At 37.2% G+C, this 283,984-nt stretch overlaps 28 protein-coding genes, 4 long non-coding RNA genes and 1 pseudogene across 48 annotated transcripts; 17 read left to right on the forward strand and 16 right to left on the reverse strand.

The window, feature by feature from the left end:
- The first annotated feature begins 31,905 nt into the window (after positions 1-31,905).
- Positions 31,906-36,665, forward strand: LOC103952078 (nudix hydrolase 16, mitochondrial-like). The gene is made up of 4 exons (XM_009363603.3): positions 31,906-32,290; positions 34,021-34,135; positions 35,108-35,191; positions 36,009-36,665. The coding sequence occupies exons 1-4, from the start codon at positions 32,220-32,222 to the stop codon at positions 36,285-36,287; spliced, it is 549 nt and encodes a 182-aa protein (XP_009361878.2). The 5' UTR covers positions 31,906-32,219; the 3' UTR covers positions 36,288-36,665.
- Positions 36,666-37,478: 813 nt separating this feature from the next.
- On the reverse strand, positions 37,479-38,852 carry LOC103952170 (acyltransferase Pun1-like). Its single transcript, XM_009363717.2, has one exon. It carries the CDS (start codon positions 38,850-38,852, stop codon positions 37,479-37,481), a length of 1,374 nt encoding a protein of 457 aa, XP_009361992.2.
- Positions 38,853-42,004: 3,152 nt separating this feature from the next.
- Positions 42,005-54,659, reverse strand: LOC103952079 (E3 ubiquitin-protein ligase KEG). Its single transcript, XM_009363604.3, has 16 exons — positions 53,612-54,659; positions 51,165-51,527; positions 50,842-51,072; positions 50,100-50,225; positions 49,645-49,981; positions 49,386-49,543; positions 48,718-48,875; positions 47,489-47,610; positions 47,224-47,358; positions 46,753-46,877; positions 46,360-46,464; positions 46,024-46,257; positions 44,745-45,078; positions 44,475-44,663; positions 44,066-44,371; positions 42,005-43,648 (listed from the first exon to the last, which is right to left on the reverse strand). Exons 1-16 carry the CDS (start codon positions 54,334-54,336, stop codon positions 42,431-42,433), a joined length of 4,866 nt encoding a protein of 1,621 aa, XP_009361879.2. The 5' UTR covers positions 54,337-54,659; the 3' UTR covers positions 42,005-42,430.
- Positions 54,660-58,756: 4,097 nt separating this feature from the next.
- Positions 58,757-60,588, forward strand: LOC103952172 (transcription termination factor MTERF2, chloroplastic-like). Its single transcript, XM_009363719.3, has one exon. The coding sequence runs from the start codon at positions 58,899-58,901 to the stop codon at positions 60,084-60,086; it is 1,188 nt and encodes a 395-aa protein (XP_009361994.1). The 5' UTR covers positions 58,757-58,898; the 3' UTR covers positions 60,087-60,588.
- A 1,055-nt stretch (positions 60,589-61,643) lies between these two features.
- Positions 61,644-63,191, forward strand: LOC103952173 (transcription termination factor MTERF2, chloroplastic-like). Its single transcript, XM_018648632.2, has one exon. It carries the CDS (start codon positions 61,781-61,783, stop codon positions 62,966-62,968), a length of 1,188 nt encoding a protein of 395 aa, XP_018504148.2. The 5' UTR covers positions 61,644-61,780; the 3' UTR covers positions 62,969-63,191.
- Positions 63,192-69,636: 6,445 nt separating this feature from the next.
- On the forward strand, positions 69,637-71,870 carry LOC103952167 (transcription termination factor MTERF15, mitochondrial-like). Its single transcript, XM_018648634.2, has one exon. It carries the CDS (start codon positions 69,778-69,780, stop codon positions 70,963-70,965), a length of 1,188 nt encoding a protein of 395 aa, XP_018504150.2. The 5' UTR covers positions 69,637-69,777; the 3' UTR covers positions 70,966-71,870.
- A 1,973-nt stretch (positions 71,871-73,843) lies between these two features.
- On the forward strand, positions 73,844-85,896 carry LOC103952168. Its single transcript, XM_009363716.2, has 2 exons — positions 73,844-73,948; positions 84,158-85,896. Exons 1-2 carry the CDS (start codon positions 73,844-73,846, stop codon positions 85,091-85,093), a joined length of 1,041 nt encoding a protein of 346 aa, XP_009361991.2. The 3' UTR covers positions 85,094-85,896.
- A 725-nt stretch (positions 85,897-86,621) lies between these two features.
- On the forward strand, positions 86,622-88,601 carry LOC103952081 (transcription termination factor MTERF2, chloroplastic-like). The gene has a single exon (XM_018648630.2). It carries the CDS (start codon positions 86,738-86,740, stop codon positions 87,953-87,955), a length of 1,218 nt encoding a protein of 405 aa, XP_018504146.2. The 5' UTR covers positions 86,622-86,737; the 3' UTR covers positions 87,956-88,601.
- Positions 88,602-91,482: 2,881 nt separating this feature from the next.
- On the forward strand, positions 91,483-93,049 carry LOC103952174. Its single transcript, XM_018648635.2, has one exon. It carries the CDS (start codon positions 91,587-91,589, stop codon positions 92,730-92,732), a length of 1,146 nt encoding a protein of 381 aa, XP_018504151.2. The 5' UTR covers positions 91,483-91,586; the 3' UTR covers positions 92,733-93,049.
- A 9,700-nt stretch (positions 93,050-102,749) lies between these two features.
- LOC103952080 (transcription termination factor MTERF15, mitochondrial) lies at positions 102,750-105,554 on the forward strand. Of its 5 annotated transcripts, XM_048586315.1 has the most exons (4): positions 102,750-103,457; positions 104,361-104,412; positions 104,802-104,934; positions 105,058-105,554. In XM_048586315.1, the coding sequence occupies exons 1-3, from the start codon at positions 102,842-102,844 to the stop codon at positions 104,836-104,838; spliced, it is 705 nt and encodes a 234-aa protein (XP_048442272.1). In that variant the 5' UTR covers positions 102,750-102,841; the 3' UTR covers positions 104,839-104,934; positions 105,058-105,554. The 5 variants fall into 5 exon arrangements, with proteins under 5 accessions (XP_048442272.1, XP_048442269.1, XP_048442270.1 ...); XM_048586312.1 differs by having other exon boundaries at positions 102,751-104,934; positions 105,058-105,164; positions 105,262-105,554; XM_048586313.1 differs by lacking the exon at positions 104,361-104,412 and having other exon boundaries at positions 102,751-104,114.
- A 777-nt stretch (positions 105,555-106,331) lies between these two features.
- LOC103952175 lies at positions 106,332-106,721 on the reverse strand. Its single transcript, XM_009363722.2, has one exon. The coding sequence runs from the start codon at positions 106,719-106,721 to the stop codon at positions 106,332-106,334; it is 390 nt and encodes a 129-aa protein (XP_009361997.2).
- A 5,020-nt stretch (positions 106,722-111,741) lies between these two features.
- LOC103952082 (transcription factor TGA2.2) lies at positions 111,742-118,844 on the reverse strand. Of its 2 annotated transcripts, none has more exons than XM_009363612.3 (9): positions 118,673-118,844; positions 118,348-118,561; positions 118,105-118,182; positions 117,968-118,027; positions 116,148-116,225; positions 115,970-116,021; positions 113,291-113,562; positions 112,745-112,993; positions 111,742-112,217 (listed from the first exon to the last, which is right to left on the reverse strand). In XM_009363612.3, the coding sequence occupies exons 2-9, from the start codon at positions 118,411-118,413 to the stop codon at positions 112,071-112,073; spliced, it is 1,002 nt and encodes a 333-aa protein (XP_009361887.1). In that variant the 5' UTR covers positions 118,414-118,561; positions 118,673-118,844; the 3' UTR covers positions 111,742-112,070. The 2 variants fall into 2 exon arrangements, with proteins under 2 accessions (XP_009361887.1, XP_009361886.1); XM_009363611.3 differs by having other exon boundaries at positions 118,665-118,844.
- A 4,207-nt stretch (positions 118,845-123,051) lies between these two features.
- Positions 123,052-124,993, reverse strand: LOC103952083 (NADH dehydrogenase [ubiquinone] 1 alpha subcomplex subunit 6). The gene is made up of 2 exons (XM_009363613.3): positions 124,781-124,993; positions 123,052-123,497 (listed from the first exon to the last, which is right to left on the reverse strand). The coding sequence occupies exons 1-2, from the start codon at positions 124,991-124,993 to the stop codon at positions 123,312-123,314; spliced, it is 399 nt and encodes a 132-aa protein (XP_009361888.2). The 3' UTR covers positions 123,052-123,311.
- A 1,768-nt stretch (positions 124,994-126,761) lies between these two features.
- LOC125478362 (dnaJ homolog subfamily C member 7 homolog) lies at positions 126,762-127,494 on the forward strand. The gene has a single exon (XM_048586510.1). It carries the CDS (start codon positions 126,762-126,764, stop codon positions 127,422-127,424), a length of 663 nt encoding a protein of 220 aa, XP_048442467.1. The 3' UTR covers positions 127,425-127,494.
- A 3,440-nt stretch (positions 127,495-130,934) lies between these two features.
- LOC103952177 (dnaJ protein P58IPK homolog) lies at positions 130,935-131,630 on the forward strand. Its single transcript, XM_009363724.2, has one exon. The coding sequence runs from the start codon at positions 130,935-130,937 to the stop codon at positions 131,628-131,630; it is 696 nt and encodes a 231-aa protein (XP_009361999.2).
- A 523-nt stretch (positions 131,631-132,153) lies between these two features.
- LOC103952178 (chitinase 2-like) lies at positions 132,154-133,343 on the reverse strand. The gene is made up of 2 exons (XM_048586150.1): positions 133,274-133,343; positions 132,154-132,995 (listed from the first exon to the last, which is right to left on the reverse strand). Exons 1-2 carry the CDS (start codon positions 133,341-133,343, stop codon positions 132,154-132,156), a joined length of 912 nt encoding a protein of 303 aa, XP_048442107.1.
- A 1,143-nt stretch (positions 133,344-134,486) lies between these two features.
- LOC103952084 (peptidyl-prolyl cis-trans isomerase CYP22) lies at positions 134,487-137,459 on the reverse strand. The gene is made up of 7 exons (XM_009363614.3): positions 137,206-137,459; positions 137,064-137,087; positions 136,856-136,943; positions 136,249-136,341; positions 135,317-135,349; positions 135,144-135,200; positions 134,487-134,740 (listed from the first exon to the last, which is right to left on the reverse strand). The coding sequence occupies exons 1-7, from the start codon at positions 137,373-137,375 to the stop codon at positions 134,630-134,632; spliced, it is 576 nt and encodes a 191-aa protein (XP_009361889.2). The 5' UTR covers positions 137,376-137,459; the 3' UTR covers positions 134,487-134,629.
- Positions 137,460-138,927: 1,468 nt separating this feature from the next.
- LOC103952085 (protein unc-13 homolog) lies at positions 138,928-153,984 on the reverse strand. The gene is made up of 27 exons (XM_009363615.3): positions 153,777-153,984; positions 153,611-153,643; positions 153,330-153,505; positions 153,182-153,246; positions 152,449-152,812; positions 151,922-151,988; positions 151,669-151,822; positions 150,523-150,690; positions 150,275-150,385; positions 149,341-149,550; positions 147,481-147,582; positions 146,218-146,448; positions 145,835-145,909; positions 145,393-145,476; positions 144,584-144,766; positions 144,319-144,474; positions 143,986-144,078; positions 143,773-143,844; positions 143,272-143,389; positions 142,321-142,499; positions 141,634-141,715; positions 141,391-141,495; positions 141,203-141,309; positions 140,556-140,633; positions 140,362-140,457; positions 139,734-139,829; positions 138,928-139,239 (listed from the first exon to the last, which is right to left on the reverse strand). Exons 2-27 carry the CDS (start codon positions 153,616-153,618, stop codon positions 139,066-139,068), a joined length of 3,354 nt encoding a protein of 1,117 aa, XP_009361890.2. The 5' UTR covers positions 153,619-153,643; positions 153,777-153,984; the 3' UTR covers positions 138,928-139,065.
- A 6,703-nt stretch (positions 153,985-160,687) lies between these two features.
- LOC103952089 (probable inorganic phosphate transporter 1-5) lies at positions 160,688-162,354 on the reverse strand. The gene has a single exon (XM_018648636.2). The coding sequence runs from the start codon at positions 162,304-162,306 to the stop codon at positions 160,747-160,749; it is 1,560 nt and encodes a 519-aa protein (XP_018504152.2). The 5' UTR covers positions 162,307-162,354; the 3' UTR covers positions 160,688-160,746.
- Positions 162,355-164,506: 2,152 nt separating this feature from the next.
- LOC125478213 lies at positions 164,507-167,064 on the reverse strand. The gene is made up of 2 exons (XR_007259006.1): positions 167,010-167,064; positions 164,507-166,264 (listed from the first exon to the last, which is right to left on the reverse strand). It is a non-coding gene; the product is annotated as an uncharacterized LOC125478213 (long non-coding RNA).
- A 589-nt stretch (positions 167,065-167,653) lies between these two features.
- Positions 167,654-170,081, reverse strand: LOC103952090 (transcription termination factor MTERF15, mitochondrial-like). Of its 3 annotated transcripts, none has more exons than XM_048586077.1 (3): positions 168,422-170,081; positions 168,103-168,173; positions 167,654-167,990 (listed from the first exon to the last, which is right to left on the reverse strand). In XM_048586077.1, exon 1 carries the CDS (start codon positions 169,942-169,944, stop codon positions 168,769-168,771), a length of 1,176 nt encoding a protein of 391 aa, XP_048442034.1. In that variant the 5' UTR covers positions 169,945-170,081; the 3' UTR covers positions 167,654-167,990; positions 168,103-168,173; positions 168,422-168,768. The 3 variants fall into 3 exon arrangements, with proteins under 3 accessions (XP_048442034.1, XP_048442033.1, XP_048442035.1); XM_048586076.1 differs by having other exon boundaries at positions 168,311-170,081; XM_048586078.1 differs by lacking the exon at positions 168,103-168,173.
- A 751-nt stretch (positions 170,082-170,832) lies between these two features.
- On the forward strand, positions 170,833-175,487 carry LOC103952091 (probable protein arginine N-methyltransferase 3). The gene is made up of 7 exons (XM_009363619.3): positions 170,833-171,182; positions 171,724-172,278; positions 172,386-172,483; positions 173,392-173,470; positions 173,589-173,849; positions 173,966-174,133; positions 174,766-175,487. Exons 1-7 carry the CDS (start codon positions 170,892-170,894, stop codon positions 175,222-175,224), a joined length of 1,911 nt encoding a protein of 636 aa, XP_009361894.2. The 5' UTR covers positions 170,833-170,891; the 3' UTR covers positions 175,225-175,487.
- Positions 175,488-177,165: 1,678 nt separating this feature from the next.
- On the forward strand, positions 177,166-181,673 carry LOC103952092. Its single transcript, XM_009363620.3, has 5 exons — positions 177,166-177,209; positions 177,315-177,397; positions 178,462-179,054; positions 180,405-180,580; positions 180,732-181,673. The coding sequence occupies exons 2-5, from the start codon at positions 177,376-177,378 to the stop codon at positions 181,183-181,185; spliced, it is 1,245 nt and encodes a 414-aa protein (XP_009361895.2). The 5' UTR covers positions 177,166-177,209; positions 177,315-177,375; the 3' UTR covers positions 181,186-181,673.
- Positions 181,674-182,465: 792 nt separating this feature from the next.
- Positions 182,466-186,915, forward strand: LOC125478212. 3 transcript variants are annotated; one of them, XR_007259004.1, is made up of 4 exons: positions 182,466-182,848; positions 183,420-184,173; positions 184,298-184,364; positions 186,666-186,915. It is a non-coding gene; the product is annotated as an uncharacterized LOC125478212 (long non-coding RNA). The 3 variants fall into 3 exon arrangements; XR_007259003.1 differs by having other exon boundaries at positions 184,126-184,173; XR_007259002.1 differs by lacking the exon at positions 182,466-182,848 and having other exon boundaries at positions 182,855-184,173.
- Positions 186,916-187,201: 286 nt separating this feature from the next.
- LOC103952094 (nodulin homeobox-like) lies at positions 187,202-191,653 on the reverse strand. Its single transcript, XM_048586512.1, has 7 exons — positions 191,619-191,653; positions 190,367-190,527; positions 190,145-190,270; positions 189,993-190,062; positions 189,025-189,088; positions 188,028-188,903; positions 187,202-187,909 (listed from the first exon to the last, which is right to left on the reverse strand). Exons 1-6 carry the CDS (start codon positions 191,651-191,653, stop codon positions 188,805-188,807), a joined length of 555 nt encoding a protein of 184 aa, XP_048442469.1. The 3' UTR covers positions 187,202-187,909; positions 188,028-188,804.
- Positions 191,654-200,173: 8,520 nt separating this feature from the next.
- On the forward strand, positions 200,174-201,639 carry LOC103952179 (methyl jasmonate esterase 1). Its single transcript, XM_009363725.2, has 3 exons — positions 200,174-200,679; positions 200,800-200,928; positions 201,188-201,639. The coding sequence occupies exons 1-3, from the start codon at positions 200,293-200,295 to the stop codon at positions 201,497-201,499; spliced, it is 828 nt and encodes a 275-aa protein (XP_009362000.2). The 5' UTR covers positions 200,174-200,292; the 3' UTR covers positions 201,500-201,639.
- LOC125478202 lies at positions 201,551-203,816 on the reverse strand. The gene is made up of 3 exons (XR_007258957.1): positions 202,783-203,816; positions 202,510-202,668; positions 201,551-202,131 (listed from the first exon to the last, which is right to left on the reverse strand). It is a non-coding gene; the product is annotated as an uncharacterized LOC125478202 (long non-coding RNA).
- Positions 203,817-212,638: 8,822 nt separating this feature from the next.
- LOC125478190 (retinoblastoma-related protein-like) lies at positions 212,639-212,992 on the reverse strand. The gene is made up of 2 exons (XM_048586008.1): positions 212,877-212,992; positions 212,639-212,790 (listed from the first exon to the last, which is right to left on the reverse strand). Exons 1-2 carry the CDS (start codon positions 212,990-212,992, stop codon positions 212,664-212,666), a joined length of 243 nt encoding a protein of 80 aa, XP_048441965.1. The 3' UTR covers positions 212,639-212,663.
- A 7,279-nt stretch (positions 212,993-220,271) lies between these two features.
- LOC103952095 (retinoblastoma-related protein) lies at positions 220,272-228,271 on the reverse strand. 4 transcript variants are annotated; one of them, XM_009363623.3, is made up of 19 exons: positions 228,107-228,271; positions 227,475-227,604; positions 227,181-227,285; positions 226,904-227,046; positions 226,700-226,796; positions 226,533-226,579; positions 225,421-225,619; positions 225,105-225,171; positions 224,755-224,934; positions 224,457-224,650; positions 223,450-224,320; positions 223,070-223,232; positions 222,891-222,963; positions 222,512-222,688; positions 222,308-222,427; positions 222,084-222,231; positions 221,862-221,974; positions 220,728-220,843; positions 220,272-220,641 (listed from the first exon to the last, which is right to left on the reverse strand). In XM_009363623.3, exons 2-19 carry the CDS (start codon positions 227,595-227,597, stop codon positions 220,491-220,493), a joined length of 3,087 nt encoding a protein of 1,028 aa, XP_009361898.2. In that variant the 5' UTR covers positions 227,598-227,604; positions 228,107-228,271; the 3' UTR covers positions 220,272-220,490. The 4 variants fall into 4 exon arrangements, with proteins under 4 accessions (XP_009361898.2, XP_009361897.2, XP_009361896.2 ...); XM_009363622.3 differs by having other exon boundaries at positions 227,475-227,608; XM_009363621.3 differs by having other exon boundaries at positions 227,475-227,608; positions 228,070-228,271.
- Positions 228,272-232,345: 4,074 nt separating this feature from the next.
- Positions 232,346-236,758, reverse strand: LOC103952103 (E3 ubiquitin-protein ligase ZNF598). Its single transcript, XM_009363630.3, has 7 exons — positions 236,290-236,758; positions 235,433-235,735; positions 235,081-235,289; positions 234,940-234,988; positions 234,761-234,850; positions 234,613-234,675; positions 232,346-234,482 (listed from the first exon to the last, which is right to left on the reverse strand). The coding sequence occupies exons 1-7, from the start codon at positions 236,455-236,457 to the stop codon at positions 232,728-232,730; spliced, it is 2,637 nt and encodes an 878-aa protein (XP_009361905.2). The 5' UTR covers positions 236,458-236,758; the 3' UTR covers positions 232,346-232,727.
- A 1,161-nt stretch (positions 236,759-237,919) lies between these two features.
- On the forward strand, positions 237,920-240,561 carry LOC103952098 (putative disease resistance RPP13-like protein 1). 2 transcript variants are annotated; one of them, XM_048585995.1, is made up of 3 exons: positions 237,920-239,357; positions 239,819-240,068; positions 240,187-240,561. In XM_048585995.1, the coding sequence occupies exons 1-3, from the start codon at positions 238,056-238,058 to the stop codon at positions 240,189-240,191; spliced, it is 1,557 nt and encodes a 518-aa protein (XP_048441952.1). In that variant the 5' UTR covers positions 237,920-238,055; the 3' UTR covers positions 240,192-240,561. The 2 variants fall into 2 exon arrangements, with proteins under 2 accessions (XP_048441952.1, XP_048441951.1); XM_048585994.1 differs by having other exon boundaries at positions 237,921-239,357; positions 239,819-240,561.
- Positions 240,562-258,852: 18,291 nt separating this feature from the next.
- LOC125478363 lies at positions 258,853-274,069 on the forward strand (annotated as a pseudogene).
- A 5,659-nt stretch (positions 274,070-279,728) lies between these two features.
- On the forward strand, positions 279,729-283,338 carry LOC125478248. 4 transcript variants are annotated; one of them, XR_007259087.1, is made up of 10 exons: positions 279,729-280,062; positions 280,221-280,345; positions 280,432-280,629; positions 280,711-280,792; positions 280,876-281,023; positions 281,258-281,385; positions 281,811-281,984; positions 282,091-282,253; positions 282,504-282,637; positions 282,779-283,338. It is a non-coding gene; the product is annotated as an uncharacterized LOC125478248 (long non-coding RNA). The 4 variants fall into 4 exon arrangements; XR_007259086.1 differs by having other exon boundaries at positions 281,811-282,253; XR_007259089.1 differs by lacking the exon at positions 282,091-282,253.
- The last annotated feature ends 646 nt before the right edge of the window (positions 283,339-283,984 follow it).

The raw sequence follows: 283,984 nt of genomic DNA on the forward strand, positions 1-283,984 counted from the left end.
TTGGTGTTGAAGCTTTGGTGTTGAAGTTTTTGTGTTGAAGCTTTAGTGTTGGAGCTTTGTAGTTGAGAGTTGAAGCTTTGTAGGTGAAACTTTGGTGTTGAAGCTTTGTTGGGCATCATAAATTGATTTTGCTTCACATTATCTTGATCAAGAGTGTGTGAAGCTTTTGAGAATTATAGTTGCTCTCTATTAATGAAGCTTTGTTTGATGTTGAAGCTTTGTCGTTAAGAGTTGAAACTTTGTAGGTGAAACTTTGGTGTTGAAGCTTTGTTGTGCACCATAAATTGATTTTGCTTCACACTATCTTGATCAAGAGTGTGTAAAGCTTTTGAGAATTGTAGTTGCTCTCCATTGATGAAGCTTTATTTGATGTTGAAACTTTGTAGGTGAAGCTTTTGTGTTGAAGCTTTGTTGGGCACCATAAATTGATTTTGCTTCACACTATCTTGATCAAAAGTGTGTGAAATTTTTGAGAATTGTAGTTGCCCTTCACTTGTTGAAGCTTTTGTTGGCACCATAAATTGATTTTGCTTCACACTATCTTGATCAAGAGTGTGTGAGGCTTTTGACATTTGTTGTTGCCCTTCACTTGTTGAAGCTTTTGTTGGCACCATAAGTTGGTTTTGCTTCACACTATCTTGATCAAGAATGTGTGAAGCTTTTTGAGAATTGTTGTTGCCCTTCACTTGTTGAAGCTTTTGTTGGCACCATAAATTGATTTTGCTTCACATTATCTTGATTAAGAGTGTGTGAAGCTTTTGAGAATTGTTGTTGCCCTTCACTTATTGAAGCTTTTGTTGGCACCATAAATTGATTTTGCTTCATACTATCTTGATTAAGAGTGTGTGCGGTTTTTTACATTTGTTGAAGTTGTTGAATTTCCCAATTTTTTTTTTTTTTGGGAAAATTAGAAATTTGAACATGTGGGAGAGACAACATATACAAATTTTGTGGAAGACTGTTCAGCAAGAGATTGTGATGCAAGCCACACCTTGTAGTAGTTGAAGGTTTGGATGAACTATATAAATTGAATTTGGTCGAACAATCTTGATTAAGAGTGTGTGAAGCTTTCTACGAGTTGTAGTGTTTGCATTGTTACAGAGGAGAAATGTCTGAAGCAAATGTCAGAGGGCTGAAGAGCTTGATCTTCGTATACCATGCACTGAAGTTGTTGTTGGCTTGCAATAAGACTTTGTTGGTAACTATAACTCTTGTTAGGCATAAGTGCTCCCCTAGTTGAGTTGTAAAGCTTGAGGGTTTTTTATTATTTGTGAATGTTAAGAGTCGCGCGTACAAGTTGTACCACTCGTCTTCTGGTTGGTGGAATGAATGGTAAGTTGCTTTCATCACTTGGTTAGTGGTATGAATGTGAATTTCTTTATCATTTTTCATCACATTTCATCACCTGGTTGGTGGCACGAAGATGAGTTCCATCTTCACCTGGTTGGTGGCATGAGTGGCAAGTTGCCAAATGATGTTAAAGTATGGGTTGTACATTTCATCACCTGGTTGGTGGCACGAAGATGAGTTTCTTCTTCACTTGGTTGGTGGCATGAGTGGCAAGTTGCCAAATGATGTTAGAGTACGGGTTGTAGATTTCATCACCTGGTTTGTGGCACGAAGATGAGTTCATGGCAAGGTGTCGAGACACATTGTAGCAAGTGTCGAATGACAAAAAGTGTGTTGAACCCTTTCGAAGCACAATTGGCTTATGTATGGATGTGTTGGAATGTATGATGTTTATGTATGAATGTGTTGGAATGTATGATGTTTATGTTGATTGACATGAGTGATGCTTATGAATGTTTTGCTATGCATGAAGGGATCCCTTGTTTGGATATAAGTCATGTTGACATATACTTAAACTTTATTTCATGTTGTAAGCATTCGTGTTGAAGCTTTGAACCTGAGCGTTTCAGTGATAGGAATGTAAGGGAGTTAGGACCAAGTTGTCTAAATCACCTCTTTATTAAATTGATGCCAAATGACCTTCATTACATAGGATGCCAAATGGCCATAGCTCAACACTTGTACAGTGTGAGTCTACTTGTAATAGTACTTCAAGTGATCAGTGTTTCATGAATGGCCAAGGGTCTTGCCATCGGAGCTCCTGAGCTTGTAAGAACCAGGGCGACTAATGCCAATAACTTCAAACGGTCTATCCTAATTTGGGCTAAGCGTGGCTTTACTCGAAACTCTGTCGCAGAGTAGTCTTTTCTTCAATACCCAGTCCCCCACTTTGAAATAGCGAGGTTTGACTCTTGAGTCATAGTAGTTGGAGATGCGCAGCTTGTAGGCGACATTCCTCAAGTGAGCCTGGTTTTTGTGTTCCTCGACTAGATCCAAGTTGAGGGTGAGTTGTTTGTCATTTTCAGTTTGCATGTAGTTCTGGACTCGGAACGTTGCTTGCTCAAGCTCAACTGGGACAACAACCTATGTACCAAAGACAAGTGAGAATGGAGTTTCTCCTGTTGAAGTCCTATATGAAGTGCGGTATGACCAAAGAACTTGGGGTACAAATTCTGGCCAACAACCTTTAGCCTTGTCCAAGCTGGTTTTCAAAGTGCGCTTGATTATTTTGTTGATGGCTTCAACTTGTCCGTTAGATTAGGGATGAGCTGGAGAGGCAAAACATAAGTTGATGTTGAACATAGAACTGAACATCCTGAACTTCTTGTTGTCGAACTGTCGCCCATTGTCCGTGATTATCGCATTAGGAATGCCAAATTTTGCAAAGGATGTTCTTCCATACGAAGTCTTCTATTTTTACCTCAGTAATGGTTGCCAAGGGTTCTACTTCGGCCCACTTTGTGAAGTAGTCAACTGCAACGATTGCATAGCGGACATTGCCCTTTCCTGCAGGCATTGGGCCTATCAAATCAAGTCCCCATTGGACAAAAGGCCAAGGGCTGATCATAGGAGTAAGAGGCTCTGGAGGGGAATGATGAATAGTTGCGTAGCGTTGACACTTATCACATGAGCGGGATATTTTGATGGCATCTTGGTGGAGTGTTGGCCAATAATATCCTTGGCGAAAAGCCTTGTGTGCTAGGGATCAAGATCCAGCATGAACTCCTCAGACTCCTTCATGTATTTCTCGAAGGACAATTTCTGCTTCCGCAGATGTGAGGCACTGTAAGTATGGTAGGTTGAAATCTCGCTTGTAGAGTTGGTCATTAATGATCAGGTAGCGGGTAGACTTGTATCGAATCTGTTTAGCTTGGACTTTATCATTTGGAAGAATGCCATGAACAAGGAATTTATAAATTGGGGTGATCCAGCTATCCCTCTGTTGCAAGTTACACACTTCTGTGACCATGGTGCTTGGTGTTGCCAACAATTCGACATGAATTTTTCTCCCAATCTTGTCTTCCACTGCTGAGGCGAGGCGAGCCAAAGCGTCTGCATGACTATTTGTCGCTCGAGGGACTTGGGTGATCTGGTAGTGGAAGTGCTTGAGCAAAAGCTGCGTTTGCGCAAGATATGCTGCCATGAAGTTATCCTTAGCATCAATGTTATTCGTGACCTGGTTAACCACCAATTAGGAGTCACTGAAGATATTAATTTGTTTAACTCTAAGGTGTTTAGCCAAACGCAAGCCTGCTAAAAGGGCCTCATACTCGGCTTCATTATTTGACTCCTTGAATTTGAAGCGGATAACATACTCCATTGCCACTTTGTCGGGGGTAGTCAGGATTAGTCCTGCTCTACAACCCTGTTGGTTGGATGAGCCATCAACATATAGAGTCTATACTGGGAGTGTTGGTTCTACCTTCCAGGTTTCCAGAGGTGATGAAGCCGCTGCCTCAGGTGTAGGAGAAATGTCAACGGGATAAGTGAATTCTGCAATGAAATGTGCAACTACTTGGCCCTTTTCAGCTAACTTTGGGTGATAAGAGATGTCAAACTCTCCCAGTACTATAGCCCATTTGATCATTCGCCCCGAAGTGTTAGGATTCTGAAGTATTTATCGAAGGGGGTGATTGGTAAGCACGATGATAGAGTGTGCTTAGAAGTAGGGGCGAAGTTTTTGAGCAAACATGACTAATGCTAGAGCTAATTTCTCAATGTTGAAGTATCGTGTCCCCGCATCTTGTAGAGCCTTGCTAGCGTAGTAGACAGGTCGTTCGATACTACCATCCCTACAAATGAGGACGGAACTGACTGCTAAAGCTGAGACAGATAGATAGACAATTAGGGTGTCACCAACTTCAGGTTTGGAAAGCAGAGGGGCTTTACTCATGTATTCCTTGAGGTTCTTAAATGCTTCGGCACATTCATCGGTCTACGTAATATACTTCTTACTTCCCTTAAGTGCTTTGAAAAAAGTAGCGCATTTGTCTGTGGCCTTAGAGATGAACCTGGTCAAGGTTGCCACCTTGCCAGTAAGGCTTTGGATGTCTTTTGAGGTTACTGGTTCTTTCATGTCCATGATTGCTTTAATCTTCTCGGGGTTAGCTTCAATGCCTCGTTGGTTAATCATGAAGCCCAAGAATTTTCCAAAGCATACACTGAAAACACATTTGTTGGGGTTCAACCTCATTCGATACTTCTTCAGGATGGAGAAGGTTTCAGACAAGTTGGCAATGTGTTGGTCAGCATGTTTGCTTTTGACTAACATATCATCAACATAAATTTCCATGCTTTTCCCAATTTGTTCAGCGAACATTGAATTGACTAATCTTTGATAAGTCGCCCCTGCATTCTTTAGGCAGAACGACATGACTTTATAGAAATATAGTCCTTTATCAGTGGTGAAGGCCGTGTGTTCTTGGTTCGAAGGGTTCATGAGGATTTGATTGTACCCTGAGTAAGCATCCATGAAGCTCAAGAGTTCACACCCTGTTGTAGAGTCTACAAGTCTATCAATGAGAGGAAGGGGAAAGCTATCCTTCGGGCATCCTTTGTTTAAGTCGGTGTAGTCGACACACATTCTCCACAAGATCTTTTGAAGCAAGAGACTTTCCTTGGTCGGATTTTTCTTAACAAGGACCACATTTGCTACCCACGTTGGATAATTGACTTCACGAATGAAGCCTATGCTTTTAAGTTTTTCAACTTCTGCCTTCATTGCTTCATATTGTTTAGCATCATAAGATCTTTGCTTTTGTCTCATCGGCTTGGTCTTGGGATCAATACTCAAGTGATGACAGATGATATCGGGAGAGATGCCTGGCATGTCCTCGTATGACCAGGCGAAGACTTCAGTGTTCACTTGCAAACAAGAGATCAATGTCAACTGAATGGGTGGTGACAAAGTGATGCCAATCTTCACTATGCGATCTGGATAATATTTTGAGATAGAGACCTTCTCCAACTCTTTAGCAAGTTGTGCTTGCTGGGTGAAAGAGTCATCTCGAGGATTGTCGGGTTGATTGTTACCACCGTGAATATTCAAGTTGGCTTTGTCCGAGCTGGTCTTGATAACTTGGTCATGTATAAAAAGTGTTTCTTTGGGTACATGCAGGTGTTGTTGCTTGACTGAAGTGTTGTAACATGATCTGCACTAAGTTGATCTCTTCTGATGTAACCATTGCCATAGGGGGTTGGAAATTTCATCAACAACATATGCATGAATACCATGGCCTTGAGATCATTAATGCCTGTGCGCCCAAAGATGACATTGTATACCATTGGGCAGTCGACCACCAAGAAGTTAGTGGTGATGGTGGCTGTGTACGGGTTTGTACCGATGGTGAAGGGTAAATGTACGCTCCCTAAAGGTTGCACGACATCACCAGAGAAGCTTATCAGAGGAGAAACCGAGTGATCAAGCAAGTGTTCAGCTACATTAAGTGTTTTGAAAGCTTCAGCAAACATGATATTGACCGACGCCCCTGTGTCTACCAGGATTCGCCGTACATCAAAGTTGGCTATGTGAGCTTCCACAATCAATGGGTCGTTGTGAGGATAAATGATACCTCTTTCTTCTTTAGGGTAGAAACATATTGGATCCCAGTTAGGCTTTTGATACTTGCCTCCCCTGATGTTTTCCACGTGAAACACTTGGTGGCTAGGCTTCAACGTTCGTTCATTGTTTTTCATGGCCCTGTTGAAAGATTCAGATATGGGTGTGCCACCGCTTATGGAATATATCACATTCATTTGGCGTTGGTTGAGGTTATCCCTTAGAGGGTGAAGGAGGAACTGGTCAATTTTCCTTCACGTGCCAAAGCTTCAATATGATCACGGAGGGTGATACATTTCTCACCGTCATGGTCATTATACTCGTGGTAACCACAAAACATGCCTGTGTTCTTCGTGGACTTGAAATCTGGCTCCCTCGGCCTTGACTTTGGTATCAAGTGAGCTATACTGGGGTAAATGGCCGTGCATGTGGCGTTCAAAGGTGTGTATGTCTCATACCTCAGGGTAAGACCATTCTTGACATGTGTTTGGTCCACTGCATTGACCGCCTGGGGGCGGGTATTATCGTGGTGATACCTTTGGTTATCGCGATAGTGCCTTTTACTTTTTTTTATTAAAGTAAGACTGGTGAGGATGGAAGTCTTTCCTTTTGCCTTGAGAATGATACGCCTGTTGACTTGGCAAGGTATTAGGTAGGGCAGGGGAAAGCGTCGCTGCTGTTTGGAAGGTTGAGGTTTTCTCATTCGGTTGGATTTGGCTTCCACTCCCCATTTGCTAATAAGGGATGGCTGTAGGGGGTTTCCCTTGATATGTCCTTGTCTCGGCGGAGACATGGTTATAAGCCTGTGCCATTATCTCAGAGTAAGTCTTCCAAGTGTTAGCATTGATCATGTACTTAAAGAAACAGTCACGTAGGCCTACCGTGAAAGCTTTAAGGACGGTCTTGTCATCTGCCTCAGCGCAGTGAGAATACTTATGACTGAAGCGGCCAGCATACTTTCGTAGTGACTCATCCGGCTTCTGGCGAATAGTGTACAAGTCATCTGCAGAATGCAAGAGATCTATCTGGAAGATGTGTTGAGAGACAAATAGTTTCCTCAGTTCCTTAAATGAGTCTATTGTCTCAGGTGGAAGACGACAATACCAATTCAGAGCTCCGCCAGAGAGGGTATAGGGGAAGAGAAGACATCGTTCTTCGTCAATGTGCATTCGGTATGCCATGGTGAACTTAAAGAGGTTAAGGTGTTCAATCAGATCCTCCCTTCCAGTGTAGAGTTGTAAGCCAAGTTTGTGCTTTGTCTTTGCTTGGAGGGGGTGTCAAGGATCCTCATTGTAAGAGGGCCAGACCTAGGTTGGTTCCAGTCAAGTATTTCGGCTTGACGTTCGGCCTTCAATTTGTTTACTTCCTCAAGGAGTTGTAGGACAAGGGGGTCCTGAGTGGAGTCAGGTACTGCTGGATCCTTCTTCCGTAAGTCTCCATCTTCTATTGGAAGTAGGAAAGCTTGGTCAAGGGCATGGGATTTTTCTTTGGACTCACCGTACTGACTTCCAAGGCGAGCCTGTCGAAACGCCTCCGAGTCCCCTGTACCTTCATATTCCTCTAGGACATGTCGCCTATTCTTTAGATTGGCAATTGGCTTGGGGCATGGAAGAGGACCGAACATTTCAAAAACCCTTGGATCATTGACTTTCGAGCTTATGTGGATAGGGTTCTCTCGACGTTGCCTCAGGATGTCCTGGTAGTTGGGATAAACGGCTTTTGATCCTTCTACTCATTCTGCAAGAAGGTGCATTCCTCCACTTTTCCTCCTTCGGGTCGAAGCAGCTGGGTCGAGAGAGGTCTCATGTTGATCAACACCTTAATGAGTAACTCGCTCCCCATTAGGGATATCCATGTTGAAAGAAGGTGATCCCCCATGTTGGGGGGCACCCAGGTGGTGGTTGACTTCCCCGGGGGTGATGAGTTCGTGTGTTTGAGTATGTCTAGCTTCATGTAGCATTCCGAAGAGCTTCTCATACTGCTCCTAGAGGATCTCATTCTTTATTGCTATCTTGTTGTTCTGAGCCTCTAGCTCATCGACTTTAGCCTGAAGAGCAAACCTCTTTTATTCCTTCTTTCATTGCTTTGCACTAAGTGCGAGGGGGGTGTCGTTCTGCGTGCTGTGGCTCCCTTCACTCCCCATGTTGGAGAGGGGTGCCTGGTCGAAAGAAAGTGTGCGAATGGTGGAAACCAGCCTGACAAAGCTGGAGAGAGTAGGAATAAGTGCGATTCCCACAGACGGCGCCAAATGTTGATGCACAAAATCGGCGAGGACTTTGGTACAACAGAAAGTGTCAAGTTTGTGACCTTCGCCAGGTTGCTCTGGTCATTAGTGTGGATAAGTATGTAAATGAATAGAGACAGGGAAGCAAATAACACAAGATGTACGTGGTTCACCCAGATTGGCTACGTCCACGGAGTAGAGGAGTTCTGATTAGTTGTGAAGGGTTTACACAAATACATAGATTCAAGCTCTCTTTTTGTGAGTTCTAGTGAATAATTTAGTACAAATGACATTAGGGATTATTGTGGGAGAATGATCCCCTTTTATAGAAGAGAGTTTCTAGCTTTGTTCTGACATTGACACGTGTCGTATTGTGATTGGCCTCTGATATCGACACGTGTTGCGCTGTGATTGGCTACTGATAACGACATGTGTCGTGTTGTGATTGGCCTCCTGGTTGGAGGAAAAATCTTATGGGTCCTTGACGGTATGCTGTTGACCGGTGCTTAGTAGTTTCTGGATTGGTCAAGGATGGTACAAACAATAGGGAATACTGTATTTGTTCATTTGTTTGAATATATATAGTTACATGACTAATTGTTTTTAGGTTTGTCTAATTTTTTTTAAGGATGATCTTCGAATGATGATTTTTAAAATTAATGCTTGAGCACTCGTGTGTGTGCGCGCGCGTATGTATATTTGTTATTGTAAAACTTCATGACTTACAGATGTACAAGGATAATAGATCTACAATATTGTAAAACTTTCATGAATTATATAACATATCAAATAAATTCTTAAGAAATTTGTTAAAATGATTAGAATTAAAATCTGAATTGTTGAATTGAATAAGAGTTAAATATTGACAAAATATCAAACAAATATCAACTTGATGATATAAAATATCTTTATGAGTCATTTTGATTTTCAAAATAACGGACTATCGTTGCGTTTAAAATAATATGGTTGGTATGATAGATAGATACGATGAACAAGCACAGGAAAAGTGCCCATACATGCAGATAGACTATGCAGTGTATCTAGTTGGTATTATCAAATTAGGAGAGCATGTACGTTTTGAATCAAATAGGCGCGTCAGAAGCAGACGATTGGTTATGATGGGGATGTTGTGCATGCATGAAAGAATATGTTCAACTTGGTACAAATTCCCACTTACTTTTGGTATTTATACAATGTATCCGAACAACCCTTTCCCACGCGCTTACCCGACCTTTTGCTGCACACAATCATCTTTGAATCTAATTAATATTCTTCCATCCTACCCGTCCTTCTCAAAGCTTTTTGGTTTTTGGCACGTGATGTGGGAATGAGATTTTATCAAAAAGTGGAACTTTCCGTCATTTTATGTTTATAGTATAATTCCTATCATAATATATAAATATTGTGTAAAAAAAAAAAAAATGAGGTGACAAAGAGTCTTCCAATAGTCCTTACTTTGAGAGAGTCTCTTTAGTATTTCTCATATGCTATTAATTTGGCTTGGAAAATTAAATTTAATGGTATTTGAACTGGGAAGAGATCCCCTCCGAATCTCTCCCGCTAGGTCCTAGGGATTCGGAGATCTAGACCCTTGAAATTTGATCTAACGGCTACAATTATTATAACTTTTAGAGGGGCTCCTGTTTGTAATCGTTGGATCAAATTTCAAGGATCCGGATCTCTGGATCCCTAGGATTTGGTGGGAGAGATCCGGAGGGGATCTCTTCCCATTTGAACTATAATCCTCGTTTCAGTTTACCAAATTTTGTAGTTTTGTTGTAATGAGTCACTTCTAACCTGAATTTGTCTTCTTGTTTCAACCAAGACGTGCGTGATTCGCAACTGGCGGGATGCGGATCTTTTAAGTGTTTGTTGTTGGTGACTTACAAGAATAACATCTTAATTTGAATGGCGAAATGATTCAATAAATCTTTTTTTTTTCCATAAAAAAATTGCAACAAAATTAGTACTCATATGGTAGTATTGGCATAATTTTCCTTTATATGATTCTTTCTTAGTGTTTGCGATGCTGTAAAGCTTAAAAAGGTATCTATTGCTGCAAACCAATAATGATTGAGATCAAGATCTCGGGTTTGGTAGTCTAAGCATTTCGGGAGAGAACCTACATTTCGGTTGTGAGGCGATCTTTGACTAGTATAGGCTTAAGCATCGTCAATGAAGTAGACAAATGAAAAATCGAACCTATTTGGATGAGCTTGGCAAAAACATGCTCTAATGGTAGTCAATTGGGTAGGCAAATTGTGTTTGCACCAACAAAGTAGGCAACATTACAAGCAAATCGAGCCCTATGTTTCTATTTATAACAAAGTGTTTGTGGAGGAAAAAGATACAAATAAAAGATAAAAGTAGATATTAAAGATGAAATAAAATAATAAAATAAAATTTTGCCTACTTAAGTTGTCTATTCTATTGGAGTGACACACTTTTTCATGTGGCAATTGAGTATACAACTTGTCACGTCAGCTGTTGTAGTACAAATTTGCCTATTTTGTTTGCCTGCACCATTATAAATGCTCATTATATGAAACTATTTGGATTAGCACGTATCTATACCATTGATCAAAAGAACCTTCTTTATCAAGGTAAAGTTATTTTGTATCCTTTGTAAGCTTATTAACTTGAACAATAAAAATTAAATTTTAAGAGTAATTACTCATTCCCTATCATTACTCTTTACCATGCTATGTCTGCTCAATTAGGAGGATGACTAATCTCAACCTAGCCGTGTGGTGACATTACAACAAGTGTATATAAGTGCTCAATACCAAATGAGTTTACTGAAGGCGATCAAAAAGAGAGTAATTGCATGGAGTTCTACATACATGTGATAGGAGCATATTTATGCGCCTTAGTTTGCTTGTTTTCTTGCATTTATGTTGCTAGTACTTAGTAATTTTAGTACTTTAAGCTATTTTCGTGTGTTTGTAGATCCAAAGGGCTAAAGGAGCAAGAAAGTGCATTTTGGAGTAGTTTGGGGCATTAAATGGATTGCATATGCTTAAAGCCAAGTAGATGGACGAAATTGAAGACCAAAGAAGGCTAGGAATAAATAAAGGGATGAAGAAATGAAAATGAAGAACAAAGAGTTCACATTCATCACCAACACAACCATGCATCCACACATTCTTTCTCCATCATTGCCGTGCATAACCCACCTTCATTCCAGCCATTCCACATGCATTCATCATCATAACCTAGCTGTCATTCCACTCCTTTGTGCCGTGCATTATTCCCCTTACATTCCACCTAATCCACATGCTTTCCCAACAATATAATTGAGCTAACACATGCACCCATCACCCAACAATCCCCTTTGCCGTGCATTACTCCATCAATTCCAGGCACATTCCACATGCATAACCAACCTAGCTGTCAAAGCACATGCACCCTAATCACTCACATACACAACCTGCCATCATTCCTACCCATGCCGTGCACTCCCATCCACATTTCCAGCTTTCCTCCTTGCAATTCCACATGCATTTCCAACCTAGCAACACCCCTTTAATCATTCAACCTAGCTGTCATGTTCCTTTGTTTAATCATTCATCTACCTATAAATAAGCATCCATTGTAGCCACAAAGGGGGGATTCTCATTCACTCTTCCATATTCAGAAATTCACCAAAAAGAACCCTTGGTGCCGTGCCTTGAGGCACCATTCCCTACTAATCCAAACACCATAAAAAACATCCCCCTTTGGCCGTGCCCATTTCCACCATTCCAGAAATTCATATACACTTCACACCATCACACAACCATTCCTTAGACCTTGTGCAGCAACAAAGAGGAAGAGAAGAGGGCCTAAACGTTCATACAATTCAAGTTTGAGTTGTTGGAATGTTTAGGTGTTTCTTTTCCTTTGATTTCAATGTTTAATTTCAATTCTCTTTGTTTTGTATGTATGAGGAACTAAACCGCCCCTTGGTTAGGGGGGATTCGAAATATATGTTTATGCTTGCAATATGATTTGATTACTTCTAATTACGTTTCATAAGTTGTGAATTCAATTTGTTTAACTGTTTGATTGATAACTTATTTATGTATGTTTATTGAGAGTGCACGCTTAATTTTCATGCATGAATATGACGCTAGAATATAAGTGAGTTTCACCTAATAGTTATGAACTTATATTCACAAGTAGTGGAGGTTGCTTATAAACAATCGCATTAAATGAATTCTTGGCAAGAGTATCATGCATTCATAGTTACAATTGCCTCGTCAACACTTATAATTTTCATAGAGCATAATGATCTCTCATTGTATCTCTTCTATGCATTCATGTTGAGAACCATTGGAGAATGATTTGAATTGTCGCATGCATCATCCAATTCAATAACATAAGGAAAATTTGAGAGTTAATTAGTGCATCACGGTTAACTTGGGGTGTTGAGCATCATGGTTTACTGAAAAGCAATTGGAAATCGTTTTATATGCAAGTGTAACATGTGTGGAGATGAACCCCTTAGCTAGCCATCCCATCCATTCTATTCCATCAAATTCGTGTTACAATCTGTTTTGTTTCCAAGTTTCTGTTTTAATTTCAAATTCATCCAAAACCAATCCCCCTATACTTTCTTGTTCTTTAGTGCTTAGAATCTGTTTAGTTTATGTTTTAAAATGTTTTGAATCAAGCCATAATCTTAAATTCGTCCAAAATTGGGTTTAAGGTCAGAAACTGCCTAGTTAGTGTTTTTAGGCAGTTTTGAGTCTTTTGAACTTGTTTTGAGTCCTTTGAGTCTTTGTGAACGTTTTTAACCTTGTTTTTATGTTTTTGAGTCAGTTTAGAGGTTTTAGCAAGCCCTCCTAATCCCCGGTCCAGAACGATCCCTACTTACATACTTACTACAATTGACAAAAAGAGGGTTTAATTTGTGTGCGTATAATGTTCGCATCAACATGTCAAGCAAGTAACTCTAAAAGTTGCAGTAATACAAGTAATCCTTTGATATGAGTCACCATGATTTTCTTGTGGACAAGCCATTGATCAATTATTGATGCAACATGGTTGTACCTTATCTTGGGTATGTTTTTATGTATCGTTGAAGTCTTTGACTTGTTCATAAAGTATATGGTGCAGAGATAGCCAGGAGGTTTGCCTAGAAGTAGCCACCCATAAAAGAGTGCGTAATAGCTCACTGATCAAGTGCTTTTGCGCTAAAGATGAACGGGGCTAAGCGATCAGTCGAAGCTGTGGGATGTAAAAATGCATTGGTAGGGGAGCATTTCGCCTAGAGGGAAGCACCCACGTCAGCGGGGTTGGACGAAGCAGAAGCGAGAATGTCGGCTTGAGTAACGCAAACATTGGTGAGAATCTAATGCCCTGAAAGTGTACAACAAATGACCTTTAACCGTCAGTAAAAGAAGGAGAATACTCCTACAATATGATTTGGAAGTCTTTGGCGAAAGTGTCGAGCGTGATTAAGGAAGACATTTCTTATACATCTCAGTTGAATCATATACATAAACGAAAATCACATTAGGTTTGACATAAACCATCCATACCCTAATAATGTGATTAAGAGTATTGAGTTAGAGAAAGATCAAACTGCATTGCAATTGCACCCAAAAAGGTTACAGTTAAAAGGATAAACCTTAGATTAATAATACGATAACTCCAACGATCCAATTGTTAAATCAATAGCAAATTATTATCTATTATCTTGGGTAGTCATGACACATGGCTAGATATCACTCATGAACTATATACCCTTTTTGGATGACTAAACACATAGTCGTCGATGATTGGAAGAATTAAAAGAATGTTTTGATTCGCTAAGTGATTGTAGTATTACTAATTGCCTCACTGTCTCACAAATTGGAACATAATGAATCATATACCAATACGCTAAGCCATAGAGATATTACACAAATTGGAACACCTTGGGTATCCAACAATGGTTCTCATGTCCTCACAACCCTCAACTTGAAGACATCTCTGCCCTCTCCAGCACCTTGCCTTTTTGCTTCAGCTGCAACTTCTTGGAAGATGAAGGCGTCTGCAGCATCTTCATCTTGCCCGACGACTACCTTCGCGGGGTTGCCTTGGGTTGCAAGTACAAAGAAACCAAGGAAAGGATTAGAGAGGGCAGATTCATGAAAATTTCAAGTTAAAGGGGTAAGAAATACCTATCAAAAGGAGTTGATTCTTCTGATGAATCATTTTCTTCCAATCTTCAAGCTCAGTTGGTTTTGGATGTGACTTGATGGATAGTTGCTTAAAGAGGCAGTCATGAGCTTCGTGCAGATCTCCTCTATATTTCTTAGTCCATTTTGATTCCCACCAAGATGAGAAGCTTGAAGTGCATTCGAAGTTCAGAGTCATGGGCTTTCTGGTGACCTTGCTCATAACCTCAAGATTCGTCGGGCAACTTGAAAAGTGACTTCGAGTGGGGTGCGAAGACGGTAAAAGGTGCCACATTGAACAAAGTCAAAGAAGGGGACTGGAATGGTTTGCCTAAAACCTAGTTGCCCGTTACAGAAGTTTGGATGATAAACTTTTAACCTGCGTTCGTAGCAGTCACTTCTCACACCTCAAGCCAGATCCCTCAACTGGATGCAGCTAATAAATCTATCTCTACAAAGGGCACTATCATCTTTTCTAAAAGCATCATGGAAGGTCTGGTCAGAAAACCAAGGGTATCTCCTTAAGACTGAAGCACCCAATTCCAGATTTTCCCGAGACCTGCAGACTCTGAATAAATAAAGACAAGCGAAGGTAGAGTGATTGGTTGGAGAAGCTTCGGCTAAAATTCGGGCAGGGGACAGTCATTCTGGAAATTCTAGGTTAGGAGCCCGAAGCTCAGGGAAATACCATTGAAGGCAAAGCTGGATCATCCAAGTTGGACCGTTAAGGTTGGTTTCGAATGGTTCACCCTTTGTAATTTCGTACAAGAGATGATAAAGATGAGTAAGGAGAAAGGGGCCCGTGACTACATCATCAAATTATGTAAAAGCCTCTACTAGAGGAATCCATTCCACTTTCACTCCTTTAGATTTATTAAGGAATACATGTTTGTTGGCCAGTAAAGGAGAAAGTACATGTGTTCCTGATCTCTGTTAGCATTGGAGGAAGAAATACCAAAATCCTTCTTGGCAAACGGGATAAAACCCGTGAATGAAGTTCCATAACTCTTGAAAGTTACAGAGTTATACTCTAAATGAAAAAATGGGGAAGGGCTGCTCGAGCTCTCAGCAGTTAGGCAAGAAAAAGGAGCCCAGTCGTGGGTAACGTCCACAATTCTGCCTGAGGGCCTTAACCCGAAGACCTAGCCATATCTAGGATGGTCGGGGACATGGGGCTCATCCTAAGGTCGAAAGTGTTGGTGCCCGAGTTACAGAAGAGGAGTGCAGTTGTCAGCAACTCGGGCTTGGTAATCACAGTTGATTTGGATAACATTATTAGCTCATAAATTCCGTTATTCATCCATTTTTTCTTAAAGATTGGCTCAAGCTCGTTGATCCATTGCGTCCATCTTTCATCATTCATCAAGGGGAAACTACGACGATGATTTGACCATTTGGAGGACGAAATGCCCGACTTAGCCTGAAATAGGATAGGAGTGAACCATTTCTCCTTGGGCATGTTGTTTTCAACGGTAATTGGGACCTGAGATGTCCATGCAGGGCACAAGGAGTGCACTCCTCCATCCTCGAAGAAGAGTTCGGTGTGCAAGTCTACCTAAGGGCAATGAATGTTGTTAAGCAAGCAGCGCATGGTAAAAATGCCTTCGTCAGTTTCGCAGGAGGTTTGGGATCGAGCAATTGTTTTTGGTGCCATTGAATTTTGAAAAGAAGTTAGGACTGAGATAGCAAGGAGAAATTTCTGAAAATTTGAGGGCTTGAAATTGCTAAGGTGCTTTGCCGAAAAGATTAAGTGAAGAATATATAAGAGAGCAATCAATTAATGGTGGAGTTCATGGGTTAGTGCAAGGGTTTTAGATAACCAACGGCTGCTTTAAATGGTGCAAGTTCCAAGCAAAAACGTGCGACGACTATTCAATCATTATTAATGCCACAGTTTGCAGGCTCAACAATGATTGAAGGGGGCACTGTTTGGGTTAATATTTGAACCTTAGCCTGTAAGTGTGTGGAAGCCCAAAGATGCCAATTAAAAGAAGACTTACCCGAAGCCCAGCATCAAGCCCAGAGACAAATTGGCGCCTTCCCATTAATGCATAGGCCATGTGCCTATGATTTAAATATCAAGTGATGGGGACTAACTCACAATCAGCCAAAAAACACTTTTCAGTGGCAATACAAGTAAAAAGCTGATGACTCACTACCCTCCAAGTGTTTTCGGGCAAGAGCAAAGTCACTACAGTCGAGCTAATCTGCCTATAAAAGGAGGAAGATGCCCTAGAGACAAAGACACTTAACCAATCAAACAAACAAACATATAAACTCTGCTTTCAAGCTAGATTTGCATCTAAAAGCTGTAATCATCCCAGATCTCAGTCATTTTCAGGATCATTCCCTACAAAAGCCATCTTTTGTCTAGTTTAGAAGCTCTGCTATCACACCTAGTGGTGTAGTATCAATTCCCTTGTGTAAACTTGTTTACCACCCATCCCTTTTTAGCGTATAAACTCTATAAACTCAAAAGAGAAGTGATTGCAAGAAGTTCAACCTTACCCTACAAGTTGAAATCTTGCTCAAAGCTCTTTGTTTGTTTTATAAGTTAATAGATCTATTGCTTAATGTATTCTCTAGCATGTATTCAAGTCATATCCATCAATTTTCCTACTTTAAGAGTCTCATTTGTGCCTGGATCTGGTCACTTTAATGGAAACACCTTCATTTAAAACCAATCAAGAACCAAGTAAATGACTTAAGGGGATCTGGATTCCCTTCATTTGAACATACAAGACTATGAACTAAAAGTCCTTGTTCGCAAGGCAAGAAAAAGAACTTAATTTGGACTTAACCCATCCACAACAATCCTTTGATAACAAGAAGTTCGAGTAACTTGGGGTGCAAGTAATCAACTAAACACAATCTTGTTCTGCATTTGCTATACTGAGATAGCAGTGGCACGCCTAACACTCAATTAATTTTGATTGCGAGTCTCAAGGCCTACACCTAAGGCCTCACGAAGGCACCTTTCAGAACTAACTCTGTCATCTTCTTGTAGCACATCAGAAAGTAAGAGCCCAACTATACATCCAAAGTACCAATCCCTTGAGGAGCTATGCTGATAGTCGAGGAGCCCTCTTCGGAGAAATCTTCGCCCGAACAGTTCCATTGCTTAGGCGTCCACATTTCAAGCAGAGGTCCTGGGGAAGTGACAGCTTTTAGCCATCTATTTGGGCACTATTTTCAATACATTATTCTATTTTGATCAGGATTTTTGGTCATATGGTGCTAACTACGTTCTAGATTGATTTTTGGGTGTGCAATTAGTTGAAATGGGATGTTTTGCTTTTCTCTGTGTTAAAAGGAGGAGCTTAATTAATGGTCGTGTGACTCATGTCATGCGTCACTGTGTGGTAGCACAAAATTCGATAACCTTGATAGCAATATGTTTCATGGCAATATTTTGGTTGGGAGAGATGTCAAGGGCGTGGTTCTCTGTATTATCCTGTGTTTATGGAAAAGTCAATGTGACATGCTGGTGATTGTTCACATAGTTCTTTCAAAAATTGACAAGGTGGAAAAGCGGAAAAAAAAAAAAGACACTGAGGACACAGAGAAGCTATCCAAATTGGATTCTTTAGGCTTTTCTCTTTGTGGAAGTCTTCTGGTGCTTCCATAATTATGCTAAATTTGATTATAAATCAAATAAGAGTACGTCACGTGTGCAATAAATTTGATTATAAATCTTCATTATGCGTTAACATCCAACAATCAGAGAATATTAAGTTTAAGAGAAATTAAAGAGATAAAAATAAATTGATTAGTCTAGCACACCCAAATCAAACCCACATAAAAAATTAACTGGTCAAGGCAAATTGGAGCAAATTTTAGAGTTTTATAGAAACGACTTTCAAGTTTCAAGGGATAAAACGGGATTAAAATTGAGTTTCGAAGGGCAAAGTGAACCGAACTTTGAGTTTCAAGGAGTAATGTGTAATTAAAATAGAGTAACAGTGACCGTAGCTTAAAATAAGTCATTAATATATTTGAAGGTTTGGATTGGCATGATTAGAATAAGGTCGATCACGGGGTGGTTGGAGACACCCTTTGAAGAAGATATATGACAGCTAAATCCAATGTCTTTCTAGTCCTTCTTCGTTTTCCCTTGTCGCCGAAAGTCACAAGTTGCTGCACTCAAGTTCTCCAGTTTACCAACATGAGTGCGGAAAGAGAAAATGAGCAAGTGAAAATCGTTTTTATGTTTAATGTGTACACTGTAGAGTAACTCTTTGGAGATATCCCGACTTTTCATCAGTCGGCTATAAGGTGGTTGCTAGGGTTGGGAATCCTAGGGTGTGTATTCAAATAAGGATGCGGAAAGGGTTTTAAAACACTTTTTAAAGCCATGGATTTGATAGGATTGTAAAATTCTTACAACATTCAAATGGAACTTACAAGTATTGTTGAAGAAGCATGATGGTTGGGACAGAAGAAATGAGGATCAAAGGAATGAGGGTGCTGTCACAAGACATTTTACTGATGCATCATCCTTTAAGAGGGAGGACCAACCAAGAACGTTTGAAGCAAAGAATGATTGATGTCCTCAGTGAGAGAGAAAGAAAGAGAGTGGGGGTTGAAATAGCAGTTTAACCGGCAAATAGCAGAGTAACTACTGCATTTCCCAGTCTATTGTGGTTAAGTGATAGTGATAAAAGGTGGTGCTGGTGAAGATTGAATATACAATAGGAGAAGAGGGACGAGGGGATGCGAGGACGTGGGTCGGATAAAGTTGACGTGGAGAGAGTAGCTGCTTGAAATGAAAACCTAAGGGGGAGGTAGGATTCTTTATAGCCTTTTTCTGCGGATCAATAATATAAATTTCTACATTAAATCTCTGTTCAATGAAAATATCGGAAATAGAGTGTGTAAAAGATATATATAAATGATATATGGATAGCAGTCCACCACCCAGACAAAACGTATCACTAAATTATAATTGTGCCAAACAGGCAAGAAGCGCACAGCTATCTCATAGCTAGCAGTCGATGCAGTCGATATAATCTAAATCTATTAGCTAACAATATTTACATAGCATTAGAAATGACGACGTGTCCGGCCTCCGGACCGGCCGGCGAAAAGGCTAGAAACACGAGAGCAGCCATTATGCCAACCGGAAAGAACAAGAGCATCAATGGAGGAGGAGGCAGCGGCGGTAGTATCAACGGAAGAACCACCAATAACAACGCCAGGCACGCCAGCACCAGAGCGGACCCCAAGCTCATACACTGCACCATGATATTAACGACGTCGTTCCGACGACCATGTCTGTCCTCAATCCGCACCTCACCAACGAAAATGCCTGAATGCAGCCTCCAGCAAACGACAAGTAGACCAGAAATTTTTATGGATACCGAGAACACAAATACTCCAACTTCAAGAGAAAGGCAATGAAGGAATGAAGGCTTTGACATTGGTGACGGCTTCTATATATAGGATGGCATACGTGTAGGAGTGGCTATCTGGTGGATGAGCTTGTAAGGAGTTGTGATGAGGCTGATGTAATGAGAGCCGTTGATTTGGGGAATTATAAAAATAATGTGAGGAACAAGGGAATGGATTGTTGTTTGGTTGATTGTAAGAAAAATCCTGTTTGGGGTGATGGTCCGAATCGGGGAGAATCAGAGCGTCAGATACCAAGATATTCGGCTGATACGTTCAGCAACTTCTACTGCAAATTTTAATACTTAATTGTTGGGTTAGCTAGGTCTTACGTGTTCATTCTCAATGTTTTATTTGTCTTTTTAACTACACTATTTTACTTGTCACCATGTACTACAATCTTGTAATATTTTGATGTGTTTGTAAGTGAAAAGTCTTAGGTTTGAATTTTGTTAGTGACAGTTCTAATACCAATTTATTCATCAATCTCATTAATGTAAGAGTAAATTGTAGTAATGGTCCTTTAACTTTAACTTAATTGGAGCAATGGTCCCTCAACTTCAATCTAACTTGAAAAATGGTCCCTCAACTTTAACCCAATTAGAGTAATGGCCCCTCAACTTTAATTCAATTATAGCAATGGTCATTCCAATACAACTCATTTTGACAAAGTTGACAAAAATAATCATAACTACACATTTTGATGAATTGAGGGACCAATAATAATGGATTTTAAGTTGAGAGACCATTGCTCCAATTTGATTAAAGCTGAAGGACCATTGTTACAATTTACTCTTAATGTAAATATATTGTTCTATAAGAAAAATTATACTATTCTACTTTAGCTTTTTTTATTTAGCATAATTACGTTTATTCTTGATTTTTTTTTCTTTTTTAATTTCATTTTACACGAAAATGAGAGTGAAAGTTGATACTCCTAAATTTATACCTCTTCGAACAAAGCAAAAACTTAAACGTTATCACATGATTTATATTTTGGTTAGCTCTATCCTTATATTCTATTAAGTTGGATGCTAATAAAACGCTTATAGCTAAGTTGGTTGATGAGTTCATATTATACCATTTATTTTACCCTATTCTTAGTTATAGTTAATTAGTTATTTTGGTAGAATTTTGATACTTTGTTATATATTTTCAATGTAGGACATGCGACTTCCTCTGGAGCAAAAAGTGATCAAACGAATGAATTTTAAAGTGATTAATTGGAGGATGTTCGTGATTCTTTCAAGATGATTGTGTCAAAGTTTCAGATTTTTCTTCCACGCCGTTTGACCATGGCGATGAAATAAAGGTCCAGCGCGTAGCTTTCCCAGATTGATATTTATGGACGTTTTGGGTTTTTTTGGAGGTCAAGATGATATATTTTGAGGAAGATTCCTTTTGAGGATTTGTAAGGAACATCTCCAGCTTTCGAAAGAGACATTTTGGACCAGATCGGAGTTGATTTGGTTGGTCAAAAGTCTGATTTTTTTAAGAAGATCGAATTTCAATTTAAATAGGAAACCTTTTGTTTTCTGTTTTATTATGTTTCCTAGTTTTATTCTAAGACTTTTTAGGGTTTTATTTAGTAGTAGTATAAATAAGACTTTTTAGCTATTAGAGTTAGTACGGAAGGAGAGGTGGAAACGCACGCACAAGCCTTTGACAATTCAAGTTTATTTTCTAGGTGTTTTCTTTCCATGTTCTTAATAATATTTTGTTTTATGATTGTTCATAACTAAGTTCTTTGCTAGGGCGAAGCCTTGAGCCTTAACATGAATATGTGATTTTATTAATTTGCTTATGAATGGATGCATGATTGCTTTGAATTATTAATTATTGCGATTAAACTATCTAATTGTCTTAATGATTCGCGACCATTAAGGTTTTTAAACAAGTAATTTGATGCAATTTATGTTGGAACATCACCCTAAAATTGAAGAGGGCTTCTTGTGATTAGTAATTGTAAGTTCACTTAAGGCGAACATCACGCTTTTTAGGGTTGCATGGTTTTTCAAAGGATTTTCACAAAGCTTAATGAGTCTTGCATGTTTATATTTGATCTGAACATCACAGATTGATGAGTTGTATGTTAGATATACGTTTTCGCTTGAACATCACGAGGAAAATATGTATTAGGAAAACCAAACCTTCAAAGCATGTATGTAGAAATTTTTAAGTAATTGGTAAAATTGCATAGGATTGTTAAGGGTACGACGGAACCCTAGGCTTTACAAATTGACTTTCTTTAAATAGTTCTCTAGTTAATTTCTTTAATTATTTTGTTTTAAAATTCTTTTTTATTATATTAAATTCTAAAATCAACATTTTCCAAACTTTGTTTTCAATAATTAATTAAGAGTTGGTTTTAAACACAAATTATTCATTCAGTCTTTGTGGAAAATGACCTTGCTTGAGCTGCTATACTACAACAACCTTGTACAAACACAAGTATTTTTAAGTATTTTTATCCCTACGTTATCACATGATTTATATTTTGGTTAGCTCTATCCTTATATTCTATTAAGTTGGATGCTAATAAAACGCTTATAGCTAAGTTGGGTATGGCTATTCTCCTTTACACCCTCAAGTTTGAACCCATCATCCTGCAATATCGTTTGCATCAAAAGAAAAGGTTACATATCTAAATGCATTTTGAGTAGTTCTAAATTTTATATTTAGATATATTTTGCTTGAAATTTCAATAAAATTACCAAACCATATAGATGTATAATATAAATGAGACTATTCCAGAAATGGTAAACTATGACTCTAGTCACCACAATTCGTGCAAGACACAAGTACCTTTTAGTGTATGGCTGCGAAAGTGTTCAGTCATAACAAGTTGCTAGAACTGAAATGTGAAAAATCTTTTCTTTTAGAACAATTGTCCAACCAAAAGGTTCTTCACAATAGTCGGTCAAAACTTTGGGCTTTAAATACGTGTCAAACGTAACTAAAAAAGTTCATGACTTCGATGTGAACTAATTTAGGCATATTAACTATGTCAAATCTCTTTATATATGATGATCTTTTTTAGTAATTAAAAATAGGGTATATTTTTGCTCAATACTTGAAGTGGTTGTAATGCTCACTATCGTATTTATTACCATCAAATAGGTTTACATTTAGAGATTTATGTCTATCTATCACATAAATTTTAAAACTTAAACTCATCAAGCGGTGATAAATAACTTTAAAATGGTGAGCAAAAATATTTCCAAAAAAATAACTTGCATGCGTGGTACTGAACTTACACTTGTGACGTGTAAGTTTCTTTCAATTACGTGATAACTGATATTCTTATTTGGTTTTTTAAGTATTAGTGAAGTAATATAAGAAGAGAAAACTTTTATCTAATGCTTCACATTTAATGCATATTCTCTCGTGCTTAAATCACTAACGATGCACAATAGATTTAACGAAACGCAAGAGTGAATATCTGATGACCACAAGATACTGCTCGTGCGTCGTTATATATACATATTGATGTACACCAGTATCCTAAAAAATTAACGACAAAAAGGCGTGCATATATATTTGGTATTTGGTATAAAAATCTATATCCCATATGCATGCACGAGAAGATTGATGATGACCCTTGGAAAGATTGACGATAAAAACAGAAAGATTCAAAGGAAATTAGGTACACCATTTACATATTAGTGAAGTAATATAAAAAGAAAAAACTTTTATCTAATGCTTCACATTTAATGCATATTCTCTCGTGCTTAAATCACTAACGATGCACAAGAGATTTAACGAAACGCAAGAGTGAATATCTGATGACTACAAGATATTGCTCGTGCGTCGTTATATATACATATTGTTGTACACCAGTATCCTAAAAAAATAACGACAAAAAGAATATATATTTGGTATTTGGTATAAAAATCTATATCCCATATGCATGCACGAGAAGATTGATGATGACCCTTGGAAAGATTGACGATAAAAACAGAAAGATTCAAAGAAAATTAGGTACATCATTTCCATAAGTATATCACCATGAAACTTAAAAATTAAAAAACACATAATTAATAAAAAATAAAACAAATCCGCCTAGGAACCGTCTAGGACTGCCTAGGTGCCACGTAGCCCGCCACCTAACTCCAGACCAATTTTTTGAAACAATTTGCCTTAAATTGTTGCAGGTCTTTACCGTCTGAGCTAATTTTTAGAACACTGTTATAGAATCAAGCAATGGCCGTGTGGGACTGAAATCGCAAGTCCCCATTTTGGCACAGTTGAGTTGGGTTGTGTCTCAGTTCAATGGATGAACACCAATGCAGCGTCAACTTACGACTTTTTTCATTCCAAACATGATCATTGTCTTGCACAAATAAGTCCGAGTGAATAATTAAGCCAATGTTAACTGTTTAGTTAATATAAACAAATATTATGGCATGATAATAATGTGGAAAATAAGTTAATGTAACTGGTGGATTGTATTAGTGTATATTCTTGCATCTTCAACTTATTGTGTTGAATTCATATCTTATTTATTCTCGTAATGTAGATCCTACCGTTTGGAAAGGGAAAAAAAAAAAGGTATTGATCATATAAATTGCGTTCTATAGTGTATAAATGATCATCTTTAGGTATGCATATTTGGTGGCACCTATCTTTCACTACATATAGAAAACCTTAAATTCAAATCTCATCAACACCATTTGTTGATGTAAAGAAAAATACTATCATGCCATGATCTACAATGTAAACTAAAACCAGAATATATAAGGGACGAATCCGTGGCATCACCTTTTTTACCAATTTTTTATACATATTTTTGTGGAGCTCATTTCGTAATGTATTACAACGATCCGAATTACCGTCTATCTTTTAGGTCTTTACTCAAAGATTTTGTTACCAAAAATCACCCAAATCCGAAACTATATAATTGTTGGATTAAAGCCAATGGATTAAGTTTTTAAGGTTTCTTTGTAGAATTGTAGTAGTTCATTTTCTTCACTACAAATGCATGTCTTAATGGTTTTGGATGTGTCTAATTTTTTGTAAGGATGATCTATGAATGGTATTCTAAAAGATAGACGGATCCTTAATATACATTACCGAGTGAGCCCCACAAAAATTGTGTCAAAAGCTGTGTTAAAAAAGTTGTACCAAGAATCTGCCTGTCTTTAAAGAAATATGAGTCAAGTTGGTAATTGTTTCTCTATTTGGTTTTTCTTATGAATTTTTTTATTAATTATAAGGAATATTGTATTCGTCCATTTGTTTGAATATATATAGTTACATGAATAATTGTTTTTAGGTTTATTTAATTTTTTGTAAGGATGATGTTCGAATGATGGTTTTTAAAATTAACACTTGAGCACTCATGTGTACATATATATATGTGTGTGTGTGTGTGTGTGTGTGTGTGTGTATGTGTCTGTGTATATGTGTATTTGTTATTGTAAAACTTCATGACTTACAGCTGAACAAGGATAATAGATCTACAATATGGTAAAACTTTCTTGAATTTTATAAGATATCAAATAAATTCTTAAGAAATTGGTTTACATGATTAAAATTAAAATCTGAATTGCAGAATTGAATAAAAGTTAAATATCGACAAAATATCAAACATATCAACATGATGACAAAAGTTGACAGCATAACTATCAAAGATCCACAACATAATGAGAATAACCTCATTTTCTTTTCATTCATACTTCTACAGTTTCCTCTTATCACTAAATCCAATCTCATCTCACATGTCATATTTTTCCTTGCCTCTTATTCGACCTGTCATCAACAAACGTTAGGCAATATGCAACATGTGCAATTGTTGAGTTCAACATGCGAATAACTTGGAGAATTCTCTTCTTCTTATGCAAAGCAAGTTTTGTATTTTTCTATTGACATAAAATGTTTTTGTAAATCTTTTTGATTTTCAAAATGACGGACTATTGTTGCATTAAAATTAACAACATGCTTGGTACGATAGATATGTTGAATGTGCAACACAAGCACAGGAAAAGTGCCCATACACGCAGGTAGACTATGCAGTGTACGTGATCTTCTGGTTGGTATTATCAAATTAGGAGAGCATTTACATTTTGAATCAAACAGGCGCGTCAGAAGCAGACGATTGGATATGATGGGGATGTTGTGCATGCATGAAAGAATATGTTCAACTTGGTACATATTTCCAATTACTTTTGGTATCGTACAATGTATCTGAACAACCGCTTTCCCACGCGCTTACCCTTCCTTTTCCTGCACGCAGTCATCCATGAATATTCTTCCATCCAACCTGTCCTTCTCACTGATTTTTTGTTTTTGGTATGTGATTAGGAAATGAAACTCTCTTAAAAGTGAAATTTTTGTTATTTCATATTTTTTATAGAATTTCCGTGATAATATTATTACTCGTATGGTATTATTGGTGTAGTTTTCCTTTGTATGATTCTTTCTTAGTGTTTATGATGTTGTAAAGCTCAAAAAGGTATCTATGGCTGCAAACCAATAATGATTGAGATCAAGATCTCGGGTTTGGTAGTCTAAGCATTTCGGGAGAGAACCTACATTTCGGCTGTGAGGCGATCTTTGACTAGTATAGGCTTAAGCATCTTCAATGTAGACAATTGAATTTGATGAGCTTGGCAAAAACATGCTCTAATGGTGTAGTCAATTGGGTAGGCGAATTTTGTTTACACCAGCAAAGTAGGCAACATTACAGGTAAATCAAGCCTCATGTTTCTATATGTAATAAAGTGTTTGTGAAGGAAGAAGACAAAAATAAAAGATAAAAGTAGATATTCAAGATGAAATAAAATAATAAAATAAAATTTTGCCTACTTAAGTTGTCACATCCCCGTCCGAGAGGGGACCACTTCCCGGGCCCGCTCCACCACCGTAGCACGATATTGTCTGCTTTGAGCCCCGACCACGCCCCCACGGTTTTGTTTTTAGGAACTCACACAAGAACTTCCCAATGGGTCACCCATCCTGAGAATGCTCTCGCGCGCTACTCGCTTAACTTCGAGTTCCCATGGAACCCGAAGCCAGTGAGCTCCCAAAATGCCTCGTGCTAGGTAGGGATGAGAATATACATATAAGGATCACTCCCCTAAGTGATGTGGGATCTTACAATCCACCCCCCTAGGGGCCTGACGTCCTCATCGGCACACCACAGCCAGGGTTAGGCTCTGTGGGACGATATCCATGCTTATATGCTATACAATCATCTGATTCGTATACTTGCGAGCACTAAAATTCGAGACTTAATGAGTTTAATTTTGGTTATCTAATTTTCGCAACAAGTTTCTGGCGCCGTTGTCGAGGATCAAATTTGATTCTATTACTTACTTAATTGGATTGTTACATTTGTTTAGTTGGTGTAGCTTTAATGTTTATTTTTAGTTTTTCTAATAATAAATTATTTTCCTCAGTTTCTTGTTTAGCTTACCCATTATTTTGTATTTTTGCAGAAATTGGAATCACTCAGCTTTGATGCCACTACAAAATTCAAGTTTGGTGGTGTATTCCATGTACATCTTCACTAGCATGTCTCCTTTAAACCCGGGAAGTTTCTTTGTCCAAGAGCTTACGCATTTATTCTTCTTTTTCTATACGTTTGTTGTCTATTTCCGTTATTCTTATCTTCGTGTGTTTTTTCAATCTTTTTGTTTTATTTCTAAAAATAAAATAAATAAATAAACATAAAAAATATAAAATTTTGAAAAAAAAAAACATTTTATTTTTCTTTGAGCCTTGTTTTTATTGGTTACTTTCGAATTCAATGATGATATTCGGTTTTTATTTCCTCATAACTTTCAAGAAATTTAAGTTTGACATTAGTCCTTTACATTATCTTTATTTTAACCATATTTTTTTTTAGCGTGACTAGGAAAAACAAATGCACATAGCCTTGTTGGTGTGAAACTAGAGCATGATTTAAAGTTTCATATGTAAATCTAGTGAGCTTATGTAATCCTTGTGAGCTTTTGAGCCTATTTTATGATATGCATCAATCTCATTATTCTTGTGCGTATGATTTCATTTCACATGTATCTCTAAAACTTGCTTTATACCTTTATTTTTGCATTCATCAATTCATGTAAAATCTTGGAAATGATATAGGCATTTTTTCTCCTTTCGTTTGAGCCTTCCTAGCCAACCCTTATGATTATTTTCCCTAGTTATCCATTTAAAGAGCTTGTAGAGTAATTCTTTAGGAGGAGGGAGTTCAAAATGTTGGGGGCTAAATATTGTTATATAACAAAAATTGGTGAAATAAATATGAAAAGAAAAAAAAGAAAAAAAAAAAGCTGATGTTTGCTGTGAAAAAAAAAATAGTGAAAAAAAAAATTTGCTGTTTATTATTAAAAAAAGGGGGGACGTTTCAAAGATCAATCAATGGAAATAAGGTTCAAGTTATGAGTTTAGGTTTGGATGAGCTTCATCAGTTTAAGCATTAATCTCTCAAATTCGATTGTAAAGCCGTACAAGCTATTTACACTATTTTTTTCCATAACCTTTCTTTCATTAGCCTATCATTCTAAACCCCATTACAACCGTAATAAAGTCCTTTTGATGCAAGAAATTACGTGATATTGATAGTGAGCTAGCTAGGTGGACAAGCAAGCATATGGCAAGATGTACAATAAGATCATTTGAGTGAAACACATTAATTAACCCACAAATATAAGTGATGAGTGAATGCCTTGTGAGAAGTTCACTTGTTTGCACATGATGGGTTTTTAAAAACTTGGAATTGCATTGACATGGTTATGACACACACGACACTCCAAGTTGGTTTGATTCAAATTTGGTTAACTCTTGGATAATGTCTTGAACTACGGTTGCTTATTTCTTGAAAGTTATCTCATGGCTGGTGTTTTCTCTAAGATTAAAATTTGGGAATTTAACTAAAAATTTGTTGTGTTTTATTTTCTTTTGTTCTGCTCGAGGACAAGCAAAATCTAAGTTTGGAGATATTTGATGGGTGCATATTTTCATATATTATTATCATATATTTCCTTTGGATTTTGTATATATGAATGGGTTAAATGCACTAATTATATTGTTTTAATTTATAGGCATTCAATACCGGAGTTATGGGAAAAAAGAGTGAAAAACAAGCTTTTCGGGTGTCTAGGGTAATTTTAGTGGAGCAAGAGGCTAATTAACTGCACCGAAACAAATGCATGAAAACTGCAACGGTTTTGGAGATCTTGGACATGAGAATGCTATTCAATGGACTTTAGGAGAGAACTTAATTATTAGTTTTATTATTTTCGTTTATTTTTCTTTTCTTTAATAAGGACTTGAAAGTCCATTAAGCTAGGATTAATGGTCGTTTTAATTGGCCTTTAGTAACCTTTGCCATAGGTTTTATATGTGGAGATTGATTCTCCATTGTGAAGGAAGGATTCAGTCACCAAAACAAAACATTATCATATTAAACATAGGGGCTGCGGCCAAAAGGACAAGAGGGAAGAGCTTTTCTAGTTTCTTTTCTTTTCTAGGGCTACGATGTAGCCTGAACATGAATACTTAATTGCCTTGTGACATTGTCATTATCAATTTTTTCATCTTTATTTAGTATCTTTTACTATTTGTAATGTGCTTGATTTTTATGTTGATGATTGATCACCATCTAGATTTAAGTTAAGTTGATTTGATGCAAGTTAGAGTAGATGAGTAGATGCCATACTTAACTTGGGTTTAGCTTCTTGCAATTGATACCATAAACACCTATTTGTAGATGCCATGCCATTAGGGTTTGTGTGATTTTCCAATGATTTCCATAGAGCTTAATGGGTTCTTACTTGTTTAAATCCATCTAAATACCATAGAGGGTTAACATGTAAGGACACTTTTGATGCAACCAGATGCCATGGCCGTTGAATAATTTAGGGAAAATCGATCGTCAATATTGGGGAACTACTTGAGCATAACATATTAAGGGAATTTAGTAGAATTGGTTACGGTGAATTCGGATGCCCTAGGTCTTATTTTCTTATGTTTTCATTTTATAATTTACATGCATTTTATTTTCAAGCTTTATTTTATTTTAGTTTAATTTCAAAGTTTCATATCTTTTCCATTAAAGCGTCTCCACTATGATTTGTTTCAATTTAATTAGTAAGACTTTTAGAATCAATTTGATCTCTATGGGATGATATATGTGCTTATATGCTATACAATCATCCGATTTGTATACTTAGGAGTACTAAAATTCGAGACTTAATGAGTTTAATTTTGATTATCTAATTTTCGCAACACTTCCTAGGGTTTTACAAAGATCAACATGGAGCATCTCATCGTCGCTTTCAATCTGAACATTCGAAAACATCACACGTACCATGAAAGACAACTGCAATTGCTTAAGATAATCCCAAACGGGACTATGTTTCTTGACATTCTTTCTCTGTGAAGTTCAAACATATTAACACAAATATGTATGGCATCACAGATTGAAGTTAATACATCCTCCAATAATTAATACATTATAGTTTAGCTTACCTGAGAAGAAAAAGATAGGCGCAGGTAGAGGTTTTCAAGCCGACGACTACCAATGAAGTGTAAAATTGGATGAGGTTCTTCGTACGTGTACAAGTATATGTCTTTGTCAATTGAGGAGCATTAGTGGTAAATATGTTATCCTTGAGGGCAGCCAGGTTGTGATATCCAAAACAAGTGAGTTTTGGGGCAGAAACCCGAATATTACCTTTGTGGAAACTCTCAATCACCTCCGATGGCGATGGTTTTGATGCACAAGACTTCAAGGACTCTAGTATTGGAGAGCAGTCGAAGATATTTCAAACTGTGGAACCCAGCAAAATAAGAAGCTGACCTAAGATAACCATTCCGCATTTATAAATGCTTCAATGTTGAAACATTTTCTTCAAGAAGCCAATAGAAAAATACCACCAAAGTTGAAACACCACCATGGTCCCATAGTAGCACCACAGCCACCACCATCATATATAGCATCAAATCCACCACCACGGGTTCCTTTAGCATTAGATCCATTGCTGGACAAGGCACAGCCAATTGACCATCATTGTTGCATCAGTGCGAAAGTTGACTTTATAGTTTTAATGTTTAGAAAGCCTTTAAAGTTCTCTCTCTTCATCGCTAAATCTGTCAAGACATTATTCATAAAATTAAGCTTTATGTCAAAAGCGAGTCCATGTTAGTGTGATTTGTAGTTTTTTTTTCCAAGTTTTGAACATTATCTATCACTTAACAAGAGACTCTTGACTTGTACCCTTCATCATTGTTGCATCATAACGTGATTCAAATTAAGTAACCAACCACTTAGAAAGCGCCACGCATGCTTAACGATCATCCTCAAGTCCATGTCGACCACTATACAAACGCACATGCCATTAATAGTGACAGGTAATTGTTTCTTAGCTAAGAAACATTCATGTTCCACAATTAAGTTTAAATTAAGCATGATAGAGCTTTTGCCTCACATTACATCGGTGTGGTAAGGTCTTACTAGTCTTTCTCTCTTAATTGTAGCACATCAAAGTAATTCTACGTTTATGTGGAATTCGTTCCTCACACCAGCAATTAGCTATTAGCATAGTTACTCAAATCTTAATCTAGCCGCTGCATTGATAAAATAAAAGGGTTTGGATCCTCTCCTGAGCTAATGGAGAGGATCCTTCTCATCAATCATCCTGAGCCATTAGATTTTTATCCAACGGCTACAAACAGGAGGGTCCCTTTAAAGTTATAATAATTGTAGCCGTTGGATAAAAATCCAACGGCCTAGAATAATTGATGAGGAGGATCCTCTTCATTAGCTCAGGAGATGATCCAAGTCCAAAATAAAAAGCCAGTAAGACCCTAAATAACAACGAACTCAATCCAACGGACCAAAATACCTTATAGGATACCGGCGTTGAATCGTCACCGTTCCCTACAGAAGCGCAAAAGTAAAATCAGCATGTCTTGAACCACTAATCCGTTGACTTCTTCCACAGATTAAATAATCCGCTGCAACGGACAACTACTTTGTGCCAAATTGACAACCCCTGTAACCAATAACATAACCAAACGTCAGTTAATCCTCCACATCTTGCCACGTGTACGGATGACAATGAAATCTCAACTGCGTGTATATATACTATCCATAACACAATTATACACACAAGTATTTTCTCCCAAAAGTGGGGGCCCGTTTGACCTACGAACCACCGGACTTTGACACCTCACCGTCCGATTAGATCCGTTGTAAGCGCTTTTATTTATTTAATTTTTAATTTTATTTTTTCGTTCTCTCGCTCTGTGTGAACCACCCTTCATTTGCCCTCTGCAACCAAACCCTAAAAAAAACCAGAACGAAATCTGAAATCCACAGCCATTGGATGATGCGAGGGAGCGCCGGTCGCCACCATCGAAGCCCAGAGAACCAGTTCTTGGCGAGTTATCCGGTGCGGGCGTGATATTGTAACAATCGCGTAAAAAACCAAAACAAAGAACCAGAACGATTTCAATGGCGGAAGAGGAGGAGAGAAATTGTTGAAGATTGTCAAAAAAGAAGCAAAAAAAGGATTGATTATTGTTGGCTTGGGTGCTTAGTATGTGTGATATAGTGGCCCGTACGGGTCGGCATCAGCAACGCTACGAGGCCGGATGTCGCCTTGTTGCCGGGTACTTACATTTCTTCTTTGCACATATAATACATATATATGTACATATTTATGTGTGTGTTTATATATTTGTTTATATATGTCTGATTTGGATTGATGTTGATGTTGTTCGTTTATGTGGTGTTCTGGTGGTGGAGGTGGACCAATGTGTCTCCAAAGTTGGAGGATTCTGTTTGTGATGTGGTTTTTTGTTTTTGTATTATGTATTTTGACTCTTTGATGGCAACCATTTGGGATTTTTTAAGCAGTGGGGATTAATGGGTTTCTTTTGTTTTATTGATTGTACATGTTTATTATATAGAGTAGGTAGATATGTGGGTTTATTAGGACAAACAATGGCCTTGTATTGACTTATCTGAGTTTTGTTTGTAATTTTTCGATGTGAAATGTATTTTTCACATATGAAGGGGACGGATATGGCGTGGTTAGGATTCTTCAACTTTGTAAGCTTTTGGGCCTTCGTTAACTATGTCATATTAGGTTTGAGGGTTAGGAGACATATGAAGGGGACGGATATGGCGTGGTTAGGATTCTTCAACTTTGTAAACTTTTGGGCCTTCGTTAACTATGTCATATTAGGTTTGAGGGTTAGGAGAACTGGAACTAGGGTAAAATGGTGATGCAATAAATAAGATTATTTCTTCCGTATGATTTGGTAATGTTCATTGATGCAATCATTGTGGGCATTGATAAGTCAAGGAGATGAACAAAAATGTGAAGGATAAATTTGTTGTTCCATTGCTTAGGTGTCCACATTTCAAGCGGAGGTCCTGGGGAAGTGAAAGCTTTTAGCCAACTATTTGGGCACTGTTTTCAATGTATTCTATTTTGATCAGGATTTTTTGTCATATGGTGCTAACTACTTTCTAGATTGATTTTTGGGTGTGTCTGCAATCAGTTGAAATGGGATATTTTGGTTTTCTCTGTGTTGAAAATGAGGAGCTTAATCAATGGTCGTGTGACCCATGTCATGCATCATTGTGTGGTAGCACAAAATTGGATAACCTTGATAGCAATATGTTTCATGGCTATATTTTGGTTGGGAGAGATGTCAAGGGTGTGGTTCTCTGTATTATCCTGTGTTTATGGAAAAGCCAATGTGACATGCTGGTGATTGTTCACATAGTTCTTCCAAATTTGACAAGATGGAAAAGCAGAAAAAAGACACTGAGGACACAGAGAAGCTATCCATATTGGATTCTTTAGGCTTTTCTCTTTGTAGAAATCTTATGGTGCTTCCATAATTATGCTATTTCTTAGCCTTTAACAGAAGCTCTTTGTGAGTAATAAATTACTAAAGTAGTTGATTTAGTACGAACAGGTTGTCAATGGACTCCACACCTTGTAATTTCTAGTCATTACTAAACATTGATGGAAGATGCTTTATTTTTATTCTGAAGTGAAGTTTTACTGTATATTTTTTTTTTTCTTGACAAGAATCACTATATAAATTCATTTATCCATATATCATAAAAAATGTCGCCAATAGAGTACAATATTGAGATTTCTCTGTCGATCATGCACATAAAGGGTGACCTTGTTAGTGTGGTTATTGGTTATAAAATAAATTGTTTGCTAGGGCTGAGCAGACATTCATATTTGCATAGGATTTTCGTTTTTGTATAAGTAATTTTAAATTATATTTGAAATTACTTGCTGTTACGTTTTATGTATCTGAACAAGTATTTTTTTTCTCTGATACGAAGAAGCTAACTGAGGTGACCTTGACAGGTGTATTCCATTTAGATACAAAAGCTCTGATGAGACTGATGATGCCAATTCTGAGAAGATCATTGAGGTGCTTATGATTAACTCACCTAGTGGACCTGGTCTTTTGTTTCCAAAGGTATGTTATTTTCTGCTGGAGTTTAAAATTTTAAGAACTGTGTGGTCTTTCTTCCTGAGCTTATTTTATGGATACCCTTTTTTATGTAAATTACTATTTTACTTTTGTTCTGTCGCCGCACTAACTGCTTAACAGTAAAAATGAGTTAAATTTGTTAGTTTCAAAATAACTTATGCTTGAGGGATAGGGGTCGAGATCAAAGTAAGGTTGTTAAGATAGCTTTTTCTGGAAAACATTTAGGTGGTTAAAACTAACTTCTTTTCTTTTGATACCTATAGATACATTTAAGTACCATCTCATGACCCTGAGCTTTGAAAATCTAGAGCAGAAAATATTAGAAATTTTCCATTGGCTGTAACCATAGAGGCATAGACATATAGTATCACTTATGTTTTGACATCTGCAAGGCTGGGAAAAGAATTGTTGTTTTCACTTGCCCAATATGTGCAAATGCAGATATGGATGCTTTTGTTATGGTTATAGTGCCTTCTTAGCATTGGAACTATATTAAGACTTTCGGACTTTTTTTCTCAGCATGACTTTCGTTTTCTCAAGATGATTTTCTTGAGAAATATAGTAAACTGTTAGAGGGACAGATTTTGCAAGGAGAGTTTTATTTATTTTTAATTAGTACTATAGTTTTGTGATATCACTCACCGTTATTTTCAACCTATCTAACGTACCCATTGCTAGAATTTGCAAGAACTTCTTTTGCATTAAGTTGGGATGTTGACTTCCTCAGAAATCAATTTCTAATGAGTTTGAAGTTTTTGGCACTTCCCTTGCTAGTTAGAAAATGACATATTACACTCATCTGATTCTAGACCTGTTTGTAGGAGGTGGAAATTTTATGGTTTATAAGGCTAAAATACCCCTCAAAGTGATTGTGTGCTTTTTTGGGTTTGTGGTAAGTGGAGAACTTATATAGGTTTCTTTTTTTTATTTATTTACAAATATGTTATACACATGCAGGGAGGCTGGGAGAATGACGAAACTGTTGAGCAGGCTGCCCTAAGGGAAGCTGTTGAAGAAGCTGGAGTTCGGGGAGAGCTAATGGTGAAATACTTCTTCATAACTTTTATTTTGTTCTAATCTTTTTTTTTATTGAGGTTTGCCATGTTTTGGTCTTCAATTTGTTTGAATAATTTCTCCTCATCTATTGAAGGCTTGAATTGTTTAAATTGTTACTGTGTTTTGATTTGGATTTCTTGTGATTAACTTGGAAATGTTGTTGGGGATTAGTTTTTTGCTTTTTTTAATTTGTTGCGAGACCATCTGCCTAATAACACAATCACATTCCAAATGTTGTGCACAAAAGCTTTAGATTTTTTACAGTGGGCTTGGTTTTCCTTGTAATGGTTCTCCATGTGTATTTTTTTTAAAGATGCCCTAACTTTCACAAGACTTGAGCAGTAGGTCTAATGTTGTCACTAGATCCATTTTACGTATTTAGTTTTAGACATGTTACTTTCCATTGCAGGCATTATGATTTACCTTGACACAACTGTGTGTATGTTCTGTGTGCACCAGGGGGTTTAGTAGTTGTAGAAACCATAAATCGGTTAAGCTGGCCTTTCAGGGAATTGAAGTCCAGAGTAGCTATTTTCTTTATCCTATCTTAATGATAAACGAAGGAACTCCGGGGTTATTAAATATCAGGAGCCGATGACCAATTTAATCTATATGATTGTGCTGTCATGGAGAAGAATAACTGTATATAATTTTTTTGGTTGGCTTTGTATATTAGCATTGGGTGTTTGTATGCCGGCTGGGTGTTTTTGGAGAATTCTTATGCCAAAGTTTTTTGTATATTGCCCTTCTCTTCACAGTACACGTATAAAGTAAAGCAACTGTTTATCCATTTGATTTGCAGGATTTCCTTGGGTATTATTATTTTAAGAGCAAAACACACCAGGACGAGTTCAGTCCGGAAGGTGTATGTAGAGCTTCTATGTTTGCTTTGTTTGTGAAAGAGGAGCTGGAGTCGTGGCCCGAACAAAGCACCCGAGACAGAACATGGCTGACTGTAGCAGAGGCTATCGTGAGTTGCCGGCATGCATGGATGAGGGATGCCCTAGAGGAAGGCTTCTCAAAGTGGCATGCAGAAAAGATGATAGGTACAGGGGAGGAGGATGTAACATTGACTTGCTAGTTGGGTGTGTGAACGTGAACAAAGGCGATTTCAGTTGCACGCCCGGAACAAATACACATGCTGGAATTGTTTTTTCGGGGCATTGTTGTGTTCATCAATTGGTCATCAAGTAACAAAACGATCAACGATATTACGGTAGGAAGTTACGTAGTCACAGACCCTTAAAGTGTATTCTTGTTACCAGTTGATCTCTCTGATATTTTAATTCAGAGTGTAATGTTTTAGCTTGTTAGATGCTCACTTTTATGTATGAACACTTTCTGGTGGATATCGAAACGTTTACTTGCCGTATTCTGCAGTAGTACATTATTGTAAAGTTGGAAAAAATTTCCGAAGCTCCGGTTCAAAGATATTGTTTCCTTTTGCACCTGAGTTCAATCCCGCTCCTCCCATCTTGTAGGTTAGAGTAACTTAGAATATTTCGTTAAAAAAAGGTGAGTAAGAAAAATTGGTAGAAGTGTGAAAAAAGGTGAATGCAATGGTTTGACGATGCGACTGTACTCCACTGTCGTTGCTTCATGTTGCTTGGATTTTACGAAAACTTTTCTGAACTGCCAATATTAATGTTCTTTGGATAATTATTTAGAGGCGGTTTGATAATTATATCGTTTTTAGTTTTAGCTTTTCATTTTGTCAAAATTAGAAACTAAAATCTTGTTTGATAACTTTCAGTTTTTAGCTAACAAAAATGAAAGTTGAAAACCGAAAACTAAAAACCAGCTTCTTTAAGTTTTAGCCTTGAATTTTCACCGTCTTTCAAAACTAAAAACTGAAAGTAGTTGCCAAACAAGATTTCAGTTTTCCATTTACAAAAGAAATGAATGAAAAACTAAAAACTAAAAATGAAATAATTAACAAACGGCTCTTAAATTTTTGTGTTTAAGATGCGGGGATGTATATCGCGAAAATAAGGGATGAAGAAAAGTAGTTTGAGGGAGACGAAGAACAAAGAAGAACGAAAACATTGTATTGAAATTGAAAACAACTTAAAATTCAAATCAAACCGTCTCATCCTATTCAATACATGAAAAAAATCATGTAATTAAACAAACAGAACATGAAAAAACTTGTTATCTTTTACAAAGTAACTTTATTTCTTCATAGATAACCAAAAAAACTAATTTCATAGCGCACCATCACATGAAGGACACACATTGGTGGAACAAGTTCATCACCACCCAGGCGCCTCCATCACATGCGGCAGTGATTAACAAATACACTAGGATTCACGGCAGCAACTGCAAGAAGCACCTCGTCGCGTTCAAATCTAGTCATCTCTTGTTCTTCCAAGGTCACCAAAGCTTCAATATCTTGATCATTTCGAGTGCCGGCCAACAACATTATAGTGTTCTTGTAGCACATATGAAAAGTGAACCAAATGGGCTTCCCCCACCCGAAATCCACTTCATCCATCGGATGTCTCCATATGCTTGCAAAACAATACATCGGGATTCCCATCTTACCAAATTCAAACTCCTCTCTGTTGCCTTCAAAAACCAAAGACACACCCTCTTCACCTTTCAACCTACTTGCCTTTTCGTTACAAAACTCTGCAAAGCTTCTCCTCATCTCGGCAACCAGTTCATGCAGCTCGATATCTTTATTTTCGACCAACAGTTGAAACGACCAGACCAGATTCCCTATAGCGTTGTCTGGCAGCGGAGGAGACATTCTTCGACGTAAGTCCACTGCCTGCTTAAATGCTGCCGAAGGATTTGATGATCTCCTTGCAGCATTAGCACATTTGAACAAAACTGCAGATACAACTTCCACTTTTGTGGGGGTTATATTAATTCCTCGCTGTTGAAGAAGTCTACTAATTTTGGCACTGAGACTGGCTATCTTTGGAGCACTAAACACAAACCTCCTTGTGGTCAAATTTTCCGGCGCCATGTTCATGACATAGCTGGATGAGAAGGGCATATCCGAAGGTGGCAGTAATGATGATCCAATGAATTCCGGAAGCACTGCAGAGATTCGATCATGGTTGTTAACGGACTCCAACTCGAGGGTAATGGCTGCCCATCTTCGAAAAAAAGTGCATGTAGATGATGCGTCGGCGATCTTGTGTGAATGGGAGACACCAAGAGTAATTCCTCCACAGTTAAAGACCGTGAATTGAACAAGCAGAACAGCACTGCCCAATTGCTCATCAGCATTGAACGCAGGAATCAAGTGGGAAAGTAACTTGTGTTCAGGTTTGAAGAGAATTTTCAAGAAGCTGCAGTTACTTCGGGCTTCTACAAAATAAGCTCCTTCATCGTTGCACTCAACGGAGACTTGGTCTTTGAGCTGCCCGGCGAAAGGATAGAAAGCAACCAAGGTTTTGGACAGGGACTTCTGTAATCGGTCAGACCTTTCCCATGCAAGCTGCTGGGAGGTGACGTCGCCGCCGTAGTTATGGCCATGGTTGCTGTTGCTGTGTGAAGAGTAGAAGAAAATGGTATTTGCATAGAAGGATGGAGGAAATGCTTGGTCCAAAAGAGAGAGCTTCAAGTTTTTGTGGTGGTTAGGAGTTGGGGAGGATGGTTTGATCATTTTTCTTGAGATGATCTCTACCTTCATTTTTTTGCTTTGATTTGCAGCTAGCTAGATCGGCACTGCTCCACTATTTTTCGGCAACACCGATACTTTAAATCCGTAGAGGCCAGGGATCTGCTGTCCCGAAGGTCATGACAATTGAATCCGAAACGGGTGCATGCATGGACGCCACTTGTTTCACCTAGCGTTACTTAAAGATGTGCAAAAACGATCAATTTCTGTTTGCATGGACGCCACTTGTTTCACCTGGCGTTACTTAAAGATGTGCAGAAACGATCGTTTTCGGAAAGAAGCAAATAATGTTATTATTCACCTTCGAAGCACTAGTATGTCAAATCTTCAAAGAGACGGACCAAAGGTCCACCTCTAACAAGATCGATATTGTCCTCTAATTTGTTAATTACCCACTTACATAATTTGACAAGTGAGAAATTTTATCACAAAAAACCTTAACGGTAGTAGGAATAAGATTATAATATTTAAACTCTTCTTTTTTATATTTCAACAGAACATATATGTAGTCTTCAAAGTATCTTGCCTAGTCACACTTCTTGGGACGGTAGCTACCTGACCGTCTTAGATAAAAACATACTAAGGTAGCAACATTTCGGTACTAGCATATGCACCTTTGCACCTGTCAATTGAGCAGAGAAGCCGATTTCGCATCAATGAGTATGTAGTTTCTTCAGAGAGGTACTTCGGCGTGAGAGGGAGCCGATTTGAGCAGAGAAGCCGTGGTCAATTGGTGGTGCTTTCATCGACGGCGATCGATGTGGTTGGCGGTGTGAAGCGGAAGTAATTGGTGCATTCAAAATTCCAAAGTTTTAAGATTGTCTCCGACTTACTAGCTTCCGAAATTCTCATGGATTTAGGACTGGTGTTGCCTTTCAATGACTGGTGTTGTCTCCGAGTTATTAGCTTCCGCCCCGTATCCAGCATCTTACGGTCCATTTTCTCTTCTTTTTCGTTCGTCGTCAAGCATGTTCAAATAGTGGTGAAGGTCCAGACCTAGCACCAGCAGATTACTTGCCAACAAAGCTGCACGGTGGGAGTAGGATTCTGCATGCTTTTTGAAAGACTAGTTGCATGTTTCTGTTTCAGTTGGCAAGAAAGTGTGGTAAAATTGAGGAGGTTTTGAAATCTTGTTTATGTTTGGATTGGAACTAATTGACAACCTGTCTGCAGAACTCAAATCTGAATTCTTTATGTAAAACTTTGGTTTTGGAAATAGTTGGTGGCTGTGCTCGTGCTACCAGGAGAACATATCCTAATCTTACGGAAGCCATTTGGGCCCGTTTGGTGGACTGGATGAGATAAGTCATACTTAAATAGAGAATTTCATTTTAATCTTTAAAAAACATGAGTTTTAGACTATAACCTTGAGTAAGATTAAAATCCAATTTTAGTCTCTAGTACACTTAATCATCCCATTTATTAGTTATATTTTCATGTTTTATTTATCTTTTTATTCATATTTTAATGTATTAATTCCATTTAAATTTAATTTTCATTTCATTCATCATAATATATTTTAATGTCTACATTTAGGCAACCAATTTTTTTACAATATATTCCGATAACAATTTTGTATGTTCTTCATTTAGGTACATTAATATATTTGAATAATACCCATCGATACAAACATATAGATATATTAATTCAATATAACGTATTTCGGTACATACATTTTGGTACACACATTGTATTGACTTTTAGGTACATTAATTCAATATACTATATTTCAGTACATACATTTTGGTACATACATTTCAGTATCGACATTTAGGTATATCAATTCAATATAATACATTTAGGTTCATTACAATATATTCGGTATAATCATGTAAGTACAAATTTTCGGTAAAAAAAAGTCAATTTCATATATTTCAGCATAGTCATTTCTGTACACTTATGTATTTATATATTTTTGTATCACAAATTTCTTTTAATACTTTCTCATTTATGTTCATTTATAATTAAAGAACTAAATATGTGCATATTAATAAAATTAAAATTTAATGTGGAGAGATTAAATAAAAATACACATTAAATAACAAAAATTGAATATAAATTTGGATAAAAGTACACTTCAAGGGAATAAATTGAATATGTAATCTAGCACCAGGTTTTTTTTTTTTAAATTTTAATCTTTTGCAAGGACCAATGTTCAAAAACCTCAAAAAATGAATAGGAGTCTCTAGTCCGTTGTTTATTGTATCAAAATATGAGATGAAGAGGAGGACATGGATACATCGACCACTCCTTCAAGCATCTGCGTGACCTTCTTCATTGTCGTTCTGAAGGACGGATCCTCTTGTATGCACCCAGCCTTTTTATGTCATTTCTTGCCTTCTCATCATCCTCTATCAGCTTCTTTATTGTTTTTTCCTTGTAGCAATCGTAAACCTAATCCGTTAGTATCACTTCTTCTTTGTCTTCCGCTTCCATTTCAAGGCTCCTCCGGCAACAGATTATCTCCAATAACAAGACCCCATAACTATAAACCTCAACCTTTGGAGTGACAGGAACGAATCTTCTACATGTTGTGGGGCTTGATATCGCGGTGGATGATCTGCGTGCTGCACTCCTCATGCAGGTACACGAGTCCTCTTGCAATCCCGAATGCAGTTTGGATTCGTTTGTTCAAATCAGGCCTTGAAAATTCCAAAGAGAATGCTTGCCAATGCGCTCATAAACTCAGACTAACTCAGACTAAAAGTTCGTTTGTGCCTTCACAAAATCCAAGCAATCTGACACAAGTTTTTGCGATGGGTCCTGGCGATTACTCTCACATCTGCTTTCGATTCCTTCTCGCCTTCTTGGGCCATTCTGTCCAACTCGCACTCCCAACCATTCACGTAAAGGACCATGATATACGTTTTCCCCTCGACCACTACTATCCCTGTAATTTTAACGCGATGTTTGTACGAGGTATTTGCAAGTACCAAGAGATTTGAAATGCATCACAAAACATTAGACGGACGGATTTGAAATGCATTGCATGAAACAAAAACAGAATTCACAGATGATGTCTTTTCTAACTAATTTAGCTTAAACCCCTTGGCGCTTGCAAATCTCTCATCCAAACATATACGGTAATGGTTGAACTGCACGTCAAAGTAACACCATTGCCAATTTGTTTACAGGAAAAATAATAAAACACCAACCAGAAGAGCTTTCAAGTGAAGGACTAAACAATGTATTAAACTAATAAGATTAAGGGTTCAATTTGTACATAGAATACAAAATAACCTTATACATACATATATATATATATACCTCAACAGCTTGTCAACTGCACATCTATGAAACACAAACAGCAAACTGCCACGTCGTTCTTCGCCTCCCTTGTGTCTCCTATAATTAACAGTAAGGCAAGCCAATTTACCCCCGTTTCCTATCCATCTCTTGTAATCTTCTGTATTAACAGCAAATAAAATGTCCCTTCAGCGCCCATTACAACAAAGGTATAGTTTCCAAGCAGATCCGATTGCATGGTGCAGTAACAATGGCATTCCCACTTGTCTACCCGGTCGAGAGGGTGAAAAACCCTGTAGGCGGAAGAAGCCTGTGAAAAAGAAGCATAAGTTGGATGAGTGGTGTCATGTGCTTTCATCAAGAGAAATATCAGCAGGATCTCCAATCCATGGCCTCCCTTCTCTCCATCGGAACTTAATCCTTAACTTCCCATTTGCGTCAACCCCCACTACCTCTCCTTTGCTTGCATGTGTCTCCATTCCCCAACCCCACCGTGGGATCACCAGCCCTTCTCTAATCCTCACTTTGTCCCCCACTTTAAACGGCCTAACCCGTTCCATTTCCGATGCCTTGCAAAGCCACAACCTCTCTGTGAAGCAAAACGCCACCCAGAGCTCCTCATTTTCCATCCGATGCACAACCCCAACGCTTGTACGATTCACCTCTCCCCACTGGTGAGTTGGAGTTGAAACCGATGTTTTAACCCTAACCCAGTCACCGATGTGAAGCTCCTCTTCTTCCACAAGTTCCACTTCTGATGGATCCAGCATCCAAGCTTTTGAACCAGCTGGAGTGTATATTCTCAGCTTGCCATCAGCATCAATTGTGGATATGGTTCCAAGACTTGCATGGCTGTGGCCTGACCACCCAAATCTTGGCTGCTTGACAGACAGTTTAACCCTAACCTTCTGGCCAACCATGAGCCTGTTCACCCTTTCGAGAGCAGAGGTAGGCCCAACCCATTTTTCTTGCTCCCCACAAAATCCAACGGAAGTGGTTCCATCCCATTTATCTGCATCGTATCCCAATCCTTGCACCACTCCAACACTGCCCGGCCCAATGGATTTCCAAGCACCAGCTTGATCTTTTAATCTCACCCACTCTCCAACTTCAAAAATCTGCTCTATTTCAAGATCAGCAGGATCTCCTCTCCACAATCCTGGCAAACCAGAGAAAGCCACTCTCACTTCCCCATCAGCATGAACGCTAGTTATGACGCCTCGAGAATCAAGTTGAGCCCCTCTCCAGCCCCATCTTGGTTCAACAAGTCCAATCCGGAACCGGACATACTGCCCAATTTTAAAGCATGGAACCTTTTCAACATCTGTGTAATGAGTTATCCACCTGCCTTTACGGAAACAACAAGCCAACTCCAGATAACCTGTATCTTGTACACTGTGCACGACAGCTAAACTTTCCTTTCCAATGCTGTTCCAGTCATAACTTGGTCGAGTTCCCAGGCTTGGTTTTGAACGTACCCAGTCACCAACTTCAAATCCGGAGAGTCGTTCTGCATCTCCAGGGGAAACTTTCCACAAGCTCTGTCGGCCAGTGACTTTTGTCTACATAATAAATAAACAAAAAGGTCCTGTTATATTGTTATTTAATTCTGCATGCAAACACTAGCTTATATAGTTGCAGAAGTTGTCATGCACCAGCAGAAAATAAAAAACGTTCTGCAATCAACAAAACCGCAAAAATGGAAGTGTTTCATTCAGTATAAGGTTTTTTATTTCTTGTTTCATGTGTCTTCAGTTAAAGAGAGAAAGGGACGAGACAGACGGTTAAGTAGACATGAGAGAAGATAGGGGTTAAGAAGACATGGGAGAAGATAAACTTTAACTAAAAGCTAAAAGACATTTAAATTGTTTTAGTTTTTATTTTAAAAAACTTTATAGGTATTGTTCATCCTCTCTCTTGATCTCTCTCCTCCACTCATGTAAGATATTGCATATGAGTCTTAAGATACGAATTCTTACATTCAAAGCTCCATCCATGTCAATCCTAACAATTTTTCCAACAGTTGCTGGACTTTCATTTGACCATCCAAGTCTTGGCTGAGAAATAGATGACGTCACATGAATCTCTTGCCCCACTTCAAAAGGGGGCACCTTCTCCACATCCGTGACAGAACAAGAAAAAGGCTTGCTCCTGAAGCAGAAGGCGACACCCATATCACCATCTTCCTCCAAGCTATGAATTATCCCAACACTGTTCCTTGTGATATCCTCCCATCCGTATTTGGGGGATGGTACAGAAGCTTTGACTCTAACCCAGTCCCCTACCTGCATGGTAGAAACACCAATATGCAGATACAAAGAGGAATAAAAAAACATCCTCTTTTTTTATATATAATAAATATAATAAGAACGACAATTTAGAAATTACCTTAAAATCTTCCACCTTCTCCATGTCAGAAGGATCAGCTTGCCATGGTATTGGTCGATTTGGAATTTCAATTACCAGGAGCCCATCATTCTCTATCTCACTTATTTTTCCAACACTATGGTGTGTCTCACCACCCCATGCATACCTAGGCTCTGCAACAGATCGCTTAACACATACCCTGTCACCAATCTTCAAAATAAACACTGTATTAGCGTGTGAAAAGAATACAGAATAAAATCCGTACAACAAATATCAACATGTCTCGCTCACCCTGAAAGGGGTTACAGGCTCAACCTCCTCTGGTTCACAATGCCATGGACTTGGAAGATAGCTTAATTCCAGCAACAGACTACTATCTGGTCTTATACAATACACAATACCAATGCTACCAGGTGTAACAGATCCTAATCCGTGCTTTGCAGTTGTAAGAGTGGGGCGAATTCGAACCCAATCCCCAACCTTGAATTCTTCAACTCTCTCCATCTCTGCTGGATCAGCTTTCCACCCTCTGGAGGCTCCGGGAAAGCCAACACGTAGGATACCATCATCATCAACACATAATACAGTACCAATGCTATCACGTGACTGGCCACGCCACCCAAATCTGATAATTAGACAAGGTTTAGTCAACAAATTTATCACTTTGAATAAGGATCACAAGTAGATACCAGAAGACGTATATAAAAAGGAATTAAATATGACAGGATAAAATTAAAAGTTCCATCACATGCATGTGAAGTTTGATTGTTTATTAACAGGAAAAAGAGATAAAGAGCCACTTATATCCCTAGACAATATATCTGCTTTGTGTAGCCATTTACCCAGTACTGCATGATCCTGTATTTCTGAACCAACCTTATTCCAATAATTGAAATAGATTGTCTACGACATTGCTGGTAAACTGATCCAGAAACAACTATATCATTTTCCCCCTCCATATATAATGTTATCATCTTTTACTATGGTTCCCCAAAAGATTAGTGTTCGTTGGATGTCTCTGCACTGTTGTTTTGTACCCTCTTGTATTTAACCCTTTTGGTACTCATATTTAACCGAGTCTATTTCAAAATTGTTATCAGTAATTCTCAGTAGTCTGAGCCCAAAGTACATAATTTGTACACTAATGTCACTTTCATTTTAAATGCTCAAGACAAGATAAAGTGAATCAGATGCCATCACTTTGGAAGACTAATAACTAATAAACTACTCGACCAAAGAAGAAACTAACCAAGCAACAATGCTTGAGCTCTTTACTCAAGTAAGGTTAAACAAAATAAATAACTTCAAGGATGAAATTGTTTAGGTAATGAGTTGGTTAAATGATCTAAAAGCCCTATCGGCTAAACTATAAAGTATTTCAGTCTGTTGTCATTTTGGTACCTAGAAAAAAATAATCCTGAGGATTGAAGTTTAAATCAGTATGAGGGACAGTGACCAACAAAGGTCTAGTCTATTTTTTTGTCTTGTACAGGCTCTGGAGTAGAACCTGTTATTGGGAACATGGTATCAAGCATGACTGGATACATATAGAAACTGTTCAGATTCAAACCTGGGCTCTTTGACATCTGGTTTCAGCTGAACATGCTGTCCCCTGTCCAAGGGAATAACTTTTACAACTTCATTCGCCAAAACACGAGCCTCTCCAGAACAAAATGATACTATCAAATGGTCCTTATCTGGGGCACCTTGCACAAAGCCAACACTTCTATGTTTTGCACCTTGCCATCCATACGTAGGAGTTGTTATACTTCTTTTAAATTTGACCCAGTCTCCCACATCAAATCTAGACGATAGAGAAAACAAGAAATATGGAATCTGTTAGTCGCAAGGGTGTATAAGACATGCAAAAATATCAAAACAGCACAATGATATCATCTCTTCTCACGTTGTAGGAGACAAATGCACTCCCCGATTTACAAGTGCCTCCATAAGATCTTCGGATATCCATTCCCGAGGAAGGGCCTCCAAAAAGTCACGTAAGGTCTTGCCACTGCCATCAAAGTCAAATGCATAAGTTGGTCATATAGTATTACCCATGTGCCTTGCCATATTTTTGTCGTTCCAAAAAGTTCTCATTAAATGCAAAAGTAGAAAAGCCTAATAGTCATCAATAAGTCATCCACAACCTGGTAATTGTATAAAGTCATTATTTTTGTTTCTTAGGAAAAAATAGCTGTTAAAGTTAAACCACTTAATAGAAAACAAAGCTGAAAGAAGACAATCTCTTGCAAGTGAAGGTCAAGCCACACAAAAGTGCAATGCATTTATCGGCACTTGCCTGTGATTTCTAGCTTCAACAGCAGCATCAGGATTTCTAAGCATGACAATAAGCCATTCGAGATTCTCACGTATCATTTTTGCTGCATCTGCTGCTATATGGAAAGCATTGTCACCTTCATCATCCTGATAACAATTAGCAAAATACATTGTACATAAGTAAATAAAAAAAGAAAGCTGCGTGTGCAACACTCTAACAATGGCGTAACTCAAGGACTTGTATAGGAAATATTTGTTATGGCTAAAATCTTGGTAACGTCCAATCAATCATCCATAATGATAACGGATAGCCTGCAAATCCTAACTCGCTCCTCACAAGATTGCCTCCACATGAGCATATATCAAATTGTGTCTTTAGCTGTGTTTAGAAGACTATGCATTCAATATAACATGCGGGCATTATATCACAACTCAGTTCCAACAAATTGAGATACCATGAGAACATATAACTGACAAAAACATGAAGAAAAACCTGCAAATTATAATTTGCTCCAGCAGAGAGAAGCAGTCCAACACATGACTTTGCCCCTCTGGCCAGTGCTACGTGAAGAGGAATTGTATTTTGTACATTCCGAATGTTCACATCAACTCCAGCATCAAGTATAATCTAGCAAGAAAATACAAAGTTTTCCTAAGTGTTGATACTTCATTAACGCACGCATAGAGGGTAGATAACCAAAAATCATGAGATGGGGTTTCCATTCTGATATTATATAGTAGGAAGCTATCCTCCATACCTTGACCAACTCAACTTCATTGGCCATTGAAGCTGTATGCAAAGCTGTCCGTCCATGCTGCAAATCTTGAGCAGTTGGATCTGCTCCAGAAGCTAGCAAAATTTGCACCATTTCTCTTCCTTCTACAACCAGCATCAGGTATAAATATTAAAACTGATAATAACATAAATTTCTTAATAGCTTCAATTAGAACACTTGACAAACACAAATGAAATTAACTTTACTTATCCACTGGTGTGCTTAAAACATATTAACCGACAAGGAAAGATATACAAAGTGCAAGCAAATAAGATTTCTTGGGTGGGTTGAAATGTAGCAACATAGTTTACATTAATGAACATATGGTTTACGAAAAACCAAAGAGGTCTCGGGATAAAAGTAAATAACAAGGCACAGAAGCCACTAAAATTTATCTCAAAACACTATGAATATTAGATGATACAAATTATATCAAAAGAGGAGGAGAGGGGGGACGAAGAAAACTTCAGAAAGAAATGACATGGGAAAGAAAGAACACAAGGGAAAATAGCAAACAGAGACAGGCAGACAGAGTTTAATATGACATCTTTTATTTGTTGACAAAATATTTGGGATCCAAAATTTAAGTGCCCACCCTACAAGTCAGCATGGCTGGGTAAAACATTTATTTAAAAAACAAATTGGGATTCAAGAGTTTAGTGCCCGCCCTACAAGTCATCATGGCCAGATAAAACGTTAAGCAAGGGAACGGCCTAAAAACAGATAAAAGAAATAGTTTAGAAGTTCTTAATCTGTATCTACAGGCCTATTAACTAGATCTCTTGACCATTTTTTTGACGATGGACTACTAAAGTTACGGAGCTTGTAAATATTCATCAACAAGCGTTTCAAGACTTTGGAAGCATGCAATTATGCATATGTAAAAGGAGAAAAATAGGAAAAACTTCAAATTTAAGAATAGAAGTCATTTTTTTATGACAAAAATAAATAAAAATTGTGCATAAAAAGCAAATTGGCTTGCGTGAAGCACATGCCAAGATACTAGTTTGAACATTAAAAAACTGAGTAGGAATTGATTAGTTATATACCCAATAGTTAAATTATTGGATGCTATAATCACATCAACCAAAGTCCAAAAAATAATCAATATTCAATCAAAGTGCCTCTAAAACTGGCTGTAAACAAAGAATCACCAAAAAGAATTAGAAGTTCATATCAATGAACCAGACATTCCAAAGATCTAGGATTACCAATTTCATGATCTTTCTTTAGAGAAGCTGCCATACACAATGCAGTGCCAACTGGACTTGGTATATCAATTGCATCAGCAATCTCTTCTGGTGTTGCAACTTCCACCCACCTTCTAACAACAGCAACATTCCACGTTGCCACACACAAGTGCAATGGTCTATGATACAATAAGAAAGTAACAGGCAAATCAAAAATCAAGACCAAAAATACAAGTAGTTTTAATCCACTTGCAATTTGCAGAATCATGCAACTACTCTGATAATTTTACAAGCCTATAAAAATATAAACTACAGAACAAATATGCTTAAGGAAAAAAAGTGACAATTGTCGGGTATATTAAGCATGTAGTTTGAATCACAGGCCAGGAAACGATGGGCCAATGACTCCAAAAGGGCTCAATTAGTAGAATTCACCAACTATACTGCACACTTTGGATACAGTTAAAATAATTTTGACACATCACCAGCATGTAAACCCTGCCTGCCTATAAATTAAGAAAGCTTGAAATATTTACTAAAACCTGATTAAGGCTCAGTGGATTGTGCACATAAAAAGAAAAAACAAATATATTGCATAAACACATCGTCAATGAATTTCATTTCCAGATAGCTTGCATGCACATTGTTCTTACAGGGGAAAAAAGAATGAAAATCAACTGTGTACTTACGTAAACTTTTCTGAATTCAAAACACACATTGACCTAGAGCCCCCATTTTCCAGAACAACAAGGGCACAATCTGTATATTTCTTTGCCACAGCTCTATGCAGTACAGATTCACCTTCCTCATCCACCGCATTAGGATCTGCTCCAGCCATTAGTAACTCCTGAGGTCATGCAAAGTATATGTTAAGAACTTAAAAGTGCACCTTTCCAGAACGTTATGAAGCAAAAATGAAATATCATTAAATATCCAACTGACACATACACGCATACAATCAGGTTGGCCATGATAGGCACAGACATGAGCAACCGAGGGACCAAAGCCTTCTCGCAACCTAGATCTCACATTAGCACCTCTGTTAATGAGAGCATGAACGCATTCTGGGGATCCAGCTACTAATGCAAAAACTAGTGGAGGATCTCCATCTTTGTCCAAGACATCCACATTCGCCTCTTGGTACTCTAAAATAGCATTAACAAGTTCTGCACTGCCGCGTCTACAGGCCAGATGGAGAGCAGTTTGGCCATCAGCATTCTGAGCTTCTAATAGAGACAAAATTGTGCTGTTATCACTCCCTGCTGAAGCCTTTTGAAGCAGATCTCTGGACAACCAAAGAAGTGTGACAAGGAGAATAAGGTCAAAAAAATTTGTGTTATAAAAAAAAAAAAATATATATATATATATATAGCTCAAATAATTCCTCGATAAAGTGCACTAACCTAACACTGCGCACATCCCCTTCGGACACAAGTCTATGCAGAAGAGTGGGGTTACCCTGAAGAACTTCTGATTCAGATACAGGAGATGGTTCCGTCACATTTGATCCAGAGCATTTAGCTAAAACACTGTTCAAACACTGAAGATATAAGTAACTTTCCCTTTTGATGTAAATCTAATGAAATTGGCTAAAACACAGTGAGCTACAACATTTTTTCTGCCCTCGAATATTCATCAGATACCTCAAGTTATTAAAAATATAAATTGTATATACATTTACATATAAGAACCCATCCCCTTTCAGCCCTAATCATAAATGTGGTCAAATTATCCAAACTGTTCATTTTCTAGGACCTCCTGAAGGACCATCCTTACAGAACCTCAAAAGTTGAAAATCGTTTAGTCTTCTAACTTGCACAACAAATAGACGAACACAATGTTTCCAATAAACAACGAGGTGTTCATGATGATAATCCAATGGCAAAACAATTTCCGATTTTGCTGATTTTTTGCAGGGATAGTTTACTGTTCAGATCACTGAACCACATTGTGAGCGGCCCCAACAATGGGATCCCGTTTTAGCATTCAACAAAATAGATCATCTTAAAGGAGGTTGTTTATATATAAATATATTTTTTTTTTTTTTTGTGTCTCATCCAATGATATCAGCTAGGATTAAGTCAAGATGCCACAAACAAAAATACCAGAAACTTCAAGGGCACAATCAGAACTTTGAATTCTTACTTATCAGGACTTGCAGGAGGGCTGCGTGGTATCTCCTGCAAATGGCGAAGAAAAGTGGCTAGCATTGAATTAAAAGATGGTCTTTTTGATGCCTTGAACTGCAGGCACTCGCCAATCATTTTCCACAATTCTCTAGGTATTCCAACACCTACTACACTTGCATATTGTGGAGGTAGTTTCCGAGTCTTGATTACAGCCCGATAAATTTCCTCAGTGCTTAAACCAGCCCATCTGCACAATGAATTTCAAATTGTACTTAAACTCATTTCACAAAGGGAAAACAAATGAGAACTTTCAAATATACAGTATGTTGCTCCACGTACGGAATTGAACCAGTGCACATTTCTACCAATGTGCAACCAAAACTCCATGCATCTGACTCTGCAGAAATACCAATAGCATCCTCCCAAAATGGATTCAGTAACTTCTTCACTGGTTCCCATGCCTCTGGAGCTGCATAGTGGGGGCTAAGCATCGTACACTCCATACAAGAATGGATCCTTGAGGTGTCAGACTCCAATCGAGCTTTCCGGCAGGAAGGTTTCTTCAGAATTGCAGCAACTCCATAATCAGAAACTACTGCGTGACCACTTTCCTCCAAAAGAAGATTGGACGGTTTTAGATTCATACAAACAACACCTGCTGCATGAAGTTCAGCCACTCCTCGTGCAATGTCAGCCCCGTATCTACAAATGGCAAGCACTCAAAACGTCAAGACAAGATTTAATGCCAGCTAGTAGTTACTAACATAAGATATTATAAACTATTAAACTTACACATTGGTAAGCTTGGACTGGTTAACCTCTAGCTCAATTAGAAGTTAAGCCTCAAATTAAATGACTCCAATATGTGTAGAATATATAAGTATAATCATATGCATGAAAATAATAATTTATATTTATTAACTTCCAAAACATTTCAAATAAAGACAGGAGATGCGAAGCAAACCCCGCACTCTCTTTGGAAGCTGGTTGCATGGACAACAGAATAGACGTTTTGTATTTTTCGGTGAAGACACAATTTTTCTATATTTGCTCTCATAGTCTAAAGCTCAGTATTCAGATTCAAAAGTGCATTTAGAAAATCAGAATGATATTCCAGATCACTTTTATTGTGTTAGTATTTCCTACTCCTACCTCATAGATACAGAATTAAAGAAAGCTTCACTGTGTAGGAAAGAAAAACAATTCTACAAGAATTAAGTTAAGCTTCCCGTTATGAGACGGAAGATATTTCAGAACAAATGAGATATTCATTCAATATTTCCAAGTTTAAAATTCTTTTTTCTTTCTGATTCCTCGTTGCTAATCAACGTAAATAAAACGTTTGCATCAGTTACCAAACATTTGTAGCATGAACGGTGGTTAAAGGAGGATAGGGTAAAGACAATTAACACTTGATCTTGTAAAACAATGCATTTATTACATTGATTATTTAGTTCTATGGAAGGGAAAATTAACAAGGAAAATCATTTTTGTTAAAGTCTCTTTTTTTACTTAATAAATTGATACAGTTGTTCACAATTTCGCAATTAATTGGGCAGATTTATTTCTAGCTAATGACTAGAACAGTAAAGTTAATACAAATTTAACAATATTAAGAGTGATATGGTTAAATCTGACAACTAATTTCAATGGATTTAGAGAATTTATAGGAGTATCGAATGAAAGGTTATGAATAAGCTTGATTTCCAGGTCAGGGGAAATTCTTGTTATGTCTCATTCAACCAACAATCCCGAATTTCGCATTTATACCTGTTCCGTCATGTCCATTCATTACTCTCAAGTCACATAAACAAACCCGTAAATCAACATCAACCCTTTGTGAGCAAATCAACATTCTTTTAACATTTCTAATTCCCCTTTTCGGTGTAAAAAAATGAGGTATATAGTGGAATAGAAAGTATGTTTGGCTAAGCAAGAACGGTCAAGAATTGTCCTCCTTGAAAGCTTTTTAGTGAGGACAACATTTATGGGAATGGAAGCCATCACAATTTGGTGATTGCAATATAACTTGTATCCTAAGTTAGCACTGAATGAAAAGGGTGATATTTGTAGTGTTAGGGTCTCACGTGGGATTATGCTATATCAAACTCAACATAATACCATCCCACTTGCATAGTAAGACATTGAGACAAGAATGCATTGGCGGAGACACATACAAGTCTACCTTGGGCTGCAGCCTAGTTGGCCTTTAGGCGACTGAAAAAAGAAATCCGCCTATAATTTTGCTTATATTGAGTGTTTGTCTATCAAATTATACCTAGTAAACAACCCAAACTAAAACTAATAGCACTAAACTCACATAAATTTAGTCTCTAGCCTCTTAAAGAGTGTGCGCCCAATCCTAAAAGAAACAAAAAATAGCTAGCCCACCCAATTGAAAATTCTTGACTCCGCTCTTGCGGGTAGGACTGCTTTTATGCTCATTTGTTAAAAAATGCATCCACTCAAGAAAATGTAAGTTGAATTAGTTCCACATTCTGCTTATTCAGACTGTCAACAAATTCATAATCCATGACTGAATGAATCATAAAGCACATAACTTCAGCCACTAAAACGACATCCACAAGAATTTCTTACACTCGCAAAACAACCTTTATGAACTAACAATCCAGAATTACCACACCAACCAAGAAATTAGATTACTTTCCACACACACGCGAGCAGTGACACATACAAATCAATCAGAAAATACGCAAATTATAAAATATACAGAACTTTTCGAAGAAAAAAAAAAATGAAAAGACAGCAATTTGAAACCACAGAACCTTAGAATTTGCTCCAAAGTAAGCCTGCCCTCATTGCGCTGCATCTCGGACTGAACCGATCCATAACACTTATCCATAACAAGACACAAGTTGCCTTCACACTTAATAGCCCCATGAAATGTGCACACATTCCTACACCACATCGATGCCCGCCGCAAATTATCCAGCTGCCCCATCACCCAATCCATACTCGTCTCCTCCGCTACCGCCACTTTCTTCACCGCAACCCGGTGGCGGCACCTCCCTCCTCCACCTCCGATGACGGCAGTCCACATTTGAACCCCAGTGTGCCTGCCCTCCCCTATCCGCCGCACCAACTTCAAGTCAGGGTGCACCGCCAGCTCGATCACCGGCCCGCACCCGCCCGAGATCGACGTGTGGGACCCACGAGCACACCTTCGGTCCCCATCCTCATCCTCATCATCGTCCCCATCCTCGTCGTCCGTGTAATCGCAATCGAAATTGGCGGCGGCGGCAGACGAGACAGCATTGGAGCTGGAGTGAATCAGGGCGAGCACGGCGAAGTTCTTCCTCAGCGCCTGGACGGAGTTCCCGACGACGGAGACGTGGCGACAGCGGGGGCAGACGAGGGTAGTATCGGGACAGGAAGAGAACATTTTGGACAAGCAGTCCTTGCAGAAGCCATGGCCGCACTGAAGCAAAAGCGGAACTCTTTCCTCCTCGTCGTAGCGGGTCTGGCAGACGGAGCAGCACGGCACCTTCATCGGACTCCGGCTGCTTCGCTGAAGTGAATCGATTGGAATCGGGGTGGGTTTCGGGTTCTCGGAGCTCCGGGAGAGCTCAAAAGGTCGGGTCGGTAGTGGGAAAGGGCAGATCCATAAATGAATAGGGGAGAGAAAATGGAGATTTGAGAGAAATGAATGATCAGTTGGGTGTTGGGCTATAACAAAGAATGAAATCTACACCAACAAAGAAAAAAGGGTTTTAGTCTTTTTAGAGAGAGAATCTAGAGAGAGAAAGGAAGAAAAAGAAGGAGAGAGAAACTAGAGAGAGAACCTAGAGAGAGAACCTAGAGAGAGAGAGAGGGGGGCTTTAACTTAAGAGAGATAAAGAGAGGAGCTTGTTTCTTGTCTTGTAACTTGCGAGATGCAACGGGTTTTTTTTTTTTTAATTTTATTTTTATTTATTTATTTTTATTATTATTATTTTATGATTTTGTTTCGCTTTCTGTTTCTGTGAGGAGTGAAAGGAAGGCTGACTAGGTCGGCTGCTTTTCACTGAGTCCTCAAACCAGCTTCTTCCGCCACAAAATGAAACTACATTATTGTTCGATTTTCTTCTTGGACTTTTTAGTATGTTTCGGAGTATTTGACGTCATAAAATATTCAAAAATGTTATTTTTATTGTCCAATCATGCTACATCTCTTTAATAGAAATTTGATTCGTATAGTTCTATTTTCATTCAAAATATGGTACAATAGTAAGTCTAAAATATTTAGTCATTAGATTTTTGATAGAAAATTAATAATTAGTATTTAATTTAAAATACATCGACGTATTGATCAAGATCTTCTTTCTTTTCCAAAGTTGATCAAGATCTCATAGCCATAAATTTGTATATATATGGAATCGTTTAAATGTGCTTTTGAAATGATTAAAAACGCTTTTAGAGGAAATCATTTTAGGTTCCAAAAGCATTTGAAGTGTTTTCTACAAGAAACACTAGTTATGTGATTCTTTCAGAAAACACTTTAAATGTTTTTCCAAAAAAATTTAAGATAGCACAATTTGAACTTTTTAGCTTTGTCACAATTTAAGATAAAATCTAACTTTTTCACAATTTAAGATAAAATCTAACTTTGTCACAATTTGAACTTTTTAGCTTGAAGGGTTCACAAAAAAATTTAAGATAGCACATCCAAAAATCAACTTAAGAAAAGCTAACAAACAAAAAAATCATCGCTTAATCAAATTACAACATAAATAAATATAAATATATATAGTCTCATATAGAGCTTGAAAGATATAGCCTCTCATGAGAGAGAATCTTTTATAAAGCCCAAAAGATTCATCGGAGCTCTAAAATGAATTATATCCATCACTTTTTCAGCTCTATATAAAGCCCTTCACTGAAGATGCTCTTAGTCAAAGTTTAAAGAAAAATAAAATGTTTTTTAAATTTATAAAAATACTTTCAAACAGACCAATAGTACGGTTAGGAGGGCAAAAATAAGAATAGAGCAAAATGGTGTGAAATGGTTGCAAGTGTTCTTTTTATTTTTTATTGATGTTATTTACACATTATTTTGTACGTTTTATACACTCAATGTAAATTTCTGTTTATTAATTATTTTTAACTTATTTAATTTGACAGTCAAAAATTAAAAGAAGTATGTAAAAAATAAAAAAGAATACATACATAGCTCCATGCTGTTTTCTTTTTGTTGGTCACATATGGCGTGCAAGTTGCAATAGTGCATGGTCTATTTTTGGCAAAGGCGTAAGGGATGGTTTTTACTCCTAAAACCGTAAACCGACCATGTGGACTAGTGATGTTACGTATCGATTGTGACTGCAATTAAATTGCTGTGATGAAATTAATTTTTATACATATGTTTTCTTTTTGAAAATTTGTTTGTACGAGAGAAATTTTGTTGATAACGAAAAAAATCAGGGTACATAAATATTACTTCTCATAAAACAGAGACAATAAAAAAAAATACACGAAAAAGAAATGGGACATAAACCATAGCCTTCTAAAAACAAAAACAAGAATGATACAAAGAAAAGAGGGGCACATGAAACCTAAACCCCCTTTAAAATCAAACCTAAAGATCTAAACCTGCAAAAAAAGATAAGCAACACCACAAAGTCACGGAAAAAAAAAAAGTGTGACAAATTTGGATACCAAGATGCTTAATTCGAAAACAATGCAGCACTAGTCCCCAGCAGAGGAGAATCATGCAAGTTAAAATTGAAGAAGATAAGCTAATGCCAGCAAAATTTATCCATACATTATTTTTTGATTTTTTACATATATTTCTTAATTTTTAACTATCAAATCAAATTAAATAAAAATATCAAAGAACAAAAAATTAACGAAAATGTATAAAAAATAAAAAGAAGTGTTAGAATATTATCTACCGTTTACCGGAGAAGGGGTGGCAACGTAAGGAAGTAGCCCTTGTCTTATCAAAAAAGCAGTGCGGTGCTTGTGGCCACTGTTTGGGTTCTTTTGGGAAAAAATGATTGAGCTGATTTTGTACTAGAGCCGTTTGGCTACTGTAGCATGAATTCCACTCAGTGCTGCTGTACAACGAAACCATCTATAAAATATTACATACCGTGTTTTAAGATTTACACAATCACACTTTTAATAAAATTAAGATTAAAACGCTTATTCTTGAGTATTGACAGAGTGTGTATGTAAATGACGGATCATGTCATCATGTGATGATGTTGCAAATAGTTGATTAAGTACAAAAAGTATCCTTATAAAAGCAATTAAGGTTCAAATCAGTCCACAACAATTAATACAGTTTAGGTGCTGGAGTTGGGTGACATTCACTATTTATAGAGCTAATTTTATTTTTTAGTAGACAAATATGTGAGTTTGAATTCAAAGATTTTATCTTTTTTTGTCAAACTATAAATTTGTTAGATTATATGTTAAATTAAAGAGTCAACGAAATTCAAATCATTGCTGTGATGTAAAGACAACATTCCTCACTTGAATTCAAAGATTAGATTTGGTCTTAGACTACAATACGTGTTGCTAAAACCCAAAATTTAGAATTTAGCAAAAGGAAATTTTATTTGAACCCAATTATCTTATCTTTACACCCAACTAAAAAAAATTATCTACCAAACTTCCAAATTCACCCCTAAATAAATAAAAAAGAAGAAACAATTTTATAAACCCAAATGCAAACAACAAAAATTTCTCTTTCTACACACATTTTATTTAAGGGGCTTTTAGATCCAGGTCCAAAAACATAGATGGTTTTTAGGAGTAAGTTCAATTATCTAATTATATGTATTTATTTTTTTAATGCTCATTTTATATTTTCTAAAAATATTAAAAATCATAAAATCTTCTAATATTATGCATTTTCACCCCCAAAAAATATAATTAATATCTTATAACAAAAAAAAATATAATATCTTATAACAGAAAAAAATAAAATATATATATATATTGACCTAAATCTATCTGCAAATCATTATACCCTAACTCAAGTAACAAATATTTGAATGTATATCATACATATAAGTAAGATATGAAATCTAACTAAAAGGTAGAAAAAACATAATATATCTACAAGCAAAACACATGAATCTTACTTGATTATAAAAAAGAATCTGTCATATAGGTAGATAAATATAATTAACCTATGATATAGGTTGATTATATAAATAAAAAATAAAATATATAAATGGGGTTTAAACGGGATAAAGAACAAGAAAGAACAAAAAAAAATAATAATCAAAGAGATAATTAGGAAGAAATTTGATTTTTATAATAAATCTTATCATTGAACAGATAATTATTGATAATAAAATAATAAGATTTAAGAAATTTGACTTATTTTAATAAATTGGATTATTCCTACTATTGGCTCAAAAAATTGAACCTATATCAAGTTTCCTTTATCTTTAATCTAGTGAAACTAACTTAACGCCGGCATCCCTCTCCAAAACCGTCGACAACAACCATCCCCTTATACTCTTTTTTTTTTTTTTTCTATTGTTATTATATGATGAAGAAAGTACCTTCTTTTTTTTTTTTCTTTTTTTCTTGTTAAAAGTTTCTATCGTTTTCAATTTGGTTTACTGTTCAAATGGGTGTTGGAGTGAAAATGCACAGAAGCCTTGTGGCTGTGTAGGTTTGACTGTTTTTTTTTTCTTTCACTAAATTCCAATGTGTATAACTTATCAAAATTAAGAAAAGCAAAGATGTAACCCAGAAATTCAATAGAGAATAAGAGACATATGAAGAATAGTAAAGAGGGATCGTGGTTGTTGACAATGTCAGAGAAGAGTTACCTGGATTAAATAAAAAGGGTGTAGGGATATTATTGTTCTTTGTATTTTAGGGGTATAAAAGTAATTTTCTATTTTTATTTATACAAGGACAAATTTGGAAGTTTGGTAGACAAATTTATTTAGTTGGGTACGGAGATAAGAAAGTTGAGTTGAAATAAAATTTCCTTTAGCAAACAAAAGCTCTCCCAACCCAAGCCCAAAAGTTGCCAATAAATTTCTACAGAGCCCCAGAAGTTTTGGATTTTCCACCTGAAATTGATCAGTGCCGGCGCCGTCTAACATGGCAGCCCTCTTCAACCTGAAGGCCGGCAGATTGGGGTATTCACTATTTTCCAAAACTACAAGATTTGTTGTTGGAGATGTAAAGCCCTCACATTTTACTCTTCAAAACCAGATACTTTGCAGACGTTTCACCTCGGAAATCTCAGAAAACCACCACGATTTCACAGTCAATTACCTCATTAATTCATGTGGGTTGTCTCCACAAGGTGCAATTTCAGCTTCTAAGCGGGTCAAGTTGCGATCCCCGGAAAGAGCAGACTCCGTTCTGTCCTTTCTCAGAAGCCATGGAGTCTCTGCAACCCAAATCTCCAAGATTGTCAGGTCGTGCCCAGGACTTCTCAATTGGAATCCGGAGAAAACCCTTTTGCCAAAGCTTGAATTTTTCATTTCTCTTGGAGTTTCAAGGGAGGACCTTGCAAAAACTCTGGCATATGAAACGCATATTTTGGCCACAAGCTTGGAGAAACGGATTCTACCAACTTGCCAGTTCCTTAGGAACCTGCTCTCTGAGAAGAACTTCGTTGTTTTATTGAAGAACGGCGGCCTGCGGATTTTCTCGGAAGGCCATTCGAAGAATGTGGCGCCAAATATTGAGATTTTGAGAGAATTCGGTATGCCCCAATCATGTATTTCTTTGTTGCTGGCTTATTTTCCTAGATCTTTAACACAAAAGCCTGAGAATTTTGCTAAAGTTGTGGATGAGGTTAAGCAAATGGGATTTGATATGGAAAAATCAAGATCTGTTGCAGCAATAAAAGCATTATCTAGTGGTAATAGTAAGTCCATATGGAGTCGTAATTGTGAAGCTTATAAGAGGTGGGGTTGGTCAGAGGATGATGTTCTCTCTACTTTCAAGCGGTTCCCGCCTTGTATGACTAAGTCAGAGAAGAAAATAATGCAGGTTATGGATTTTTTAGTGAACAAGATGGGATGGCCGCAAAGATCAATTGTCAAATGTCCGACTATTGTGAGTTTCAGTTTGGAGAAGAGAATTATCCCGAGGTGTTCGGTTGTTAAGGTTTTGTTGTTGAAAGGATTGATAAAGGAAATCGAAAATGTGAGTTTGTATTATGTGATGAACCCTACAGAGAAAGGCTTCTTGCAGAGGTTTGTGGTCAGATATATAGATGAAGTACCTGCATTACTGAGTGTGTATCGGGGGCAAGTTGAAATCCAGGATGTATGACATTGGCTGGTCAGGAGAGGTGAAAGCCAACTTTTCGATATTGGTTTACTTATGTTCAGTTGTTAGTCACGATCAAAGAGAAATAACGTTTGTTCATCTTCTACTCTACTGACTAGTAGGTTTAGTTATATATACTATCTTATCCAAAAAGGTTGACCTGCAGTCCGAGTTGCGTTGTTGGTTCTTGAATTTGGTTGGTCTTCAAAATTGGTTTTGATAGAAAGTAAACCTTAACTTGCTTCTTATGGGATTCAGTTTAGTCTGTAGTTTAGTTTAGCTAGCCTTTTTTCAGTGGCTGTGACGTCGTTGTGAATCACTTCCGCTGTTTTTTTAGCACTTGCCTTAGCAAAAAAAATTGCATCCGTTGTGGCTGTAAATTTGGTTCTTGAGGGACTAGAGATCCCAGGGATTTGTAATCAAGTCATTTTGCGTGGGAAGGATAGAACACTATGGAAGCTCATTACTTATGTCACGGACAATGTGATGCTGGATTCGTTATATTTGCATCAGTTTATTCATGCTGTGAAGTCATACTTTCTCTACAACGAGTGCACATCCCAGTTCACCTAATTTATGGCCGTGTATGTTGGTCTTAGATGGAGACCGAACCACATAAACTCTGTTGTACTTGGGTGCTTGATGTCTATTGCTTGGTATCCTTTGTCTTCCCTGTTTGCAATCAACAACTTGGTACTCAAAAGTTATAATCTCTTCCACAATTTTTCTGGTGCAATTCTTCAAAGGTAATCCAAAACCTGAAACAGCCACAAAGCAAGCTCAAATTGTCCAATGAAACTTTCTTCTTTGTCTTCTTTTATATTTATAATTTGTATTATTCGTGGTAAGTTGATCTGTGTCGCATTCTAATTCTTCAAGGGTAATTCGTATCTGTTGTTGCCTTCGTCAGAAAATGTGACACTCCTCTGATTCAGAACTTACAATACGAGAATGTCAGTCTTTCTATAGACTCCTTCTTTTGGGCCTGTTTCAGTGTAATTTCGTTACGTTGTGCAGGACCTTTTTTTGGTTATTTTTACCTTGTGCTTGCTTCAGTTTTTCGCCCATGCGCACACGAATCGTGTGCATGGGCAGCGCATGACCCGAAGAAGATTAACGTGGGCGGCATTTGGATGTCCATGCCATGGTAACGACGTTGATACTCAATAGAAATTTCTTGATACGAGCCGATACATGGTATCAATACGTCAATATAACATTGTTAAGATGACATTAATATTTAATTATTATATCGTCATCTACGTTGCTCTCTCGGTTTATATGCAGGAGACCAACTTACATGTACACAATCACATGACATCCCATGTCACAAAAATAAGAATATGTAAATAAAAATTTACACGTATTTATTTTATTGATACAAGATGCTACCGTACCGATTCACCATATAAGTCCGCAATGCGAAGCCCATATAAAGTTCGTAATTTTTTTTTTTGTCAAAGCCTAATGTATCCCATACCTCGAAGAATTGCACTAATTCCCACTTAAGCTTGAAAAGGCTACAGCCCAAATAGCATTTTCGTATTATTTTGCACTTCAGATTGAACCAAGAGAAAAAAAAAGGTGAAAGAGAGAGCGAGAGCCTCTCCCGAGGGAAATGCTAAAAGCCTCTGAACGGAAGCGCGGCCGAGGTTTTGGACTTTCCACTTGAAATTGGACATCGCCGGGAATCTAACATGGTAAGCCTCTTCAACTTGGAGGCCGCCAGATTGGGTTATTCTCTATTTCCCAAAACTAAAAGATTTGTTGTTGGGGTTGGGGATCTGAAATCCTCGGATTTTGATTTTTCTCTTCATAGTCTGATACTCTGCAGACACTTGGTCTCAGAAATCTCACAAACCCACCACGATTTCACAGTCAATTACCTCATAAACTCTTGTGGGTTGTCTCCAGAAGGTGCAATTGCAGCATCCAAGCGGGTCAAGTTGCGATCCCCGGAAAGAGCAGACTCTGTTCTGTCCTTTCTCAGAAGCCATGAATTCTCTGCAACCCAGATCTCCAAGCTCATCAGGTCACGCCCGCAACTCCTCATGGGCTATCCGGAAAAAACCCTTTTGCCAAAGCTTGAGTTTTTCATATCTGTAGGAATTTCAGGGGAGGAGCTTGCAAAAACTTTTGCTTCCGTTCCTGCTCTTTTGGATGTGAGCTTGCAGAAACGGATAAAACCCACTTGCCTTTTCCTTGGGAATCTGCTTTCTGGGAAAAATTTTGTTGCTTTTTTGAAGAACGGCTCGCGGATTTTTTTGGAAGGCCATTCGAAGAATCTGGCGCCGAATATTGGGATTTTGAGAGAACTAGGTGTGCCCCAATCATCTATTTCTCTGTTGCTAGCTCATTTTCCTAGCTCTCTTATACGAAATCCTGAGAATTTCGGCAAAGTTGTGGATGAGGTTAAGCAAATGGGCTTTAATCTGGAAAAATCAACGTCTGTCATGGCAATAAAAGCTTTGTGTAGTAAGTCCGTATGGAATCATAATTGTGAATCTTATAAGAGGTGGGGTTGGTCAGAGGACGATGTTCTTTCTGCTTTCAAGCGGTTCCCACATTGTATGACCAAGTCGGAGAAGAAAATAATGCAGGTAATGGAATTTCTAGTGAACAAAATGGGATGGCCGGCACGAGTTATTGCCAAATACCCAGCCATTGTGAGTCTCAGTTTGGAGGAGCGAATAATCCCAAGGTGCTCGGTTGTTAAAGTTTTGATGTTGAACGGATTGATAAAGGAAGTTGAAAATGTGAGTTTGTATTCCGTAATGCTCCCTGCAGAGAAATTCTTCTTGGCAAAGTATGTAACCGGATATATAGATGAAGTACCTCAGTTGTTGAGAGTGTATCAAGGAAAAGTTAAAGTTGAGGATGTATGATGTTCGTAGCTCCCTTGATGTAGTATCGTAGATGCAGCACTGCTTGTTGACATTGGTAGCAGCTAGCTTTTGGCTCAGTATATTTTTCTAGAGATGAACTCAATTGGTAGTCATGGATGGAGAAAGATGAACTTCATATTTTCGTCTTCCCGTTTCACTGTCTAGCTGTTTTTGTTATACGGATACTCTCTTATTTGAAATTAACTTGAGATTTGACCTGCTCTGCTCTCTGTGATTGTGGTGCATTCAACTATATGATCAATGGTCCTTGACCTTGTTCATCTTGGAATTCCTTTGGGTAGAATGTACACATAGGTTGCTTCTTTGGTTTCAATTTAATCTACTATCGATACGAAGGAATGACAAAACTTTTGTCTGATATATCAAATTTTAAGATGTGTAAGATATCAATGTCTGATATATCAACTTTTGTCTGTGTCTTTGTCCCTGTTCTGCTAGCCTTATTTTCAGTGACAATGGTTGGGTGGTTAATACTATTCTGCATTGTGATTCTCTTGTGTTAGCCTACTTTGCAAGGCCATAAGGATCTTATTATGATCAATAGTGTATCCACACTGTTTTGTTTGCACCGTGTTTACCCTATTTGGTTTAAAGGGTAAAGACACTAAGGTCTTGAGTGGATCTAATTCCGTTGACTTGATCTTAGCCCTAGTTTGCCTTTAGCTTAACTTTTAACAAAAGTGGGTATGAAAAAAGTTGAGCATTTTAAGTGTTTGGTACACACTTTAAGTCAGTTTTTTTTCAAAGTTATAGGTGAAAAAAAGCTGAAAACCAGAAGCTGGAAATAGCAACTTCAACAAAACAAATATTTTTGGTAAAACACATATGAACAGTAACTTGGTAATACGTCGGGTTGCAAACTTCAATCTAATTGACAACGGCGATCTGACCCTGACCATCGCACCAAACAAACATTGATCCTTTGATTCAAAGGTACAATATCGAAGATGCAATGAGACAAAGAAAACGTTTTTCTTCGATCAAGAAACAACAAAACGATGTTCAAATGGTGGTGGTGGGGCTACGCCGTCGTCATGGTGGCTCAGTTGTACGGGTTCGATTGGGAAATGGAGTGAAAGAGAGTGGTCCTAGAGAGAGAGAGAGACGAGAGTGAGAGAGAGGGATAGAGGACTGAGAGAGAGATCGAGGAAAAAGATAGAGAGCCATGTAAGTTTAGGGGCTACCACGTGGCAGTTAAAGAGATGTAGAGAATCCAAAAAGTGAATCCAAATAAGGTAAGTAAGTGGGGACCAAATTGCACATTTTGAAAACTTTCAAGGAAAAATGTGTAAATACATTACAATTTGGGGGTGGGGTTTCACAACACGCCTTGAAATTGGTACGAATCTCTTCCTTGTTCCTTGGGCTTCATTTTGGTTTTTTGTTTGACCTATTTTGGTTGAGTTTTGGGCTTGAATGGAGCTAGGATAGCTCAAGTGTCCTTCTTCGTGGAAACTCGGCCGACCCAACTTGAAACAGGGTCAAACCCGACCTGGGAACACTATTCCGGCCCAAAAAATTGGGCCATAGAAGTCGGCCCAATTAACCCAGCTCAATCTTAAGCAATCCAAACCCTTTTCGAAGCTTAGGCACAAAGCCCAGTTAATCCAAAACTCAAATCCATTGGACCCAGGCCCTTGGGCTGTACAAACTTGGGCCTTCAGCCCAGTAGCCTCAAACCCAAAACCCTTTAAGTCCCGGCCCAGCCCAGCTGACCCAGCCTTTGACCCAGCCCAGTTAACCCAGGCTCTGTTAACGGGACCAGTTTGACCTGGATGGAATATTTTCTGGAATATTCTTTGTGTTGACTTTTTCGAAATTTACCCGGGACCCTTCTTAGTGTAATTCGACATCATGAATCCGTTTTCGACATCCGTTTTCCAAATTCAATCATTTTATTAGAGTTTTATTAATGGGAACTTGTATGTGCTTAGGTGCATTTATGGTAGTGTTTCCGTCTTTGTTAGTTTGCGTGGCTCTTCGACAGCGGAGTATCTATGAGTGGACCCCTTCTAAAATGCATGTTTTAATAGTAGAAGTGCATTACATGAAAATCATGATTTAATGGTTACGTTTTATAAGTAAATTAGATTTACACTTTATGATTACCATGCCTTACTGAGAATATTTTGGAATACCATATTTTATTGAATTTATGTTCTTTGTAGTATATATGATTGATGACTATATACTATTTATGAACATGTTTTTATACTCTTTGTAGTATATATGATGGATGACTATATACGATGAAGATGTTTTGAGATATATGTGCTTACGAGTGTATGTTCTGCCTATGGGCGTATGTTCTACCTACGGACGATGTCCTGCCTACGGGCGTATGTTCTGCCTTCGGGCGTATGTCCTAACTTCAGGCGATATTGGTACTACTATTTAGCACACTCTATATGATATATGTTTTATGAAAGGTTTTATGGTATGGTAGGGTTTTTGGAAAACTTATCACGTATTAAGCTACTAGCTTTCTTAAACTCTAGGGGTTGGTACGTTGTGAAATATTTATGTTCATACTACTTATATATATCAACTTGATCTACTCATACTTTGTATTGCGCCCCCTCAGGACTTAGAATCGAGGTGTACAATCCCGGCGTCAAGGCACTCCCGCATCGGTATTTTCGAGTCCTCTCAGTGTAGGACCCATCCTTTGTTTATATCAATTTTTCCTTTTTAGTGTCTATGATTAGTTGTATGCTCTGAACACGTTCCATAATTGTATAATCATTGTATTGAAATTTCTAAGTATTGTTATATTTATTATTTCTCATGCATTCTAACATGTCTTCGCAACCTTTGGATGTTAGCCAGCACGTGGCCATCCCGATGTCCCCCAGACATTGGGATCGGGGCGTGTCATGCTCGGTTGTTAAGTTTTGATGTTGAAAGGATTGATAAAGGAGATTGAAAATGTGAGTTTGTATTCTGTAATGCTCCCTGCAGAGAAATTCGTCTTGGCGAAGTTTGTGGCCGGATATATAGATGAAGTACCTCAGTTATTAAGCGTGTATCAAGGAAAAGTTAAAGTTGAGGATGTATGATGTTCGTAGCTTCATTGGTAGCAGCTAGCTTTTGGCTCGGTATATTTTTCCAGAGATGAATTCAATTGGTAGCCATGGATGAAGAAAGATGAATAATCATTTTCTGTTTTCCCGTTCCACTGTCTAGCTGCTTCCGTTATTGATCTACTCTCTTATTTGAAATTAACTTGAGATTTGGCCTGCTTTGCTCTCTGTGATTGTGGTGCCTTCATCTATATGATTGATGGTCCTTCACTTTGTTCGTCTTGGAATTACCTTCGGTAGAATGTACACACACACACACACACACACACACACATATATATATATACATGTTTTTTTTGGTTTTTGAAAACTTGACTGTATGAGAGAAATTTTAATGATAATGAAAAAAAAATTATACCTAATTAGGGGACATAAATCTTACTCCTTATAAAACAATGACAATAAAAAATAATACACGAAAAAGAAAGGGGACATAAACCATAGTCTTCTAAAAGCAAAAACAAGAATGATACAAAGGACAATGAAACCTAATCCCTCTAAAATCAAACCTAAAAGTCTAAACTTGAAAAACAAGCTTAGCAAGAGCACAAAGTTAGGAAAAAAAAAAGTATGACAAACCTGGATACCAAGATACTTAATTCGAAAACAATGTAGCACGAACCGCCAGTGGAGGAGAATCATGCAAATTAAAGTTGAAGAAGACAAGCCTATCTGCCTATGCTAGCAAAATTTATCCATACACTATTTTTTTTTTTTTTTAACTTTTACATAAGTACCATTAGGCCTGGTAATTTCTGACACGACTCGACAACCCGACACGACATGACACGAAATTAACAGGTGTTTGGGTCGACATAATAACGAATCAGGTCGTTATCGGGTAACCCGATAAGTATCTGTTAAGATAACTTGTTGGTTCGGGCATACACGTGTGTAACATGATACATGATAAGAAAAATATTAATTTTATAATTTTATGACCCTAAAAAAAATACTATAATAATTATATATATTAATTTAACAATTTTATACCACTAAAAACTATAATAATTATATATATATATATATATATATATATATTAAAAATTGGTGACCATTGGATCGGCTTAAATATACATATCATTCAATTTCTTAAGTGTTATACGTACAAAATAAATAAATTTAAATCTACTTAATAAATATATACATATCATTGAACTTGATGGGATACAAATTTTACGAAACTAATTTCAATGATCCAACCGTCAAACTTGTTTGTATATGCTTCGAGATCACATCAGCTAAAAATTGCAAAAAGAAAACATTCAGAGATCAAGTAACGAGATAAAAATTTTCGACAATTATGATAAAAAAATCACGATTTAACAGTTATTTTAACTTCGATTTTAATGATTTTTTACGACTACACTCCTTGACCCTATATGAATACAATGAACGAACTCGATCTTTAATTTAAAATATTTACACTACTGGATACCATAAAATCTTATGTTATACTTAATGAAAGTATAAATAAACTCTGAAATGTTAGTGAATCTATCGTTTTGATGGGATACACATTCTACGAAATTAGTTTCAATGATCCAACCGTCAAACATGTCTGTATATACTTCGATATCGCATATGCCAAAAATTCCAAAAAACAAACATTCAAGGATCAAGTAATGGGACAAAAAATTTCAGCGGTTATAAACGAAAAATCACGATTTAACGGTTATTTTAACTCCGATTTGATGATTTTTTTACAGCTACACTCATTGATCCTATATAAATACAATGAATGAATTCCATCTTCAATTTAAAATATTTACACTACTGGATACCACAAAATATTATGTTATACTTAATGAAAGTATAAATAAACTCTAAGTGTTGGTGAATCTATCGTTTTGATGAGATATGCATGCTACGAAAACTAATTTCAATAATCCAACTATCAAACTTGTTTGTATATGCTTCAAAATCGCATACGCCAAAAATCGCAAAAAACAAACATTCAGAGATCAAATAACGGGACAAAACGTTTTAACGGTTATCAACAAAAAATCACCATTTAACGGTTATTTTAACTCCGATTTTGATGATTTTTTTACAGTTACACTCCTTGACCCTAAATGAATACAATGAATGAACTCGATCTTCAATTTAAAATATTTACACTAGTGGATACCACAAAATCTTATGTTATACTTAATGAAAGTATGAATAAATTCTTAAGTGTTAGTGAATTTATTGTTTTGATGGAATACGCATTCTACGAAATTAGTTTCAACGATCCAACTGTCAAACATGTTTGTATATCCATTGAGATCGCATACGCTAAAAATTGCAAACAAAAATATTCAAAGATCAAGTAACAGGACAAAACTTTTCAACGGTTATGAACGAAAAATCACGATTTAACGATTATTTTAACTCTAATTTTGATGATTTTTTACAGCTACACTCCTTGACCATATATGAATACAATGAATGAATTCGATCTTTAATTTAAAATATTTACACTAGTGGATACCACAAAATCTTATGTCGTGATGATCAATGAAAGTTGAGGATTTTGTAAAAGGAATAACATGCAAGCCTTGAGTTCCATTGGCAAGGTTTAAACTTTTGAGAAAGGCTTCACAACCTTGAAAACAAAAACTTTTTCATTTTGCATATCCTTGCACATTTAATATTTTATAATAGACTAGTAGTGTATGAACGTTTGTTTATTAGATCCTTATTTTCGAGTGTAGATGTAATACTTAAATGACAAATGTGTTTTAATGTTTTGAAGTAATATTTATGTGGAAATGTGTGGTATGTGCAAATTTAAGAAAAAATATATTTTTCTAAATGGGTTATAACAGGTCGAGTAAAGTGACCCAACCTGTTAAAGATCAGTTAAGATAACGGGTGTGACACGACACAATCTGTTAAGATAACAGATGTTATACGAAATCGATACGAACAAGACAAACACGACCCGTTTACCAGGCTACATACCATTTACTGAAGATGGGGTGGCAACGTAAGGAAGTAGACCTTGTCTTAACAAAAAAGCAGTGCAGTGCTTGTGGCCACTGTTTGGTTTCTTTTGGGGAAAAATGATTGAGCTGATTGGCAATGTACTAGGGTCGTTTACTGTAGCATGAGTTCCACTCAGTGCTCCGCAACAACGAAACTATCTATAAAATATTACACATCGTCTATTAAAATTTACATAATCATACTTTTAATGAAATTAGGATTAAAACACTAGTGTTAACTGAGTATGTCATCATGTGATGATGTTGCAAATAGTTAAAAAAAAAATCATTACAAAAATAATTAAGGTTCAAATCAGTCCATAACAATTAATACATTTTAGGTGTTGAAATTTAGGTATGCAGGGTTGAGTGACATCCACTATTTATAGAGGTTAATTTTATTTTTTTGTAGACAAATATGTAAGTTTGAATTTCAAATTTTTTTTTTTTGTCAAACGTTAAATTTGTTAAATTATATATTAAATTAAAAAATCAACAAAATTCAAATACCGTGATATAAGGGCAATATACCTCACCACCCACTTGTGGTTGAATTCAGACATTAGAGTTGGTCATAGACTACAATAGTGCTGCTAAAGCCCAAAATTTAATATTTAGCAGACGAATTAAAGCTCTCCCAACCCAAGCCCAAAAGTTTGCCAATAAATTTCTACAGAGCCCCCGAAGTTTTGGATTTTCCACCTGAAATTGGTCAGTGCCGGCGCCGTCTAACATGGCAGCCCTCTGCAACCTGGAGGCCGGCAGATTGGGGTATTCACTATTTTCCAAAACTACAAGATTTGTTGTTGGAGATGTAAAACCCTCACATTTTACTCTTCAAAACGAGATACTTTGCAGACGTTTCACCTCAGAAATCTCAAAAAACCACCACGATTTCACAGTCAATTACCTCATAAATTCATGTGGGTTGTCTCCACAAGGTGCAATTTCAGCTTCTAAGCGGGTCAAGTTGCGATCCCCCGAAAGAGCAGACTCCGTTTTGTCCTTTCTCAGAAGCCATGGAGTCTCTGCAACCAATATCTCCAAGATTGTCAGGTCTTGCCCAGGACTTCTCAGTTGTAATCCGGAGAAAACCCTTTTGCCAAAGATTGAGTTTTTCGTTTCTCTTGGAGTTTCAAGGGAGGACCTTGCAAAAACTCTGGCATATGAAACGCTTCTTTTGGTCACAAGCTTGGAGAAACGGATTCTACCAACTTGCCATTTCCTTAGGAACCTGCTTTCTGAGAAGAACTTCGTTGTTTTATTGAAGAACGGCGGCCTGCGGATTTTCTCGGAAGGCCATTCAAAGAATGTGGCGCCAAATATTGAGATTTTGAGAGAATTCGGTATGCCCCAATCATGTATTTCTTTGTTGCTGGCTTATTTTCCTAGAACTTTAACACAAAAGCCTGAGAATTTTGCTAAAGTTATGGATGAGGTTAAGCAAATGGGATTTGATATGGAAAAATCAAGGTCTGTTGCAGCAATAAAAGCATTATCTAGTGGTAATAGTAAGTCCATATGGAGTCGTAATTGTGAAGCTTACAAGAGGTGGGGTTGGTCAGAGGATGATGTTCTCTCTACTTTCAAGCGGTTCCCGCGTTGTATGACTAAGTCGGAGAAGAAAATAATGCAGGTTATGGATTTTTTAGTGAACAAGATGGGATGGCCGCAAAGATCAATTGTCAAATGTCCGACTATTGTGAGTTACAGTTTGGAGAAGAGAATTATCCCGAGGTGTTCGGTTGTTAAGGTTTTGTTGTTGAAAGGATTGATAAAGGAAATCGAAAATGTGAGTTTGTGTTCTCTGATGAGCTATACGGAGAAAGGCTTCTTGGAGAGGTTTGTGGCCAGATATATAGATGAAGTACCTGGATTACTTAGTGTGTATCGGGGGAAAGTTGAAATCCAGGATGTATGACATTGGCTGGTCAGGAGAGGTAAAAGCCAACTTTTTGGTATTGGTTTACTTATGCTCGGTTGTTAGTCACGATCAAAGAGAAATAACATTTGTTCATCTTCTACTCTACTAACTAGTTGCTGTAGTTATATATACCATCATATCCGAAGGGGTTGACCTGCAGTCCGAGGTGTGTTGTTGGTTCTTAAATTTGGTTGGTCTCAAAATTGGTTTTGATAGAAAACACACATTTACTTGCTTCTTATGGGATTCAGTTTAGTCTGTAGTTTAGTTTCGTCTGTTAGTAATTGCCCTCTAGTAGCTAGACTTTTTCAGTGGCCGTAACCTAGATAAGTGTCATTGTGTTGTTATGAATCCCCTGCGCTGTTTTCTTAGCACTCGCCTTAGCTTAAAAAAGAATGAATCCGGTGTGGCTGTAAATTGTGTTCGTCAGGGACTAGAATCAAGTCATTTCTGCATGTGAAGGATGGAACACTGTAACCTCATTACTTATGTCACGGACAATGTGGATGCCGGATTCATTATATTTGCATCAGTTTGTTCATGCTGTGAAGTTATACTTTCTCTACAGCGAGTGCACATCCCAGTTCGCCTAATTTTTGGTCGTAAATAGAGACTGAACCACATAAACTCTTTTGTCGTTGGGTGCTTGATGTCTATTGCTTGGTATCCTTTGTCTTCCTTGTTTGCAATCAACAACTTGGTACTCAAAGTTACAATCTATTCCACAATTTTTCTGGTGCATTTCTTCAAAGGTAATCGAAAACCCGAAACGAGCTCAAATTTCCCAATGAAACTTTCTTCTTCTGTATTTTTTTATTTATGTTATTCGTGGTAAGTTGATCTGTGTCACACTAACTTTCTAATTCTTCAAAGGTAATTCATATCTGCTGTTGCCTTCGTCAGAAAATGTGACACTCCTCTGGAGCTAGGTATTTAATGAGTTGAGGCCTTATCTAGCTGCTATATCAGGTCTCGTGTGTTTATTAGAACTTACAATACAAGGAAGAGAGTCTTTCTATAGACTGCTTCTTTTGGATCTTTCTATATCCCAATTGAATATCCATGCCACGATAACGACATTGATACTCAATAGAAATTTCTTGATATGAGTCGATACTTGGTATTAGTACGTCAATGTAACGTTGTTAAGATGACATTAATATTTGATTACGATATCATCATCTACGTTGCTCTTTTGAGTTATGTGCAGGAGGCCAACTTACATGGTATGAATACATCGTCACATGACATCCTGTGTCACAGAAACAAGAATATGTAAATAAAACCTTACACATATTTATTTTATTGATACAAGATGCTACCATATCGGTTTGTCACCATATAAGTCCTCAAAGCGAAGCCCATAGAAAGTTCGTAATTTTTATTTTTTTATTTTTTTTGTCAAAGCCTAAGAGCAAGTCCACTGGGATGGATTAGGCTGGCACCCAGCAGCCAAAATGGCCCGGCACCCAATCAATCCCCTCCAGCCCATACCTATAGGTCGGCTAACAGCCCATAGGCCGGTCTAGAACGTGCTAAGCCAAGACCCGGTCTATGTGACGTCATGTTGACGCTAGCATGACTTAACGGGCCATTTTAATTTTTTTTTGTGCCAGGTGCGTGGGAAGCACGTGCAACTAGGTGTCCGTCGCCGACAAGAAAACAGAGACGGGGCCCACATGTGCAGGTGCACTCACCTGTCTGATGAGAAGGCCACGTGGCCAGTCATGGACTGGTGGATTTCCAACGATCAAAAAATTTTGAATTTGAAATCAAACGGCTAGATGATGTGGCGTGTTCTGGGCCATTCAATCCAAATATCAACGGTCCATGATTTTCAGGCTAAAAAAAAAAAAAAAAACTCCAACAGTTAGAATTATGACCGTTGGCCACATGTCATACTTATAGGCTGTTGGATTTGAACCTTTTTCAAATCCAACGGTTCAAATTAATTTACTTAATAAAAAATTAATAATTTTTTTTTTAAAATTGTTAAAAATACAGAAAAAATATAGATTTTTTTTTTAAAAAAAAATTTATTTTTTCTTATAAATACCTAACCATCATCTTCAACCTTACACCACATTTCAATATTTTCAAAACTTTCTACCAAAGCTTTCATATACCTTTTGTGTGAAAAAAATGGCTACGTGAAAGACCATCAAAGATGTTACGTTGTGTCAATGCTGGGTTCAAGTTACTCATGACCCAATTACGGGTAATGAGATGGAGTTGTGAGAAATGTGGAGTAGTATTACAGAAGTGTTTTGCGTTAGGCTTGTAAAATGCGCCAGAAGTAGTCAAGGTCTTCAAGGTCGTTGGAAAAAACTCAACATATCCTTTATTTGTTGGAAAAGCGCTCTATCTCAAGCTTCCATTAATCTGAGTAGTGGGAGGAGTTTAGCAGATCAGATGATAATATTTTTATTTATTTATATGTATCCCACCTGCATCAATATTTTAATTTATTTATTTGTGTTACACCTGAGTTTTATAATGTTGTCTTATCCCACATTTTATAGGCACTACAAGCACAAACATTTTACAATGTGAAGAATCACAACAAATCATTCGGCGATGAGAATGTTGGGAAGTTGTAAAAAATTGTCCCAGATACAGAATTGTGCCAACAGGTCCAGAAGTTGTTATACACGGCGTCTCTCTACACAGTTTGCCAGAACAAGACACGACCGCACAGGAAGAAGACATATTTGAAGAGGTGCCGAAAGAGACGCCCGAAGAAGTGCTGGAGACCTAGGCGACTCGTCGGTCCCTAAGGCCTCAAGGTAAGAAGACGGCAAAGAAAAAAAAGAGTTCTTCCAAAAATGACTACACAAAATACATGGACGAACTTGTGCACTAAGGTGAACTGAACATGGCGCGGGAAGCGGCTAGAGATGAGGAAAAAGTTGCTGCTATTGCAGCAATATTAGCAGCTACTGAGAGACGTGATGCAGAGGCTGAGAGACAAAGAGAAATAGTTAATCGAGAAAATGAGATGATTAGAGAATCACTTAATCGAGAAAACGAGATGCTTAGAGAAGAAAGAATGGCTCAAGCAGATCGTGACACTATGAATAAGCCTCTTGTAAAACTGTCTCATAATTCAAAATATTTTTGGACATCGGAAAAAAAGAGACGTGGTGCAAAGAAGGTGTGCAAGAGACACAGAAACAACTCGAAGGGGTTCTAGCTACACTGATCCTAGCTCCACGTATCATAGCTCCACAGATCATAACAACAAAGATCCTAGTAGCACATATCCTAGCTCCACATACTTTGTATAATTTCGTATTTATTTGTAGTACTTTATTTAATTTCGTTTTAATTTTTAGTACTTTATATAATTTTGTCTTTTTTTTAGGACTTTATGTAACTTTTTATTTATTTTTAGTACTCTATGTAATTTTTTATTTATTTGTAGTACATTATGTAATTTTTTATTTATTTTTAGTAATAGATGTAATTTCTTAAATATTGTAGTACTTTATTTAAACACAGCAAATAAACTTAAAAAAAAAACACACGAAAAAAAAAATACATAAACTAACCAAATAAACTTATTAACAAAACACACCGCATAAAATTACATAAACTCACTAAATAAACTTAAAAAAATTACACTAAATAAGCTAAGAACTTTATTCTTCCACCACAAACTCCTTTTAATTATCTTGACCTTGTTGCAATCCCCACAGGTGCTCAATCAAGTTAGTTTGACGGGTATAGTGCCAGTATGGCTCTTACATTGAAGTGTACCGCTCAACGATCAATTGATTGTAACATCCATCCCGTTCTAATGGCTCGTGTTGCACAGAATCTTCGGTGGCATCATGAGCACAATAGATACGTGTTCTTGAGTTATTCATTGTGTCTAGCTCGTATTCATCGACGACATCATAAACATACTCATCTTCCACAATCGTGTTGTGGAGAATGATACACGTCATCATGATGGATCAAAGAGCCTCGACATCAAACATTTTGGCTGTTGACCTGACAATCGCCCAACGAGCTCGCAGGATATCAAAACAACGATCCATATCCTTCCTACACCCTTCTTGACATTTTGCAAAGTGTTTTTCTTTTTCACTTTGTGGATGTGAGACTGTTTTGACAAAAGTTGTCCACCTTGGGTAAATGTCATGTGCAAGGTAGTACGGCCCTTCGTATGTATGGCCATTGACTGAGTATGTGACTCTGGGTGATTTGCCTTGCAGCATTTCGTGGAAGACTAGAGATTAGGCAAGGACATTTAGGTCATTTTGAGCTCCTGGAACTCCAAAGAAATGCATGCCAAATCCATGTATCAAATGAAGCCACCGCATCCAAAATGATACTTTTGGCTCATTTTTTGTCGCCATACGCTCCTTGCCATGCACTTGGACAGTTTTTCCAGGTCCAGTGCATGCAGTCGATGCTTCCAATCATGCTAGGGAAGCATCGCATCTCACCCTTCCTCAGCAGCCTTTGCAGGTCCCTTAGCGTAGGTTTCCGGATGTAGTCAGTGGTATAAAGGGCTTCGATTGCAGAGGAAAATCGCATGAGGTACTCCAGAAGAGTTGATTTTTCCATCCTCGTTATCTCATTCACTTGATCTGTAGATGTTCCATATGCAAGCATTCGCAAGGCAACAATAATTTTTTTGCTTAGAAAGAAGACCTAGAACATGAAAAACATCCTTTTTTTGCACAAAGTATTGATCATGGAAACGACGTCTAAAAACATGATCAGGGAATACACAGTTGGGGATAAAATAATATTCCAAGAGATTTCTACCTCTTCTTTCCCTCTTTCTATCGAAGTTTGCAGCATGTCTGGGTTTGGATATCTAACCCATAACTTCCATGACACGATGGGAATCACAATGCAGGATCCATTTCTCAATTTTATGGCCTAACAATTAGATTAGTCCAATTTTTAGTTTTTATTTTATTTTATTTTTTTATTTAGGTTCATGAATAGGACTCCAAGTGTCAGCACTTTTTGTTGTTAGGTTGATATTTTGCATTGTGATTACTATTTTACTCTACTATAGCTATTCAATGGAAAAAGAAAAAAAACATAGAAAATGATACGATCGGTACTTTGCGAGCTATACTTCTTGGGAATAATCGCTAAAAAGATAGCGACGGATAGAAGAAAACGTCGCTATGCTATTACCGATCCCTCCCTTTTCAATTTTTTTTTTCAGTTTTTTATTTTTATTTTTTATTTTGTTAAAGTTTCTTTTATTTCTCTTACCATGACAACAAACTATCATATTCATGTTTTTCAAAATATATTTTTTCCGTGCAAAATATATTATAATTCATTTTTAAAGACTTGTAATCAATGATTTAAAACCTAAATTTAAAGATATTTTTCTATTTTCTCACTTTAAGAATCAATTAAAAATAGTTTCAAGACCTAATAATTGGTAGGATCACATCCAACGGTTTTGCAATATTTTCCTTAACTCCAATCCAAAATATTTCTTAAAGCTAAAAATTTCAATTTTTTTTCACAAAAAAATGTGTGCTATAAGCCAAAGTTAGAGTCATTCTATTCGCACCACATATTTCCTAAAATTAATTTAGGGCATTTCCAAAATTTTGGACACCTATAAATCTCTTGGGGGCCTCGCTATTAGTTATATTATTTTTCTATTTTTTTTTTCAATTCAGGTACCCTATTAGTTGGTATAAACCCAGATTTTAGCTGATCTTTTACCTTTTAAACTACCTATCATGTAAGTACTTTTACAGTCTAAACTACATGTCATATAAGTACTTGTACAAGCTAAACTACCTATCATATTATAATATTAGTCGGCATAAACTTAGATTTCAACTGATCTTTTATAATCTGAACTACCTATTATGACACGCCCCGACCCCGATATTCCCCGAATACCAGGATAGGCACGTGCTGGCCGACACCCGAAGGTGACGAAAGCCATTTATTGAATGCAAATGCTGAAAACAAAGGATAAATAAGGCTTAAAAATATAAAAGAATAATGAATATGCAAATAAGGACCGTGTTCAGAGCACACCACTAATCTAGAACACTAAAAGAAAATAATATAAAATTGAATGAAACCAAGGAGTGGGTCCTACACCAAGAGGACTCGAAGATGCCGATGCGAATGTGCCTGGACGTCGGGATTGTATGCCTCGATTCTAAGTCCTGAAGGGGGCGCAAAACAAACATGAGTGGACCAAGTTGATATATATATAATAAAGCATTTATCAACATACTAACCCCCAGGTTTTATGAAAACACTTATATATAATGATAAACATAGGTTTTCCGAAACCTAGCATGTTGTGCAATATCTCAAATCATAATTCGCATAAATAATAAACACTAGTGAATGTCCGATATAACACTTCAGGCCCCATGCCGGCTCCCCGTCTCTGAGCACACAGTCAGAGGAAAATACACTTCAGGCCCCGTGCCGGCTCCCCGTCTCTAAGCAGACAGTCAGAGGAAAACACACTCCAGGCCCTATGCCAACACCAAACCGTCGCCCGGGACCGACCGGATCTATCCCTACGTCCCGTAGCGGAAAGGACCACTAGGTAAGTACAAAACCAGTGAACATACATATATTGAAAATCAACTTCATAGTATAAAGTCATCCATCATCTATACTATAAAGAGGTGTTCTAAACATGTTCTAAATATCATATCGTCATCCATCAGATATTCTATAAGAACATGGGTTATAGGAAAAATAGTAATAATTCAAACTAGCCTCAGTAAGCATGTTATCTCGTAAAACGTTTCATAAAACATAATCATCAAATCATGCTTTTCATGTATGCTTTTCTACTATCAAAACATGCATTTTTAGAAGGGGTCCACTCACAGTACTTCGCCGTCGAAAAGCCACGTCATCTAGCGAAGAAGGAAACGCCATCGATAATTGCCCCTAAGCACATAAATGGTACATTTAGTCAAACTCTACTCAAACGATTGAATTTGGGAAAACAGACATCAGAAACGGGTTCAGGACGTCGAAGTTAGCCTAGGGGGGTCCCGCACGAAAACCGAAAAAGTCAACCCGAGGTCAAAGTCAACTTTGACCGTTGACTCAAACGGCCCAAAGGCCTAATTACAAAGGGTGTTGGGTTGGGCTGCCCAGGTTTTGGGCTTGGCAGAAAAGGCCCAAAGGCCTTGGGTGTTCGCCGGAGTCCAATGAGGGAGAAGGCCGGATTTCGGCCGGAGAATTCCCAAGCTCCGTTGGAGCTCAAAACTCAACCAAAACATGTCATTCAATATACCAAATTGAAGCCCCGAAGGTAAGGAATCGAAATATACCCTTGGTTCCCGTCATTGTGGCCGGAGTTGGCCGGAAAACAGCTTGGAAGCCACCGGTGTCCGCCGGAAACTGGGTAAGATTCAAATGAGCATAACTTCTTCAATACTCAATGAAATTAGGTGAAACAAAAAGGAAAGTTGTAGTACTCAGCGAGACGAAGAGATTGATACCTCGCACGCCGGCCAACTCGCCGTGGTTTGGCCGGAAATCGCCTCGAAAGGGACGGTGCTCGCCGGAAAACTGGGAAATGTCTCCGAGGTGGTTTCTTCGTGATTTGACGTCCAAAACACAACCATGGGGTTCGAAAAGAGCTATAGGTGTGGGCATGGGTGTGTGTGTGTGTGTGTGTGGGTGTGTTCTGCTCGGAGAAAAGAGCACCGAGAGGAGGGGGAAAGAGAGAGCACGGAGGAAGAAAGAGAGAAGAGAGGAGAAGACTTTTCAGAAAAAAAAGAAAAGAAAAGGGAAAGGGAAGGAACCGGGGGACAAAAACAGGGGGTGGGCCCCTTGGGCTCACCAATTAAGGCTCAAAAACAATTTTTAAAATGGAAAGTATCCCCCAAACTTAGTGAAAATACAAAAATACCCATTTTCTTACGTAAATTCCGGGACGGGTTGTTACATATTATATAAGTACTTTTATAGTCTGAACTACCTGCCATATAAGTACTTGTACAAGCTAAACTACCTATCGTATTGTAACTACCTATCTGGTGGAATAAATAATTTTATATGATTCTAACAGTAAGATGTAGTCCTCCATCTTGGTAATATTAAAATCCCCTGAAGCTAACACAATCAATGTCAAAAGCCTCTTGAGCAATTACTTACATAAGACAATCAATGTATAATGCTTGCGAATCATGTAACAAATACTAACAAAAATGAAGCTTACTGTTGTAAACGACTCAACGAAAACATGTAAAACTACTTGTAGTTCTCATAACTTCATGCAAATTCAAATTCAAATTTGGATACTAATATGTAGGAATCGCGAGGAAAATTCAAAACAGGAGTCGGATAGAGTTTTTGATGAAACGATGAGATTTGATGAATAACTTTTTATTTTATTTTAATACAATGATATATTTTACACTAAAAAAGATGAGAGTTTTTTTTATGAAATGATGAGATTTGATGTTTAACTTAAAGTTCCATGTTAATTTTGGAAGAGTCATGATAAAACATTCAACGACAGTTGATGCAATTTTGTTTTCAAATTATGAACACTTTAATTGTTCTACTTATTAGACCCTACCTATGACTATGCAATACATTAGACCCATATCAAAACATGCGGATCAGGATCTTCTCCTGAGCAAAGGGTGAAGATTCTCTTGACCAAGGTCATCGAGCCATTTTATCCAACGGCTACAAACAGAGGGCCTCTCTAAAAGTTATAATAATTGTAGCCATTGGATAAAATTTCAACGGCCCGATGGGCTTGGTTAGGAAAATTCTTACTAGGGATGGGCAAATACCCATTGGTTATCAGTAACCCCTGTTATCCGTCCATTTAAATTTGACGATTATGGTTTTGAGTAAGTATTTAGATAAATAAACGGTTATGGGTATAACCATTTACCCGTGAAATTTAAATGGGTGGTTATGGATATTATCCGTGGTTATAAACGAGTACCCATTTAACCGTTTATTTTAATATATGTAAAACTAAAAAAAAAAAAAATTAGTTTCTAACTAGGTTTAGTATCCCGAGATATATTTGGTTATAAAGGGTCATATAATATATACACACACACACACACACACATTTATGCCTCACTTGAGAGAAAAATATAGTTGATAGGATGGGCTAATGTTTAATATATGTGATTGAATATGCTAAAGCATTAAAGTGTTCAACAGTTTTGTTTTCGAGTCTTTTGGAACTTTGACCAATTCAAGATAATGATTACCTTAAGCATTTAGAAACATGTTATTATTAGATGATGCGTACTTATATATATATATTTAATTGGCCTCGAATTTTCAATAAATATTTGACCCCAAAATTAGAAATCGATTAAATGGCTTGGATCGATGAACATATATTTCTAAATAAAAATCCAAATATGTATCAAATTAGCTTATTAGCCGACTAATGTGTACTTACATATATATATATATATATATATATGCTTATTAGCAGACTAATGCGTACTTACATATATATATATATATATATATATATGATTAACCTACAACCATGCATGATTCTTGTAATAAATTGACTGTCAAATAATTAGGAGACATCACATATATTCATAAATAATATTGCCGTTAATATAAAAATACATGTTAAATTTACTTATAACGGTATTTAATAGTTAGAAAAAAGAAAATTATGACGAATTTCTTTTTAATTTTCAAGTTGTTAAAAAAATAGGTAGACGGGTAAAAAAAAAAAAGTAAACGGGTATGCAGTTATAGGTCAATATGTATGCAGTTATGGGTAAATGGGTATACGGCTATGGGTATGATTAACCATTTATAAACAGTTATAGATATGATTATACCCGTTTATACAAATACCCAACAGGTAAACAATTATATAAGTAAAAATTTAAATGATCATAAATAAATAACCGCGATTATCCATCTGTTATAACCCTTGCCCATCTCTAATTCTAACATGGCAAGCCTCTTCAACTTGAAGGCCGCCAGATTGTGTTATTCCCTGTTTCTAGGCCTGGCAAACGGGTCGTGTCTGTCGTGTTCATGTCGTTTTCGTGTAACACCTGTTATCTTAACGGGTCGTGTCGTGTCACACCCGTTATCTTAACGGGTCCTTAACAGGTCGTGTCACTTTACCCAACGGGTAAAGTGACCCGACCCGTTATGACCCGTTAAGAAAAAAATATATTTTTTTACAATTTGCACATACCACACATTGCGACATAAATATTACTTGAAAACATTAAAATATTTCTCGTTCAAGTACTATATCTACACTCGAAAATGAAAGCCTAATAAAAAAAATAATACATACACTACTAATCTATTACAAATATTAAATGTGCAAGGATAAAGAGTTTTTGTTTTTAAAATTGTAAGTCTTTCTTAAAAGTTTACACCTCCATTTACAAAATCTTCAATTTACATCGAACATCATGAAATTGTATTGGAACTTTGGCTTGATCTATTGCCTTCAATACTTTTATTAAGTATATAAATTCCACTAGTGTAAATATTTTAAATTGAAGATCGAATTCATTCATTGTATTCATATAGGGTCAAGGAGTGTAGTTATAAAAAATCATCAAAATCGGAGTTAAAATAACCGTTAAATCTTGATTTTTCGTTTATAACCGTCGAAAAGCTTTGTCCCGTTACTTGATCTCTGAATGTTTTTTTTTTGTGATTTTTTGCTGATGTGATCTCCAAGCATATACAAACAATTTTGACGGTTTTGATCGTTGAAATTAGTTTTGGAGAATTCGTAAAATGATAGATTGACTAACACTTAGAGTTTATTTATACTTTTATTAAGTATAACATAAGATTTTGTGGTATCCACTTGTGTAAATATTTTAAATTGAAGATCGAATTCATTCATTGTATTCATATAGGGTCAAGGAGTGTAATTATAAAAAATCATCAAAATCGGAGTTAAAATAACCGTTAAATCTTGATTTTTCGTTTATAACCGTTGAAAAGCTTTGTCCCGTTACTTGATCTTTGAATGTTTTTTTTTTGTGATTTTTTGCTGATGTGATCTCCAAGCATATACAAACAATTTTGACGGTTTGGAACGTTGAAATTAGTTTTGGAGAATTCGTAAAATGATAGATTGACTAACACTTAGAGTTTATTTATACTTTTATTAAGTATAACATAAGATTTTGTGGTATCCACTTGTGTAAATATTTTAAATTGAAGATCGAATTCATTCATTGTATTCATATAGGGTCAAGGAGTGTAGTTATAAAAAATCATCAAAATCGGAGTTAAAATAACCGTTAAATCTTGATTTTTCGTTTATAACCGTCGAAAAGCTTTGTCCCGTTACTTGATCTCTGAATGTTTTTTTTTTGTGATTTTTTGCTGATGTGATCTCCAAGCATATACAAACAATTTTGACGGTTTTGATCGTTGAAATTAGTTTTGGTGAATTCGTAAAATGATAGATTGACTAACACTTAGAGTTTATTTATACTTTTATTAAGTATAACATAAGATTTTGTGGTATCCACTTGTGTAAATATTTTAAATTGAAGATCGAATTCATTCATTGTATTCATATAGGGTCAAGGAGTGTAGTTAAAAAATCATCAAAATCGGAGTTAAAATAACCGTTAAATCTTGATTTTTCGTTTATAACCGTTGAAAAGCTTTGTCCCGTTACTTGATCTTTGAATGTTTTTTTTTTTGTGATTTTTTGCTGATGTGATCTCCAAGCATATACAAACAATTTTGACGGTTTTGATCGTTGAAATTAGTTTTGGAGAATTCGTAAAATGATAGATTGACTAACACTTAGAGTTTATTTATACTTTAATTAAGTATAACATAAGATTTTGTGGTATCCACTTGTGTAAATATTTTAAATTGAAGATCGAATTCATTCATTGTATTCATATAGGGTCAAGGAGTGTAGTTATAAAAAATCATCAAAATCGGAGTTAAAATAACCGTTAAATCTTGATTTTTCGTTTATAACCGTTGAAAAGCTTTGTCCCGTTACTTGATCTTTGAATGTTTTTTTTTTTGTGATTTTTTGCTGATGTGATCTCCAAACATATACAATCAATTTTGACGGTTTGGATCGTTGAAATTAGTTTTGGAGAATTCGTAAAACGATAGATTGACTAACACTTAGAGTTTATTTATACTTTTATTAAGTATAACATAAGATTTTGTGGTATCCACTTGTGTAAATATTTTAAATTGAAGATCGAATTCATTCATTGTATTCATATAGGGTCAAGAAGTGTAGTTATAAAAAATCATCAAAATCGGAGTTAAAATAACCGTTAAATAGTGATTTTTCGTTTATAACCGTTGAAAAGCTTTGTCCCGTTACTTGATCTCTGAATGTTTTTTTTTTGTGATTTTTTGCTGATGTGATCTCCAAGCATATACAAACAATTTTGACGGTTTGGATCGTTGAAATTAGTTTTGGAGAATTCGTATGCCATCAATCAAGTTCCGTGTGTGTGTGTGTGTATATATATATATTTATTAAATATATTTAAATCTATTTATTTTGTGCGTATAAATTATAATTGACTGGTACACGGAATAGTACATACATCACGTGTCACGTGTTCATTATAAAAATAGTGAGATATGTTATGACAGTCATGTGTGTGATAAAAAGTTAATAACTTAAAAAAAAAAAAAAAATTTCTCACCACTTCTATTAATTTTCATTTTTCCCTCTCTTTTTTGTTTCCTTTTCAACTTTTTCTTATCATTTTCACTTTTCCCTCCAACATCTTTCCCTAATTCCCTCACTTTTTTGTTTTATTTTCAACTTTTCTTAACATTTTCATTTTCCCTCCATTTTTTTTCTTCAAAAAGGACGGCAAGTTGACAAATGCATGATCATGCATATTAAATTATTAATTAATATGCATTATAGTTTTTATAAAATTTAATATATATATATATATATATTTATTATAATTTTTAGGGGTATAAAATTGTAAAATTAATGTATATAATTATTACAATATTTTTTTAGGGTTATAAAATTATAAAAATAATATTCTGCTTATCGTGTATCGTGTTTACCCACGTGTATACCCGACCCAACCCGTTATCTTAACAGGTGCTTATCGGGTTACCCGATAAGACCCGATTCGTTATCGTGTCGACCCAAACACCTGTTAATTTCGTGTCGTGTCGTGTCGGGTTATCGGGTCGTGTCAGAAATTGCCAGGCCTACCTGTTTCCCAAAACTAAAACTAAAAGATTTGTTGTTGGGCTTGGAGGTCTAAATCCCTCGCCTTTTGTTTCTTCTCTTCGAAGTCTGATACTCTGCAGACACTCGGTCTTAGAAATTTCACAAAACCAGCACGATTTCACAGTCAATTACCTCATAAAATCATGCGGGTTGTCTCCGGAAGGTGCAATTGCAGCATCCAAGCGGGTCAAGTTGCGATCCCCCGAAAGAGCAGACTCTGTTCTGTCATTTCTCAGAAGCCATGGATTCTCTGCAACCCAGATCTCCAAGCTCATCAGATCACGCCCGCAACTTCTCATGGGCTATCCGGAAAAAACACTTTCGCCAAAGCTTGAGTTTTTCATGTCTGTTGGAATTTCAAGGGAGGAGCTTGCAAAAACTATTGCTTCCGTTCCTGGTCTTTTGGATGTGAACTTGCAGAAGCGGATAAAACCCACTTGCCTTTTCCTTGGGAATCTGCTTTCTGGGAAAAAAATTGTTGCTTTTTTGAAGAACGGCTCGCGGATTTTTTTGGAAGGCCATTCGAAGAATCTGGCGCCGAATATTGGGATTTTGAGAGAACTAGCTATGCCCCAATCATGTATTTCTCTGTTGCTAGCTCATTTTCCTAGATCTTTAATACGAAATCCTGAGAATTTCGGCAAAGTTGTGGATGAGGTTAAGCAAATGGGCTTTAATCTGGAAAAATCAACGTCTGTCATGGCAATAAATACTTTGTGTAGTAAGTCCATATGGAATCATAGTTGTGAATCTTATAAGAGGTGGGGTTGGTCAAAGGACGATGTTCTCTCTGCTTTCAAGCGGTTCCCACATTGTATGACCAAGTCGGAGAAGAAAATGATGCAGGTAATGGAATTTCTAGTGAACAAAATGGGATGGCCGGCACGAGTTATTGCCAAATGCCCAGTTTGAAGAAGCGAATAATCCCAATTCCCAAGGTGTTCGGTTGTTAAAGTTTTGATGTTGAAAGGATTGATAAAGGAAATTGAATATGTGAGTTTGTATTCTGTAATCCTCCCTGCAGAGAAATTCTTCTTGGCGAAGTTTGTGGCCGGATATATAGATGAAGTACCTCGGTTATTGAGTGTGTATCAAGGAAAAGTTGAAGTTGTGATGTAGTATCGTAGATGCAGCACTGCTCATTGACATTGGTAGCATCTAGCTTTTGGCTCAGTATATTTTCCTAGAGATGAATTCAATTGGTAGTCATGGATGAAGAAAGATGAAATTCATTTTTTCGTCTTCCCGTTCCACTGTCTAGTGTTTTTGTTATACGGATACTCTCTTATTTGAAATTAACTTGAGATTTGACCTGCTCTGCTCTCTGTGATTGTGGTGCATTCAACTATATGATCAATGGTCCTTGACCTTGTTCATCCTGGAATTGCCTTCGGTAGAATGCACACCTATGTTACTTCTTTGGTTTCAATTTAATCTACTATCGATATGAAGGAATGACAAAACTTTTGTCTGATATATCAAATTTTAAGATGTGTAAGATATCAGTGTCTGATATATCAACTTTTGTCTGCGACTTTATCCCTGTTCTGCTATGCTAGTTGTTATCCACAAGTAGCTAGCCTTATTTTCAGTGACAATGGTTGGGTGGTTAGTACTATTCTGCATTGTGATTCCCTTGTGTTAGCCTACTTTGCAAGGCCATAGGGATCTTATTATGATCAATATTGTATCCACACTGTTTTGTTTGCACCGTCTTTACCCTATTTGGTTGGTAAAGACACTAAGGTCTGGAGTGGATCCAATTCCGTTGAATTGATCTTAGACTCATGCAAGCAAAAGCTAATCTGAATAAAAGAGGGTTAGTGCTATTCGCCAACACTAAGGTCGGATTGAATGAATTGAAGAAAAAAAAATAATTTAACAAATGGTGTGTGAAAAGTCTCAGTTTAGTTTGTTTGGCCTTGTTTGGTAATCCAACTCCTCTGCTTGTAATAAAACTAAACATTTTTTGTTATTGTTGTGTTAGACAAACAGCTGTTGTGCATTCCTCCCAAATTTTTACTGTTTAATCGAATTGGAGAAGATCAGGTACTATATGAACCAGGATCCTCGCCGGATCCATTCCCTAGGGATCCTAGGGATCACGCAATCGTATCCGTTCACTGTATATCGTGCGGTCATAAATCATTTAAAATTTAAAATTCAAATATAAATAGTACCTAACGAAAACTGGTCGCACGATATACAATAAACGGACACGATTGCGTGATCCCTAGGGAATGGATCCGACGAGGATCCTGGTTCGTACTATACACACACTTATTTTTACATCCCACACGCTTCTTGTTAATTTCTATTTTTTGATTTTTTTTAAAATTTATTTGATCTAACAATCTAAAACTAAGAGGTTTGTGTTGACGGTTAAAAATGGTGTATAAATAGCACAATCCACCAATAGAAGATGTGCGAAGTGAAAAAAATGTGTGAATAGAGCACCAGGCAAACCGAAAACCCAAAAGACTAAACGGAAGAACAGGAAGGGTTTTGGGGGCGTTTCCATCCAATTCAAAATTTGAAATTCATCATCTAACTATTATGGACATGGTATCGCTCTCCAAATTGAAGGTCCTCGCCCTCCGATTGGGTTATTCTCAATCTTCCAGTTCCAGTAGAGTTGCTTCCACATTCAAACGATTTGTCTCTGGAGATCCAAAACCCTCACATTTTCCTCTTCAACATCAGCTGCTACTCTGCAGACATTTCACCTCTGAAACTTCAGAAAACCACAACGATTTCACAGTCAATTACCTCATAAGCTCATGTGGGTTGTCCCCAGAAGATGCAATTTCAGCCTCCAAGAGGGTCAAGCTGCGTTCTCCAGAAAGACCAGACTACTTTTTGTCCTTTCTCAGAAACCATGGATTCTCTGCAACCCAGATCTCGAAGATGGTCAGGTCATACCCAAGACTTTTCCAATTGCATCCTGAGAGGACCATTTTGCCAAAGCTTGAGTTTTTCACTTCTCTTGGAGTTTCAAAGGAGGAGCTTGCAAAATCTCTGGCGTATCAACCGAAGCTTTTGACTACGAGCTTGAACAACCGGATTCTACCCACTTATGATTTCCTTCGGAGTTTGATTTCTAAGAAAAATGTCGCTTCTGTTTTCAAGCATGGCTCGCGGATTTTCAAGGACGGCCACTCCAAGAATGTTGCCCCAAATATTGAGATTTTGAAAGAATCAGGTATGCCCTATTCCTGCATTTCTCTGTTGCTTGCTCATCACCCAAAAGTTTTAATGGTAAAGCGTGAAGAGATTGTTAAAGTTGTGGACGAGGTTAAGCAACTGGGTTTTAATCTGCAAAAATCAACTTCGGTGCCGGCAATAAAAGCATTGTGTGGTAGCAATAGGTCTGCATGTAATCGAAATCGCCAAGTTTATAAGAGGTGGGGATGGTCTGAGGATGATCTTGTCTCTGCTTTCAGGAGGCACCCGGTATGTATGATTGTGTCGGAGAAGAAACTAATGCTAGCAATGGAATTTTTAGTAAATAAGATGGGGTGGCCGTCGGTAATGATTGCCAAATCCCCAGAGGTCATGTGTTACAGTTTGGAGAAGAGACTCATCCCCCGCTGCTTGGTTGTTAAAGTTTTGTTGCTGAAAGGATTGATAAAGGGGATTGAAAACGTGAGTTTGAGTTCTGTGGTGGTGCCTGTAGAGAAGTTGTTCTTGGAGAGGTATGTGGCCAGATATATCGATCAAGTACCTCAGTTATTGAGTGTGTATCGAGGAAAAGTTGAAGTCTGGGATGTATGATGTTCGTAGGTCAAACGAGTTCAGATGCAGCGCTGCTTGGTTGTTAAAGTTTTGTTGCTGAAAGGATTGATAAAGGGTATTGAAAACGTGAGTTTGAGTTCTGTATTGGTGCCGTCAGAGAAGCGCTTCTTGGAGAGTTATGTGGCCAGATATATCGATCAAGTACCTCAGTTATTGAGTGTGCATCGAGGAAAAGTTGAAGTCCGGGATGTATGATATTCGTGTTAGAGTATGAGTCTGATTCATACGGTTTGGTAATAATCCTTGTTGTCTCAGATTGCTATAGAGAAGTCTTAATATGTTTATGAGAGTTAATTTGACTTTGGTTTGGATTGAAACTCTATGTTGATAAGCTTAAGACTAGAACTCGTATAAGGATTTTGTCTTGTATTCCTTGTAGGATTTTAATAGGGCAATCTATGTTTAGTATAAAAACATAAGCCACTGCTCTCACAAAACATTCGCTCAATATTGAACTAAGACCTATTGTTAGTTTGAGTACTTTTGGTTTTGCAAGAGAGGAGAAGTTGCACTGTTTGAAGTCTGGTTTGGCTTCTTCTTCTACTACTTTTACGGGTTAGTTTGTCATTATGTTTATCGGATTGTGATTTTAATACTTGTATAAATTTGTGGTTCACGAGCTTAATCTCTTAACTTGTAATTTTTGATAAGTTTAGTCTTACAGTTCGTAGGCCAAACGAGTTCAGATGTTAAAATTTTAGACACCTCGATGCAGATGCTGATGCAGCGCGGCTCATTGTCGTTGGTAGCAGCTAACCTTTGGCTAAGTGTTGTAAGTTTGTGTCCTTAACTTGTTTGAGTTTTCACATTATAGGTTGTGTCGGATATCATTTTCATAGTATAATACCAGTTAAAGTCGACTGTGTTTATTAATTTGGCTTAATTGCATCTCATTTGAACATCTCCCTAAATTTCCTGAAATGCGGCTGTTTATTTGCATAGGCAGAAAGAGATCCAATTGCTTATTTACATTGGATTCACACAGAAACGTAGGCTTTGCAAGGATGCTGTGTCTATACAATTAAGACATATGATACATAAAGAAAAACGATATAACTAAATATGACTAATCAAACATGTCAGCAAAGTGTAGGCTACGCGCTTGCCACACCATCACTTACTGGTCAATTTGACGGATTGATTAACAGCTAAACGACATTAGTATGAAAACGTGAGTCATTGTACGAAAATTGAAAAAATTGATGGACGTATGAATTTGAAATTGGATGAAAGCCTAAAAGGGCAAAATAGGAAAATGCCGAGAGAACAAGTGTTGCAGTCATCAAGTTACGCTATTATCTCCCAACAGCTGTTGAAGTATTTCCAATATGCCAAACTTAGGCCATCTCCAACCTACTTGGCCAAATGGTTGAAAATAGCTCGAAATGACACGAAAATCGTCTTCAACCAAAGGCTAGGACAAAGAGCTTGTGGGCCCCACCGGCCTAAAACCACCAAATCAGGCTAGCTAGCTGGCCATTTCCAGCCAACTAGTCAGCCTGACGAGCCCAGCCCATTTGAATATTTATTTTTTGGACGAATTTAAAAAAAAAATCTAATTTTTTCCCTATAAATACCTAAGCCATTCCTATATCATTTCTCACATATTTTTTACCATTTCATACTATATTACCTCATTTTATTTTAATTCTTCACATTCTATTCTCTTATCTCTTCCAATAATTTTTTCCTATTCGAAAAATTATTGAGATTATATAAAGATAAGAAATTCGGAGGCTTATTCATTTAGCGACAAGTGACACTTAAAATCTGTCCGAAAACTTTATTTTAATATGGTAGTTTAATTTAATTAACCATATTAATTCAATTAAATAATAAAATATATATTAATTATGTTTGGCCTATGACCCTTTGACCCATTCGATTGGAGATAAGTTTTTTGTCAAATGACTATATTTGACCTATGACCCTTTGGCCATCTCGATTGGAGATGATATAAAATATGGCCTGACTGGGACATCCCACATCGTCCAGGGGAGTGATCCTTATATGTATATTCCCATCCCTACCTAGCACAAGGCCTTTTGGGAGCTCACTCGCTTCGAGTTCCATAGGAACTCCGAAGTTAAGCGAGTAGTGTGCGAGAGTATTCCCAGGATAGGTGACCCATCGAGAAGTTCTCGTGTGAGTTCCCAAAAACAAAACCGTGAGGGCGTGGTCGGGGCCCAAAGCTGATAATATCGTGCTACGGTAGTGGAGCGGGCCCGGGAAATGGTCCCCCCCCGGGCCGGGACGTGACAATTTGGTATCAGAGCCTAACCTTGGCCGTGGTGTGCCGACGAGGACGTCGGGCCCTTAAGGGTGGTGGATTTTGACATCCCACATCGCCCAGGGGAGTGATCCTTATATGTATATTCTCATCCCTACCTAACATGAGGCATTTTGGGAGCTCACTGGCTTCGGGTTCTGTAGGAACTCCGAAGTTAAGCGAGTAGTGCGCGAGAGCATTCCCAGGATGGGTGACTCATTTGGAAGTTCTCGTGTGAGTTCCCAAAAACAAAACAGTGAGGGCGTGGTCGGGGCCCAAAGCGAACAATATCATGCTACGGTGGTGGAGCGGGCCCGGGAAGTGGTCCCCCCCGGGCCAGGACGTGACACTGACAGTGTTCATTAAAATATAATTTCTTGCAGGACTATGGGGCTAAACATGGTCATTGGTTGGAGATGCCCTTAAAGGCCAAAGTAAAAACTACATTACCCTTGTCACTAGTCATCACATGCAGCATTTAATGAAGAAGGAGGATTCTCTTCCCTCTTAATCTATTTCCCCTCCCTTCCTACTTGAATGATTGTAATTAAGCCGCATCAATATCTTATATTGATTTTTTTATAAAGACATTAAGACAAAAGGCAAAGTCTAAGAGGATGTAAGGAAAGAGGAGTAGGAGGGCAAATAATCATACTCCCTTAATGGAATAGATGCTACAACAGCTGAACACCTTAAAGTCGAGGGAAGTTTTTTTTTTTTTTTTTTTCAAGTGTTCTTCTTCTTGTACAATGACATGTTATACACTTGGGAGTGTGGGGGGCACACTAAACAGTCTCTTGAGAATGTGGGATGGGAGGATATTATAGAAAAGTATGTGATGATGTAGTAAGATAACAAAAATGTTGTTCTTGTTATCTAATGATACCATCAATTGTACCATCTTTTTAATAAAGATGGAACCCACATATGTAGCGACCCCACTTCTATTAAAAAGATGATACAATTAGATAGTAAGTGTAGCACCTAAAGGGACCTACATGTACTACTCTTACTCATCGTTTTAAAATTCAAAAGTACTACTCTTACCATATTTTACATATCACATATGTACCACCGTTCTAATAGAGTTAGTACCTACTAATACATGTGGATCTCATCTCTATTATAAAGATGATATAAATGTGTTACGTAAAATGTGGTAAGAATAATACTTATAAATTTCAATTGAAAAAAAAAAAACGAATGTAAAGCGTTATAAATATGTTGGGGGTAACTAAAATTACCTAAGAAATAGTAAAGTTCAATAAATCCCACTGAACGGAAGCAGAGGTAGGGTTTTGGGGCCATTTCCAATTCAAAATTTGGATTTGAAATTGAAACATGTTAGTGCTCACCTTCAGTTTGTGTTATTCTCAGTCTTCCAGAATTAAACGATTTGTTTCTCTTCAACATCCGCTGCTACTCTGCAGAAATTTCACCTCAGAAATCTCAGAAAACCACAACGATTTCACCGTCAATTACCTCATAAACTCATGTGGGTTGTCCCCAGAAGGTGCAATTTTAACCTCCAAGAGGACGAAGCTGCGTTCTCCCGAAAGACCAGACTCCGCTTTGTTCTTTCTCAGAAACCATGGATTCTCTCAAACCCAGATCTCCAAGATCGTCAGGTCATGCCCACACGTTCTCCATTCCGATCCTGATAAAATCCTTCTGCCAAAGCTTGAATTTTTCAGGTCTCTTGGAGTTTCAAGGGAGTGCCTTGCAAAAGTTTTGGAACGTCAGCCCACTCTTTTGTCTGCAAGCTTGGAAAATCGGATTATACCCACTTATAATTTTCTTAAGAGTATGGTTTCTGAGAAAAATGTCGTTTCTGTTTTCAAGTCGGGCTCGCGGATTTTCGTGGAGGGCCACTGCAAGAATGTTGTCCCAAATATTGAGATTTTGAAAGAATCAGGTATGCCCCAATCATGCATTTCTCTGTTGCTTGTTCATCACCCCAGCACTTTAATGCTAAAGCCTGCAGAGATTGGTAAAGTTGTGGACGAGGTTAAGCAAATGGGTTTTAATCTGCAAATATCAACTTCGGTGATGGCAATAAGAGCATTGTGTGGTAAGAATAGGCCCGTATGGAATCGAAGTCTCCAAGTTTATAAGAGATGGGGTTGGTCTGAAGATGTTGTGCTCTCTGCTTTCCGGAGGTGCCCTTGCTGTATGACTGTGTCGGAGAAGAAAATAACGCTAGCACTGGAATTTGTAGTGATAAAGATGGGGTGGCCGTCGGTAATGATTGCCAAAGCCCCAGTGGTCATGTGTTACAGTTTGGAGAAGAGATTTATCCCCCGCTGTTTGGTTGTTAAAGTTTTGTTGCTGAAAGGATTGGTGAAGGATATTGAAAACGTGAGTTTGTGTTCTGTGTTGGTGCCTACAGAAGAGTGCTTCTTGGAGAGGTATGTGGCCAGATATAAAGATGAAGTACCTCAGTTATTGAGTGTGTATCATGGAAAAGTTGGAGTCGAGGATGTATGATGTTTCGTGGGTCAAAAGAGGTTAGGTATTGTAAAATTTTTGGACGCCTCGATGCAGCTGCAGAACTACTCATTGCCATTGGTAGCAGCTAGCTTTTGGCTCAGGATTACAAGTCGGTGTCCTTAACTGCTGTTTTAATATTTTTCTATGAATGAGTTCAGTCGTTAATCGTTTGTTAGTATTAACGTTCCAGTGTCTAGCTACTTTAGTTATATATATGCTTTCTTATTTGAAATTAACTTGAGATTTGATCTGCTCTGCTGTCTGTGATTGTGGCGCCTTCAACTTTAAGATTGATGGTCATTGCCAAGAGTTCATTACTCGTTTGTGGGTGCTCTGGAGCTAAATTGGTCATTAAGGCTAATTGTTTTCTTTTGTTAATAGTTTGTTGACTGATTTGGAATGTTGAGACTTTAATGTTACTTGACCAAATTCAACCAGTTTCACATTTAAAAATCTACACGAAAATATAAATAAGTTAGTAAATCAATTCAATGTCACGTGAAGAGATTATAGATGAAATTATTTGTGTTTAGAATCTATACGAAAATAAGAAAAACAAACTCCATCCAACAAGAGTTTGCTTGTTTTGAAACTCGTCGCATAACTCATTGGGTCTTGTGATGTGTGGAGGAAGTCTAGTCCACGAGAGATTTTTCAATATGACGAGAATATGAGATGATACACCATGTGTTATTATACAAATAGTATGATATGTGTGTTAAAAAGTTAATAATTTAAAAAATACAATTTCCCACCACTTGTATAAAAACACGTGGTATACCTTCGTGTTCCGGTCGCAAGGAAAAAAAATTTCCCAGTCCACAAGCAGTTTGAATGGAGTTTGCTGTCTCTTCCTTCCTTTTGAAGTAGTCTTTTCAAACCTCTGTTCTGAACAAAGGGGGTTAGCAAGGAAAAGGAAACTTTCCTCCTTGCAGTAGTCGAGCAAATTGAGAATATTGAGGTGAGATAATCGAATTGTTTGCCGCAGTTTGAGTTTTTCAGGTCTGTTGGAGTTTTGAAGCAGGACCTTGAAAAACAGTGGCGTACAACCCGAATCTTTTGACTACGGGCGGATTGTGCCCACTTTGTGATTTCCTGAGGAGAGTGGTTTATGAGATAAAAATGTCAATCAATGTTTTTGGAAGGGTTCGTGGATCTTGGTGGAAGGCCATGCCAAGAAGGTGACGCCAAACATTCAGATTTTGAGAGAATTAGGTTTGCCCTACACTGCATTTCTCTATTGCTTGCTTGTTATCCCTACGTTTTTATGCTAAAGCCTAAAGAGCTTAGTCAACTTGTGGACGAGGTTAAGCAAATGGGTGTTAATCTGCAGAAATCAACTTCGCTGACATCAATATTCGCGTTGTTTGGTTTTGCCAAGTTTGCAAAACGTGGGGTTGGTTTGACGATAATGTTCTCTCTGCTTTTAAGCGGCATCCACACTGTATGTTTGTGTCGAAGAAGAAACAAATGCTAGCAATGGAGTTTTTAGCAAACCAGATTGGATGGCCTTCAAAAATTATTGCAAAAAAACCGGTGGCCCTTGGTTTCAGTTCCGAGAAGAGATTGGTTCCAAGGTTTTCAGTTGTTAAAGTGTTGTTGTTGAAAGGATTGATAAGGGGGATTGAAAACGTGAGTTTGGGTTTTGTGTTGGTGCCATCGGAGAAGTGCTTCTTGGAGAGGTTTGTGGCGAGATATAAAGATGAAGTACCTAAGTTATTGAGTTTGTATCATGGAAAAGTTGACGTCCAGTATGTATGATTTTCGTAGGTCAAAAGAGATTAGATATTGAACAATTTTAGACGTCTCGATGCAGATTTAGCGCTGCTCATTGTCATTGCTAGCAACTGGCTTTTGGCTCAGTTTTGTGAGTTCGTATTTCTGTAGAAATGAATTCAGTGGTTAGTCTTGGCCAAAGAAAAATGAAAGCTCATTTGTTTTGTCTTTGCGTTTCACTGCCTAGTTGCTTTATAGTTGTATATACTCTCTCTTAATTGTAAACAACTTGAGATTGATCTGCTCTCCGGTGGTTGTGGCTGGTTCCTTTAATTGTAACATTGATGGTTCTTGGCTTTGTTCGTCTGGTATTTTATTGGATAGAATGTACTCGTAAGGCGCTTATATTGGGGTTCAATTTAATCCATTCTAGAGATTGAAAGACAACAACAATAAAGCTTTATCCTACTACTAAGTCGGGTCGGCTATATGAATCCTAGAACGCCACTGCACTCAGTTTTGTGCCAGTTTTTCGTTAGATTAAATAGACCCAAGTAGTCCAAGTCTTTTTCTAAAGTCGTTTTCCAATCGAGGAGTGACATAGAAAGCGTTAGAGTCAAGAGATAGAGAGCATGTCAGTCGGAGTAGATAGAGAGGGCAGATTCATCGATTCGAGTCCAAAGAAAATAGAACGGAAATGAGGTCAATAGAGAGTTGAGTTACGTAAACTGTTGAGATTAGTGGAATTGGCGGAGTCATCTATTTGAGTCCGGAGAGAATAGAAAGAAAGTGAGGTCAAGAGAGAATTGAGTTTAAGTAGAGATTAATCTCAACCAATTCGACGACTGTAATAATTTATAATCTTATATACTATATATTTAAAATTAGTTCGGTTCATTATTACGAAGTAGGATGTATTAGATGCCAACAAGTGTATATTTAGTAGGATATTTAAGCCAAAAAGTAAAAATAAATAAGAGAAAAATATAGAGATGTTAAAATGTGTATTTAATGTATATTTTTTTTAATTTCATTTCAAATTAGAGATGTTAAAATCACATGTAAGCGAGGCTTAAACGAAAAATAACAAAATTTTACTTCGTTAAAAGAAAAATTAACAAAAAAAAAGTTTCAAATATCTTTAAATATAGGTTTTAAATTGTTGATTACAAGTGTTTAAATACAAACTATAATAGATTTTGCATGGAAAATATATTTTGAACATCACGAATATAATAGTTTGTTGTCGATTTTGAATATCACGAATATAATAATTTGTTGTAGTGGTAAGAGAAATAAAAGAAAAATGTACAAAAAGATTCAAATTCTTATGGGTGCCAGAAAGTTAAGAGTGATTTTGTGGTAGCCAGAAGTCATGCGTGACTTTACTTTTTGGCACCCACAAGAATTTGAATTCAATTTTTATACATTTTTAGTAAATTTTCTTTTATTTCTCTTACGGTAACATCCCACATCACCCAGAGGAATGGATCATGTAAGCCTTATATGTATATTCTCATCTCTACCTAGCACGAGGTCTTTTGGGAGCTCCTTGGCTTCGGATTCTGTAGGAACTTCGAAGTTAAGCGAGTTCGCGCGAGAGCAATCACAAGATGGGTGATCCCCTGGGAAGTTGCTCGTGAATTTCTAGAAACAAAACCGTGAGGGTGTGGTTGGGGCCCAAAGCGAACAATATCTTGCTACAACGGAGTCGAGTTGGGATGTGATGAGGGCCTGGGGCGGGATGTGTCAATTTGGTATCAGAGCCAATCCCTGGCCGGAAGTGTGCCGACGAGGATGTCGGGCCCCTAAGGGGGGTGGATTGTAACATCCCACGTCGCTTAAAGGAGTGGATCTTTTTGTAAGAGCAGCTTCCTGCCATTGAACCACAAGTTAGTGCTTTGTGCCAAAAATTCAAACCGAAAATGAGAACAAAAAGCGAGGAAGTGAATGGAGAAGAGGTGGCAGTTTTCCACACAACATGAGCTCAACTTGATAGAGGTGTTGGTTATTAGTTAACGCAAAACTTACAAGAATACAACCGGCTAACACAAGAAGCAGATTAAACACAATAACTAAGCCTGTTTAATCGGTATTGTAACTTGACAACGCAACAAGACATGAGTCTATTGCCACACCTTAATAAAGAGACCTCAATCTGAACAGTACATTGCTAGCTTAGGAGTTACCGAATACAACCCACCACAAGTTCTCACTGTTTCGTTTCATTTTGTTCTGCAAAGAACAATTAATGCAATGGTACAACTCTTAGGGGCTTAGAACACAAGTCACACTTTACAGCCAGTATTAATAGTGATACTTGATACAAATTGTGTTTCAGAGTCAAAACCTCAAAACAAAAAACAAAACACCAAAACTCAAAATACTTCTAGTTTTTGCCAAACATTTATCGACCTAAAGCTTTAAGCCTTCTGTTTTATTTAACTTCTCGAGTATGCACATTTTTCTGAACTTAGAAGAAAATACTCAACTAAAGAGCTACAACACTCTTCACATGCATGGGCATGGGGCATGGCTTTTAAAAGGGCCACAGGCGCAAAAGTTAGACAACATAAAATGACGGATTGTAGTGTAATCTGAAAACTCAAGAACATTATCAAAAGCTATCAACAAATACGTCACCTGCTTAGGCCAGGAAGAAGATAAAGAATTCTGCAGTTCCATGCGTTTGCCAACTATGCTATTCAGACTCTCTTTCAACTTAACTTCATGGTGCTTCTTTTCTTCCAATGAGCTCACCAATCTGTCTAGAAACCTGAAATTAAGGTTGACATGAATTATTATTCTACTTCAGTTCACAGAACAGAAACAAAATAAGAAATCCGGGATTCCAGGATAAAGGTATGGCTGCTTAAGTATAAATTAACATGCTAAATGATACAGCTGTAACAGATGAGAAATTTGACTTGTACCTATTCATTAAGACCAAACAAAAATAAGATTAGCCAAATCCTTATATGTATATTCCCATCTCTACCTAGCACAAGGTCTTTTGGAAGCTCACTAGCTTAGGATTCTATAGGAACTCCGAAGTTAAGCGAGTTTACGTGAGAGCAATCCCAGGATGGGTGACCCCCTAGGAAGTTGCTTGTAAGTTCCCAGAAACAAAACCGTGAAGGCATGGTTGGGCCCTAAAGCGGGCTATATCGTGCCACGGCAGAGTCGAGCCCGGGATGTGGTGGGGCCCGGGCCGGGATGTGACACTTACCACTACAACAAATTATCATATTCATGTTATTCAAAATATATATTTCTGTGCGTAAAGCCGCCTTATTCTGCGTGAGCGGAGCCTACCTTGTTCTGAGATGTCAAAATATATTTTTCCATGTGAGGTGTCTGTATCGTTTGCATGCCAGTAGCCCTCCCCTTTTTGCGTCCACTAAGCTCGTGTCATTTTGGCATGCACGAGGCCAACCTTGTTTTCTGTGTGCAGAGTTGGTCTCGATTTGTGCGACGTATCCAGCCTCATTTTTCGTGCGAAAAGCTCGCATTGTTTTGCATGTCAGAAACCACCCTATTTTCTATTAGCGAAGGCCACCTTATTTTGCTTCCGATGGTTCGCCTCGTTTTGCGTGAGCTAAGTCCGCTTCGTTTTCTGTGCGTTGAGCCAACCTAACACTCATGTTTTTTTGACAAAAATGCAAATTTTTTTATTTTTGCAAAATATTTTTCCTGGGCATTAAGTTAAACTTTTTTTTAAGGAATTTGGAGGCATTTGTACGGCTTTTTGATCAACAAATATATATTTAGTAGAATATTTAAGCCGAAAACTAAAAAAATATAGTAGAAAGGCCTAGAACATTGTTGGATGGGGTTCTACATTCAAGAATCTCAACGGAAATCCCACCTTCATTTTCAAAACTTCACAGTGAGATGAAGGTGAAAACAAATAGATTGAACGGTGATTTATGTACGAATTTGCAAAACTGACTAAAAACTGTGAGTGTTAATCCACGTTTCTTTGTAAAAAAAATGCAAATTTTTTATATTCTAGAAATATTTTCCGCATTAAGGAAAATTTTATAATGTATTTGGAAGCAGATTTACAATTTATTAAGCAATAACTGTATATTTAGTAGAATATTTAAGCTGAAAAGTAATAAAATAAAAAAAAGAAGTGAAAAATCTAGAGATGTTAAAATGTATATTTGGTGTTTATTTTTTTATTTTATTTTTTCAAATTAGAGATGTTAAAATCACCTGCAAGTGAGGCTTAAACAAAAAAAATAGAAAAATTTTGTTTGGTTAAATAGTCTTTTAACCTTTTTGGTTGACAAGGAGAGTTCTATTAACATATAGTTTAGATTTAGATAAAAGAAAAATTAACAAAGAAAATAGGTTCAAATATCTTTAAATTTAGGTTTTAAATCATTGATTACAAGTGTTTAAATACGAACTATAAATCACGGGACTTTTTGGCACCCGTAACAATTTGAATTATTTTTGTAGATTTTTGTTTATTTTTGTTTTATTTCTCTTATCACTACAACAAACTATCATATTCATGTTCTTCAAAATATATATTTTTGTGTGTCGAGGCGCCTCATTTTATAAGCACCCATAAGTTCGCCTCGTCCTGTGTGCCTAGGTTCGCCTCGTTCTGCATGTGAGTTGTCCGCATCGTTTTGCATACCAGATCTCGCCCCTTTTTGCGACCATTAAGCCCCCGTCTTTTTGGCGTGCACGGGGCCATCCATGTTTTTTTGTGCGCAGGGCTGGCTTCAATTTGTGTGATGTATCCCGCCTCATTTTCTGTGCACAGAGCTCATCTCGTTTTGCATGCTAGAAGCCCGCCCCATTTTCTGTGAGCGAAGCCCGGGTTATTTTGCTTCCGATGCTTCATCTCGTTCTACGTGAATTGAGTCTACTTCATTTTGCGCGCATCGAGCCCATCTCTTACCCTTGTTTTTTTACAAAAATGTGAATTTTTTATTTTTGTAAAATATTTTGCTTGAGCATTAAGTTAAACTTTTTAAGAAATTTGGAAGCAGTTTTATGGTTTATTAAGCAACAAATGTATATTTAGTAAAATATTTAAGCCGAAAACTTAAAAGAAAAAAAGTGAAAAATATATTAGGAGGCTATAACTTTGCCAGATGGGGTTCTACACTCAAGAATCTCAACAGAAATCTCACCTTAACTTCACAGTGAGGCGAGGGTGAAAATACATAGATTGAACAGTAATTTATGTACGAATTTGCAAAAATGACTGAAAATCATGAGTGTTAATCCACATTTTTTTGTAGAAAATGTAAATTTTTTATGTTCACGAAATATTTTCCGCTAGTATTAAGGAAATCCTTATAATGTATTTGGAAGCGAACTTATGAGTTATTAAGTAACAAGCAAGCCATCAAACGGGTCATGTTTGTCGTGTTCGCGTCGTTTTCATGTAACACCTATTATCTTAATGGGTTGTGTCGAATCGTGTCACACCCATTACTTAACGAGTTCTTAACAAGTCGGGTCATTTTACCCAACAAGTAAAATGACTTGACTCGTTATAACCCATTAAGGAATTTTTTTTTTCCCTTCTAAATTTGCACGTACCATATTACCACATAAATATTCTTCGAAACAAAAAAACACATTTGTCGTTAAGTACTACATTTACATACTCCAAAATAAGAGTCTAATAAAAAAATAAATAAAGCATTAATACACTACTAGTCTACTACAAAATATCAAATGTGAAAGGATGTGCAAAATGAGATTCAAGATTGAGATTCAAGAGTTTAGTAAGAGAAAGAGAGATAAAGTAGCTGATTCAATTCGAGCCTTCGACTTTGATAATGAGAAAGAGAGTCTAATTTATCTTTTAGGGTTGAGAAAAATATTGGATAACTGAGATTAAATCTCAGCCAATCCGACGGTAGGGATTTTGTGACATCCCGTCCCGGAATTATCGGAAACGTACGTGTGAAAAGACTGTTTTGCCCCTAGTTTGTTTTCGTTAGGTTTTTGGTTGTTTTGTGTGGTGTTGGCCAGAGTTGGACCACACACACACACTGTCACTTTCCCTCTCCCTCTGTCTTTTCCCTGTCTCTCTCTCTCTCTCTTTCTCTCTCCTGAGTCCTCTATCCTTCTTCTTCTTCCTTCAAACTCGTACGGACACACACACAACTACACTAAATCATCACAGATCGAGGAAACTAAGGACACCTTCGAACTCGTGAAGCTCGTGTGAGTGCAACCATACCATTTGCAGGTGAGAAATCCTCCATTTTCACATCGATTCGAGGTTTTCCGATTTGAGTACTATTCATGCAAATTTAAACTAGCTAGTTTTTGGGATTTTGAAGCTTGTAGTTGTGTTTATGAGGTTCCCAGGAGTCTCGGAGTAGCTCGTTGGGTGAATTTGGACGTCGGGATCGTTGGATGTGGAGTTGGTCGAGTTTTGGAGTTTTGGACAGGTATAATCTTGTAGTTTTAGGCCTTAAAACTTGTAGGATCGTGTTCTACTAGTCCTAAGCTTTAAATTGGTGCAAAAATCATGAAAAATGGTTGAGAAATGAGCGAGAAAACACGATTTGCAGGTTTTCCGGCGACGGCGTCGGAGTCTCGCCGGAGAAGGTGACGGAATATTCCGTCAGAATTCTGACGGAATATTCCTGACGCCGTTAACGGAATCTGTCAGTTTTGACGGAATATTCCTAACGGCGTCAGCGCCGTCAGTGTGCGCCATACGTGCCTACGCGTGGCCGGCGCGTGGCGGCGCGTGCGGCGGAGGAAAATTTTTCTAAAAATATGGTTGTGATCCTGAGGTTGTGTAGAGCACGTTGGTATATTCATTTGTCCATTTTGAGCAATGTATGAGAAGTTATTTTGAACGGAAGGTTATGTGCTTTAAAATTAACGTTTTTATAGTTAATTCGCATATAGGTGATTCCTATCCCGAGGACAAGCGTGCACACTCGAGGCAGGGGGGCTACGACCCTTCCACATACCAGTGAGTGGGCTTTTGGTTTTCCGTATATACCTATATATGTATAATTCCCAGAAATTAGTATAAATGCTTATTCGTTATATGCCGTTTCTTTTATATAATTGGTGGTATTGCATGATTAGTTGCACATACGTTTATTTATAAATTCAATTATGTGTATGTATATATATATATATATATATATATAATGGTGCTGTAGAGGCACAGGTAAGTGCCCGGTAAGCGTTATTTCATATATGCATTCAATAGTGATTAGAGATGCTTAGAGAGCTCATAACCTGCACCCCCGGTGTTAGTGCTTCCGCCCATAGTAGGGCACAGTCCTTCACGTGTTGTTCACCTCCCGCACCATACGCTCAGCTTGGATCCAAGTTAGGTGCACAGTCCTGTCGTACAGACCACTATAGGTGGTTCCGACTCGTAGGTGACCCGCGATTATTCGCACAGCCTTCACGTGATCGTAGCACTAGAGCGTTTATATGTATTACACCCAGGCTTGTTGTACAGACCACTATAGGTGGTTCCAACTCGTGGGCAGGTTTAGTTGTTGAGATTGAGATTTGAGCTCTAGATTCAGCTGTACAGGTCACTTTAGGTGACTCCGGCTGCCAGTGATAAGTTATTGACACAGTTTATACCTGAGCACTTGCATATTATTATGAGGCTTTGAGCATGACGACATACCTTTGAGCATGATGGCATACCCTTGAGCATATTTGACATATCTATACCTACGTATATATGTTTATTTTCTGGAAGTATATAGGTTTTACGGCGAGGGGTTATAATGTATTTTATGAAATGGTTTTCAAAGAATTTGTTTTTGCCCACTCACGCTTTTTGTTTTGCGCCCCTCCAGGTTCTAGTAGCTTAGCAGGTTCGGTGGTTTTCCCAGAGGGCGTCTCGGCATTTCTGACAGACACTCACCAGTGTAGGGTCACCTTCGGGTGTACTACTGTCGTATCATTTTCTTTGGACTGCTGTAGTCTTTATGCTCTGAATTCAGCATCTTATTTACGCTAGCACATACTTTATCACATTATGTATGCTAGTTTTTAATTATTCGTACTTTTATATTATTTCTTTTAGCTTCCGCATTGTGCACATGGCTACGTCACTCCCACGTGACGGCCAGCATGCCCTGATCTCGGTCGGGGTGTGTCAGATTTAACCTCACAGAAGTGAGATTAAATTCTATTACTTTTAACTATATTATTTTTTTGAATTGTATAAAGCTATTAAATTAATATTTTTCTTATCAGTATAACGGATTCTTGACGTGTATACTTAGATCACATTATCTTAATACAATTTTTTAGGGTCGGATCGGGTTCAGATTTTCTAGTTTTACCCGCTAGGGTTTTGGGGCTTTTTCCAATTGAAATTGATCAATCATCGGCACCCCAAATGGCTGCACACCGTAATGGCTGCACTCTACAAATTGAAGTCCCTGAGATTTGGTTATTCGCAATCTTCCTGTATAGTTGCTTCCACAACTCAACGGTTTGTCTCTGGAGATCCACAACCCTCACTTTTTCCTCTTCAAAATCTGCTACTCTGCAGACATTTCACCTCAGAAATCCAACCCAAATTCTCAGTTAATTACCTCATAAACTCATGTGGGGTGTCACCAAAAAATGCAATTTCAGCATCCAAGAGAGTGAAGCTACGATCGCCGGAAAGAGCAGACGCCGTTCTGACCGTTCTCAGAAACCATGGACTCTCTGAAACCCAGATCACAAACATCGTCAGGAATCGCTCAGAAGTTCTTCAATTGGATCCTGAGGAAACCCTCTTGCCGAAGCTTGAGTTTTTCAGGTCTATTGGAGTTTCAAGGCAGGATCTTGCAATAACTCTGTCATACATTCCGCAGCTTTTGACCACAAGCTTGGAAAATCGGATTGTACCCACTTTTAATTTCCTAAGGAGTCTTCTTTCTGAGAAAAATGTCGCATCTGTGTTGAAGCACGGCTCGTGGATCTTCGTGGAAGGCCACTCCAAGAAGGTGGAGCCGAAAATTCGGATTTTGAGAGAATTAGGTATGCCCCAATTCTGCATTTCTCGGTTGATAGCTTATTATCCATGCACTTTAATGTTAAAGCCTGAAGAGTTTTGTCAAGTTGTGGACGAGGTTAAGAAAATGGGTTTTGACTTGGGAAAAGTAACTTTTCTGACGGCAATGCGTGCATTGTGTGGTAAAAGTAAGGTTAGATGCAATCGAAATCAAGAAGTTTATAAGAGTTGGGGTTGGTCGGAGGATGATGCTCTCACTGCTTTCAGGAAGAACCCGCAGTGTATGATAACGTCGGAGGAGAAAATAATGCAAGTAATGGATTTTTTAGTGAACAAGATGGGATGGCGGTCAACTGCAATTGCTAAATACCCAATAGTCGTCTGTTACAGTTTGGAAAAGAGAATTATCCCGAGGTGTTCAGTTGTTAAAGTTTTGTTGGCGAAAGGATTGATAAAGGAAATCGATAATGTGAGTTTGTCTACTCTGTTGACCCCTGCGGAGGAAGGCTTCCTGGAGAAGTTTGTGGCCAGATATATAGATGAAGTACCTCAGTTATTGAGTGTGTACCAAGGAAAAGTTGAACTCCAGGATGTATGATGTTCGTAGGTCAAAAGAAGTTGAATTCCAGCATCAATGATTTTGATACGTTGAAGCGACATCACCCCTGTTAGTTTTAGCCCCAGTATGATTGTAACTCAGAAAATGTGTCCTTAGAAAGTTTCATTTGTCCTTAGAAAGTTTCATTTGTCCAACGTGTTGCTCAAAATTTCTTCATTCTTCTACTCCATGGTCTAACTGCTTTGGGTTATACATATATGTGCTTTCATATGAATGACCTGCTTGAGTTGGCATCCTCTTCGTGGTGTCATAAAACACTCTTGCTGTTTGTGGCTCCTGAATTTAATTTTCCTTGAATATTGTTTTGTAGAAATGTGCAACATACCCCGTTTATCAGGGTTCATACCTTGTGCATTTTTCAGGTTAGTAGATGTCAATGGCTTTCAGTCCCTAAATATATGTAGTGCTTTTGCTTGGTGAATAGATTCCCCAGGGATCAACAAACCTGACTCTGACTTGTACCAGTAGCTTTGACATTTTGCATGTAGTCAAATACTAGAGATATAAATACGATGGCATGCCCTGTATTCCTTCACTGTATCATTCTGATTTGCTTTTGTTAAGCTTATCTGTGAATCGTGAGACCATAAGGAATTAAGGATTGAGGGTGCGATTTCCATAACACTTGCGTTATTTAAAAATGAAAATGAAGCTTTCACAAAATCTGTACTGCAGATTCATTAGAGTTATAGTGCAGGTTCATTTGGCCATTGCCATCTGCGTAGTTAAGTGAACCAATTTCTATGTGCAGTGGTCTGATACCAATGACAGTGCCCGTTCTACCTTAAGTACTCAATGTGTCCGGAAATGATTTCTATTGCATAATCGAGGGAAGGGAACAACATCGCAACTCTTCAGACTGTTGCATTGCACAAGGAAATCAGGTATGTACTGACTGAAACCGAAGCTGATCATCAACTGTTGATGCCATCATCTGGAGTTTTTTATATAACTTCTGCTAAATTTGATGCATATTAGAATATTTTTACTACTTGTTGATCTTGTAGGCACAGAGCGCTTGGACAGAAGGTTTCCGCATTCGGCCTGAAGGGAGAGATATACTGGCGTTCATTTCCACTCTTTATTTTTCTTCTTTTGCCATTTACACGACCAGGTTTGAGCTGTTCAGTTGGTGCAATTGCAGCCTGAGAAACATATGAATGATTAAACCGTCTCCAAATTTAATGAACTCTTTTAATGATGATCTTTAGATGATGACGGAAAAATAAGCTCGGATGATAAAGTTTTGTACAATAGAATGATTTTACATCATGATTAAAGGATGAACGACTCCTAATGATTTGTGAAATGTTGGTGAGCAGCATAGGAACTGAACTCCAACATAGGCTGTTGTTTTGTTTTGTTTTAGGTAGTTTGTTGGATGCTTGGATGACCCTGTTCAACCTGGCTTGTGTATACTTGTATCCTAATACATGTATGAAGACATGTATACGTATATTTGCATATTGGTTTCCAAGCTTATTGAATTTAAAGTAATGAACTAGAGATGAGTGGTATTCTTAAATCATCTTAGGGCTCGTTTAGAAGTGTTTAAAATGATTGAAAACACTTTTGGTAAATGTTTGTGAAACCAATCATTAATAAAAATCCAAGTGAATTCTGAAAAGCATTTGACGTGCTTCCTACGAGAAGCATATATCTAGTGCTTTTTTCAAAAGTATGCTTATTTCAAAAGTGTTTTCAATCATTTTAAAAGTTCTTTCAAACAAGATGTTAGACTTAGATAATTGTACTCGTAGATACAGGGTAGGGCAACAGGCCTTTTCTCTGACCCCTCTCTCCCTCACAAACACACACATACCTTGCCTTTTGGTCAATCCAGCCCCAATTGTGACAATGTGGCAACTTTTTATTCGACAGCCCAACAAATCCGACCACGTACTTGAATGTTATAGTCACCGGCAATGTTTATCTTATTCAAATTGGTACGTTGTTTTTCTTTCTTTTGTCCAAAATGATACAATCATTTCTCCTACGGCCAAATCAAAACTAAGGTAAATATTATAGTCAGTCGTCTACATGTGCATGAGATAATTCTGATCATTAATCTAATGCAAACTCAACATTCATCAAAAAAGACGATCAGCACATGCCTACTGCGCAACTAACATTAACACTTCTCACTCAAGTTTATATTGAAAACTGAAAATTACACTTGAAGAATTCGTGGAAGAAGTCCCTTATATATTATTACAGCATTAATCGATAAAAAAAAAAAAAAAAAGATAATTACAGAGAGATCTATTACTAACTATAAAATTTAAATTTGATCATAGCTTCTGAGCACATCCAGCTCAAACTGCCCAGAAAATGGTTCAAACAAAGAATCCGAAGCGCAATTCGGAAACTCATAAAAGGAATTCGGGAAAGGAAGCTGAGGCAGCAGCACGTAATCATCCACAACCTTCAACCGCTGCTCATGAGAATCCTCATGAACATTTTGTTGATGATGCTGGCCACTGTTATTTGTTTCCATAAAACGCTCCGCATCGGAGTGTCTTCCGGTGAGCTCCTGGACAAGTGCCCTAAACTCAGAGGCACTGGTCTTAACTTTCATAGGGCTTGATATGTAGACAACTTTGACACCACCCTTTGATCTGCTTCTCTTGCTTTGCTTCGGGCTCTTCACGTTCACACCGGGCACGTCCATCGCCTTTCGAAACTTGAAACGAATTACAGAGATGATAAGATCCTCGACGGATATATCAAACAGTTTCAACTGTCGGGTTCAGAAAAATGTGTACAAAAAGTGAGCGTGAATTGTGATGACCTAGTTTTGCCCTAGGGTTACTTATATATAATGTACGGACAAAGACTTTTGGTTTTGGGGTCTTGCGGGTGAGGTTCTAGGAAGAAGAGGATGGAGGAAAAGGGGAAGAGTTTGATTGATGAAATGGAATTGGAAAAATGCAAAGTATCGAAGATTCCTTACGAGAGATACACACACACACACACATAGATGGCCCGCATGCTTACAGATATTAAACAGCTGGTGACGCATGATGTTACGAATTCGCTCACGTATCAGAACGCACGAATATTAGTTTATGGTATAGTCTAAATATAAACCCTTAGTGCATTAGTTTTATACTATATATGAATAAGGGTTTGATTGATTGAGACTGAGATTCAATGTAATAAAGCAACTCAGAAAGTCTTGGATAAAACTCACGTGCGCAGCCTCCTATGACTTCAATTACATATTGGTTTCGTGGAAGATGAAATTTTAAGACGTAGCTGCAATGGATTGGCCGAAGGGAGTGGGGACGGCTTGTGGAAATGTGGTGGGTTGAGACTTCGGTTTCTTTATCGGTTTGTCTTTGAGTAATTATTTAGCACATGATGTGGAAAATTGATGTGGAAAATGGTTTGTTTCTAATCCTTATTAAAGAAGATGTTAATTGATTTTAAAGCAAGATTCCCTTTTTTGTGAGGGTTGGAGGAGGGAAGGAATGTCTATTGTATGTACGCAATTTTATCCTTTTTTTTTGGAGAGAAGGGATGCCTATTGTATGTACGTAACTTTATCATTATTTTTACAAAGAGACTGTTTCTACGATCCAAATGCGTGACCTTTTGATCCCAAAAGAAACATTTGATAAAGATATTATACTCTTTGTTAAAGATGACAATTGATTTTCATCAATAAAAAAAGAGAAAATTTGATAAAGATAGTATACTCTTTAATTTAATATTTATAGTATATGAATCATATTATATTACCAACAAGAGATAATTATACAGATTTCTAGTTTTGTGAAGTTGACTAGAACAATGTGCTCTTTTAGATTAAAGTTTGATTTTCTCTCCCCACTTTTAGAATAATTTAGAATAAAACATTGCTTGTGTACAAATAAAAAACTACCCCATATAGGAGTGCATAAGGCATATAGAGAGAGAGAGCGAAAGATCTTTACTTGTTGGTTCCTATCGTAATTCATTGTGCTTCGATTCAATGACTTCTCAAGGTTAGTACTTTTAGTGTGCGTATTATAAAAGATTTACATCTCTTTCTGCAATTTATAATTTAGAATAAAATAAAAAATATAACACTAATGATAATTATCTCATAATCATTTTAAAAAAGGATTATCATACAAGTTTTGATAACTCCTAACATTGACAAATGAGATCGACTAATATGAAAGTATGTGGTGCTAAAGGATATTACCATGGGGACACCTTAATCTCAAGTCGTATGTCTTCATCGGACAAAACACTTATTTTTGGGCCACAAGGAAAAAGGGAAGTTTCTGCCTAGGTTCATGACCCCTAATATCCAACGGCTAGCAATGTATTTTTGGGCCACAAGGAAAAATATAGTAACAAGTTTGTCGGGCGCGCTTTCTTTTTCTTTTCCTTATCTTATGATGAAAATTTTACCGTACACAATTATGCATGTGTTTTGAGAAGCTAATGAGGCAGTGAAGACTTTTTCTATTAGATTTTAATAGAAAATTATTATTGACATTCTAAAAATCTCATTGTACACTTTTTATAAGTGTATTTTTTTTTCTTTTAAATATAAAAGTTCAGCATTTTGGAATACCAATGATAAATCTCTATCAATATTGTTACTTACGAATTTTAATTTAATCTCTATCAATATTGTCGCTTACGTATTTTGATTTTGTAGTTCTGCAAATGCAATAAGAAAAGAATAGGATCCTCCTTTGTACTGTAAATAATCAAACCTTAGGATTAGAAGAGGATCCTCCTTTGTACTGTGAATAATCAAACCTTACGTTACCAACATAATACCATCTAGAAGCCTGTTTATTTGTGCCTTTCTAGAACTTTGTTAATATATTTAAAAAGTTTCTTTTTGGTTCTTTCTACAATTTTATGGTATATTTAAAAAATTTCTCTTTATATCTTGTTCAACTTTTTGTTTAGTTTTATGGGTCAATTTTGTTATTTTACTTGGATTTTTATCATTTAAAAATTTTCATTAAGATTGGCATAACTACTTAATTTGGTTTTTGACAAGAAATATCAATAGAAGTGGTTCCTAAGTTTGTACACAATAAATCATTTTGGTCATTCCATAAAAAATCTGTCAATGTCCTTGTTAAATTGTTGCATAAACGACCACATGATTACCTTTCTAAGAGTATTTTTGTCAAACTAACCTCTCTACTTAAGGCCTACTGATGCTTCAGTTAGAAGATGTGATTATGGTATAGAGTTTCAGGGCCGAAGGGGGTAGAGGAAAACCTATGAAGATTTTGGAAGAGACTCTAAGAAAAGACTTAGAGTACTTGGATCTAACAGAATACATGACATAGAACCGAGCACAATGGCATTATAGGATTCATATAGCCAACCCACTTAGTGGGAAAAAGCTTTGTTGTTGTTGTTATTGTTGTTGTAACGCCTCTACTTAACGAGGACGTTGGCAGGTTTTTCACGGAATGACCAAAATAATTTACAGCTGACAAACTCAAGGATCACTTTTATCGATTTACATCGTCAGGGACCAAAGTGAGAGTTATGTCAATCTCATGGATCATTTTGGTTAGAAAAACCTTTTATACAAAAGCAAGAGTATGAGTTCACAATTAGTGAAAATTATGCCAATCTCAAATGGATAAGTGATTAATTTTAGTACACGATTTATGATTTTGTTACTAATTAGTGTTGTATCCGGCATATGTAAATGAGAAATTCCAAATTTTATTCACAAGAATAACGAGAACTTATAATCTTTTTGTTGAATTGGATTTCAAGTCTCACACATTATGTGACCTAACTTAATCCTATTCTTTTGACTGAAATATTTCATTTCCTAAACAAATAAAATAAACACATAAATAAAATTAGATTGTGCACATGATGCTGACTTTTAGAAATGAAATGGTTTTGGCTTTGGATGAACATCCTTTGGGTTAGGCTTGACCCTCGAGAACGTTGCGTCGTTGTGCAAGTTATCTCCCAAGTTCAGCGTCAACCGTCAAGCGTCAAGCGTCAACCACCGATCCATTTATGTATTCAATACTCCTTTTTTTTCTTTTTTTTTTCCCTTTAAAAAAAAAAGGACCACTTGATGGTTTCATCATTATAATTTATTTTTTGGAAGTGAAAAAAAACTCACAAAGACATTTCAGTCTCTCTTAACTATCATCGTGCGATTTACTAGTGTTAAGAATTGAACTCAAAACGTGTCATGTAAAATACGAACTTAGAAATCATCCCTAACTACTAAGCCACCTCGTGGTGGTTATTCTGATCCTAGTCACACTAACACCAAATATACTTAAAATGGTGAATTGTTTCTAAATAAATTTTACAATTTTTTCTAGTCTTACTGTAGAGTATTGAGTTGTTCGAAAAAGTGACAGTTAATTTTTACACATGAAGATATAAAGAATCTTTAAAACAGTTAGATCTTATATAAAATATGAACTACTAAGTGGTATGTAACATTGTAACCATATCTTGTTTTCGTCAAAAAAATTGAAAAACTATTATTATTTTCAACGATGAAAGGATAAAAATTAGTACTGCATTCTAATAATATTCATTTGTACTTGTAAGTATAAATGTAATTTAGAATCTTACGAATAGTTCAATACTAATATATTATGTCTACCCTTATTTAATTTAAGGAAAATTTAAAAAAATAGTTTGAAAATTTTGAGTTTTAATGATAAGGACAAAATAAAAGGTAAAGTGAATAGTATCATGATTGACTTTTTAGTGGTAAAATGTGATTTTTTGTCAAAATAAATAGTATCGGGAGCTTTTCGTTAAAGTTCTCTTTAATATATCATCTCTTGGGCCAAAAACAATATAGTGGAGAATAGAGAAGAAAGGAAAGTACTATTTATACACCAATTTTTACCTCACATACTTTTGTTAATTTTTATTCATTAATCTTCTTCAATTTATTCGTTTTAATAGCCGAAAATTAAAAAAAGTATGTGAGAATTAAAAATAAATATGTGAAAAACACTACACAAAAGAAATTGAATTAATCTCTTGTGCAACTAAGAGACATCGGCTGGATTCCAGCCGTGACGTGCTGCACTGATTACCGTGCAAAAACAGTGCATCTGCATCCTCTAGAAAAAAAAAAATTTTAGCATACCGATATGTCAAATCAGATTTCGACCGACTGTGGTCCCTTTTGTTTTCCATCAAATGTATAAAAATGTACTTATGTATATACAATGTACTTAGACTCAAAAACAATGTACCTACGTGTATGTCCATGAAAATGTAACCTGCGTTTACAAGGAGCTTGTAAGTCGAGCGGCTAAGAGCGTTAATCTCTGCACCTGAGGTTCTAAGATGGTTAAGAGCGTTAATCCATGCACTTTAGGTTCTAGGGTCCCGTTCCGTCCCCCATTATCTATTGTACAGAAAAAATTAATATGCTAATCTAGCAACATACATCAAAACAAGAAATCACATAAACTAGCCTACTTTGCAGATGTTGGTTAGAGGGTCAGCAGATAATGTGCTCGTTTCCTTGCACCCATGTTTCCAACGCCTATCCAGGATCGTTACACAAAACTAGTTGACAGATAACCATGGAAAACTTCTGCCCCTGCGGAGCGAGAATAACTTAGCCACAGGGCCATAACTAATGCACCGTGTTCTTTACAATCAACTGCTGTAAATAGCAGAGAACTGTGATGTCAAAAACCTTCATGTTTGATGTGAAGTAGCAGCCAAAACCATCATGCATTTCATTATCCAAAATTCATTTCGAAAACTCGGTCACAAATTACAATTACATAAACACCATAATCCTATAAATATTAACAGTAATAAGCATTACAGGAGACCCTACGATGACTAGAAAGCGGGTAGAAAATTACAGAATTACAGAATTAGCACTAACGATACAATTTCTACAGCTACAGCATCAGGAACAATCTATAAAGGAAGATTTGTAACGAGAACCCAGTAATCCCGGTGCTGTACTAGAGAAAGTCAATTGCTATTCAGCTGCCTTGCAGGACACAACTTTACCAAGCAGTTTGGGAACATTTCACTCTCTTGGGCGGGCAAGCCAGAGAGAACTCAGAGCACGTAGCCGTGAGAAATAATCATGTATAGCCAAAAGTGCACGAGCTGACTGGCGGGTTGTCAAGATACGGTGCATTTGTTGCAGTGTTTGTTGCCGCAAATTGTCAGCCTGATATTATTAGCCCATGAACAGATTAGGCACTTCAAAAGTTATAAGAACAAGAAAGTGCATACACGAAAAACGGGAAAACAAATTCATTTAGGCCTCATGAGTATATCGAATTTTGTAAACGAATAGCATATTTTACCAAATAAACATTTAGTCGTGTAAAAACAAATTCATGCCTACAGTCTTACACCCGTAACACAGTCCGAAACAATGACAAAAGAGGTTTTGGCAGGTTGGTGGATAATCTAAAAAAATTCTTCGTAAACCACAATCGCATTAGCTTGAATAAAAATGACAGCCATGCATTTCAAATGATATATATTTCAGAGATCCAACTAAATATCAAACTGTTTTAGCACCCTCACATTTCAGAAAGAAGCTAAGAGGCGGGATTGGGCAATGAGGTAATTGGCTTTTGTCCCATTTTATTCTTTGATGCACAGTTTCACACTGATGGTTACTATACGTGTGATGCTACATTACTGACTACACAAACGAGTAAACGATAAAGCACTATAATGCATTACCTGACGGATAAACCCCTCAAGGGTCCCAAGCTTTCCCATTGCCATGGCCATTTGACCCATGTAGTTAGCTACATTTCCCGAGTTACCTGAGGAGCCAAGAGATCCACTGGACAAGGTCTCAGCTAAAGATTGTTGCAATGCATCCATCCCTTGAGATAACGCATCTTCTGCCTGTTGGGAGGACTGCTGCAAGTTGTTAATCCCAACCAACTGCTGCTCCGTCAGAGGCTCCAACTGAGTAACAAGAAGCTGCACATAAACTCATTCATTTTAATTTTATCAAAGGGATTAAGACCAAAAACGTCATATAGAAAACAAATTCATGATCCTAGGTATAAAAGAAGAAAAAATAATCGAGGAAATGTGCAGAGCATGATTTGACAAAACCCAAGGAGATGATATTCTTCCATCTCTTATATGAGTGATTAGTATTCAAGAAAGAAATCTGAAACCCGAAAAACGGGTAGAAATGATGCCTTCAATGAGAACCTTATGAATCTGCCCTATATGACATCGAAGCCATCAAGAAATGATAAGTTGCTTCACCTTCAAGAGCTCAGATGAACGAAAACCTCCAAGCCACAAGAAACACCTCTCAGCAGGTGTTTTCCACATACCAGACAACAAATGGAATACATCAGCTTTAGCTGCTGTGCCCTTCAGCTTAAAGATCTCATCATAGTGCGCCAAGATTCCATCTACAATAATACGAAGCTCTGCATCACTTGCATGAGAGTTTACTGCTGATCTCAGTTCATTAATTTGCCGATTCTGCTCTTCCAGCCACCGTCCATATTCTACATTGAATGTCATGGCCCCTGCAAGGAGATACAGTGAACAAGATAACCTACCTCATCCACTGGAACTAAATTAAGAGAAGAGGACCAAATTAAATAACAAGATAAAACTTTAACTTTTTTCCTAAGCCTGTCTGCATGCAAATAAACATATTTGCACCAAAAATGCCCATTTTGAAAAATTTAAACAGAAAATATGTCAATCACACCAACTTTAATACTGCTGGATGCAACTGAAAGAATTCCGTTTTCTACTTCCAAAGTATCTGAAAAATAAATACGTAAATTTCATCCATGGAATAGGTTTACGATCATAACATTACTATTATTTTCCTTAACTTTCTTAAGACCAAATCACCAAAATCTAGAGCTCGTAAACTGGAATACTACCCTTTCATGCATGTGAGGATTTGCTTCTCTCATGCAAGTGGAAAATTTATATCTTTGAAACTAAAAGATGGTGATGAAGGAACTGCAGAGAAGAAAGTGGGGGGCAGTTTACAGTAACTTTATAAGTACTGGAGGAGTTTGAAGTCAGATCAAACGGAAGAATCTAATGTAACCATCTGAAACATGATCACATAAAATTATCAAATATAAAGCGCCTCGATAAAAATAATTACAGTACAAGGGAAGCTTTTTAAAATACTTTCTCAACAACGCCATAGAAACTTAAATCTAATTAATCCCAAAGTAACTTTGCATCCTTCTCATTGTCCTTAAAGAACCTCCTATCTCTTCCAGCCAAACATTCCACATAAGAGCCAAAACAGCATATCTCCAAGGGGTGAGCATCATTTGCTAGCCCCTCAACTAAAACAACCTCCCTGACATAAATGAAAACAGCGTCTCGGACACACTCACACCATTTTTAACGCATCCCAGATATGCCTAGTAAAAAGAAAATGAACAAAAATGTGGTCAGCCTTCTTCCCTTGCATTCGTATAACACAATTTAACATGGCGATCAGTAATCTAGGGCCTTCTTTGGATCCTGTAATAAATATCTATTCTCTCATGTACCAGCAGCCATGTGCAAGTTTGCACCTTTGCTGGGTCATCAGCCTTCCAAATCAACTTAAATGGCTTAAGGGAGGATCTGGTTGATTGTTGACCAATTTACAGAAAGAAAAAAAAAAGATTTACAAGAAAAGCTACTAAATGAGTAACCGACCATGGCCTTTCATTAAAGTGATTTGGATGCAAGGAGACACTGTTTACAGAAGAAGACAATGCGGTACATTTGTGGACCTCTCTCACCCAAATTTCTTCAGAATTTTAAATCACAATAGATAATGCCGACTGAAGAAAAAGAAGAGAAATATGTTGCAGTTGAAAGAAACTTGGCAGAAGTTATAAAATAAGGATTGGAAAGACAGTTAACGCTCCCAAATGTCTTTCCAAAATCTGACTTCATTTCCATTGCCCACAACAAATATTTTTTGTTTGGTGAACTTACCCACAACAAATTTCACTCTAGAAGAAAAGAAGAATAACCCTGAAAAAAAATATTGGATGGATTTAAATCAAGCAATATAATGTTGTCGGTTTGGTTCTTTCCCTGAAAACTTAGACAGATATATGATCTGCCAAGAATAAAAATCTGATTGCTATTAGATTCCAGAGCTTATCAGTGGGAAAATCAGGAACCTCCCATCAGTGTATCTAAAACAACCTTGTCGCTAACTACTACAACAGACAAGTATCACTGTCAGCCTGTCAGGCCCAGGGCCATGTACTGCATTAATACACTCAGTCCATGATCACTGATGCAACCAGCATAAATAACTACCATTAATCCAATATACCGAATCAAGCATGCCACTCTTCATCATCAACTCCTTAACCAATTCAACCTCTGTACCGGACGCAAACATTCAAGAATGCCCCTTAAAATTGCTACCAAAATCTCCTGATTGTGTTTGTCGACAATGACAACTGAAATATATATATATATATATATAGACATAGAGAGAGAGAGAGAGAGAGAGAGAGAGAGAGAGAGAGAGAGAGAGTCTCTTCATCATCAACTCCTCAACCAATTTGACCTTGACGCTGTACACAGACAATTACAACCGAGTGAGAGAGAGAGAGAGAGAGGTAGTTTCCGTTCCTCTATTTCCACAGGAACATTATCATGTGGATCAGAGAGAGAGAGAGAGAGAGGGAAGAGGTAGTTTCCTTCCTTATTTCCACTAGAACATTATCATGTGGGTGAGCTACTCATGGCATATAGCATATCAACACAATCTTTCTCCTAAGTATAATTGTTTCATACAAATAGGTATCAAGGAACCATTGTTCAAAATCATGACAATTTGACTACAAATTTAAATTGATCGACAGTTTATCCCACAATTATCAGGAGCTGGTCTCCCTTACTTCAATGATAATTTTCAAAATTAAAACCTAAGGAAAGAAGGAATACCATTTCCACTATTTGAATGGGCAGCATCTCCTGAGTTAGAAATGAAGATTCCCTGAAAAAAAAACAAAATAACTTTAAGAAAGATGCAAGATTAAACCCAACACAGAGGTCATGTACAGAGAATCTAAGGCTCTGAATGCATTAGATTTTACAATAATACAGAAATAATTGCTTTAACCTGCTGTCTGGCTCGCTGGAGCTCTTGCTCTAGTTGAGTCAACTTCAGACGACTACTCTCCAGCTGCTGAACATATGCCTGCAGTAAACAAGAACAGATACAACTCATTTAAGACTTACAAAAAACTGGGCATGCAATGGCATAATGGCTTACTGACCAAACATAAATATGCAGATCTATGCATTTCCTTCTTTTTTTCGTTTTTCATTTTACAATTTTTTAATCTGAGAAACTATGCTTACGAGAGGATAAAGTAACAAAAAAATTTCAGAAAAGGCAACCTAAAACAGGAGATCCAGTGAAAAAGCTTCCACTCTCACAAAAATAAATATATAACAAGCAGAATGCCAGACATTGACTCATTATCCATTGACTACTTATCACACCTACATTGTAGCATTCCTTTGAATGGTTAAGGGGTAATAATTGCTCATCTAGCATCCAAGCTCAAACCACACAACAATTTTGTTAGCAGGGGATCCAGGACAGACCTGGGCTTACCGATTCCCAGGCCAGACCTAAAATCCCAGCTTAAGAAAATCTAACAATCGAAATATACCAACAGATCTAGGCTCTAGCTGTAAGAGACAGATCAAGTATGAAAGTGGTTTTGCCCCCCCAAAAAAAGTAGGAAGGTGGTCCACCTGTGGCAGTACCAAGCTGAAAGTACTACTTAAGAAGGCATTCGCAGGACAAGAGAGAAACAATGTTAACAATATATCAAGGTGAAACGAGAGTTAGGGATCCTACTACACTCAAATGGGAAATGATAGTACCAAACCCTTTGAATTACATCAACTGTAACATGTATACAAAGATGTGCTTTGAGCCAATCAACTGCGTGTAATCTGCAATTTGACAAATGTTGGTTTATCGTGTATTTCATTATAGTTCTATGATTTAGAGTATCATTTCCTATTTGATCCCTTGAATTCCATATTTGAATTGTTGCACATGTGCACTGTAAACTAGAAGTTGAGCTTTAAACCAACAAGCTTTTCCTAGATGAGGTTAAACTTTGGAGTACGCTGTTAGGCTATGATGAATTAAAGTCACTAGAACTGTAACAGATTAGATAGGCTAGGCCCGGTTAAGATTATCTTTGCTCGCAGCTATAGTCTATAGTAAAGTACGCCAGAACCCATATTCCAGAACTTAGTTCCGCATTCAGCTCCTGATTACTTATTGAAATAAAACGAGTACAAGAAAGCAAAGCTTTAAAGATGTGTGGAGCAAAGACTTTTAACCAGGAAACGTAAACAAGGAAAATGAAGAAATAGTGACCAGTTGTAGGAAAAAGTTGAAATCCACAATCTCAAAAAGTGCTCATTATGAAAAAAATTGAATTAAAATTTATAACGTTACGCTAAAATGTTAGGAAATCATGCCAGAAAAGGAAACCAACAAAAATAGACAAATAGGTAGGAAAATGAAAAATCCACGTGAGCATCAAAATTATCAGACCTTTCTATCACCGTCAGCTGACTTTGGTTAACAACAAAGCTAGGACGAGGAGTAGCTGATAGGCTTATTGTATTAGACCTGACACGCGCTATTGTGTAACCCATTGTCTATCCTATTGTTTCTCAAACAACTAAGGATATAAATATACTAAATAGGTGGAAATGTGGGCTGCCATCGAACTTATATTCTGAATATCCCATTTCCATTAAAATCGCAACCATGGTTTTGAGCAGTCATCGCTGCCATTAGGACTAACAAAAGTAAAGCTAAAAAGATATCAAGGCAAACTGCAGCAGAAATTTAATTGAGCAAATGAATAAAGATAACGAACTTAAAGAAAGTGAAATAAGGCCTACTTTCTTCCTCAGCCGACTTTTTCTCGCAGCCTCACGATTTTGAGCCAGCCTACGAAGAGTCTGCAAAATGCAATCAAACAAATGAGCATCTTACCCTTGCTATTCAACTCACATATCATCGATTTCCTATACATCACCTTCTGATCTTTTGGATCTTTCGATTTGTCACTGGAATCAGAAGCCACAGGAGCAATGGCATATTGGTCTCTGTCAAACTGCACATACAGAGTGATCAAAATGTCAGATGGGCAACAAATACTAGTTAACATCTAACTCAGCAAAATGGCTATTGACCTCAAGCATAACAAAATGATTCTTAATAGTTGGTATTACCAAAACTTTGAGAGGGAAGGAAGGAGGGAGGGAGGGGGAGAGAGTACCCTTTGATTCTTATCATCTGTATCCACATCTGTAGAGATATCAGTCCTAGGACTGCCATCAGCCATGGCGGATTCTGCCCACTTCTCAATACCACTATTTGATACAGAACCAGCAAAAAGGATGACCCTTTTGCGATTCCAACCCTCTGATGGCGGCTGAAACTTGTTTGGTATCGGCCAAATGAGCAAAAACGTAGAAAGAGGAGAAAAAAATCTACACCCAGAAAGTAAACAAAGAAACTCAATTCAGGAAAAACCCAAAAGGGAAACTTCATTACTCGAAGTAGAAACGAAATTGAAGGGGAAAAGGAGCTAACTTTGAAACCTTGCGGCGGCGATCAGGAGGAGGAAGCGACTGCTCCGCCACTACTTTACTCTTCTGGGGTGGTGGAGGTTGAATTCAACACAGTATCTGCTGCATCAACAACGCATGTCCTAAAAACTTTGACTCGGTAGAGACACTGGGGGGCTCCACCCACTTTCCACTTGACGGAGAATAAAATTTGGTCTTTCCCAGAGAGCCAAAAAAGAAAAAAAGAAAAAAAGAGAAGAATTATAGTAATAATTCATATATTATGGCAAAACCAAAAACATATTTTTAAATTAATTTTCTTGGGGGTGCTTTTAAGAAGGGAACCCCCTAATTTGGTACTTGAATTTGTCAGTATTTTTCCAAATATAATGGTCAATTTCTCCAAAAGGGAGTACATTGAATTTTTTTTATTCGAACAATATTTTGGTTTAGACAATTTATAAATGGAAGCTGATATTTTCATATAATTTTAGTTTATCACACATTTTTTTTTAATTTTATGAGTACATTGTTTATAATTTCTCACACTTGTTTATTTTATTTCTAACCATCAAATTAATTAATCAACTAAAAACAACGAACATAATTAAACAAAATGTTTGAAAGGCTAAGAAATTTGTGTATTTATAATTTCCCCTACAATTTTGACAAATAGTCACCAAAATCTTCATACAATTTATTATAAAAAAAATTAATTAAGAACTAATACACATATTAAAGAAGACATTTTGAATAACATTCAAGAGATCCCCAATTTAAAAAGATTTCAACAAAACATAAAATGTCGATTTGGCCAAATTAATAGTCAACATAGTGGTAAATTTAGGAGGAACGAGATATGTACAAGAATAAGCATGGAAACACATCCAAATCTTGAAATCATTCACACCAAAACTCAGAGGACTGAGATAAGCAAAACCAAATAAACTTCATACCTGATGTAAGAGTCAAATACTTCACAAATTGGCATCTAAGAAATTTCACACACAAAAATTGCAATATAATAAACATGAGGATACTTTTTGACAACAAGCAGCGTCGAGCTCTGAATAAAACTAACAATGAACTAACTAGTGTCTATCCAAACATGTTTTTTGCTTAATAACATTAATGAAGCTACCATAAACAGCAAGGTAGACCTAGAAGAAGTTGAAGACATACCAACACTGAAAATACTCACCAAAATACACTCACAAATAATCGTACTAAAAAGGCACTTCGTGACGGAAATACTAAACCGAAAAACAAATCTAGGGAAATCCATGAACAGAGGAAGGATGAAGGCTATCAAGATGGAGATAGGGATTGCATATACCCCAAGACGAAGCAAGGGGTCAACAGTTATGAATCTTTTAGATCTAGAGCTTTGATAGGGAGAATGAGATAGCAGTTAGGGTTTTCTATATAAGGTATCCATATTGATCTTTGGGAATTATTTTTACTACTTTAAAGTAATTTTTTTAAGGGGACAACTGGTGGCAAGTCATGGTTATTCACCCCCTTCCGGGGCCCGGGAAGACTCACAGAGGCATTTCAGCTTCCCCCTGGCCACAAGTCTAGCTTCCACACCAGCATCGGGTTTAGAACCCAAGACCTCCAATTCTTAATTTGAAAGAAGCCTCGAAATCCGCCCTTTATCACTGGGCCACCAACTCGTGGTTACTTTTAAAGTAATATCTTGCATTGTTTCACGGAAAAATGTAATTAGAAAAGAGTCATCAATGACTTTTTAACAAGCATCAATAATAGTTTCTCACAACTCAAAACTTGTATATTAGCACTTTAAAATAATTATCTGGCTTTTTTTTTAACGACAAAATAAAGTAGAAATGAGTGTCGAGTGAATTATTAGAAAGTACTAATAATGGCTTTGTAACATCCCACATCGCCTAGGGAAGTGGATCCTATAAGTCTTATATGTATATTCCCATCTCTACCTAGCACGAGGCCTTTTGGGAGTTCATTGGTTTTGGGTTCCGTAGGAACTCCGAAGTTAAGTGAGTAGCGCACGAGAGCAATCCCATAATGTGTGACCCGCTGGAAAGTTCTCGTGTGAATTCCCAGAAACAAAACCGTGAGGGCATGGTCGGGGCTCAAAGCGGACAATATCGTGCTACAGTGGAGTCGAGCCCAGGTTGTGGTGGGGGCCCGGGCGGGGATGTGACAGGCTTCCCTTAACTCAAAACTCATATATTAAAATCTATTGTGATGCCACTTAGTACTACGGTCTAGTGGTATTCCTCTTCACTTGTAAGTGATAGGTCTTATGTTCAATTATTGCAAAAAGTGAATTTGAACCACATTATTACTAACTCATTGTGAGGCTAAGCCCGCCTCCTTTTCTTTAATGTAAATAATATCATTTATTAAAAAAAAAATTATATAGTACAAATCATCTAAGGCTCAAAGTATATATCCCTAGCATCATCAATCCGGAAAAGTGAGGATAACACTCACACTCATTAATGACCATTAGATTAGTTTTGTTTAATTAATTTAGACATGAATTTCAAAATTTAAACTATTGTAACAACAATTCAAAATGTTAAGCATGACTCATACTTTACGAGATGAGCAAAGATGCACTGAGTGATATTGGATATTGTTACTTTTATTTTCAATATCAAAATTTTGATAAATCTCTCAATTTGAATCTCACTTTTATTTCGATAAATAAGAAAAACAACCAAGAATGTGACACTTTCATTAAACTATGATTGTGAAAGTCTATTATTCAATATTCACCAACAAATATCGCAAAAATATTTGAGCAAAAACAAAAAAAAACCACAAAAATATGTGAACCAAACCCACTTGGTATTTGCATTGATGACGATGGAAAACGCTACAGGAAGAGCCGTGCATACGTAGTTTCCAAAAGAAAGAAAGAAAGGGAAAAAAAAAAAGAACTTTGCATACGTTACGTTTGAATACTTGCCGCAATCTCTAGACGTCTTCTTCTGTAAGAAAAATTAAAAAGTAAATAAATAAATAAATGGGTAATTTCCCAGGTCAATCAAATAATTTTTTAATTGATTTATTTTTTCTTTCTAAAGTTGATTGCTTTGACATTTTCTGTTGATTTGTTTATTTACTTTCCCTGAAATCCGTGTCAGTTTCAGTACAGCCAAATCTTCGCTGATTACGCACCAGTTGAGCCCATCCGAAAGACATCTGATCGGATTTTTTTTTTTTTTTTTGTGAGGATTTTGAAGATTTTTTAATTATATCCATTTATTGTATATAGTACTGTTAATTTTTATCAAATATTTTTTATATTTAATTTTAAATAAAAAATATATATAATAATTTATAACCGCACGATATACGATAAACAAATATGATTTGAGGATCCTCGAGATCCTCACAAAAAGAATCCGACGAGAATCCTCACTCCAACCGAGATGCACAAAATATTGTTGTGGTATATGGCTTGTTTATAAATACTTTTAAAATGAGTAAAATCGTTTTTGAAAATAATTTTGGAACTCATCTTTAGTAAAAGTTTAAATAAATCTTGAAAAAACATTTAATGTTTTCCTAGAGAAGCATAGAACAGGACGTTTACATAGGCAAATAACGAAGAAACTAACAAAAATAAAATAATAGCTTCATGGATTATTTCAGAATTTTCTACTGATTGTATGAAACTGAAATGAAATAATAGCTAAATGTTTTAAAAGATCTATGAGGTTGCAATTGCACCCAAACTTAAGGAAGTAGAACGTAATTTAGGGTAGTGCTATCTACACCCATTTTTACTTCTCATACATCTCTCAATGTTTGGCCGTCGGATCAAATGAATAAAAGAAAATCAATGGCCAAAATTTAGGTAGTACAATATTTGCTACTTAGTACTACAGTTTAATGATATTCCTCTTCACTTGTAAAATATGAGTCTTAGGTTCGATTCTTACCAAAGACGAACTTGAATCACATTATTGCTAGCTCATTGTAAAACTTAGCTCACTCCCTCATAGCCTTAGTGTAGATAATATTGTTTGTAAATATATATATATATATATATATATATATATATATTATATCTCCTAATCACTTATATTTAGAAATGCTCTCTGAGTTACTTGACAACCAAAAAATGCACGACCACCCATTGTTAATTTTGATATCAAAAGGTGAAGAATACATCCGCTCTTAGCGTCATAATCTCAAACCCTTAATATCAATTCAAAATTGCATGACTAAATGAACGGGAGTCGCAAATTCACCTAAACCATTAATCCTTGATCAACAGGTGACTAAGATAACAAGACTCTTAAATTCAATTCAAGTACATTGTACATGTTTCTTATCAAAATGTTTGGCTGGAAAAAATGGGAAAACCTCCCAACAAATAAGGCATGCAGAAAAGATTATAAACTCAGAGAAAGGCTCTCAAAAGAACCTCACAGCATAAAAAATAAACAACAGAACAATAAGCTACAATGCTCATCCAATGACATAACTGTATCTTGTTTCTTCATTTGTCAAAACATTAATGACTTCTTAAACAACAGCAATTGAGGTATGACCCATGACCTTAACAATCTATATCCAACAGAAAGATGCAAAAAAATTGTCAAGTACACCTTTATTTAACAGCCTCGAAACCAAAGTCCCACGGCAGCACAATCCAGGGAACAGCGGAGATTCAAAAATAATTGCTCTTATAAAAATCTTTGAGAAAAGCAGAGGCCCCCTGATCTTTGGTGCCCAAATCCTGCACAAGCCCTTGGTGACCAACCACGTACTGGCCAATGATGTGGTGTCGCTGCTTTGCATGCTCGGTGATGTTATTCAACTCTTCCATTGCCTTGAAGAGCAGCATATCGATGACCTGCATTTCCATACCATCCACAAAATGAGACTTGTTTTTACAAGTCAAAATCAAATTAACATGAAGCGTGTCAGCAAGTAGGTATGGATGGTAATGAAATTCCTGGTTATACTTTCCACAATTCTGATTTCGTACCTAATAGACACAACTTGATATACAACCAACTCACTAGAAACTCTTCGCAATTTATTCAACACATATAATTTGCATATTACCGAGCAATGTCAAAGTGCATCACATGAATGACTGATTTCATTCAATTGTTTCACTCAATGAAAGCTTTGTTCTTCGCCTAATATAATCATTTCCACAAACATATAGAGATGCAAACTGTGTGAAGTTTGCTACAGAGAAACAAAGCACCACACAAATGATAACTTAACCGCAAGAAGGAATAGCTGAAAAAAAGTTACAGAAATAATTTATCTTCACAAATTTTCAAAACCTAATTACCTATACATATGTATTGCAATCCAATGTGTGGGGTTTACCCACAAATTCCTGCTTATATTACAACAGATCACATAAATTGATTGCTGCTAAAAATGAGAAATCCTTACCATATTGAATCCCGAAAAGAAATCTAACCATTATATGTTTTCAGTAATCCAATATCCCCACAAATTAAAAGATTTAAGATGTTAGGACGTACGACAACATATATTCAAAATGATTCTCCCTTGTTTAGGATGTAAGTTAACTAGTATCACAGTTATACTCCAATAATGTCCTCAACGTGCTCTCTCCACTACCACTATCGAGCCCAAAACGGTGAAACTTAATATAAATGTGGAAGTTTTTGCAAAGGTTCGAGCTTGCATCTTCTAAAGTCCTCAATATGTGACCTCCCATTACCACTATAGATCCCAACAAAGTGAAACATAACATGAATATGAAAGTTTCGCAAAGGTTCGAGCTTGCATCTTCTGCTCCGATACCATGTTAAGATTTTTCGATTAACCACTATTTCCGAAAAGCTCAGCTACTTCTAGGTGGAAATTTTGACACCAACAGAAAATGCAGCATCTAAAATCAGTCCTATTCGACGCGATCCTTGACCTTCTGCCCAAATTTATGTAAATACTAAGCAGAAAAATTCAATACCAAATGCAAGATTGGAAAACTGTACTGTATTCAAAAATCCCCAATTTGATTGCAAAATGAAGGTTTATCGTCGGCGAAATATGAAATTCCAGACATTTTACTCCTTGTTCGAAATTTCAGATGATTAAAACGGCAGCGTATCGTATAATTTGAAGATATAGAGAGAGGGAGAAGGGGACCTTAGGGTTAGTGACGGAGGCGTTCTTGCGGATCTCGGAGGCGACGGCGGAGCGGAGGTGAGAGGGCGCAACGACGTCGTCGAGGTTGTAGATGTCCATGATGGTGGGGATGGATCTGCAGGCGGCCCTAAAGAAGTCGAAGACTCGGTGCCTGGCTTCATCCAGAGACGCCGAGTTCGGTGGCACCTTCACTGCCCGCTGAATAAACGACATTTCTTCCTCCGAAAACTCAAAACTCGACTCACTGAGTTCTTCCGCCTCGCTCTACTCGCCCCAATGGCTATGTTAACTTGTCACTCGCCCAATTCTGGTCTACCTGGGAAGGTTATCAATGTGGTGACCACGAGCCAAACGGAGTCGTTTCACCTGATTTTTTGCTTCTCTCATTTTGGTCCCATGTTTCACTTTCACCTGCCATTCGTTGTTGTTAGTTACTCTCTTTTTTTTAATTTTTTTTTAAAGAATAATAAACACGCACTATTTTTAACACATATTGTATTAAATTTTGGCTGTTTATTTTGTTTGATTTATCAAATTTGATGGTCATAAGTTAGTAGCATGTATGAGTCTTTTCGACCCTTGAAAGAATGAATGAATTTCTATGACGAAACCATCAGTTAGTCTCATTTTTAAGGAAAAAAGCCCCTTAGACAACTATTAGGAACAATATGCCTTGCACATTGAGAGTAGTAAACAACGAAATACAAAGAATAATGCTAGGCAAATTAAATTTGTAGACTACATTTTGTAAACTAAATGATGTATATCACTACTAAGAAATAAGCACGTTAATAAACAATTAAGTAATAATCCAATCATCAACTTCTATGTCATTTAGTTTACAAATTGAGGCTCCTTAAGATTACCCTTCTTCAAACACAAGTTTGTTGACTCGCTTGACAATTTGAAGACTAAAATTTATTGATTCACAATTTTGCTCCAACATATATACTCCACAAATCTAAGTACTTATTATTTTCCATCATAGGACCACCTTGTTTTAGTTTCATTTGAGTAAGCTTTAACAAAGTCAACTTTTAATAATCATAAGAGTGGGATATAGACTCTCTAATCTAGACAGGGTAGGATATTTTCTAACTTTGAAGACTCATTTGACAATCTTGTTGGACTCTTGGCGATGCTTAAGACACTTCATGAGCCAAGGAATTTGGATCTAACCACTAGCGAGTAATTTTTGTCAATTAGTTTTATGATAAAACCAATACTTTCTTTAGATTTAAGATTCAATTCGGTTTCATTGGAACAGGAAAAAGTTGTGCTATTCCCACTCCTAGTTCCTATATGTTTCCCATCCACCTTGTAATTTTTTTTTATATTTACAAGCGTAGATATGGAAACTAGAGAGAGAATATGTTCGCTATAGGCATGTCTCTCCTTCCTTTGAAACTAGAAATTTTCATATTCTTTTCTACCGAAATTTGACATGTGCGCAAAAAATGTGTGCGATTAGCAAAATGTAAGAATTCCTACTTCTAGAGAACTAGCTTAGAAATGTCCTCTTACAAATGAAACGTGGATGCATTATTTATTAAATCTTATGTTATACAACTTCAATGGTGTTAATCTTTTGATGAAACTATATATATTTTGAGCAGAAATCTTATTGTAATTGTTTTAAATATCTACTGGTAATCCTTGTTTCCCAAGGCAATATTATTAAAAGGGCTTAAGGATAATCAATTTAATTATCTACCAGTACATGAGGGTCAACCGACTCAGCCCTAATTAAACTTATCATTACTATTTCTAATTAAATTAGGAATAGTAATGATAAGTTTCCTTTTTCTAGGGTTTTCACTTGCTTTAAGTTACGCGTAGAAAAGTTGTGTTATATATATCTCCAACCAGCAAGAATATATTACCTTCTCAGTTCCTAATTTCATTCACCACTCTCTCTCTCTCTCGATCGATCGATAAATCTGCACCATGGCTCCTACTCTAAAATTCAAGCGTAGTTAGCATGGCCATCGGCAGCAGCAGAATCCCCAGCAACTCCATTCCTCAAGCATTGTGTCCTGATCACATCACCAACCTCACGCAGATGGCAGCGATCAAGGCCCAAGAGGCTGCTGAAGCTTATTTCACACTTGGAAACTTCGAATATGCAATCATGCAAGCCAAGACAGCGAAAGAGTTCGATCCAGATTTGCATGGTATCGAAAACCACATGAACGCATACCAAGTTCATTCTGCCGTGTCACACAAGGAAAACTTGTACCGTGTTCTCGGCATCGAAAACCCTACAGTTGCTGACTCGGAAACCATCAAGAAACAATACAAGAGATTGGCACTTGCCTTGCACCCCGACAAGAATGGATCAATGGCCGCCGAGGGTGCTTTCAAGCATGTTAAGGCAGCGTGGGACGTTCTCTCTGACCCAGCAAAAAGAGAGGCTTACGACAAATCTTTGAGACGACAGTTTCAAGCGGTTCATGGTTCCAATAAGCGCAGAGCTAGTGAGTGCAAACCAGCACAGCCGCAGAGGTCCAGTGCCTTCCCTCGCAAAAGGGCCAGTCCTGGCGGTGATGGGAGCTGCTACAAGAAAACAATTAAGATTATAAGAAAATGTAATCCAGGCCAAAAGGCAACTGTGATGATGGTGTCCGTATGCCGAGTGGCTTAATGTCCTCGCTTTGTACTTAATTTGCCTCCTTGAAATTTTGGAGTGCTTACTGTTGTATATGTACTTTTTATTCAATACAATTTTGTTGAATCAATCAAATTTTGAATCTCTTACACTGTTCCCGCATCCCACTTTATATTTTCTATCTAGTCATGATGTAAATGTTGGCTATTTATGGAAAGTAGTGTCTCTAGCAATCTATGGCAACCGAAGTTGGATAATCTTGTCAATAGAACGAGTAGGTAGAACATAAGAACAAAATAGATGGGTTAATATATTTAGAATGATAGCCTTGCTTTAATTAGCAGAAATAAATAGAAAACTAATGCAACGAAAAATAAAAGTTCCAACTAGAACATACGTAACTTAAGAAACAAATTACAAATGGAAAAAATAATTATACGCTCTTGCACGAGTGAGATCGCATGCGAGGAGGCTATATATATATATTTCAATCAGGTGCTTAGAATAGTTAGTACTATTAGTAATAGAATTGAGCAAGAAAGCTTGTGATTTTCTGTCATAGTAAAAGTTGTTTTCAGAAGAAGCATCCGCTGAGAAGATTATGACCCCATTAGTTTTGAATCCATTTGTCTGCAACAGTGTCAAAGCATCAAAAACTACTTAAACGGACTTGGACTTGATCAAGTTGGCTATAACAGAAGAACAAAAGATGATATTTTATTTTATTTTATTTTATTTTTTGATGAAACAAAAGACGATTTTTAAGTACATAAGTTAAAGGAAAATGAAAATGATACTCATCGCCGGGAAAATGACAAGTTGACACAACAGTTCAATCTTTTGATTGTCTTTTTAGAAAGCGAATGTCTCTATTGGATGAAGATGTCACACAACTTTTTTTTTTTATTTATTTACAAGCATAGATTTGGAAGTAGAGAGAGAGAGAGAGAGAGAGAGAGAGAGAGAGAAGGTGTTCGCCAGTTATGGGCATATCCTCCTTCCCTTTGAAACTAGAAGATTCCATATTCTTTTCTATCAAAATTTGACACATGTGCGAAAAATGTAGGCAATTGACAAAATGTAAGAATTCCTACTTCTAGAGAAATATAGTAATGTCCTCTTACAAATGAAACGTGGATGTATTATTTATATGTACATAGTGAAGCATTCTAAACTTCTCTCTTAATTTTCGATTCATGGGGTTGTGTTTTGTTATTAAATCTTTTTTTGGTAATTGTTATTAAATTTTATGTTATATAATTGGCTGATGTTAATCTTTTAAAACTATATATATTTTGAGCAGAAACCTTATTGTAATTGGTTTAATTATCTACCGTTAATACTTGTTTCCCAAGGCATTATTAAAATGGCCTAAGGATAATTAATTTAATTATCTACCAGGACACAAGGGTCAGCCGACTCAGCCCTAATTAAATTACAAATAGTAATGGGAAGTTCTACTTCTGGAAAGACATCCTCTCCTAATCTCTTCCACCAAGATTACCGGATCAAATGATCCGGGTCTTTAAAATTTGATTCAACGGTTAAAATTATTATAACGTTTAGAGAGGGCTTCTTTATTTAACAGTTGAATCAAATTTTAAAGGTTCGGATCATTTAATCCGATGGCCGATCTCTTTCCTCTACTTATATCCAAGTTTCCTTTTTTTCTAGGGTTTTTCACTTGCTTAAGTTACGCGTGGAAGAGTTGTGTTATATATATCTCCAACCAGCAAGAATATAGTACCTTCTCAGTTCCTAATTTCCTTCGCTCTCTCTCTCTTGATATACCTACACCATGGCTTCTACTTTAAAGTTCAAGCGCAGTAGCATGGCCATCGGCCGCAGCAGAATCCCCAGCAACTCCATTCCTCAAGCATTGTGTCCTGATCACATCACCAACCTCGCACAGATGGCAGCGGTCAAGGCCCGAGAAGCTGCTGAAGCTTATTACACGCTGGGAAACTTCGAATATGTAATCATACAAGTCAAGGCAGCAAAAGAGTTCGATGCAGATTTGCATGGTATCGAAAACTACATGACTGCAGACCAAATTCATTTTGCCGTGTCACGTAAGGAAAATTTGTACCATGTTCTTGGCATCGAAAACCCTACAGTTGCCGACTCAGAAACCATCAAGAAACAATACAAGAGACTGGCACTTGCCTTGCACCCTGACAAGAATAGATCAATCCCCACCGAGAGTGCTTTCAAGCATGTTAAGGCAGCCTGGGACGTTCTGTCTGACCCAGCACAAAGAGAGCTTACGACAAATCTTTGATACGACTGTTTCAAGCAGCTCGTGGTTCCAAGAAGCGCAGAGCTAGTGAGTGTAAACCAACACAGCCGCAGAGGTCCAGTGCTTTCCCTGGCAAAATGGCTAGCCCTGGAGGCGAACGGAGCTGCTATAAGAAAACCTTTAAGATTATAAGAAAATGTAATCCAGGCCAAAAGGCAATTGTGATGATGGTGTCTGTATGCCGAGTGGCTTAATGTGTTCCTCGCTTTGTACTTAATTTGCCTCCTTGAAAATTTGGAGTGCTTACTATGTTGTATGTACTTGTAATTTCTCCAGCCATTTATGTTATATAGCCAGATTTTGGATAATATTATCAAGAAACAAGGTAGCACAAGGGGAATGACAGAGATCTTGGGGTTAATATTTGAGAATGATAAGCGTTCTTTTATAAACAACAATTCATAAAAAATTAATACAACAAAAAGAAAAATTCACAACCAGATCGAATACTTTACTTCAAAGACAAAGCCACAATTAAAAAACCAATTTAATCTGCTATGTAAAGGCGCAGAAAAAGCCTCTTGCGTGTGAGAAAAATGCACATACCGCATATACAAACATAAACCAAAATAAATAATGCCAAATTGTACACAGAGAAAAATGGGATGATTATCCACTGAAGATGACAACATAGCCGGGCTGGTGGGGGATATTGGCGTGGTGGCAGGGCCGGAGGAGGTTGCTGGGTTTGTATGTTTTTTTTCTTTCAAAATATATATTCACTTTTTTAGTAAGGGTAAATTGGGTCTTGGCACTTTATGGGGGTGAACTTAGATGTGTGTTGAAAGTGTGACTAGAAAATCTCTTTTTAATTATAGACAATTATATATATTAGGAGATATGGTAGTCATTTATTGATAATTACCGAGTAAAATCTTCGAAAACAATGTCATAGGTTCATCAAACGAAACAAATCCAACTCATGTATTAGGGCCAACTTAGCCAATCCAAGTTCATATAAAGTTTCTCATCTTGGAACTATATTTGGAGTAGGAATGTTCTTGTTGAGAAATCCAATCCAATTAAGGATTAGAAATCCTATTTTAACAAAATATACATGAATTGGTCGGTTCCTAATTCAACTACTAATAGGAATTCAACTTTCTGCCCAAGTATCCTTTTTTTTTCCTAGGGTTTTAAGGCCGCTTAAGTCACGAGTATACCCTACTTTGTTTCTGGTTCCTAGTTTCCTTCACTACTCTCTCTCTCTCTCTCTCTCTCTCGGGATCGATATATGTCTCTACACAATGGCTTCAACTTTAAGTTTCAAGCGCAGTAGCGTGGCCATTGGCCGCAGCAGAATCCCCGGCAACTCCGTTCCTCAAGCATTGTGTCCTGACCACATCTCCAACCTTGCACAGATGGCTGCCGTCAAGGCCCGAGAGGCTGCAGAAGCATATTTCATGCTTGGAAACTTCGAATATGCAATCAAGCAGGCCAAGGCAGCAAAAGAATTTGATCCAGATTTGCATGGTATGGACAGTTACATGACCGCATACCAAATTCATTCTGCCGTGTCACACAAGCAAAACCTGTACCATGTTCTTGGCATCGAAAACCCTACAGTTGCCGACTCAGAAATCATCAAGAAACAATACAAGAGACTGGCACTAGCCTTGCACCCTGACAAGAATACATCAATAGCCGCGGAGGGTGCTTTCAAGCATATTAAGGCAGCATGGGACGTTCTCTCTGACCCTGCTAAGAAAGATGCTTACGACAAGTGTTTGAAAAGAAGGTTTCAAGCGGCTCATGGTTCCAACAAACGCAGAGCTAGTGAGTGCAAACCTCCACCGCAGCATAGGTCCAGTGCCTTCCCTCGCAAAAGGTCTAGCCCTGGTGGTGATGGGAGCTGCTACAAGAAAACCATTAAGATTATTAGAAAATCAAATCCAGGCCAAAAGGCAACAGTGATCATGGTGTCGGTATGCCGAGTGGCTTAATGTGTTCCTCACTTTGTTATTAATTTGCCTCCTTGAAATTTTGGAGTGCTTACTCACTGAAGCCGAGCTTTCTTTTTCATGAGTGGTTTAAGTTTAATGTAAGTTTGTTGTATATGTACTCTCTATTCAATACAATTTTGTTGAATTAATCAAATTTTGAATCTCTTGCACTGTTCCCTCATCCCACTCTATATTTTCTATCTAGTCATGATATGAATACTTTCTATTTATTGGAGTAGTGTCTCTAGCAATCTATGGCAGCCGAACTTGGAGAATCTTGTCAAAGACCGGGTAGAACATAAGAGCGAAAAATATCAAATAGCGTTAATGTAGTACGAATGATAACCTTTCTTTTATTAGCAGAAATACTTAGAAAATTAATGCAACAAAAAAGAAAAATTCGCAACCAGAACATACATAACTTACGAAACAAATCACAAATGAAAAAATAACTATACGCTCTTGCACAAGTGAGACCGCATGCGAGGAGGCTAAGTATATATATTTCAACCAGGTACTTAGACTAGTTAGTACTACTAGTAGAATTGAGCAAGAAAGCTTGTGATTTTCTCTCATAGTAAAAGTTGTTTTTAGAAGAAGCATCCGCTGAGAAGATCATGACCCCATTAATTTCGAATCCATTTGTCTGCAACAGTGTCAAAGCATCAAAAAAGGCATCCCCTTGAATTCCTCTTCCATCTACTTCATAGGCAGGCAACAACTTTTCCTTTCCAAATTGTGTGGCTCGAAGTTTGAACGCTTGCAGATATCCCTTCGCGGTAGTAACCTTATCAGTGTAGAACTGGTGATTGACATAGTCTATAACATCTGCATAGCTATCAAAGAGCTGAACATATGGCGCAGTTGTACTGTAAAACGGTGCAATGCTAGCAACAGAAACGAGTCCTTTGTTTTTCAAGCCAGTGATGAGCTCGCCAATGCAAAAAGCAAAAGAACTCGATGAATTACTGCTCGTCGGGTTTGGGAAGTTTTCGTAGTCTATGTCAATGCCATCAAGATGGTAAGTGGTGATTATCGAGCCAAGTGACGAGACAGCGTTAGATACCCATTTTTTTGGGTTTATTGGATTGTACCAGTGAAGGACTTGATCACCCAAGCTCCAACCTGAGAGGCTTACCATGACTTTAACATTAGAGTGTTTTTGCTTGATGGCTGCAACAGATTGTGGGGTTAATGTAGATTGCCAATATGGTGAGAATATCCCATTTTGTTGCTTGCCTGATGAGTCTGCATCAATCGCAAACCCGAGTATGAAATGGAAGTCGATCGCACTGTCAATCGGTACAGAGTCAAATGTTATAGGAATTCCAGTGGCTCCTATGTACTCCATCATCAACTTCCCATCTGAATCATGTGTACGTACATAACGTCACGGTTAACGCACAAGAAAAAATATTGGATATATGGCTAATGATGGCACATATATACAAAGTGAAAAGAAAATGCAATTGTCCCATATCAGAGAGACTAACGAGTGTGCTTCCCCTTGCGTCCTCAAGTTTGATTCTCCCTCCCCGTAATTTATATTAGTTCAGAATATCGCTCGGATAAAAGGTTCAATAAACATTTTATGATAAATAATTATGTACGGGGATAAAAGTTGTGAAAATAGTACTGCTTACCACAACATTGTTGAAACATGAAAGCAACTGCTGCCGCATAAATGAGAGAGAGTTGAAGTACTTGAGCCATCCTTCTTTGATTTTTAGCTTGAATGAAGATATGAAGAATGAAGGAGTTAGGGTCTAGTTTTATAAGTCCATTGTAGTTCAGATTCAGCCGGCCGGCCTCCGAAACCGAAACCAGCACAATGTGGAGTAAGCTGGAAAGATTGTGTACTAATGAAATAAACAAGAGTTTTGAAGGTTACAAGAATTTCATATATAGTTGTTTATTAACTAAGGAACTGGTAATAGTAATATTTTGGTGACCTTTTTTGTGGCACTACCAAGGTTCAGTCGATGTTGCAATTTCTTTTAGAAAAGTAAAAGCATCTTTCTTGCCTCGCACGGTTGCTTCACGACAAGAATGGCTCATCGCCGCCGAATGGTGCTTTCAAGCTTTGTTCAACACAGCCTGTGACGTTTTCTCTAAACCCTGCCCTGGCAAAGGCATACGACGAGTCGATAGATCGATGGTTTCGGTTAACCATTTAGATTTTAGATTTTTATTTCGACGGAAAGGATGGATCAAGAGGGGTGGAGGACGTGTAGTGGGAGGAGGGGGGAATGAAGGAAAACTTTACGAAAGAAAAGCTACTTAAATAGATTTGGACTTGATCAAGTTGGCTATAACAGAACAAAACTTAATTTCGATTCTTAAGTACATAAGTTAAAGGGAAAGGAAAATGATGTTCGTCACCGAAACAATGATTTATTTTTATATTTCATATCGGAAAAACTGAAACCCGGATCTTTGAAGGAAAAAAACAATAAGGTGGCGTTTGTTATAGAGAGGATTGGTTTGGATAGGATAACTCGCTATATTGGATACATTTTGAAGGAATAAATAGAAGATAACTTTCATACTTTGTTCAGGTTGAAAGTTACTCATGAAGAAAAGGTATCCTTACTAATCCTCAAGTTGAAGGTTCCCCCGAAGAAAAGTTATCTGACTATTTTTGTGGGGATTTGTAAGAATACCTTTTCTTCATGAATAGCCTTCAACTTGGACAAAATTTGAAAGTTCGCATCCATTTCTTCCATTAAAATGTCTTCAATATACTCACTTATCCTATATAAGCCAATCCTCTCTTAACAAGGGCCACCTTAGTGAACAACAGAAAATGCATATGCAATAAAATTATCAAGTCTATGAACAAAAGGATCCTTCATCTTAAGAAGTCAGAAGTCAGACCATTATATTATTTTTCATTAGAATTACACCCATAGAATGTTTTTACTGGGAAAATTAAGATTCTATTGGTTAAAAAAGTTTTTACAGTTAACCATCAATAAAGCTGTTCATAAACTCAGGATTCACATCTCTCCGCATTCAGCAATAACACAAGCTAGTTTAGGGCGATTGTTGGGTCCTGTAGCCACATTCTCAATCTTCCTAACAACCAAAAGACCATCTCCAAGCACTCTCTACATAAAATTAACAAAAAGAAAACAGTTTCAGTACTACAAAATAATTGGAAGGTTAAACTTAAAGGCAAACAGGTAATTTAGGGCCAGGTGACAAAAAGGATAAATAGTCGGTGGAAATCCCTAGGACAACTTATGCGTGTTTGCTTGCTCACGGGTGTGTGGACTTGTGGTTCCTAGAATCATTTTATGCAAAAAGTTTCACAGTACAAAATGACTTGTATCAACTCAGGATAAGTATTATTAAATTCTCATTCAGGATTGATGCATGGTAATACTTATTATGACTATTGATTGTTTTTAGCAACTAAATAACGAATTTCTCTTTGATTAGTATAAGGTGACTCGTACGTTTGAGTAATATAATGCATTATTGACAGAAGAGAGAAGGATCATAGCATACCCCGAACACAACATGTTTATTATCAAGCCAGTCGCATTTCGCGCAAGTGATAAAGAACTGAAGTGCAAAAGCAAACAAACATTAGCCACAACTCTGTGTGTGTAAGAGAGAACCAAAGAGAGACAGTTTTGCTTTATCTTATTATCAATTAGAAGCCAGAGTTATTGAATTACCTGGCTCCCATTTGTATTTGGTCCACTATTTGCCTGAAAAGGAGCAAAAGATTATATCGATTCAGTGTCAAAAGTAGACTTTCATGTTGGAACTGAAAAATATATGTGTCTCAGTTTGTATGTGCGTGTGTAAAATTTTCTGTCTTCAGACAGGATCCTCAGCCAATCAAAGAATAAAATCTTACAAGAAGTAACAAATAATAAGACCCTAATACAGGTTATTAATTATGCGCATACACCTAATAGGTTAATGGCCATTGGAATCCCATCAATTCCCAGTCTTCTTTCCCTGTTCTAAATGAATATTGCAGCAAGCTATAAAAAGGTTGAGGATAAGAGAGAAGGACAAAAACCTACTGGTACATAAAGGTCTGCCAATACAGAAATGCCGAAAGAGCAATGAACATGTTAATAACACTACAGAAACAATTGAAACTCATACTCCTTCCAGAAAACCAGGAATGCCGATGTGATATGCTAATATTACTCTTCAAAAGTTGGATCCTCCATTTTGAAAGTCTCTCACCCAAATTTCACCCAAAATCAAAGGCTGGTGAGACTTTAAACTCCAAACTCACTCGCATATAAGTAAACCAATGCCGGTGAGACTTTGACATAAAAGGACCAATCACTAGCAAAAGTACAATTTTTTGTACTGCCTAAGAAAGGTTGAAAAAGTACAAAAGCTCATCATTGTAAATTCAAATAGAAACTAATTTTTTGTATCTCCGAGTACAATTTTGTTGTATTAAAGGACTAAATAAAAAGCTTAACCCATTTTAAATTCTACACACATAGAGATTCTAGTGCACATGGGAATTGTAACATGAAGGTAAGGTAAATCATACAAATGTTGGATAGGATCCAAAAGTAAGGGAAAAATACAGCAAAAGTTATTGAATAGTACTGAATGCAACATGAAAAATGCATACCATTGACAAGAGGCCAGGACCAGTGTGTTTGGCATCAAAAGTCTCGTCATCAAACTTAAGTCCATAGATGGAAACACAGCCACTACCATCACCCTGCAAATCAAGATCTTCATTATATAAATCTCGCAACAGGCGGAAAAAAAACTTGAGCATCAATAATTGTTAGTAACATCGATGTTTTAATGTTTTATTGTTTCAGAATTATGTTAACACCAGATCAAAATTTGTTACGATCAGGGCATTGCATAACCTCATGAATGAGTACAACCTCCTTTATATGTGTACCCTTTAGTGTCAAAACACTTTAAGCTAGAAATAACATTTCCCCATTTTCTATCCAAACGATATCTATTTTAATTAAGAAAAGTAGAATGCTATTGTACACAGTGTTGTGCACTGATTAGAGATGACTGGGGCAGAAGTTACACATTGAATGTATTACAAGAACATGGTTAAAATAGTTTCGATTAAAAAGACCACCTAGCTAATAATAGGTATGCATATTCATATTCAGAAAATGGTAACAAACCCACAATGCCAACACCTTAAAGAATCGAAACGGCATATGTAAACAAAAGCAGATACTGGTTGAAGAAAGAGGAAAAACCTTGAGAAAGTCACCAGCTTGAATCATGAAATCCTTAATCACCCTGTGGAATTGGCACCCCTTGTACCCAACTGGCAATCCAGCTTTTCTGCCAATTTACAACATCCAATTCAAATATTTTTCACAAAATCCAAATAATTAGTAAAATCAAAATCCCCAAAATTGAAGAAAAAAAATAATAGGTTTGTGCGTTTGGGGCTTGCCCTACCTGTACTCGCCCGTGCAGAATTGCCTGGAACAAGTAAAGAGAAGACAAGCAAGCTCATTAGGAACGAAACGACGACGTCTTGAACGAAGAAGTGGATGACAAAAGAGGAATAGTAATAGAAAGAGAAAGAGAGGGAAAATGCCTGAAATTCTCGGCGGTTTTAGGGGCTATATCGGCGAAGAGCTCCATCTTGATGCGACCGGCGGGGATGGTACCGATGGTGATGTCGAAGAAGACGATAGGGTTTTTAGGGTTTGGAGGCCGCAGATGCCACTCCACTCCTCCCCCTGCGTTCCCTCCACCGGACGCCATTGAAATTGATTAAAAAAATTGAGAGAGAGAGAGAGAGAGGAGTCTGAGTGCTTTCTGACTTGGCTGTTAGTGAAGCTTTAAGCTAGGGTTTTATTATGGGTTTAAGGGGGATTGATTCAGTCCGAAATCACCGTTGTTAATTATCCTTTAAACTTTATGCTTAAGCCGATCTCCCCCTTCTAATTTAAAAATATCGATGTAAAAAAAAAAAATTATACTTATATTTGTTTACAGAAGGCTACTTACATGTACATCCTCTTAAATTCAACTCGAGTCTTTATGTCAGTGTATTATCTTAGTAAGTAACGTCGTGTCAACCGATTAAGCTAATGAGTAATAAAATTTAAACTCAGTGATAAACTTTAAATCCACACCTAATCAACCAAAATAACAGGAGTTACGACTTAACTCAACTGTCAATTCCCATTAGTGAATTCTTCTTTAAATAGTTCTATAAAAGAAGAATAACTTATATGATACATGAATATGCAGGCTGAAGCTTAAGCTTAAAAACAAGACGGAATTAAGCTTAAAAATAAAATGGGCTTTATCAATACACCGTAGCTAATGAACAACAACCAAGCCCTAAAATTGCCAATGAATTGTAAGCTAATGTTGTAAATGGGGGAATTGATTATGAAGTTGGTAATGAAGAAGTTGTTTGATTAATTTGTGTAGGGATTTCGATAGGTTGACACGGATGGATGGGAGTTTGCTAGTGAGGGTTGATGGAGAAGAGATTTTTCGGTGCGCTGGGAATACGGCTCAGTACATTAATTGTCGCAATACAAGTGGTTGGATATTTTTTAGGAAGAGATTTTTCATTATGCTAGGAATACGGCCCCATACACCAAGTGGCATAATATAAGTGATTAGATATTTGGCAGAAAAAAACTATGATACTTGATGTATCTATCCGTATCCTTGCACGTTGAAAATTTTCTCTAATGGGAAACTAATAAGCTTAATTAGGATTAATTAATGTAGTAATTTAGAAAGGTTAGATAATTAGGTTGTGTTTTCTTAAGGTGAGCATAAGGGAGTGGAGAAGTGGATTAAGCGTCATCATGGGCTAGCAATAATGTGGTTCAAATTCGTCTTTCACAAGTATCGAACCTAAGACTTCTCACATATAAATGAAAAAAAAATATCATTAGACCGTAGTACTAAGTAGTAGTTTAGAAACTAATTTTAAATGTATGGAGAGAATGAGATATAAAACATGTGTTCGAATAAAATTTTCCAAAAAGTAATTATGAATGACTTGTGATCGTCCTTCGTTGTTCAAATGGCTGTCAAGGCTTAGAAACAGAGGATTATAATTATGATTGTCAAAATAAACGCCTCCAAGAGCGATATAATTTTTCCGTCATATGTTCTGAGAAACTAGTCACGAAAACGAGGAACGGCGTAATCACCTTCGTTTGACAGAACCATCACCCGTCAATCCCGCAGAGTAACTCTTTCCACCGCGGTAATGTAGACAGAAAGCGCATTGCGTTCTATTTGCATCAGATACATGTTTTATTTTCGTATCTTAGGGGAAAAGATCTACGAATCCGAAAAAATACAGATTTAAGACGTAGCATAGCTCGTATTACATGTACATAACTTACACAAACAAAGATAAAAACAATGAATTAAGCTTTACATTTCCATAGAGGAATTTTCTGAAGAGCAAAGATAACCCCTACGCCGAGGACTTGGGTATCTTGTACTGTTTCTTGAGGAATTGAGAGGCCTCTGAATCACCTCTGTGACATAATACTCTCAAAAGGGTCTTAGAATCAGCCCCTAGCTTGCTTCTACCACCCTGCATTTCCAGGCCACCAGAAGACTTCAAGTCGTCGATCAGTTCTCGAGTCTGCAAACAGAGCGAGTAAAAAGAAAAGGGACCCAGAAAAAAATGGACGTCAGACGTCTTATGTTCAATCTTATACCAAGATAGTAGACATTGTCATGATCAAATATTGAATTTGCGAGTATTGCGTGCTTATGTGTATGTGTGTGTGCGTGTGTGGTCGAGCGACACATTAAGCTTGGCGATGAATGCTTGTTAGCTGATCCGCTACATCTTACAATTTATTTCCAGTCAATAAGAATATTGTTTGTGGCTTGTTCTATGGTTCGAAAAGATGGCTATTTCTCTCTTTCTCCCTTTTTCTATTTTGGTTCTTGACAAACCAACTTGTTAAATCACAGCGAGAGGATTGTGAAAAAAAATGAATCGGAAAATGGCATCTGTCTAGATGAACATTTTGCGTTTTAACACTTATTCCTAGTGGCAAAAGAATAGTATAATGCCTGAAATAATCTGATTCACTTGTAAACCTTCAACCAGAAAAAAGATGAACTAACCTCGTAGCTGTGTAACTTTACTACATCCCGAACACGTGCTACCTGATTCTCAACAACTCCTCGCGGAAGCCCATCTCCTCCAGAGATGAAAAACTCCTGTTTTACATCCACAATGACACAAATTAAGAGCGTGTTTACAAATTTGAAAGTCTGTATCACACAAAGTAGACAAGTCTTGGAGAAATCTAAATACATAAATGAGACCAGTTCAATTCTTCTTTCGCCAGATGAATTTCAAGCAACTTTCAAATGCCTCCTTTTTGAGTTTTTTTTTTTTTTGAACACGCAACGGAACAAGTGAAGATTAAATTTGAGGAGATAGGATATGCAAGTTTGTTGTTTGACTATCTATCTTCATTATTCTTGGTATTAAATAGTTGTTGGCCTATATTCTAACAGTCCGTGCTTTTAAGAAGCAAATCCAAGAATTAATCCCAACAATGACAGCCCCGAAATGCAGGTTGATTCTCACGTGTTGGGCCGGGCCCTCCAATGGTGAGGGGTTGTCCCCATGTGAGGACAGTTAATAACTGTTTGCCCACAATCTAACATCTTAAACTTTTGAGAATAAGGGTCAACCAATAAACATTCGTCACTTCCGATATTCAAAGGGGCACAAAGCAGGTACCTTGAGGACCTCCAAATCTTCTTCTAATAGCTTTGCATCTCCCACAGAGAAAATTCGTGAAGGGCCACCATCTAATAGAACACGGAGTAAACCATCCTGGTAAAAGAGCAAAAAAATTAAACATCCAGTGAAATATAAATATGTTACAGGATTTTTGACAGATTTGTTCAAAGATGCAAGGGTGTGGAGGAGACCAGTGTTGCTTGAAGAAGACTTGTCACAATGCGATCCCTGAGTGGTTCCACAATTATAGCACATAGTTGACTAAGTTCCTGCAATAGTTGTCTTCAATATCAATAAAAAAAAAAATTACATGGAAACAGAAAAAGTAGTTGAAGGGGAACTAATAACTGAAGAATAACATAGTTGACTAAGTTCCTGCAATAGTCCATCTTTACGTTCTTCTGAAACTTTAGCAATATTGTAAAGAACTGCTAATTATTCAACCCTACCAAGGTTGTTAGAGGACGGAAGTCAAAATTGATCATATGAATATCCAATTTTGATGTAGTGCGAGCATGATTCATATCATCAATAACCTCCAACAAAAAAGTTATGTCATGTTGATTGTGCCACGTCCCAACTACAACTACCATTCGAACCTATTATTCAAGTAAATGCATCTTTCTAATTGATGAGATTTAGCTCAAACCCCCAGGGCACCCTCAATTTAATGGTTAGACTTAGACTGTACTACCACTATGCACATGACAATAAAATTGGCACATGGAATTATATACAATTTAGGCGAAAGGGGTTCAGAGGAGGTAAATAAATGATATGCAGTGTGATGAATACCACATAAACTAGGAAAAAAGCTTCCAAAAGGGATAAATCTGACCGTATCAAGTGGTTCGTACACTGCTTCAAATCTTGAAAGAGAAACACTTGGTTTATATAAATTGTCAATAATTGGTTCCCTCAAATCCCAGAAGATAATCTTAGTTCCTGCAAAAAAAAGTTGCTAAATTAACAAGTGATCTAGATTTCCAAGGAATTGAACATCATTTAATAATGAAATTCTTGTACCAGTGAACTCGCAAATTCGATCTATAGCAGCATTTATATCTTTTCTACTGCCATCAAACGTGTCCTTTTGGGTGAAACTTTTTGACTTCTCGTCCATGGATTTCTCTACAAACAAGAGGTCAATATATCAGCCCTCAGAAAGATTGTGAGTAAATAATAGCATATGCATTTCTCAACCTAAACTCTTGTAATTGGAAATATTTCAAACAAGTATAAAGTTATAAACCACTTTTCTACACATACTGATAAGTTTTTGGCGGGGCTGCTTCTTCGTCCATCGCTCCCAAATGCTATCTTCCAACTTATTCAGCTGACTGATTGCATACTGTGAATAGCACAAATTATACCAGACTGTTTTAGATAATCTTATTGGCAGTCAAATTACTATACAGAATAAAGTATATGGTCAACAAACAAGCTTAAACATAAAAGACGTGGTGTAAGAAATGAGATGACCTTCAAATATGGATGCAACTAAAGGTCATTAGCATATTATTATAACAAAGTGCCATCCTTCCATATGAAACTTAGGTCTCATTAGCATCCATGTTTTTACTGGAAAAGTATACATCTATTTCTAAAGCCAACTCCGTTATGACTGTAGATTGGCCAGTGCTTCTTCAACAAGTTAGAAGAGAAAGATATCACTTTGATTTAATTTTGATCCGTGTACAAGGATGGAAAATATCAAAGAATGGCAGGCCGCATTTAAAGATTCACATACATATAACTAATCATTTTCTAACTCAGGCAGCATACAATATAAGAACACAAACATTATAAGTTCATGGGAAGCCTAGAAGAGCTATGCTTAGTTGCATTTAACACTAATATCATTTAGAAATTCCAAGAGAGAGAGAGAGAGAGAGAGAGAGAGAGAGAGAGAGAGAGAGCAGGTTCTTAACGAAAAGAAGCTAAAGCTGAACTTACATGAAGTGTGTTTAACTGAACACAAAGGGTTGGAGTCGTTCTAAAATTAATTTCAGTAGACCTTCTCTCATCAGGCAGCCTAGGATCAAATAGTTCCTTCTTTACAAAAGCCTTTATTCCAACTTCCTTCCTGTATCTTGTAAGAATGGGCACTGGTGGAATTAAATCCTCCTTGGTAGCTGCATGACCAAAATAAAAATCCAAGGTCCACGTGGGTAGAATAAGGGCAGATAACAAGGAAGAAAAAGGATAAAACCATTTGTAGCACGGAGAGAAGAATGAAAAATCTTGTTTGCTTAATATACACAGTTGACCATTACTGGTACTCAGACTTTGCTAGTTGGAGGTCCCAGGTTCGAAACCACAAACCACAGGACCCACTTCTTTGTCCGTTTGGAAGGGGCACGTGAAGAAGGGTTTAGCTTCACGTGCATGATGGGTTGCACATGATGAAGGGTTTAGCTTCATATATAGAATCAACTCATTCCTTAACAGCTTAATTTTTTGGGGTCCAGTGGTAAAGCAAAGAACAATTGAGCAAAATAAGTGTTACACTAATATCCACCAAGAAAATCAATTAAAAATCAATTATCTATAAGGCCAGATAAACAATTTTTGGCAAGGGAATATAAGCGACATAGAGTAAAGGAAACATGGAAGTTTTCAGTACTGTGACAACACACCATGACCAATTTAGAACTGTACAACTCACCCCTACACAATGACATAATCACAAGCGCACACAGGACTTAACCTACAACCTTTGTGATGTTGGAAAAAAAAAAATTTGAGAAGATTGTGATGTTGGAAAAATGAAAATGAGAAAAAGTTTCAAGGGCAAACAAAGAGCTAGGATCTCTATGAAATTTTCTTAACTCCTGCAAATCCTCAAGACATAAATTATGGGTTCTTTTCCCTTTTGTAAATTTAGTTCTCACAAATAGCACCTACCCAACTTGTCAATGACACGATTAGCAAACACCTGAAATGCATTGTCAACCCCACGAAACAAACCACTCAATTCTGTAGGCCTCATTGGAACCTTGAGATCAAAAAATTGGTCAACAGTCTGCACGAAGAGATGTTTACAAGGAAACACATCAGTATTGTTAAAGGTAAGGTAACTGACCATTGCCAGAAACAAATAATAGATTTGAATACCAAATCCAACAAGTACGTCCAAATAATAAAAAAAACTGATTTATCACTAAGTGTATGACATGTTTGTTAAATTTATATGCGGTAAAATTTGGTGGCCTCCAATAGGAATAACCAACAATATTGTCAACTACCCATGCAATTTTGTTTTAAAATAAATAGGTAATTTGTTATAAAGACATGCAGGTATAGTAGTATACCGTATACACATAGGTAAGTTATTAAAAAGACTACATCTAAAAATCTCCAAAATCTACTATATACAATACCATACCCAAAAGAACAAAGTCGTACCTCCTCCACAATCCTAAATACTTCAACGATTGAACTCCCATGCCGCTGTTGAGGCGATATTGGGTCCCACCTCTGTCAAATGATCACATGAATATAAGAAACTCAACAGAGGAACAATGAAGTGGGGAATGTAGGTTTTCAAGATGAGAACAAAATATAAACTAACACAAAATATTCAAAAATAAATAAATAAATGATAATTGTAACTTTTACCTCTTGCTGAATAGCCCGTTCAACCCAACCTAAGATCCTCCCAAGTTGCGAATTGACCCAACGCATCACCAATGTTCCAGATATAGATTCAATCTAAGATAATATAAGAAGCTTAATAAGAAGATGGTAAGAAGCAATGCAACTGGTGCTACATAGTAAACCAGACATCTTGTTTGCATCTTTGTAATTAATCAGCTTTAACTTAGCGGAACCAAGTCTATCTTCCAATTGTGTGTATCCATGACTATAAACTATCAGAATAAGTTCACTTTGAATTTTGAAACTAAAAAGAAATAAGGAAAAAATGTAATGTATGAAAATCGAGCCACTCACCTCGTATGGAGCTATTTTCCTACAGTATACATTTGCAGTTTCCTCTCCACAAGTGGACGTAATAAGTTCCATAATGTATTGCTCAAGGTTGTCAGCTGCCGGAAATACAGATACTACATCTTCCGTCAGATGTTCAGCAGCACCAAGAAAAGGTTTCTGAAATAACACATTAATACTAAGTTCTCATCCACCTAAAAAAATACTGTATTATGGACAAAATATATGTAAAATGTAATTCACATTATGAAACAGCATATAAGCTTACCAACTTGTTGCCATAAATCCGATGAAGGAGTGAGGCTGAGACAGCAGTTGCTTGTGGATGCCTCTGGGATAAAATTGGCATGAACATGGTTGCATCTTTTTTCAAAAGTTTCTTCGTCTCTTCCGCAAGCAATGCCAAAGGATGTTCATGCTTTAAGTCTGATTTTTCAACAGAATGTAAGATCTGTACGACAAGAAAAAAAGTTGAAAAGGAATACTTAAAGCCATGTTTCAGCACAAAGTCTTTAATGAAAAATTAGAGTATATCAACACTGAACTTCAAGGGTTATCATCAGGTCTGGCGTGCAGTGTGCTCGTTGTTATATTATATATACGCATATGAGTTCAGTGAAGAGTGTGACCATTAGATAAATTGTGTACTTGACGCTAAACAGATTTAGCCACAACAAAACACGACAGTCTGTTATATCCAAAACTTATATGCTTTCAGGAGAAACTTAGTTCACCAGATTAACAACCAATGAAACATAGCAACTGCAGACTATGTTACTGCTGCATAATAAGAACAAACATCAATCCTAAAAGAGAAAAGCCATGATCCACACTGTACAAAACAAGAGCAATGAGGAAAACATGATTCACATTTTCCTCAGATTGACATAAAATGCACAATGACGAGAGATGCAAATAAAAGGCCTTCCCCTTCCCGTTCTAATACCATGATCATTGTTGGTCTACAAAAGTTCCAAAAGCTTAAGTTTAACATTAAGTTTCATCTTTATGAAATACTAAGCTTGTTAATACTACTTTGTCAGCCAACAATCTTATAAAATCATCTGTAACACTTACCCTTGTAAATGCGTTCTTAATAGAAGATGATATATATAATTCTATCTGATCTCGATCTGTGCTGGAGGTAGATTGCAGCATTGCCTGTCAAAAAAGAAACTTCAGCTTTAAACATTTTACAATTTGGCAATACATTTGGATTTCTGTCATTTTTATTAAACCAAAAAAAAGGAAAGAAGAAATCCAGATATTGCAGTTGGGGAAAAATAAATTTCATCACACAAGAAAAATAACTTCAAAATGTTGGAAAGTGATAATAGTTTTATTCTACAAGAACCATGGAGCTCCTCGTCATGTCACCAATTGGTGAAAGTGGTGGTGAGTCCCACCACTTCACCTGACACCTTAGCAGTGCAAACGAAGTTTCTCCCCACTGATGAGAAGCCAAGCATTATTCTCTAATATAAGTCAAGCACAAAGTTTCTTTTGAGTCTACACATACTGCTTCAGGTTCCTCCAGCAGAAGCCTCCGAGCAATCATCGCAACTGCTACTATATTCTCCATCAGACCTGGCACCTATAATGTACATGAGAAGTTTTAAGAGAATTAAGTCACAAAACTAGGAGAATTCCTTGGTAAAAGTGACTAAAAGTAGAAAAGAGCAGCATAAGGTATATGCATGGGTATATAACAACATGATAGATCATGCAAGCAGTGAAAGGGCACAACGCATATGGTAGTTATTTCCAGAATAGTAAAAGAACAAGCATACAGAGATTAAAAATAGTTATTCAACAAAAGCTAGCATCTGCCTGACAAAAGAAAAGATCAAATTAAGCACAAGGTCCACACCCAAGTATAACAGTCCTAGGATTTTACCCTACCTCGGCAAAGTGCAGATGGTAGTCTCCTAATTGCTTATCAGCCCACTTCTGAATTGGCAACAAGAATGACTGTAAGAAAGATAAATCTTGGTACCCCTGATCACCTTCAACTCTACAATGCAAACTCTTCAAGTGTGACCTCTCCTGTGGTCCCCGTTGTTCCTTCAATGGTATTTTCTTTAACTGTTCAATGGCATGTTGTAAAATTCCTTGCTCGCTAGTAATAACATGCTGTGATCACAGAACCAACATAAACTGTGAACGTGATGATTTTGATTAGCAAGAATTTCCTAATGGAACTTCCACAAAATGTTGATGAGAACAAACAAAAAGGAAACAGAAGAAATAGAAAGAACACAACTAGCTGAACAAAAAAATTCAGAATTGAAATGAATATAAATTTTTTTCTAGAATGGAGCGAATCAAAGAAGATTAGAGGGTAGATATTTGACATAATAGAATACCGACACAAGAAGCCACTCATCAAAGACATTCCAGTGATTCCACTGTGAGTATCTTTATACTAGAAACCATCTAAAAACATGCATGCATGAATTTATTTACCTATATGACAGATTTGTAGTAACCATCTAAAAACATGCATACATGAATTTATGTACTTATATGACATATTTGTAGTACACTTCAGTTCTCCAAGAAAAGAGTTACCAGTTCAAAAGTACAAGAAGAAATGTCAATTTGTTAAAAAACAAAGCTGAAATCTATTACCAGTGCCATTCAGTGCAAGTTTCAAGATGCTCTAGGTATACAGTTATACAATGTTGGAAATACATGAGGTTTCCCAAAATATGAAATGCCAGCAACATGGATGAGAGGTTCATGTGAGGGGAGAGGAGTGCCTCCCTTTGTGTAACTCAAAGGCCTATAGGTCCGAAGGGCCTCAAACTAAAGGAAAATTACCATCAAGATGTTATATAACCATATATGGTATCTGCATACTGCACATATGTATCTCTGTGTGCGTGCGTGCGTGCGTGCGTGCGTGTGTGTGTGTGTGTGTGTGTGAGAGAGAGAGAGAGTCCTTTGTTAGTCCACATCTTCCAGTGAATATATGAAGAAAAAAAAAAAAATCTTTCTAGAATATAGATTATAAACTCTAACAGTATGTGACATGTCAATCGTACCCTCCAATCTCCATCACAAAATGAAGCTATAAACAATTACATTATATAAAAAAAAAAAAAATCATTTTTGTGGCTGTAGGTCATTGCAAATAGTAAATAACTCTTGTGGGTTTTATACCTGACGGAACAAGACCCATGCATAGCAGGTGTAATGAATGGTCTCCGTGATTCCTAAAACACGCCATGTCGACTTCAATAGCTCGAGTATTTCTTCCACTTCCTGAAAATAAAAATAAGCTAGAGACTATGAGAGGCAGAGAAAGCCTAGCTTCTGTGTTCTTCATAAATTTCATATCTGGTGACTTAAGAGTATTTACAACTGGAGCCTGCATATAATGGACAATGGCTGTTATTGATTTTGATGTTTGTGTAAGGTTAAGTAATTTTTCACATTTAATTTTTTAGTTAAGAGCTGAGTTATAGACTCTTTTTTTTCTGACAGAGGCAGTACTGAAATATCATAAATTGTGGACAACTTTGTATTTAGTTTTATAAATTGTTGCGAGTCCAGGAATTCCTCAGACTTGCAGGAATCTTGAGAATTAAATAAATCCATGTGTTTAAGAAGTAGTTACCCTAAATGGATAATAATCTTATTACTACTACCTTGGTCTAAGACTATAGTTTAGTCAACTATACTTAGGAGCTGCTATAGGAACTCTAAAATAGTCATACTACAGATAAATTGTGCTTAAGAGGAATGCAGTATGACTGATTTGGAGTGCCAAAAAGAATTCCCTGACACCGTTTGTGAAGAAAGTTAAGGTTCCACCATAAAACCAATTGGCAATATGGGTAGTAGCTCAACTACTTATAAGCATATGCAAGGCCCCTTCTCCCATCAATGTGGGATTCATTCTCAACACGCCCCCTCATGTGTGGCGAATTTTCAAGCCTAACACGTGGACAACACAACCCGGTGACGTGGAGCACGTGTGGCCGTTGGGCTTCACACGTGGGACAACCTGCTCTGATACCATGAAGAGAGTTGAGGTTCCACCATAAAACCAATTGGCAATATGGGGAGTAGCTCAACTACTTATAAACACATGCAAGGCCCCTCTCCCATCGATGTGGGATTCATTCTCAACAATTTGAACTTTAACTGTGTTCTATCTCTTTCTCTGTATGTTGTTCATCTTGTTAGAACAAACCTGGTTTTTCTCTTTTATCATCTCTTCAAGATTATAACTCTTGTTCCTTTCTTACCCAATTAAAACCCTCTATGCCAACATTCCAAAATATTACTATGAATGGGTAACCTTTCCGTGCTGCCAGAATTCTGAAAGTATCCTTCTATGGTGTCCATCAGTCTTCAGCCATCAAGATTCAACCTTTTCACTAATAAAACCTTTGGACATAATTTTTTAACCCTAACTTGGTAGAACCCACCACATACTCAAATGTTACATTTCCTAGATCACCCAACATCACTATCCAGTAAAGCAAACTACAACTATTTTGCTGTACAACTTCTGAAATCTGTGTTTGATTGCAATACCAAGTTGACACTGAAAGTACGCAACAAATCCAATTTTCAAAGAATTAGCTAAATGTCATATTCAGGGTTGTTTGGTAACAGTTTTTTCGTTGGGGAGGGATAGATGAAGACAAAATGTTGGTGAAATCATATCTGAAAAGAAAACAAAATACTAAAAGCAATTCAAAATAGTTGTTATTTCACACATTCTCCTGAATTTATCCCTTATTTCTTCTTCCTCCCTACCTCCTTTCTAACATACATTTTCCTCTAAATTTAATGAAAAAGAACCAAAAGCTAACGCAGAAGTATTATTGAATGAGCCCCAGTTAAATTCAGAATTTCAAACAGAACGGAGATCCAACTCCAGAAAGCTTCTAAACCTAACCAATCAAGCAGAAAGCGACTTGGCAACATAGATGAAAGCACTTCTTTTGTCGATTTAAATCCTCCTTTGGCGGAGTCATGCTACCGTTGCCAAGAACAAAAAGTACTAACCTCAGTCAGCTTTCCCTCATCCAACATATCAAAGACACTGCTCAGCAGTTTCTCATACAGTCTAACGTTCAAGTGATAACCATCTGCCCAGTGGCATACTTCACCAGTTAAGTCACCACGAGCAGGCCTCTCAGCAAGTGGAGTAGCAATCTCTCGAAGAGTTCTCAAGCATTCTGTTCTTTGGAGTTCACCCGTGGATGGTGGAAGAGACTGCAATCAAAAGAGAAGGAAAAAATGGAAATGGAAAAAAAAAACAGATACATTAAACACGAAAGCAATAAATTATATCATGAATACTACAAAAAGATATAAGGGAAGTATCCAGATAAGCAAAAGAATAATGTATCATTCATTTTTACCTTATATATTATGAAAAGTAAAACATTTTGATTTGTTAAGGAATCAGCCAAATCTCTACATTTTCTTTAACGCTCCAGGAACAAGTCAGAGCCTTCAGCAGAATGTACAAATTCAATTGACCAATTGATAGTTTATGAATGTGGCCAACCAGAAAGGCTTGTAATTTAACAACTGGCTGATTTAAGGCAAGAGAACTCCTTTTTATGGAAGAATAACATTAAACTCCATTTTATCAACTCAACCTTTCAAATCAACGATACCAAAAGGATAACCATTTCCAGATAAACTATCAACAATACCTTGAAATGGGTTTAGGGTTTAGGCATGTTTTGGTTTAGGGTTTAGTGTTACTGAAGGAAGTGAGCTGTGTGTTAGGCTTGCTAGTGTGGGTATAGGAGCAAATTTGGAACACATGGTGGGTTTTCTAAGAATAAGAGTTTTAATTGCAAAATGTGGTATATTTGGAATGCAGGATGAACTCTGGGTTCAAAATCAAATAGAAAAACGTAAACTTTAAATGTCTTATTCTCATAATAGGGTGCATTGCAACCATTTAGATAAATAGAAGACGCACCTCAGATTCTTCAATCTTTGCTAAAAGAATCCTAAACTCACTCGCCTTGCGTCCAGACTCCCCAAATCCAACAGCAGGGAAGTTAAGAAGCCCCTCCTCCAAAATATTCAACTGTGACAAAAAAAAAATGAGAATTTCTCAATTTGGATGTCGTCTCAGATATGGTAACCCTCCCTCCAGTTTCACCAAATAGGACCAATAAAACATGCCAACAGAAAATGAAGGAGACTGTAAGGAATTGAACTTACCTGCCTATTCTGCCACCGTATATACGCCTTCTTGTCAGAGAATTCCGTTCGTGAAATACAACATAAAAGTTCCAGAGGAACTAGTATGGTATCCATTCTTTTTCCTACTTTTCCTGCTAGGGCATTAAGCAGCCCTTGTCTAGTCCTGATGTCCATTGCCTCAGATATCTGTGCATTCATAAGTATGGCAAATAAGAACAAAAAGAAATACAACTCAGCACAATGGAGCATAAAGAACCATATCAGCAACCAGCAGGATTTCAAAAACCCTTCTAGCTGATGCCACATATACTACAATCCAAATTAATGAGCAATAGATAAGGTCACTCAAAGAGGAATTGATTCAGTATGTACCCAAACAATGGAAAGAAATAACCGATCCTCTTAACAACTTTTACGGTACATAGCAGCTCGAAGTGACAACCACCAATGCACTACAAGATTAACATATGCATGTACCGTATCTAATTACTGGCCTACTGTTAAATATAATTATAATATTATACATCACAAGTGCTAGGAACTAGCAGAACCAGATGATAATGTGGTCCATACTCCATAGAACTGAGAAGCTTATACATGATAATTAACCATCAGTTAATTAACCCTCCAACTTCAAAAGAAAAACATTCCATAAACTCCTTCGTGCTTACATAGTTTTTAACTACTACCTACGGGCTTGTTTAGTACTCTAGACTGAACTGTACAATTTCAGTCCGATGCGAATGTATAGTTTGTATTGTATCCACCTTACTACTATATGGGGGTACTGTACAGGACTAAGAGGCCGGATATGCTGTACTGTGTCACATATTGTAACGTTTAAGAGGACAAACAGGACTATACAAACATAAAATAGGTTTGTAAAAATAATTTTATTTGGGAAATGAATATGCCCGCGAACATATTTGTAGCTACCATTAATAAATAAACATAATTAATCTCTAAGTCTTATCAAAAACCATCTATGTGATAGCCTCGCAAGTACTTCTGAAAATCCATATGCCAATTGCCTATCTATTTGGGATGATGGGGAAGTTCCATATTTATAATACCAAAAATTAACTCAACTATAAATGGAGAGGAAAGGAACAAGGAAACAGAGTGGTATTGCATCTTTTTGAAAAGTAAATGACTACTAAATACCTCCATTTGGACACGCATGGTCTCCAATAACCCAACCAGTCCAGGGGCTCGTTGAGACTGGCTCAAAGCATTTTCATTTCTACTTCGTCCAAGTTTCCTCATCAGCTTGGACCTTTTGTCTTTCTTTTTCTCTTTTGAAGGCACAATGAGACCCCTGTTCAGACAGAGAGAGGGCAAGCATGGATGGTGTCATAACAGAACATTCAAGGCATTACAAAGTATTTGCATACCAAATAAGAAACTGAAAGTATACCCTGAAGCACCAGCACATGCTAAAAGGACTTCATATGCAGTTTCACGGAGACCATCTTCTGTGATAGCTGAAAAAGAAGAAAAATTATGACAACCATGACATGTTTCAGTTTTCATCAGTCAACCTAGGAGATGGAAATGCAATCTTGCTGCTGATTGCCAAATGTTCGTCAGCTATCTAGAAAAAGCAGACAGATCTGTCTGTACAGTTACTACAGTATACCCGTAGGTCAGTTACTCTATAGTCTATAAGACTATGCCTTTTTAGAACTTCCCAATTTTTCTAATATCTAACAAATATATCCAAATTTCAATAATAGTTACAAAAAAATTGTGGGGCACAGATGCGTAGTAGTTATAGATTGAAATATAGCCAGGGCCATAACACATGTTTTCACTCTTGACTAACTCACCATATAGGTATGAAACAATCTACAGAAATTAGTGTTCCAGCTATTTTGCACCTTGGCTCCACACAAGACACAACACTAAAAGCACCATATCCACCTAGGCTTTGAAATCTAGTACCTGTCTTAAAAGAAGGCAATCCAAGAGCAAGATCAGCAGCATCATTTCGTGTCCTTCGTGAAATGAGGAGACTATCAGCCTCATCAATATCATCATCCTCAAAATCTTCAATATCATCTACCGTAAGTTCCTGAACTTGTGTAGAGTTAAAAGATTCTGATTTTGACACACTTAATGCATCCAGGGATGAGTCAAGGTCAGGAACAGATGATATGACACCAGGAGGCGGCATGATAACAGGAGGCGGCATGATAACAGGAGGCGGCACAAACTCAGGAACAGGAGGCGGTGCCCTTTTTGGAGGAGAACCAGAAAAGTCAGGATTCGTAACCAAAAAGAACTCGCCAGCAGAACCTGTATTGTTCTGGTAAAGTGGAAATAATCAACAAAAAACATATAAATAAGCAAATAAAAAAATGGAGGAAATGAACATGACAATAAGCAGAAGATTACTGATTAGGAATGAAATGTTTTGTGAATATCCTAATCCAAATTACAAAAGAAAACAAACTAATATATAAGTTATGTATTTAACCGCAACCCAAAAAAGAGGAGTAAAAGTGGAGGAGCTACAGAAGACCATTTAAATAGGAATTATATATGCATGATGGGTCTTAATTGCAATCCACATTACCAAATTTACAACCAGATTCAAATTCTAAAGCTGAAAAGGAAAAATATCCGCTAATCCAAACAAAATAACTCACTAAATCATGTCATGAATTGCACATACCATTTGGGGCAACCCAGTATGGTCATGGTAGTCTCTAATAGCTTCCGAAAGTTCAAGCATTCCACCTACATTGTCAAAAACAGTCAGTGTGTGCAAACAAAGAAACTCCAACTCGAAAAATGGACAATAAATAAACGCAAGAAACCACCTTTCTTAGCACAGTTGAGCACATAATCAACACTGACTTGGTCTAGATCCACATCATCCAGCGTAACCGCACCGGGAGGCATTATAACCTTCTTAATCAAGCTACCCGCAAGTATAAAATCAAGAAGTAGGCGCCTGTCGCGGCGAAACCGCTGTAAAAGCTCCACCGCATTTTCCCTGCATTCGATCATCAAATTGAAGTTCATTTCTATTGAATGCAGCTAAATTAAAGAATAAAAAATATACATTTCCAAAAATTAATTAGTAAAGCTTAGCACTTACTCGTCCATCACGAAGCGACTCCAATTATTATACCTGTGATAAAAAAAAAACCACAAAAACAAGAAAGCTCAAGCATAGTGCAAAGTTGCGTACTTTGCTCTGTTTGGCAAGCAAGAAAATGAGAGAAGAAGTAATCGAACTTGAGGAAGAAACTCCATTTTCATACCTCAATTTTCTCAGCAACCAAACACTGATTAGAGCATTGAGTTTGTTTGAGTGAGTGAGAGAGAGTCCAAGGCGGAGCTGAGAGGAAGGGAAGTGAAACGGCGTAGTTTTGCTCGGTGTTGAGTTGGGTTTGGGTAAAGCTTGAAGCGGAAGTCCAGGCAACGGGTTCTGAAGGCGACGAAAAATCCCTGTTGGTGAGATTTGGATCTCAAAAGTCTTCTTTAATCATTTAATTTTGTATTTTAACCTTTTCTGCTCACTTTATTCACTTATTTCTTATTAAGTAGATCCGTCTGGTTAAGTAAAATAAAAGTAATTAGCGTAACTTATTACGGTTTAGTGGTATTCTTCTTTATTTGCAAGTGAAAGGTTTTAAATTTGATTCTCACCATGAGCGAATTTGAACACATTATTGCTAGCCTATTGTGAGGCTAAACTCAGCATTCTCCCTTAGTGTGGATAATATCATTTATTAAAAAAAATAAAAATAATTAGCAGCATTTTACTAATGATGTTCACTCAACGTTACTAAATTATCTCAAGTAACTATCAACATTGTAATAACTAATTACGTACCAACTAACATACGACTTAGTGATCTTTTTTTTACTAGCAAGTGAAAGATCTCAAGTTCGACTTTTGAATAACGATGACATGCTATATATGTTTTGAGTTCGATAAATACTATAAATAGATAAAAAGGAGTGCAATGAGAGAAACGGGAGACATAAAATAACTTTCTTTTTTTGAAAAAGATGTAAATCCGTAGAATGTGAAAATGTGAACTGGTAGTGTGAAATTAGAACCTCATGGTCCATTATAAAAAGGACCATAAACCTAGATGGCGTGAAATGTACTTGGCCTTTCTTAGGTTAGAAGTTTAACTAAAAACTTAATTATGTTGCCAAAATTTTGACTGACTAATTGGTTATATAATATAAATTAATGAAAATTCTTTTGATTTTAGTTACATATGATATGAGTATCGAACTTTAGACGTAGCCCTACTCGCTACACTCACCATCAATCTCACCCTCAATGACATGAAGTAATCCAATTAAGATGTGAAAAAACACGAGTTAATTTCGTTACGGATGCTATTAGTAAATTCGGGAGATCCATTCAAGGAATAATTACCTAATTGAAAGGGATTCTACCTTGTCAACCTTTTTCAATTATCACATTCAAAACAATTTGAAATAAGTTAAGGAAAGAGTCATTTCAATTCCATTTGCTTTGTGCATAACATACATTAAGATTTTCTCTCTTTTTTAAACAAAATAATGAAACATTCAACACCATAATTCATGACCATAAACAAAGGAATGGATTTCTTCCCAATTTAAAAAAGCCAACCCATTACCACTCAATGTCTGATGGTATTTCTTTACACTTGAAAGTGAGAGATTTTAGATTCGAATCTTGTGAATGGTGAATTTCATACCAACTTAGGCTGTTCATTATGTGCCTTTGCCGCACTCCCCCTCTCCTTAGTGTAAAAATATCGATGTACTAAAAAAAAAAAAAAAACCAACCCATTGTCTCAAACATATTCTTCTCCACTCGCAAATAAGAGCGCTAAATTCAACTTGTAGCATAAGGAGGAATCGTTCCTTGCATTAAAAAAAAAAAAACTATAATCCTAATGAATTATCCAGTCCAATCCAATCCAGTTTTAAGCACCACATGTTAACTTAGAGAGCACCACTAAGATTGGTGGGCACTCTGAATCTTGACTAAATAATGCATACGAAACTCACATACATCAACGGAAAGAAACATTTCAATCTCCCGCGGCATTACACATACCAAAGATCTTGACAACCCTCCTTTATCCGGGCTTGGGACCGGCTGTGCCTAACAAACATTAAGACACAGGCGGAGTTGATATGTGTCGAGGCAGCTTCTGTACATTTATGCATAAAATCCAAGGACGTAAAGAAATTGTTCTCAATGCTTCTTCGGCCTTGTCATTTCCCCAATCTTGCTTTTTGGCCAATGCCATTCAACCGGCGGCTAAAATTCACCATGTATCCTTTGCGATCATGATCCTTGCTAACATCGTCTCACCAAAAAAAAAAGACGTGTTATCCAAAATTCACTCCAATTCGAATCAAAAGTATGTTATGACAAGTTTTTTCATAGCATCTGCATTAGCACGGGACTGACACCATAAAGGCGATTTGCACAATTTAACCTTCATTCGACTCATTACAAGCACGACGTGCAAGTTTACACAACTCATGGTGCCGAAATTGAAAGTTTGTTTTTAGCAAAAGCCCTAGTGAAATTACAAGTTTGATTTCAGAAAATCCCACCATTTCGTTATTGTTCTTGTATGCCACACACAACCAGAGTGTTGGTTTGAGGATTACAGACATTTTTTGTCACGTGTTGTATTGAGATATCAATTTCGGTTCATATTTTTCAAGTATTTTAATCTGTTAACAACCTTGATCATTTCCTTCAAATTCGCGTTTCTGTGCAATCATGCAAGAGCTTAAAGACGAGAGAAATACAAAAGCAAGGAACAACTGTGTATTTAACCCTTTAAAATTTAAAGCTCGTTTCACAGAAACCGAAAACCAAGATTGACAAAGGATTATAATACAGGAGTACAGGACCAAAACGAAATCCAATCAAAATACATGGATAAAAAAATGTATGGAAATTGTTTGAGAGACCACATTTTTATACCGCACTAATGTATCATTTGATGTGGCAAATAATGTGTACATACCACGTCAACTAATGACTGTATGCATCACTAACCAGTTACCACATAAAATGGGACAACAATGTGATACACATATGCTCTCCCTAGCATTACTCAAAAATATTTATAACCCTTCATTTAAATAATATCGTTGTTCATTGATTTGGTTTGATATTTTTAGGGCAAAGTACATTTCACATCAGAGGTTTATAGTCGGCTTCAAAATGGATCATGAGGTTCCAATTTTTTCATATTCCACCCCGACTTTTTTCCCTTAACCAAATTATACTTTTTGTTAGATTGACCGGCTTTAACCAATGACGTGGAAGTGCAGGACTCACCATCAAAATGTGCTCAATGTGTTTACTGCAGCACGCTTAGTGTGTTCGAGGGTGAGTTCAACTCTGACACATAATTAGTTAATAGTTGACCAAACAATCAATTGAACAAAAGGTGTAAATTGGACAAATGAAACGGTTGAGGTTTAACGTCAAAAAGTCGAAACTCATGGCCAAACCTCCATGATGCAAATTGTGCTTAGCCTTTCTATTTAATTGTTAGATTTTCATCAAAATTTATTCTAATGTCACACTACTGCCACTTTTTTTATCGGCTGGCTCAAATGTTAACCCAAAAAGAACTGAAACAACACAAGTAAAGATATACATACCAGGGGGCACAAATGACCTCCGCCCAGCTGCGAAAGTTTTGATTATCCTAATATTCCTGCAACCACAGAAAAAAATAACAACAAATGAAAGAAAGAAAAAAAAAAAATTTAAAGTAAATTAAATAAATAAAAGGGAAGAACAACTTACACATAATTTATACGTTTGTCAAAACTACAAACCAAATAGCTAGATTATCACGTATTTTTCAGTAACTCTCAATAAATATTATCAAACGCTTCCTTTAAATCTCAGTAAATTCGAGTTCTAGTGGCACCTTCCCTCCTTACACTCCAACACTCTGCAACTAAAAATTACCAAGAGGTAAACCATTCTTATGGGAACGTTATCGACAACATTCCTACGCTCATAGAACAACTTCTCCAATCAGCAAAAAATAATGCAAGATCCTTGAAGTCGTCGACAACATTCCCATGTTTATACAATATTTTATGTTCCAAAATTTGATATGTATATGCAGTAAAACATTTAACTGATTTACAGTTTCTAAAGGGGAGAAACTCAGCTGCAACATCGCGAAACCTACAAGAATGCACATGGGTCGTGTGTACATCTTTGACAAGCGGCCAAAATCTCATTTGTGTAATGTTCACGATGGTCACATTTCTCGATCTTTGATGTCAACCTCGGTTCATAACCTGAAAGAATATCAAACTTTGCATCAATTCCCGTTACGCATGCTTCATCAGTTGAACGAGTTTACGATTCAGAAACATACAGTTGATGCCAAACCCAGCCGAAGGGCTTTGTGACTTATCCGTCTTCCTATGTACAACATCCCGCGTATACTCATCCAGCATGCCAAGGAGAATATTTTGTATCGTGATGTGAAGAAACCACCCCAGCTCCTTCAAGCATACCAAACTAAATCAACACAAGATTGCATGACTTTTAGAAAGCACAATCAAACATTAAACCAATATTATTACATGCTGAATGCAAGCTGCCTACAAATATGATATTTTAAAAAACGATCTCTCAAGCATCCCGGTTCCTTTTTAAGGACCGTATGTGGTTATTGAATCATCCTTAAGTAATAATGCCCCAAATGTATAAATACAATCCATACAAGGGGGCAAAATAAAAGGAACGAATTCCAATCATCAGGCCTTAAAAGATGCATTCACGAAAAACACGAGCCAGAAAACTGAAACTTAGTGCAACATCACTTTATGCATGACAAGAGCTGCAATGAAGTACAAGAAATTGACGATTAAAAGCAAAACATACCTAACTGATAATTCCTATTGTGACTTTTGTGATGGTTGTGTTGAATCTATTGATCATATTCTTCGATGGTGTGATCGTGCAAAGTTAGTGTGGAATCAATTGGGTATGCATTCAATTGTTTTGTCCTCGGTTGATATTGACTTTCATGATTGGATGAGAGTCAATCTTTTTTCGAGAAGATTGCTCTGCCATAATCTGCCTTGATGAGGTGTTTTTGCCTTTGCTTGTTGGTGGTTATGGAAATGGAGGAATTTAAGCATTTTGGCGTCTGATTTCATTTACCCAAGTCAACCTTAGATTTTCATTTTTAAAGCTGCTAAAGAGTGGTTTGACGTGCAAAATTTTGGTGCTAAGCCTGTGAAGAGTAGGATTTTTTTAGCCTGGGATCCTCCTCCTCCTATTATGTCAAGTTGAATGTAGATGGCAGTATGAAGAGTGGCAAGGGGTGCTCTAGTGCTGGTGGGATTTTACGTGCTGCTGCAGGTGTGTGGATTGTTGGTTTCACTATAAATATTGGTGTGGGGAGTGTGCTTAATGCTGAGTTATGGGGTCTTTTTCATGGTCTGTCTCTTGCTTGGAGATTGGGTTATAGAAAAGTGCTTGTTGAATTGGACTCCGATGTGGCTGTTACTTTAGTAATGGATTTTAATTCCTCTATGCACCCTCTTGCTCATCTCATTACTTCTTGCTGGGAGTTATTGAGCAGGGATTCGATTTGCTCGATTTCTCATGTTTATCGTGAGAAGAATAGAGTGGCTGATGGTATGGCAGATTTAGGCCATAGGTTTGACATTGGTCTTCATGTTTTTTATGAGCCTCCTCCTCTTGTGGATAGGTTGATCTTTGAGGATGCTGTTGGGTTTCCTCATACCCGTTTTGTTAATAGTTAGTTGTTTTTCTTGGGTCTTTTGACCCCCAATTTTACCCAAAAAAAAAAGCAAAACATACCTCTGAGAAAGTATACTGCAACGCCAACAACATGCAAGACATAACTCAATGCATAGCCTGCAAAACATTGAATGATAATTAGCATGAACAGAATCCAATTACAAAACTTCATTGAAGGAAGAATTGTGTATATTATTTACCAGCGAACTCAAACGCCTTCCTAATTCAATGATCCACGACACCTGAATAAAAGATATGATTCTTAGTAGTATACATAACCATAGGTCGTTCTCCAGGGCGTTTTGAAACAAATTTTATGAAGATAAAATGAAATAATAATATTTTTCTTGTGGAAACACAAAGAAGATCCTGTAAAGACAGATCTTACTTTTTCGAACCACAGTTGCAAGGAATCTTCTTCTCCTCCAAAGGAAACTTATAATTGTAAGTAATTTCTTCACCAACAGCTATATGCCGTTTTGCGTAAATGAAAATACGTTTGTGACCATCAACACTGATAACAATTTCTTTGCAAATACCAGCCCAAACTAAATATTCTGAAGTTGAACTAAGCATCATATTTTAAAAACTCCCTTTGATTTCTTTCTTAATTTGATTTAGGATGACCACACTTTTTTTTTTTTTTTAAACCAAACTCTACCTTTGAACTTGGATTTTAAAGAAAGTGCCAAATCCTTTTTTCCTCCAAATTTTCTGGAGGTGCAAGTGAGTTGCATGCAAGGTTTAAATTATCAGTTATTACGGAAATCAACATCTCAAAATACAAATATAACGACTAATATTTCGAGAAGATATATGTTTATGAATAAATGGCCTGTTTTAGAACCAAATATAAACCACCTGTTTAGATTTTTTTTTTTTTTTTTTGGTTCAAACTTGTTTAGATTTCTTTAATTTGCTGAAAACCTCTGCGTTATTTCTTAGGAATTCGAAATAGTCTTCAATTTTTTTTTTTAATCTTTAATTCATGTTTTGTTTTTTCAAAAGAAATCTACTAAGGTGGTAGCAACCATAGCCGCTATCCTTGACGCCCAACTACAAATCCTCCCTTGTATTCCGAGGCGCCACGGCCAGCACAGCTTGAACGGGGCCGCCGCCTTCCACCTGAGTGACACGCCCTTATAGATGTATTCAATAAATGTAGCACAAATAATTTTATTAGTAAGTTAAGGTTGCGCATATGAGTGATATTACTCAAAACTTCAGGGGCTGTTCACTACATAGGAACACAGAGATATGAAGACTTTCTATTATTGAATTCACAACAATTTTATATAAAAAATTACCAAATTCTCGGACGCTGTGGTTTTTGCTGAAAGAACTTTTATAACTAGAGTTTACCACTCAATTGCTTTATTTCATAGTTGTTTATTCTCACAATAGAGAAACAATTTTTCTTTAAAAGCACTACAATATCAAACGAGCCCTTACTCCTCAGTCTCACCACTCATCTCCTCGAGTGATTTTCCATTTGGTTCAGGCACTAACAGTGTAAACAGCATGCCAAAGAAGTTGATGACGGCAAGCATAATAAGAGAATTCTTCATACCGATACCAGGCGGGTACCCTGCGTCTGCCTCCGCCGGGTTCGTGCTTTGTGCAGCGTATAAGAACCCGAAGGCGCCTACTATAGCTCCGGCCTTTCCTGCTGCAGCTGATATTCCATGACAAGTAGACCTCAACCTTGCTGGGAAGATTTCTGCTGGCACAGTGAAGGTAGTGGCATTGGGTCCAAAGTTGGAGAAGAAAAACGTAAGGGAGTACAATACCACGAACCCTATTCTGTTCGGTTTCAAAGTCCAGTGATGGTAAGGAATTGCAAGGGCAAACATGAACACTGTCATGAAAAAGAAACCCATTAGTTGGATCGGAAACCTTCCAATACGATCGATGAAGGCCACCGTAAACCAGTACCCTGGAACAAGACTGCACAATGCTATTAGTGTTTGTGCCCTTGCAATTTTATAGAGCTCTTCAATGGCGTTCATGGTTTCTGCTGCTGGAAGCCACCCGATTGTGCTGAATATGTCCTTTTGGAAAAGGTTTTGGCTGTAGTACGCAATGTCAAATAAGAACCAAGTAGTGGTGGTACCAAGGAGGTGAAGCCCGTGTCGGCGAGCAAACTCCTTCGTGAACAAGCCAAATGCTTTACTATCTGGATCTTCCATGATTTGAACGTCTTCTGATTCGAGATTAACTTGTAGAACCTTGGACATATCCGATGCGGCTTGTTTTGCGTTATTGGCAACAAGGGCAGTGTACCGAGCTGTCTCAGGCATTTTCATTCGCCAGAAATAAGTAAGAACAGCAGGGACAGCTCCAAACATCAAAACGATACGCCAAACATAATCTGCTTGAGGAACAAGAGAAGCATTTGGATCGACTGAGTAAGGGGGTGCCTTGTATGCGTGATCAAACGCGCTCGAAACAATTATAGAGACAATCCCAGCTGTCAGAATCCCAAATCCCTGCATGGCAAACACAGCAGCTATGAAAGCCCCGCGAGTCTTTTTGTTAGCGTATTCGGACATGATCGTAGCTGAAAGGGGATAGTCGCCACCAATGCCGAAACCAAGCCAGAATCTAAAGAAACAAAGCGTTGCCATGACACCTTCCGGCTTAGACCCAAAAGAGAGCCCCGATGCAATACAGCTCAACACCATCAGCATGAGTGTTATACCATAAACTCTTTTTCTGCCTAACTTGTCACCAAGCCAGCCGAAGCAGAGTTGTCCGACTAAAGTGCCGCATAGGGCGACACCGTTAACAGCTGCGGACACGTTGGGAGGCAGCGTGCCGGGCTTCTTTGCTCCTTGTTTGGTGTAGTAGATACGACCGAGGAGTTTGGTGACGTAGGAGATGGAGAAGAGATCATAGGCATCTGTGAAAAATCCCATTCCGGCTATGATGATTGCTGTGAAATGGTACCACTGCGTCTTGGCAACATCAAGTGCATTAAGCACTGCAGCTTGTTGATTCCTGGCCATGGATAAATCTTCTAACTGTTGCTAATTAATTACAGAAAATGTCCACTGCAAAAATAAAATAAAAAAAGAAAGAAAAAAAAAAGAAAAGGAAAATGGTTAGCAAATCATTTCTTCAATCATAAACTGATGTCATGCACCAAAAAGCGAAAAAAATATCAACAAAATATCGATCAAATATCACAAAAAGTAAAAACTCGACAAAGTATCAAGTATCAACAAACTGCTGATCAAAAAGAGATTTGAACCTTTGTGAATTTGCAGTGGAGAGTGGGATGTAGAGGTTCTCATGACCATGGATGATCAAGAACAATGGCCATTTATATAATAATTAATAAGTGCGTACTCAATCGTGAATCAAAACTTTCATTTGCATCACTATCATAAATAAAAAAAAACCGGTTTTTTAGTCAAAATTAACTATGAGATTGGCATCTCTCCACTTTAGTTCTTGAAAATGAAAAGAAGCGGGTTCTGAGTTTGTCCACCATAAATTATTTTGGTCATCCATGAAAAATTTGTCAATATCCTTAATAAATTATCACGTGAACGACTACGTGATCACTTTTTTAAGGGTAAAATTGTCAAACCAACCTCTTCACTTAACAAGTACATTGACAGATTTTTCACGAAATAATTAAAATGATTTACGGCGGACAAACTTAGGATCACTGCTATCCATTTTCATTATCATGAACTAAAATGAGAAGTTATATCAATTTCAAAAATCATTTTTGACTAAAAAGCCTTAAATAATCCTCTGTTTGCTGTGTGGTCAGTTGAAATAATTTCTCTCCTTTTTTTTGGGGTACGACAATAAACACTACCAATTTTTTGAATAAAAAAATAAATTGACTTTGACTTTCATGTGATCCAAGCCACACTATGGTCCACCAAATCAGCATAATTTTATTTCATCTAATGACGTGCAATTATAAAATATTGATGGGTTGAATTTGTGTATGTTTGACCAGTGATCTTGAATTGCTTATCAACTAATTACTAATAAAATAAATACTTGTCACTTAGTACTACGATCTAATAGTATTTCTCTTCATTTGTAAGTGAAAAGATTTAGGTTCGATTTTCACCAAAAGTGAATTCGAACCACATTATTACTAGCTCATTATGAGATTAAATATACTCTATTTCCTTTAGTATAAATAATATCGTTTGTTAAAAAACTAAAATAAAATAAACACTACTTGTAAGGGAGCTTAGCACTCAAGCAGTTTTGAGCATGCATATGTGCACTCGAGGTTCTATATGTGAATACGCCTCCCCTCAACATCATATGTGTTAGAATAGAAAAATGAAATAATCACTCAAAATTCTGGCAGGTGTAATTTTGTCGTGCAAAAAACGAACACTAGTAGGTGGTTTGAGGCCAATAAAATTTAGTCAATCCACATACAATCAAATGTAGAAATTTTTTTTTTAAAAAAAAAAATTAGGAATATGATTGTTCGAACTTAAAAGTAGAATCGCAATTGGAAGCCAAATTCTCATAGGTTTGGTATTACTTGTAACGCAAGAAAGTCCATCATGACTAGAATAAGGTACAAAGTGAAGAGATAAAGACACAATCAATTGCAATTTATTCAAATTCAAATGCACAAATGAGGATTAAAAGCATGAAACCAACTAGATTTGGTTGATTTGATTCTCACAAGAAAATTTGCGGCTTGTCTAGTGATCGAGTTTAGCCTGAATTAGCGGTAGAAGTTGCTCCCTCCGGACTTACTTCAAGGAAAGACACGATTGAGCAATTTCACAGAAATGCTTCACAGAAAGTATCAAAATATATATTCTCATTCTTATTTCATCAAGATATAACGTAAACAATACTATCACGATCAATTAGAAATACTTCGCGTATAGTATCAAAGTATATATTCTCTAAACATTGGGACGATTTCCCTTAGACGATAGAACCAGACGCAAGATGCCAGGTGTGTATCTCACTTCGCCAGACTTGCCTATCCACACACATCCTTATGTTGTCAGACTGTCAATTTGCATGATAATATAACCATTTTATGTTGCTTTAAAAATATAATATTGAAGATTTTCATAGAGTATATCGTGATAGATTTTGTCAGCTGATTACCACTAATTCCAAAAGCTTAAGCTGCCAAAGGCGTTAACTAAAACCTACATTCCAAACCAGTAATAAACAAAATCATACAGCCTAACAATTAGATATAAAACGAATAATCATATGCATAATTGAAGGATAATATACCAGGGATATACCCTTGTGAGATTACAGGTGTAAGCATGCAACATCATCATTTCTTTAGATATATAGTTTCAAACGTTCAAGCAACAGAGGGTCACAGACAGACTAAAGAAATACCCCAAAAAAATATAAACAATTCACCAGTGCATAAGGTATAAACTTACAAATATGCCATAAATGTCAATTTCTCATCATTTCATTCCCACTCGTTCGGATTCCTGGAAAGCAAGAGTTTGAATATGTAAAAGGGAATTGTTATTAGCACTCCAAAATTCTCATTCTACACTCCTAACTTTCTATATTTGGAAAGAAAATTACACTTGTGAAGAGTGTAGAATGAGATTTTTAGAGTGTCAATAAAACTTCCCATGTAAAAAAACAATTGATGATATCAATCCAAGATTTAGAGCAAGTCTACTGGCAAAGGCAAGGGCTAGGGGCAAGAGGCTTTATTTGGACTCTCAAAATGTCATTATTCTTGAAATCCAGCCCTCTCAAAACTTTGTTGTTCTAATGGTATTAGAGGCTAGGGGCTAAAATGTGTTAGGTGGCTAGTTTTCATTGGCTACAGGTTTCTTCCTAAGTTGGCTTAGGTGGCTAGTTTTCATTGGCACCAGGTTTCTTCCTAAGTTGGCTCTTCAAGAGCCTTGGGCAAGAGCCGAGGCTAAACTGGCCGCTCAAAGAGCCCTGGGCAAGTTTAGCCTGGGCTTAATACGTCGCGTTAGAAATTGAATTTTGTCATTTAGGGCTTAATAACACTTTTCGTAGGCTAATTTGCATGCATTAAATATACTCTAAAAGGCGTGACTGAATGAGATGACTCTAACTAATTCTTTAATGAAATTTATAACGACATATTTGAGAACTTACAGTTAAGGTGTTCACGTAGAGAACTGAAATCAACTAAATATATAACCTTCAAACTTGTCTAACTTGAACACCTCCTCCCCTTTAAATTTTATTTTTACTCATATAAAACAAGAAAACATCCAACTCCAGGTGTAGTGAAAAGGAACATCTTCTGAGTGGTTTCCGTTTGGGTGAGAACTGTCCAGGCAGGATGTGGTATAATATTAAATAACTAGACACACATGTTCAGCTGTGGCTTTCGCTTGTTGCTTTCAGATTCCATTTTTCTGAAGTTTTAACGTTCTATAGTTGTTAAGTAGTGAAGACTTTCAATGCTTAAATTAAATATAACTCTTCTGCTTCCTTAATCATCTAATTTGTAATATTAAACTGGTTTTTTGAAAGCTTGGACATACGGATCATCTTTCCCTACTCCCACAATTCTAAATAAAGATCTCATTCAATGTGCTATACACAGGCACACAGCTATATATCTACACCTATATATATAAGCGTTTTAATCACGCGTTCTTTCTTTTGCTTTTTTGTTGACACTGAAGATCTGGGAACTATTTGCTAAACGTACTATTTTCAAAGGGATGAAAATGAATTTTGGTCACCCGAATGCAGTTCTAGAATGCTGAATTGAGTTGTCGGAACTAGGACTCTAGGAATGCCAGCCACCCTTTCAAAAGCTACATCTGAGATGTATGTTACCCTAATCCCCTTTGGCATCCCTCTATCATGAAGATAATTATTTAAGACTTGAATCCATGTCTATGTTTACAAGTATAACAACGGCATACCAGTTACCAATAGACAAGGATTCCCTCGTATTCTGTGGCCTAGTTATGCGCATGCTACCCTCACCTGCAAGTAGATAGCCTTGTCAATACAGGCTCAGAGCACCATACAAAAGCAAACTAATACGTATTATAAAATAATGTGTGAAATCCCACATCGTCCAGGGGAATGATCCTTATATGTATATTCCCATCTTTACCTAGCATGAGACATTTTAGGAACTCACTGGCTTCAGGTTCCATGGGAACTCCAAAGTTAAGCAAGTAGCGCGCGAGAGCACTCCCAGGATGGGTAACCCATCGGGAAGTTCTCGTGTGAGTTCCCAGAAACAAAACCGTGAGGGCATGGTCGAGGCCAAGGCGGACAATATCGTGTTACGATGGTGGAGCGGGCCCGGGAAGTGGTCCTGCCTGGGCCGGGATGTGACAATTTGGTATTAGAGCCTAATCCTGGCTGTGATGTGCCGACGAAGATGTCGGGCCCCTAAGGGGGGTGGATTGTGACATCCCACATCGCCTAGGGGAGTGATCCTTATATGTATATTCTCATTTCTACCTAGCATGAGGCCTTTTGGGAGCTCACTGGCTTCGGGTTCCATGGAGACTCCGAAGTTAAGCAAGTAGCGCGCGAGAGCACTCCCAGGATGGGTGACCCATCGAGAAGTTCTCGTGTGAGTTCCCAGAAACAAAACCGTAAGGGCGTGGTCGCGGCCCAAAGCGGATAATATCGTGCTACGGTGATGAAGTGAGCCCGGAAAATGGTCCCGCCTGGGCCGGGATGTGACATAATGTATCAAGCAAATGATGTTCACCTTTATTTCTGCTCCATCTTCATGACCTTTTGGCTATGTTTAGATAAGGGATTTGAGCTAAATATAACTAGAAATGGACTGCAAAAGATTATATGGAGGGATTTGAAATGAGTAGATACAATGCATTAAGATGCAAATGACTACTTGAGAGGGTTTTACAAATGTCTTAGCAATGATCATGTAGCACATTTCATAGTCCTCCATCTAATATTTTATTGTCCATTTCTAACTATATTTAGCCTATATCTTTAGGTACTTGCAAATCCCTCACGTAACACAACCTTTAAGTTGTGGCCCAAAAGACACTCAAATTATTGGCACTTTCCAGATTTGGGAAGGAAACTCACCCTTATATAGAATTCTTCAAATGCAGTCATGATGAATTTAATACAGCAAGTACCACAAGTCAAATGTAGAAGCTACTGGTACTCGTACCACACAATGTGATATGTGACAAAGTTAGATGTACATAAGAATAGATGGACATCCAGTTGAAATTCAAGGCGAAAAATTCTGTCCATCAAACTGAAGGGCAAAGTACTGATATGCAATATCACATGTCAGTTAGACAGAACCCACTAATCCATCGTCACAGATTCACACTAATGCAAGAAATCAAAAAAGAGCTGCAGAAAATCCACATCTGAATCACAGAGTAATTGGTGTGTAATTTATGACGAGCTTGGATGTGCTATACAAACGTATGAATACAATACTTAACATATATGAGAATCTGCTAAGTAAAGAGTAGACACGATTGTACGAGGAAAGCAAAAGAAATGACAATGTGGTCATGCAAGGAGAAAAGGCAAAGAGATCTTTGCAATGCAAAATGAATACAAACTTTATTCCACCCCATCCACTTCAAAAACCAAACACCAAAGTTTTTTCCTCCAAAACAATTAGGGTGAACTGTGTTGTTACTCGCAGCAGAGACATGAAGAAAACCTTCAATTCCTACAAATCCAGCATCATGTGCTCCTGAACAACAAGGAGCTTACTAAGTGTTTTAATCTTCTCAAATTGTAAGTACAGCGTATTCTAAGGGTTAACATTAAACCCTGTAAGTGTAATTAATGTTGTATAAACTAACTTTTCTTATGAAGTGCTCCATTTTTCTTCTTGGCGGTTCAGTTTGGACTTCCTTTCACAAGCTTGCACTAACTAATAACAGCAGGAATATCATATAAGCACTTATTTCTCATGACCTGTAGCTCTCTTCATATTTATGGAAAAATAAATATTACCCTTTTGTTTATTGAACAGGAATTAATTAGAGAGTTGAAACAATAAACAAGTACAATTGTAAAGGCAAACTTCTCTCTTTTGATCAGAAAGTCTTCAAATGTTTTCTAATAGATTCATTCATCCACGGATATAAAAGATATAAGAAATGTCTCTTCATTACATACCCCATCAACTGCCATGAGAACTGATATGTATGCGGGCGTGCTCGCATTTTTGTTTCTTTTGATTTGAACAATAGACCCAAAAAAGAAAAGGTCCCTTTCACTCCTCTGTTGAATATATTAGAAGCAAGACTTTGTGCATCCTGTCAAAAGCCATGCAGCACCATTAACTGTAAATTGGTGGCATCAGGGAGATCAGGCCAATATCAAGTTGGTGTTCAGTGTTCTAATATATGTACAATTAAAGCAGCTACTGCTAGGCATTGGAGAAGCAGAAGATAAACCAACGAATTTATATTTTCAGCCACTGGCAACCAAGTGAATTTGCTGCAGCAAAATATGAAGGGAGATTACACATCCTGGATATCAACATTTCCATGATACACACTCACAATTTGAGGTACTTGGTGGAGATATCTGGTCACAAAACTCTCCAAGAACTTCTTTTCCACAGATTTTAACACGACATTCAGACTCAAGTTTTCAATATTTACCAATCCCTTCAACAGCAAAACTTTTACAACCTTACACCTCGGGATAATTCTCTTCTCCAAACTCAAACCCATGACCACCGGGTACTTGGCAACCATTCTTGACGGCCATCCCATCTTGTTCACTAACAATTCCATTACTTGCGCTATTTTCTTCTCCGACTTAGTCATACACTGCGGGAACCGCCTGAAAGCAGAGAGAACATCATCCTCAGACCAACCCCACCTCTTATAAACTTCAAGGTTTTGATCCCATCTCGACTTACCATTGTGCCCGCACAATGTGCTTATTGCAACAGCTGAAGTAGATTTTTCGAGATTAAAACCCATTTGCTTAACCACATCCACTACTTCTCCAAACTTTTCAGTCTTCCACATCAATTCACGGGGAAATCTAGCAAGCAACAGAGAAATGCATGACTGGGGCATACCTGATTCTCTCAAAATCCCAATGTTCGGCTCCACATTCTTCGAGTGTCCTTCCAAGAAAATCCAGGTACCGCGCTTGACAACAGAAGCCGCATTTTTCTCCGAAAGCATACTCCTCAGAAACTCATAAGTCGGTACAATCCGTTTCCGCAAGCTCAACACCAAAAGATTTGGGCTATAAGCCACAATTCTGGCAACGTCCTCCCTCGAAACTCCAATGGAGCTGAAAAACTCGAGCTTTGGCAAAAGGGTTTGATCAGGATCGGCTAAAAGGAACTGAGGGCGTGACCTGACGAGCTTCGAGATCTGGGTTTGGGAGAATCCATGGCTTCCCAGAAGGGCCAATACGGAGTCCGCTCTTTCTGGGGACTGCAACTTGATCGTCTTGGAGGCGGAAATTGCATTTTCCGGGGCCAACCCACATGAGTTTATGAGGTAATTGACTGTGAAATCATGGTGGTTTTCAGAGATTTCTGACCTGAATTGTCTGCAAAGTAGCTGAATTTGAAGAGGGAAATGTGAGGTTTTTAGATCTTTGGAAGCAAATGTAGAAGAAAATATTGAAAACCCCAATCGAAGGCTCTTCAAATTGCAGAGCGAAATCATGCTACGATGTCGATGGTGAATAACTTCTGTGGTAGAATTCAAAACCCTAGCGGGTCTTTTTCTTTTTGAACTGAACTTGCCACCATTGTCGGCTTTGCCACCTCAATTACGTAACCCGAAATGAAATATGAATCGATTGCTCACTCAAATTTAACGGCGCAGTAAATTTGGATTTAACAGGGTTTTAATGGACTGTTTTATGTGACAGATTTTAAAGAATTTTAAGGAACTTTATAATTTTGTAAGATTTTGGAAGATTTATATTTAAATTAGATAATTACCCATTACCTTCAGATTTGATGAATTTTCATTCATTTTTTTTATTAAGTACTGGATGATTTTAACCTCAAGAGAATCACCTGTGGTCATGTGATGGAAAAATAGATGAAATTTTATCGATTATGACGATGAGGGATTAATGACACATTCCGACCGAAATTAAGGCGTGACGGTCAGCACGTCTTGATTTTTGTCGGGGTATATTATTTAATTGGTGATTTCTGCACCCCTTGATTTTGGTCAGGGTGTGTCAGTTAATTGGTGATTTCAAACGGTTCGAAGAGTTAATTATCAAAAAAATTTAGCCGATCAATTTCAACAACGATAATATTTTAGGAAGTCAAACGACATTTTCCCCTTATACTATATTTGGATAAGAAAAATAAACTTAAAATTTAAGTAAAAATCAAAATTTATAAATTGACATACACTGATTTCTTTATTTAAATTTATAAATATAAAAATTTAAAATTTTCACGTGAAGAAAAAAAATGAAATTTTTACTTATAATACCGGCTGGAGGCTTGTGGGAATGTAAACGTTAAAACGAAGAATCCGATGGCAAAATCGCCAATTCAGATTTTTATTACAGTTATTAGGGTTTGTAGAGGGTTTAAGGTTCAAAGTGAAGAAACCCTCCTTCCTCCCTTTCTCTCTCAATATTACTCATGGCGAAGAACGGCTCCGAATACGAACCCACATTCACAGACGACGGCGACGAAGAATCCGAAGAGCTCCAAGACTGGAACGATTGGAATGCAGAACCAGAAGAAGAAGACGAAGAAGAAGAAGAGGGCTCAGACTTGCTGTGCTTGTTCTGCGACTCCAGGTACAGCTCGTGCGACGACCTCTTCGACCACTGCACTTCGACCCACCGTTTCGACTTTCAGGCCGTTCGGAAAGCGCTGGGTCTGAATTTCTACGGCTCCTTCAAGCTCATTAACTTCGTTCGCTCTCAGGTCAGTCATTGAGCTGACAGACAAACAAAGGGAATGAAATTTTGAGATAGAATTTAGTAATTGGATTGGATTAGCGTTGTTTGAGTAGTTCTTTTGCTTTCGGTTTTGATTTGTTTGAGTAAGCGAAACTTGAGGAATTCGCTTTTACCGGGTAGTATCTTCAGCTGCAATGCTAAGATGTCGGAAATGGAACTTTGTTTATCTAATGTGAAATTATATTCATTGTTTTGGTTGGTGTTAGGATACAAATGAAAAATTGGTTAAAAAGAGAAATCCTTGAATCCTTACGCTGCGCATAACACGAAATGGCCACGACAAATTGTTGTAGTTGTCTGCATTTGTATTGATGTATGAAATGCATTGTTAGTCCTTTAAAAAGTTTATTCATTTTTCCTTCATTTGTTGGTATTAGGTGCGTGCCTTTTGTTTTTTTCGGCTGTTGGGAATTTGAATGTTAATGGGCAGAGCAAATTGTTTTCATCATCCTGTAATTTTGGAGTTTTTATTTTTTGTATTTTCTGCTGATTCCATTTGTTTCCAGGTTGCTGAAAACAGATGTTGGAGTTGTGGGCTGACTTGTCATTCCAACCAAGATCTACAGAATCATTTACATGAAACAGTCAATTTCAAAGACATTACACCTGGATGGGATAGTGATGAGTATCTAAAACCTTTCTTGCAAGATGATTCGGTCTTGTATAGCTTTGGTGAAGATGAAGAAGGTGAAGATGACTATGCTGCAGTAGTTGACAAGGACGAACTTATGAGTGATTTGAGGCAGTTTGAAGAGATCTGCATTGATCATGATATTCATGTGCCAAAGATTGCTATTGATTATGATACCTCTAATGAAAGTGGGAGAAATGTTGCTTCATCATCCAATGGCCCCTTGAATAATGTGAATTCTCCTGGAAAGGCGATCATCAATGGTTTGGATTCAGGAGAACATGTTGGGTCAGCTGATAGAAAGAAAAAAGAACAGCTTTTAAGAGCATATATTCCAAATCATGGCTCAAAGGATATCAAGAATGTTAACAATGACTACTTTGGCGCTTACAGTTCATTTGGCATTCACAGAGAGATGCTCAGTGATAAGGTATTAAGTTAATCTGTATTTCCTGGCAGAAGAAAATTTGAAATGAAAAAGCCTGTTTGTGTTTGTATTTTAGTTTGATTTAGACTCCTATATTGTCATTTATGCAGGTAAGAATGGATGCTTATGGACAAGCTATTTTAAAGAACCCCTCTCTCTTGAAGAGTGCAGTGGTGATGGATGTAGGTTGTGGCACAGGTATACTAAGGTGAGATGACATGCTAGTTGCTTTCTTATGGAAGTAACAATTAGTTGGAGGTTTCTGATTCTGTACTTCATAGTGGATTTAATCTCAGTCAAAATGCCGGTTTTGTCACAAGGGCTGTTATGTTTATCTCTGTGCTTCTTTGTTCTATCGAGGTGATAATGCTTTCTTGGTTTGACGGCATTACCCATGAGTCTTGTTAACTACGGGATTGCTTGTTGCATTTGAACACTAGTAATGACTAGAAACTTAGACCTCTGATATGATCAGTTGAAGATGTGCTCTAGGAAAACTTTAACTTGGAATAATAATTACTTGAACAATCTCCTTGGGAAATATTTGAACAGTGAGGAAAAAGAAAAAGGAGAAAAGAAGCAAAAATCTTTGAAAAGTAAAAGTTTTGCGACTCTGTTAATAACATGTGTGATTGACTTTGCAGGCAACTGTTTTGTATGGTATGAGTTTACAATAATGAAAATGGGTTGCAAAACCCTGTATTTGTGTTGGCTATTGTAGCTGATATTGAGATTCTTTAAATCTTCCCAGTGTCCAATCTAAAGTGTGTCTCTAGAGACAAATTATACGAAATGTTTTTTGCATTATCTCTAGAAATGTTTACAAATACTATAGTTTCAGTTTAAATATTTGAGGTTGCTGAGTATGTAAAAAGTTGCTAGTGACCATATTTCCTCTATCAATTCAACATTAATGTGGGCAAGAGATTTACGAGTTTCTTGCATAGAATTCATAACTTGTGCTGAAGAACAATACAACAGTTTCTCAAATAGCCAGTCTCTATATATTATGTTCAGGCAATGAAGGTCTGAAGTGTGATCATGTTGATTATTATCAATGTTCCATTACTCAACAACTTATTGCTCCTCTAACTTAATCTTGTTTTCCCCTAATAGTCTCTTTGCAGCCCAAGCAGGTGCTTCAAAGGTAATTGCAATTGAAGCAAGTGAGAAAATGGCTTCAGTGGCAACTCGGGTAAATTTTCCCTGTTTTTTAATTGGATTTCTTCATGTCCTGACAGAGTTTGTTGTGAGTACTTAATTGTTGTGAGTACTCAATTGTTGTAAGTACTTAATTGGTTTTTTAATTGCAGATTGCAAAAGACAATGGCCTTTTGTCTAGTAAGAGCCCTGGTGAAAGTACTAACCATGGCACTGGGGTAGTAGAAGTGGTTCAAGGTATGGTTGAGGAGCTTGATAAATCCATACTAATTGAACCTCATAGTGTTGATGTATTACTGAGTGAATGGATGGGGTACTGCCTACTTTATGAGGCAATGCTCAGTTCAGTGCTTTATGCACGGGATCGGTGGTTAAAACCTGGAGGTGCCATGCTTCCTGATACGGCAACTATTGTGAGTTCTTTCTCGAGCCTCTTATCTCTTCAATTCTTCACATATGTCTCCATATGTTGTTCTTAGGGTTACTTTGTTCTTTCGTTTTTTCCATTCAAATTTCCCTTTTTTCTTAGTTTGTTGCAGGATTTGGAAAAGCAGCTACCAGTCTTCCATTTTGGGAAAATGTGTATGGTTTCAACATGTCTTCTGTTGGCAAGGAGCTTGTTGAAGGTGCAGCCCAAATCCCTATTGTGGATACAGTGGATGGTCATTGTTTAGTGACCAATGCTGCTGTTCTCCAGGTTGGTGTTATGTAAGTGTTATATTTATATGTGCATATGCAATGTATCGGGTCTTCAATTAGTCTAGGTTTTAAACATGACTTTGTGATGGATCAGTCGCTCTCTGTGCACTCCTTCATGCTCAATTTTATCTTTCTTGTCTTGTTATCTATATTCATCTTTCAAAATTCACGCCTTTTGCATGCGATAAATCATTTTTTGCTAACGGCAGCAAAGTCCCAGTGCCCGTCAAGTGGTTTGCATTCTTAGTTTTTGTATTAAATTTGTTACATGGTTATGTAACAAATCAGTTATTTTCTCTTGTGACATGTCCTTAATAGGACTATAAATGAAGAAATAAGATGCAGAATATGGCAGTTGCTGGGACCAAAGCATGATAAACATAGATCAAAACTTAGGTATACAAGACTTAGGCTCAACATGACAACGTTAAAGGGGGAAAATCCACCTAATAATTTAGTTTTAGTAATATGATATTATAATTTATAATATAACGTTTATACTAATTATATTATTTAATTATTGTCATCGTACATGTGAATTTATGGAACATTATATGTACCAAAACTGAATAAGCATACCAGTGGCTCCAATTTGGTGGACAATGATTTTCCTTTGATTTTGTTTCACAGAGCTTTGACTTGGTGACAATGAAGCCTGATGAAGTTGATTTTACTGCAAGTGTTGAGTTGGAACCAAACTTGAGCGGTGCAGCTAACAGCTTAACTGATTTGCAATCTAAAGCAACCTGGTGTTTTGGAGTTGTCTTGTGGTTTGAGACGGGGTTTACCGGCAGGTTTTGCAAAGAGATGCCGGCTGTTTTGTCAACATCCCCATATACTCCCAAAACGCACTGGCAGCAAACAATTTTGACATTTAAGGAACCAATTGCTGTGACATCAGGAAAATCTAACGTGGACGGATCAGCAGCAGTTGGCACTGAAGCTTGTCCGGCTGCAAGGATTCATCTGCGAATAAGCATTGCTCGTGCTTCCCATCATCGTGACATTGACATTTCCTTAGAAACTGCTGGAGTTGATCCTCATGGTCGGAAGCGTAATTGGCCTGTTCAAATTTTTAATCTTGGTTAGTCTAATGATCAAAATTTGGAATCCTGATTGCCCCTACTTCTCAACATCTTAACGTTGACATTTTCCGAGAGACTGCTGGAGTTGATCTTGATTGTCCGAACCACAATTTGGCCTGTGTAACTTCAGTCGACGTTGGTATAACGATTCAGACCTAAGATCGGCCGAATTCGGTTTAGTTTTGTACCGTCTGTGTTGTTTCACTTCTATTTTGGTTCTGAAGAATTTGGGTTAATGACAAAAAACTACCTTAAGTTTGGGTCAAATGACACTTTCATACCTCATCTTTTAAAATTGACAATGTCATACCTCATCTTACGAATTTGTGTCAATGTTATACCTTCCGTTAGCTTGGCCGTTTATTTCTCAGTTAAATGCTGACGTGGCATGATCTGGGACCCATTTTTATTAAAAAATTAATAAAAAAATTATTAAAAACAAAAAAAATCATTTAATATTAGTTAATATTAAAATAATAAAAAATTATGAAAAAAACATTTTTTTTTTTTTTTTTTCTTCTCTTCTCTCTTCTTCTTCTTCTTCTTCCCTCTGTCTTTCTTCTTCTTCTTTCTTCTTCTTCTTCTGCGACAAACTGGTTGTTGTTTTTTTTTTTTTTTTTTTTTTTCTTGTTCTTCCTTCTCGCTCTCTTCTTCTTCTTCCCTGTTTCTTCCCTGTTTCTCTTCTTCTTCTTCTTTCTTCTGCACGGAAACACTGTGTAGTTGTTTTTTTTTGTTTTTTTTTTTTTTTTTTTTCTTCTGCTTCTCTCTTCTTCCTGCGGTTCTGCTTTCACTCGTCGTCCCTTCTTCTTTTCCCTCTTCTCCTCTCTCCCCCACCCAACCTAACCCGCAAAGAGAAGAAGAAGAAGAAGAGGGACAGAAGAAGAGAGAAGAAAAAAAAAAAAAAAAAAAAAAAAAAAAACCCAGTTTGTCCCGTGAAGAAGAAGAAGAAGAAGAAGAAGAAGAAGAAGAGAAGAAGAAGAAGAGGAAGAAGAAGAAGAGAGAAGAAGAAGAAGAAAAAAAAAAAAAAAAAAACCCAGTTGTCTCCGTGCAGAAGAAGAAGAAGAAGAAGAGGGAAGAAGAGGGAAGAAGAAGAAGAAGAAGAGAGAAGAAGAAGAAAAAAAAAAAAAAATGGTTTTTTTAAATAATTTTTTATTATTATTTTAATATTTAAATAATATTAAATGATTTTTTTTGTTTTTAATAATTTTTTTATTAATTTTTTAATAAAAATGGGTCCCAGATCATGCCACGTCAGCATTTAACTGAGAAATAAACGGCCAAGCTAACGGAAGGTATAACATTGACACAAATTCGTAAGATGAGGTATGACATTGTCAATTTTAAAAGATGAGGTATGAAAGTGTCATTTGACCCATACTTGAGGTAGTTTTTTGTAATTAACCCGAAGAATTTTCTAGTTTGTGTTTATTTCCTTGCGGAGTTTATTCATAAAAAAAAAGAAAAAGTATTGTTCTTGAATTTCAACAACTAGTGAACGACAGGCCTAAAATCGCAAAAATTGAAACGACGTGGACCAAAATGAAACTCCACGCAAACCTCGTGGACTAAAATCAAATTCTTTCACTAGTAAAATTGAGACATTTTTTTATTATTGGGGGTCGAAGTCGAATGTATGTTTATTTTAATTGCAATTTTAGAGAATGAAACAGAAATAGTTTATCCAAAAGAGGGTCCCACCTTTTAACGACCCCCAGATTCTCAACAAAGTCAAACCGATCCACAGACCCTCAAAAAAGTATGCTAATCCGACGGCCAGGATCAACTCAACTCACCGCAGATTTTCCCTCTACAACGCACTCACGGAAAATATCTGTGGGCGCGCAATAACACGTGACAGTTTGTAAGGCGGTGCGTTTTGTCACTTACGTGGGGCCCAATCAACTGCCCGATGCTTTCCGTCTTCAAAACAGCGCCTAATATATAACAGACCACCGTACTTTTTCACAACTCCACCTCTAATCGAACCAGGTACTTTCTCTCTCGATTTTTTATTTAATTTTTAGCTTAATTTGGGTTATTTAATTTTGGGTTTAATTCGGATTATTATTTTTGGGGTTATTTGGAGTGGTGTAGGTGGGAATTGCAGAGGAAGATCTGATGTACTTGCTGGTGGATCTCAACTTTACACAAGATCATGATGGCCCTTGAACAACCCGGTTCGATTTTCTTTTTTTTGATGCGAAATTCGTTTAAAGTTTAAATTTTTATACGAAATTTGATCTCACAGTTACTGCTTCAATTCTCAGTGTGAACTTTGTGCTTGGCGAATTTTGTTTTCGGTGGCGATTTTTGTTGCAATTAATTGTTTTTGTGGTGGGTTTTAGTTTTTTTTTTGGTTGTGTTTTTTGATTGTTTGGGAGCAGTTTGTTTGGCGTTGTATGATTTAATCTAGGTTGATATGATGCAATTGGGTAAAGTAGAAGTCTTTTGATGATGTGGTATAATATTCTGGCTCGTTGGGAGTGTTTAGATGATTGTAGCCTCTAAATTTAAAAGGAAACGAATGTCGTAGAATATTGTCTCCGTCATGATTGTAGTTTTGAATTGAGATGCCAATGCTGTGAATTTTTTTTTTCTTTTTGAAATTCAGAGAACAATGAAACTTTCATCTTGTCCTCTTTTTTGTTGACAAAGTTATATCTAAAAATCTAATTTGCGGAGTGCATGAATCAAACTTGGGTCCAAGAGACGGACTCACTGCCTTGGGGTTAGTATAACCGATTTGGTAATGATATCACTAAAAGTTGTTTTCCAGTCTAGCAGCTTTACATGTTACAGTTTGATCGAAAATTAAAAGGTAGATGAGTTTGAGGCAGTGAGATATATCTGGATCTGTGTTCTAAACTTCTAATTGAATATGTGACCTTTGAAAAGGATTCTGAACTCAGTGGAGTAGGTTTCTCCTGATTCTGAAAGATTGGACATTGTGCTCTTGGACGTTGATGATGATTGGTGACCGATTAACCAATTGCATCTTAAACACATGAATTTCAGTTTCTCTTTTCCTCGGAGCGGTGCATTGTTTCTACTACATAAGTACACTAAAAATGTTGAACACATCTATAAAGTTATCGATGCTTTAATTTCGGTGGAATACTGCATGTGTTCTGCAAACACTTTAAACTCGTCTACTCTTTGTTGTTTGATGTGTTGGTTTTTGCTGGTTATCCAATGACACGGTACTTGTGTTTCATCTCATTTTATTTCTTTCCTGTTGCAGAAGATATGGAAAGGAAGTGTGAGGCTTCCTTTAAATGCCCCCACAAGGGATTCCCGTACAACCTCCAGTGTAATGGGAGTCCCATTGAAGGATTTCCAAATCTTAAAGATGCAATTGGTAATCATCCAGTTGGGGATGTTCCTGAATCAGACCGTCCATTGGGCAGCAAATTTCTTGAACCTCCAACTGAATGTCACAACAAACCTAACTACCATCATGATTTTGGATACTGGTCAACCTTCCATTATGACTCCCAAAAGGTGCAACAGTGCCAGACGAATGCTTTTGAGAGCCAGTTTTATCCCTTTCCCATGGAAAATCGATTTCATTATGCTCCATTCAATATGTTTGCTCAAAGTTACCCGAATGACTTCCAGTTCCAAGACTTTCAGTATTTTGTGGTAATAGACTTTGAGGCTACCTGCGATAAGGATAGAAATCCCCCTCCTCAAGAGATAATCGAGTTTCCATCTGTGATAGTGAGTAGCATGACAGGCCAACTGGAAGCATGTTTTCAGACTTACGTGAGACCAACATGCAACCAACTCTTAAGTGATTTCTGCAAGGATCTGACAGGAATCCAGCAAATTCAGGTTTGTCCTGAACTTAGCCTGCTTTTATTTATCCATAGGAACAAAATACTGTGTAGACTTCTTAATGGCTGTATTTATTGACATTATCCTGATTGTCTAACATGATACGGTCTGGTGAATCATCTTATGGGTCCATCGTATGTTTTACGTCAATGTTATGTTTGCAACTGTTAAAGATGGGAATCTTGGTCGTGTGTGGATTTTCATTGGCTCAATTAGTGTTGTCAACTGTAAAGTTGTCAATAATAGTTCCACCTATGCTTAGCAGAAATTTTTTGTCCTTAGTATCCACCCACCTCCCTTGGGGAGTTAATTTCATAAGCTATAATCCTGCTCCCATTCTCTATACATCTTATATGCTATTGGCACTGCATGACTTTGCTATTCAGTGTAAAATCTGTAGATCAATTCTGGAAGAATTTGGATAGTGGTAAATTGCTGATTACTTTGAATCCTATGGTCACTATGAAGATAAATTTTATACACAATCACCTTGGGCTCAATTAGGTCATGTAATATATAAGTGGTGGACTATATAGTTCATGATAGAATATATGATAGTTCTCATTGTGGTCGCATGGAAGATTTGATGCGACAATGATTGAAAACATGCACCCTAAAGCTGCAGTGTACTTGCTTACACGTGTCTATAGATACACTTAGCAGTGGACTGAAATGGAGTAACTGGCATAGAGAGTAGGTTGAGTTTGCGATTGATGCTATGAGCACTATTCTACAAAATGAGTTATGAAAGTGAATTTTGTGGGAGCTGTTTTCCAGTTTTGTTGGTCAAGAGAAAAAATGGTTATGAAAGTGAAGTTGTATGAAACTATGGCCTTGTTTGGTGCAAAGGATTGGTTTGGAATGGATAAGCCACTATTTCAAGGTCTGTTGAAAGAAGAAATAAAAATTTTGTGGCTAACTTGGAGGTAGGAGAAAGTTTACTTTAGAAGAGAAGTTATCCATTCCTATCCTCCCCAAAATGAGAGGATTCAAAGGGAGAAGTTTTCTTCTTGCGTAGTCCTCTTCTAATCCCCTCAAAATGAAAAAATCATTATCTTCTACCTTCAAAATACATTGAATTTGGACGGTTATCCATTCCAATCCAATCCTCTATACCAAACGAGGTTTTTATATTTTAATTTGTAGTTGATGTTGTAATGGCATGCTTTGTGCGTACTTCTTAACTTAGAATCTTCTAAGTCTCTAGATATCACCACATTCTTTGAGTACTGTATGTTATGTGATGGAATTTGCAACTTTTTGTTGTGATATTGTGTTACCAGTGTTTCTCTTCTTTCTTTACTGTGATCCGCTAAATTCATTGATGATGAATATGGGTATTGGTAGGTGGATAGAGGAGTTACCATAAGTGAGGCCCTTTTAAGGCATGACAAATGGCTTGAGAAGAAGGGAATAAAAAACACCAACTTTGCTGTTGTGACATGGTCAAACTGGGACTGTCGGGTCATGTTGGAATCTGAGTGCCGATTCAAGAAAATTCGAAAGCCTCCATATTTTAACCGGTAAGAAATGCAGATCAAAGAAACTAGTGTTCATTGGAGTTATTTCTGTAGTGAATATAAGAAACTTTGTCAATAATTTTTTGGTGTTTAATATATACGGAAAAGACATCAGAATATTTCTCATATTTTCATGTTGATTTTCTCTTGATAGATGGATCAACTTAAAGGTCCCTTTCTGTGAGGTTTTCGGTGGTGCTAGGTGCAACCTGAAGGAGGCAGTTCAAATGGCAGGCTTGGCATGGCAGGGCCGTGCTCACTGTGGCCTGGATGATGCCAAAAACACTGCTCGCCTACTTTCGCTTCTCATGTGCAGGGGCTTCAAATTTGCCATTACAAACTCATTGGTGTGGCAGACTGCTGACCGTCCTTTGACAATGAAACAATCCCCAGAGCACATGTCACCACCACATCACCCTCTGAAACTGAAGGAGATGGGCGCTCCAGTATTCCATTATCATCACCCATTCTGTTTCTGTGGGGTGAAGAGCAGCAAAGGTATGGTCCGGAAGCCAGGGCCAAAGCAAGGGAGCTTCTTCTTTGGCTGTGGAAACTGGACCGCCACTAGAGGCGCCCGTTGCCATTACTTCGAGTGGGCTTCTGCATAATCGAAAGTAAGAAAGAAATTCCTGATCTTTCGAGATCTTATCCTAAGCTTATTCAAAATTTCTTCTGTATAAAAAAAGACCAAAAAGGGAAAAAAAAGAGAGAGGACGGAAGTAGGGATTGTCTCCGAGAGGAAGCGAAATACGGCATTTTTAGCCGGCTGGTGAGGTTTCTGATTCACCCAGAAGAATAGATATAAATAGTTGGCTCAAACTGCTTATGTTTCTGCCAAATATTTAAGTACTCTAAAAAGGGAAGAACTTCAACCTGTAAAGATGACTTTGATGTTGACAGACGGAACAATTTGGGGAGTGAATTTGGGTAGTGATTTTAGGATGATGGTGCTTCTGCATGCATGCCTGAGAGCTCAAAAAGGCATGCCGAATGATCTTTAAATAAACTTGTGAAATAGGGGAGACTTATGGTTTTCTAAATGCAAACTTCTATGGGCATCTCAGTAGAGTTGATGTGCCCACTTTGCTTGCTGTTCTTTTTTCGTTGCCGTTTTTCGATTGCTGGTTGTGTATTCTGGACACAAAAACAAACCATCCCCAAACACTTTTTAACTATTCATAACATTTAGATGAGTATGCGTGTTTTGATCAAAGATAATGGTCGATATTTCTATGGAAATATCCAAAAAATTAGAGAAAGATAAGGAAATGGAGGGTGAAATCTAAAACTTCACCTCATATCGGAGAAACTCTCAAGTCTTGGCTAAAATCAATATATATCGTCGGTATTTATGACACATTTATTAAATATTGAAATAACTCTCTATAATTTTTTCAAATCAATATTTGACAATTCTTTAAGTTTTATTTTAAATTTCCAACACTTCCATCGAAAGCAACCGATATCAACATCAATATTCGATATGTCCGTCAATATTTTCATATATTACATATCGATATTTTCACAGATACCAATATTTTAAACAATGGTTGTATGTTCCTACCTTGGTTTCAACCTCATGAGATTTGAAAGGAATTTTCTTTTTTAATCCAGCGATTTTTATCTCTACACGTCAACCAGGGAAATGAGTGCATTGCAATCGTCTTTGGCGCCATGGGAGCCACCATGGGCGATTCAAGACGTTTTGGTTTTTTTTTTTCTAAACTATTGAGTTTGAAGTATTACTTTAGTCTAAAGAAGGAGGGGGAAATCGCACTATTCATATGAACAGTATTTTGGATCACATTTCAGTTTATTTACAAGACTGCCACTTAAATGCTTTTAAACAACTTTTTCTTTAACCCCGATTTCCACCCTCTGCATTTCAACCTTTGACTTGAGGACAGAGAGCGGAGGGAGATAGAACGGCTGACAAATTGGAGAGAGAAGACGATGCCTCTGCTTTTTCACTGGGACACAACTGGGTGTGGCTGTGCCGAAAGGAGAGGAAGGGGACAGAGCGAGTGGAGAGGATGGAAACAGAGAGGCTGACAGATTGGAGAGAGATGGGAGCTACGGGTTTAGTGCCAGGATCTATGGGATTTTCTGCGATTTTAGAGAGAGGAATTATCAGAGAGAGATACAGAACGGAAAGCATGTGTGTATGCATTGTTTAGGGTTAAGAGGTCACGCACAGAGTCGGTGAGGAGGGGATGGGTGAGGGAGGAATGGTAGGGTGTGGGTTTTCAGCTTTCTCCCTTGATTCAAAAGGTAATGCACTGTATTTCCTTAATTGTTTAGTGTCTAATTTGCCATTTGCTTTGTTAGAATTGCCATTCATATTTGGTTCTTTCATTCAAATTGCAATGCATGTTAATAATTTGTTCGGTTGGGTGCTAGGATTAAGTCTCAATTTTTGTAAATTAGGGCCTTGCACTGATTTAATTTATTTGTTTCTTGATAAATTTTTGTATGATTCATCATTTTTCTGTTTGGCAATTGTTACAGATTTTGTGTTCTTTCATTAAAATTATCAATAGATTGTTGTAGATTTTTAGGTCATCTTAGGGTTAACTCTATTTCAACTTATTGTTTTAAATTGTTGTTCACTGTTTGCTTTGCCATTGCATTTATTAAAATTGTCATAGATATTTTTTCCTATCATTAATGCTCTCATAGATATTTTATATTGTTTAGTTAACTATTAGGGTTTCCTCTTAGTCATTTGTAGGTTGTTTAGTTCACCTCTAGGTTAGCTGCATATCTAAACTTATCCTAGAATTTAATCCATTGTCCTAATAACCATACTGTACATTAATTTCTGGTGCTCCATTGCATGTAGGTAGTTGTTACCTGTTAAATATATCAATATTTGCATAAGAAGAACCAACATTTGACAAGTATAAGCAGCTGGATCAACACAGAGAGAAAACACTTGAATTTACAGCAAAATGAAAGGTTGACGCCAAAACAAAAAGAATTTAAGTAAAAAAGCACCTTAATTTACAAAGTTTATTGTTTGAATTTTGCTGTTCACTGTTTGATTTACCATTCCCTTTATTAAAATTGGCATGGCTAATTTTTCCTTCATTAAAGCTGTCTTAGATATTTTAAAATTGTTTACTTACCTATTAGACTTTCCTCTTAGTCTTTGCAAATAAAGGGACTACACAGTGTTGAAAATTCTGATATTTCTGTTTTTCATAATTTTATTTTCCTTTGCTTATGAGTAAACAAAATTAAGACTCCTTTTTAAGTTTATTGCATTTAAATTAGGGTGTGTTTAGCTCACTGTTTAGTTCACTGTTTAGCTGATATTTCTGTCTTTATAAACAAAGGGGTTGCACTGTTTTCATTTTTTTGTGTTTCTTCATACTTTCCTACTGTTTGCTTCTTAACAAATCATCTTCAGGTTCATTTTCCACTTCACATCTTTCGAATCCATATGTTGCTAGGTTGTTTTTTCATTTCTTGGTTTCTTATATATTTCTGAAATTAACTTTTGATTTCATTCTTGATATGCATGTAAATCCAACACAACCATACAGATCAAAACATCCATTCACACAACAGCCACAAGACAGACCATTAGTGAGGTATCTATCTATCCATTTTAAATTTTGTTTATACAAAGTAATTTCTGATGCAAATCTCTTTACTGTGTTTCAATACAAACTCTTTTTCCTTCCAATTTCTTTACTATGTGATGTATCCTTGCAGCTCAAGTATATGCACTTTTTTCAGAAACAGAGTCTCATCCACCGGAATCTGGATTTCCTAGCAGCAGGTATATGCTAACCCTTTCACAATCATCTGTTTCAGTCATTAGAATTTTTTTCCTTCTAATTTTTTGTTGATTCAACAATGATTGATTATGAATACTTGACTTCATCTTTAGGAATGGGTTTAACAACCAAACTTAACTTTTTCTACTTAAAGCATTGAATTTTTGCTTTTGGTTTTTTTTGTTGCTTTGATTGTGGTTATCAAAATTTGTTGTATGTCTACGTACAAATGTATGTGCAAGTATATGTATCAATATATACCTAAGTATATATCTAAATATATATATATATAGGCATCTGTATAGCTATATGTATATGTGTGCATATATAAATGTGTATGTACATATGTATGTATGCAGCTCTGTTTGTATGTACATGTAAATGTATGTATGTATGCATCTATGTGTGTATGTACATGCCTATATAGGTATGCATGCATGCGTGCATGTGTATATATGCCTCTGTTTGTGTACGAGCATGCATATCTATAGACATGACTAATGTTAAATAACAGCCACCAAAAGTTTTGTTTCGCAAAGTGAGTTTTATGGTTTTCCACTATGTTTTTGTGAGTTTTATGGTTGTCCACCATGTTTTTGAAGTTACCTATTTTCTGTTATGTTTTGCATAATTTTATGCCTGCAAGTTTGGTTTAGGGTTCTAACAGAGAGAGGTTTGGCGTATCGCAAGAGGATTTGACAGATTAGATTTGGGGTTTGATTTGTGCGATTTGCAACGAGAGAGAGTAGGATTTTACGGATTTGGTTTAGGGTTCTGACACGGAGAGGTGGGGCATGTCCCAGAGAGGGGATTTCAGGGATTACGTTTGGGTGAGATTTCAGGGATTATATTTGGGATTTTATTTGTGCGAGAGAGAGAGAGAGAGAGAGAGAGAGAGATGGGACAAGGGTAAGTGAGAAAGAATGTAAAAGTCATTTTTAGGGCCCATTTCGAGGGATTTGTTTGCCTGCCCTTGCTGCATCCTTTTGATTCTAAAGGTAAAAGGGTGATCATAAAGTCATTTGTTTTGAGATGTTGAATCCCATATTGGAATTCAAGCCTTACGTAAATAGTTTGAATGATCTCGGGCATCTCCACCCATCACCAATTGGTTTCGGATTGGATGCTCAAATTGTAATGGAATAAAAGGTATTGTTCTTTTTTTATTATCTTTCATTGTTTGAGTGAGGAATGTAAAGTTTATACAAATTGCTTCCTGATGGTGTTTATGACTGGTTTCTGTCAATTGGTGTATCTTTTGACATTTGTGCTAAATGCTTCGTGAAAATTGATGTATGTTGTCTAAATAGTTGTGTGCGGTTGCTTTTTTTGAGCTTCTTCCTTCCTGTATGATATCTGTTTTTCTAACCTTTTTCGTAGGATATTAGCTCCATGATCTGCTGGTTGCCTGTGAAGTTTTGGTGTTTAATTTCACTCCCCAATTTCTAATTTTGTGGAATATGATTTTACCCAAGTTAATATTTTTACGAAAACCACACAAATTACATTAGTTAAGAAATTGTCTTGATGGGAAAGTGTAATTTGGGATTCTGCAAGTTTGTAACTTTTGATGTTGTTATGATGCTTTCTGTTTCTTAAGCATAACGATGTTACCTAAACATGTAGATTTTGCATTGCTTTTGTATCATGCAATATTAACATTCTATGTAGCCTCTTAGATAATATTACAATGAATTTACATAAACTTTTAGTTAGTTTTCATAAGACAATTTCAATTTCTTCACTTTGTTTGAAAATTGGTGTGTTTACCTTCTGATTACTTAATCGATTTAGCTTGCAGTTTAACTATTGCAGTTTTTATGGATTATGGTTTTATATGGATTCCATTTCTGAAATGAGCATGTGTATCTCATTGTATCTAGAAGTTATTTCGGTTGAAGTAACACGCTTAGCATTTGTACTTTGGAGTTGCGTAATTGTCCTTGATGTCTTTTTTTTTTTGGAAAATTTTAGATGAGAAATACTGGATAATTTAATTATAGCCATAACTTGCAATTCTAAATAAAAGGCAGTTAAAAAAAAAACAACGTGGATAAACATGCTGTGAAAGGACTGATTCCAAAACACATTTTAACAGCTTTATCCTGCTGATAATTCAGAACATTATCAAGTATAAATGATTGGTCGTCAGTTAAACCTTTATGACATTTACCCTTTGTTTGTTGCACTTTCACAAATTTAATCCATTCGACCGTCACAGTTTTTTTTTTTACTTTTACAGTTTTCCCATGGTTTCCAGAATGCATTTTCGATCTTAATACTATCTGCTCTGTTGCTTGCAGTTATCAGTTTTTTGCTATAGTGCGGAAGATGTCCACTCTAAAAAAAAGTGAACAACGCAATCTCTGTAAGCCGTTCTACATCTTTTCAGCTAGCAACTTTTTTGCTTCAACACCTGCATGTTCTTTGCTTTGCACGTTTGTGCTTGGAAACTTAGATGCTAGAATGAGAACAAAACAATCTTTATCTTTTTTGTCAACTACTCAAACATGTACCTAACCTAGAAGATAATACATTTTTTCACCTTCGCTACAAGGGCAACATGTCTGTAAACTATGTGTTACTTTTGTTTATACTATATATTAGCGAACCAAAACGTTTTGTTTCGTCCTTTTAATTGTACAATGCAGTTCAAGGTGATGCATTTAAGCCCCGCAGCATCGCGCGGGCATTTTTTCTAGTTTATTTCTAAATTAAAACTTTTTCAAGGCTACAAAATTTAGAAATCAACAAAAAAGATGCTATAAAGAGGTCCAAGTAATTACAAGATGGTACGACAGTATCTCTGCAGTTATATATAACAGCACTTCTAGTTCTAATGAGGCCGAGGGCATTTAACCTTTTACTTGCATATAACTCATTGAGGACGATAAAGTCATGTTCGAATCCCACAACACCCTCATTACGCCAATCTTTGTTTCTGCCTCCTCAAATGAAACGCCCGTGGCCATAGATGGGTGCGGAAGCCTCGTTGCCCTTCGAGCTTTAAGCTCTTTAACATCCACAACATACGTCCTCAGCTCTTCTAAGTTCCTACCGTACCATTGGCCACGCACCTGAAACACATTTCCAATTCCGAGCTTCTCTCCATTTGCGCCTACCAGCACAACAGAGTCACCTTGCTTGCACTGTACAAATTCTGCAGGACAACTGGCAACTGCTTCTGCCACGTTATTCTCAGCTACCGCTGGCATAGCAGTTCTCAACATGGTTTGAGGATCTCTCCTAGCATTTAGTTGGGCGGAAGCATCTCTACCAGGACTATCGGGGGAGATGTTGGACCTTTGGCCCCGCCCACCTTACTTGTCTGGCAAAGCATTGTCAGCCTCTGGTGTTGCACGAACATCCTTAGCTGTGCGGGCTAGCCTGGCTTTTCGATTGTTTAACCTGCGGAGATGCAAAACATTGATGTTTTAAGCTATTAGGATACTGAAAGTAGTTTTAAGCAATGCCTTGAAGAAACAAATACAGGAAAAATGGGGATGGTATACCAATTTTTTACTTGTGCACATGTAACCTTGGAACCCTGGATAACACAATGGTACATTTCTTAGTGAAAAGAAGTTTGGTATTGTTGTTGATATATAGCGAAGAAATTCAACATACGTTATTTACAAAGATTGAAGTTTGAAGTATCAACTTACTTGAAAACTTAATTTCTCAGCCCATGATTGTATTGAGGCTGCATTTCGCTGCATATCAGGTTCATCCACTAGGGCTCTCTCAACAAGCTCCACCTGCATATCATTCATTATTGTTCGTTTGCGTTTTCTCCGCTGCTTTTCGTCAGAAGGAAGAGTTTCAACCTTTTCATCCTCTGGCCGGGGTTCCCCCATATCCACTTTCTTTTATGTGTGCACTCAACTTTGGATATTCACTGTTTTCCATCTGATGAGCTTGTGTCTGAACCACTTGTTTCAACATTATGAGCATCTCTTTCGTACACCCTAAAACGTCTAGAGATGCATTCCTAGATACACCTTTGCCTTCCCTGACATCAACTTGGTCCGCATCTTGAAAATCAGAATTCTCAGACATTTCCTCTAGGTTAGCACTTCTGTTATTAAGCTTAGAAGGTTGTTTACTCAATAATGGCGGCGCACATCCTCCAGTACTCGGACCGACCCTCCTACCAGGAATCAAACTTTACTCTCAGGTCACTATGTTGAGAAATAACTACTACACTGTTAGCAAACTCCAATGGCCAATCTATTATCTTAAAATATTGAATTAAGCATGCAACAGTGACTATTAATGTATATTTCAAAGATACTAATCAGTTTGTCTCCCCATTGCTACGAGTCTCATGTTAAAGTTTATTGTGTTCGTGAAGCTTGTCATACCAAAGTACACATTGAAACGCGTCAACTTAATAATGTGGCCATACAGTGCAAGTATAACTACGAGCATTTTGACTCCACCTAGAAGACGGGAAAAATGCCAACTTTTACCTGATGATGATCATTGATGTTGAGTTTAGCGAATTCATCTATATACATTGACTCCTTGTGTTTCTTTGTCTGCCAGCATCATTGTTTGGAAATATTTAAAGACATAAATGGTAGGGAGGACAAGAAAAAACAAAATGACAAAACTCATTTCTACAAAAAAAAAAAAAAAAAAAAAAAAAAAAGGTTTTACCTGAACTCGGTTTGCTTCAAATTCAGCCGAAGTGATTAATGATTCTAAATGCTTGGAGAAAACCCTAACATGTAAGTATGAATAGAAATAATTTTCTGAACAGAGAAGATGAGGAGGAGGACCTTGTTCGATGATCGGATTCTTGAGCTCGATCAGTTTGGATTGCGATTTGCAATGCCGCACTGTCTCTGCTCCGTTGCTAGGTTAAGTTAATATATATACACAGTACATAAATGAATCACACCAAATAGATAGATAAACTCAATTTCTCACAACCCAACACATAAAACACATAAATCCAACTTTCTGATCATTTTCTCCGTTCACAGTAAGAGAAAGACCCATTACCTTGATCGTTCCTGGCAGTAAAGAGAATGGCCCAGTCTCGTCCCCAATCAAACACTCAGAGATTCGAAGCTTAAAGCTATTCGCCGGAATCTCTTGGTCGTTCATGGTTGGTGAGACAGAAGCCCTGTTCGTGGTTTGCGCGGTGCAACTCAGACCTCCATTGCGAACTGAATCTATGGAAAAAAAAAAAAAAAAAACTAAAACCTCACTTTTGTTGTTTTCAAATCTTAATGGGTTATTCTTAAAAATTTTTGAGTCCAGTTTTGCAAAATGGGCTTACCAAATGGATTTTTTTACTTTAAAATTTAAAAATTGTTTTTGAGTTAAAAACTTTGGACTCAAATTCAATACCAAACAGGCCCTAAGTATCTATACGTAACACAAAACTTGTCTGGCATCAAATTTAGCTGAAGAGCATTATCTCAGAAGTTAATTATTATATAATAATTGTAACATCTATCAAGTAGATTCCATGTAAAGCCCATTATACAACCACGAGACCATTGCCAGCTCTGCGTGCGAAGATGATCTTAACATGGTTGAGGTAAAATTCTAGCACATCTAGCATTAATAATGGATTCAGATACCACAAAAAAGAAACATGGTTGACAGTAAATCACCTTAGGAGCTGTACGTCCTCCTCATTCAAAAAATTGGGAATTAATGATTCTGCATGACTTATCAACGAACCTACACATAAAATTTATTTGTAAGGAAGGAACTTACTTCTACAATTGTGTTTTACAAAAGATTATCCGAGGATGATTATTACGCAGATTTCTGCAAACAGTTGCAGCTTTAGAAGTATCAGAAGCAAAGGAAAATCTGGGCAATGTGTTGGATACATCCATTTGCAAGTACTCCAGAAATTTGTTAACAAAGTGGTTCTTCTCCTGTTCTGTAAATTCAAATAGAGAACTACATTAGAAAGACAACAAAACAATGACATGTACTAGTTGAAGTGATTATGAAGAATTACAAAATCAAGAACCACCTTCACAGATGGTGGGAATGAAACAATGGAGATTTGCAATTACTTTCACAAATAATGATGTTTTCTGATGTGAATAGGAAGCCTGGGTCACGATACTGGGAGTGACAGGAAATTCTAAACTTGCATTTAGTAAGTCATCTGACGAGGATGTAAGACATATTCTGAAATCACAACAACAAGACATTAGGATCACGAATAAATCAAATCAATATAAAATAGAGATTAACTAATTATACTAAACTTATCTGTAGAATACGGAAGACATTGTTATGAAGATGAAGTCATTGATGAACTCCAGGTTATCTTCTCCTTCCAATACTTCAATAATATCTCTCTGCTATATGAATAGGGTTTAGCGTAACTTAGAGATTAAACGTATGGAAGCAGGGACTTAACCATAGTATTTATATCATTAGGGTTTAATCACAGCCGGCCTATTATTGGTTGTAAAAATCAAACCCTATCACTTAAGTGTTTAAGTCACACCATGATACTATATCTTTGTAGCGAAATCCATCAGATTTCTTTAGGTCAATTGTAAGGGATAAGACTCCATAATCTTTATTTTATTAGGATTATCAGATTACTTAAGTTGTTAACAACTCACTAAACAAGTGGCCTACAACATAAGTAATCCAATACATCATTCATTGTCATTCACAACCTTACATTCTCCCACTTGAATGTCAATGATTTATCCTAACAAATAAGAACTCATGGTGATCACTGAGTCTTCATAAGTATGCAACAACCTTTCCTAGCAACGTGTCACTTTGAATCGAATGCAGAACCAAAGAAAACAAAGAACAATTTGGTCTGTTCCTTGCACTCCAAGATCACATACACATTCAACTTAAAAGCACTTTGTTGCTATCAAAGTCATGGTGTCAAGAGCTAATAGTCAAAACATTAGCTCACAATAGTCGAACTGAAATATGGTACAAAAGTAGTTTACAAAAGAACTCAACAACGTTGGTGACAACATCCAACTTTTCTGTCAATTTAGAATATGATAAGAGAACAAGTAAAATACGACATACTTTTTACAAAATCAGAACCTCTTATTAAAACTTATAAACAAAACTTAAACAAAATTTACTCTTAAATTATCAGCCACTAACACTTCAAATTTTTAACACAAAAGGTAATTTCTTACTCCCACTGATTAGTAGAGATAAACAAATTATTACTCCCACTGATTAAGAGAGTAAAAAAAAAAACTTTATAAATGCCTACAAAATGAAACATATACCTTTCAAATACTCCCATTAGCAAAACATTAGTCATGGGATCTAAAACATAAAATTTGTGAGCTCAACATCTTTATTCTAGATATTTGTAGGGAAGTGACTCTTGTGACTGAAAAACTATACAAAATCATTTGGTCAGTTTTGTTCATCTAACATTTGACAGAAATAGAAAACTTTAACTAAATGTTTTCTAATGCATCAAAAGCATATAATTCTAGAATCATCTTTGGACATAAACTAATTATATTAGGTTTGCATAGCTAAAACATAAAATTAACAGCAAGAAGCTGGAAAATTAAAAAAAGGGCTGATTAAAACCACCATTCTTGAGAGTTCATAAGATGGAACGAACGCTAACCTCCAATACAACAGACTTTGCCAAATCTAAGCTTGCTGGCGATCTAGAAACTTCGTCCAGGTAAGACATACTTTCTGCTTCACTCAGGCTCAATAGCTGCAACAAGGATAGTAATGACTGGACAGCAAAATGTTTATCACAAAAGGTCTCGGTTTAATTAACACAATTTGATTGTTTAAGCCTTCTCTCTCTAAGGGTGTTAAGTAACACAGATACAATCAAACTGGTTAGATTTTAGCCTTCTCTCTCTTTAAAAAAATCTTGCCATTTCCCATGGTTATCATTCTGCACCCCCATCTACTCCTCTTGCTCCTCTTGCTCTTCCTTTTCTTCATCATTTGACATCTCTAAATTTCTAGAGCACTAATTAGCTTAAAAATTGGTATGTGTTCAATCGATTAGTTCAACTTTTGTATTGAAGCTTTGTAGGTGAAGCTTTTGTATTGAAGTTTTGTAGGTGAAGCTCTTGTGTTGAAACTTTGTAGGTGAAGCTTTGTTGGGCACCATAAATTGATTTTGCTTCACACTATCTTAATCAAGAGTGTGTGAAGCTTTTGAGAATTGTAGTTGCTTTTCATTGATGAAGCTATGCTTGATGTTGAAGCTTTGTTGTTGAAGCTTTGTTTGATGTTGAAGCTTTGTAGGTGAAGCTTTTGTGTTAGCCACCATAAATTGATTTTGCTTCACACTATCTTGATCAAGAGTGTGTGAGGCTTTTGGCATTTATTGTTGCCTTTCATTTGTTGAAGCTTTTGTTGGCACTATAAATTGAGTGTGTGAGGCTTTTGACATTTGTTATTGCCTTTCACTTGTTGAAGCTTTTGCTGGCACCATAAATTGATTTTGCTTTACACTATCTTGATCAAGAGTGTGTGAAGCTTTTGAGAATTGTTGTTGTCTTCCATTGATGAAGTTGTTGCATTCCATAAATTGATTTTTCTTCACACTATCTTGATCAAGAGTGTGTGAGGCTTTTGACATTTGTTGTTACCCTCCATTTGTTGAAGCTTTTGTGTTGAAACTTTGTGGGTGAAGCTTTGAGGTTGAAGCTTTGTTGGGCACCATGAATTGATTTTGCTTCACACTATCTTGATCAAGAGTGTGTGAGGCTTTTGACATTTGTTGTTGCCCTCCATTTGTTAAAGCTTTTGTGGTGAAGCTTTGTGTTGAAGCTTTGTAGGTGAAGCTTTGAGGTTGAAGCTTTGTTGGGCACCATGAATTGATTTTGCTTCACACTATCTTGATCAAGAGTGTGTGAAGCTTTTGAGAATTGTAGTTACCCTCAATTTGTTGAAGTTGTTGAATTTCCTAATTTCCTTTTTTTTTTTTTTTTTGGTGAGGGGGGGGGGGAAGGGAAATTAGAAATTTGAAAATGTGGGAGAGACAACATATACAAATTTTGCTTCCACACTGTTAAGCAAGAGATTGTGATGCAAGCCACACCCTGTAGTAGTCGAAGGTTTGGATGAACCATATAAATTGAATTTGCTTCGAACAATCTTGATCAAGAGTGTGTGAAGCTTTCTATGAGCTGTATTGTTTGCATTGTTACAGAGGAGAAATGTCTGAAGCAGATGTAAGAGGGCTGAAGAGCTTGATCTTCGTATACCATGCACTGAAGCCGTTGTTGGCTTGTAATAAGACTTTATTGGTGGCTATAGCTCTTGTTAGGCATAAGTGCTCCCCTAGTTGAGTTGTAAAACTTGAGGGTTTTTGATTATTTATGAATGCTAGGAGTTCACATGTACAAGTTGTACCACTCGTCTTCTGGTTGGTGGAATGAATGGTGAGTTGCTTTCATCACTTGGTTAGTGGTACGAATGTGAGTTCCTTTATCACCTTTCATCATTTCATCACCTGGTTGGTGGCACGAAGATGAGTTCCTTCTTCACCTGGTTGGTGGCATGAGTGGCAAGTTGCCAAATGATGTTAGAGTACGGGTTGTACATTTCATCACCTGGTTGGTGGCACGAAGATGAGGTTTTTCTTCACTTGGTTGGTGGTATGAGTGGCAAGTTGCCAAATGATATTAGAGTACAGGTTGTACATTTCATCACCTGGTTGGTGGCATGAATGAGAGTACGAGTTGTACATTTCATCACCTGTTTGGTGGCATGAAAATAAGTTCCTTCTTTACCTGGTTAGTGGCATGAGTGGCAAGTTGCCAAATGATATTAGAGTACAGGTTGTACATTTTATCACCTAGTTGGTGGCATGAAGGAGAGTACAGGTTGTACATTTCATCACCTCGTTGGTGACATGAATGTGAGTTCTTTCTTCACATTTCATCACTTGGTTGGTGAGAATAGGGGCGAGATGTCGAGGCATATTGTAGCAAGTGTCGAATGACACAAAGTATGTTGAACCCTTTCGAAGCACAGTTGGCTTATGTATGGATGTGTTAGAATATATGATGTTTATGTATGAATGTGTTGAAATGTATGATGTTTATGTTGATTGAATGAGTGATGCTTATGAATGTTTTGCTATGCATGAAGGGATCCATGCTTTCAATAGATGAACCATGTTGGTTGTAACACTTAGTAGCACATACTTTGTGTCAAAGTACGCATGTTGAAGCTTTGTGTTGGAGTATAGGGGTAGGTCAGCATAGACCAAGTGTTCTAGTGCTAGGAATGCAGAAGACTCAGAAAAAGTTGTCTGAATTCCCTCTTCTTTAAATATTTGCTGAATGGCTTGTGTGACAAAAGATCTCAAATGGTTGAGAGTCAAAACATTTGTAATGTGTATGCCTTCTTATAATAGCATTTCCTTCAGTACCCAGTCATCCATTTTGAAAAAGTGAGGCTTGGCCCTATAGTCATAATAGTCAACGGTATGTTCACCCCTGGTTGTCTTGATACGAACTTTTATCCCTCTTGTTGTAATAAGTTTGCTGAGAGTAAAAATTCTTCCTCTTACCAAGAGACAAATACGTTTGGTGACTTAGCGAGTAGCTAAATGAGGCAGGAGATGATGCAATGGGTGTCTAAATGGCCAAGATCTCCTCACTTGGTAGAACTTGACTTCCACTTCCCACTTGTTGATAGGGGTTAACCATATGGGGGTTCCCTTGGTATGTCCTTGCTTCGGCGGAGGCGTGGTTGTAATCCTGTGCCATCACCCCAGAGTAAGTCTTCCAAGTGTTGGCATTGATCATGTACTTGAAGAAACAATCACGTAGGCCTGCCGTGAAGGTTTTGAGGGTGGTCTTGTCATCTGCCTCAGCACAGCGAGAATACTTATGGCTGAAGCGGCCGACATACTTTCATAGTGGCTCGTCTGGCTTCTGGCGAATAGTGTACAAGTCATCTGTGGAATGCAAGCTATCTATCTGGAAGATGTGTTGAGAGATAACCAGTTTCCTCAATTCCTCAAATAAGTCTACTGTCTTAGGTGGAAGACGACAATACCAATTCAAAGCTCCGCCAGAGAAGGTAGAGGGGAAGAGAAGACATTGTTCTTCGTTACTGTGCATCCGATATGCCATGGTGGACTCAAAGAGGTTAAGGTGTTTAATCGGGTCCTCCCTTCCAGTGTAGAGTTGTAAGCCAAGCTTCTGCTTTGTCTTTGCTTGGAGGGGGCTGTCGAAGATCCTCCTTGTAAGAGGGCCAGGCCTAGGTTGGTTCCAGTCAGGTATTTCGGCCTAACGTTCGGCTTTCAACTTGTTTACTTCCTCAAGGAGTTGTAGGACAACGGGGTCTTGAGTGGAGTCAGCACTGCTGGATCCTTCTTCCGTAAGTCTCCATCTCTTCTTGTAAGTAAGAAAGCTTAATCAAGGGCATGAGATTTTTCTTTGGACTCACTGTACTGACTTCTAGGGCGAGCCTGTCGAAACGCCCCCGAGTCCTCTGTACCTTCATATTCCTCTAGGACATGTCGCTTATTCCCTGGATTGGCAGTTGGCTTGGGGTATGGGAGATGACTGAATCTTTTAGAAACCCTTGGGTTATTGACCTTCGAGCTTATGTGGATGGGGTTCTCTCAACGTTGCCTTAGGAAGTCCCGACAGTCGTGATAAACGGCTTTTGATCCTTCTACTCCTTCTGCAAGAAGGTGCCTTCTTCCACTTCTCTTACTTCGGCTCGAAGCAGCTAGGTCCAGAGAGGTCTCATGTTGATCAACACCTTGATGAGTAACTCGCTCCCCATTAAGGATATCCATGTTGAAGGCAGGTGATCCCTCGTGTTGGGGGGCACCCAGGTGGTGGTTGACTTCCTCAAGGACGATGAGTTTGTGTGTTTGGGTATGCTTAGCTTCATGGAGTATCCCGAAGAGCTTCTCATATTGCTCCTGGAGGATCTCATTCTTTATCGCTATCTTATTGTTCTGAGCCTCTAGCTCATCGACTTTAGCCTGAAGAGCAAACTTCTTTCATTCCTTCTTTCGTTGCTTCGCACTAAGTGCGAAGGGGGTGTCATTCTGCGTGCTGTGGCTCTCTTCACTCCTCATGTTGGAGAGGGGTGTCTGGTCGAAAGAAAGTGTACGAATGGTGGAAACCAGCTTGACAAAGCTGGAGAGAGTAGGAATAAGTGCGATTCCCACAAACGGCGCCAAATGTTAATGCACAAAATCGGCGAGGACTTTGGTACAACAGAAAGTGTCAAGTTTGTGACCTTCGCTAGATTGCTCTGGTCATTAGTGTGGATAAGTATGTAAATGAATAGAGATAGGGAAGCAAGCAACACAAGATGTACATAGTTCACCCAGATTGGCTACGTCCACGGAGTAGAGGAGTTCTCATTAATTGTGAAGGGTTTACACAAATACATAGGTTCAATCTCTCTTTTAGTGAGTTCTAGTGAATATTTTAGTACAAATGACATTAGGGGTTATTGTGGGAGAATGATCCCCTTTTATAGAAGAGAGTTTTTAGCTTTGTTCTGACATTGACACGTGTTGTGCTGTGATTGACCTCTGATATCGACACGTGTTGCGTTATGATTGGCCTCTGATACCAACATGTGTCGCGTTGTGATTGGCCTCTTGGTTGGAGGAAAAGTCTTGTGGGTCCTTGACGGTATAATGTTGACCGGTGCTTAGTAGTTTCGGGATTGGTCAAGTATGGTACAAACAAGCTTCATGTTTAATGAGTTTGGTATGTTTCAATTAAATGAGAATCTTCTAGACTCTATATTCCTATCTGTGGTAGAAAAATGGGTACGTCGATGATAATTTTTGGTAGATCAACGAATATTTTTAACCGTGGATATATATATATATATATATATATATATATATATATTTATTTTTTTTTTGTCGAAACCGTGGATATTTATTAGATACAAAAGTTGTGGACAACAATTCACATTACATTGAATTGTGGCTAAAAAGTAAATTACCTTTGCACGTTTTAAAGGCGAACTCATAGCTAAGCAGTTTTTATTTTGGAGCAAAACTTCAGGAATTGATCTAACCTAGATGTGTAATTGAGTTTATGCATTTTAATGATTAAACTGATAAATATTTCAACCACATATGGATTTAATATTGTTGTATCTTTTAGCCTCTATATGCCACAAAAGTTGCAAACAAATATTCACAATATATAGAATTGTGGTAAAAAAGTATATTGCCTTTGCATGTTTTATAGGTGAACTCATAGGTAAGCAGTTTTTATTGTTGACCAAAACTTCGGGAATTGATTTAACTTGAATGTATAATTGAGCTTATGCATTTTAATGATTAAATTCATAAATATATCGACTGCATATGAATTTAATAGCGTAGTGTCCTTTAGCCTCTATATTGGTATCTGTGGCAAAAAAAATGGGTAGCTCCATGAGAAAATTTTGTAGATCGATGAATATTTTCAATCTTAATATTTATTAGATACCATAAATTATAAGTCTGTTCATGAAAGTTTAAGTCAATGCCACATACAATACTTGTTAAGATATATTTAGGGAACTGTTATTAGCACTCCAAAAAAATCTCATTCTACACTTTGCACATGTGTATTTTTCTTTCTAATTATAGAAAGTTTGGAGTGCCAAATGAAATTTTTGGAGTGCTAATAACAATTTTCTATATTTATATACATTTTATTTAGTTTAGAAGTCGACTTCCTTTTTTTTCTTTATCAAGTTGGGAGTATCATTGACTGTGACCCTGTGCAACTAGTTGTTGATTTGTTTTGAATAATCAATATTATTTCTTACAATGTCTTGGACGTATGAATACTAGAAAGAAAACGGTCATGATACAAGCTGAATAAGAGTAGTACTAATTAGTAAACAACTTGTGCATGATGTTTGCTTATAACACAATCTCAAAATTTAATTAAACTCACATAACAACGATAAATAAAGGCATTATCACAACTTAGGGGTGGTGAGCAATCCCATTAAAATAGAACTTAATTTATACATATTAAAAACAAAAAAAATTGATGCAAAATCTTCCAACGACTAATACTATTCCAAGCCATGCATGAAACATAAACATTTATCCCTTCATGCCACTTGGTTATAAGCAAACATCATGTATTTATGAATATTATTCCAAGTCATGCATGAAACATACACATTTGTCCCTTCATGCCACTTGGTTATAAGCAAACACTATTCCAAGTCATGGATGAAACATACACATTTGTCCCTTCATGCCACTTGGTTATAAGCAAACATTATTCCAAGTCATGCATGAAACGTACACATTTGTCCCTTCATCCCACTTGATTATAAGCCAACACTATTCCAAGTCATGCATGAAATATACACATTTGTCCCTTCATGCCACTTGGTTATAAGCAAACATCAAACACTATTCCAAGTCATGCATGAAACCTCCAAATTTGTCCCTTCATGCCACTTGGTTATAAAACATCATGCACAAGTTGTTTACTAATTAGTATTACTGCTATTCAGCTTGTATCATGACCATTTTCTTTCTGTTATTCATACGCCCAAGTCACTGTAAGAAATAATGTTGATTATTCAAAACGAATCAACAATTAGTTGCACAGGGTCATAGTCAGTGATACTCCCAACTTGATAATGAAAGGAAGAAAAAAAGGAAGTCGACGTCCAAACTAAAATAAAATGTCTATAAATATAGAAAATTGTTATTAGCACTCCAAAAATCTCATTTGGCACTCCAAACTTTCAATAATTAGAAAGAAAAATACATCTGTGCGAAGTATAGAATGAGATTTTTGAAGTGCTAATAACAGTCCCTAAATATGTCTTAACAAATATTATACGTGGCATTGACTTTGACTTTCGCAAATAGACTTCCGCCCTAGACGGCTGTACGTAGGCGTTTAAACCAATAATAGTCATAGTACTGTTGCAATACTAGCATACAAACGTCACTACTGGCGCTCGACGGCATTTTATTATATAAATGGCGTTTATTTTGATCAAGCTAAACAAACTAGACGAAATTAACGAATTATATATATATTATGTACTGTGTAAGATTAAAAATCTAATAAAACCAAAGAATATAATGTTTGAAAAGAATACTACGGGCAACTTAGAGTGGGGAATATTGTTAGATTTCTAATGCTATCAATACATCCATCAAAACCTGAATAATTTTCCTTATTGAATGAGAAAAATAAATTCAGAATTTAGATAAAAGTTAGAATCTATAAATTGGCATGAACCATACTTTTTTATTTTGTTTTATAAATATAGAAATTTAGAATTTTGGTGTGGATAAAAATTAGAATTTGAGACCCTTAATTTTCAAGTTTAAATTCCATATAAATAATTATTATTTCCAAATTTTTAAGAGTAAGAGTTTAACAATAAAAAATATAAAAAGCTCAACCAAGAGTTGCCACCACCACCACATGTCACCACCACATACCACTGTTGCCGCCACACTACTACCACCCGCCGCTATCACCGTCGCCACCACTATCCACACCGCAGTCACTACCACCATTACTAGCATATCTCCTAACTACAATCTTTTTTTTTTTTGTCAAATTAATTACAGTCTCTCATTTATATATTAATGACTCTATACACACATTGCATTCCGTATTTAAATTTCATTGTTCTTTTAAGTTAGCTGAACAATAAAATTCACAAACTCTATAAAAATAAAATTCCGTCATTTTGGGTGATCTTACATTTATTTATCCAAACGCAGTGTTGATTCGACTTATTACTTTTCCAGAATTGCTATCATCGAATATACTAAGCTTAATCTTAATCTTAATCTTAATATTTTCACGACTACAAACGCAATAGAAAGACAAAATGCAGATAGAGTGAGCAAATGAAGGATTTCATGAATATAAAAGCCAGCCTAGACCAAATGGAGCTATGCCAAGGAAAGAGAGGCTAAAATAGTTAAGAACCATGTCTTCCTCATCCCCAAACCCAGATGCCGATAAGAAGCATTTTGTGCTGATTCACGGAGCCTGTCACGGAGCATGGTGCTGGTATAAGTTGTCAGCTTTACTAACCTCTGCAGGTTACGATGTCACAGCCCTAGACCTAGCAGCATGTGGGATCCACCCAAAGGAGGTAAAATATGTACAGACCTTCTCGGATTATGCTGAGCCATTGATCAAATTCATGAAGACTCTCCCACCAGAGAAGCGCGTTTTCCTGGTAGGCCACAGCTTCGGTGGGCCCGTCATATCTATTGCCATGGAGATGTTTCCTGAGAAAATATTGGCGGCCGTTTTCGCCACCGCTTTCATGCCTAGTCCTACTTTCAGTTACCCTCATATAATGGAGAAGGTAATAAATTCACTCAGCTAGTACTAGTACGTAGTCTAATATGAACTCGAAGCACGCGTCTCAGTTGACATATCTGGTGAATACTAACAACTAATATCCTTGAAAATATATATTGTTCAGATGTTTGCTGGTGTGGATTTGATGGACTACTACCATAGATTTGATAACGGACCCAACAATCCTCCAACTTCGGCAATTTTCGGGCCTAAGATCATGTCGTTACTATTGTACCAGCTCTCGCCACCAGAGGTAAAGTCTTGACAAAAAAAAAAAAAAAAAAAAAAAAAAAACGTAAAAGCCGATCGTATGCCTGTGTCAATTTTATATCGAGAAATTATTTCAGCACACATTTTTCCCCTATGCATAGAAGGGTGCGCAGAAATCAGTTTCCTCTTGTACATATAACCATCCCTTCGAATCATGCATGTGAGCTTTATATTTCAATTGGTTGGCTAACAATATTGTTCATTTTCTCTTTTCTTTCTTGGATTTACTAATTAATTAACAGGATGTAAAACTAGCATCATCCTTGCTGAGGTTCTGTCCTGTACTGACTCATGATGAAATAAAACTCACCAATGAGAAATATGGATCAGTTCGTAAAGAGTTTATTGTGTGCGACCAAGATCTTATAATACCGGAGAAATGGCAGAGGTGGATGATCGATGAAAATCTGCCGAATGAAGTGCACGTGATAAATGGTGCTGATCACATGGTAATGTTATCTAAACCGCAGGAGTTGTTCTCCTGCCTCCAGGGGATTGCTTCAAGGGAAGCATCATTAATTAATAATTTTGTAGAAGAAGAAGAAGACACTTAATTGATGTAATTAATCATCAGAGGATGAATATTCTACGTCTTTTTTTTTATTAAGTGGCATGTACATGTCACTATTCGTTATGTTGGATGCAATGGACAGATGACATCATTTAATGTATTGAGTTGTTAGCTTTGTTAGAAGTTTGTTAGGTGTGTTTATATATATAGATAGCTATCGGATGTTACGTGGCAGAGAAATCAGATGTTACGTTTTATCACAAAAAAAAGGCCACCAGCGCTCGCTTCCCTAGGGTTCTGTGGCTGCGGAGTCGGTGTCGATGGCAACGGCGTCTGATTTCTCTGCCGGTGTCAAACAGTTCGAGGGACGATCTAGTTTGTTCCGGAAGGTGTGGACGATCTGATTCATCTTGGTTTGCTCTGAGATTCTACCATTGTCGTCTTCCTTGTTGGTTCTACTGGCGTCTCGGTCATTGATTTATGGTACGATCTTAGTTGGATTGAATTCACCATGACAATTTGCCCTTGGTCTTTCTTGGCTACGCCGGAGAAAGTCCTGTCTCCTCCAAATCCTGTTTCCAAAGCTTGGACTTTTGCCTCCATTCTCCCTGATTCGGTGGAATCAACCGTGCACCTCAGTCAGCTTCCTGCTCCTTTGGTACGTCGAGATAAAACCTAAAAAAGATTAGTGAGGATCTCTATCAAAATCAGTTGCAATCGTTCAAAACAAATCTTATTGGCCGTCTTCTGCTCAAAAAGGGTTCCATTCCCGTTAAAACTGAAGCCTTGAAATCATCATTGGCTGCGTTATGGCGTCCAGTTGCCTCATGGCGTCTTGTACCATTGGGTAAGGGTTTTTTTGACATCCATTTCAGTACCAAAGATGATATTCGACGTGTGTGGGGAGGAGGTACTCGCACTCTGACTAATGGGTTATTTTGTCTCTCTCAATGGAAGCCTGATTTCAAACCAGGCTTTGTTTCACATAAAGTAAGAACATCTTTGTTTCACATAAAGTCAGAGAAGCTACTGGCAATCCTTTATACAATCAACCTGTTCAAGTTTGGCATGTCGAGGTGCTAAATTACACAAGGTGTGCAATAGCCTGATACCGCATGATAGGTATTCGAACAGAGCTTCATCTCTGTCAGATGACATAAGCACTGCAATAAGGTGCAGAGGAAGAAAGCCCACAAGCTTTTCCACATCAATCTGAAATATTACTAGATTTTAAAATTGAGATATCTATAAAAAAAATATAAAAAAAAAAAACTCAGGATACAAAGGCATAGTATGAAAATACTAACAGTGGTGATGATTTCTGACCTTTTTTAAAATTGATCCCTTTTCGGTAACACACACCGTTGATGCACAAAATCGGGTCGATCTTAGACCGACATAAATCCGACCGTGAATCACACAAACGCACAAGAACACAAAGATATATTGTGGTTCACCTCAAGTTGAGGCTACGTCCACACTAGCGTTGATTCCGTTTCACTATGTAAATGAATGTTGAATATACATGGAGGCTATAGAGGCAGTGTTTGCTCTCTTTACTATTCTGTTTGCTCTCCCGTTTCCCCCCTGTCTGTTTCCCTTCTCTCTCATTGAGTCTCCTCCCCTTCTTAAGTGAGTGTGAGGGAGCCCTTTTATAGAATAAGGGTTTCCTACCCTCTTACATGAATCATGGGCTAAGTAATGAAACCCAAATATTGAGGCCCAATATATGGTACAACACACATAATAGTAAAAGTTTCATGGTCCCTCAGTAATTTATTAAGCTTCTGAGAGTTAAACCCATGGGACCCCCTGACTAACTCAATAACCTGTCCATGCAAAGAAATAAATACTTATTCATGCTAACAGACTGAATTTGGAAAGAACAGTCTAATTGGTTGCCTAATTAATAAATTCGGGTCCTTTCCTTTTCGAGGGTATCCTTGATTCTTAATTCTAGTGGTCCATCAGAAATCTCAAGATTCTTCCATCCTGCTTAGGGTTTGATAACAAAACTAAAATATCCACTAGTAGCTATTGGATGAATAATAGGCCACTTCAACTAAAAATCAAGCGCATACAAGACAATGTGAATATCTGGATCCCTAATGAACAGAACCTACACAAGGAAAAAATAAATAAATTATTCAAACTGTCAACTATTAGTAGTTGAGAATCCTACTTGTGTAGCACTACATGACACTTCTTCCTTAGCACCTCTCATTCTACAAAACCTATGCACAAATGAGGAAAAAAAGAAGGATAAATATAAGAACATTCATGCTCGCTGGAGTAAAATTTTACCGATGCAACTTCCAAGAATCCGTCATATTAAGCTTGTGAATGTGCATGTTTGACATACCAAACATTATATTTGACTAACATTAAGTGTAACCAGGATTTGAAACTCGGGTGGGATGGATTTTAAGCTAACTTTTTACTTACCTGAACGGAAAGCATTACAAAATTTTTAGCACAATATAATTTGTTTTCATACATTTCGGAAGTTACAAACCTAATTAAGATTTTAAAGAACACTCAACGGTACGCGTAATTTTATTAGTAAACAAAAAAGATACACCTTGTCAGGGGGATGTAATCAGCCTTACCCCTCAAAATGCATATCTATACATAAACAACAACCAAAACAATAAAAAGCTAACCAAACAGCAAAACATCAATATAACAAACCAAAGTGCACTGCTGTACAGTGTAAAACTATTTAAACGTTGCCTCCTCGCCTTCAAGCCATCAATCACCGAATCCGTATCAATTCCATGACAAATTCTTTTTCAAGATAGAGAATCACACCACCACACTAACCTAGTGATCAAATGCAGAGTCACTAGGATTCATGAATTTAGTATGTGAGCTTTGAAATATGACTAAACTAACTATTAAATAACATAAGACAGAATCTCAAATTGATAATTTCCAATTCCAACCTATATAATAAGCACATAAGCAGCACTACAACAGTTCCTAATTCCTCACCCTAAATTCGATTTCACACTAAACACCCCAATTTCTAATTCGATTTTTCCAAATGGAATCTAACTAGCATACCATAATCTTCAAATTCAGGAATATTAAACCCTACTTCTTACATTAGAAAGAATAAAAACAAAGAATTAAGAAAAAGTAGATAACTGGGTGCATCTGCAGCGTGTTGTCTCACACGCGGGAGTGCCTCCCTGCTGCTGCTTCCGACTAGCTTTTGGGCGGGTGCTCTGGTAGCTGACAGGCTGAGAAGCGGTGAAACGTAGCAGAAGAACCGAAATGTTGAAGCCGCTGAACCCAGTGCGTATAAAGTGACATCACTATATTTTTTTGGGCCTTTACAAAATGGTCACTTTATTCATTTCGCACGTGACAATAAAACTCATATAAAAATCGATAAAATTTTTTTTTTTAACAAAAGAAATTATTTATATTAAAATAAATAAATAAATAAATATTGTTTGTTTTATCTATCAGAAATTATTTTGACAATAAAACTCGATATAAGCATGTTATTATCCAACGGTTACCCAAATTCCAACAAATTGACTACAAAATCCTACAAAATAGAAGCAATGAAGAACTTGGCATAACATTTTAGGCTTATTTTTAGTTACGCTCCTTAGAATTTAATTTTAATATTAATTTGTTCCATTTAACTTAAAAGTCATAATTTTGCTTACTAAAACTCAAAGTTTGATTTACTTTTACACTTGAGACTCGATTTTGATCCATTATGCCTCTGAAACTTGAAAATCGTTTCTATATAACTCAAAATCTTCAATTTCTTTCAAACTCTCTCTTATTGTTGTATGTTAGTGCATAATGGAAATTTATAATCAAACTTATTGCACATGTGACATAGTCTTATTGAGTATTGGGTCCTACATATATTTTAGGAGGCCACTTATAACTTTTAGGAAGAAGAGAGTCCACAAGTCAAAGTAGAACAAATTTTGAGTTTTAAAAAATAAAATTGTGACTTTTGAATTATACGGGGCTAAGTGAGATCAAAATGAATTTCCAATGAATGTAGCTAAAAAATAAGTTTAACATTTAGCTAAAGCTATAACAACTCGACAACCTTGACTTTGGCATAACATCAAGTAAACATTGAAGTCTTTGGTACACAAGGCACAGAAAAGAACCAAATTGAGGCGGTTCCCGGCTCATGGCACAATCACTTGAATAGATGTCATTTTACGCAAACGACGATAATTTTGGCACGCCCGGTAGGATACTGTGTTTCATGCCAAAGCACTGAAAGAAGGACAGAAAAAGAGAGAGCAGAGGAATGACATTCGCAAACTCTGTATTGCTCCTGGTGAGTACCAGAAAGTTGATCAAGCCTTCTCTGGCCCATCTCATCAACTCAGAAACTCTAAAAGCCCCAATGACATACCAGGAAATGGCCGTTACCTTTGAAATATCAAGAGAGTTACAGGGCCAAAATAAGCAAGTGGAAAGGCACTTTGTTACCCCTGACCAACTGCCAAGAGTGGCAAGTTCCGAGGTCAAGGGACATTTACCAAGCTCAGAGGTTGTTGGAGGAGGAGTAAGAATGACCAAAAATGCCTCGATAGTTGTAGGAGTAAGGGACATTTGCAACTCAAGTGGCTGGATAGTTGGAGAGACTATGTTGCATGAGTACCGAAAATTACATGACACAATATTTGGAATACAAATAATTTTCAAAAAACTTTAACCACCAGGACAATTCACCACTTACAATACACTTTGATAATTAAATGTATTATACATTCTCAAAATGACAAGCGGAAATTCAATAAGTAGGTGTCCCTACTCCCCTCCCCTCCTCTACCTCCCCCGACCCCCCACAAAACCAAAAAAAAAAAAAAAAAAAAAAAAAAAAACCTGACTTTTTATCTCCCTACAACTCCCCTTCCATGTCCTCCTATTATTTTCATAGCCGTCATCTTTCTTTGCTTGGCCTTTTTGGTGGCCCTTTTTGAGCTTTTGTCCCACCTTATCCATGTGCTCATCTCATATTTAGGCTTTTATGCCCCTTTTCTATTCAGATGTCGTTTCCGATCGCAAGTCTTCAACCATCAACCTTTGCTACATGGCCCATCGAGTGTCTCTTCTCGGTGGCATACTTTCGTGTTGTGCTGACTTTAAAGTACGTTTGTACTATTTAATAGGATTATGGGAGCATTTATAGTGCAGATTTCATTCATCTAGTTGGTTTGTCTTCTTGGTGGTGGTATCCTTGTGATGGTGGCGCAACTGATTAGGTGGAGGTTGTCGTCTTTCTCCAAAATTTGGGTTATTTTTATTGTCATGGGATGGCTCTTTTGGGCTAATCTATTGTATTTTCTTTGTTGTTGTTGGGCTTGTATTTGAGTGGTTTTGGACTACCTTTTGGGCTTTCTCTATTTTGTACTAGTCTTTTTACTTCATAAAGCAATATAGTTTGGAATAATTCAATCATGAGTGTAGAAAAAGTAATTTACCTTGTAGTTGATAGCTAAATTTTGTGGTCTTGATTCTTTCTGACCTTCTGATGTTGGTTTAAAGAGTAAGACTATTATTGCAGTTCGACGACCAAACATTATGTGTAGCTTCACTCGTCAAAAAAAAAAAAAAAAACCCAAGATTAAATACACAAACATTAAAACACAAGATTAAATACATTATTTGGCCAAAAGGATACGAATTTGAAGTATTAGATACGTATTCCAGAAGTAACAAGTGAGTATTGGAGCATTCAATATGTATATATCATATATACAAGGTTCTAATAAACGCTAGACGCTAGTCAGGCGACAGGCTGAGGGTTGAGCACCTAAGAGGCTAAGCGGGTGCCTAGGCGGATTTAAGTAAATTTATTATATATTCATATAAATAAATATTTTTTATACTTAAAAAGAACACATAATTGTGTTTGGATATATAAATTGCAAAATAAAATGACAGATTTTTAAGTATTAGAACATATTAAAAACAAACATATAATGAGTGTTTATCCAAGTATCTAACAAGTCTATTACATTTTATTGAAAAACCCAAATACAAAATGAGAGTTATCAATTTTCTATCTAAATAAAAGTCATGGCCAAGGCATATGCGTAGATGGGTTAAGGTGGGTTAGGCAGGCACCTAAACAATCTGCCTAAACAGGTCTAGGCGCACTTTCTTAAATTTCAAATACCCAGAGACCAATCGTGGCGGTGGTTAGCGCCTAGCGCCACCTAGACGTTAGGCGGGAATTTTTAGAACAGTACATATATATGAACATACTCACGTCCACAAGAATTCACATTCAACAGAAAAATGGCGATACAATTACTTGAAACTAGAAAGGTGGAAGAAGACAAAAGGAGACACAAAATTTTTATTAGAATTAGCAACTTTCCTACCTAGCATACATCATCAACACATGGAAAAGGAAGGGAGCCTGCGGCGACCATTCTACATAACTCCGGTCGCTCATTCAGAGCCCCGTGTCATAAACGGAAAATTTGTTAGACAAATAAGGAATATGGTTGGAGTCCTTGTGTAATTGTATATAATATTATTATTGGAAGAATAAGCCGTCCTACAGCCGTCAAGCCGTCCTACAGCCGTCAAGTCGTCCTACAGCCGTCCTACCTTGTCCTACCTACACACTAGCCGTCCTACAGCCGTCCTACCTTGTCCTAGCTACACACTAGGATGGCTACCTTGTCCTACCTACACATTTGTATCATGTATATATATCCTTGTAATCTTGTAGAGAAAGACAATGAAAAAATAAGCATTCTCTTCCATTTGCATTCTCTTCCATAAGCATTCTCTTCCATTTGCATTCTCTTCCATTTTTCCACATTCATGTATCAATAACAAATATAATTTTTAGCCTACATACCTTTTTCTACATGGTATCAGAGCAGGTTTATAACCCTAGCCCTAATTTTTTTTTTTTTTCGGCAGCTTTCTATGCCGTTCCCATGGCTGTTCGTGGCCCGTCCCGTCCCTCCTCTGCTCGTCCTCCCCTCCACTGCACCTACTGCAATTTTGATTATCATACCCAAGACACCTGCCATAAACTTCATGGCTATCCCGTTGGCCATCCCCTCCATGGCCAACCGTGGCGACCACCGCGTCGTGCCACTGCTTCCAGTTCTTCCCGCAGCCATGCACCTTCCAGTCCTCCCCAGCAGCCACGGTTTTCTGCTTCCCGGCCCCATAATTTCACCCAGACCCATCACGTGCAAGGCACCCAGGCCCCCGCCTCATCTTCTACTCCAACGACCCACCAAGTGCACGGGACCCAGCCCACTTTGCATGACTTACAGCTTGCCATGCCTGATCTCTCTACCGAGCAGCACTCCCGTGTTCTAGCTGCTCTACGTGACACCATCACCCCTCCTCAGGCCAATGCCGTGCTCACTACTGATTTTGCCCAAGGTTTGTTACCTGTCACCTCTCGTCATGGTCAATGGATTCTTGACAGTGGTGCTACGGATCATATTACTTCTTCCGCTTCATGTTTGGTTAATCGTTCTCCTTCACATTTGCCGCCTGTTTCTTTGCCTAGTGGTGCTTCCGCTCCCATTACTTTTACCGGCACTCTTCCTTTAAATTCCTCAGTTACTTTGAAGGATGTTTTATGTGTCCCTAATTTCCGAGTGGACCTTTTATCGATTGGTAAACTTACAGATGGATTATCGTGTTCCATAACCTTCTTTCCTTCTTGGTGTGTTTTGCAGGACTTGGTTTCGAAGGCGATGATTGGTGTGGGTAAGCGACGTGGCAATCTGTATTACCTTGTGGCCCTTACCTCTTCTCTCCCCACCCGTCAACCTCTCTGCAACATCATTACCATCCCCTCCTCCCTCTGGCATAGGCGTCTTGGTCACCCCTCCTCCACTCGTTTGCAAGCTTTAGCATCTAGCTCTCTTAATTGCACTTTTGATTCTAGTCATATTTGTGATGTTTGTCCGTTGGCAAAACAAACTCGTCAACCTTTTCCTTTGAGTTCAATTTCATCAACTTTCCCTTTTGCTTTAATTCATTGTGATATTTGGGGCCCGAATCGTCAATCTTCTCTTTCTGGTGCTAATTATTTCTTATCCATTGTGGAAGATTTTTCTCGCTTTACGTGGGTCTTCCTCATGAAACATAAATCCGACACTCAACAATTAATTAAGGATTTTTTTGCTTATGTCACTACCCAATTCCGCACTACCATCCAATGCATTCGTACTGACAATGGTGGTGAATTTTTATCTCTTCGTAGTTTTTTCTCTGATCATGGGGTGCTTTTACAAACTTCTTGTGTTTATACCCCCCAACAAAATGGCGTTGTTGAAAGAAAACATCGTCATCTTCTTGAAACCGCTCGCGCCCTTCGTTTTCAATCCCATCTTCCTATCAAGTTTTGGGGGGAATGTGTTCTTACCGCTACTTATCTCATCAATCGTCTCCCTACCCGTCTTCTCCATCATAAATCCCCATTTGAGGTTCTCTTTTCGAAAACTCCATCTTATGACCACTTCCGCGTCTTTGGTTGTTTGGCATATGCCACCTCTGTCACTCCCACCACCAAATTTTCCCCTCGGGCTCATCGTTGCATTTTTCTCGGTTATCCTCATGGACAAAAGGCCTATACCCTTTACGATCTCAACAATCACCGCATTTCACTAGTCGAGACGTCATCTTTCACGAAAGTACTTTCCCTTATGCCGTTTCTCACCCTCCTATTCCATCCTCTTCACCTACCCTACCCATCCCACCCCCTCTGGACTTTACATATAACCCACCCCTTCCTGCCCCGACGCCTCACCCTCCTCCACCTTCCTCCCCTTCCACGCCTCCCACAGATTCCCTAGCTGCCCCATTACCCGTTCCTCCCCATGCCCCTGCCCTCTCGGCATCCCCTCCTTCCCCCCCCCCCCCCGCGGCTACTTCCTTACCTTTCACCCTTTTACCCACGGACATCCCTACCCCCCCACTACCTACCAATCCTCCCCTTCCCCGCACCTCTTCCCGTGCCCATAAACCTCCATCCTATTTAAAAGACTACGTTTGCTCGCAGGTGATTCTGCCATCCCACCCATCTTCGACTTCGCAACCCGGTTCTACACAAGGTACGCGATATCCACTTTGTAATTTTCTCTCTTATCACCGTTACTCTCCCAGGCATTTTTCTTACATTAACTCTGTCAGTCGGACTGTGGAGCCTTCCTCCTTTGCCGAGGCTGCCACTGACCCCAATTGGCAACGTGTTATGACTGAGGAGCTTCAAGCTTTACATGCTAATGGTACTTGGACTTTAACTTCCTTGCCCTATGGCAAAATTCCCATTGGTTGTAAGTGGGTGTACAAACTCAAGCACAATTCCGACGGCTCTATTGACCGCTACAAAGCTCGTTTGGTTGCTAAAGGCTTCACTCAGGCTGAAGGTATTGATTATCATGACACTTTTTCTCCTACTGCTAAAATGATTACGGTGCGTTGTCTTCTTGCTCTTGCTGCTAGTCAGTCTTGGTCTCTTCATCAGCTTGATGTTAATAATGCTTTCTTACATGGTGACTTCCATGAAGAAATCTATATGTCTCCTCCTCCTGGTCTTCGGCGACAGGGGGAGAATCTTGTGTGTCGCCTTCACAAGTCACTTTATGGTCTTAAGCAAGCTTCTCGCCAATGGTTTGCCAAATTCACTAGTGCCATCATTTCTGCCAGTTTTCAACAATCCAAAGCTGACTATTCATTGTTCACTAAAAAATCTGGTATTTCTTTCACAGCTTTGCTCATTTATGTGGATGATATTGTGATTACAGGCAATGATGCTAGTGCCATTAATTCTCTGAAGTCTTTTCTCCGTGATCATTTTCGGATAAAAGACCTTGGTGATTTAAAATATTTTTTGGGTATTGAGGTTTCTCGTTCCAAACAAGGGATTTATATTTCTCAACGCAAGTATGCATTAGAGATTCTCAAGGACTATGGTTTTTTGGGAGCACGACCCATTGCTTTTCCTATGGATGACACAAAATTATCTGATAAAGGAGAACTTCTCAAGGATCCTGAAAAGTATCGACGATTAGTAGGTCGGTTAATATATCTCACTATCACTCGGCCGGATATCACCTATTCTGTGCATGTTCTAAGCCGTTTTATGCACGAGCCAAGGATATCTCATATGGATGCTGCGCTTCGTATTGTTTGTTATTTGAAGGCTACTCCAGGTCAAGGTTTATTATTTCGTTCTGACAACCAGACCAAGTTAACTGCGTTTTGTGATTCTGATTGGGCAGGTTGCCCTATCACTCGCCGTTCGACTACTGGGTATTGTGTATTCTTGGGCGGTTCTTTGATTTCTTGGCGGACGAAACGACAGAAAACCGTTTCGCTCTCTTCAGCAGAGGCGGAATATAGGGCCATGGCAGGTGCTTGTTGCGAGATAGTTTGGCTTCGTTTTTTGTTGAAGGATTTGAACATTCCTTTGGATGGTCCTTCCATTTTATTTTGTGATAATCAAGCAGCGTTACATATAGCTGCCAATCCTGTTTTTCATGAACGAACTCGTCACATTGAGATGGATTGTCACTTTATACGAGATAAGATTGTAGATGGCACAATAGAGACCAAGCATGTGGGTGCGGCACAACAGTTGGCAGACTTGTTTACCAAACCTCTTGGGAAAGAAAAGTTTTCGGGTATGTTACGCAAGTTGGGAGTTCTTGACATCCACTCTCCAACTTGAGGGGGAGTGTTAGACAAATAAGGAATATGGTTGGAGTCCTTGTGTAATTGTATATAATATTATTATTGGAAGAATAAGCCGTCCTACAGCCGTCAAGCCGTCCTACAGCCGTCAAGTCGTCCTACAGCCGTCCTACCTTGTCCTACCTACACACTAGCCGTCCTACAGCCGTCCTACCTTGTCCTAGCTACACACTAGGACGGCTACCTTGTCCTACCTACACATTTGTATCATGTATATATATCCTTGTAATCTTGTAGAGAAAGACAATGAAAAAATAAGCATTCTCTTCCATTTGCATTCTCTTCCATAAGCATTCTCTTCCATTTGCATTCTCTTCCATTTTTCCACATTCATGTATCAATAACAAATATAATTTTTAGCCTACATACCTTTTTTTACAAAATTGTATAGAATAACTATGGAGAATCAAGGACTAGATTTACATACAGGAAAACTATACAGCCGTTGGATCATCAGTCAGGTTGCGCAGTTTTCACTGGAGCACGGATGAGGATGCACAACTCCCATTTTGAAGGTACAGGCTGTTGGCCACCATCGAATCACTGACCAGGCCTACATCAACGCTGTCGAAGTTGAGAGTGCCTCTGAGCTTTCGGGTACTGAAAAAGGAAACTAATGCATCAGAGGAAATATTTATTTAGTAACAGTTTACCTTGGTTATTTCATCCATAAACTAAAAGCATACCCGTTCAAGCGGTTGTTGATGGCAGTGAGATCTTTCGAAGGGCTCTGATAAACATGAGTACTCTCCCCAACACAAGCATAATAGCTTTTTGAGCTATGTGAGATCAAAGCATCCATCTGTGAACAGTTCAGAATCAGATTCACAGTTCGGGACTCGAAATCAAGAATTGAGTTTCTTTGCAGAAATTTAATTAAACGTATTGCAAATGCATAGAGAGAATCTCAATGTTACAACATTATCATGATCCCAAGAAGAACTTGAAGACTAGCCAAAGGATAGGCATGATAGTACCTTCGGCTAACAAAACAACACATGCTTGCCCGAGTTAAATGATTGGCTACCATGTTACATAGAACCAACCATTAGGCTCAGTAAAGCAACATGGTCCATGAGGTATGTACATAGTATCCTGGAACTCTTTGAAATTAAGTATGTTGACCTTATGTTGAATACTTGGAAAATAGACACACCTCTAATGAAAACATAAATGAGAATACACTTTCACTGAGATGCAGATAGTTGACAACTTGACGTACATCTGATATCTCAACTCAAATTATTTCTTTCACTACTAAGCTCAATTTGTATACAAATGGTATGACAATGAAAAAATGGAATTAAAAAATATTGACATGATTTCATTTGCATCACTTCAATCAATCTCTATATTGCATTCTGAAGTGGAAAAATATTGACATGATTTCATTTGCATCACTCAGAAGTAGATGTCAAATGTGACGTACCTCATAAAGTGTTGATGTCTCAGTTGAGTGTTCATTTTCTTTACCAACAATGGTTTGAAGAGCTGAAGTATCAACTGGTTTGCCAATGCAAATATCTTTCTCATCGGATTGCTTTAGCAGTGATCTCAATTGCTTCTACCACGTTATTCTCAGCTACCACTCCCAAAGCAGTTCTCAACATGATTTGAGGATCTCTCCTCGCATTTAGTTGGGCGGAAGAATCTCTACCAGGACTATTGGGGGAGATGTTGGACCTTTGCCCCCGCCCACCTTGCTTGTCTGGCAAAGCATTGTCAGCCTCTGGTGTTGCACGAACATCCTTAGCTGTGCACACTAGCCTGGCTTTTCGATTGTTTAACCTGCGGAGACACAAAACATTGATGTTTTAAGCCATTAGGATACTGAAAGTAGTTTTAAGCAATGCCTTGGAGAAACAAATACATGAAAAATGGGGATGGTTTACCAATTTTTTAGTTGTGCACATGTAACCTTGGAACCCTGGATAACACAATGGTACATTTCTTAGTGAAAAGAAGTTTGGTATTGTTGTTGAATATAGCGAATAAATTCAACAAACGTTATTTACAAAGTTTGAAGTATAAAACTTAATTTCTCAGCCCATGATTGTATTGAGGCTGCATTTCGCTGCATATCAGGTTCATCCAATAGGGCTCTCTCAACAAGCTCCACCTGCATATCATTCATTATTGTTTGTTTGCGTTTTCTCCGCTGCTTTTCGTCAGAAGGAAGAGTTTCAACCTTTTCATCCTCTGGCCGGGGTTCCCCCATATCCACTTTCTTTTATGTGTGCACTCGACTTTGGATATTCACTGTTTTCTATTTGATCACCAGCATTTTTTCCTCTTGCTGAGCTTGTGTCTGAACCACTTGTTTCAACATTATGAGCATCTCTTTCCTACACCCTAAAACGTCTAGATGCATTCCCAGATAAACCTTTACCTTCCCTGACATCAACTTGGTCCGCGTCTTGAAAATCAGAATTCTCTGACATTTCCTCTAGGTTAGCACTTCTGTTATTAAGATTAGAAGGTTGTTTACTCAATAACGGCGGCGCATATCCTCCGGTACTCTGACCCTCCTACCAGGAATCAAACTTTACTCTCAGGTCACTACGTTGAGAAATAACTACATCACTGTTAGCAAACTCCAATGGCCAATGTATTATCTTAAAATATTGAATTAAGCATGCAACAGTGACTATTTCAAAATACTAATCAGTTTGTCTCCCCATTGCTACGAGTCTCATGTTTAAGTTTATTGTGTTCTTGGAGCTTGTCATACCAAAGTACACATTGAAGCGCATCAAATTAATAATATGGCCATGCAGTGCAAGCATAACTACCAGCATTTGAGGCCATCTATAAGAGCATCTCCAAAGGAGATGTCAAATTATCCAAATCAGCAATAACGGTAACAAAAGATAGCATTAATGTTTTCCAACCGAGAAGCCAAATCTGATGTGGCATGACATGGATTGACATCTCTCCTCCTTACTGCCAAATTTGACAGCACGTTCAGATTTTTTTAATTAATTATTAAATGTTTTTTATTAATTTTTTATTAGTTTAAAGCATTATCCTTTTGTTTCTTTTCATTCTCAATGCAAAGAAAGTACATGAATTATTATTTTATGTTTAAAATTTGACATATCGGTTGGAGAACAAAAGTTTAAAAGATATCAAAGTGCCATGTAAGCCTTCAAATTTAAATTTTAGGTTTAAAATTTGACATCTCCTTTGGAGATGGTCTAAGACGGAAAAATTACCAATTTTTACCTGATGATGATCAGTGATGTTGAGTTTAGCGAATTTATCTCTATACATTGACTCCTTGTGTTTCTTTGTCTGTCAGCATCATTATTTGAAAATATTTAAAGACATTGATGTTGCGTTTATTTTGGCATAACATCAAGTAAATATTGAAATCTTTGGTACAAAATGCATGGAAAAGAACCAAATTGAGGCGGTACCCCTCTCATGGCACAATCACTTGAATAGAAGTCATTTAATTTTGGCATGCCCAGTAGGATACTGTGTTTCATGCCAAAGCACTTAAAAAGAAGGAAAGAAAAAGAGAGAGCAGAGGAATGACATTCACAAACTCTGTATTGCTCCTGGTGAGTACCAGAAAGTTGATCAAGGCATCTCTAGCCTATCTCATCAACTCAGTAACTCTAAAAGCCCCAATGACAGACCAGGAAATGGCCGTTCCCTTTGAAATATCAAGAGAGTTACAGGCCAAAAATGAGCAAGTGGAAGGCACTTTGTTACCCCTGACCAACTGCCAAGAGTGGCAAGTTCAGAGGTCAAGGGACATTTACCAAGCTCAGAGGTTGTTGGAGGAGTAAGAATGATAAAAAATGATCCATAGTGCCTCGATAGTTGTACGAGTCAAGGACATTTGTAACTCAAGTGGCTGGATAGTTGGAGGGACTATGTTGCATGAATACCGTAAATTACATGACACAACATTCGAGATACAAATAATCTTTAAAAGACTTTAACCACCAGGACAATCCACCACTTGCAATACACTTTGATAGTTAAATGTATTATCTATTATATATTATCAAAATGCTAAGTGGAAATTCAATAAGTGTCATTCCCCTCCCCTTCCCCCACGACCCCACCACCACCACCACACCCCCCCCCCCCCCCCCAAAAAAAAAAAAATCCCTAGCTTTTTCTCCTTTGTTGTCGCCTACTCTAAATCTTAGGAATGGGTCGGCGGCAACTTCCCTTACATGTCCTCCTGTTATTTTCCTAGCCTTTATCTTACACTTGTCCTAGCTAAAAGAGCTATGGCATCAAGCACATCTTTGGTTGGCTTGGCAACTTGTCCCACATCAAAATCTTGACTCACCCATGCTTGCAAAAGATCCCTGGCCTCTTCAATTTTTTTCTTTTGAATTCTAGGCTTGGGATGACTAGTGAACCTTTGGAATTTGGCAAGTTGGAGCAACACAGATGAGCCAGACCCAAGAGTAGTTGCCACTGGTTGATCAGCTTCAGGAACCTTCACAAAGGTTGGTGCTTCACTTCCACTTGCTTTGGAATGGGAGTATTAGACTCTACAAGAGAAGTTAGCACAATAGCAGCAACTTGAGCAGATGGTGATGGGTTAATTGGACAAGTTAGTATGAAGCAAGCAACTGATGTACTCAAAAGTAGATGTCAATTGTGACATACCTCATAAAGTGTTGATGTCTCAGTTGAGTGTTCATTTTCTTTACCAACAATGGTTTGAAGAGCTAAAGTATCAACTGGTTTGCCAATGCGCGCTCCCATAGTAGTTCTCAACATGATTTGAGGATCTCTCCTCACATTTAGTTAGGCAGAAGAATCTCTACCAGGACTATCGGGGGAGATGTTGGACCTTTGCCCCCGCCCACCTTGCTTGTCTGGCAAAGCATTGTCAGCCTCTGGTGTTGCACGAACATCTTTAGCTATGCGTGCTAGCCTGGCTTTTCAATTGTTTAACTTGCGGAGACACAAAACATTGATGTTTTACGCCATTAGGATACTGAAAGTAGTTTTAAGCAATGCCTTGGAGAAACAAATACAGGAAAAATGGGGATGGTTTACCAATTTTTTAGCTGTGCACATGTAACCTCGGAACCCTGGGTAACACAATGGTACATTTCTTAGTGAAAAGAAGTTTGGTATTATTGTTGAATATAGCGGATAAATTCAACATACGTTATTTACAAAGTTTGAAGTATCAACTTACTTGAAAACCTAATTTCTCAGCCCATGATTGTATTGAGGCTGCATTTCGCTGCATATCAGGTTTATCCAATAGGGCCCTCTCAACAAGTTCCACCTGCATATCATTCATTATTGTTCGTTTGCGTTTTCTCCGCTGCTTTTCGTCAGAAGGAAGAGTTTCAACCTTTTCATCCTCTGGGGTTCCCCCATATCCACTTTCTTTTATGTGTGCACTCGACTTTGATATTCACTGTTTTCCATCTGATCACCAGCATTTTTTTCCTCTTGTTAAGCTTGTGTCTGAACCACTTGTTTCAACATTATGAGCGTCTCTTTCGTACACCCTAAAGCATCCAGATATGCATTCCCAGATAAACGTTTGCCTTCCCTGACATCAACTTGGTCCGCATCCTGAAAATCAGAATTCTCAGACATTTCCTCTAGGTTAGCACTTCTGTTATTAAGATTAGAAGGTTGCTTACTCAATAACGGCGGCGCACATCCTCCAGTACTCTGACCCTCCTACCAAGAATCAAACTTTACTCTCAGATCACTACGTTGAGAAATAACTACATCACTGTTAGCAAACTCCAATGGCCACCTAGAAGACGGGGAAAATTACCAACTTTTACCTGATGATGATCATTGATGTTGAGTTTAGCGAATTCATCTCTATACAATGAGTCCTTGTGTTTCCTTGTCTGCCAGCATCATTATTTGAAAACATTTAAAGAGATATTGATGTTGAGTTTATTTTGGCATAACATCAAGTAAATATTGAAGTCTTTGGTACACAAGGCATGGAAAAGAACCAAGCTCAACAAGAAGGCAAAGGTTTATGTTGAGTTATGTAATTTTCGGTATTAATAATCTTCAAAAGACTTTAACCACCAGAATAATTCACCACTTGCAATACACTTTGATAGTTAAATGTATTATCTATTATATATTATCAAAACGACAAGTGGAAATTCAATAAGTGTCCTTCCCCTCCCCTCCCCTCCCCTCCCCCCCACCCCACAAAAAAAAAACACAAAAAAAAAAAATAAATAAATAAATTCCCTAGCTTTATCTCCCTTTGTTGTCGCCCACTCTAAATCTTAGGAATGGGTCGGCGGCAACTTCCCATGCACGTCCTCCACTTATTTTCCTAGCCTTTATTTTGGTGGCCTTTTTTGAGCTTTTGTCCTACCTTATCCATGTGCTCATCTCAGATTTGGGCTTTTATGCCCCTTTTCTATTCAGATGTCGTTTCCTGTCGCAAGTCTTCAACCATCAACCTCTGCTACAGGCCCATCGGGTATCTCTCTTTGATGGCGTACTTTTGTGTTGTGTGGCCTTTAAAGTGCTTTGTGCTGTTTGGTAGGATTATGGAAGCACTTACAATGCAGATTTCATTCATCTAGTTGGTTTGTCTTCTTGGTGGTGGTACCCTTGCGATGGTGGCGCAACTGATTCGGTGGAGGTTGTTGTCTTTCTCCAAAATTTGGGTTTTTTATTGTTATGGGATGGCTCTTTTGGGGCCAATCTATTGTATTTTCTTCTTGTTGCTAGGCTTGTATTTGAGTGGACTACCTTTTGGGCTTTCTTCATCTTGTATTAGTCTTTTTATTTTATGAAGCAACGTAGTTTGGAATAATTCGATCATGAGCATAGAGAAAGTAGTCTACCTAATTGATAGCTCAATTTTGTAGTTTTGATTCTTTCTGACCGTCTGATACGGGTTTAAAGAGTAAGGCTACTATTGCAGTCCAACGATCAAGCCTTATGTGTAGCTTCACTTGCCAAAATAAAAAATAAAAAAACAAGATTAAATACAAAAACATTAAATACAAGATTAAATACATTATTTGGCCCATAAGGTCAAAACTCTTGTTCGCATAAGCCTTCCATTCTATTTTTAAGCCCTAGTAGCTTTGGGTGATGGTGATGGTGATGGTTAAGGGTGTAGGAGCAAGTTTGCGATTTAGATTAAATACATTCATCTTTTCTTCTGCAAGAACTGTTGCAAATAATAATAACTACATTGACTTCAGGGTGTATCTCCAAAATTCAAATTTTGCAACCCCAAAAAAAAAAAAAAAAAAAAAAAAAAAAAAAAAAAAAACAAAAAACTAAAAACTAAAAAAAACAAAAACAAAAACAAACTCAAAGAATATGGATTTGATGGATTTGAAGTATCAGATACGTATTCTGGAAGTAACGAGTGCGTATTGGAGCATCCAATACAGATATATCATATATACAAAGTTCTAAAAGGCGCTAGACGCTAATCATGTGACACGCTGCAGTTGAGTGTCTAGATGGATTTAAGTAAATTTATTATATATTCATAAAAATAAATTTTTTTATACTTAAAAAGAACACATAATTGTTTTAGGATATATAAATTGCAAAATAAAATGACGTAGATTTTTAAGTAGGGATGTGCTGTCCACACACCCTTTTTTACTTTCTATCATTTAATCTTCTTCAATTCATTCGATCCGACGGCTAAAAATTAAAAGGATATGAGAGAAGTAAAAATGGGGTATAGATATCACACCCCCTTTAAGAATTAGAACATACTAAAAACAACATATAATGAGTGTTTATCTAAGTATCTAACAAGTCTATTACATTTTATTGAAAAACCCAAATACAAAATGAGAGTTAACGATTTTTTATCTACATGAGAGTAATGGCCAAGGCATGTGCCGTGATGGGTTTGTGTGGGTTAGGCAAGCTCCTAGACAGTCTGCCTAAACAAGTCTAGGCGCACTTTCTTAATTTTCAAACAACTAGAAACTAATTGTGACGGTGGTTAGCACCTAGCGCCGTAGGCAGAAATTTTTAGAACAGTACATATATCTGAACATACTCACGTCCACAAGAATTCACATTCAACAGAAAAATGGCGATACAATTACTTGAAACTAGAAAGGTGAAAGAAGACAAAAGGGGAGAAATTTTATTAGAATTAGCAACTTTCCTACCTAGCATACATCATCAGCATATGGAAAAGGAAGGGAGCCTGCGGCGGCCATTCTACATAACTCCGGCCGCTCATTCAGAGCCCCATGTCATAGACGGAAAATTGTATAGAATAACTATGGAGAATCAAGGACTAGATTTACATACAGGAAAACTATACAGCCGTTGGATCATGAGTCAGGTTGCTCAGTTTTCACTGGAGCACCGGATGAGGATGCACAACTCCCATTTTGAAGGTACAGGCTGTTGGCCACCATCGAATCACTGACCAGGCCTACATCAACGCTGTCGAAGTTGAGAGTGCCTCTGAGCTTTCGGGTACTGAAAAAGGAAATTAATGCATCAGAGGAACCATTTATTTAGTAACAGTTTACCTTGGTTATTTCATCCATAAACTAAAAGCATACCCGTTCAAGCGGTTGTTGATGGCAGTGAGATCTTTCGAAGGGCTCTGATAAGCATGAGTACTCTCCCCAACACAAGCATAATAGCTTTTTGAGCTATGTGAGATCAAAGCATCCATCTGTGAACGGTTCGGAATCAGATTCACAGTTCAGGACTCGAAATCAAGAATTTTCTTTGCAGAAATTTCATTAAACGTAATGCAAATGCATTGAGAGAATCTCAATGTTACTACATTATCATGATCCCAAGAACTTGAAGACTAGCCAAAGGATAGACATGATAGTATCTTCGGCTAACAAAACAACACATATTTGCCTGTGTTAAACGATTGGCTACCATGTCACATGGAACCATTAGCTCAGTAAAGCAACATGGTCCATGAAGTACGTATATAGTATCCTGGAACTCTTGAAATTAAGTATGTTGACGTTATATTGAATACTTGGAAGATAGACACACCTCTAATGAAAACATATATGAGACTACACTTTCACTGAGATGCAGATAGTTGACAACTTGACGTACATCTGATATCTCAACTCAAATTATTTCTTTCACTACTAAGCTCAATTTGTATACAAATGGTATGACAATGAAAAAATGGAATTAAAAAATATTGAAATGATTTCATTTGCATCACTTCAATCAATCTCTATATTGCATTCCGAAGTGGAAAAATGAAACTGAACAATCCTTGGTCTTGGCCAAATTGCGAGTCCTAAGACTTAAGCCAGATGCTCATAAAGTATGATCAAAGTGAGAATTCAGGTATACACTATATAGCAAAATCCTAAGAAACACCGAACGCTTTGAGCCAAAAACAACATAATAGACTTTCCCCTTAATAAACCCAGGGCTTTGAGGTTTCTTAAACGAAAAGGAACAAGAGGCCAACACATCAAATGTTCACCCAAAAAAAGGGCATAATAGAACCGCAAAGTTGACCCATCAAAGACTTGAGATTCAAGATTCCAGTAATATAAAACTAGTTATGTTAAATAAGTTGCAGATTAAAACATATTGAAGTTAACGTAACTTTGTGTTGAACATGAAAGATGACCTCTTTTATTCTAAGAGGCAACATCTGTGAAATAGAAAAATGGAACTGCCACAACTCTGGAAAACCAAACAAGTACCTTAGATGATCGCAATGGAGAGACATAAACATTGTGCGCTGCAGAAACTTTCTTTGGTGACATATCAGGAAGACTTGGAAAAGTAGATACTTTAGGTGATCCCGGGCATGGAGCTAATTGGCCAGTAAAACAAGATGAACTTATTAGGGAATGGTAAAAATGATTCTCCCCAAAGAAAAAGGAAATACATTTAGGCAGTTACACATACGTTTTAACACATACCATCATTATTATTGTTAACTTCAGGAACCATGTTAGCTCTTGTAGTTGTTGTAACAGCAGGTCCAAGCTCAACTAGCAGGGTCTTCACAGAAGGTATGAATATTTCATTGTAAAATGTTATGATATCCACGTGTTCCTGTGCGGGCCTCTGTAACCAAAATATAAGAAAGGTTAGGATTTATCAAGAAAAACTAGCAGTCAAGAGTAAATATTAGGTGTAGTACCCCATTACGGCGTGCTGAAGGCCACTCAACAAACACGCTTCGAAAAACTTGCGGTTTACATTGTGGTTGCTTTCTGTAGTTGTATATGATTTCCCTAAATGTTAGATTTAGTTGAGAAATCTGCAACCAGAAAACAGTATCGAGTAAGAAAAGAAGAAAAATATTTCACAGCATTGCATAAAACTGTCAAAAGTAATATCACACCTTTGAAACTCCATAAAAACAACAAAGGATAATCTGGTCAATATGGCGGTTAAAAAAGAGAGATGTCCGCTGAACAAGTATTTGTTGAAAGAGACGATAAACATTCTCTCTTATCTGCTGAGACAGTTGCATTCTTTCAACCATACCATTGATTCTGACAGCTGCCAGCTTGATTATCTAGATAAAGAAATTTATGGTTAAGCAAAGGATAAATCCTAATAAGGCACAGCTATGAGGTCATGTGGCTATACACACCAAATAAACAGTTATTAGTATAAACTACAGTCTACAACACAAGTCCTCTCCAATCAAAAAGATTTTTCTATGACTATTTACAGGAAAAATATATTGAGAACTAAATTCTTGGACCGCCTCGCACCTTGCTAAAGAAAATACTAATTCCAGTTTCTGCACACGTTTCCCCTCCGCCTCCTGGGTTTGGTCGAGTTGGACTGCACACATGAATTTCAGAAGTATATTACAATTAAGAGAACAAATGAGTCAGTAAGTTGCTACAAGAAATTAGATTTATTAGTTCCTCGGACTGGTGACTGATACCTGGCAAATGCAGATTGTAAAGGAGGCGGTGGCAGCTTTGACTTAAGGTTACTTAACGCCAGAGCACGATCCTTCACAGGAGATGTAAAGGAATTCCGCTCCAGCAATATACTCCTATAATCTGTGCAGGATCTCTTTGGAGACCTGATATCTCCATTCTGGCCTGAAAAAACAACAATGAAAAAATCAAATCACCACTTCAGCACATTACTGTATCATCTACCACGAAGTGGATAGAAATCCATTTCCATGTACTTGTAAGACCCACATAAAACTGAAGGACCAAACTACAACTTCATATTCGAGAAGATATATATATATATATATATATATATATATATATAGTGTGTGTGTGTGTGTGTGTGTGTGTGAATAAATACCTGGTGAAGTCTCATGCTTCTGTAAAGAAGGTACTGGAGGCAACCCTCCACAAGGGAAGTTAATATTCATGGCAATTGCATCCAAAGATGGCATGGGCTCTGCTAATAGCCCAAGACGATTTATTTCTGCTGAGAGGGCAGGTCTTGCAACAGTTAAAGAATTGTACATCGAGGAACCCTTCTCCCAAACCATGCTCTCCAAAAGTCGTTCTTCCAATGAATTCAGATGTCTTCTTAATTCTCTTGGGAGAGATTCCTCATGTCTAATGAAACTCTCTATCACCTTGCTAAGATCAAAAGCGGTAATACCCGTCCTCACTAATACTGCTGGAAACAACATTGTGACAGTCTTATGTGTTGCCAGGACTAACTCTCCAGAGCAGGCTAACATGCATCTGTGGAACCTCTCATTGGTTAACAAGGAGGTCAAATTAGTTGCATGCAGTACTTGAGCCTCTGCTCTGCACATTGCCTCCAAAACTCTGTAGTAAAGTTTGAGTGCTTCCAATCTTCGTTGCTCTGACCAGATGTTGTCCATGAGGTTAGCACCTTGCAGGCTACCACTTACACATCGCTCTCCCAATGCACTACATGGAAATATGGCCTCCAATATAATTTGTGCCCTACGTATCACATCAGTAGTAACATCCCTATCACACAATGCTAGGAACCCCTCCAGCTCAGCTGAGGGTTGTGAAGGAAGCGGAGAAATAAAGGTCCGAAGCCACTTTGCAGTTGTCATTGCAGTACTCACAGGTGTAGCCACCATCTTTGAATTAGCACCACCACTGACATTAGATGCAGGAGAGCGATGGGGAGAGAGTGGACTTATAATTGTCTTTGTTGGGGAGGCCATGGAATCAAATTTCCTCTAACACAATAGAATATATGAAACTATCAACCAACTCCTCTACACAAAAATGTAGGCGACGGGGAAAAAGAAAAGGGAAAAGAATTTAAAATGCCACAAGTATGGTCCTGAATAGTGGAATTTATTAAAAGCATACCTTCACACCGGCTACACTCATGGATCCTCCTGAAAAGCTCCATGAACCAATTAAGCTATCGTCCTCGTTGATGAAGACTCTCTCATCAACTTCTCCCTTATTCCTAATTGCATCATCGTAATCTTTTTCTAGAATCTCTAAACTGGACAACAAAGATGGTTCCTCCATAAGACCTTCAAAGTACGTCAAACCATCTGCATTCACAGGATCATATCTCAGAATCATGAAAATTTCATACAAAACATCTTTTGAGTTTTGAATCAAATCATTGTATATAGCAGAAACTTTTCATACAAACCTGGATCCATATTCTCTAGATTTTCCGTTTTATAATCAGACGCCGAAATGGGCTTCTTCTTCAAAATTTCTGCTATTAAACCGTTAGCCATTTCCATTGTTTTTCTCAACTCATCTTCTGAGGTGTCATAAGTGTTGCAGAGGCATGCAAGCAGGTCCACACCTTTGCTGCCTTTCCTCGCTGAATCAGACACTAATCAAATCAGCTCCGATAAAATGCCAAAATGAAAGAAGAAGATAGGGGAAACAAATCGGTGAAATTATCAAAAGCAGAAGAAAGTTTCAAAAATTGAATATCCCTCCTTGAAAATGAAAGGGAAATTATTATATGCAACGTGGTGAAAATATTACCAAAGCGTGTTGAATCATGGATGCTGAACTTTCTGAAGCGAACAGGGACATGAATTATTAAAATTCCCTGTACCAAGGAAACTCAGCAAGTAAGAAAAACCACATGTTCAAGTATGAAGTCAAAAAGGAGGTATGTATATGGGTAGGAATATTACATAATACATATACACAATTTTTTCACACTTCTTCTAGGAACCTATTTCTTGTTTACTTAAAACGGAAATCCATTCATTTCATATTATGTTGGATATTTCAAGTAACTGATTGCCATCCTAGTATCACATACTAGCATAAGTAATACAGAAATGCAACTGACCAATATTGCAACCAAGCCGTTTGTGCAAGTCACCAGGTCTTTAAATCGGCTGAATACGTGTACACGAAGGGCCAAAAACAGCAACCATCCAAAACGATGATACTCAGACACATAACCAGTTCCACTGGCAACAGTTGACTGCTTGTCAGCAGTTGTATCACTTGTCAAGAATAACTCCCGATATGCACGTTTGTAGTACCTTGTAGCATTAAATTGTTAGAATAGGACTCTACTAGCTTAAAACCTCTCAAATAAATAAACCATATCTGTTACACATACTATAAAACTCCAGCATAACTTCCACATAAAATAGTGCAGTACCAAATATAGTCCCTTGGAATCCAATGGACTTGATTATGAATCGCATATCATCTCAATGCGATTAATAATCTAGCTAGTCTGAACTAAAATGGTAATCAAACTAAGGAAAGTTTTCAGTCATATAATGTTGTTTTTATACTAAAGGTCAGTGCGAATCATGAAAAGAAAAAAGAAAAGGATTTCCACAGACTGCATGGTTCTACAATGCCCTTGTAACATTTAGATGTGAGAGCAGGGAAAGCCACCCATGTAGGTGCTTCATGATTTCAGTTCTACAATGCCCTCACACGTTTATACTATACAATCACCAATGGGGTGTTTAATGACGTACAACAGGTTTCAGCCATGTAGTCAACTATCCTAAAGATACATTAGAAACACTGCTTTGGCATATTTTTCTTTAACATAAGCATAGTATTTCACAACATAACATCACCAGGTGTTATTTTAACATAATAAAGAAGGATTTTCAATACATGATAAGGATAAGATACAACAAATTATGCCTATTTAGTAAACCTCTTCCCTTTCTTTTTCTAATCAACGTTATTAATCTATTCCAAGCCATAGCACCCCTGTGACCCAATCCCATTACATTTTTCTACGTCAAGCCACTACTATCAATTTCAAAATCTGGCATCACCAGACATGCACCACTGTTTACTTAGTTTCATCCTAACTATAGATAGCTCACACATGATAAGGCAACCTTTTAAGTGAAAGAGAAGAAATTCTAAAACCATCAGATGATATTAATATCAGGCATAATGGCGCAAAAGAAAGAAACTCACTTGCTTAACGAGCTCAAGTACACAAAATTTGCCTGCAGCTCTTTTGCCTGAAAAATTAAGAACTCAAATCATGAGCACTGGATCGAGTAACTCCAAGAAAACAGAATGCTGAAAAACATAAAAACATGGCTAATTTCAAGCATAGACTATCTCTGGAAAATTAATACCTCAAGTTTGTTCTCCCAATCTACACCATAAATATTACTTAAAATTGAACCAGCTTTAACAACAAACTGAGGAAGCTCCTTGAAAAAATCTACGATGCTGTAAAACACCCCCGAAAAGAAGAAAAGAAAAAAATTAGATGACAAGAATTCATGAGCAGCTAATTATAAGCTAAAGGAAAGAAAGCAGAATGGGAAACAACGTACTTCAACTTTGCAGCTCTCAAAATTTGGAAGAGAGAAAATCCATTATCATCAGAACTCTTCTGTGAATTATCCGAATTCTTGTCATTCAATGTTTTTACAGAGTACAAAACAAAGGCAAACCAGAATCGTTCTGCTTCTTCAGGCTGTACATAGAAATGCATTTAAGTTTAGCCAAATCCAGATTAAAGCAAGTGTTCCAGCAAAGATATCACCTCAGACCTTATTTCAACATAACATTACTAATATGACTATAGAATGGACAAACAATAACACATACTGTTCCGTTGCCAATAGCTGACGCATTTGATATCAACAGATGTTTGGTTTCTTTGAACAGCTTTGCAGCTTCCGCATAAGAGTTCTCGTCCAATGATAATACATTCTGTAATCAGAACCATGTAAATTCAGAGAAACTAAAATTAAGAAACGGCAACATAAACAAAACAGAAATTCAAAATGTAAATGGAAGTACAGTTTACAAACTAAACTTTACAAACAAAATGACATTTACAATAAGAAAGAACAAAACGATAAATTCGATCACAGTCCAAATGGGGCAAAAAGTGGCAACCTTGCACAAATCAGTAAATCGATCTTGGACGGGACCAGAATCGCTGCTTTCGGAATTTGAATTGTTGGAAGCTGAAACTTCAGGCTTAGTATCTTCCATCTTCACCATAGCAGGTGGACTCATCTGAACCCTAGCTGAACCAAACCAAATCAAAATTACCAAAATTAACTAACCGTTAATTTCTATAAATCATACCTCAAAAGTTTAAATAAAACAAAATCGAAGGGTTTTACATGGATTTGCGAATGCAAGAATTTGAATTTCCAAAAACCCACTACTGTAAAAACCCCAAAATCCAGAGATTTAGTACCCAAAAAATAACGAAAATTTCCAAAATCCAGAACTCAAATTCTCACTGTACGTTTACCAACTGCTGTAATTGATCTCTTCAGTTACTCGAGCTAATTTTCGCTCCAAAAATCAATGAATTTACTTCGCAGAGAAGTCAATTGAGCTTAAAAAATAAAATAAAAAAATTAATTTTGAAAAATAAATAGTCACCAACCATCGACAAGCACAAAAAGTGTGACAAAAAAGAAAAAGAAAACCCAAAACTTGCAGCTTTAATGAAAATTAAAGTAAGAAAAAAGCATACGAATTTTCATTTGGAGGCGAAACCCGCAGAGATCTACCTATCTGATATCGTAGTCGGAGCTCTCGGAGAGCAGCAGATCTGCCAATGTTACCCAAAACGACAGCGTTCTCTGACGCCGAAGCTCTCTCTCTCTCTCTCTTCTTCTTCTCTCTTTCTGTGATTGTGGAACCCTATCTCTCTCTCTCTCTCTCTCTCTCTCTCTCTCTCTCTTCCCTTCTCTCTCTCTAAATTTGTTTGGTTTTCAGGCCTCTTTTTGGGCGCGCGGGAAAAATAACATAGCATCCCATCGTGACTCCCATACATACATGCATCTGTGGCCAATGGCAATGGGACACGTCGTCAGGGTTAGGTGTTTTTTACCGCCAAAATTTCTCACCGTTACGACTGACGAGATTCGCTGGGCGAAATGTCATGATTCGCTTTTCGGCCGTTACGGCCTGAGTGACGGAAGGGTAGGACTGTTTGGGGGTATTTTAGTCCCGTCGTCCATCTCGGTAAATGCGAAGCGGCCCACGGCCCAAGCGTGGGACTGCGGGGCCCACTTTGTTTATGTCTTTGTTTCCGACATCTGAATGTCGTTTCCTGCTTTTTTGGGCCCACACAACAGCCGCATTGGCTTTTTTTATTTTTGCTCTCCCCTGCCGGCGTTGTCACTTTTTTCTTTTACTTTAGGATAAGTGTTATTCACACGTCCGTTTCTTATATATTTTTTCTAATTTTGATTGCCGAATTAAATGTATTAAAGAGGAATATTAATAAAAAATAACAATAATATATAAAAGATAAAAAATAAGTATATAAATAACATTATTTTTAATTTAATGATCTTTAGAGCAATTTTTAATTGGCTACAAAGTGAAAACCGACCCTATGAACTTGAAAACTTAGACCGAAGTCATAAATTTTAAATTGATATTATTTAATTTCTATTTGATTTAGAATGATAGAAACTTAGTAATTCTGTGTAAAAAAAATATGTATATTTGAAGGTTGTTGCGAATAGAGTTATTTTCTTACTGGTGGCCTCCACCATTGTCAAACTGGATAAGATTAACATCGATGCTTTCTTTTGTTCAAATTCAAAGTGAGAGGGTATGAGTGTGGTTTTTCGTGACGAAGCTAGTAGCTATGCTGGAGGTTTCGTTTGCAATATTCCTCATGCGATTGACCCCTATAATGTGGATATTCTAGCAGCTCGTGCAAGCCTGCACTAGGATGCACAACGACATTGGAGGCTATTCATTTTGGAGAGTGCTGCCTTACAAGTGGTCCAAGCACTGCATAGTCCCCATTGTGGCGTTTCTGCTATTGGTTTATTAATTAAGGATGTGAAAGTCATTTTCCAGAGTTTTGCTGCAGTGAAAGTAAATCATATATGTAGATTTGCCAATGTTGGGGTGCATTGTATGGCTAAATTGGCCTTAAGTTCTACTGTTCTTAGTCTCTGGTTGGAGGTGCCTCCGGTTACTATTCAGGATGCCCTCCTACATGATTGTATGCTTCATTAATATAAATAAAACTGCTTTCGTATCTTCTTCTGCTTCAAACAAAAAAAAAAGGAAAAAAAAAAGAAGAAATGTAACTATGTAAACTTAAAATAAAATCCGATTAAATCGAGAGGATCTTATCTTATCATAATTGTATTATTTGAGGGTCGAGTAAAACCCTACTAACATCACTACCTCCACAACTCATCATCAACAACGCCTCTGTCACCCACCATTATTGTTGCCGTTGTCACCACAACCACTACATTTCATTTTTATTTTATGTTAGCCAAACAAGAAACTTTGTAAGTTCATTTTAAATTTCACATTTTGAAATTCCTTATAATCTTAATTTTTCATCCAAACAGATAGATGAGGTTAACTTAAGGGAGGTTATTCTAACTCCAACCTTACTCACTTTTTTTTTTAATAGATACGGTAATATCTACACCGTGAGATTTGTTCCTAAGATATCAAATTTTATTAGAGTTCTTGAATATGGATAGAGTTTCATTTTAGTTGTCACTGCATTTTTAGTTCCTTGGATGTACTATCAATTTTGAATTAGGGCCAAAAAAGTAAGAATATGGCGACACAGCAAATGGATGGAATGTTCTCGATTAGTTAACGGGAGACATTTAAGCCCAACAATTAAACCACATGCCATACTGGCTTGGATTATTTTGACATTTAAGCTTAAAACAGTGTAAATAGAGCGTTTTAAGTGTTGGCTGATAATTTTACACAAAGGTATAAAGTGTCATTTTAACTATGATATCTTCATTTTCTCTTTATTTTAATTTTTTTTCGTCTGAGCTTTTGGCCTTTTTTCAACTGTATGTCTAGACAACGTGCTGAGACTGACTTATTTGTCGACTCAACTGGTGCAGATGGCTAACTATAGCCTATGAAGTAAGATTTCAAAGAGAGACTCATATGATGAGCTTACGTTAGTATTTCGTAGTCTTTGAATGGTACTCCGGAATGAGTTTATACGTTGCTCCTCTATAACTATGAGAGTGGTAACCCCTTCTGAACTTGTTTCTAATACTTAAGTGGTTTGTATATGATCTTTCAACGCCGCTGTCATCTTGAAATTAAAGTAGGTGCAATTGTAGTGCTAATAAGGGAGGGGGGATTCAAACTTGGACCTCTTCCAACCTTGGAAGAGAAGTACTACTTGACCGAGAGCTAGTTGATATTATTCAGATATACAAAAATGGTGCTTTCATTTTTTAACTTTTGACAGCTGAGAAACGAATATACGTGCAATAGTGCTATACTCTTCATTATATCTCCTTAATGTAGTTTTCATATCAATTTGGTCCCTTTTGGCTGTAATTTGATGCCTAGAATTGGTTTGAATTGAATAACGCAATAGATTCAAGGCATGTTGCATGTAGGAACGTAGGTCAGCTTCCCAATTCTTTCTGAGTTGAAAGCAAAAGATGCATTAATAAAATTCGGAAGCTGAGTGTTCTTTCTTATTTCAACGTATCTTGAATCTAGTGAGTAGTTAGCCAATCCCAATCCTAAGGACCAGAGTGACGCCAGTTAAGTTAATTCTAAGAGGCTAAAATAATAGGGTTTGATGAACCTTATTAGAATCAGTTTTCTTAATGTCTTGGATCAGTCTTTCAAACACCGTTGAAAAAATTTTGAGCACTGTTCTAAAAATTCCTGCTTACGCGCTAGATAATTGACCATCACTTTGATTAATTCTTAGATGCTTAAAAATTAAGAAAAGACGCCTAGACTTTGCCAGGATCTAACCCACCTAGATACGAAAAGCTAAAAGCACGCCAGTTGGCATCCATTGAATTGCTGTGAGAAAAAGGAGGCTTTAAAGATTTGATATGGAACAGAATTGTGAGACAACACATAAAGGTAAAAGCTTGAAGCTTTCTTTTCTGTGCCTCCAACTTCTGAAGGACTCCAAAATGCGGCCTTTTCGTAATTGTAACCAGATTTACATTTCTTTCTTGTTCTATGGCAGGTATAAATGTTGGAGGACCTCTAAACCATGCTAAGTCTATTAATTTTACACTTAGATGCTGCAAGTTTCTGCAACCCAACTGTTCGTCATCGCTTGTTCTAGTGTGCGTGCGAGTTTTTAACATTCAGCTGAACACCGCATCGCTTGACTTGTTTTATGCAGAACCCAGATTTTCACAATTTCATGTAAAAAACTCCAAGATTCTCCAATCCGATCCCTCGTTGGAGTGAAATTTTGTAAAGGAATGCAGGGGTTCCCTTCCTTTCCTTGTCTAGGTGGGAATCCCGTTGAACTACCTGTGCAAGAATGCAGAGTCCAGTCCGGGTTCTACATGTTGAAGCGGAGGTTATACTCCCATAAAACTCGACATTTTTTACCGGCTCGATCGAAGGCTTGGGCTCGTTTGGTGCTTAGGATTCAAGCTCGTTCGGTGCTTCAGATTTAAACGAATTGGACAACTCATAAAATTTAAGACGCATTAAAGGTGGAGGCGAAAAATTTTCTTTTAAAGGGGATTATACATTAAAACAAACTTCTCCCTTTTAATCCTACCATTTTGAACGGAGATCGAAAGGGATTCTATATTGCCAAACTCAAACTCAAACTCAACTCCAACTCGGTAGTTTACAAACGAAAATTCTTGAGTGCACCAGTTGTATATTTTCAGCCACTTCAAAGACAACAAGAGAAATAATTTTCACTATATTTTTCTAGCATTTTGAATCAAGCAAATGAGGGACGAGTGCAGGAGGAGAAATTGAAAGCGTGAAAATCGCTACCCGTTGCACAAATCTCAAGCAGAAAAAAGTTAAAATTGTTAATTTTCTAGGTTTTGAAAACAATTTCATAAAGTTCCACGATTCCACTTTCAGTCTGTTTATAGTTTTGGGACGTTTGCGTATAATACCAGAACCATGGAAATCTGAAAGACAAGAAATGTGAACAAACCTATTCCCATTCCGAAGAGTATATACGAACACTTACGCGATGTCGATAAACATGGAGAGGCAGGTTCCTTCCAGAAAAGCCACACACACAAAACCCACTGCCCAGTTGCATAAACCGAAGGGTCCAGCCCGGTTGCAGAGTTGAGAACTAAATGGTCGCAAAATTTGGGAAGAAAGCAAACTCTTTTTACCAACAAAAAATTGATGACCTAAATCATCGTGCTTCTTCTAACTAAAGAGTTTCTGAGTTCCTTTCCGCCACACACCTTTGACGGGCAATCCTCCAGCCGAGTTACTGCTTCCATTTAATCCTTCATCACCGGCATCTGGCTGAGAATCAGAATTTCCAAGATCTAAAAGTGCTGCAGCATCACCCAAGCGGACTCTATGAAATTTGGAAGTTTTCTTCCGCTGCTTACTCCCTCCACCGCCATCCACTAAATTCGGATTAGATCCACTAGCAGCTGGCAGGGAATCCTTTTGGCCGCTCAGTTGTACTAGAGGTTGACTGCGAGAATTTAACTCCTCCTGGTGCTCATTAGCAAACTGCTTTGATTTTCCTTTGGCACCACGGTACCCGTCCTTTGTCAACACCTCCACAGCTTCTTCCATAGGCCTGTCGTTTGATTGAAGTTCCCGTACAGAACTAATAATGCTATCTGCTAGCGTGTTCTTAGAATTACTGTTTTCAGCCTCTGATATCTTCCCCTTACCTTTCTTAGAATTATTACCATCTTTCAATTTAGCATTGTCCTGAGACCATCCGTTGCGGGTACCGGTATTGTAGGCATCAATCAGCTCTTTCTGCTTCTGCGAATCAGGGCAGAGTCTAGCTAAATCAAGGACCAGATGAAGCAAGCCAAACTGCCGCACAAAATCTAGATAAATTCCCGTGTCAACCAAACCCTGACGATACTGTCCAGATATATCTTTAAAAATAGTGTATTTTTCCTCATCAAATTCAAGACCAGCTCGAATCTTTTCCACCAAGGACTTGTTGGCAGTTTGAACATCCTCCACTTTCAATAAAGGCTGGGTAGTTGAGGGCAACTTCCGCACTTTTACTGCAGAAACTGGAGGAAAATCAGAATTGGAAGGATGAACAGATCCATTTTCAACCAAATTAGGAGCTGACGTAGAGTGGCTGATCCTACCAGGCTTGGGCTTGCTTGAATCCCTCGAAGAACCATATGATAATAATCCAGGTACTGTTGCCTGTCTAGTCTCAACATGAGCTGCAGAACTTGCATAACTCGATGGTCTCGCACCATTACCAAAGGCATTCTGTCTAGTCTCAGCTTGAGCCTGAGAGGCATAACTAGATGGTCTGGGTCCATTACCAAAGCCCATATTGTTCTGACCAGAAACAAGAGATGACACAGATGAAACATTTGTTGCAGGCCAAGCCTGAGCTGAATGAGTAGGCTGTACTACAGGCCCACGCGTTGCTGCTGGCCAATCCTGTTCAGAACTACTAACAGCCACAGGCCCACGCGTGGCTGCTGGCCAAGCCTTTCCAGAGCTATTAACAGCCACCTTATGGTTTTGCCGGCGGAGATGCGATGCCATGGTGTTGCTAGGCAAACCATCTGAATCTTGTTTGGGGTTTGAACTGTTGCCAGGTGCTGTTGAGAGGGGAGGAAAGAAAGATTCTTCCAAACGCCCATTCCTAGAAATAGGCCCCACAGCTTGACGGTACCTTGAAGATGTTTCAGCGTCTGCTGTACTTAATGATTCAAATGAATCAGTGATTGGATCAATATCGCCTGTATCCCCAATATCTGGAGAAACTTGCACACTGGAGGATGAAGGGTCATCGTATGTTCTATCAGCATGAGCAGTCTCCAAACTTGCTTGAATAGCCATAGAAAGTTGATTTTCAGAAGAATCAGGACGAAATGTCCGACCTCTTCCACCTCTTCCGCCTCTTCCACGTCGATGATCTTGTTCACTACTCCGTTGATATCTGAAGCTGGTTGGTATCTGTTACAGATTTACGAGGAAAATTAATTATATTGCATAAAGCTGAATTACTAAAAAAATGAGAGGAGAAGAACCCAGCCTCAATGCACAAAGGAAATTGCAGAGAACAAAAAAAAAATTGTACACTTACCTGCAGAGCAGCATTACGCTTAGAACGAGACATGCGACCTCCATGTTCAAGTGTATTATGCCTCTGAAAAATAAAAAGAAAGGGAAGTCAAGAATTAAATACTACAAGGGCAGGAACACAGAAATTTCTCGCATTTTATAAAAGTCACCTTCATTTCTGCCTCAGATTGGAAGACAACAAACTTTTTGCTGAGGCACGACTCATCTTCACATAGGAAATGACCTTGGCGGAAGTGCATCTGTGACATACAATGAAAAAGCATTCAAAACACATAAAAGACAACAGGAAGAAAGAGAATACAAAATAAATACAACACTAATAACTCACCTCCAGGTCATCATAATTCTTATAATATTCATATTGCCCAGGATTCTGCCTGCATTGAACAGCACAAAATCTCATATGAGCTTAAACATTTTAAAATTACAATAAAAACAAAGCACTCTTGAAGTGAAAGACGGTCGGTACCTTTGGCATATATGACAAGTATAGTGATCAGTAGTCATGTGGGAGTACAGCTCATTATCCCCATAAAATGGGGTTCTGCAAAATTCACACATAGGATGTCCCATGAAGCCACCTCTTTCACTCTCACTTCCATCCACTTCAGAATCACCTGTATTTATATGCCGATTCAATTGTGCTCTCGTATATAGCTTTTGTTCACATATAAACACCTGCATAACATTAATAGATAAATAGAATAAAAAATCAAATAAAACTGATAGTACCTAAGAAGACAAAGAAGATAATAGAGAGAAAGCGCTGCTTGAAATGTACATATATGATAAATATCAAGTCTCAGTATAATTGATTTTACCTTCCTCCCTTCCAAACATAAAGAGCACATCCACAACCTATGTTGGTGGTATAAATGATTCTTCAGATGACCAAGATTCCGAATCCTCCCGCGACGCTTGGGGCCATCGTTTGATTGCTCATCCATCTTGTCACATTCGCTGCATGAAAGCTTGCACATTGCCTTGATCATCTTGTAGTGGTCCACATCATCAAAAAATGCTTGAGTGTCCTCGTGGTACCAATACGATCCCACACGACCCTCCCTTGCATCATTTGGCAAGACTGAGAAATCATTAACCATCCTTGTATAATCTCCTAAAGCCTGAAAAGATAGAAAAAGGCACACCACATAAGGAATCAAGAAAGTGTGAAAACGCTAACGGATCCAAGTTATAATAAATTACAACGGAGCAGGCACTGAATAATGTATCTGCTGAATTATATAAAGCTAGAATCTTTTCACAATAAACAGATACATGGACAATTGAACAAAAAAAAAAGCAGTCACGGGCGAATGCATGCCACTTAAGCTTACGTGAAAAACTCATAGAATAAAACATTATAATGCAGTCGAGAAGCTCATTACATTGAAAGGCAAGAGAACCCAATATGCACCACAATGATAAGTCACTAGTTACCATGAGAATTCAACCCAAACAAGCGAATCGAATACAACAGCCCAGAAAAACATAACATTCAATCTCTTACAAAAAAGAGCAAATCTTTCCAGCTGCTAAGCTTATCAAAGATTCCTTCTCAAAGAAAATTCACAAATCAAAGAGACGTAAACAAACAATTATGATTGGAAGTTTCAGCACAAAATCCTAAGCTAAAAGCAATAATCTTTTAACTCAAGAGAAAAGGAAAATCCAGTACCTTGGTGATAAAAACGACGTCGGACTCGGTCTTGCAGATGCAGCATCGGCGATCGTTGCAGATGAAGCGGAGACGAACGACGCAGGTGGAGCAGACTTCGCGATGTCCACAGGCACCGTATGCGACCCATTCGAGAGGATCGGCACACACGGCACAGCTATCGTCCATGGCTATCGTTCAAGCTCTGGGCGTGCCCCTGGGTCGGGGAGAAGAAACCCTAATTCGGAGGTTGGTTGAAGGCGGAGGAGGGGTTAGGGGATCTAGGGTTTTTGGACAATTGATTGGAATTAGAATTTGGGAATGTTATGAAATTGAAAGGGGAAGGAAAATTTGAGTAGGCGGAGGATGAATTTGTATCGGGATGAAAGAAAGGAAGAGAATTTGCAAAAGTTGTTGTCGAAGGCGGATGTTTATCCAAACGGATTTGGATCCTCTCCTAGCTAATGGCGAGGATTCCAAACCAATTATTATGGATCCTGGATTTTTATTTTACAATTATTATAACTTTAATTTCTGTTTATAACCGTTGGATAAAAATCTAACGATCTACGATAATCGACCATGAGATCCTCTCCGAGGATCCAAATCCCTAACCCCGCGAGAAGATGAGAAGTCCAGCGGCAGCCTCCTCATAAAGGAGGGGGGCAAATCCGTAATAAAGTCGGAATTCTCTACCATATGGGAAAGTATCTAAAAAATGTTAGACGCTAATTGAACAACGGATGGAGTCTAAGGTTTAGGTAGCTAAGCGGGGTTTAAGCATGGATTTAAGTAAATTTATCATAGATAGTATTAATAAGTGCATGTTTATACTTAAAAAATACGTAATTGTGTTTGAATACATAAATTGAAAAATAGAATGACATATAGATTATAAAATATTAGAACTAATTGAAAACAAGTATCACATAATTGTGTTGGATACATAAATGAAAAAATAAAATGACATATAAATTAGAAAATATCGCAACATATTGAAAATATGAGGAACTAGAATGTAATGGGTGTTCATCCAAGTATTCAACAAATTTCTTACAATTTATTAAAAAAATAAAAAATAAAATGAAAGTTATCTCTTTTTTGTCTGAGTGAGAGTATGCGACCTACATGACTGCTTGGACGGGTGCGTAGGTCTATGTGTTCTTTTTAATATTTCAAACGCTTATGAATTAAACCCAGTGACCAACCTCTTGACACCGAAATTTTTAAAACAGTAATCAAACATAACGAATAAAATAATATCATTAATATAAATATATTCGAAAAAAGGTCTTTGGCAAGTTCAAAACTAATTTTGTTACCTCATTTTACATTTAATATATTATTATATTAAAAACGATTACAAAATTGTACTTACACTTTAAATTTGTAGTTGTGGATGCAAATTTCTATCATGTAAAACTGATAAAAAAATTCCAAAATAAAAAAATATTGAAAGATCAATTGACTAATTCTAACGTGGCATTTGTTAGAGGGCATTTTGATGCCCAAGTCAGACACAGTTTAAGAGATATTGACTACAAATTTTGCGCGCGGCGCACGCTTGAATCTTCTACTGGAATCTCACGAGATTAGAATACTGTATCTGCCGCTCATTAATAATTATTTATCATGAAGACAATTTTTATTCAAAAGAAACTAGTACAACGCCCAAAAAAAATAACTTTCCAAGTAGAAGCGGTTGACGGGTAACCGTGCTGTGTGGACAACAATATCTCCAAGTCAATCCAATCGAAGACGCTAGAATCTCAACTTGTTTGCCAAAAATGGCTGCAGCTTTGGATGCCGGAGAGGCTTCTCTCTCTGCTTCCATCCAGCAGCTCTGCAAACGGATTGATTCGCACGAAATGAGGGACATTTTTGGGCCAAAGAAGCTTGACAAGTCACTCCTGAAGAAGAAATTCAAGCTGACGTTGTTAACCCTTGATGCAGTGCTCGATGACGCACACCAGAAGGAGTTTGAGATCCCTTCCATCGGAAACTGGCTTGATGAATTGAGAGAAGCGGTCTATGATGCGGGGGTCCTACTGGATGAGGTCGATGCTGAAGCTTTCCGGCTTAAGATGGCAGCAGAAGATCAGACCGTTGTAACTCAGGTGTGGAACTTCCTCTCTGTGCCTTTCAGTCGTTTTGACCGACGCTTGAATGATAAGATAAAGGAGTTATATCATAGATTAAAATTCCTTGGAAACGAAAAGGATGTTCTTGGTCTTCAAAAAGGCGCTCGGAAGGTTTCACAAATGCCAACAACTTGTTTGGTTGATGAATCTTCTGTCGTTGGTAGAGATGGTGATAAAGAAGAGTTGATAAGACTGTTAATCTCTGATGCCGAAAGCAGGAATAATGTTTCTGTCATTACCATAGTGGGAATGGCCGGGATTGGTAAGACAACACTTGCTCAACTCGTATACAACGATCAAAGAGTGAAAGAGCATTTTGATATTCAAGCTTGGGTTTGCGTTTCCGAAGATTTTGATGCTGTTAGGGTCACTAAAACCCTGCTCGAGTCAATCACTTCGACTGTTTGTGACATTACCGATCTAAATTTTGTTCAGGTCCAGCTAAAACACGAAGTGAGGGGAAAGAGATTCTTATTTGTGTTGGACGACCTCTGGAACGAGAACTATCATGATTGGAATCTCCTGCAAGTTCCTTTTCTCTATGCGGCAGGGGGAAGTAAGGTTGTGATAACAACGCGGAGTGAAATGGTTGCTTCAATCGTGCGCAATGTACCTACTCACTATTTAGAGCCGCTGTCTGATGAAGATTGTTGGTCGTTGATTTTAAAACATGCTTTGGGAGACAGTTACACCGCTGAACATTCAAAGATTCGAGAAACTGATAAGGAAACTGCAATACGTAAGTGCAATGGTTTGCCTTTAATTGCACGAGCACTAGGGGGTCTCTTACGAGGCACAACTTCTGGTTCTGAGGAATGGCATCACTTATTACATACCAACATTTGGGAGCTACCCTCCGTTGCTCGCATTCTCCCAATTTGTTTACTACAACAATTAAGGCAGAAGGGGAGAGAATCACATCAAAAACGCCGCTCTGCTAGGACAGAGGTACTCCAACTGCATAAGCCTTCATCACATATATAGTTAACCAACACTTTTGTTTTGCTACATGCTACATGCTACAGTTTTAGTTCCTTCAATTTGAACCATTTTTCACTTTCGTAACTACAGTTTCTACTTTAGCACTCAAAACAATACCTATACGGCTGTTGATTAACGATTACAATCGAGTCCAAAATCGCATTTCCTTCAAATTTAGGCGTTGATCAAGTGGAACTACCAGTTAGTCATTCTGCTAGCGGTTTTAGAATTTTCTTCAGTTTATAACCTTTGATGTAACCAACATGCGATGTTTCCGTCAAACCATGCGGAGAAAATCTGATTTTGGGTGCAATTTCATCAGTTAACAACATGGTATTCGGTGACGGACAAAAATACAGTTTAGCCTTTTCGTTTGCATAATTATTTGTAGATCTTTTAATTGAACTCATTACTAATTTATTATGCAGGCAAATTCAGCAGAGTGGATCTTTTTAGTCACTAGCCTTTCCATGGAGATTTTATCAGCTGCTTTTGATCAGGCTTCGTCCCCAAGAAGGCCGAGGTATGCCCTGTTCGGAATGCTCTTGGCTATTGCAGCTCTACTCACTTGCATATGGGAGCTGATTTACAAGGGCAGGAAAAATAACGTGGTGTGGAGGAAGAGGGGATGTTACATGCTTTTTGGTTCTGCCAATGAAATTTTTGGGTTACTCGGAGGTATCGCTCAGTGTGTTTGCTCGATAGTTCAATACTTTTATTACATTCGGCATGCTAATAATCCTCTCAAACTGTCCCTTTTGCCTGCCATCTTTCTCATATGTTTGATTGCTGCAAGATTAAGTAGGAAACGAATGCAGACCCCAGATGAGACCCGTGAACATACAGCTTAGACAAAGACTGGTTGGTAAAGATGGGCTCGTTTGGTTGTAGCCTAATCAGGTTCCAGAAGATGATAAAAGCTTAAGGATTTTACGTTCAACCTAGAATTATGCCGAAGTATGAATGATGATATATTCATAGTTATAGATTGGAAGGAAAAGATACGAGCAGAAAAATATATATAGGTCTTATCAGGTTGTGTCTTTGCAAATTTCTCTATCTTTCCACAAGACATTTGTGTTTAATTTGTACAAATATTAGAGTAATAATCTCAGTACTTACGATAAATTTAACAATGCGCATTTAAGTAACAAAGATTGAGGATTATCTCCTAGTGTGTTCTGCAAATATTGCACAAAATATGTATCTGATTTTTGGAAAGCTAGCGCTACGGTGACAGCCACAAGAAGCTTTAAGTGAGGTGGCATAAATGTTGCTTCAGTCGTTTTAATATGCCCCAGCAGCATAAGTTGAAGTTAATTTTAGAGGTGTGTGGGTAGGGGTGTGATATCCACACACATCCTATTTTACTTTTCACACATCCTTTTAATTTTCGGTCGTTGGATCGAATGAATTGAAGAAGATCAACGGACAGAAATTAACAAGAGGTGTGTGGGAAGTAAAATGAGGTGTGTGGATAGCACATCCCTAATTCCACACACCCCTAATTTTAATAGATAAATACTATAGCGTGCATCAACTGACTTGTAATTTAAGTGATTAAGAACATCTGCTGATCTAATTCCTATGACTAATTTAGTATATTAATACTTATAGTTTTCACTCTTTAATTAATTACCGGTAAATCGGATTAGATAAAAGATAAAATCGTCTTTTCAAATTCAGAATTAGTATATTAAAGTCCACTTAACCACTCTTAAACGGTCAGTCAACATTGCAATAGTATAAGGCTTTCATACTTGCTTTGCTGTTTATCAACAAAAATGTTATTCTTACTATCTATTTATATCATCCTTCGTATCAATTCTCTTGCTAAGAAGGGACCTACATGTGTTGGTGGGTTCTACATCTATTCGAGATATGATATAAATAGATAATAAATGTAACATTATTCGTTTATCAAAATTAAGAGCTATTGCAAGGTGGAGAGGACTGGCTAAATTCTAGGCTATTGGGCCTATTACATTTCTAATGGGTTGTTAGGCATGATTATTATGGGCTGGGTTTCCTTTTGGGCTCATTCTCATTAGGTCATTTAGAGGGTGCAGTTCTTGCTGGGGGTGGTTCGATTTATTGCCAAAACTGATATCGAATAAAAGCTTCGGTTTGGATCTGCTCGATTTTCTTTTGGTTTTTTCTTTTTTTTTTGTTTTTTTGTTTTTTTGTTTTTTTTTTTTGTTTTCAGTTTGATTTTGTTCGGTTCGGTTTTGCTACGGGTTCTGTTTTTATTTTATTTTATAGAAATTGATCTTTTTTTAATATGAAATTTAGAAAATAGACTTTGCATTAGTAGACTAATAATAGGAAACTGGGAAAAGTGGGAAGGCTGTACATATACAAGATCATATAAACCAATCATATTCTATCAACAACCTCAATTGCAAAGAAAAATGATCACCATATCCATTTGCAAAGAAAAATGATCACCATATCCATTCAAAAACCAAACCAATATAGAAGCGCTTTTAAGTTCCAAAGCCTCTCAAAACTTTCATATATAACCAATGGAATATCCACCCTAATTGAACCAAGTATGCTCCTTGAAAACGCCCTAGGCTTAGTTTCAAACTTGGCAACAAAATTTGACAAAAGAATCATTATGGGCATACATCCATAAGGTGTAAGGGGATTCAGTTTGGTTTGGTTTTTCCTTTTTTTGGTTCTTTTTTTTTCCGGTTTTGGTTTAGTTTTCAGTTTTTCAGTTTCGGTTAGATGTTTGGTCCCCCTTTTTTTTTAGTTTTCAGTTATTTTGAACCTACCCCTAGTTCTTGCTACATATGTATTAAGAATTTATAACCATGCCCCTTGAAAGTCAATTTTGATCCCATTTTTCTTTTTAAAATTTTGTTTCTATTTAAAAACTGATACTTAACATTGTGAATTCCCAAAGTTCGAATTCTGAATCCACCACTGTCTACAAGCTATTTGATTTACACAAACAATAAATTCCCACTTTGATATTTAGCCAATTTCACGTTGAGATATCACTTGGAAGACAAAGTCAACAAGAAGTTCATATATACACAATTAGAATAGGGAAAGATATGTAAAAGATACCTAGTATATTTACATACATATTAGTATAGTTTGGTCTTTGGTGCCCTGTCTATTGTCTACATCGATCTACGCTACTTGCCTTCCTCACTACTAAGCCAACGTTGGTAATATGGTATGGTCTTTGGTGACCAATAATAATACAGTTAGCACTATTTATTTATTTTGAGGACTGACTACAAAACATACATTTATGTAATGTAATTATTATCTTAACGGTCGGATATAGTCTTCTTGTTTCTATAATTAGTTCAATCATACAACTTTTTCTTCGTTACCATTGAGCATCGTTTTTATTTGGAGTTTAATTATATGAACTCTAGCCGACCTCCAACAAATTCAAACTTAGAATCTTTTCAAATTTTGGGAAGAGAACAACAATAAACCAAAAATTAATCGGTTAAATTAGATGATCCATTATTATCAAAATTCAAATACGCAAATCACTTTTTTTTTTTTCCTTTTTTTTTTAAATTTTTTTACAAGAAACGATAATGGTATTTTATTGAACTTCACAAACAATTACAGAGTAGTTGATCGGGTATATTAGCTTCAATGACCAAGAAATTGAGATGGAGTAAATTTGCACAAACAAACAATAGTAAACCCTTATACGGCACCACAAGCAATGATCTACCCTACAAAACGTCATCAATACAAATCTGTCACAAAAATATGATAAACACAACAAACCTATATGGTCGACCACATGGATCATTACAGAAGGGCGAGGCCAGCTTTACTTGACCTATTGATGGGAGGTCCTTGTTATGTATATAGTAGCTTCTATTTTGGAAAACTTTATGTCGTGTCTCGAGCATTATTATTTTTTTTTGGGGTGTGATATCCACACACCCCATTTTACTTCTCACACATTTTTTAATTTTCAGTCATCGGATCGGATGAATTGAAAAATATTAACGAACAAAAATTATCAAGAGTGTGTGAGAAGTAAAATAAGGTGTGTGGATAGCACACCTTTTTTTTTTTCTTTCATGTTTTTTATCTTTTGATTTAGTGGAAAAGCACACCTTTTTTTTTTTCTTCCATGTTTTTTATCTTTTGATTTAGTGGAAAAGGAGAGAAACTTCAAGTTGGCTATGGACTTGGTCAATAATAGACGATTTCCACACAGGCAATAATAAATATTAAACATATATTCAGACTTTGGTGATGGTCTCTTTCTGCTGGCACTTATGGCCAACAATAACCATACTATTATCATTCAAAGGAACAAAAAAATTAACTATAAACTTTGAGCTCGGTGGTCGAGTAGTTATTTAAAAGACATTATAAATTGAGTATATAATTACGAACTGAGTTTTTTAGTTCACGGAAACACCTGATATGATTAACTGTTTCAGGCATACACACTCACAAGGACGATAATTCCAGGTCTCATATACTAATGTCATGGTAGGAAGCCGACCGAAAGTCACCAAACCCACACTCTGTCGCTCTCACACCAACCAACTACTAGGAAATTATTACTTAAATTATCGAAAAATTCAAGACTACGATTAGCGTGTGGGGTCCAGTGAATTATTGACCACCTACTACTTGGAAATTGTCCGTTAAATTAGACTTATTATATTAACACCTTATATATTACTGAATACATCTAACATTCTTAATAAACTCCACATTTACTTTTTTAATTAAAATTTATCTTAATACATTACACCCTACATACTTTTTCATAAACACCCTCACACTCTATACTCTCAACACAAACCTTACATTTTCACCATTCACCCCACTTTTCTTCGTACACACACACTCTTCACAATAATTTTGTTCTTTTTTTTTTTGTTTTTTTTGTTTTTGTTTGTCTGTGCTACATATCGTTGGATACAAAATCATTCATGTCATACAAGTATTTTCTTACTGCTATAGAGGATTCAAATAGAAGAAAGTAGAAGCTGCTTGGGGAACCTTACAAAAGTGAAAGGGCAGAAGTTTCAACACGATAGAGAGGGTTAAAAGAATAGATGGTGAGAGCAATCTATTTGAATTTTTTTCCTTAACCTTTTTCCATCGTATCAACATTGATCTATGAGGTGGTGTATCTCAAAAATGATAATTTAGGAAATAGGATGATGATGTGAGGAGCTTAGGCTCTCTATTTCCATTTGGTAGTTAAATTCGACAGTATAAAGTATTGGCCTTGGCTGAGATGCACACTAAATGATATTTTACGCATCACATATCATACTCAAACACCATGCTGTAAATGCAAAAATTGTCTCTTGAAGGCACAAATGCAATTTAGTATTATTTGATCATTAGATTTTTTTAAGAACATGACTTTTGTGAAACAGCATCACCATTATCTTCTTTGCAAAAGAAGGGGAGGATTGTAATCTGACACCTGATAGAGTTGATATGTGTCTAAGATCATGACAAGTGTCATCGGATCAATGGTTATGTATTAAGGTACATAGTTGAGGTTGTAAGGTATAAATACAAGGTTTGTTGTTGTAATTAACACAATGAGAAAGGAAATAGAAATACAGTTGAAACAAACTCTCTCTCTCTCTCTCTCTCTCGCTCTCTCTAAATTTCTCTCTCTAGAATATCTTTACTTAGCTTACTCTACAAGATTACAAACAAGTTATCATGGTATCATCGCTAGACTTGGCCAATGCCTCCGGTTGATGATCCTATTGCTTCTGCTCATCTTTGTCGTTGCTACTACAGTGTTCATTGTTGTCTTCGGTGTATTGAAGTCGGTGGTCCTATCGTCGTCTCCGTTGTTTTCTACCTCTCTGGATCTTGGAGGTTTTCTGGCAATTTCTAGAGGTTTCTTGTTGATATATTCTCATCATTGTTGTACGGTTGCTTAATTGTTTACCTCTCTAATTCGCTTATGCATTATGAAGTTGCTGTTCTCAGATTTGTGAAAATTTTGAAAATTGACTCATGAAACCCTAACATTTAGGGATTTCTTGTTATAATCTAGATTGTTGTTGTCTTGAGCTAGTACTCTACAATAGTAGTTATTGATTGTTGAAATCACTGCTTAATTGTTGATTTGTTACTTCAATTGCAATTTCTTCATTTGCAAGTTTATACACTGCTTGTCGTGTTGTGAACCACGGTGACCTCTAATCAACTTGCACTTACACAATCACCAATATCTTCATTAATTCCAAGTGTTGGTAACACTGTCACTGTTAAACTGGATGATTCTAATTATGTTACTTGGAATTTTCAAATGGATCTACTTCTGGAGGGAAATGGTATAATTGGATTTGTTTATGGTACAATTCCTTACCCTACTAAGTATAAGAATTCAGATTCTGAAACTTAAATTGTTGATAATACTCGTTCTATGTCTGATGACTACAAGATTTGGAAAATTCATGATAAGGCTTTGATGACCTTAATATCCGCCATTTTGTCTACTTCTGCACTCTCATGTATGATTGGTTGTCAAAGTTCTAAGGAGATGTGGACTAATTCGCATGCAAGGTTTGCTAATATCATCATAACTAGTATTGTTTAGCTCAAGATTGATTTACAGAATATCAAAAAAGGGTCTGAGTCTATTGACAAGTACTTACAGAGGATTAAAGACTCTAGGGATCAATTAGCTGCTACTGGTGTACTCATTTCAAATGAAGACATTGTGATTATGGCATTGATGGGCATTCCTTTTGATTATAATACAATTAAGGCAGTCATTCGAGGTAAAGAAAGTCTTGTCTTTATTAAGGAACTTCGGTCTCAACTTAAGGCTGAAGAAGCCACATTGGAAGAAGTAACTCACCCCAAGTTCACTAATGACTGCTATGTATACTCATGGTTCTGGTTATGATCAAGGAGATCCTTTTGGCTCAAAAACCTTACCATTGTCATCCAGTTCAGGATTTGGAAATGTTTTAGGATCTACAATGTCTTTTGTTCCAATGGCACAGATACCTAATGCAGTTTTTCAACCATTTCTAGGGTTGTCATCTCAGTATTTCCAGTCGACGCTGAAGAGTGGAGACAGCCCCTGATCGACTACTTGGAGCATGGAAAGCTTCCAGATGATCCTAGATATTGCTCCGAAATATGTCGATGAGCACTTCACTTTCTCTACTACAAGGGAACACTCTACTGATGCTTTTTTTGAAGGAGTACTTCTGAGATGCCTAGGTGAGAAAGAAGACAATCAAGCCATGGAATGAGCACACTCAGGCGTACGTGGTGCGCATCAGTCTAGACCAAAGCTACATTTCCAACTCAAAAGAATGGGTTACTACTGGCCAAGCATGGTGAAGGATTGTCTGGAGCATGCCAAAATGTGCCAAGCCTTCCAATTCTATACCAACTTCATACATTAACCGCTTGAACCATTATACCCCACAGTTGCTTCATGGTCGTTCAATGCATGGGGATTGGATGTTGTAGGGGCGATTGCACCAAAGTCATCTGTAGAAGAAGCTTACATCTTAGTTGGAATGTATTACTTATCCAAGTGGACTAAAGCCATACCTCTAAGGGAAGTCAAGAAGGAAACTGTCGTCTGTTTCATCAAGGAACATATCGTCCACCGATACGGTGTGCCTCGCTACATCATCACTGACAATGGTAAATAGTTCTCCAACCGACTCGTGGACGAGCTCTGTGAGAAATACAAGTTCAAACAGCACAAGTTTTCTATGTATCATGCTCCGGCCAACGGTCTTGCAGAAGCATTTAACAAAACATTATGCAACCTCCTGAAGAAGGTGATTGGCCAAACAAAGAAAGATTGGCACGAAAGAATAAGCGAAGCACTTTGGGCATATAGGACGACACATAGGACTCTTACCCAAGCTATGCCTTATTCTCTCGTATAGGGTGCGGAAGCTGTTCTACTGCTCGAAAGTCAAATCCCATCACTAAGGATGGCTATACAAGAAGGCTTGACTGATGAAGAGAATGCAAAGTTGCGTCTTCAAGAGCTGGAAGTGCTGGATGAGAAAAGGCTCGAAACTCAGCAACACTTGGAGTGTTATCAAGCATGACTCTCCAAGGTTTTCAACAGGAAAGTTCGCCCTTGTTCTTTTCAAGTAAGAGATCTCGTCCTTGCATTGCATAGGCCTATCCTCATAACTCAGAAGACAAAAAGCAAGTTCACATCAAAGTGCGATAGACCTTATGTAATACAAGAAGTCTACACCAACGGCACTTACTTAATCATGGGAAGACGGCTTGAAGATCGGCCCCATTAATGACAGGTTCTTAAAGCGCTACTACCCCTAAAACAGCCCACAAGTGCATAAATTGTGTATGGCAAAATCATCATCAAAATCACCATTAAAACCATCAAAAGTAATCCATCGCTCATTTGAACTACGTTATGACTTGATCTTTTCTTTGGAAGGGTACGTAGGCAGCTCGAACATTCAATTTCGAGTTCAGTCACATCAAAAAAAAAAAAAAAAGGTTTTATTGAAGATTTGACTAATGCAAGTTAATTTCATTACAAAGGAAAAAAAAATATAAATACAGATGTTATAATGTATTATTAAAAAATAAATACATATGTTATAAAGTATTATAAATAATAACAATAATAACGATGGTGGGCTGGATTGTTGAGGATAAAGCCCAAAACCGTGAGCCCAATGGCTTCCTCCTTCTTCCTCACATCCATGCCCAACAACCTCTCCACCACCATGGAAGTGAAGGACCAGGTAAATGTTTCGACACCCACCAACACCAAGCCCCAACATTGCAAAGCTCCTCCACTGATTGCGGCCTTGGTGAACAATGTATGGAGATCCACCACTCCCAAAGAAGCTTGCCCAAGCCACAACTTGGTTCCTAAGTTTGAGATTACATGGGAGGGTACGCATCTTTAAATAAGCTTGCCCAAGCCCACAACATGATTGCTGATATGGCTCCTCCATTGCTCTATTGGTTTAGGAAAGACTTTACCCTGGAGCTCATTGAAGACGGCTATGGAGGTAAAGGATGGTGGCTGCCTTGTGAAAAAAAAAAATTATTCCCCTTCGCTGTCTTGTTGTTCGTGTTCAGGCGGAAAAGCAGCAGTTTTGTAAATGTTTCTAGTGCTGGTAACCTTGTGCCACTTCTTCCTCTGCGCAGCTAACATAACAAAACTGGTGGGATCTCGTCAGCTTTACCAACCCATGGCAGCAACAACAACAACTAAATCAGAAGCACTCCAAGCCCTCTAGCAATCCACCGCCGGCCGTGACATCTCTGTCATCGCCGAGTCCGTTGTTGAAGAGATCGTCGCCTCCTCCGCCTCACCGTCGACCTGTAGGACACCATCTGCACTGGAGTTCTCACCGATCTCGACTTCCTTGATCCTGGTGTCAAAGCCATCCTTGAGCTTTGCTCTTTGCCTTACTCTATTATACCCCATCTGCTGCACATGGTGCGCACACTCGGAGCAAGTTGGCCTACACCACCAGCCGCGCACGCCACCTCGCCTCTCTTCTCACCTCAACCTGTTCTCATCTCCTCTCGGTTTGAGCACCACAAAGCCTTCAAAGGAAATGGTTTGGGATCAGGGTTCAAGGTGCTAGGATTAGGTAGATTTGCAAAGCTTCAGAGGAAATGGTAGATTTGAAAAGCCTTCAGAGGAAATGGTAGATCTGCTCTCGTCTGCTCTCATCTTCCCCCGCGACGCAACTGCAGCTCAGCAGCAACCTCTGCCACACATCCATAAAAAAATGTGGAGTTTGAACAAAGCACACGCAGAGCAACGTCAAAACTTGTTGTCACAGCAGCATCACAGCTTGTCTTCACAATAACATCACAACTTGTCGTCAAAGCGGCTCATCCTTAGGCAGTGGTGTGTCCTTATCTTCGCAGGCATACTGCAATAATAGTGCAACAACCCTCATAAAGTAGCCCTTATGCAACAACGAACGATGGCAAAACACAACAACAACACTACCGAAGGAAAACTATGACCAAAAGGCACTACACATCAAAATCCCGCTGCAATCTTTTGCACAGCATCACACGGTAGCACATCACTGAGGGAAAACTATGACCAAAAGGCACTACACAACGAAGCCCTGCTGCAGTCTTTTGCACAACACCACACGGTAAAAAGTGACGCATTACAGCAAGCAACAAGCTCCCGGCTCCAAACTCGACTCCAGCTCTCCGTCCGTCTTTATCCTTTTCTGAAAACTTTCATTCAATCCCCTATATATATACATATATTATGTACGTATTAATCTAAAAAAAAAATGAGGGTAAGTGGTGCCTTAGGCACCATGTTAAACAAAAATATATTAAAAAAAATGGTGAAATCTTGGTGGACGGCACCATGACAAATTTTTATTTTTTTTATAAAGGTTGTGGAATGGTGCATGATACTATTAGCAAGTCTAAAGGGAAAATGAAAAGGGGTGGTGGTGATAGAATAATTGACAAGTAGAAAGTATAAGAAGGATGGTGCATCAGGCAAGGGTGATGAGATGATGCACAACACCATTTTGAAAGTATGATTTGAAAAAAAAAAAATAAATAAATAAAATAAAGGGAACACATCCTGGTAAGATATATGCTTTGTTTGTACTTAGCACAATACACTGATGAAATAAAGCATGTTTATTGATATCTCCGATAAATTACAAATATGTACCCAAAAAAAAAAAAAAAAGTGCGGGAGCCTTCACAAATGTCACTTATGTGAAACTTTAGTACTCGACGGAACCCTAAAAGAGGGAGGCACTGACGATAGATTATTCGACGCCTTAATACTTGGTCGAACTCCAGATGACGAGGGCAAAAAGTGCCTCTGGAATACAGCCACAAACCTCTGATGGTTACTTTAAATCCGGCCTTCGAAGTTTTGCAGTTGATTAAGCTTTCTCTTCATGCTCGTTGAATAATTAATTGCAATCACATGCAACTCTCTATTCTCGTGCTTGAGCCATTTGATTTGTTGTCTAAGAGTTGCCACCTCAGCCGTCAATGATTCAACTTGGCGATTTTGAGCAAGTAAGCGTTGGCCCATATTGGACACGGAGCCCGCACACTGAACACTGAGAGCCAGGGAGTCTTGGACAGCCAACTCGTCAGACCGTCTTGAAAGCAGCCTATTATCTCCAAGAGTAAGGAGGTTCCTAGCTATTACCGTAGCCGTTGTTGCATCCCTCATCACAGAGTCTTCAACTGTAAGAAAGCCATTAGAAGATAAAAAGGATGGACGCCATCTATTACCCTAATGCGGCGCACCTGTGTCGCTCCTAAGACTCAAATCTAAACAAATATTAGATGGGTAGGCCATTTTTAGAAATGATAAAAGAAAAAGGTTGGATAGAGTAAAATCTTAGAAATACAGCAAAAACAATTTTCATAGGCGGGCAATCTTCAAAGTGTGCATTTTGAATACAATTGACACCTCTATAAAAGGAGAGGCAACACAACCACCCGTTCAAAAATCGAAGAGACACCACTCTTCGAATTTCAAAAGTCAGGTTTTCCTGCATAAAGTCCGTTAACACTTATCAGATGCAATCTCAGCTTTTTGGATAGCACGTGCAACTTTATCAAAGATCTCTGACAAAGTTGAAAACGCGTGAAATTTACTATTCCAACTACATGTTGGAAATGTGCCCTAAAACCAATCATATGATGATACTTTACGGACATTTCAAACTAATGTAGTTCATTTCAAACTAATGTAGTTTAAATGTAAAGGGCAAAGATTATTGTTTGAGCCGTCTAATATAAATGTTATATGCTTAAACGATAAGTCCAAGGAATATGTGATTGGAAGAATGCGATCTAAAGAAGTTAGATTCATGAGACCATTCTTTCGTTGACACATCCTAAACGTTCCTGATCATAGGATTGTCAATTGGGCATTGACAGTCCGTTAAGATCAGTACGTGCTATGTCTTCTCTCAGGGAGAGTGACTAGTCTCGAGTCATTGGTGTGTATGACATCAAGACAAGTACGTAGGTGCTCAATAGAGAATGAGTTCACTGAACACGATCAACGAAGAGTTCTCATATTCATGTCACATGAGAACTCATGGTTGGGATAATGCAAATTAGTCTTTTGACCTGAGGCATCACAGTTGTCTTGTGGTTAGGTCCTTAATCTTTGATTATGTCAACGTCACTCTATCAGGGTGTCCACGGCATCGTTGGGGTTAAGCCACTTAGCCATGGAGGCAAGTGAATGCGCAACAAGGGATCTCTAACCTTCAAACTGTTTGAGGGAGAATACTCTATGATATGATTTAGAATCTCTGGCCAGAGTATGAATGAGATGTTGGAATGCGTTCCAGATCACATTCAAGGTAATCATATAAGTACAAGATTCACATTGGATAGTAGACATGAATAAACTATCAAACCAAACAATGTGGTCAAGAGTATTGTATTAGAGAAAGACCGTATTGCATTTGTAATCCTAAACTGAATAGGTTCTCCACCTCTTCTGATTAGCTTGGGTAACCATGATATGCTGCTAGGTGTCACTCATGGTTTGTGGAAGCCCTAAAAGTGTATTATCACTAACGGGAGAATTGAAAGTAAGTTTCAATTCACAATCGATTTGAAAGAGTTTGAATCGCCCACTGCCTCGCTAAAAGGAACCTAATGGATCGTACACCGTGTAAGGTAGAGTTTGAAGATTCAACGGAGATGAGTAAGAATAATTAAATGGTTTAATTATTTATGGGAATGATTAATTAATATGATTATTAATCAAACGAATAAGTTCGTTGAAGACCTCGGGATAGTTTTGGACCTTAAGGCCCAATGGGATTTGAATGTCAAGCCCATTAACTCAAGTTGTATGACAACTTGAATAAAACAAAGGGCTTGAAAGCCCAATAAACCTATAGGCTAGCCATGTGTAAAAGAATAGGGCTTTTGGTCCATTAGGTCACTTATTTTGAAGGGACTATATAAAGGACTTTATAGCCTAAAATTTACTAAGGGTTATTTTTGGGGAAAGGATGAGAACACAAGCTCTCATTTCTCTCAAAAATTTTGGCCAATCTAGAGGGGAATAGCTAGCAATCTTACTTCCTTTAGGTCACTCATTTCTTCTTCAATATACCTTGGTGTGGAGACTTAGAGGTTCTCAATTTTGGGAACTTGGAGAAACCTTTTCATCCATCCAAATCCATGGATCTAAGATGCAAGGAATGAAGGCCCTCTCTTTGGGTGATTAGCCTTTGCTTATGCAAAGAGGAATCTACAAAGGTATTGACTTCTCAACTCACTTTGTTTTGAGTTGAGTCTTGGTTCACCAATCTACTAGGCTTTGAATTTCATGGGTAAATGTTTTGTTTTAAGTGCATACAAGCATGATTCCGCCTTTAATTGTTAATTGCATGCTATTGATGTTGCTTAAATGAACATGTTTTTCACAAATATTCCTTCACTACAACGCTGTTGCCGACAAGCGTAGGTAACAAAGCCACATCCGCACCACTACTTGTTATTGGGAAGTCCCTATATATGTCGACATTCATCTTCCATAGCAAGGCACACATCCAAAATGATTGACTCTTTTTCCTTGCCAAGAATGCATCTGCAACCAAACCTCTCAATATACTCAATTTTCTTTTTCCCTGAAAACACCTCTTCAACTAAGTCTTCAAAAGCAAATGTATCTCATATCATCTCGGTTGAAAGCAAGAGTATCTCATAGCATGCCTTCTCCTTGTCCTTTTCTTTGTTCTTGTTTTCTCTGAAGGACAAGGAAAACTAGAGCAATTAACCGGCACTTGGAATTAACCTTCTGATTTCAAACCGACTACCTGGAACCCCTTCCCTGATTGCTTACCTAGCACTGCTCTCAAGTACTCATCTTCAATTATTGATATATTTCCAAAGAAGATACCAGATGCCTGAAGAATAGATAAGGCAAATGAAATTGATACATTGAAGCATGTGGAGACAAGCGCAACCAATACATGTTCTGATTCATCCGCTACTTCTTCAAAAGAAAATGTATCTCATATTATCAGGGTCGAAAGCAAAGGTATCTCATATCATGTTTTTCCCTTGTTTTTTCCTTTGCTTTTGCTCTTACCTGCAAGACAAGGAGAAAGAAAGCAATCAGTCAGAACCTGAAATCAAATGTCCGATCTAGAACTGATTGCTCGAAACCTTTGCCTAATTGCTTTCCTTGCATTGCTCTCAAGTGGTTAGCTTCAACTATTGTTGGAGCTGGGTCTCAAGTCACCGACATCACAGAATAATTGATATGTGTTGGCTCTTTGCATTAAAGCTGCCAAGCATGGATGAGTTGCTGAAAAGTGATGCTCTGAAGGACCATTCAAATACAAAAGGTTGCACACCACTTCTGCTATGCAAAAGAAACAAGCAGAGAATAATGCAGCATGATGAGCTGTAACAAATCATTATAGCACGACGCCCTTTCTTACATAACTGCATAATCCAGACAGAGGAGTCTAAGTCAAATCCAAGCCCGACATTGTTGCTTCAATCGAAGAGCTTAAAAAGCTTCAACAACCTTTCGCTGGCACCGTCGTCAAAGAGCAAAGCCTCGCCGTGCAACGTCATCAAACCACCACTGCTTCTTCAAAAGCAAAAGTATCTCACATCATTAGGGTCTAAAGTGAAAGTATCTCATATCATGCTTTCTCCCTGTCCTTGTTCTTACTCGTAGGACAATAAGAAGGAAAGCAATCAGTTGACACTTGGAATCAAGCTTCCAGTCAGGAACCGACTGCCTGGAACCTCTTCTTTTATTGCTTACTTAGCATCGCTTTCGAGTGCTCATCTTCAACTGTTGATATACTTCCAGATAAGATACCATATTTGCCTGGAGAATAGATAAAATAAGTGACAATGAAACATCAATCTTGTGGATCATTAGCAAACGCAACAACTGCATGTGCTGATTCATCCCCTAACCCTCTTCAATATGAATTGGAAAGATTGAACAAAGAAATAGGCCATCACCTCTACCTCGTGCCTGCTTACCAAGTGTTCAAATCCTGAAACTGCTCGTGGTCCTATCTAAATTCAAGATGAAGCCCAAACGGCCTTTGAAGAAATCATAAGTCTGAATCAATATCCACCACCCTCGAATCAAATTTAGCTCCAGATAAAATGAGTAGATCCAAACATTTGGAGGAAGTCTAGCAGAAAAAAAGCCCTCCAACCGAGTTCAAGATTAAGCCTGTGGAAAATCAACAATTGGAGGAAACCAAAAAAATCTTCCAGTCGAATTCAAGATCAAGCCTCGACGGCTCTTGGATCGGTGTCTACGTTAAGAGACTTCAAAACACATCTTCTACACGTGACAAGCACATGTATACGATGCGCCTTGAAGTGGGGGCATTTGTAGACATCGAAATTTCGATGAAATAAATGTTGACCAATGCATTAAAATTACAACATCCACTCATTTCACCTACATCATCCACTCACTTCACCTACATCATCCACTCATTTCACCTACAACCTCCACTCATTTCACCTACATCATCCACTCACTTCACCAAAAAAAAGGATGGTGGTCATTCATTCTCAAAGCCTATAAATAGGCTTCTCAATCAAGGAAACAGGGGACATACATTTTCTCTACTCCCAAATTGGAAGAGAATTCACCAAAATCCTTGAAGCTTTGAAACTCTAAAGCTTTCAAGCATCCAACCTCCTAAATCCCTAAGAATTCCAAAGGGTTGAGAAAGCTCTTTTCGTTCTTCGTCAAATCCTCGGAGAAACGTTCATCAAGATCAAGTCCCAAAGGCCCTTGAAGAAACTTTCATCATTCACCTCAAGATCAAGTCCCGAAGGCCCTTGAAGAAACTTCCAACCGTTCATCCAAGATCAAGCCTCAATGGCCCTTGGATCAACAACACAACCCACAAATCTACATCTTACGAAAATAGAATCAGAGGACCAAATTGTAAAAGAGATTGTAACCCCAAAATTTATACAAAATATTATTTTGTACACGTGTTCTTGTTTTGTTCGTTTCAGGAAAATTCGTGTTTATAGATACGTCAAGAGTATGGCAAAAAAAAAAAAAATATATATATATATATATAGCAATAAAAATTTAAAACTTAAAACATAATTCATCATTCAAATGAAACTTCATTTGAATTGTTGGAGAAGAAATATTGGAAATCTAATCCTCTTTATATACAGTAAAAAAATGAATATTATCAACAATAGCTAAAATTTAACACTCAGTTTCATAAATGTCATTTTTTATACAATCTTTCAAATATATAAAAAAAAAAACTCACTTAAATAGACATACCTCTAGTTTGGTATTGAAGTGATTCTTCAAAAAAAGTGGCTATCAAAAAAAGCTGGGAACTTTTTTATGTTTGGTAAACATTCAACTTCAGTTTTTTTTCACAATTTTGCGTGAAAAAAGCCAAAAACACAAAGCTGCATGACCTAGGTTTGAAAAACGAGCTTTTTTTCATATTTGTTTTACATAAAAGTTTATCAAACACTATAATACTGTTTTTTTTTTTTTTTTCGAAAGCACTTTTACAAAAAAGTTTACCAAACACTTTGCTGCTTTATTTCACAGCTGCTTCTTCTCATAGCACAGCAGAAGCAGTTTTTTTTCAAAACACATCAATACCAAACCGGACCGTAAATATCTTCAAAATGAAAACCAAATAAATATAAGTGGCAAAACCCTCACCCCCATTGTTGAGAGGAGCATTTTCGCGCACACTCACCCTATTGTTTAGTTCTGATTGGTTTGTGAGTTCTGGTGTAATTCAGAACTTGCTAATAGGAATTACAAATTAATTAGATTGTCGGGTAATAGAAGCAAGAATTAAATTGGAACGATCCTTTTGTGAAAACTGTTATTGCCTTAAATCTTTGTTCTCCAACAAATTTAAGAGAAATTTGTAAGCATAATTAAATTGAAATTTGATTTCAATGAGTTAGAAACCTCAATTGATATCATGTTTGCTAAGATGATTGTACAAAGCATATTCTACCGAGACGATATTGTATCAACGGTAGAGATTGAGTTTCAGACATGAGCGGCAAATTTTCAAGTCTGTACTCAATTAGTTGACTGTTGAACAACGCAACTGCTCTACGACATTTACCAACTCCCTTCGCCACCTCGCACTTTGTACAACAGTGTAGAGCAGATCTATTCAAGTGTTTTGGATTTCATGGGTATTTAGGTCTATTCACGTGAGTTTTTTTGCTATATTTGGAAGTTTTTTGTAAAATATGACATTTATAAGATTGAGCGTTAAATTTTGGCTACTATTGATAAATACTCAAAAAAAAAAAATTAAATAAATAAAACAGTGTGAGCCATATTCATGATTTAATTATAGTTGTTTCTTATCAATTTTCTCATTTCATTCATACATACCAACCATCTAACAACAAAGTGGAATAGAAAAATACGGGAAAGAAAAATGCAGAAAATTAAAGTGAATTTAATCATTTCATTCATACCACGTCTACCAACAATGTCTAACCATATGCTTATTTTTAGCTATGTCATCTGGAACTCGATTCTGATATCATTTTTCTCCTTAAAACTCAAGTGCTGCCATTTACTCCTAAAACTCAAAACTCCCTTCACATTGCCATGTTTCCCTTAAATTCATTAACATTCATTAAATTTGCTTATGTGGCTTTAAATTTTATGAAATCAATGGAATTTTATTCTTGAATTGGATAACATTTCGGTTTGTTGTTACTGTTGGATTTGATTAACAATTTGGCCTTATTTTCAAAAAAGAAGTTTTGTTTTACATATGCATTTTTTAATTCACGTTAGCATATATGATATTTTTGAACGAAAATGACTAATACAAAGTAATTTGGAGCAAATTTTGAGTTTTAGGAACTAGATGGAGTCAGCTTTATGAATCCTAGAACGTCACTGTGCTCAATTTTGCAAAGTCTTCATTTAGCTCAAATGCTCCATATCTTTTTTGAATTAACCATAAGAATTAATAAACTAAATTAACTAAAGACTGAACGTTGTAGTAATATTAATCCTTGTCTAAGATTACTTTTTGAATGAAACCTTGTCTAATATTAAAAATTAATTCTGATCCTTGGCATTTAATTGTAATTTTTGAATATCAAAGAGGTTGTAATAATTATTGAGTTTTTTGTTTGTAGGTTATACATCCATTTCCCATAAATAATAAAAATGTTATTTATCATATATTTTTTTATGTATATGCATATTACATACATTTGTATGTTTAGATACTATAATTACTTATCGATACATTGGTACCAACACATTTGTATCGATACATTCGTACCGAAAGTTATGTACTGATATATTTGTACCGAAAATTACGTACTGATACTTCCGAAACCTATGAGTAATTACAACACATTTGTTATTTCTGTTACCATTCAAAATTCTTTACCCATCCATAATAAATGTACTTTTTTTGTGCTCCAATCATATTAATAGATAAAAATCTAATAAACAAACAAATTCTTATTATTAAAAAATTCAACAACAAAACAAAAATAATGTATACATAACTTTCGGTACCTTATTTTATTCATAGGTATGGAAGTATCGGTACATAAGTTTCGGTACAAATGAATCAATACATAACTTTAGGTATGTTATTTTACTCATAAGTATAGAAGTATCGGTACTTAAGTTTCGGTACAATTGTATCAGTACATAACTTTGGGTACGAATGTATCAATACAATTGTGTTGGTACAAATGTATCGATAGGTAATTATAGTATCTAAACATACATATGTATGTAATATGCATATACATAAGTATGAAGAAATTTACACACAATAAAAAAAGTTTAGCAGTCCCATGAATGTTAAGATCCAAGGATTCCAGCTTCTGGCCATAACGAAGAGGAGGACCGGAGGTTGTTGGTGTAACATCTCTAGTGGCTGATCGACGATTCAGTGACTTGCTAATGTAATATATAGCTAATTATCGGAACATGAATGGAAAAAATTATCCATGGAATCGTTGTTCTTGTAATGTTTATATATATATATATATATATATATATATATATATATATATATATGTTCTAAGATTATATAAGATGTTTGTGTATTGGCAGTTGCCAATTGTTTGTTCTGCTCTTAAGCATTATCTCTCTTCCACTTCCGTTCCTTTTAAACTAGCATGTGAACTGCCCTATCTTATTTTTATTTTAAACCTCTATTCATGTGAGAGGAGGCATACATCTCACAGTGGAAAAGCTGCTATATTAATTGATTGCATGGTTAGGTAATTCTTATTACTTTGCAATTGTCTTTTTCTAAAACTTATTACCCTAAGCCCTAATGAACTGACCTAATTAATTTTGAATCGGAATTGGAGTAGGAATGGGCGAATGGTGGAATAAGACATTGACATATATAAAATTTTTATGGAATCGGATGCGCTCTTTTTACAGATGGTGGTTCCATTTTTACAGATGGTGGTTCCATTGAATACATGGGTCCTCATCTCCAATTTTAAGCTGTTGTACAATCTTCTGCGCTGTCCTGACTGGACCTTCAACCGCCACTTGGCATAATTCCTTGACCGGAAAGTGCCAGCCAAAGCTAACCCTGTTGATGAGGTTGTCTCGTTTGATGTTATCATCAACTGCGAAACTAGCCTGCTCAGTCGAATCTATCATATGTACAATGCTAATCTATCCCCGCTGAACATTGTTGATCCTGAGAGAGCGGTGAGCTAAGAGGTTCTTCCTGTCATAATTTTCTTCCATGGTGGAAGTTTTGCACACTCCTCTTCAAACAACAATATATATGATATTCTGTGTCGCCAACTAGTTGGTATCTACAAGGCTGTAGTGGTCTCTGTGAATTATCGTAGGGCTCCTGAAAATCGCTATCCATGTGCCTATGATGATGGATGGATAGCCCTGAGGTGGGTGAACTCTAGATCATGGCTTAAAAGTACAAGGGACTCAAACGTTCATATCTATCTAGCTGGCGATAGCTCTAGCGGGAACATTGTACACAATGTTGCTTTAGTTGAATATCAGAATGCGCTACGAATAAGATTACAAAATAGAATAAGAGTATTATTAAACAAATTGAGAATGCCGAAACGGCTACAAAATCCCAAGAGGCTACATTGTGACTAACTTATTCTCGACTAAATAACAAGCATGCTATTTATAATAAACTAACCCTAATCCTAAAAGGTAAGAAATAAAAACCCTAATGCTAACGGGCTAAGCCCAGAAAACCAAACATTCAAATAAACCAAAATACTAATATTTTCCAACACCCCCCGTCAAACTCATGACGGTATACGTGGTGTACCGCCTTGTGTGACGGTCACACTGAAAAATCTTGTTATACTTTCCTTAAGGGTTCGTAATTGTTTTTCACATTTGCATAAAATTAGACAATTTTAATTTAATCTTGTCATTTTCTTACCAAATGAAAATATGAAAGGGCACTATAAAATTTGCTAGTAATAATACATGCAAAATAAGAGTAATGCTATTCATACCATATTTTTATACCACATTTCTATATCATCTTAGGTGGCATCTGATGTGGATAGCCACATCATTTTAATTAATCATATTTTTAAATTTAGTTCATTATTTAATAAACTAATAATGAAGAAAAACTAGTTAATTAAATGATGATTGTAGTATATGAGGAGTCTTTCTCCTTCTTTTTCTTAGGTTTTGCAAATTTTTCAAATGATGTGACTATCCACATCACATGCCATCTAAGATAGTATGAAAATATGGTACAAAAACATAGTATGAATAACATTACTTGCAAACTAATGTTTGGTGAGAGTGTGAGTGTGAGAAAGAGTCAGAATTTTTGCCAGTGTATGTGCTAGTCTAACCTAGCCTATGGTATGCATGCAAATATAATAAATTGTAACTTTTTTCTTTTTAAATAAAAGTTGTGACTTATATTTAATTTACTATTTAATTGTAGGGCGGGTACTGCAGAGAGATCAGTCATCATCGTGCCAGTATCTTAACTTATTCAATTAGTCTGCAATCAAGAGGAAGAAGCAGGCCTAATGGTTAATCGGTAGCTGGATTGGCTTAGCAAGTATTTTGGTAAACCATGAAACCTGTGTTAGCTTTGAAACCTGTAGGCTGTAGCTTTAAACATTGAAGCTTAACTTAGGTTGGTTGTTAATATTTACCACTTGGTTACCCGTATGCATGTTTCCTTTTTTGAATGTTGAATCGTAACTTTCGTGGTCTGTAATGAAGAATTTGTTGAAAATTATGTATTATAATATTAATTTACAAGATTTTTAATTTTAATATGTGAATGAAAATATGTGTGAATGGTTGCATTGTTTCAAATACAAACATGATGCCAAGCAGTGGCGAAGCCAGGAATTGACGAGGGTAGGAGCGGAATTTTAAAGGACAAAAAGTCTTAAAAAATGTAGACAATTAAATCATTTTAGATAGTAGATAATATTAATGTCTGTTATAACTCGTACCTAAAAAAATAAATGTATTCATTGTGAAATGACCAAATACCCTTAGTTAAGATGTGTTGAATAAATATAGACCTCTGAGTTTAAATTCAATTTCTCATGTTTTCTTATTTTATTAATTATTTTTCATACTCAAGAATGTGTGGACAAAAGTAGAATCAAATTCAAAGTTATCGCGGTTGAGTTGGGATTTTTAGGAAGGGCATATTGATATGATAAAAAATATGGTGGATCTTAAGTAAGAAATGAAAGAAAGATAACAAAGACAGGAGTATAATAAAATATGGTGGAATACAAATAAATCGTTAAAAAAATCATTTTTTATGAGCATTCTTAACAACCAAATGAAGAAACACCAAACTCATAGGCTATCTTGGTAATAAGACAAGGAAAGATGAGACTCTTACCTTTTTATGAGCATTCTTAACGGCTGAATCATGGATAGAACAAAAAATTATTTGGTGTAAAGGGATTTGTATATTTAATTCAGCAATGGCCCACGTTAAACCGGCAGAAAGGTGTGGAACTCTTCCTTTCTGCTGAGTAGGAAAAAAGCATGTTCGAACTCTCCCTTTGGTTTGGGTATGTACATTTTGATATATATACATTTCGATACATATATTTTGGTACGTACATTTTAGTATGTATATTTTGATATTGATATTTAGGTAAATTAATTCAATATAATATATTTCGGTACATACATTTAGGTTCATTATAATATATTACGATACAATCATGTAGGTACAAAAAAGTCAATTATATATATTTCGGCACAGTACAATCATGTATTTATATATTTTGTATCACAAATTTCTTTTAATATTTTCTCATTTATGTTCATTTATAATTAAAGAACTAAATATGTGCATATTAATAAAATTAAAATTTAATGTGGAGAGATTAAATAAAAATTCACATTAAATAACAAAAATTGAATATAAATTTTGATAAAAGTACACTTTAAGGGATTAAATTGAATATATAATCTAGCAGCAAGTTTTTTTTTTTTTTTTTTAAATTTTAATCTTTTGCAAGGACCATTGTTCAAAAACCCCTTAAGTTATCTATATGGTGCAAAACAAGACAACTGTACAAGTAACTTATGAGCAGCCGTACATGTAGCTTATAAACAATGGCAGAGACAGTAATAAAGTTAGGGTGGGCTCTAGTATAGGGAGAGTTTTAGTTGTTCAAGGTTAGAAATACTGATAATTTATATTATTTTATTATTTTTAATCGTTATAGCCCACCCAATAAGTAAAAATTCTGAAAAATAGCACTACTTTTAGAAAAAATAAGAGTTAATAAATATTAAATAAATTATTTACTTTAATCAATATAAAAATTTATTATTATTATATTTCAAATCGTATACATACTGGCACATACGGCTCAATAAGTCTTTTTATTTGATTAGTTTCTAGGGAATAGTCTATAGTTATTAGTTTAGGTTTCCTAGGAGTAGTCATCTGATTTTAAAAAGTAGATTTAATATTTTATTATTTTAGATTTTCTAGGAGTAGTTTTTTTCCTACTTTTGGGGTATAACAATGACTCTTTTTCACTTTTTAGAAAGCCTTCGTCCCGTCTCGTCTGCAGTTCACATAAACCAAGCATACAAGTGAGAAAGTTTATTGATTTTTCTCATCAATATGTAAGTTTTTGACCACTTTATTCTTATGTCTTGATGATTTTATTTATTTATTGCTTTAATTTTAAGAGTTCGTATTTTAAAAATTCAATTTCAAGTTTAATATATTTTTTCTGATAGTCTGATAGATTTCTTAGAAATAAAAAATGATTTCAATTCCATTAAGAATTGAAGGGCACAACTTGAATGATACTTTTTCTTCTATTTGTTAAGTTGATATGACAAGATTGATGATTTATGTTTCTTTCTACTATAAGTTGCAACTTCAAATGTTTTCTTTGTTAAATCTAGTTGAAACTTGCTTTATTCATAAAAATCTAATCTTTGACTTCCAACACAATTATAAATTAAGATTAAAACATTATTACCTGCTAAGAAATCCCAATAATCAGATCCTTCTTGTCACTTGGAAGAGTCGATTCGGGATCACGTTCTCATTGGTGTGCAGGCATATAAAAAAAAAAATTACAAACTACAGAGACAAAAATGGTAAGAATGAAGAAAGAGGAGCGTGCGTACAGAGAAGAGGAGTCCTCATCTAAAATCCAACCGTAATTATCCATAGCAAGAAGATTTCAAGGAGTTGACTATCATTTATGAATTGATAGTGTATATGGTACTTAGGAATAGTTATTGATTGTGAAAGTATTGTACATATATGAATGGTAAATCAAAACATACTGATAATACCGAAAGGTACAATTGTGTTGACTATCATTATCTGTTTAACAAAATTTGTTTTGAATAAGGGTGTTGGATATATCTGCAATCACAAATATTTAATCCATTATATCAGTATCGTCAAAGGAACTGCTTCAAATTTTTTACCCAACTGAGAAATTTGTCTTTCACATCTAATATATGGGACACATTTGTTTCCTATATAAAAAGGAGCTTTATAAGTTTAGATATTAGGCATACTACCGATGTTTTAAGTGGCCTATTATTTTCAAAAAATATCACAATAATAGATCCAAAAATCACATAATCAAGGCCTAATATACTGCAAAGTTTTAATCTAAATTTTGATTTCATATTCTCAAAGGGCCAGCAGTGGGAAATATTCACTTAGATGAAAAGAAAGAAGAGAACACAAATAATAAATATAGCAATCTATTAACCTTTAGTGACTCTCAACATGTGCCTGGAAGAGGGCTCTTCGAACATCCTGAAATCATGTCAAGAGTTAAAAAGCAGCAAGAAAAAAATCATTGGAAAAGCTCTGTAGCTAAATTTGAAAATTGCTTGATGAGTATTTTTTCCTAGTGTTCTCTGCAGCCAAATTTGATCTTGTATATATGCGTGTGCTGGTATATCTTATAAGAGTTTGTTAGATTTCGGTGCTACATTATTTGAACTGCTTGTGAATTGGTTGGATGATGATTTGGGCACGTAATGCCAAGGAATTTCATTACATTCCTGGATGTTCTTTTATGGTTCACCTATTCTTCACTTTTGTTCTAAAAGAAAGAAGATCAAAAAGGGAAATTGCGTGACAGTTTTTTCAAGCTATTTTTGATTCATGGAAATGAAAAAAATGTAACTGAAAGCAATGGCTGCTTTGGAGAGTGCCGAAGGAGCAGCTGCACAGAGCACCATCTCCAGGAGCCCTCATTTTTAATTATATATATATATATAACCTAATTAGTGCACCCGAATTATTTTTTATTTTGAAAATTGCTGTATCTTTGTATCTACTTCCTTTTTTTCTTGATTAAAAATTTCATTTATGTGACATATCCTTTGTGTGAAAAATATATTTAAGTTAGCAGTAGTTGGTGCCTTGAACGTTTGAACTGCTTCCATCCTCAAAATGGTTCCTATATATTGACAAGTATACTGTATACCAATTGAATTGCACTCAGTCTTAGTGCAGTATGCACCACATCGAAAACTTGGTATTATTTTGTTAATGCTGAATGCTTAATTTTGCAAATCTTTTGAACATTTGATATTTTGTAATGTTCTAATGTTTTTTTTATTATGCTCTTATTTTGGATATGTAAATATATACTTAAAAGAAAAATGCGTTTTTATGTTTTGGATGTGACAATATGGTATGTGTTATCTATCATTATGGATTATTAGTCTTTCACAATTTGACCTGTTGGTAGAAGATCAAATTTGAGGAATGATTTAGGGTTATTAGTTATAAGTCGGATGAGTTTCTCCGTCCACTTCCAGGTAAGCCATCGTGATTTCAAGATGGCTTTTGCTATGCTGCATATGGAGTATAGCCTCGTCACTTATAGTACCTTAATAAACGCAAAAATTACACAGATAGAATAAAGTTGCCAATTATTTATGAAAGACCATACCAACAAATAATATGACTATTTGGAAGCAGGGGTATGGGTGTGAATTAAATTGGTGTACACAGATTGGCTCTAGCTGACTCTAGAAAGTCTAGGTTATGTCCATTGTGTATGGCATCACACACGCAATAAGGTGGGCGATGGGATCCCTTGCATATAGTCTCGTCTGATCTCCTTTATTGTTAGTGCCTATAGGCATGGCACATAGCAAGAGTAGTCTTCGTCGGTGGCCTGCAGTACCATTCTTGCATGGCTAGAAGATTGATTTGTGTTTTGGTTCTAAATTCTAATCAAGCAATTGTGGGTTCGAGTCCCACTGGGCGTGCAACCTTTTTTTCACTCAAAAAAAGTATTATGTTTTGGCTTATTATATTAACACCCTAGAAATTGTTGAATAAATCTCACATACTTAATACACTTCACATTTGCTTTTTCAATTAAAAAATTATCTTAATAGACCCCACTTGCATCCTCATAATATCCTCACACCCCACATTCTTAATATACACCTTACATTTTCTATATGTATTCCATATTTTCTATACACCCCACATTTCTCAAATCTTATAAAGCTTTTAATTTGGACAAATAATGCCGGCTAAAATTTTGACAAAAGATGCAGCCTGGGATTTAAAGCATATGTGGGTTGTTTTCAATTCCACCATTAAAACCCATGTCGTCTGTTTTTTACTATTTGGTGGTAATTTGAAGTGTTTAATTCTTCATGTAATCTCTTTGATCCCTAAAAGATGAATACGAACATAGACGCTTAAATAATGCATCAAAAGCAAGATTAAATAATTATCAATGTCGTCAAAATCACTAAAACAATAAATAATATGAAGTCTTACCTTAGGTGAAGATTCCGAAACATCGATTTCGTGTTTCATTCGTCAAAAATAATTTTTCTCAATCAACATGTTTGTAGTTTCATTGGTTAGAGTTTTGTTCAACAATGGAGGGTCGGAGGGGTTTTGATATTTGAAGAAGATAAATAATATGTTAAAAGTGATTTGGGGTGTATATATAATTTTTTATTTATTTTTAACCTAATAAGGTCAAAATTGTCATTGCATAGTAGGATAAATAAGTTATTTAATATTAAATTTTAATGTGGGGTGCATTCAACATTTTGTGGGGTGCTAATATAAAAAGCCTTATGTTTTTTATTTAATTATTTATTGGTTTAAAATACATTTTCCTTAACGGGTAACGGGTCGGGTTATATTACCTGTTAATATTATCGGGTTGATTTCGAGTCGGATCATTTTACTCGTTTATTTTAACGGATGTAACACGACACGACCTGTTAAGATATCGGGTATGACACAAAAACAACACGAACACGGGAAACACGACACGAATGCCAGGTCTACGCTCAATGATAAGAGTAGGTTTCTCTTGATCTTCAACAGTCATAGGAATTTGGTTATAACCGGAATAAGCATCTAAGAAAGACAATAGTGCATACCCGGCCGTAGCATCCACCGTCTGGTCAATTTTTGGAATTGGAAAACAGTCTTTCCGGCATGCTCTGTTCAGGTTGGTATAATCTATACACACGCGCCATTTTCCTTTTTCTTTCTTGCCTACCACCACGACATTCGAAACCCAAGTTAGGCACCAGACATCACGAATGAATCCAACTTCGAGGAGTTTATTGACTTCTGCATTGATAATCTGATTTCGTTCTGGCGCAAATCTCCTTTGCTTTTGTTGATGTGGAGGACAACTCGGATCAACTTTCAACTGATGGCATGCCACTTCAGGGTCAATTCATGGTATGTCCCTATGGGACCATGCAAAAACATCAGCATTGCTCCTTAGAAATTTCAGCAACTCTTTGACTTCCGTATTAGATAGGAGGGAGCCCACCCACATTCGTTTCTCAGGATCGGTTGGATCCAAAACCTCTTCCCTTAGTGGTTCTATAGTTGGGGGTTCTTAATCGTCATTTTTCTGATCCTATTGTGGTGGGTCCTCCGCTAATTGCTATAATGGTTTATTCTCATGTAGGTTCTAGCTCTGTTGCACTTCCCTGGTTGTCTTGATGTTTGTTGCCATGCTGTAGCACTTTCTGGACTCCAGCTGATCCCCTTTGATGTCGATTATCGTTTGACTATCTATTGACAAACACCTTATTACTTGACATCTGGTTGACGCTTCCCCATCCATTCGATGGATCTAATCCCTTCCCATAATGGCATTATACGCACTCGGTGCATCGATGATGACAAAAGTGCCAAAAGGAGTTTTACCTGCTTCAGTGACATGAAAGGTCACGTCTTCAATGGCTCGGGCCTTAGTTCCTTCAAACGCATAGAGGGGAGTTGGATTTGGCCTTATCTATTTCTCGTCTAATTTCATTCTTCTAAATGTGCTTCAAAATAGAACGTCTGTGCTGTTTCCCCCATCTATCATTATCCTTTTCACTCTTGAATTGGCAACATGTAGCGTCACGACTAGTGCATCATTGTGAGTGAATTGAATTCCTTCGAGGTCTTTTTGGCTAAAGGAGATGATTTCGAGATTCTCTAATGCTTTAGACACTTTAGGGGCTAATGTTATGTTGTGCACGCGTCTAGACTTCTCGGCTTCCCGTCTTTGGGATCGATAACGTGCTTCGCGTCCCTCAGGGGGTTGGGGTCCACCACGTATGACATTGATATCCAACAACCTCTCATCCACTCTTATGTTTCTTGTTATTGTTTTAAGTCCTCCGTCGTTCTTGCGTTCTTCTTGATTTTATGTGGTAATGTGACAACATCCCTTTCTTCAACATAGCTTCCACTTGGTTCCTTAGGCTTCTACAATCATTGGTGGCATGACCAAAGTCATTGTGATGAGCACACATTTTGTTCCTGTCTCCCTTTTCTAGTGGCGTTCGAATCAGTGCTGGTGCACGAAAGATTCCTTTTCCCTTGTTCTCGTGGAAAATTTTGCCAAGCTCACTGTTAGCTTGGTGTTTAGGCGATCAAGTCTAGATCTTTCATTAAACCCATCATTCGGATCACGTGAGAATCTTCTTTCTTGCCTGGGTTGAGTCGTGGGTTTCAAGGTAGGCATGGCATGACCAAATAAATAAATAAATAAATATATATATATATATATATATCGTGGGTTTCAAGGTAGGCATGGCATGACCAAATAAATAAATAAATAAATAAATATATATATATATATATATATATATAAAATTGACATCTCCACAAACGTTTATAAATTGAATATTTCATATAATTTCTGTGAATGTTTAAAGTACATACATGAACTACGAATGGCTTGATCCCTGTTTAGGGTACGTAGGCAGTCTAACGAGACGTTAAATGCAGCCATACAAGAAGTGAGATTAAATAATTGAGACAATAGCTTTGTTTGGGGAATTGAACAATGTGAGGGACATTGGTGTAAAATGTGAGATTTAACCTTATGTGTTGGTGGTTAAATGTTGGTTTCAATGTGTGAAGAATCAAGAAATTAAAGTAAGGAAACGTAAGCAATGATAGTTAATTAAACTAGTGTCTAGTTGGGCTTGTCACCGATGATCATCCTTGAAAACAAATAGTTCGGGAGTAAGGCGTTACGACTTATGCATTTTATGCCATATATATATGTATATAATTGAAAATGCTATGACACGGTTGAGTATTATATTGCATCATGGTATATCCATATGTATATTACTTGCACATAATTATTGTGAATGCTTTGAAGTGCAAAGGTGAACGCCAGACACCCAGGTAAGTTTAGGTGAGTTTATGGTATTAGTTGAATTGATGGAGTTATAGCATGATTACATTTATGTGTTAGGCAACTCCAACACTGTCGTACTGGTTGCCCATGAGTTGTACATGTTATATTGAGATGCATTGAGAGCTCATAAACCTGCACCCTGGTGGTAGTACTTCCGCCTGTGGCCAGGGCATAGTCCTTCACGTGATGTTCACCTCCCGCACTTTACACTCACCTTGGACTCAAGGTAGGTACACAAGCCTATCGTACAGACCACTGTAGGTGGTTCCAACTTGTAGGTGACCTGCGATTATTTGCATAGTCTTCACGTGATCGTAACGCTTGAGCGTACTTATTTACACCCAGTCATGTCGTATGGATCACTAGAGGTGGTTCCGACTCATATGCAGGGATGTTTGATGAACTATAGATTAAGTCGTATAGGTCACTATAGGTGACTCTTGACTTATATGCTAGCATTGATTGATGAGATGTGGATAAGTCATACAGGTCATTATAGGTGACTCCTGACTTATATGCTAGCATTGATTGATGAGATATGGATAAGTCATACAGGTCACTATAGGTGACTCCCGACTTATATGCTAGCATTGATCGATGAGATGTGGATAAGTCGTACTGGTCACTATAGGTGACTCTGACTTATGTGCTAGCATTGGTTGATGAGATATGGGTGCAGTCGTACAGGGCACCATAGATGTTGTTGACTTGCGTGCTAGTATGGGTTATTAAGCACCTTCTTATTTATATTGCTAATGAGATGTTGAGTAGTGGTATATTCCTGGATTTACTGTTTGTATACATTTGATTTCATACTTCTATGTAGTATGATTTTCTAAAAATTATACAGGTATTATGGCGAGAGGTTACTGCATTTGGTAATTGATATTGGTTTGAAAAGTTTTGTTTCACTCACTCACATTTTCTATTTTTGCACCCCTCCAAGTTCTAGCAGCAAAGTTTTGTATCGACGAGGATTCGTGGCACTTTTCAGTACAGATGTCTTCTTATGATGATATAATCATTATCTTGTCTTACTGTACTATACCTATGCTCTGTATCACGCGTGAAATGGGTCCAGATCTGCTCACCGCGCACTCGTGTTCTTAGGTACTTTAGATTTTAATTTATTCACATTTTATACATTATTACACTTTATGGCTTCGTCACCTTCGAGATGTCGGCCGCACGGCTCGATTCGGGATCCTAGTGGACATTCCGAGTCGGGATGTGTCATATACATAAAAATATATGATAAATAACATTTTTATTATTTATGGGAAATTGATGTATAACCTATGAACAAAAAACTCAATAATTATTACACCCTCTTTGATATTCAAAAATTACAATTAAATGTCAATGTGACAACCCATCCCGAAATATTTGTATCAATGGCGTTAAATTACTAAAGTACCCTTGAACGTTTGTGGCGTTGTGTGGTTTAAGTTTTGGATGTGGACAATATGTTAAGTCCCTAATATTTTGGAACCAATTAGGAACTTAGACTTAGGTTTATTTTCTTGTTTTTGTTTGGTTGCCAACTGGACCACATTCACACACACACCCTCAACTCGTGTACCTTTTCTCTCATCCCTTTCGAATTTTTTGCAAATTCCGTACAGTTGTACGGACAAAACTTGGACCAATCATTTCATGCACGGATCAAAGCTTTGAAGGCTGGTTTTGGACTCCTAGCAAGCCCAGGAACTCATCCATACCCTTGGTTGGACGTGAAGCCTTCAAAAACCCGAGAACCAAGAATTCCCGATTTGGTGCACTTTCATGCAAACGTGATCGTGAAGTTTTTTTAGGGAGTTTTAAGGTTCTAAAAAGCTTTAGAACGTCTTCACGAAGCTCAGAGAAGAATTTTGAAGTGTTTTGGAAGTCAGGAAGCTTGAGGTCATCGAGTTGCAGAGGTTGCCAGAGTGTTCAAGGTTTTCCCAGCGAGATTCCATTTGTTTTCGGGCTCCAAAGTGGTAAGATCATGTTCTCCTAGTTTAGAGCTTCATTTTGGTGAAAATTTCATGAATTTGGTTGTTAAAATGAGTGAGTTATCAAGCCTTGAAGTTTTTCCAGAAACCGGCGACATAGCGGCGACCGGCACCGGACTCCAGCGAACCAAGGAATGAGAAGGAGAATATTCCGTCAACTTTGACGAAATATTCCTAACAGTGATTAACGGTGTCAGGTATATTTAACGGTATATTCCATTATTTAACGGAATATTCCCTAACGTCGTTAGGGATTCCGTCCTGCGTGCCTGCGCATGGTCGCACGTGTGGCCATGCCTTGGCCGGCGCGTGAGGGCACGTGGGTGCTCGGAAAATTTTTCTAAAAATATTAGGATGTTTGTGGTGTTGAGTAGATCACGTTGGTATATTGAAACACCCTATTTGAACAATGTATGAGAAGTTATTAGCTAGTTTCATTTATGTGCTTTAAATTAACGTTTATATAGTTGTTTCGCATATAGGTGAGACCTTTCCTCAGGACGAGCACAATCAATCGAGGCTTGGGGGCTACGATCCTTCCACATATCAGTGAGTGGGCTTTTGGTTTTCCTTATATACCTATATACTTGTGATTTTTCCCAGAAAATCGATAAAATGAAATTATGTTTAGAAATGCCATACATATTGTAATTTGATGCGGTGGACGCTTAGGTAAGTACGAGGTGAGTTGTAGATTGTTTATGTGAATTGATGATTATGTGAGATGTGTTGAAAGCTCATAAACCTGCACCCAGGTGTTAGTGTTCCCGCCCAGAGTTAGGGCACAGTCCTTCACATGATGTTCACCTCCCGCACCATACGCTCACCTTGGATCCAAGTTAGGTGCACAGTCCTATTGTACAGACCACTTTAGGTGGTCCCGACTCATAATGGCCCGCGATCATTCGCCCAACCTTCACGTGATTGTAGCACTTGAGCGTATATATTTACACCCAGTCCTGTCGTACATACCACTTTAGGTGGTTCCGACTCATGTGCAGGTATATTTGTTGAGATGTGGATTTGAGCCGTACATGTCATGTTAGGTGACTCCTGCTAGATGGATGAGCTCTAGATTCAGTCGTACAGGTCACGTTAGGTGACTCCGGTTGACATATCATTTGAATTGATTTATATCACCTAGCTTACATATTTTTGTGCTGAGATATTCGACATGGCATATTTTGAATTTTGTTATTCTAAGCATGGTTGTGGTATCGATTGGTATTCTATTTTCTAGGAAATTATATAGGTTTTACGGCGAGGGGTTACTATCTTTGATAATTGAAATGGTTTTGAAAAGCTTTGTTTTTGCCCATTCACACTTTTTGTTTTGTGCCCCGCTAGGTTCTAGTTAGAAGTGCTTTTGATGGATTACATCAAATTTCAAATACGCAAATAACTTCTTTGTTTTTTAAAAAAAAATTTCTTTACAAGAAACGATAGAATAGTAGAGCTCGTTTGGATATGCTTTTAAAATGATTGAAAGCGCTTTTGGTGAAAATATTTTTAGAACCAATCGTTAGTAAAAATGCAAGTAAATCCTAGAAAAGCACTTAAAGTGCTTCCTGAAAGAAGCACATAATTGGTGCTTCTTGCAAAAAGCACTTAAAGTGCTTTTGGAATCTAAAAATATTTTCTCTAAAAGCGCTTTCAGTCATTTTAAAAGCACATCCAAACGAGCTCGTATTTTATTGAACTTTACAAACCATTACAGAGGTTGCCAATTGGGTATATGAGCTCCAATGACCCATAAATTGATCCGGAGTAAATTTGCACAATGAAACAAACTACAGTAAATCCCTATGAGACTACAACAAGCACTACCATGCCCTACAAAACATCATCAATACAAATTTGTCACAAAAATACAATAAATGCAATAGACCTACACAGGCGACAACGTAAGTCATCGCGAGGCAAACCTTGCAGTCTTCAAGATAAATTGCTTCAAGTTGAACTAAGGGAAAAAGTGAGGGGGGGAAAAAGTACCTATTTATGTTGGACGACCTTTGGAATGACAACTATAGTCATTGAGATCTTGTACGGGCTTCTTTTACTTATGAGGCGAAGGGAAGTAAGGTCATTGTAACAACGAGAAACAAAAGTGTTGCATCCCTCCTATTCACTACTTGAAACATTTGTCAGATGAAGATTGCTAGTTGTTACTCGCAAAACATGCATTTAGAAATGAAAATCCTAGGGCGCATCCAGACTTGGAAGAAATTGGTAAGCAAATTGCACGCAAATGCAAGGGTCTTCCTTTAGCTGCAAAAACACTTGGGGGTCTCTTAAGCTGTAATGTAGATTACGAGGAATGGAGTCACATATTGAACAACAATCTTTGGGAGATATTGCATGATAAAAGTGTTCTTCCATCTTCAAGATTGAGTTACTGTTATCTCCCTACTTACTTAAAACAATGCTTTGCTTATTTCTCTATTTTCCCAAAGGACTACGAATTTGAAAAGGAAAATATAATTCACCTTTGGATGGCATTGGGTTTAAATACACAAGCTGGGAGTGGTAAAGGATAGGAAGAGATCAAGGAGAGATACTTTGATGAACTATTGTCACGATCACTACTTTAAAGATCACTAACTGGGAAATCAAGTTTCACAATGCATGATCTCATTAACGACTTGGCTATGTCTATGTTTGGAGAATTTTGCTTTAGGTTAGATGAGGGAGAGTTGCATCAAGTTCCTCAACAAGTTTGACATTTTTCATATATGAGAGAAAGATTTGATACCGCAACAAAATTTAAGCTATTGGATGAAATCAAGTGTTTTCGCACCTTATTTCCCATGTCTTTAGAACCATACAAGAAGTGGTGGCCGCCCTATGTAAGCATAAAGGTTTTAGATAATTTAGTACCAGCACTAGAATATTTAAGGGTGTTTGTCACTGTCAAGATATAAAAATATCACTGAACTACCTGATAATATTAGTAAACTCTTAAACTTGCGCTACATTGATCTTTCATACACTGCAATTAAAAGGTTACCTAATACTGTGTCTACTCTCCACAATTTGCAAACTCTATTGTTTGTTCCTCTATTGTTGAATTGCCTGCAGACATAAGGAAATTGATTAATTTGCGTCTTCTTGATATTAGAGAAACTTGTATAGAAGAGATGCCGGTGCAAATGGGTAGACTGAAAAAGTTTGAGAACATTGACTGCTTTTATGTTGGGGAAATCTACTAGGTCAAGTGGCATTGGAGAACTGGGGAAATTATCGAACCTTCGAGGAAAACTATCTATCTTGAATTTGCAAAATGTAATCAATCTTATAGATGCCTTGGGGGCCAATTTGAAGGATAAGAAAGATCTCAAGGAAGTAGAGTTCGCATGGGGTAGTGAGGATGCAATTGATTCCATGAAAGAGAGACATGTACTGGAAAGCCGGCAACCTTCTGTAAATCTGGTGCAGCTGACCATTAGATTTTATGGTTCCACCCGCTTTCCAGATTAGTTGAGAGACTCTTCCTTCTCCAAAATACAAGTCATGTTTCTCAGTGATTGTAGTACTTGCTTTTCATTGCCACCAATTAGGCAGTTACCTGCTCTCAAAGAGCTTTATATAGAGAGGATGAAATCTGTCGTGAGTATTGGTGTTGAGTTCTACAGGGGTAATGGAGCTTCTTTAATTCAGCCATTTCAATCTCTCAAGAACCTAGAGTTCAAGGAGATAATAGAGTGGGAGGAATGGTTATCTTGTCTAGGTAGAGGTGAATCTCTAGATTTTCCTCGTCTTGTGGAGATGACTTTAAAGAATTGTCCGAAGCTGAGGGGAAACTTGCCCGATCATCGTCCTTGCTCGAGAAAATTTTCTGTCTACGACTGCGGGGTTCTACATGAAAGGGCTACTAGAACTAGATGGATACCGTGGTCTCTCGCAAAGAGTCCTTGCGACAATCACTTAAAGAACTGCAGATAGTTAAATGCATGGTCTCTCGTTGTTACTAGAGACGGAGTTGCTTTCCAAACTTGAGATTCAATTTTTTAGTCGCAGAGAATGCTTGCAGCCGCACTTCAACAATTGTCTTCAAAGATTGAGCCTTGTTAACCTCGCATCACTCTTGTCGTTCCCTAGAAATGGTCTACCCACTGTTAAGGATAATAATCCAATGGTAGAATATGGAGACACTTGTCAAAAGATTAGGAAGGTTGTTAGAGTTAGTTACATTGTGACTTAGACAATAAGTTTCATATAAGATAGTATATAGTCTTGATATTGTAAGAATGTAGTACACAGAAAATATACATGAAAAGATTACTTCTCTCTCTAAATCTTTCTCTATAGCTTGGTTAACATGGTAACCTCGTTGGAATAGCTAATCGCTCGGTTGGACATTTTCAATCTTGAACTGCTTCCGCTCATCATTTCTGATCCCATTGTCATCATTTCTGGTTTCTTGGTGTTATTCATCTTCTCTCTATCAATTTTCTTGGTGTTCGTCTGATGTGCACATTAAGTGTTTGATATAAGTCCTCAATTGCTATTCTTCTTCAAGATCTCAGGTTTCTTGCAAAAATGGTTGCTACTTCACAACTGCAAATTATTCAGTCTCCAATTACATCCCTCATATCCACTGTTTCAACATTTGTGACAATAAAGCTCGATGAAACCAATTACTTGGTTTGGAATTTTCAAATGCAACTTCTTCTTAAAGGGCATGGAATCATGGGTTTTGTGGATGGATCCGCACCTTGTCCTGTTTAATTCATAAGGTTACATTTAGTGGGTCTGAGGCTGATTCTGAAGGAGTTACTTGTCAAACAGAATCTGATGACTACAAGATCTGAAAGATGCACGATCGTGCATTGATGCAGTTGATTACTACAACACTCTCATCACTTGCCATTTCTTGTGCTATAGGGAGTACTAGTGCCCAGGATTTATGGACAAGACTCAAGGAACAATTCTCGACTGTTACAAGAACAAGTATTTTCCAGATGAAGTCAGAATTACAGAATATTAAAAAGGGTAATGTTTTGCAAAGGATCAAAGAGGCTAGAGACTATTTTTCTGCAGCTGGGGTTAAGTTTAATGATGATGATATAGTAATTCTTACTCTTAATGGCCTATCATCTGAGTATAATACAATTAGATCAATCATTAGAGGTAGCGAACATGTTATTTCGCTTAAAGATTTGAAATCCCAATTGCTTGTTGAAGAAGCAATGCTTAAGAGTGCTTCTGCAACTCCTTTTCTTACTGCGATGGCTGCTGATCATAGTGGTTCTCAGACACGTTTCAATGGGAAATCTAGACACCAGTCTTCTTACAACAATCAAATTACTGGGTCTAATTCTGAAGGATCTTATGGAACTTAATATGGCTCTCAGTATAAACCAATCTACAACAAGAATAAAGGTAAAAGGAAGTTCTAGTAGTGGTTCCAAATTTGGGAACAATGAGCCTATTTATTCAAATTCAGCTCGTGGGATTCTTGGAACTTCACCAAATCATGCTAATTCTGGAAATTCTTGTCAGATATGTGGTAAATATGGTCATCTTGCTGGTACATGTAGATTTCGGAACACTGAATCTGCAATAGTTGAAGGGTGTTAAATCTGTGGAAAAAAAAAAACCACAGTGCATAATTTTGTCATTTCAGCAATGCCAACATTAATTCTACTTCTGGATCAATGAATGTTATGCATGTCAATGCATCTGCACCTTCAATGGACTCAACTTTTTCTCAGTAAGTTTGGCTTACAGATTCAGGTGCAACAAACCACATGACTGCAGATTTGAAGAATTTATCATTGGCAACTCCTTTTCCCTCCACTGAGATGATTCAAACTGCTAGTGGTGAAGGTTTGAAAGTCTCTCATAAAGGATCTTCCATATTGCAGACTCCCTTTCATAATCTAAAATTAAATTAAATTCTATATGTGCCCAGAATATCTCAGAATTTACTCTATGTGTATAAAATTTGTCTTAACAATAATTGCTGGTTGATATTTAATGCTTAGTGTTTTTAGATTCAGGACAAAGCCACAAGGAGAATATTGTTCAAAGGTCTCTGCAATGATGGATTGTATCCCATCTTCTTCACATCGTCTTCATCTCATTCACCAAAAGCCTTATCTGCTGCTGCTTATATTGGCAAACCAATAACCTCTAGTCTATGGCACCATAGGTTAGGCCATCCCTCCAACAAAGTTGTTTCTCTTATGCTTAAAAAATCAAATGTATCTAGTAATTCTGATTCTGTACCTATGATGTGTTCAAGTTGTATTGAGGGCAAAATTAGCAAGCTACCTTTTGATTCAACCACATACAAATCTGTCAAACCTTTTGATATTATACACAGTGATGTATGGGGTCTTGTTCCATGTCTGTCTATAGAAGGTTTTATGTACTATGTTACCTTCATAGATCAGTGCACTCGATTTTGTTGGATTTTTCCACTTGTTAATAAAGCTGATGTTTGTCCCACATTTATTACATTCTACCAGTTTGTACTTAATCATATCTTAGAGTCTATTAAAACACTTCAAAGTGATGAAGGGGGTGAGTATATAGGGAACCAGTTACAAACTTTTCTTGCTTCCAAAGGCATTAGTCACCATTTATCTTGTCCATACACACCAGAACAGAATGGTTTGGCCGAGAGGAAACATCGTCACATTATTGAAACCACAATCACCCTTCTTCAAACATTTCACCTACCTGCACCATTTTGGTCTTTTGCCTGTCAAACATCAGTATATCTTGTTAATAGAATGCCATCACAAACACTGAATCATAAATCACCATTTGAAATGCTATATGGTTTTGTCCATGATGTCAGTCACCTCAAAATCTTTGGTTGCTCTTATTATCCACTTTTAAGACCTTTAACCTCTACAAAGTTACAACCTAGAACAATTAAGCACATTTTTCGAGGATATGCATCACAGTACAAGGGCTACCTATGTTATGAAGTCATCAAAAAGAAAGTTTATATTTCTAGGCATGTTTTGTTTGATGAATCTAAATTTCCATATTCAATTATTACATCAACACATGCACCAAGTCTCCATACATCACAAGTGTCAAAACCAAGTGTACAACCATCAATGCATAATCTTGATAATGTGCTAGTCTCACCTTTTATAGCTTCTCACCATTCTTTCTCATCTACTAGTACATCATCATCATCATCATCATCACCATCACCATTGTTCAGTGATCCTAACCTACTACCTTCAACACAATCCATCAATGTAAGTGAACAATCTTCATCGCTACATATCCTTGTGGCTTCTGAGGTTCCAATTGAGAACTCTATTGTCTATGAGTTTCAACCTGAAAGTATTCAAGCAGTGTTATCTATTCCTCCATTGAATTTGCATCCAATGCAAACTAGATCAAAGAGTGGTACTTCCAAAAAGAAGGCATTTCTTACTACAGTTCAGAAAAGTAAGACTGTGGATCTCTCTACTGTTGAACCTGCAACATACAAATCTGCACTGAAGTGTAAAGTTTGGGTTGATGCAATGAAAGAAGAATTAGATGTACTCCATACTCAGTCTACATGGAGTCTAGTTCCTCTTCCTGCATAGAAAAACATTGTTGGTTGTAAATAGGTGTTTAAGATTAAAAAGAATGCTGATGGGTCCATAGGGAGATATAAGGCTCGATTGGTGGCAAAAAGGATTCAATCAAGAGGAAGGCATAGATTATGGGGAAACATTCAGTCTAGTTGTTAAGCCAACAACTATGAGGCTTGTGTTGGCTATGCCAACTCATTTTGGGTGGAATTTGAGACAACTCGATGTTAAGAATGCATTTTTGCATGAAGTATTGCAGGAACAGGTGTACATGTCACAACCTCCAGTTTTCAGTGATCCTCAACACTCTGACTATGTTTGCAAACTACACAAGTCTCTATATAGGTTAAAACAGGCCCCTAGAGCCTGGAATGACAGGTTTACAAGTTTTTTGCCATCACTTGGTTTCAAAACAACTCATGCAGATCCATCTTTATTTGTAAAACAGTATGGTTCTTTTATTGTGCTATTACTTCTCTATGTGGATGGCATTATCATCATTGGTAATGCTTCAAGTTTGATCAATGATGTGATTATTAACTTGACAAAGGAGTTTGATGTAAAAGATTTAGGTCCTCTGCATTTCTTTTTGGGAATTCAGGTTATTTCACAGAATGATGGTTTGGTTCTATCGCAAGAAAAATATGTTAAAGACCTCCTCACAAAGACTGAAATGCTTGATTCCAAGCCTTATTCAACCCCATGTCTGCCTAATAATCGATTAATTCTTGATGATGGGAAACCTTATAACAATCCAACTCTTTATAGAAGTGTGGTTGGTGCTTTGCAGTATATAACATTCACTAGGCCAAATATAGCCTTTGCCGTGCATCAAGTATGTCAGTTCATGCAAACTCCCATGGAATCTCACTTTAGTGAAGTCAAGAGGATACTTAGATATCTAAAAGGTATTGTCCGTTTGGGTATTAGGTATGTTCGAGGAGGATTGGAAGTGAATTCAGACACTGTGAGAGTATTTTCTGATGTTAATTGGGCCGGAGACCCTAGTGATAGAAGATCTACTACTGGTTTTGTGATATTTTTGGGCTCAAATCCGATCTCGTGGTCCTCTAAGAAGCAACAAATAGTATCCAGGTCGTTAACTGAGGCCGAGTATTGAGTAATTGCTGCTGCTGCAAGTGAACTAGACTGGATTAAACAATTATTGACCTTTGTGCATCTTGATATTCCTAGTTCACCAATTTTGTACTATGACAATATGTCAGCAATTGCATTAACATCAAATCCGATTCTACATCAACGCACAAAGCACATTGAAGTTGACATTCATTTTGTTCGAGAACGAGTTGCCAAGAAGCAGTTGCATGTTCAGTTTGTGTCTTCCAGTGAGCAATTTGCAGACATACTGACCAAAGGGTTATCAGCTCCTCTCTTTTAGACTCATTGTCGCAATCTCAGTCTAGATTCCACCTTTCCTGAGCTTTGGGGGGGGGGGGGGGATGTTAAGGATAGTAATCCAATGGTAGAAATGGAGACACTTGTCAAAAGATTAGGAAGGTTGTTAGAGTTAGTTACATTGTGACTTAGACAATAAGTTTCATAAAAGATAGCATATAGTCTTGATATTGTAAGAATGTAGTACACAGAAAATATACATGAAAAGATTACTTCTCTATCTCTAAATCTTTCTCTATCTCTCTCTATCTTCTCTCTTCTTCTCTGTATCTTTCACAAGCATTTGAAGTTATTGCCCGACCGAATACACACCCTCACTGCCCTTCGATATTTGGGTCTAGGCGCACTTCCAAATGTTGAGTCATTTGCAGAAGGGGGATTGCCTCCCAACCTACAAGAATTTCGAATCGGTGATTTTGAGAGCAGAAGGGGGTTTCACCATTAGCTGCTGAGGATGTGGGGAATGATCTCCAATTTTTGAAGTTCTGTGAAACATTTAGAGAGGTAATTCTTACTTTTGTTCTATTATATATTTGATTGAAATGTTGCTCTAAACTTGTTTTAATTGATTTTGTTCACCCTTTTTATGGGGTGTTAAAACATTCCTGATCTTCCGATTCACTTGAAATCCCATTTTCCTTTCTTGTTTCTTTTTACTCTAGTTTTTTTAAAATTGGAAAGTCCCAAGCTGAATCTGTTCTTTGAGAACTCTCGTGTGGAGGAAGTGGACGGCCTGAACAGTTTTCCATTGTTCGATTTCATAGCTATATGTTTTTCTTCAACAGGAGTAAGAACTCTACCTAGTGTATTATAGTTATGTGTAAAGTACTTTTAGTAAGTTTATGCCAACTTTATTTTCTGTTATGTCTCTAGAGCAAGCAAGCACCAACTGCTCATGGTTCCAAGATTTGGAGAACCTGATCTCCGCATCCAGGGTCTCTAAGGTCAACCCCGTTATGAAGGAGCAGCCGCAGAGTGTTGCCCGTAGAGTGTTTTAGTGGACGCGGGGATGGATATGATGCCTTAAGCTTCTCCCAAAAGCTTAGGCTTTTGAATTTCCTTTGTGACGAGGTTCTTAACACTAAAGTAGAAGCAAATTATAACTTTGTATTTGTCCTTTTTACTGCGTTATGAGTGACGAGATCTTTTCAGTCTTTCGTCCAGACGCTGATGGTTTAAGGAGCAAAATAAAAGATCTGTCCAACGTGATAGGTTTGCTCTACCAAAGAATAAGGTCATATGGCAATCTTTGAGGCACGCATCTTTCGGTGCCAACATGGGGTTCTGATTTTAACTAAATCAATCATATCTGTGCAGGATAGAGATCCCGAAGCTAAGAGAACCATTGCAGATAGTGGGAATGCTGTCCCGATTTCAGAGTTGGACTTCATTGTTTCAGTACACATAAGTGAGGCTGCTGACACTCCCACGGAGGTGGTCGATGCTATGCCCATGATACCTGAAGGTAAATTCCCATTTCTTGCTTTCTATGATTGATGTTAAAACTATTGTTAAGGCTCAACATTGGAGATGTTTTTCCATTTGGTTGAAATGCTTTTCATGTTTTGGTTCTTCATGAAAATCTGGTTAAAAATGCTTGTGCTAAAATTGTTTTGACTTATTTTTTGGTTCCACTAAGATGTATGCTTGTTTTCATATATCGCTCGTTAATTTATAGTATCTTCAACTTTGAATTTAGGGTATCTTCCTGAGACGAGGTATGAAAAAGGAATGCGCTCGAGTTGACATTTGCATTCAATATCGATGAGAATAAACAAGCATTTTTTCAATTTGATGATGGAAGGAAGCAAGCGAAACCACGTGAAGGTAAAACTCCACGCAATCTTTTCTTTGCCTCTAATTCTTGTGTGTGGACTTACATATCTTTTTGTTTTTTTTCTTTTCCTCGAAGTAAAATTTGAACTTCTCTACGGGAGTTGTTTACTCAATATTTTAGGAATAAGCAATTCATGAAAACTGGTTCCAAAACTTTCTTATTACTTTGCATCTTGGTACACCTCAAGTTATTACTACTTTGCTTCCACTAAAACTTAAACATTGCTATCTTTCCTTGTCAAATCATGTCCAAATTTTGTTCCTCCTTTCAGAGTTTGATTGAATGATAAACTGGGAAAAGTATGGGAAAAATGTGAAGGCATTATTCCTAAGACTTTTGTAAATATGTTACATCTATATGTAGAATTTAGGCTAATTAGTCGAATGTTAACAGTGAAATTGAACTATCCTTTCAGGGCAAAATTATGTCACTACTGTGTTTCTCGGCTTTGCTGATACGGACAGAAACTGTGGAACTGTTGTAAATATTGGATTATCTAAGGCCAACAATTTTAGCGTCCATCAATTAGTTATACATGAATGGTTTTCCTAAAGTCTGGCATGAATATGATTCTCCTCCAATTGGATAGGTAACCCCTGGAATGATGTTTTACTCTTATACTGCTTTATTTTCAATACAAGCAACATGCGTTTTCATCTTCACTTCATGTCGCTGCCATCTTCGAGTGGGTGCAGACATGTTCTTTTTGTACATATACAGCTGTTGAAGTGAGAACGGGTGACGATGACCACAAAAAAAAAAAAAAAAAAAAAAAAAAAAATGAGAGACGGGTTTCTTTGTAGCACTGCCCTCATGCTTGCGCTTGTTGGAAGTCAGTACATTATGTTACTAGAACAGGTGGGTGGTTGCTGCACTACACATTTCACAGGAATGATATTTCTTATATTGAACACTGCAGATAACAAAAATTGATTTCCATTTCACTTTTGTTTCTTCAGAATTGTTTCTGAAAAGTTGATAAATAAACAACTTTTCTAAGATCGATCAATCATTTATAAGACCACTAAATAAATAAATAGAATTGCTTCCTCATGCTTATTTTATAAGATCAATCCATTGTTTATAATTTCACCATATTTGAATTTAGGTGTATTAGTATATGTTGAGCTGGGGTATGAAAAAGGAAAGCACTTGTGTTGGCATCTTCTCGAAACGGAGAGAAGAAACAAGATCTTCACAATTTGATGTGGAAATAAAGTGGGAGAACGTATCGATCTGAAGGTAAAGCTCCGTCGACTTTCACTCCATTAACTGTGCACAAACAAACCTTCCATGAATTTTTGTTGGAATGTTCACATATTGTCCTAAAAGAAAAAGATCCTGCACTTTTAGTTTTATCTGAAATTGTGCCTATTGTCACAGCCTATGAGCATCTTATTCTCTGGAAGTGATCCAAAGGAACTGAGAGATTGCAGCGTTATGCTCTACCATTGGGGATGTTATGAGCGGAAGAAACAAAGGGGAGATGGATGTCGAAAGCAAGGATACGGTTCACTGGAAAAATGTATGGCTTCAAACAAGGTTTTAGTGATGTTTAAGCGGGTTTATGCCCTCGGGTTTTGTTAGGAAACTGGTGTTGGTTCACCAAGCAAACGAGGGAAGGAGATGTCTCTTGGTGGAAGCAAAGATATGAACTTGGATGCGTCTCTGAAATCTGATGACATTGTTGTATTGTTCAAAGCTTCTTCCCCACTACTGCTACTTGCATATCTGCTTGGTGGATCATTACGCTTGCACTGGTGCCACTTTCCCATCAAACACAAACTCTCAGGAAGCATTTGTTACATAAATGTGTGGAAAATTCCTGTGATATCTGTTATAGACGGTCCATTTCATGGTCCGAAAACGAAAGCATTTGTTCTTCTCAAGAACACAACAGTTGACAATTGTAATGTGGTATTGCAGATGAACTGTTATTAACATATCGTTCTTTTCATCATCATTATTTATTTCTGAAAAATTGAATGGTTCTCCCTTCTGTTATATCGTTCTCGCTTAATCGCCCCAAAGCCCAAATTTAAGAGGGGCGTGTGCAGAAAGTGAAAAATTGGGCAGAAATCGTCTTCCGCATTTGAAACGGATCCCTTCCGGATCCATTATGTGGGGGATCCTAAAGATTCCTACATCTCAACCGTTCATCGTGAATCGTACGGTCATAAATCATTTTACTTTTATTATTTTAAATTAAACACAAATAGTACTTGACGAAACTGACCACACGATTCCCGATGAACGAATGGCATAATAGATCCGGAGGGGATCCGTGTTCTTTGGCATTGGCTAATTAGTTTAGGTGCAACATGTAAAGCGACAGAGTGAAATCTAAGAGTGAACTGAGATTTAGGGAAGGAAAAAAAAAAAAAAAAAAAAAAAAAAAGATACGAGGGAAAACAATAATTGACGTTCTTTAACTAAAGGGGTGTGCAATCCACACACCTCTTTTTACTTCTCACACATTTTTTGTTAATTTTTGTCTGTTGATCTTTAATTTATTCATTCCGACGGCAGAAAACTAAAAGTGTGGGAAAGATAAAAAAAATGTGTATGAATATCACACCCCTAACTAAA

This window comes from the organism of the source record quoted next, unplaced genomic scaffold (genome assembly GCF_019419815.1).
Source record: "Pyrus x bretschneideri cultivar Hongxiangsu unplaced genomic scaffold, Pyrus_bretschneideri_v1 Contig24, whole genome shotgun sequence".
Classification (NCBI taxonomy): domain Eukaryota; kingdom Viridiplantae; phylum Streptophyta; class Magnoliopsida; order Rosales; family Rosaceae; genus Pyrus; species Pyrus x bretschneideri.

What these genes read in the sequence shown, in the direction of transcription:
- LOC103952078 (XM_009363603.3), top strand. Translation starts at nt 32,220, where the DNA reads ATGTGTGATATAGTGGCCCGTACGGGTCGGCATCAGCAACGCTACGAG. An exon ending in GGATGTCGCCTTGTTGCCGG is followed by an intron (nt 32,291 to 34,020) that starts GTACTTACATTT and finishes TGACCTTGACAG; the next exon opens with GTGTATTCCATTTAGATACA. An exon ending in CTGGTCTTTTGTTTCCAAAG is followed by an intron (nt 34,136 to 35,107) that starts GTATGTTATTTT and finishes ATACACATGCAG; the next exon opens with GGAGGCTGGGAGAATGACGA.
- LOC103952170 (XM_009363717.2), bottom strand. Translation starts at nt 38,852, where the DNA reads ATGAAGGTAGAGATCATCTCAAGAAAAATGATCAAACCATCCTCCCCA.
- LOC103952079 (XM_009363604.3), bottom strand. Translation starts at nt 54,336, where the DNA reads ATGAAGGTGCCGTGCTGCTCCGTCTGCCAGACCCGCTACGACGAGGAG. An exon ending in ATGAAGTTGAGTTGGTCAAG is followed by an intron (nt 47,359 to 47,488) that starts GTATGGAGGATA and finishes TTTTCTTGCTAG; the next exon opens with ATTATACTTGATGCTGGAGT. An exon ending in ACATGGATGGAGCTTTGAAT is followed by an intron (nt 43,649 to 44,065) that starts GTAAGAATTCGT and finishes TTTATTATGTAG; the next exon opens with ACAAAAGTCACTGGCCGACA.
- LOC103952172 (XM_009363719.3), top strand. Translation starts at nt 58,899, where the DNA reads ATGGCAGCCCTCTTCAACCTGAAGGCCGGCAGATTGGGGTATTCACTA.
- LOC103952173 (XM_018648632.2), top strand. Translation starts at nt 61,781, where the DNA reads ATGGTAAGCCTCTTCAACTTGGAGGCCGCCAGATTGGGTTATTCTCTA.
- LOC103952167 (XM_018648634.2), top strand. Translation starts at nt 69,778, where the DNA reads ATGGCAGCCCTCTGCAACCTGGAGGCCGGCAGATTGGGGTATTCACTA.
- LOC103952168 (XM_009363716.2), top strand. Translation starts at nt 73,844, where the DNA reads ATGGCGCGGGAAGCGGCTAGAGATGAGGAAAAAGTTGCTGCTATTGCA. An exon ending in CTGAGAGACAAAGAGAAATA is followed by an intron (nt 73,949 to 84,157) that starts GTTAATCGAGAA and finishes AGAAATTGCCAG; the next exon opens with GCCTACCTGTTTCCCAAAAC.
- LOC103952081 (XM_018648630.2), top strand. Translation starts at nt 86,738, where the DNA reads ATGGACATGGTATCGCTCTCCAAATTGAAGGTCCTCGCCCTCCGATTG.
- LOC103952174 (XM_018648635.2), top strand. Translation starts at nt 91,587, where the DNA reads ATGTTAGTGCTCACCTTCAGTTTGTGTTATTCTCAGTCTTCCAGAATT.
- LOC103952080 (XM_048586311.1), top strand. Translation starts at nt 102,842, where the DNA reads ATGGCTGCACTCTACAAATTGAAGTCCCTGAGATTTGGTTATTCGCAA.
- LOC103952175 (XM_009363722.2), bottom strand. Translation starts at nt 106,721, where the DNA reads ATGGACGTGCCCGGTGTGAACGTGAAGAGCCCGAAGCAAAGCAAGAGA.
- LOC103952082 (XM_009363612.3), bottom strand. Translation starts at nt 118,413, where the DNA reads ATGGCTGATGGCAGTCCTAGGACTGATATCTCTACAGATGTGGATACA. An exon ending in AAAGTCGGCTGAGGAAGAAA is followed by an intron (nt 116,226 to 117,967) that starts GTAGGCCTTATT and finishes TGTTTACTGCAG; the next exon opens with GCATATGTTCAGCAGCTGGA. An exon ending in CCATTCAAATAGTGGAAATG is followed by an intron (nt 113,563 to 115,969) that starts GTATTCCTTCTT and finishes ATCTCCTTGCAG; the next exon opens with GGGCCATGACATTCAATGTA.
- LOC103952083 (XM_009363613.3), bottom strand. Translation starts at nt 124,993, where the DNA reads ATGTCGTTTATTCAGCGGGCAGTGAAGGTGCCACCGAACTCGGCGTCT. An exon ending in CCTCCGTCACTAACCCTAAG is followed by an intron (nt 123,498 to 124,780) that starts GTCCCCTTCTCC and finishes ATGGAAATGCAG; the next exon opens with GTCATCGATATGCTGCTCTT.
- LOC125478362 (XM_048586510.1), top strand. Translation starts at nt 126,762, where the DNA reads ATGGCCATCGGCAGCAGCAGAATCCCCAGCAACTCCATTCCTCAAGCA.
- LOC103952177 (XM_009363724.2), top strand. Translation starts at nt 130,935, where the DNA reads ATGGCTTCAACTTTAAGTTTCAAGCGCAGTAGCGTGGCCATTGGCCGC.
- LOC103952178 (XM_048586150.1), bottom strand. Translation starts at nt 133,343, where the DNA reads ATGGCTCAAGTACTTCAACTCTCTCTCATTTATGCGGCAGCAGTTGCT. An exon ending in CATGTTTCAACAATGTTGTG is followed by an intron (nt 132,996 to 133,273) that starts GTAAGCAGTACT and finishes CACATGATTCAG; the next exon opens with ATGGGAAGTTGATGATGGAG.
- LOC103952084 (XM_009363614.3), bottom strand. Translation starts at nt 137,375, where the DNA reads ATGGCGTCCGGTGGAGGGAACGCAGGGGGAGGAGTGGAGTGGCATCTG. An exon ending in TTCTGCACGGGCGAGTACAG is followed by an intron (nt 136,944 to 137,063) that starts GTAGGGCAAGCC and finishes GTAAATTGGCAG; the next exon opens with AAAAGCTGGATTGCCAGTTG. An exon ending in CAAATACAAATGGGAGCCAG is followed by an intron (nt 135,201 to 135,316) that starts GTAATTCAATAA and finishes TTTGCACTTCAG; the next exon opens with TTCTTTATCACTTGCGCGAA.
- LOC103952085 (XM_009363615.3), bottom strand. An exon ending in TGCTGGAGGAACCTGAAGCA is followed by an intron (nt 145,477 to 145,834) that starts GTATGTGTAGAC and finishes CTTTTTTGACAG; the next exon opens with GCAATGCTGCAATCTACCTC. An exon ending in AACGGGCTATTCAGCAAGAG is followed by an intron (nt 143,845 to 143,985) that starts GTAAAAGTTACA and finishes ATCATTTGACAG; the next exon opens with AGGTGGGACCCAATATCGCC.
- LOC103952089 (XM_018648636.2), bottom strand. Translation starts at nt 162,306, where the DNA reads ATGGCCAGGAATCAACAAGCTGCAGTGCTTAATGCACTTGATGTTGCC.
- LOC103952090 (XM_048586078.1), bottom strand. Translation starts at nt 169,944, where the DNA reads ATGATTTCGCTCTGCAATTTGAAGAGCCTTCGATTGGGGTTTTCAATA.
- LOC103952091 (XM_009363619.3), top strand. Translation starts at nt 170,892, where the DNA reads ATGGCGAAGAACGGCTCCGAATACGAACCCACATTCACAGACGACGGC. An exon ending in TTAACTTCGTTCGCTCTCAG is followed by an intron (nt 171,183 to 171,723) that starts GTCAGTCATTGA and finishes ATTTGTTTCCAG; the next exon opens with GTTGCTGAAAACAGATGTTG. An exon ending in CCAATGCTGCTGTTCTCCAG is followed by an intron (nt 174,134 to 174,765) that starts GTTGGTGTTATG and finishes TTTGTTTCACAG; the next exon opens with AGCTTTGACTTGGTGACAAT.
- LOC103952092 (XM_009363620.3), top strand. Translation starts at nt 177,376, where the DNA reads ATGATGGCCCTTGAACAACCCG. An exon ending in GATGGCCCTTGAACAACCCG is followed by an intron (nt 177,398 to 178,461) that starts GTTCGATTTTCT and finishes TTCCTGTTGCAG; the next exon opens with AAGATATGGAAAGGAAGTGT. An exon ending in CAGGAATCCAGCAAATTCAG is followed by an intron (nt 179,055 to 180,404) that starts GTTTGTCCTGAA and finishes GGGTATTGGTAG; the next exon opens with GTGGATAGAGGAGTTACCAT.
- LOC103952094 (XM_048586512.1), bottom strand. Translation starts at nt 191,653, where the DNA reads ATGACTAATGTTTTGCTAATGGGAGTATTTGAAAG. An exon ending in AACTGTTTGCAGAAATCTGC is followed by an intron (nt 190,063 to 190,144) that starts GTAATAATCATC and finishes TTTTATGTGTAG; the next exon opens with GTTCGTTGATAAGTCATGCA. An exon ending in GAGGACGTACAGCTCCTAAG is followed by an intron (nt 189,089 to 189,992) that starts GTGATTTACTGT and finishes CTTACATGTTAG; the next exon opens with GGTTTTCTCCAAGCATTTAG.
- LOC103952179 (XM_009363725.2), top strand. Translation starts at nt 200,293, where the DNA reads ATGTCTTCCTCATCCCCAAACCCAGATGCCGATAAGAAGCATTTTGTG. An exon ending in ACCCTCATATAATGGAGAAG is followed by an intron (nt 200,680 to 200,799) that starts GTAATAAATTCA and finishes TATATTGTTCAG; the next exon opens with ATGTTTGCTGGTGTGGATTT. An exon ending in ACCAGCTCTCGCCACCAGAG is followed by an intron (nt 200,929 to 201,187) that starts GTAAAGTCTTGA and finishes ATTAATTAACAG; the next exon opens with GATGTAAAACTAGCATCATC.
- LOC125478190 (XM_048586008.1), bottom strand. Translation starts at nt 212,992, where the DNA reads ATGGATGCTTTGATCTCACATAGCTCAAAAAGCTATTATGCTTGTGTT. An exon ending in ATCAACAACCGCTTGAACGG is followed by an intron (nt 212,791 to 212,876) that starts GTATGCTTTTAG and finishes TTCCTTTTTCAG; the next exon opens with TACCCGAAAGCTCAGAGGCA.
- LOC103952095 (XM_009363621.3), bottom strand. An exon ending in TTGAGAGCTGCAAAGTTGAA is followed by an intron (nt 226,797 to 226,903) that starts GTACGTTGTTTC and finishes GGTGTTTTACAG; the next exon opens with CATCGTAGATTTTTTCAAGG. An exon ending in CTCCATTGCGATCATCTAAG is followed by an intron (nt 220,844 to 221,861) that starts GTACTTGTTTGG and finishes AACCGTTCACAG; the next exon opens with ATGGATGCTTTGATCTCACA.
- LOC103952103 (XM_009363630.3), bottom strand. Translation starts at nt 236,457, where the DNA reads ATGGACGATAGCTGTGCCGTGTGTGCCGATCCTCTCGAATGGGTCGCA. An exon ending in ACGTCGTTTTTATCACCAAG is followed by an intron (nt 235,736 to 236,289) that starts GTACTGGATTTT and finishes CTATCTTTTCAG; the next exon opens with GCTTTAGGAGATTATACAAG. An exon ending in AGAATTATGATGACCTGGAG is followed by an intron (nt 234,851 to 234,939) that starts GTGAGTTATTAG and finishes TGTATGTCACAG; the next exon opens with ATGCACTTCCGCCAAGGTCA.
- LOC103952098 (XM_048585994.1), top strand. Translation starts at nt 238,056, where the DNA reads ATGGCTGCAGCTTTGGATGCCGGAGAGGCTTCTCTCTCTGCTTCCATC. An exon ending in GCCGCTCTGCTAGGACAGAG is followed by an intron (nt 239,358 to 239,818) that starts GTACTCCAACTG and finishes TTTATTATGCAG; the next exon opens with GCAAATTCAGCAGAGTGGAT.